The sequence below is a fragment of the Cetorhinus maximus genome, chromosome 12, assembly GCF_964194155.1.
Source record: "Cetorhinus maximus chromosome 12, sCetMax3.hap1.1, whole genome shotgun sequence".
NCBI lineage: Eukaryota > Metazoa > Chordata > Chondrichthyes > Lamniformes > Cetorhinidae > Cetorhinus > Cetorhinus maximus.
In genome coordinates this window covers 17,500,273-17,788,630 of record NC_135890.1, presented here as the reverse complement: position 1 = coordinate 17,788,630, position 288,358 = coordinate 17,500,273, and the positions used below count along the sequence as shown (strand labels likewise).

The 288,358-nt window shown below is 44.7% G+C and overlaps 2 protein-coding genes, 1 long non-coding RNA gene and 1 other non-coding gene across 6 annotated transcripts in view; all 4 read left to right on the top strand.

The window, feature by feature from the left end:
- The window catches only part of zc3hc1 (zinc finger, C3HC-type containing 1), an 18,322-nt gene extending 8,127 nt beyond the window's left edge, over positions 1-10,195 (top strand). The window contains exons 3-10 of the mRNA XM_078553829.1: positions 422-576; positions 1,579-1,662; positions 2,125-2,252; positions 3,202-3,359; positions 5,340-5,583; positions 6,772-6,978; positions 8,622-8,837; positions 9,789-10,195. Coding sequence (XP_078409955.1) covers positions 422-576; positions 1,579-1,662; positions 2,125-2,252; positions 3,202-3,359; positions 5,340-5,583; positions 6,772-6,978; positions 8,622-8,837; positions 9,789-9,857 — 1,261 coding nt within the window. The 3' untranslated portion in view covers positions 9,858-10,195. The remainder of the gene's footprint in view (positions 1-421; positions 577-1,578; positions 1,663-2,124; positions 2,253-3,201; positions 3,360-5,339; positions 5,584-6,771; positions 6,979-8,621; positions 8,838-9,788) is intronic.
- Positions 10,196-36,652: 26,457 nt separating this feature from the next.
- On the top strand, positions 36,653-36,724 carry trnad-guc (transfer RNA aspartic acid (anticodon GUC)). Its single transcript has one exon. It is a non-coding gene; the product is annotated as a tRNA-Asp (tRNA).
- Positions 36,725-55,352: 18,628 nt separating this feature from the next.
- On the top strand, positions 55,353-175,567 carry ube2h (ubiquitin-conjugating enzyme E2H (UBC8 homolog, yeast)). Of its 2 annotated transcripts, XM_078553080.1 has the most exons (7): positions 55,354-55,933; positions 117,154-117,230; positions 129,800-129,874; positions 151,598-151,637; positions 159,331-159,383; positions 173,457-173,585; positions 174,471-175,567. In XM_078553080.1, exons 1-7 carry the CDS (start codon positions 55,881-55,883, stop codon positions 174,593-174,595), a joined length of 552 nt encoding a protein of 183 aa, XP_078409206.1. In that variant the 5' UTR covers positions 55,354-55,880; the 3' UTR covers positions 174,596-175,567. The 2 variants fall into 2 exon arrangements, with proteins under 2 accessions (XP_078409208.1, XP_078409206.1); XM_078553082.1 differs by lacking the exon at positions 129,800-129,874 and having other exon boundaries at positions 55,353-55,933.
- A 107,257-nt stretch (positions 175,568-282,824) lies between these two features.
- LOC144688029 (uncharacterized) overlaps positions 282,825-288,358 on the top strand; it is a 23,613-nt gene continuing 18,079 nt past the window's right edge. The window contains exon 1 of one of the 2 annotated variants that reach the window (XR_013578256.1): positions 282,825-282,860. This is a non-coding gene — a long non-coding RNA (uncharacterized LOC144688029). Of the gene's footprint in view, positions 282,861-284,940; positions 285,272-288,358 lie in introns of those variants that run through there. The other variant, XR_013578255.1, reaches the window with a different exon arrangement.

Below are 288,358 nucleotides of genomic sequence, written 5' to 3'. Positions count from 1 at the left end.
TACCAGGAAGACCTGGGTTGGGGGTGGGAACAGAATCTTGGAGGGAATTTAAGAACAGTGTCAGGCAAGCTGCATCCCTCCCCCCTTATGTTGGTGCTTCCTCCCATTCCCCCCACTCCATGCACTTCTCTGGAAGAAGCCAGAGTGTGAACTTGAGCTTGAAATGGCCAACATGTCAAGCTTCCAAATCCAGCTAAACTGTTGGGATGGCTGCCATTTGGGGTGACTGGGATATACTTCCTCCATCTTTCTCTCCTCTGCACTCAACAACTTATGGGGACAGGATCACCGTATGTCCCTCCCATTCTGCATATATTGGAGGCCATTATTTCTAAGACAGACGGGGAAAAAGGTGCCTTGCAGAGGGAATGCCATGCGGAGGATGAACACAGAGTTGAACAAGTGTTTTGCCTTGACAAAGATACTCATTCAAGTGGGCTGGGATGTGCTTTGAACTCTCCCCATTGCAGTGCGCCAAATATGGCTGGACCAACATAGAGTGTGACATGTTGAAGTGTTGCAGCTGTCAGGCATTCCTGTGCACCACTGTGCATCCAACCTTGGATGCCAATAAATGTAAGTTTGTGTTTTTTTTCATTCAACGGCTTGTCCCTTTTTTGATTTTCGCTGCCTTCTCACCTCATCCTGGCATATCTTATCTCTATCACAAAACCCTCTAGCTCTGTTGATAAAAGCCCAGGCTCCGTGCACGCCAGGATCTTGATACCCCAGTCGATGCATTGTGAACTGATCTCATACAGGTCCATTTCTTTTCCACAATTAGAATTCACAACAGGCTATTCAGACCCAGCTGGTTCATGCCAGCATTTATGCTCCACGTGAGCTTCCTCACACCCTATCAGCATAACCTCCTATTCCTTTCTCCCTCACGTTTATCTTGCTTCCCCTTAAATGCATCCTTCTATACTATCACCTCAACTGCTCCTTGTGATAGAATGTTCCACGTTCCAACCTCTCTCTAAGTTTCTCCTGAATTCCTTGTTGGATTTATTAGTGACTATTTTATATTTATAACTTCTAGTTTTAGAATCCTCCAAAATTAAAGCATTTTTATGTCTACCCTATTACACTACCTCATAATCTTAAAGACTTCTATCAGGTTACCCCTCTAGAGAAAAGAGCAGCACCCCATTCAGTGTTTCCTGGCAAATATAACCTCTCAGTTCTGGTATTGTCCTTGTAAATATTTTTTGCACCTTCTCCAGTGCCTCTATATCTAAGAGCTGTGCACAGTACATATTTTGCACCTTTCTCCTGATATTTCTCATTCCCTTCTGTCTTCAAGAATACATCCGCTTATCTCTTGAGTCCATGTACACTGTCCTGCTTCCACATCCTACCTGGTCATTTATACCATCATTCTAATATCCTTTGAATAGTAAAGTCCCATCTGGTTCTCCCCTTCTTACTCTGAACTTAGAATGGGTGTCTGGTATTTGAACCTCCCTACTCCCCAAGTGACTGGTTTTCCTTGATCAGGTTTATGCTTTTGAGAGGATTTACTTCGTTTCCATTAAAATCTGCTAAATGTATGTGTTTATGATTTTGCCTTTTAAGATAAAGAGCGGGTTGCTGGACTGCAGGAAGGATTGAAAACAGCTCACGAGAAGTTCTGCTTTTGGCCTGACAGTCCCTGTCCAGGTGAGGTGGGAGTAAATGTAGAGATTGAGGCTTTATGTGTGCAGCTCATTGCTCTCTTTTTATTCTCTATCCTTAATTTTCTTTCCTTTGTTGAAATGTAGATGACAGTTCTATGGGAGATTGGGGCTGGTAGGGGTTGGGAGTGTGGAGCTGTTGATCATCATGTGCTTGAACTCCAAGTAGTGGTAGATCAGTCACCTTGATAATCACAAAAAAATCGCTTCAAAAAAGTTCCTTTTTTTTTCAGCAATTCCTTGCTTTTCTTCTGACTCTCTTTGCACGCAGACACTTCCCTGCTTCGCTTTGCATCCTCCTACTGCGTTCTGCCAGTATGTGTACGTGCATACAATAACTAACAGCAATGGGACCTGAGTCAGGCCCTTCTGCAGTACTGCTGACTAGACCAGGTCAGGGGGTTTCCCCATTTAGGTACTCACTTGTCTTTTCATTTACACCTGGCAGATCGGTTCTGGGCTTTACCTTTGAACGAACCGGCAGCCCTCCTGCATGGGGTGACGGAGCGGTTCAAGAGTCTTTGCTCCCTGGAGTCCCAGTTACCGGCCATCAAACATGACGATCTCAAAGACATGGTGAGTCCTCTAAATTGGCTCTGCCTCCTTGCCAGGTTACAGTTCCACAGGCATTGAGCTACCCCTTCACAGAGCTGCTTTCGCCTCTTTCTTATTGCCAGGTGGAGATTTGACTCCCCACCTCATATTGTCTTCAACTTGTCCCCAGCTGTAATGATTAAAATAGAGGCATATGCCTGTCACAGCAACCCGAAGATGACTGAATGCAATAAGTCTAAATAGTTGGAAGAATTCCCATGTAGGATCAAAGGCAGGATTAAGACAGAAACATAATTCATGCTAAAACAAAATCCCCCTTTAAGTATTTTATACCATGAATGTGTTTTTTTTCCATTGAGAGGTCAAAGCGAAAGACAAATAATGTATGGATGGTGCAAGATGGAGTGGTTGGGGGCTGCCAAGCTCCAAGTTTTAAGTGTTGGGAAAGGGCTAGAATGGGGCTGGTGAGATGTCTCACAGTTCTGAGGTCCTAGGGAAAGAAGAGGTTAGAGCAGGAGACATTGCAATGAGCCTTCATTTTGACGCAACAAGCATAAAGAAGATGAAACCTTTAGTGTGTGGAAGGAAATGTTTCTCATCCTTCTCTCCGTTGATGGTCATGGGACTCTGCTTTGCTCCAGCAACTTCAGGAGGGGTGGGCAGGCAGCTAGTGAAGCGAGTTGTTGCTGTAACTCTTGTCATGAGGTCTCCTTAACTTCCTCTTCCTATTCAGTGAAATTCTTGTATCAGATCACAGTTTACTGGCCCTCTGGTTCTCATTCCTGTGTTATTAAACCAGTCACTAGCAATAAACGTCACCTGTGGATACATTGAGGGTTTGCTGACCCTGGATTAGACAATGGGAGTTGCAAGTCTATTGATCCTGTGATCAGCGCCAGGTTACTGATTCTGAATCAGTGACGATTGTTCAGTAAGTGCAGCTCTGACCTCTTTTTTTTCTTTTGAACAGACTGTCACGGAGGAAACCATCAGCTCGCTGTTGCAGTTGGTAGAAGATGAATTGAAGTGTGCCACTGTGCCAGACAGCCTTGGACTGAAAATCAGTGCTGATGTCCTCCCTGTCCACCTTTCTGCATGTATCCTCGCTCTGTCTGGCTGGGCTGCTGGGTGAGGATTTAAAGTGCATTAGCATTTTCCCACAGAGTCCATTGACAATGTTAACTAAATCCTAGAACAACCTTCTCCTATGCCTCCCCTGCTCTCTCCACCCTGCTTCTCTTCTGAAGGTACTGACATACTGGGGTACAGTTCCATGGGTATTTTCCTCCAGTGCCCTGCTCACAGCAGTCATCCAGTCTCAGGTGATTACGTGGGTGGGATGGGGAGTGTATAGACACTGATGCACAAGGCATCGCAGTTGTGAGTCAGGCTGGATGGCCCAGTGGATCTTTTCAAGCCATGTGATTGTCCTACGTTCATATGTTTGCATGTTTATATTTGTGTTATGTTTGCACAAATGTGTATGTATTTGTGTCTGTGCACGCACAGGGTATTTGTGCATGCATTTGTGGATGTCTGTGTATGCATGTGTAATTATTTGTGTGTGTGCATGTGTGTGTGTCCTCCTTAAACACCACCTAAAATCAGACTAACTGGTCAGTTATCTCATTACTGTTTGTGACACATAGTCACAGAATGGCTGCTTTGTTTGCCTACGTAGCAATTGCTTCATTTAACTAATTGGTTGTACGTGAAGCTTTGAGACACTTCAAAACAAAGTGCTACATAAATACAAGCAATTAAAGCTGGTGAATTGGCTAAAGTGCATGACTCTGAAAACTGTACATTGTCCATGGAGGGAATGGAAGTTGATTGAATAACCCCACAAAAACGCCCAAGTCAAAGATATCAAGTTTGATCATTACAATGAATGATTTTCAGAGTGTGATGGTTATTATGCAGGCAAACCTGGCATCCAATCTGTGTCAGCAACATGGTGAATGACCTAAGGTAATACCTTAGGGGAGTAAGTTGAGAAAAACATAATGCAGAAATTATGTCTACAAGGCAGAGAGAAGATTATTGCACCTAATCTCTGCTCTGTGACTGGGCAGCATCCTGTGAGGAGACGTTACAAACTGCTGGCCATATGTTGGAGCATCGCAACCAAACCTGATGCTTCTCTATCCTCTAACATGTACATTTTCTGAATAACAGTCAAGGAATTGGATAATTTATCACTTCCTTCCTTACTCACCTCATCCCTTCAAACCACAACCCCAAACCCCACCGACCCCACAAGACAGTGACTCATGCTGGGATGCAGTCCCATAGGCATTCAAAGGCATTTTTTTTTCACCTTGCCGTCAATGGCTGTTCTTCATTAGCAAGACTAGGCAGAGGGTGAGCAGCTTGTTCTCCATGGGAGAATCACAAATCCTGACCTTTCCCCCGCACTCCTCACAGATCTAACCCAGGAGTTCTGAGGCCAGTTGTAGAATCTCTGTCACCCTGGATGAGGTCAGAAAATTTGAGTGATAGGCTATGAAACCATGAGCCATATATTTGACTGAGACATTGAAGGCAGCATTAAATTCGGGGGAGAAAAGTCAGGTGCGTCACAACTGGGCATTCAACTTATTGTTTAATTTGCAAAGAACCCAACTGAATTTTATCTGTAAAAAAATCTCATTGAAGAAAAGAAAGACTTTAATTTATATAACATTTTTCACAATCTCAGAATGACCCAAAGCACTTTACAAACAACCAAGTACTTTAGGAGTGTTGTCACCATTGTAATGTCAGAAATTTGGCAGCCAGTTTACAAACAGCAAGCTTCCACAAACAGCACTGTGATGATGATGATGAGATGATTGTTTTAGTTGATCTCACAACCATGAAAAATGTGGTTGTGGATGACAAAAGGCTGATCTGGTGGATGTCAAAACTAAATTGATGAAGGTGTGATGAAAGATACTGAGCCTCGTTGGTTTGTGTGGTTCTGCACCCCATTAGGCGACGCACCATTCAACTGAACCTCTGGGAAAGGGAGATGGTGGGATGAGAGCCGGCACCTATTTCTAAACTGGCTTCCCTCCACCACACTTGTCTAACTCTTCTTATTTTTTTCCCCCCCATTGTGTCTAGTTCTTCCTCGGAATTTCTCCACCTGCCGGTTATCACCTGCTCCTATTGCATGCGGAAGGTGGGTCTGTGGAGCTTTCAGCAGATTGATGGCGTTTGCCCGGCCAGTGAACCTGACGTTCCCATCTGCAGTATCTCCCCGCAGGAAAACAAGCCAGAAAGGTCGACGCCAACTCCGCCTGCAATGTCTCCTCACAGGATGATCACTCGAAGCCAGGATGCTGCCCAGTCACAGAGCAGCGAGCAGGTGCAATAATCTTCTCTCTGCCTTGTAGACTTCATTTCTGCAATATGTTTTTCTCAACTTACTCCCTCCTAAGGTATTAACTGGTCATTCACCATGTTGCTGGCACAGACCGGATGCCAGGCTTGCCTGCATAACTACCATCGCACTCTGAAACTCATTCTTTGTAATGTGCCTTGAAATGGTTTGATGTGGTGAGTGCTTTATATATTGCTATGAAGGCAAACAGAGCAGCCATTCTGTGACTATGTCTCAAACAGTAATGAGATGAATGACAGTTAGTCTGCTTTTAGGTGGTGTTTAAGGAAGAGACACACATAATTACACTTGCATGTACATCTACGTGTGCAAATATGCAAACATTTGTGCAAACATAACGCAAATATAAACATGCAGACATGTGAACATAGGACAATCACATGACTTGAAAAGATCCACTGGTCCATCCAACCTGTCTCACAACTGCAATGTCTTGTACATCACCATCTTATACACTTCCCATCCCACCCGTGTAATTGCCTGAGAGAGGCGAATAGACAAGTTTTAAAAACCTGGTTCTGGTCTTGCATAAGTTGAAATTGTGACCCTGGTCCTCCAACTTATTTAACTGAAATAAACAGTTTACACAAACATCTGTTCCTTCGTTATCTCATAAACCTTGATCAAATCATCCCTAAACCTGCACAGAGACCCCACTCTTTGAACCTGTCATGGTGATTAAGATGTTTTAAAACTAGATATTAATCTGTAGCCCTCCACTGCACCCTGTCCAAAGTCTCAATATCAATCATCACATGAAGAGACCAAGACTGGAGGCAGGATTGTAACTGAGACCTAACCAAGGTTTTGTACAAGGACGAAGACGTATTCTTTGTCTTGTAATCGGTTGTATTATAAGTGCATCCTACTTGCTCTAGCTATTGTTTCACATCATTCATCATGAACTCTTGAAGGTTTATACATTAGAACATCCTTTCTCTTCTTTTCCATCAATGTTAGTACTTTTTCCTAAAGGGCATATTTATGTTCAGCATTCACCCAGCCTTTGGGAATAACGCTGCACTTTTCTAAGTTAAACATCATTTATCAGTCCAATCTGTCCGCACATCGTCACACATAAACACACACTTAAGTTTGTATCCCTTCTGTAAGGGGAGATGATCTTTCTAAAACTATTTTTGTTTTAATCAGCATGAAACCAGCCCTTTGCCCATTGGGTCTCGCACACGAAGTCGAGATGTCCACAGTCCCACTCCAGTTGATCGAGGCGAGTCGGACTCTGTCAGTTCACATTTGCGAAACAAGCGACCAGTGACCCGAAGCATGGGTCAAGGAGACATACCTTCCAGCCCACAGCGGAAGCCCAAGCGAATGCGTTTGCCCTCGTCCACCAGCTCTGTAAGTAGTGGACATGCAATAAGGAGGCTCATGGGGCAATGTTGTGAAACCGAGCTTTTATATTGACAAATCTATATCACTCAGAACCGCAGTGTTAGCACTTGCACTATATCAGAGTCAGCTTAACTCAACAGCACCACTCTCTTGCTTCCAGAGTCAGAAGCTCTTCCAATTCTAGCCCCTTTTCCCTGACTTTCATTGGCAGTCATGCCTTCAACTGCCTGGAGTCCTAAGCACTGCAACTTCCTCACTAAACCTCTCAGCTTGAGTCCCTCTCCTCCTTTAAGATTCTCCTTAAAACTTACCTCTTCGACCTAAGCTTTTGGCGATCTCTCCTAGAATCTCCTTGTCTGGCTCTGTGTTGAATTTTGCTCAACACTCCTTTAAAGCGCCTTGGGACGTTTTATTACATTAAAGCCACTATAAAAATTCAAGTTATTGTGGGTTCAAGCTCCACTTAAACGCACAACCTGGTTGACACTGTGCTGTCAGATGGGATGTACCATGTCTTCTGCCTGTTCCCACAAAATGGTTGGGATTTACGTAGTATTCTTGAGACATACCAAAGCCTTTCATTGCCGATGACTGACTTCATTCCTCCTCAAAGCCATGCAGCGAACAAATAGAAATAGTTTCATTCTTGCTGATAGATATAAATCCAGCAGTGAAAAATCAGTGCCATGTACAATTCTGCTGCTGTCCCTGGAAGCTCCCCAGTAAGTGGCTGAATGTTATTGCTAGGAGGTGCTGGGATTTGATCCCTGTTTGTGCTGAGTTATTTGATCTCACCGAGGGCAGGGAGGAAGTTATTTGTCAGGGACCCTGTTCCCAATTGCCAACCTGCCACCCCCGAATGGATGTTGGTTGTTGCCACTGATGCCTGACATTCGGCATTAAAATGATCAAAAGGTATTTAAAAGCATAGATACAGAGAGAATATTACCTCTGGTGGGGGGAATCAAAACAAGAGGGTGTAATAAAATAAGAGCCAGGCTGTTTAGGAGTGAATTCAGGAAGCACTTTTGTCACACACACTAGTGGGAATCTGGAAGTCTGTTCCTCAGAAAGCTGTGGATGCTGGGGGCCATTTGGAGCTTTCAGGACTGAGACCGATAGATTTTTGTTGATTAAGGGTATCAAGGGATGTGGAGCAAAAGCAGGAAAATGGAGTTGCAGTACAGATCAGCTGTTCCTTCACGCTCATTAAGTCAAATCCTGGAACTCCCTTCCTAACAGTACTATAGGTGTACCTACTACACCAGATGGACGGCAACGGTTCAAGAAGGTGGTTCACCACCCCCTTCTTGAGGACAATTAGGGATGGGCATTAAATGCTGGCCTAGCCCATGAGAGAATTTTTTAAAAAATCTGATTGAATAGTGGAGCATGCTTGAGGGGCTGAATTACCATCTCCAGTTCCTACGTTCTGCACACTGTCTACAGTTGCACAAGGAGAATGACCATTTGAGAGGTAAAGAGGCAATTGGTACCCTTGGAACTGTACTGCTGTTAGAAGCATTCGGGAGAAGATCAGTACAAATAAAGATGATTCGAAAGCCAGAGAGATGCATTGGTTAATTCTGATATTTTGTAAGCAGTCTTTCCAGGGTGGTTTCGCACAGTTCTATTTTGTTCTTTTACAGGATAGTACTCGGGGATACTTTAACCCTGTCTCCCAGCACAGGGATTGGTGTCCGTGGATTAGGAGGAAGCTGAAACTAGAAGATAAGCCACTCAACCCAGAGCCAGGAGAGCAGACCTCAGCGCCTGAGATGACAGAGCTAGGGTGGAAGGAGGCACTTGGGGTCCTCTTATCACTGAACAGCTCCCGGACCCCAAATGAGGGCTCGGACAGTGTTGTAAGTAGTGAGTTTAAGGGGTCAACTTTTCCCTGTTGCTGTCAATTCACATGCCTCCTTTCCCAAAGAGATGGATGCCTTGCAGAATAAAGCTCCAGAGCTGCAGTTTTCCCTCTTCCGACCTCAGCTTACTGACTGAGAGTGCTGGGAGGATATTCAACTGCTGTAGACATTCTAGATGGGGACTGCTGGCTGGCTAACTATGTGACCATGGAAGGCGTTCTGCATGGTTATTGAGGTCAGCAGAGAAAATAGGGAAATAGTTTTAAACTAGCAATATTAGTGCAAGTACGTCCTGTGCCAGTACATCAGGACAATGCCAGCCTTTAGGTCTATTATATTGACAGCCTGTCCAATCGGAGCATTTTCTGATCATTCAGAAGTCCAGTTGGGACACTGAGCATCCATACGATTCCCAAACACAGACTGCATTCTAACAGAGAGCGTGTTGGACTTCTGCCAATCGCTGTTTTAAAAAAAACTGCTGGATTGAATGCCAGAGTTTGAATCCTCCTCAGTTTTAATGGAAGGTGGTGGGAGGAAAATTTCCAACCTGTTGTTTGAATTCTTTTTTACTCAGCCCAATGAAGCTGCAGAGGTTGTTGCCATTGTCATGTTGGTGAGGGGTCAGACAGAAAGCTTTTTGTGCCCCCTTTCACCCCTCAGGCTGCTGTTATTCAAAGGGTTCCGAGTCAAGCCAAACGTTTTAACCCAGCGGATGAATGGTTGTGAAGAGCTGGGTGTCCTGGAGTAGAGAGGTGCTCTCCCTCCTCTGGCTAACTGCTCCCCCACACAGCCAGCAGTAAGAGACGTGCTGTAAAATTAAGTGCCCTCCCTTCACATGATTATCGATTTCTAAACAGGGAGGTGGAGAGTAACAGCAAAATATTGTATATCCTGTCTGTACTTATGTTGAACAGGCCATGTTCATGTCCCTTTCTTTGTCATCAGTCTCTTTCAGAAAAGTCCAGCAAGGTATTCCGAATATTCCGACAGTGGCAAGTCCCGTGTTCCTCATAGTGTGAGTCATTCCTTTGAAGAGGAATGGCGATGTAGCTGATGTTGGATTAAATTGGCATTGGTTATGATGGCTGAGACAGATTTTGAACCTCTTCATACAAGCAAGTGATAGTCTGGAGTGACTGACAGATTATATTTTTTCAAAAGTCTACAGATGTCTTTTAAACGTAGCAAAGTACACAAGAAAGAATGGAGCTGGTCTATGTTTAGCCCATCCTGTAACTTGGTGGAACCCATGAGGAGGAACTACCATTACTGTGCTTCAGAGATGTGCATTTAACATACGTTAAAACATCACAAAGGCTTTGGACAAATGTGAATAAAATGTTTTGATAGTTGCTGCTGCTTTTGACTTTTTTCTTATTTTTTCTTGGGCTCCTGGTTGTTTTTAATAAATACTTCCCTCTTAATCCTGCCTCTATTGGAGTGAAGTGTCCCCACGGTGCCTCGTGAAGGGAGGGACATAGTCATGGATCACTTGTGGGAGAGAGATTAAGGGAAGGAAATTTGGTCCGAATGTAGAGGTAGGTTTCAGAACATGAGAACTAGAGGAGAACATTCAGCCCCATAATCCTGTCTGCCATTCAGAGAGTTCATGGCTGTGAATGTAGGTGCATTATGAGACAGGGGGGTTTATGGAGAGATTCTCAGGCAGGGCCCTGACTGCTGAAAGCTGATAAGTGTAAGTAAGTGGGTGGGCAACAGGCAGTAGGCCTGAGTAGGAATATCGGAAGATGTGGGCTGGGATGGATAGTTGCAGGGTTACAGTGCTTTGCGATGACTGCAGCTGAAGATAAGAACTTCAAAATCGCTGTGCCAGAGCCAGTGTAAGTCAATGAAGGCACTTGAGTAAGTAGTTCCCTGTGTAGGGGGCGGATGCGGGCAGTGGAGCTCTGGGCGAGTCGTTCCCTGTGCAGGGGGGGATGTGGGCAGTGGAGCTTTGGACGAGATGTTCCCTGTGCAGGGGGGCATGTGGTCAGCGGAGCTTTGGACGAGGTGTTCCCTGTGCAGGGTGGGACGTGAGCAATGGAGCTCTGGGCGAGTTGTTCCCTATGCAGGGGGGGTTGCGGGCAGTTGGGCTCTGGGCGAATCATTCCCTGTGCAGGGGGGGGTGCGGGCAGTAGGGCTCTGGGCGAGTCATTTCCTGTGCGGGGGGGGGGATGGGTTGTGGGCAGTGGAGCTCTGGGCGAGTCGTTCCCTGTGCAGGGGGGAACACGGGCAGTGGAGCTCTGGGCGAGGTGTTCCCTGTGCAGGGTGGGACACGGGCAGTGGAGCTCTGGGCGAATTGTTCCCTGTGCAGGGGGGAATGTGGGCAGTGGAGCTCTGGGCGAGTCGTTCCCTGTGCAGGGGGGGATGTGGGCAGTGGAGCTCTGGGCAAGTCGTTCCCTGTGCAGGTGGGCATGTGGGCAGTGGAGCTCTGGGCGAGTTGTTCCCTGTGCGGGGGGTGGGATGTGGGCAGTGGAGCTCTGGGCGAGGTGTTCCCTGTGCAGGGGGGGACACGGGCAGTGGAGCTTTGGACGAGGTGTTCCCTGTGCAGGGGGGGATGTGGGCAGTGGAGCTCTAGGCGAGTCATTCCCTGTGCAGGGGGGAGCACAGGCAGTGGAGCTCTGGGCGAGGTGTTCCCTGTGCAGGGAGGGATGTGGGCAGTGGAGCTCTGGGTGAGTTGTTCCCTGTGCAGGGGGGGATGTGGGCAGTGGAGCTTTGGACGAGGTGTTTCCTGTGCAGTGGGGGATATGGGCAGTGGACTTCTGGGCGAGGTGTTCCCTGTGCAGGGGGGGACACGGGCAGTGGAGCTCTGGGCGAATTGTTCCCTGTGCAGGGGGGAATGTGGGCAGTGGAGCTCTGGGCAAGGTGTTCCCTGTGCAGGGGGGGATGTGGGCAGTGGAGCTCTGGGCGAGTTGTTCCCTGTGCGGGGGGTGGGATGTGGGCAGTGGAGCTCTGGGCGAGGTGTTCCCTGTGCAGTGGGGGATATGGGCAGTGGAGCTCTGGGCGAGTCATTCCCTGTGCAGGGGGGAATGTGGGCAGTGGAGCTTTGGACGAGTGTTCCCTGTGCAGGGGGGGATATGGGCAGTGGAGCTCTGGGCGAGTCGTTCCCTGTGCAGGGGGGGACACGGGCAGTGGAGCTTTGGACGAGGTGTTCCCTGTACAGGGGGGGGATGTGTGCAGTGGAGCTTTGGACGAGGTGTTCCCTGTGCAGGGGGGGATGTGGGCAGTGGAGCTCTGGACGAGTCATTCCCTGTGCAGGGGGGGATGTGGGCAGTGGAGCTTTGGACAAGGTGTTCCCTGTGCAGGGAGGGATGTGGGCAGTGGAGCTCTGGGTGAGTTGTTCCCTGTGCGGGGGGTGGGATGTGGGCAGTGGAGCTTTAGACGAGGTGTTTCCTGTGCAGTGGGGGATATGGGCAGTGGAGTTCTGGGCGAGGTGTTCCCTGTGCAGGGGGGAACACGGGCAGTGGAGCTCTGGGCGAATTGTTCCCTGCACAGGGAACGACATGTGGGCAGTGGAGCTCTGGGCGAGTTGTTCCCTGTGCAGGGGGGGATGTGGGCAGTGGAGCTCTGGGCAAGTCGTTCCCTGTGCAGGAGGGCATGTGGGCAGTGGAGCTCTGGGCGAGTTGTTCTCTGTGCGGGGGGTGGGATGTGGGCAGTGGAGCTCTGGGCGAGGTGTTCCCTGTGCAGGGGGGGACACGGGCAGTGGAGCTTTGGACGAGGTGTTCCCTGTGCAGGGGGGGGATGTGTGCAGTGGAGCTTTGGACGAGGTGTTCCCTGTGCAGGGGGGGATGTGGGCAGTGGAGCTCTGGGCGAGTCATTCCCTGTGCAGGGGGGGATGTGGGCAGTGGAGCTTTGGACGAGATGTTCCCTGTGCAGGGGGGCATGTGGTCAGCGGAGCTTTGGACGAGGTGTTCCCTGTGCAGGGTGGGACGTGAGCAATGGAGCTCTGGGCGAGTTGTTCCCTATGCAGGGGGGGTTGCGGGCAGTTGGGCTCTGGGCGAATCATTCCCTGTGCAGGGGGGGGTGCGGGCAGTAGGGCTCTGGGCGAGTCATTTCCTGTGCGGGGGGGGGGATGGGTTGTGGGCAGTGGAGCTCTGGGCGAGTCGTTCCCTGTGCAGGGGGGAACACGGGCAGTGGAGCTCTGGGCGAGGTGTTCCCTGTGCAGGGTGGGACACGGGCAGTGGAGCTCTGGGCGAATTGTTCCCTGTGCAGGGGGGAATGTGGGCAGTGGAGCTCTGGGCGAGTCGTTCCCTGTGCAGGGGGGGATGTGGGCAGTGGAGCTCTGGGCAAGTCGTTCCCTGTGCAGGTGGGCATGTGGGCAGTGGAGCTCTGGGCGAGTTGTTCCCTGTGCGGGGGGTGGGATGTGGGCAGTGGAGCTCTGGGCGAGGTGTTCCCTGTGCAGGGGGGGACACGGGCAGTGGAGCTTTGGACGAGGTGTTCCCTGTGCAGGGGGGGATGTGGGCAGTGGAGCTCTAGGCGAGTCATTCCCTGTGCAGGGGGGAGCACAGGCAGCGGAGCTCTGGGCGAGGTGTTCCCTGTGCAGGGAGGGATGTGGGCAGTGGAGCTCTGGGTGAGTTGTTCCCTGTGCAGGGGGGGATGTGGGCAGTGGAGCTTTGGACGAGGTGTTTCCTGTGCAGTGGGGGATATGGGCAGTGGACTTCTGGGCGAGGTGTTCCCTGTGCAGGGGGGGACACGGGCAGTGGAGCTCTGGGCGAATTGTTCCCTGTGCAGGGGGGAATGTGGGCAGTGGAGCTCTGGGCAAGGTGTTCCCTGTGCAGGGGGGGATGTGGGCAGTGGAGCTCTGGGCGAGTTGTTCCCTGTGCGGGGGGTGGGATGTGGGCAGTGGAGCTCTGGGCGAGGTGTTCCCTGTGCAGTGGGGGATATGGGCAGTGGAGCTCTGGGCGAGTCATTCCCTGTGCAGGGGGGAATGTGGGCAGTGGAGCTTTGGACGAGTGTTCCCTGTGCAGGGGGGGATATGGGCAGTGGAGCTCTGGGCGAGTCGTTCCCTGTGCAGGGGGGGACACGGGCAGTGGAGCTTTGGACGAGGTGTTCCCTGTGCAGGGGGGGGATGTGTGCAGTGGAGCTTTGGACGAGGTGTTCCCTGTGCAGGGGGGGATGTGGGCAGTGGAGCTCTGGACGAGTCATTCCCTGTGCAGGGGGGGATGTGGGCAGTGGAGCTTTGGACAAGGTGTTCCCTGTGCAGGGAGGGATGTGGGCAGTGGAGCTCTGGGTGAGTTGTTCCCTGTGCGGGGGGTGGGATGTGGGCAGTGGAGCTTTAGACGAGGTGTTTCCTGTGCAGTGGGGGATATGGGCAGTGGAGTTCTGGGCGAGGTGTTCCCTGTGCAGGGGGGAACACGGGCAGTGGAGCTCTGGGCGAATTGTTCCCTGCACAGGGAACGACATGTGGGCAGTGGAGCTCTGGGCGAGTTGTTCCCTGTGCAGGGGGGGATGTGGGCAGTGGAGCTCTGGGCAAGTCGTTCCCTGTGCAGGAGGGCATGTGGGCAGTGGAGCTCTGGGCGAGTTGTTCTCTGTGCGGGGGGTGGGATGTGGGCAGTGGAGCTCTGGGCGAGGTGTTCCCTGTGCAGGGGGGGACACGGGCAGTGGAGCTTTGGACGAGGTGTTCCCTGTGCAGGGGGGGGATGTGTGCAGTGGAGCTTTGGACGAGGTGTTCCCTGTGCAGGGGGGGATGTGGGCAGTGGAGCTCTGGGTGAGTCATTCCCTGTGCAGGGGGGGATGTGGGCAGTGGAGCTCTGGGCGAGGTGTTCCCTGTGCAGTGGGGGATATGGGCAGTGGAGCTCTGGGCGAGTCATTCCCTGTGCAGGGGGGAATGTGGGCAGTGGAGCTTTGGACGAGTGTTCCCTGTGCAGGGGGGGATATGGGCAGTGGAGCTCTGGGCGAGTCGTTCCCTTGCAGGGGGGGACACGGGCAGTGGAGCTTTGGACGAGGTATTCCCTGTGCAGGGGGGGGATGTGTGCAGTGGAGCTTTGGACGAGGTGTTCCCTGTGCAGGGGGGGATGTGGGCAGTGGAGCTTTGGACAAGGTGTTCCCTGTGCAGGGAGGGATGTGGGCAGTGGAGCTCTGGGTGAGTTGTTCCCTGTGCGGGGGGTGGGATGTGGGCAGTGGAGCTTTGGACGAGGTGTTCCCTGTGCAGGGGGGGACACGGGCAGTGGAGCTTTGGACGAGGTGTTCCCTGTGCAGGGGGGGATGTGGGCAGTGGAGCTTTGGACGAGGTGTTCCCTGTGCAGGTTGGGACGTGAGCAATGGAGCTCTGGGCGAGTTGTTCCCTATGCAGGGGGGGTTGCGGGCAGTTGGGCTCTGGGCGAGTCATTCCCTGTGCAGGGGGGGATGGGATGTGGGCAGTGGAGCTTTGGACGAGGTGTTCCCTGTGCAGGGGGGGACACGGGCAGTGGAGCTCTAGGCGAGTCGTTCCCTGTGCAGGGGGGGACACGGGCAGTGGAGCTTTGGACGAGGTGTTCCCTGTGCAGGGGGGGACACAGGCAGTGGAGCTCTGGGCGAGGTGTTCCCTGTGCAGGTTGGGACGTGAGCAATGGAGCTCTGGGCGAGTTGTTCCCTATGCAGGGGGGGTTGCGGGCAGTTGGGCTCTGGGCGAGTCATTCCCTGTGCAGGGGGGGGATGGGATGTGGGCAGTGGAGCTTTGGACGAGGTGTTCCCTGTGCAGGGGGGGACACGGGCAGTGGAGCTCTGGGCGAGTCGTTCCCTGTGCAGGGGGGGACACGGGCAGTGGAGCTCTGTGCGAGTCGTTCCCTGTGCAGGGGGGGACACGGGCAGTGGAGCTCTGGGCGAGTCGTTGCCTGTGCAGGGGGGGATGTGGGCACTGGAGCTCTGGGCGAGTTGTTCCCTGTGCAGGGGGGGATGTGGGCAGTGGAGCTCTGGGCGAGTTGTTCCCTGTGCAGGGGGGGATGTTGGCAGTGGAGCTCTGGGCGAGGTGTTCCCTGTGCAGGGGGGGATGTGGGCAGTGGAGCTCTGGGCGAGTCATTCCCTGTGCAGGGGGGGACACGGGCAGTGGAGCTCTGGGCGAGTCGTTCCCTGTGCAGGGGGGCATGTGGGCACTGGAGCTCTGGGCGAGTCGTTCCCTGTGCAGGGGGGGATGTGGGCAGTGGAGCTTTGGACGAGGTGTTCCCTGTGCAGGGGGGGATGTGGGCAGTGGAGCTTTGGACGAGGTGTTCCCAGTGCAGGGGGGGATGTGGGCAGTGGAGCTCTAGGCGAGTCATTCCCTGTGCAGGGGGGGATGTGGGCAGTGGAGCTTTGGACGAGGTGTTCCCAGTGCAGGGGGGGGATGTGTGCAGTGGAGCTTTGGACGAGGTGTTCCCTGTGCAGTGGGGGGATGGGTTGTGGGCAGTGGAGCTCTGGGCGAGTCGTTCCCTGTGCAGGGGGGAACACGGGCAGTGGAGCTCTGGGCGAGGTGTTCCCTGTGCAGGGGGGGACACGGGCAGTGGAGCTCTGGGCGAATTGTTCCCTGTGCAGGGGGGAATGTGGGCAGTGGAGCTCTGGGCGAGTCGTTCCCTGTGCAGGGGGGGATGTGGGCAGTGGAGCTCTGGGCAAGTCGTTCCCTGTGCAGGTGGGCATGTGGGCAGTGGAGCTCTGGGCGAGTTGTTCCCTGTGCGGGGGGTGGGATGTGGGCAGTGGAGCTCTGGGCGAGGTGTTCCCTGTGCAGGGGGGGACACGGGCAGTGGAGCTTTGGACGAGGTGTTCCCTGTGCAGGGGGGGATGTGGGCAGTGGAGCTCTAGGCGAGTCATTCCCTGTGCAGGGGGGAGCACAGGCAGTGGAGCTCTGGGCGAGGTGTTCCCTGTGCAGGGAGGGATGTGGGCAGTGGAGCTCTGGGTGAGTTGTTCCCTGTGCAGGGGGGGATGTGGGCAGTGGAGCTTTGGACGAGGTGTTTCCTGTGCAGTGGGGGATATGGGCAGTGGACTTCTGGGCGAGGTGTTCCCTGTGCAGGGGGGGGACACGGGCAGTGGAGCTCTGGGCGAATTGTTCCCTGTGCAGGGGGGAATGTGGGCAGTGGAGCTCTGGGCAAGGTGTTCCCTGTGCAGGGGGGGATGTGGGCAGTGGAGCTCTGGGCGAGTTGTTCCCTGTGCGGGGGGTGGGATGTGGGCAGTGGAGCTCTGGGCGAGGTGTTCCCTGTGCAGTGGGGGATATGGGCAGTGGAGCTCTGGGCGAGTCATTCCCTGTGCAGGGGGGAATGTGGGCAGTGGAGCTTTGGACGAGTGTTCCCTGTGCAGGGGGGGATATGGGCAGTGGAGCTCTGGGCGAGTCGTTCCCTGTGCAGGGGGGGACACGGGCAGTGGAGCTTTGGACGAGGTGTTCCCTGTACAGGGGGGGGATGTGTGCAGTGGAGCTTTGGACGAGGTGTTCCCTGTGCAGGGGGGGATGTGGGCAGTGGAGCTCTGGACGAGTCATTCCCTGTGCAGGGGGGGATGTGGGCAGTGGAGCTTTGGACAAGGTGTTCCCTGTGCAGGGAGGGATGTGGGCAGTGGAGCTCTGGGTGAGTTGTTCCCTGTGCGGGGGGTGGGATGTGGGCAGTGGAGCTTTAGACGAGGTGTTTCCTGTGCAGTGGGGGATATGGGCAGTGGAGTTCTGGGCGAGGTGTTCCCTGTGCAGGGGGGAACACGGGCAGTGGAGCTCTGGGCGAGTTGTTCCCTGTGCAGGGGGGATGTGGGCAGTGGAGCTCTGGGCAAGTCGTTCCCTGTGCAGGAGGGCATGTGGGCAGTGGAGCTCTGGGCGAATTGTTCCCTGTGCAGGGGGGAATGTGGGCAGTGGAGCTCTGGGCAAGGTGTTCCCTGTGCGGGGGGTGGGATGTGGGCAGTGGAGCTCTGGGCGAGGTGTTCCCTGTGCAGTGGGGGATATGGGCAGTGGAGCTCTGGGCGAGTCATTCCCTGTGCAGGGGGGAATGTGGGCAGTGGAGCTTTGGACGAGTGTTCCCTGTGCAGGGGGGGATATGGGCAGTGGAGCTCTGGGCGAGTCGTTCCCTGTGCAGGGGGGGACACGGGCAGTGGAGCTTTGGACGAGGTGTTCCCTGTACAGGGGGGGGATGTGTGCAGTGGAGCTTTGGACGAGGTGTTCCCTGTGCAGGGGGGGATGTGGGCAGTGGAGCTCTGGACGAGTCATTCCCTGTGCAGGGGGGGATGTGGGCAGTGGAGCTTTGGACAAGGTGTTCCCTGTGCAGGGAGGGATGTGGGCAGTGGAGCTCTGGGTGAGTTGTTCCCTGTGCGGGGGGTGGGATGTGGGCAGTGGAGCTTTAGACGAGGTGTTTCCTGTGCAGTGGGGGATATGGGCAGTGGAGTTCTGGGCGAGGTGTTCCCTGTGCAGGGGGGAACACGGGCAGTGGAGCTCTGGGCGAATTGTTCCCTGCACAGGGAACGACATGTGGGCAGTGGAGCTCTGGGCGAATTGTTCCCTGTGCAGGGGGGATGTGGGCAGTGGAGCTCTGGGCGAGTCATTCCCTGTGCAGGGGGGATGTGGGCAGTGGAGCTCTGGGCGAGTTGTTCCCTGTGCGGGGGGGTGGGATGTGGGCAGTGGCGCTTTGGACGAGGTGTTTCCTGTGCGGTGGGGGAAACGGGCAGTGGAGCTCTGGGCGAGGTGTTCCCTGTGCAGGGGGGGACACAGGCAGTGGAGCTTTGGACGAGGTGTTCCCTGTGCAGGGGGGGATGTGGGCAGTGGAGCTTTGGACGAGGTGTTCCCTGTGCAGGGGGGGACACGGGCAGTGGAGCTTTGGACGAGGTGTTCCCTGTGCAGGTTGGGACGTGAGCAATGGAGCTCTTGGCGAGTTGTTCCCTATGCAGGGGGGGATGCGGGCAGTTGGGCTCTGGGCGAGTCATTCCCTGTGCAGGGGGGGATGGGATGTGGGCAGTGGAGCTTTGGACGAGGTGTTCCCTGTGCAGGGGGGGACACGGGCAGTGGAGCTCTAGGCGAGTCGTTCCCTGTGCAGGGGGGGACACGGGCAGTGGAGCTTTGGACGAGGTGTTCCCTGTGCAGGGGGGGACACAGGCAGTGGAGCTCTGGGCGAGGTGTTCCCTGTGCAGGTTGGGACGTGAGCAATGGAGCTCTGGGCGAGTTGTTCCCTATGCAGGGGGGGTTGCGGGCAGTTGGGCTCTGGGCGAGTCATTCCCTGTGCAGGGGGGGGATGGGATGTGGGCAGTGGAGCTTTGGACGAGGTGTTCCCTGTGCAGGGGGGGACACGGGCAGTGGAGCTCTGGGCGAGTCGTTCCCTGTGCAGGGGGGGACATGGGCAGTGGAGCTCTGTGCGAGTCGTTCCCTGTGCAGGGGGGGACACGGGCAGTGGAGCTCTGGGCGAGTCGTTGCCTGTGCAGGGGGGGATGTGGGCACTGGAGCTCTGGGCGAGTTGTTCCCTGTGCAGGGGGGGATGTGGGCAGTGGAGCTCTGGGCGAGTTGTTCCCTGTGCAGGGGGGGATGTTGGCAGTGGAGCTCTGGGCGAGGTGTTCCCTGTGCAGGGGGGGATGTGGGCAGTGGAGCTCTGGGCGAGTCATTCCCTGTGCAGGGGGGGACACGGGCAGTGGAGCTCTGGGCGAGTCGTTCCCTGTGCAGGGGGGCATGTGGGCACTGGAGCTCTGGGCGAGTCGTTCCCTGTGCAGGGGGGGATGTGGGCAGTGGAGCTTTGGACGAGGTGTTCCCTGTGCAGGGGGGGATGTGGGCAGTGGAGCTTTGGACGAGGTGTTCCCAGTGCAGGGGGGGATGTGGGCAGTGGAGCTCTAGGCGAGTCATTCCCTGTGCAGGGGGGGATGTGGGCAGTGGAGCTTTGGACGAGGTGTTCCCTGTGCAGTGGGGGATGTGGGTAGTGGAGCTTTGGACGAGGTGTTCCCTGTGCAGTGGGGGATGTGGGCAGTGGAGCTTTGGGCGAGTCGTTCCCTGTGCAGGGGGGCATGTGGTCAGTGGAGCTTTGGACGAGGTGTTCCCTGTGCAGGGGGGGACGTGAGCAATGGAGCTCTGGGCGAGTTGTTCCCTATGCAGGGGGCGGTGCGGGCAGTTGGGCTCTGGGCGAGTCATTCCCTGTGCAGGGTGGGGTGCGGGCAGTAGGGCTCTGGGCGAGTCATTCCCTGTGTGGGGAGGGGGGATGGGATGTGGGCAGTGGAGCTTTGGACGAGGTGTTTCCTGTGCAGTGGGGGATATGGGCAGTGGAGCTCTGGGCGAGGTGTTCCCTGTGCAGGGGGGATACGGGCAGTGGAGCTTTGGACGAGGTGTTTCCTGTGCAGGGGGGGATGTGGGCAGTGGAGCTTTAGACGAGGTGTTCCCTGTGCAGGGGGGGACACGGGCAGTGGACCTTTGCACGAGGTGTTTCCTGTGCAGGGGGGGATGTGGGCAGTGGAGCTTTGGACGGGGTGTTCCCTGTGCAGGGGGGGACACAGGCAGTGGAGCTCTGGGCAAGTCGTTCCCTGTGCAGGGGGGGATGTGGGCAGTGGAGCTTTAGACGAGGTGTTCCCTGTGCAGGGGGGGACACGGGCAGTGGACCTTTGCACGAGGTGTTCCCTGTGCAGGGTGGGACGTGAGCAATGGAGCTCTGGGCGAGTTGTTCCCTATGCAGGGGGGGTTGCGGGCAGTTGGGCTCTGGGCGAATCATTCCCTGTGCAGGGGGGGGTGCGGGCAGTAGGGCTCTGGGCGAGTCATTTCCTGTGCGGGGGGGGGGATGGGTTGTGGGCAGTGGAGCTCTGGGCGAGTCGTTCCCTGTGCAGGGGGGAACACGGGCAGTGGAGCTCTGGGCGAGGTGTTCCCTGTGCAGGGTGGGACACGGGCAGTGGAGCTCTGGGCGAATTGTTCCCTGTGCAGGGGGGAATGTGGGCAGTGGAGCTCTGGGCGAGTCGTTCCCTGTGCAGGGGGGGATGTGGGCAGTGGAGCTCTGGGCAAGTCGTTCCCTGTGCAGGTGGGCATGTGGGCAGTGGAGCTCTGGGCGAGTTGTTCCCTGTGCGGGGGGTGGGATGTGGGCAGTGGAGCTCTGGGCGAGGTGTTCCCTGTGCAGGGGGGGACACGGGCAGTGGAGCTTTGGACGAGGTGTTCCCTGTGCAGGGGGGGATGTGGGCAGTGGAGCTCTAGGCGAGTCATTCCCTGTGCAGGGGGGAGCACAGGCAGCGGAGCTCTGGGCGAGGTGTTCCCTGTGCAGGGAGGGATGTGGGCAGTGGAGCTCTGGGTGAGTTGTTCCCTGTGCAGGGGGGGATGTGGGCAGTGGAGCTTTGGACGAGGTGTTTCCTGTGCAGTGGGGGATATGGGCAGTGGACTTCTGGGCGAGGTGTTCCCTGTGCAGGGGGGGACACGGGCAGTGGAGCTCTGGGCGAATTGTTCCCTGTGCAGGGGGGAATGTGGGCAGTGGAGCTCTGGGCAAGGTGTTCCCTGTGCAGGGGGGGATGTGGGCAGTGGAGCTCTGGGCGAGTTGTTCCCTGTGCGGGGGGTGGGATGTGGGCAGTGGAGCTCTGGGCGAGGTGTTCCCTGTGCAGTGGGGGATATGGGCAGTGGAGCTCTGGGCGAGTCATTCCCTGTGCAGGGGGGAATGTGGGCAGTGGAGCTCTGGGTGAGTTGTTCCCTGTGCGGGGGGTGGGATGTGGGCAGTGGAGCTTTAGACGAGGTGTTTCCTGTGCAGTGGGGGATATGGGCAGTGGAGTTCTGGGCGAGGTGTTCCCTGTGCAGGGGGGAACACAGGCAGTGGAGCTCTGGGCGAATTGTTCCCTGCACAGGGAACGACATGTGGGCAGTGGAGCTCTGGGCGAGTTGTTCCCTGTGCAGGGGGGGATGTGGGCAGTGGAGCTCTGGGCAAGTCGTTCCCTGTGCAGGAGGGCATGTGGGCAGTGGAGCTCTGGGCGAGTTGTTCTCTGTGCGGGGGGTGGGATGTGGGCAGTGGAGCTCTGGGCGAGGTGTTCCCTGTGCAGGGGGGGACACGGGCAGTGGAGCTTTGGACGAGGTGTTCCCTGTGCAGGGGGGGGATGTGTGCAGTGGAGCTTTGGACGAGGTGTTCCCTGTGCAGGGGGGGATGTGGGCAGTGGAGCTCTGGGCGAGTCATTCCCTGTGCAGGGGGGGATGTGGGCAGTGGAGCTTTGGACGAGGTGTTCCCTGAGCAGGGGGGGATGTGGGCAGTGGAGCTCTAGGCGAGTCATTCCCTGTGCAGGGGGGGAGCACAGGCAGTGGAACTCTGGGCGAGGTGTTCCCTGTGCAGGGGGGGGATGTGTGCAGTGGAGCTTTGGACGAGGTGTTCCCTGAGCAGGGGGGGGATGTGTGCAGTGGAGCTTTGGACGAGGTGTTCCCTGAGCAGGGGGGGATGTGGGCAGTGGAGCTCTGGGCGAGTTGTTCCCTGTGCAGGGGGGATGTGGGCAGTGGAGCTCTGGGCGAGTCATTCCCTGTGCAGGGGGGATGTGGGCAGTCGAGCTCTGGGCGAGTTGTTCCCTGTGCGGGGGGGTGGGATGTGGGCAGTGGCGCTTTGGACGAGGTGTTTCCTGTGCGGTGGGGGATATGGGCAGTGGAGCTCTGGGCGAGGTGTTCCCTGTGCAGGGGGGGACACAGGCAGTGGAGCTTTGGACGAGGTGTTCCCTGTGCAGGGGGGGATGTGGGCAGTGGAGCTTTGGACGAGGTGTTCCCTGTGCAGGGGGGGACACGGGCAGTGGAGCTTTGGACGAGGTGTTCCCTGTGCAGGGGGGGATGTGGGCAGTGGAGCTTTGGACGAGGTGTTCCCTGTGCAGGTTGGGACGTGAGCAATGGAGCTCTGGGCGAGTTGTTCCCTATGCAGGGGGGGTTGCGGGCAGTTGGGCTCTGGGCGAGTCATTCCCTGTGCAGGGGGGGATGGGATGTGGGCAGTGGAGCTTTGGACGAGGTGTTCCCTGTGCAGGGGGGGACACGGGCAGTGGAGCTCTAGGCGAGTCGTTCCCTGTGCAGGGGGGGACACGGGCAGTGGAGCTTTGGACGAGGTGTTCCCTGTGCAGGGGGGGACACAGGCAGTGGAGCTCTGGGCGAGGTGTTCCCTGTGCAGGTTGGGACGTGAGCAATGGAGCTCTGGGCGAGTTGTTCCCTATGCAGGGGGGGTTGCGGGCAGTTGGGCTCTGGGCGAGTCATTCCCTGTGCAGGGGGGGGATGGGATGTGGGCAGTGGAGCTTTGGACGAGGTGTTCCCTGTGCAGGGGGGGACACGGGCAGTGGAGCTCTGTGCGAGTCGTTCCCTGTGCAGGGGGGGACACGGGCAGTGGAGCTCTGGGCGAGTCGTTGCCTGTGCAGGGGGGGATGTGGGCACTGGAGCTCTGGGCGAGTTGTTCCCTGTGCAGGGGGGGATGTGGGCAGTGGAGCTCTGGGCGAGTTGTTCCCTGTGCAGGGGGGGATGTTGGCAGTGGAGCTCTGGGCGAGGTGTTCCCTGTGCAGGGGGGGATGTGGGCAGTGGAGCTCTGGGCGAGTCATTCCCTGTGCAGGGGGGGACACGGGCAGTGGAGCTCTGGGCGAGTCGTTCCCTGTGCAGGGGGGCATGTGGGCACTGGAGCTCTGGGCGAGTCGTTCCCTGTGCAGGGGGGGATGTGGGCAGTGGAGCTTTGGACGAGGTGTTCCCTGTGCAGGGGGGGATGTGGGCAGTGGAGCTTTGGACGAGGTGTTCCCAGTGCAGGGGGGGATGTGGGCAGTGGAGCTCTAGGCGAGTCATTCCCTGTGCAGGGGGGGATGTGGGCAGTGGAGCTTTGGACGAGGTGTTCCCTGTGCAGGGGGGGGATGTGTGCAGTGGAGCTTTGGACGAGGTGTTCCCTGTGCAGTGGGGGATGTGGGCAGTGGAGCTTTGGACGAGGTGTTCCCTGTGCAGTGGGGGATGTGGGCAGTGGAGCTTTGGGCGAGTCGTTCCCTGTGCAGGGGGGCATGTGGTCAGTGGAGCTTTGGACGAGGTGTTCCCTGTGCAGGGGGGGACGTGAGCAATGGAGCTCTGGGCGAGTTGTTCCCTATGCAGGGGGGGGTGCGGGCAGTTGGGCTCTGGGCGAGTCATTCCCTGTGCAGGGTGGGGTGCGGGCAGTAGGGCTCTGGGCGAGTCATTCCCTGTGTGGGGAGGGGGGATGGGATGTGGGCAGTGGAGCTTTGGACGAGGTGTTTCCTGTGCAGTGGGGGATATGGGCAGTGGAGCTCTGGGCGAGGTGTTCCCTGTGCAGGGGGGATACGGGCAGTGGAGCTTTGGACGAGGTGTTTCCTGTGCAGGGGGGGATGTGGGCAGTGGAGCTTTAGACGAGGTGTTCCCTGTGCAGGGGGGGACACGGGCAGTGGACCTTTGCACGAGGTGTTTCCTGTGCAGGGGGGGATGTGGGCAGTGGAGCTTTGGACGAGGTGTTCCCTGTGCAGGGGGGGACACAGGCAGTGGAGCTCTGGGCAAGTCGTTCCCTGTGCAGGGGGGGATGTGGGCAGTGGAGCTCTGGGCGAGTCGTTCCCTGTGCAGGGGGGACACGGGCAGTGGAGCTCTGGGCGAGTCGTTCCCTATGCAGGGGGGGGTGCGAGCAGTTTGGCTCTGGGCGAGTCATTCCCTGTGCAGGGGGGGATGTGGGCAGTGGAGCTCTGGGCGAGGTGTTCCCTGTGCAGGGGGGTGCACGAGCAGTGGCGGTCTGGGCGAGGTGTTCCCTGTGCAAGGGGGGACACGGGCAGTGGAGCTCTGGGCGAGGTGTTTCCTGTGCAGGGGGGACACGGGCAGTGGAGCTCTGGGCGAGTCGTTCCCTGTGCAGGGGGTGGGATGTGGGCAGTGGAGCTCTGGGCGAGGTGTTCCCTGTGCAGGGGGGTGCACGAGCAGTGGCGGTCTGGGCGAGGTGTTCCCTGTGCAAGGGGGGACACGGGCAGTGGAGCTCTGGGCGAGGTGTTTCCTGTGCAGGGGGGACACGGGCAGTGGAGCTCTGGGCGAGTCGTTCCCTGTGCAGGGGGTGGGATGTGGGCAGTGGAGCTCTGGGCGAGTTGTTCCCTGTGCGGGGGGTGGGATGTGGGCAGTGGAGCTCTGGGCGAGGTGTTACCTGTGCAGGGGGGGACACAGGCAGTAGAGCTTTGGACGAGGTGTTCCCTGTGCAGGGGGGGGATGTGTGCAGTGGAGCTTTGGACGAGGTGTTCCCTGTGCAGGGGGGGACACGGGCAGTGGAGCTTTGGACGAGGTGTTCCCTGTGCAGGGGGGGATGTGGGCAGTGGAGCTTTGGACGAGGTGTTCCCTGTGCAGGGGGGGACACAGGCAGTGGAGCTCTGGGCGAGTCGTTCCCTGTGCAGGGGGGCATGTGGTCAGCGGAGCTTTGGACGAGGTGTTCCCTGTGCAGGGGGGGACGTGAGCAATGGAGCTCTGGGCGAGTTGTTCCCTATGCAGGGGGGGGTGCGGGCAGTAGGGCTCTGGGCGAGTCATTCCCTGTGCGGGGGGGGATGGGATGTGGGCAGTGGAGCTTTGGACGAGTGTTCCCTGTGCAGGGGGGGATGTGGGCAGTGGAGCTCTGGGCGAGTCGTTCCCTGTGCGGGGGGGGATGGGATGTGGGCAGTGGAGCTTTGGACGAGTGTTCCCTGTTCAGGGGGGGATGTGGGCAGTGGAGCTCTGGGCGAGTCGTTCCCTGTGCAGGGGGGGACACGGGCAGTGGAGCTTTGGACGAGGTGTTCCCTGTGCAGGGGGGAATGTGGGCAGTGGAGCTCTGGGCGAGTCATTCCCTGTGCAGGGGGGGACGTGGGCAGTGGAACTCTGGGCGAGTCATTCCCTGTGCAGGGGGGGATGTGGGCAGTGGAGCTCTGGGCGAGGTGTTCCCTGTGCAGGGGGTGGGATGTGGGCAGTGGAGCTTTGGACGAGGTGTTTCCTGTGCAGTGGGGGATATGGCCAGTGGAGCTCTGGGCGAGGTGTTCCCTGTGCAGGGGGGACACGGGCAGTGGAGCTTTGGACGAGGTGTTTCCTGTGCAGGGGGGACACGGGCAGTGGAGCTTTGGACGAGGTGTTCCCTGTGCAGGGGGGACACGGGCAGTGGAGCTTTGGACGAGGTGTTTCCTGTGCAGTGGGGGATATGGGCAGTGGAGCTCTGGGAGAGGTGTTCCCTGTGCAGGGGGGACACGGGCAGTGGAGCTTTGGACGAGGTGTTTCCTGTGCAGGGGGTGATGTGGGCAGTGGAGCTCTGGGCGAGTCGTTCCCTGTGCAGGGGGGGTGCAGGCAGTTGGGCTCTGGGCGAGTCATTCCCTGTGCAGGGGGGAACATGGGCAGTGGAGCTCTGGGCGAGTCGTTCCCTGTGCAGGGGGGGGATGTGGGCAGTGGAGCTCTGGGCGAGTAGTTCCCTGTGCAGGGGGTGATGTGGGCAGTGGAGCTCTGGGCGAGTCGTTCCCTGTGCAGGGGGGGTGCAGGCAGTTGGGCTCTGGGCGAGTCATTCCCTGTGCAGGGGGGAACATGGGCAGTGGAGCTCTGGGCGAGTCGTTCCCTGTGCAGGGGGGGGATGTGGGCAGTGGAGCTCTGGGCGAGTAGTTCCCTGTGCAGGGGAGGATGTGGGCAGTGGAGCTCTGGGCGAGTCGTTCCCTGTGCAGGGGGGGATGTGGGCAGTGGAGCTCTGGGCGAGTTGTTCCCTATGCAGTGGGGGATATGGGCAGTGGAGCTCTGGGCGAGTCGTTCCCTGTGCAGGGGGGGACAGGGGCAGTGGAGCTTTGGACGAGGTGTTCCCTGTGCAGGGGAGGATGTGGGCAGTGGAGCTTTGGACGAAGTGTTCCCTGTGCAGGGGGGGATGTGGGCAGTGGAGCTCTGGGCGAGTCGTTCCCTGTGCCAGGGGGGATGTGGGCAGTGGAGCTCTGGGCGAGTCGTTCCCTGTGCAGGGGGGGATGTGGGCAGTGGAGCTCTGGGCGAGTGGTTCCCTGTGCAGGGGGGGTTGTGGGCAGTTGGGCTCTGGGCGAGTCATTCCCTGTGCGGGGGGGACACGGGCAGTGGAGCTCTGGGCGATTCGTTCCCTGTGCGAGGAGGTGGGGATGTGGGCAGTGGAGCTTTGGGCGAGTTGTTCCCTGTGCAGGGGGGGATGTGGGCAGTGGAGCTCTGGGCGAGTCGTTTCCTGTGCAGGGGACATGTGGGCAGTGGAGCTCTGGGCGAGTTGTTTCCTGTGCAGGGGGGGATGTGGGGAGTGGAGCTCTGGCTTTATAAAGGATAGTGAAGTTTTTTTGACGAAACCTTAAAAGGTGACACAGAGTTGTCCAGGATTACCAAAAAAAAATCATAACCCAAGTGTCCCTTTTAAGGCATGACTAATAAGGGTCAGTGCAATAATACAATCCAGATGACAAATTAAGCATTAAGTGCCACCAAATGATAATTTCCCAATTAAAACTTTGTTACTGATATCTATAAGGCACCCTTTAACCTAGGGTGCTCACTGGTGATGGAAGGCACCACCAATGGACATTCGCTCTTCAGGACCATCTAGACAGGGACAAGACTAGGGAAGAGAGGCTGACAATCAGAGTGACCCTCCTTCACCAGCACCTCACCCACACCCCACCAATTTTCTCTACCAGGCCTGAACCTCATTTTAATGATGGTGTTGGGAGGCCAATGAAAGGGGTGTGGGTGAAATGGAGTCTGGATGTGGTAGAAGCCCCATTCCGTTTTGTAAAACACAAGGAGAAATGTACTAGAAGTGGCTGCTGTTGCTATGGTGTAATAACATAAAACGGAACAGAGCAGAAGGAGGCCATTCAACCCATTGTACCTGTGCCAGATCTTTGGTAGAATTATCCAATTAATCCCACTCATCTGCTCTTTCCCAATAGCCCAGTAAATGTTTTCCCTTTAAGTATTTATCTAATTCTCTTTTAAAAGTTACCATTGAGTCTGCTTCTATCACCCTTTCAGGCAGTGTATTCCTGATCATAACCTGCTGCATAAAAGGAAAATTTCCTTATGTTCGCTTCCGGTTTTTTTTTCCAATTACCTTAAATCTGCATCCTCTGGTTATCAACCCTTCTGCCATTGGAAACCGTTTCTCTTTATTTACTCTGTCAAAACCCACCATTGTTTTGAACACCTTGATTAAATCTCCTGATAACCTTTACTGTTCTGAGGAGAACAACTCCAGTTTCTACTGTTTCCCCGCATTACCTGATTGCTCAAATCTGTTTCTGCTCTACAATCCCCTCCCATGGTGCAAATTTCACACAGCAACAATCTGAACCAGACCCATAAAAAACAATTTTAAACCAAGTAAAACAACGCTAATTTGTAACAGAAACCTGAAGAGTACATTGACAGCAATAGTTCAAACTAGAGGGTTCAGCTTGGGTTCATAGCTGTTTTGAAGAGCTTTAAACCTCTCATAATTCATGGTGCATTTCAATGTTGAGGATTGGTTACATAACCTAGTCACGAGACAGCCCTCAGCACCGTAATAGGAACCAGAGCTCCTTGCTGCCCTCCTCACGTATCCTTTATTTATAGAGGCCTCCAGTGCCTTGTGTGCTGTTGTTAAACAGAAGTTATCACTTGGGCAGTTCACCATTCTCCAGTCCGTTCCTGCTCAAAGGTCCCACGATACGCACGCCCAAAGCTCAACAGCAGGTTTTCTAATGGGGTGATGCCCAGTCTGGAAGATAACTACTATGGCTCAAAACACCCACTGGTGGAAAGGAGAAGTGACCTTCTCTATTTAACCCCTCCTCCTGAGTTCTGCCTGATGTGCCTATGTGCAGGCTATTCATAACAGTGGTATTGGCATGAGATGCATTTGAGAGGAAGCTAGACAAAGAGAACAACCCCAGTTTCTACTATCTCCCCACATTACCTGATTGCTCCAATCTGTTGCTGCTCCACATTCCCCTCCTGTGGTACAAACTTCACACAGCATCAAACTGAACCAAATCCATAAAAAATAATTTTAAAATCAAGAAAAAAACACTTGATTTGTAACAGAAACCCTCAGAATCCATTGACAGCAATGGTTCACAAGGGAGAAAGGAATAGCAGGTTGTGTTGATAAGATGAGATGAAGAGGGGTAGGAGGAGGTTCATGTGGAATATAAATACCAGCATGAACTATTTGGGCTGAATGGCCTGTTTTTGAGCTGTGCTTTTCTAGGTAGTATTAGACATCAATCTATATTATACAGCAGCATTCGTATTATAAACTAGCAAAATTATATGCACAGTGTGTGTATGTTTATGCGGAAACTATGAGACTGCTTATCTGATAGGCAGAAATTTCCTCCAATTAAATATTGAAAAGACTGAAGCCATTATATCCAATACCCACTCCAAACTCTATTCCCTAGCTATCAATCCATCCCTCTCTCCGGCAACAGTCTGAGATTAAAGCAAACTGTTTGCAACTTTGATGTCACATTTGATCACAAGATGAGCTCCTGATCTCATACTCGCGCCATCACTGGGACCACCTATTTCCCCCTCCATAACATCACTCAACTTTGCCCGTCTCAGCTTATCTACAGCTGAAACCCTCACTCCTGCCTTTGTTACCTCTCAACTTGACTGTTCTAATGTACTCCTGGCTGATCTCCCACATTCTCACCTACATTAAAGGTGTTATATAAAGACAAGTTGTTGTTGTATACCTGTTCTCAACTAAGGCAGTCGTGTGGGTGGAATGACTGACTTCAATGCCCCACTGAGATAAGGAAAAGAAAAATCAGCCACGTGATCCTGATCACACTTTACAATTTATCCTGGACTGCAACAATGGTATAGTATAAACCAGTGGTATTATGACCAGTTGTACGAAGAACTTCAGCTTAAGGGTCAAATTAATTTCTGCCCAATCACAAAGGACTAAAAATCTGCTGCATTTCGCTCCACTCTCAAGAGGCCACTTGCTCATGAATGCGCAATTAGATTAAGAGCTTTTGAGGTATAGTGCAGTTATAGGTCAGGTCACAGCATCACACGATAGCAAATCCATATTAATACAGTATATATTGTATAGTCACAGTAATCCATATATTATAGTTATAGTGTATGTATGATAGTGACCCAGTAATAGTATTTACTATACAGTGTAAGGATTAGCCATATTAACTATTGCTCAGTTGGCAGCACACTCATGGTTCAGTGCAGTACCAAGGAGTGCTGCACTGTTGGAGGTCCTGCTTCTTCTTTCAGGTGGACATAAAGGATCCCATGGTACTATTTTAAAGAAGAGCAGGTGAGTTATCTCCAGTGTCTTGGCCAATATTTATCCCTTAATCAGTATCATAAAAACAGATGATCTGGTCTTTATCACATTGCTGTTTGTGGGACCTTGCCATGTGCAAAATTGGCTGCGTTTGGTAATGCCACAACCACAGAGGGTGCACTACCTGCACATGTGGAAATGCAATATAATTGCCTGTAACATTTGAGGATGCACAGAACATATTTGGCTACAGTGCCAAAAGACACAGTAACTACACTTCAAAAATACTTCAATGGCTGTTCATTGGCTCCTCATCAATCATGTGCTACATTATTTCAGTTCATTTCTCACAGTGTGTTCTTTCCCCACCACACAAAAACAAAGCTTGATTTTAGTGGTTGTCCTGAATAAAATATAAATGAAAATACCTTGGGATTTGAGATTCATTTGTACTGAAAATCAGCTGAAGTACAAATTGGAAGGTCTTGTGGTGCTGTGGGTAGCATCCCTACCTCTGAGCCAGAAGCTCCGAGTTTGAGTCTCATCCCTAGACTTGATGGCCATGGCAGGTGCGTTCCTAATGTGGCCAAACAAGTTACTTATCAACTGCAAATCTTTCCATTGCACGCCAATGTCAGGTGGTAAGAGCGGGAGAGATTCCTGGTCAGCCATGTGATGGAAAGAAAGTTGGCCCTTTATATTGCAATCCATTGCTCCAGACTACAACAGGCATGTAAAGTGCATGTTGCCATAGTAACTTGGGCTCCATGAGTGATCTGTAACACACCAACACCACAAATTGGAAACATTCACCTAACTTATCAACAGGTGCAGTTATGCCTCACTGATCTGGAGAATTTTGTGAAGAAGTTCTGAACTCAAAGCAGTTAACGGGGTTCTGGTGGAGTGGTGTCTGTATGGGACAAGAAACTGCATTTAGTTGGTGCCTTATCACATCTCTCAGCAAGATCGCAAAGGGATTCACATATCATGAGCTGCTTTGAAGTGCAATCATTATGTTATTTATATGAACTCAATAGCCAATTTATTTACAGCAAAGGTCCAACAAACAATAAAACAGATGAATTACTGGTTAGTTGCTTCAAGACAGAATTTTGGCCAGGTTTCCAGGAGAATTCCTTGCTTGTTTTTAAATAGTGCAGTAGAACCTTTAACACCCGCCAGAATTTGATGGCTAACCAGATAAGAGCATTATATTTTGGACAAGTAGAGCTTGTGGAGTGTGGATAAAAGGCCAGCTAAGAGAGTCTGGAGGTGGAAATGAAGATAAGCTGTTTTGGTGGTGGAGAGGATGTGGAGTTTGAAGCTCACCTTGAATTTGCTGCCAAGGTTGTACACACTCTGGTTCGGCATTGGGGGATGGATTCATTATCAAAGGAACAGAGAGTTTTGCGCAAGTGCGAAGAATAATGTTCAATGGAATGAAGCTGTGATCCAACCAAAACTAGAAGTTTGGCAGATTGACAGAATGAGGATGGTTGAGGCACCAAAAGAAGCAGTACAAGGGCAGAGCCAAGCATTTATCAGCATACATATGGATGTGATCCCATGTTTGTGGGTAATGCTACTAAGTGGAAGCATTTAAATGGGACAAAGGGGGCCAAGATTGAATCATTGAGGATTCCATGAGTGACTTTAAGGGGTAGCAGACAGAAACCCTTACTTGAGATGTGTTAACTGTTCAGAGAGACAGGAGAGGAATCATACAATGGCAGTCTCATGGAGTCAGATGACAGAAAAAAGGTGGTTAAAAAGAATAGAAGATATAGAGGCAGATAAAATTGTGGCTTTCAAAAGGAAACTAGATAAGTACCTATAGAGAAAAAAATTTCAGAGCCACAGGGAAAGGTCAGGGCAGTGGGAGTAGCTGAGTTGCTCTTACAGAGAGCCAGCACATTCACAAAGAGCTGAATGACTTCCTTCTGTGCTGCAACCATTCTATGATTCAATGCACATGAACAAAGAAAGAATTATATAGATTATACAATACAGTAACAAGCCATTTGGCCCAACCTGCCCATGACAGAGCTTATGCTCCACTTGATCTCCTTGCATTCTTCATCATTTAGTTATATCAGCATAACCCTCTATTCTCATTTCCCTCATGTGCTCGGCTAGCTTCCCCTTAAATGCATCTATATTATTCACCTCAACTACTCACTGTGTTTGTGAATTTCACATTCTCGGTAAAGAAGTTTCTTCTGAATTCCTTGTAGAAAGAAAGACTTGCATTGTGAATGATGCTGAACATTAAGCAGTCATCAGCAAACATCCCCAATCCTGACCTTATGATGGAAGGAAGGTCATTGATGAAGCAGCTGAAGATGGTTGGGCCTAGGACACTACCCTGAGGAGCTCCTGCAATGATGTCCTGGAACTGAGATGATTAACCTCCAACAACCACAACCATCTTCCTTTGTGCTAGGTATGACTCCAACCATTGGAGAGTTTTCTCCCTGATTCCCATTGACTCCAGTTTTGCTAGGGCTCCTTGTTGTCACATTCTGTCAAATGCTGCCTTGATGTCAAGGCAGTCACTCTCACCTCACCCCTGGAGTTCAGCTCCGTTGTCCATGTTTGAACAAAGGCTGTAAAAAGGTCAGGAGCTGAGTGACCCTGGTGGAACCCAAACTGAGCATCAGTGAGCAGGTTATTTCTAAGCAAGTGCTGCTCGATAGCACTGTTGATGACCCTTTCCATCACTTTACTGATGATCGAGAGAAGACTGAAGGAGTGGTAATTGGCCAGGTTAGATGTGTCCTGCTTTTTGTGTACTGGACATACCTTTTAGTTCATTCATTCACGGGATGTGGGTTTCACTGACTGGGTCAGCATTTATTGCCCGTCCCTAGTTGCCCTTGAGAAGGTGGTGGTGAGCTGCCTTCTTGAACTGCTGCAATCCATGTGGTGTAGCTACACCCACAGTGCTATTAGGAAGGGAGTTCCAGGATTTTGACCCAGCGACGTGAAGGAATGGCAATATATTTCCAAGTCAGGTTGGAGGGGGACTTGCAAATGGTGGTGTTTACATTTATCTGCTGCTCTTGACCTTCTAGATGGTAGTGGTTGTGGGTTTGGAAGGTGCTGACAAAGGAGGCTTGGTGAATTCCTACAGTGCATCCTGTAGATGGTACACACTGCTGCTATGTGTATTGGTGGTGGAGGGAGTGAATGTTTGTGAATGTGGTGCCAATTAAGCAGGCTGCTTTGTCCTGGATGGTGCCAAGCTTCTTGAGTGTTGTGGGAGCTTCACTCATCCAGGCAAGTGGAGAGTATTCCATCACACTCCTGACCTGGGCCTTGTTGATGGTGGACAGGGTTTGGGGAGTCAGGAGGTGAGGTACTCATCGCACAATTCTTAGCCTCTAACCTGTTCTTATAGCCACAGTATTTATATGGCTAGTCCAGTTCAGCTTCTGGTCAATGGTAACGCCCATGATGTTGATAGTGGGAGATTCAGTGATGGGAATGCCATTGAACATCAAGGGGCAATGGTTGGATTTTCTCTTGTTGGAGATGGTCATTGCCCAGCACTTGTGTGGCACGAATGTTACTTGCCACTTGTGAGCCCAAGCCTGGATATTGTCCAGGTCTTGCTGCATTTGGACATGGACTGCTTCAGTATCTGTGGAGTCGCGAATGGTGCTGAACATTGTGCAATCATCAGCGAACATCCCCACTTCTGACCTAATGTTGGAAGGAAGATCATTGATGAAGCAGCTGTAGATGGTTGGGCCGGGGACACTACCCTGAGGAACTCCTGCAGTGATGTCCTGGAGCTGAGATGACTGACCTCCAACAACCTCAAACATCTTCCTTTGTGCTCAGTATGACTCCAACCGGCGGAGAGTTTTCCCCCTGATTCCCATTGACTCTAGTTTTGCTGGAGCTCCTTGATGCCACACTCGGTCAAATGCGGCCTTGATGTCAAGGGCAGTCACTCTAACCTCACCTCAAGATTTCAGCTCTTTTGTCCATGTTTGAACCAAGGCTGTAACGAGGTCAGGAGTTGCATAGCCCTAGTGGAATCCAAACTGGGTGTCAGTGAGCAGGTTATTGCTAAGCAAGTGCCGCTTGATAGCACCGTTGATGACTCCTTAAATTACTTTACTGATGATCGAGAGTAGACTGATGGGGCAGTAATTGGCTGGGTTGGATTTGTCCTGCTATTTGTGTACAGGACATACCTGGGTAATTTTCCATATATCCGGGTAGATGCCAGTGTTGTAGCTGTACTGGAACAGCTTGGCTAAGGGCACGGCAAGTTCTGGAGCGCAAGTCTTCAGTAGTATTGCTGGAATATCGTCTGAGCCAACAACCTTTGCAGTATCCAATGCCTTCAGCTGTTTCTTGATATCACGTGGAGTGAATCCAATTGGCTGAAGACTGGCATCTGTGATGCTGGGGACCTCCAGAGGAGGCCAAGATGGATCATCCACTTGATACTTCTGGCTGAAGATTGTTGCAAATACTTCAGCCTTATCTTTTGCACTGATGTGCTGGGCTCCCCCAATATTAAGGATGAGGATATTTGTGGAGCCTCTTCCTCCAGTGAGTTGTTTAATTGTCCACTATTCACGATTGGATGTGGTACGACTTTTAAAAAAATTCATTCATGGGATTTGGGCTTCGCTAGCTGGGCCAGCATTTAATGCCTATCCCTAGCAGAGCTTAGATTTGATCCATTGGTTCTGGAGTCACTTAGGTCTATCCATAATTCACTGCTTATTCTGCAAGTAGCCCTGTGTTGTAGCTTCACTGGTTTGACACCTCATTTTTAGGTATGGTTGGTGCTGCTCCTGGCACGCTCTCCAGCACTCTTCATTGAACCAGAGTTGGTCATCTGTCTTGGTGGTATTGATAGAGTGGGGGATAAACTGGGCCATGAGGTTACAGATTGTGGTTATATACAATTCTGCATATAATGCACTGTAGAAACACAGCAGCCAATTTGCACACAGCAAGATCCCACACACAACAACAAGACTATAATCAGATTCTCTGTTTTCATGATATTAGTTGAGGGATAAATATTGTCCCGGGCACTGGACAGAATTCCCTGAGCTTCTTTGAATAGCGCCAGGGAATCTTTTCCATCCACCTGAGAGGGTAGATGGGGCCTCTGTTTAATGTCTCTTTTGAAAGACATCACTTCCAACAATGCAGCACTAAAATGTCAGGCTAGATTATGTGCTCAAGCGTCTGGAATAGGAGAAGGGGCCTGGGTTTAGACATTAGGTGATATCAAGTAGCAACCTTTAGAGATGTGGAAACTCATTGTAAACATAGATCCTGTGAGACAGAGAAAATCTAATACATGGAATGATGTTCTAGTGATTTCATCAGTTTTGCAACTTTACAAAAAGTGACTTTTGATGAAAATCTCTGAGGAAAATAATTGTAACCTGCCTCAAGACTTGATCATTATCCAACAGCTCATTCAAGATACTTTATTTATTTTTATACCGATTCGATGTAATATAGATGTGAAGTTTGAAATGTAGCATGAAAAGATGATTAATATCAGATATTTGTGTTTTTTTGTGGGGGTGGAAGTAAAAGGTTTCGAACAGGGGGCAGGAAAACCTCTTCACAAAGAGTTTTGAGGCTGGGGAATTCACTGCCAGGGTTAGCGGTTGAGGTAGAAATTGTCAACATTCATCATTAGATTGGATGGATGAAGGAAAAGGGGTTGAAGGGATATGGGAACATGCAAGTAAACATGATTAGAACTATTTGCTCGTGTGGAGGGTAAACACTGACATGGACTGGTTGAGATGAATGAACTTTATCTGTGTTGTAACTTCTATGTATTCCTATTCATCAATTAAGGACCGCAGGAAAGTCAATAAACTAAGAAATAGAAACAAAATAATGTTATAAATGACATGCTGTATGCAGGCGATGATGAAGCTATGTAAATTATGGAAGAAAATGGAAACAAAGTCAGGAGTGGTGCCATTAGAAGGAATCCTTCTCCAATTCATGGAGTTAGGGACTCAATTATTCATCGCTCCTGACACAAGTCTTTCCGTGCCAATGGAGATTTTCTCAACATGTTCATCATAAACTGGGGTGGGCAAGTTCTTGGACAGCTAGAAACAAAATGAATGATTGCTATGGGAACTTGTGGACATTGAAGCTGGTGTTTATCTCTCCAAAGATTGAGGCCGAGGAGAAAAAGATGTTCCAAGTAACACCTCTGATTTAGCACTGGGCAGTGTTGCTACATTGGGTTAGTTCTACATTGGCTGCTAAACCATCAGCTTGACGCATTGGGTCTTAGAAACAAATGATATGATTCATTGGAACTTTAACCAACAGTGTCAGTGAGGCAATTCCTTCATTCCTTGATCAAAAGCAGGAAAGGAGGTGAAAGTGGGATGGACAGAGCCACCAATTCAACCTATTAGTACTTTAATGTCTGACTAAGTGCACAGAATCTGTTTCTAGTCTGCTTATCGGGCCAAATTCCATTCCATAACTGCAACTCAGATCCTTCCATTCATCAGTCTTCTGCACAATTTATATTTATCTTCTTCATTGTTTCTATTAGGTCTGTAAAAACCCAGATATGTGTTCATCTGGAACAGGCTGTTAATCCACCTACCCTATTGAATTCTGAATTAATCCTGGACAGCAGTTGTTTCTGGACAGATGTTTCCAATATAATCACATTATAATCTGAGGAACTTCATTTCATCCAGAATCCAATTTAATATCTACTCCTCGGTAGTATAGTGGTTAGTATCCCCGCCTGTCACGTGGGAGACCGGGGTTCAATTCCCCGCCGGGGAGGTGAAAGAATCCAATTTAAAACTTTACACTTTGTGACTCTACTCATTACTTTCAGTGTAGAATTACTGTCCATTTTTGGTGTAAATGTCATCACAGAATTATAGGCTGACACTTCTAAGCTACACTGAGATGCTGAACAGTCAGAGGTGCTGTTAGGGTTGCTAACTCTCCAGGATTGGCCTGGTGGCTTGAGGAATTGAAGATCAATCTCCTGGACACTGGTTTGTGCAACCCTGGAGAAATATCACTGGGACAAAAAAAAAATGTTTTATTTGTAATTTCTTTGAACATTTCTCTTTACCAAATATAAAAATATTGAAAATTGGTATAAAAGGCTGTTTGGCTGACAGTCAAGCATCGTTCAATAGGGTAATGAGTCTTTTTTGCTTTCCAATTGGTGTAGAAAGGCAGTACGTTACAAGGATGGATGTGATGGCCGACTAATGGCTGGAGCGTGGGCGCAAGTCATGTGATGAAACTTCCAGGAATACATTTAATCACAGTTGGCAATGCTGGGTGCTGTCTTTTGGATGAGACATTAAACCCCATTGCCTTCTCAGCTGGAGGGAAGAGATCACACAGCACCATTCAAAGATAAGCAAGGAAGCTATCCGACATGTCTTGGTCAATATTTAACTTTCAAATATCAAAGTAAACAGATATTGTCTTATTTGTCTTCCTGCTGTTTATGGGACCTCACTGTGTGAAAATATGCTGCTACATTTCCCTAATTTACAGTAGTGACTACACTTCAGAAATATTTTACCTGAAAGATGGGACCTTTGACAATGTAGCACTCTCTCAGTATTGTACTGAAGTCAGCCTCGGTTAAGTGTTGGAGTCAGGATTGAGCCCCAAACCTTCTATTTTAGAAGCAAGAATGTTACCACAGAGCCAAAGCTGACCATCATAGAAACATACAGCACAGAAGGAGGACATTTGGCCCATCTCGCTTGTCTGGCCCTTTGAAAGAGCTATCCAATTAGTCCCACTGCCCTGCTCTTTATACCCAAAACCCTTCAAATGTTTCTTTTTCATCTATGTATTCAATTCCCTTTTGCAAGTTACGGTACAATTGAATCTGCTTCCACCACCCTTTCAGGCATGCAGTGCAATGCATTACAGATCATAATCATTTCTGCATGTAAAAAAGATCTCATCTCCCCTCTGTTTTTTTTTGCCAATAATCATAAATCTATGTCTTCTGGTTATCAACCCTCCTGCCATTGGAAACAGTTTCTCCCTATCTGCTCTATCAAAACCCTTCATATTTTGAACACTTATTAAATCTCCCCTTAAACTTCTCTGCTCTATGGTAAACAATCCCAGCTTCTCTAGTCTCTCCACATAACTGAAGTCTCTGATCCCATTCTAGTAAATCACATCTGCACCCTCTCCAAAGCCTTGACATCTTTCCTGCCCAGAATTGGCCACAACACTCTAGCAGCTGAGGGCTAGCCAATGATTTACAGAAGTTCAGCATAACTTCCTTGTTTTTGTAATTTTTGGCCCTATTTATAAAGCCTAAGGATCCCGTATGCCTTTTTAACAGTGTTATCAACCTTAGATTACATAATTTATTACATTAAAATTCTCACTGACCACAACAGTTAAGGCCAATAAATACTCACTGTTCCAATACACGCTTTGAAACACTGACTGAATGAGTGCTATGGCCTGTGAGCAAAGTTTAACCTAACTTTAGCGATGCAAGGCCCAGCTTTTGGCTCTTAATTTTTACTTCTGGTGCAGCTAAGGTATGACTGTATAGTTTAAGATATACATTACTAGGGTTAGATGAGGTAAGGTGGGAAGAGGCTCATGTGGAACATAAACACAGACATATCCAGTTGGGCCTAATGGCCTATTTCTGTGCTATAAATTCCATTTAAGTCTATGCAATCTTGCTCATTTTCAGTCCTTAGGAAAAGGCAGAGATCTGATTAATGAATGCTGGCCTAGCCAGCGACACCCACACCCTGTGAAATAATTTTTTTTTTAAATCAGGAAGGTCTTGGTCTTCATGGTTTATGTGCCATTCTTGTATTTGGATGGGATTATTCGACTCAGACCAATTTAAATGTGATTCAAACATCCTATGCAATTGACAACCCACAAATGCTTAATAACACAAAAAAAATGCATAGAATTTTACAGCACAAAAGCAAGCCATTTGACCCAACTGGTCAATTTATCTAGTACTGGAACTTCTCCCATTCTTTACGCTATTACGAGAGATGGTTGCCAATGGCCTTTGTTTCAGTTATATCTTCAAAGGATTTTGAATGCCACCTCTGAATTCTCTGAAGCCTGCGGAAACACGGAGCCAAGGAGAGTGTCTGTAGTAACATAGGGCAGAAGGGAATGGCCACGTTTCAGGGATCTTGAGAGTTAATGAGAAAGAATTGTTTTGACATTTAAATGGGATTTGTAACACTTATAGTTACTGCTTGTACTGAGTGTTCAGCCTATTCATAGCTCAACAGATTTGTTTGACTCTTGCCCTGATAAGGGATATACACATCCACCTACTAATTTGGCTGAACGTGATTATGTTCCAGCAAACTGAAAGTAGTCACAAGGTCCTCATTCATCCCTCGAGCCTGGGTCCACTTACGTTGATACTAGGCACACACTGGTTGCTAGGAGACATGCAGCCATCTATTTACATGAGTGAGGACCTAATGGAAGGAGAAATTCGAGGGCAAAAGAACAAAAAAAGTGTGCTGAGTTGGTACTTGAGCTGTTTTCAAATCCCTCCATAGCTTCACCCCTCCCTATGGGCGGAATTTTCCATGCCTGCTGGGGTGGGGCGTGATCAGTGGCGTGAGCAGACACGCGTGATCAGTGGCGTGATTGGTTATACGACGATGGGAAATCAGTTCCTGATCGTCTGCTTGGACTGCTAATGATGGGCTGCATTTCCTGCCATCAGATGTTGGGAACCTCATTGTAATACATCAGCATATCATTATCTGTCCAGCCCACTGGAATCGTCCCCGCCCTGCTGGATCGTTCATCCACGTCAGATGGAAAGCATGCCGACGTTTTTCACAACAGTACATAAAAGGCATGCACTTGGCAGTCTGCACTTGAGGGGAGCTGGAAGGTGGAGTACACAGTAACATTGTGTAACTACTGCCCGCCAGGGTTGCCTGTTGGACTTCAAGCTTCAGGGGTGTCGGGGTTCAGGGCAGCCCTGTCGTTGAGGCAACTAGTGGCGGGGGGGTGGGGTAGTGGAGGGGAAAGGGCAGCCCTGCCATGAATTTAGCGCACAAGCATTCGGGGTGGGGGTGGGGGGGTCGTGTGGCGGGGGGTTGGGGGGGGGGGTGGTCGGGTGGGTGAGGGAAGTGGCCATGCATTAGGGAAACCTATATAAAGTCACCATTCCTCTGCAACTGAGACAGTTCAGGCGCAGCCACGTTGATACGATTGGGATTGGATTCCTAGCTTACCTGCCCACTCAAGCAACACAGAGGCATTAAAGTGCCACCAGGTGCTCCAGAACTTTTCACCCCTCAAGCACAGACTGGAAATTCATGAGTATTTTAGTGGACTGCAGAACAGTTGGACGACTGCACATGTTGTACAATCTCCTCGCTAAAGCTGACATGGAATAGTCACTGTTGGAAGTGCCCACAGCCCCTTGCAATGTCATCATCCTGGTTTGGACCAGTCTCCCCAATGGTTCAAACTAACAGGGCAGCCGTGCAGCGCACTAATCTCTGGCCATCCAAGTGGTGACCAGCACTCTCCAGGAAGCATTAAGGGGCCGCCGCACTGAACCAGGACAGGTTCTTAGTACACCCGTGCTAAGCACGTGTCTCTCTCTTGCATCCTGCAAGAGTACAACATCAGGATCATGGAGCCTCCAGATTCCTGATCAGAGGTTTCTTCGAGGTTTGATTAGAGTCCCTGGGACATGGGCTCCGTCGGCTGTTTGGCAGACGTGCCTGCAAAAGCAAGGAGAGATAATTAATACATGGCAGTGGCCTGTGAAACAGGACACATCACTCACAGCATGGTTGTCTGATGGATGTTGCACTGCTGGACCCTTGCTTGGTAAAGCACTGCCGGCCTCACTGTCAGCACAGGACCGATCTAGATCATCGCTGGCCAACTGAATGGCTCTGTTTTCAAAATCCGTGAGGACCTTGATTTCGGGCATTCTGCCACCCAGCCTGCAACCTCTCCCTCTTGTTGTGTGCCAGCTTGTCCTGCATGAATAGAGATGGAGAAAGTATAAACAGGATGCCTGCCAGGCCAGATGATAAGTATGCCTGGCCTGTGTGGGTGGCCCCACTGACGGGATGAGGACAATGATAGTGAGTGTGAGAGAGTGAATGATGATGTCCCTTGAACTGGCAGTGAGTGAGGGCCCTGTGGCTGTGTGATGGGGTTGTGAGTGAGTGAGTTGAGAGTGATGAGAAGAGTGACTTACCCTGGTGGAACGGAGGAGATCATTCATCCTCTTGCGGCACTGGGTGGCTGTCCTATTTTGAAGGGTGTTGGCACTGACCACCACTGCCATCGCCTCCCAAGCTGGGTTAGTGTTGTTGCAGCCCATCCTGCAGCCAGAGCTGGGGTAGAGGACCTCCCGGTGGGCCTCCATGGCATCCAAAAGGTGCTCATGGGACGTGTCGATAAACCTGGGAGCTGCAGCCTTCTTCAGTTTCAGGGTCATGCCTTCCGTGTAGCAGTGGTGGTCTGGAAGCACTGAGATGTGTGCTTGCGCCTGGACTTTAAATATAGCGCCTGGCATGAAGCAGCGGCAGGGAGATGCCAGGTGGGTGGATGAGTGCCTGCCTGCCATGGAAATGGCATGTTTCCCGGGAGTGCATACATAATGTGGCGGGTTTGAGACAATACGGTGTGAAAACCCACCATTGTGGCTGGCGGGTAAAACGTCATTTTACCCGCCTGCTACCGCACTTAGTGCAAATCTGGTACGATTCCGCCCTATATCTATAACCTTTTGCAGCTCTACAACCCTCTGAGATCTCTGTGCTCCTCCAATTCTGGTCTCTTGCACATCCCTTATTTCCATCACCTCAGCATTTGCTGTCACGCTTTCAGATGCCTGGGCCCTTAGCTCTTTTCTGCTTAAACCTCTCTGTCTCTCTCTCTCCTTCTTTAAGCTGCTCCCTAAACTTAGTTCTTTGACCAAAGTTTTAGTCATCAGTCCTAGTACGGTAATTCTTTACATGGATCAGTGTCAAATTTTGTTTTATAATGTTCCTGTGAAGCATCTTGAGATAAATTACTATATTAAAGGCACTATATAAATGAAAGTATTTGTTGTTTAAATATTGGCAGAGTCAAATCAAGAACATCATCTCACCTAAATCAGCGCTTTCCCGCAGAGTAAACCTTTTCACATGAACTCAGCTGAGGCAGCTGTATGGATAAGAAGCAGAGGAACAGACTCTATTTGGAGCCGACTTCAAGGACCACATGGCCTTTTCCTTATATGAACTTTGGTGTGCATGCCTCCGGCAAAGTTATATAAGGAAGGGCAGGGTGTGGGTTTATTTGTCTTATTTATTCACAGAAATGAACTATGGACATGAATCCAAATTACAGCCATGGAAAAAAACAAATTAGTCAATAAATTACCACTTTGTGACCTATTTACAGTTTCTGATAGGGTCACTTCATCCTTCACTGCAGAATGGAATAGATCTGACAGCGTTTTTCACAGACTAGCTCAATAGCTATTTAATCACACAATTTAAACATTACCTCAATTCCCCGGAATTAATTTAATTTCTTCACAATTCCTGCTTTGCCTCATTTATCAAACATGATGTCATATAAAAACAAAAAGCTAAAAGCTACTGCGGATGCTGGAAATCCAAAACAAAAACAGAATTACCTGGAAAAACTCAGCAGGTCTGGCAGCATCGGCGGAGAAGAAATCAGTTAACGTTTATCTGCTCCTATCACTGCTTATCTCCACAATCACCACACCCTCAACGTCTCTCTTCACCACCCCCCCCCCCCAAAACCAGTTTATATTTCTCCCTTCTCCTAACTATGCTTCAGTTCTGCCGAAGGGCCATGAAGGCTCGAAACGTTAACTGATTTCTTCTCCGCCAATGCTGCCAGACCTGCTGAGTTTTTCCAGGTAATTCTGTTTTTGTTTTATGATGTCATATAATATTAAGTATAAATGTCTAATTACTCCTGCACTACACTACTCTGCCACCTGTTTGAAAAATTATTTTCTGTGTCAAGCCTTGAAAACAGCTCATTTCTGTGTTCAAGTCATCCTTTGATAAGCAGCAGATGCAATGGGGGCAATAAAATTTTGTTGGAATCGAAGATGATGGCTTCAGTCTTCTCGCTGTCTCACTGGAGGAAATTACTGCTCATCGGAGGCTGCTCAATTGACAATCATAATTGTAATTAATAGAATTCGATCGCATTAATTCCTTGCTTTGATGTATAGCTGTTCTTTAATCATCCTTTGCAGTATTTACAAGCCCTGTTTACTCACCTTGTCAGCGTAAATTCTCCAGCTCCCGATCAAAGGACCTGTCACTCATTCTCCATAACTAGCAGCTAAATATTGGCTCCAGGTGACATCACAAAAGAAGTGGAAATCATGCACAAATTGGCCATGGAGCATGTCACATACCAGGAGCTGTGTCTTGAAGCAACCAGAGATCCTCCCTCCCTTACCTCTTAATGTGAGGTTCCCCTGCTCAACAAATGATCCTCCCTCAATCAATATGCCCGAGTTTATTTGTTGCCTAACACACACTAAGATCATCCTGTTCTTACATTGGTGGCTTGTGATTCCTTTCTGATTTTGCAATGAGAGGCATTTTGAGGAAATGGAGTTGAAAGGAACAGACAAACACAAGAACACTATACAAAAACAAAAATAAAAATACCTGGAAAAACTCAGCAGGTCTGACAGCATCTGCGGAGAGGAACACAGTTAACGTTTCGAGCCCATATGACTCTTCAACAGAACAAAGGAAAAATAGAAGAGAGGTGAAATATAAGCTGGTTTAAGGGTGGGTGGAACAAGTAGAGCTGGATAGAGGGCCAGTGATAGGTAGAGGCAAAGAAGAGATTGCCAAAGATGTCATAGACAAAAGGACAAAGAGGTGTTGACGGTGGTGATATTAGCTAAGAAATGTGCTAATAGGTGACATTAAGGGTAGAAAGCAGGATGAGCAAGGTACAGATAGCCCTAGTGGGGGTGGGGTGGGAAATAGGCTAAAAGGTAGAGATAAAACAATGGATGGAAATACATTTAAAAATAATGGAAATAGGTTGGAAAAGAAAAATATATATAAATTATTGGAAAAAGGGGGATTGGAAAGCGGGTGGGGATGGAGGAGAGAGTTCATGATCTAAAGTTGTTGAACTCAATATTCAGTCCGGAAGGCTGTATTTAGGGGTAGGAGTATATCATACGGCCCATCGAGCCTGCTCCACCATTCAGTATGATCATGGCTGATCTTGGGCTTCAACTCCACTTTCCTGCCCTGTCCCCATATCCCTTGATTCCTTGAGAGACCAAATATCTGTCGATCCCAGCCTTAAATATAATCAATGATAGAGCATCCAACCCTCTCAAGTAGAAAATTCCAAAGGTTCACAACCTTTGAGTGAAATAATTTCAACTCAGTACTAAATGATCGGCCCCTTATTCTGAGACAGTGCCCCTGTGTTTTAGATTCCCCGACCAGAGAAAACAATCTGTCAGCATCTACCCTATCCAACATCTTCAGAATCTAAGTCCAATTTACACAGTCTCTCGTCATGGGACAACCACCTCATGCCAAGGATCAATTTAGTAAACCTTCACTACAAATACAATGCCTCCAATACAAATACAAAAATGTCCTTCCTTAAATATAGAGACCAAAATTGCACACAGTATTCCAGATGTGGTCTCACTAAAGCCCTATGGGCAGAATGTTTTGTCCCATGGGTGGGCGCGCGCCCAACCCGAATGGGAGTGAAATAGTGTGTGGTGGTGTCAGCCGAGCGTTCTGACGTCATCGGGCACTCTTGTGATCTTTCGGTCGTCGAGTGCCCGCAAGAGACAGCAGTGTGCCTGCTGACAATTAAGAAGCTTATTAAGGCCCTTAATCAAATAATTAAGTTGCATTTTTTGCTGCCTGCTCAACCATTCGCATTTTTCACGAAACCACACCCACGGGTGAGATGAGGCTTCCAAAGGTAACTAAAAAAAAACAATAAAACTTTTTTAACATCCTTTTTTACATGTCCCTCTTCATGTATCTGAGTCACATGTGGGGACATGTTTATATCATTTGTGAAAAGTTTATTTTTGTTTTTAAAAATCACCAGCTCCCTGAGGCAGCTCTGTACGTTCAGGGAGCTTTCAGTGCATGCTCCTTGGCGCACGCGCACACTTCAGTGCTCACGCTCCTCCCGCCCCACCCCGGCAGTGCTGAGGCTCTTAGCGCATCTTTCATGCTGGCTGGCCATTAATTGGCCAGCCAGCGTGAAATCGTGGCCAGAGCCTGATCACGGTCGGCTGTTGGTCTCGCAGCCATCCTGGGCCCGCCTGCCGCGCCCACCTGACAAGGGGAAAATCCTGCCCTATATGATTGTAGCAATACTTCTTTATTCCTATACTCCAATTCCCTTGCAATGAAGGCCAATGCCATTTGCCTTCCAAACTGCTTGCTGTACCTGCATGCTAACTTTGTGTTCCTTGTACTAATACTCCCAAGTTTCTCTGAACATCAATATTTACAAGTTTCACACCCTTTAAAAATATGCTGCTTTTCTATTCTTATGATCAAAGTGGATAACTTCAAACACCCCCACATCATACTCCATCGACCATTTTGTTGCCCACTTACTTAACCTGTCTATATCTCTTTGCACCCCCTCCGTGTCCTCCCCACAGCTTACCTTTCCAGCTAGCTTGGTATTATCAGCAAAATTCGATACATTACTATCTGTCTCAATCATTTATATAGATTGTACAGCAGTAGACCATTCGGTGCCTCAAGAAGAATGTGCATTTGGGGGTCTGAAATGGGAAAATATTCTACTCCTCCAATGCCAAAATCTCTCACCTCAAGTAACACAAGGAAATTACAATTTGATAAAACATTAACCCGTCTGATCTCTTTTCAGACATTGAAGGACTTGCTGTGCATTTCCAACATTATCTTGTTTGCATTAGGGCCTCTAATCTTTCACTGCGAGCCTTATTGTATTGTAATGACTTAACTAGGGATCAGATTCACAGATCTGAAGGCAGGTTCTCATTCTCCTATATTTTAATAAAACTGTTCCTCCGTCCAATTCCCTTCCACATACCCAAAGCTTGAAAATTTCAAAACTGAGATTGATAGATATTTCTAGGCAAGGGTATTAAGGGATTTGGAACCAAGGTGGTAAATGGAATTTCGATAAAGATCAGTCAAGATCTAATCAATTGACAGAACAGGTGTAAGGGGCTGAATGGCCTACTCGTGTCCTTATGTTCCTTGTGGACTGTTTTTGCAACCTGAATACCAGTGTGTCAGATTTATTAATGACTGTAAAGAGGATATTCTTAAAGTTTTCCCTCTTAAACCCCAGAGTTGGCTGCATGTGGCTGTTGTGCCATAATGCTATTTCTGAGCTGTGCTGTATAGTCCCCAGTATAGCACAGCAAAGTTTAAATTAGGGAATCAATTCAGTAGAAACATATTGGGCAATGGATTATTGCTCAAATGCCCTTAGATACCCTTTCACTTTCTTCTGGGGTGCCACACTCAATGGGTTAATGAAAAATTCCTTTTTGATTCATTAACCTGTTTATTTTGAGTTGGTCAGCAACTGGTAGAGGCACGAGTAGGATTTTCTGTAAAGGTGTTAAATTGTGCACTGCTGGAGGAAATTAAACCCTTTGAGGTAGGTAGAATTTCTTCCGCTGTTCTATCTTGCTGGCAAAACTGGCATTTATTGCCAATCTCTAGTCACCCTGAGAAAGTGATGGTGGGCCAACTCCTTAAACTGCCACACTGTAGTGGTTTGATACAACTGAGTAGCTTTCTCAGCTGGTTCAAATGGCAGTTACAGTCAACCACACTGGTGCGGGACTGGAGTCACACAGAGGTCAGACCAGGTAAAGACAACAGATTTTCTTCCTCAAAGGACATTGCTGAAAAAAAAACATGTTGAAGCTTTTCGCCTTGCACTCATCAGGACTCTTTGCAAGAATACCAATGTAAGGGGAAAACAACAATTTGTACTGTATGAGGCAATTGGTTGCCAAGTGGACTCTGATACTCAAATACAATCAAACAACTATTTCTAAAGGGCATTGGTGAACCAGATAGATTTTTATGATAACCCAACAGCTTCCTGGTGACTTATATGGGTATCAGATTTTTAAAACTGAATTTAAATTCTCAAATTGCCACTGCCACTGTCAGTTTTTAAATGACCTTTTGTAGATCACTAGCCCAGTAATATAGTCACTACTACAACAACCTGCATTTATATAGCAGCTTTCCTGGAATAAAATGTCCCAAGGTACATCACACGTATGTTATCAAACACTAAGCCCACATGAGGAGCTATTGAGACATGTGAATAAAATGTTGGTCAAAGAGATGGCTTTTAAAGGAGGAAAGGTAGAGAGGCGGGAAAGTTTTGGGTGGGAATTTCAGAGCTTAGAGTCCAGGCGGCCCCAATAGCGGAGGGATTAAATTTGGGGATGCCTGAAGTTGGACAGGTTAGCAGCAGGCAAGGGAGTTGAAAAGTGGGCAGTGTAGTCTACCACTACCTCATTGCCACGACTAGGGTTGCCCACTGTGATTAAATGTATTCCTAGAGGTTTCATCAAATGACTTGCCCCCACGCTCCAGCCATTCGTAGGCCAACACACCCGTCCTTGCGATGTACTGCCTGCCTGCACCAACTAGAAAGCAAAAAGGCTCATTAGCCAATTGGATAATGCTTGACTGTCAGCCAAGCAGCCTTTTTATCACATTTTCAAAATTTTTATATCTGGTAAAGAGAAATGCTCAAAGAAAATGACAAAAAGTACAATTGTTTTTAACGTCCGATGATTTTTCTCCACGGTTGCACACACCAGCTGGGGATTGATTTTCAATTCTTGGAGACTCCAGACTAATCTTGGAGGGTTGACAACCTTAGCCATGACTTTAATATCCCTTCCCTCTCCTTGGCCAGCACTGGCGTTAGTCACTCTTTCCTAGTCCCCCGCATCAAAATGCCAGGGTTGGAGGAGGGAGAGTTCAGGTACCCAGCCCATTCAGCGTTGTTCTACCTGCTGCTTGGAACTGCCAGTTGAGTCACAGTTGTAGACCTGGAGTCGTGATGGGAACAAAGCACCAACTGGAGGGAGAGAGCTTTGCAAAGGCCTTCCCTTCTTCGAACTCTCTGCCAAACTTTAGCTGCCGAAGGCCTTGAGATTGGCCGAAGTCTACAGTGGAAAATTCGCACCAATCTTTGGAGGCCTGTGACCCCTTTAAAGTGTCTTTGGCTTTCTTCAATTTTGTACGGGCTTTTGGCAGGCTGTCCTGTGTTGGGGAGGATCCTGTTGTAGCCCACCAGGAGTACATAATAGGCCCCAACCAAGCACACTGGGAAGAAGTCATGGAAGGGTCAAGAGGAAGGGTTATCAACTCTCCAGGATTGCCCTGGAGTCTCAAGGACTCAAACACTAATTTCCAACATAACATTGAGCAAAACCAAGCAGGTAAAATCATAGGGCATTCAAAAATGCACTTTCAAAAATTTCCTTTGAACACATTTGTTTACCAGTTATAAGAAAAAGTGTTGAACATGGGAAATAACACCGTTTGACTGATAGTCAAGAATCATCCAGCTGGGTAATAAAAACATGGACTGCAGCAGCTCAAGAAGGCAGCACACCGCCACCACCTTCTCAAGGGCAATTAGGGATGGGCAATAAATACTGGCCTAGCCAGCGTCACTCACATCCCATGAATGAATATAAAAAAAGAGCCTGGAAAGATGGGGCACCATGAGGATGAATATATCGGGCGATCAATGGTTAGATTGTTGGAGTGGAGGTGTTTGGCAGCAGGCGGTCATGTGCTCAAACCATCAGGAATATGTTGGGGGTGGGGGGGTGGATTCAACTTCATGGAAAATTATGAAAAAATTGAAAAGAAAGGAGAGCCCAGGAGAGGCTATTAAAGTCTCCAGAACACAAAATAGGACAGAGTGTTTGGAAAGGGCTAGGAATCTAACTTCAAGCACATCAGATAAAGGGACGACAATGAGAAAGGGGACGGGAAATACAGGACTGAAGGTGTTGTATCTGAATGCACGCAGTATACGAAATAAGGTAAATGAGCTTGTGGCACAGATTGAAATTGGCAGGTATGATGTGGTGGGCATTACGGAGACATGGCTACAAGGGGATCAGGACTGGGAGCTATATATCCAAGGATATACATCCTATCGAAAAGATAGGCAGGTTGGCAGAGGGGGTGGGGTTGCTTTGTTAGTAAGAAATGAAATTAAATCGATAGCAAGAAACGACGTAGGGTCAGATGATGTAGAATCTGTGTGGGTAGAGTTGAGGAACCGCAAAGGTAAAAAAACCATAATGGGAGTTATGTACAGGCCTCCGAACAGTAGTCAGGATATGGGGCACAAGATACACCAGGAGATAGAAAAGGTGTATAAGAAAGGCAAGGTTACAGTGATCATGGGGTATTTCAATATGCAGGTAGACTGGGAAAATCAGGTTGGCAGTGGATCCCAAGAAAAGGAATTTGTGGAATGTCTACAAGATGGCTTTTTGGAGCAGCTTATGGTGGAGCCTACTAAGGAACAGGCAATTCTAGATTTAGTAATGTGTAATGAAGCAGATTTGATAAGGGAGCTTAAGGTGAAGGAACCCTTAGGAGGAAGTGACCATAATATGATAGAATTTACCCTGCAATTTGAGAGGAAAAAGCTGGAATCAGATGTAACGGTATTACATTGGAATAAAGGCAACTACAGAGGCATGAGAGAGGAGCTGGCCAGAATTGACTGGGAGATGAGCCTAGCAGGAAAGACAGTGGAACAGCAATGGCAGGAGTTTGTGGGAGTAATTTGGGAGACACAGCAAAAATTGATCCCTAGGAAGAAGAAGCATACTAAAGGGAGGACGAGGCAACCATGGCTGACAAGGGAAGTCAGGGACAGCATAAAAGCTAAAGAGAAAGCATACAATGCGGCGAAGAGCAGTGGGAAACCAGGGGATTGGGAAGCCTACAAAGACCAACAGAGGACAATTAAAAAAGAAATAAGGAGGGAGAAGATTAAATATGAGGGTAAACTAGCCAGTAATATAAAAGAAGATTGCAAGAGTTTTTTTAGATATATAAAGGGTAAGAGAGAGGCAAAAGTAGACATTGGGCCGCTGGAAAATTATGCTGGAGAAGTAGTAGTGGGGAACAAAGAAATGGTGGAGGAACTGAATAGGTACTTTGTGTCAGTCTTCACGGTGGAAGACACGAGTAACACCCCAAAGTTCAAGAGAGTCGGGGGGCAGAGGTGAGTACGGTGGCCATTACCAAGGAGAAGGTGCTAGGAAAACTGAAAGGTCTGAAGGTGGATAAATCACCTGGACCAGATGGATTACACCCCTGAGTTCTGAAGGAGATAGCTGAAGAGATAGTGGAGGCGTTAATGGTGATCTTTCAGGAATCACTGGAGTCAGGGAGGGTCCCAGAGGACTGGAAAATAGCTAATGTAACCCCCCATGTTCAAGAAGGGAGTGAGGCAAAAGATGGGAAATTATAGGCCGATTAGCCTGACCTCGGTCGTTGGTAAGATTTTAGAGTCCATTATTAAGGATGAGATTTCAGAATACTTGGAAGTGCATGGTAAAATAGGGCAAAGTCAGCATGGTTTCATCAAGGGGAGGTCATGTCTGACAAATCTGTTAGAATTCTTTGAGGAGGTAACGAGTAGGTTAGACAAAGGAGAGCCAATGGATGTTATCTACTTGGACTTCCAGAAGGCCTTTGACAAGGCTCCGCACAGGAGGCTGCTCAGTAAGATAAGAGCCCATGATGTTAGAGGCAAGGTACTAGCATGGATAGAAGATTGGCTATCTGGCAGGAGGCAGAGAGTGGGGATAAAGGGGGTCCTTCTCAGGATGGTGGCCGGTGACTAGTGGAGTTCCGCAGGGGTCAGTGTTGGGACCACAACTTTTCACTTTATACATTAATGATCTAGATGAAGGAACTGAGGGCATCCTGGCTAAGTTTGCAGATGATACAAAGATAGGTGGAGGGACAGGTAGTATTGAGGAGGTGGGGAGGCTGCAGAAGGATTTGACAGGTTAGGAGAATGGGCAAACAAGTGGCAGATGGAATACAACGTGGGGAAGTGTGAGGTCATGCACTTTGGTAGGAAGAATAGAGGCATAGACTATTTTCTAAATGGGGAGAGAATTCAGAAATCTGGAGTGCAAAGGGACTTGGGAGTCCTAGTCCAGGATTCTCTTAAGGTTAACTTGCAGGTTGAGTTGGTAGTTAGGAAGGCAAATGCAATGTTGGCATTTATTTTGAGAGGACGAGAATATAAAAGCAGGGATGTGCTGCTGAGGCTTTATGAGGCTCTGGTCAGACCACATTTAGAATATTGTGAGCAATTTTGGGCCCCGTATCTCAGGAAGGATGTTCTGGCCCTGGAGAGGGTCGAGAGGAGGTTCACAAGAATGATCCCAGGAATGAAAGGCTTAATGTATGAGGAACGTTTGAGGACTCTGGGTCAATGCTCGATGGAGTTTAGAAGGATGAGGGGGGATCTGATTGAAACTTACAGAATACTGAAAGGCCTGGATAGAGTGGACGTGGGAAAGATGTTTCCATTAGTAGGAGAGATGAGGACCCAAGGGCACAGCTTCAGAGTAAAGGGAAGACCTTTTAGAACAGAGATGAGGAGAAACTTCTTTAGCCAGAGAGTGGTGAATCTATGGAATTCATTGCCACAGAAGGCTGTGGAGGTCAGGTCATTGAGTGTATTTAAGACCGAGATAGATAGGTTCTTGATTGGTAAGGGGATCAAAGGTTACGGGGAGAAGGCAGGAGAATGGGGTTGAGAAACTTATCAGCCATGATTGAATGGCGGAGCAGACTCGATGGGCCGAATGGCCTAATTTCTGTTCCTATGTCTTATGGTCTTATGGAATATGTTTCAACCAGAATTGGTAACCCTATTAAGGGCAGGATGGCACGAAAGCTTCTCCTACCTTTTGAGAATAGGGAAAAGTAAAATATCGCCCTTAGTGCCAAGTTTGAGAAAATGGATGGGGTGGGGAAGGTTAGTGAGTTGGTGCTGTGAAATTGGGTTGAAAATTGTGCATAATGTTTTCATTTTGTAGCTGTACAACTGAGAGATATGGGATGACAGTGTCCTTGATATGGGCAGGATTTGAACCCAAGCCAGGAGGTGAAATGTCAGGGTGGTGAAAGCATAGAAACTCCTTGGCTCTGTGAAGCCCATCTTTCTGTCAGTGTACACCGGTGAGTGGAAAAGAGACAGAGTTATGGAAACAGATTAAAATCACAGGCAGCAGATTCAATATTTACAAGTTCAATCTTTTTTATATAAGCTGATTTTACCAACCTAAGGGCATCTTTAGGCGCTACCTTGGAGAGACTCAAGTGAATTATTCCTCTCAACTCTAAGGCACTCCTGCTGGCTGCTGCCATTCTGTGCTAGCCCACCAAATCTTCCCCCAGACCCAGTCCCCTCTAACCTCCCCCCTCCCCACAAGGATTTACCAAGGCCTCTTCAAATCAGCAAGCTGCTTCTGGATACCCGATTAGGTCACCTGAAAGACATGAATGGGACCCAAGGCCCAATTCTGAGTGTGCTTTGGGCCCCTCGTTTATATTGTGCACTGACCATTCTGCACCTCAGGATGGGCTGGAATAAATTTCTAACAAAAGTTCTGAAGACAATGAATACAAATTATATAATGGCTTTCAGATGGAAATAAAACCAACTCCTATAAAAGCAAAACACTGCGAATGCTGGAGATCTGAAATAAATACAGAAAGTGCTGGAAAAACTCAGGGTATCTAGCAGCATCTGCGGAGAGAGTAACAGAGTTAATGTTTTGAGTCCAATATAACTTCTTGGACTCGAAGCTTTAACTCTGTTTCTTTCTCCACTGGTGCTGCCAGGCCTGCTGAGTTTTCCCAGCACTTTCTGTTTTTATTTCAACTCACACCCACAATCACTGAAAGAACAGTGTCACCAAGGTAAAAGGTGGGGCATTATATAAAATTATTAGTTAGAGGAGAGTTGGGCAAAAGAATGTGCATGTGTTTAGCACCTTTTACAATCTCAGGATGTCCCAAAATGTTTTACAGCCAATCATGTACTTTTTGAATTAGAGTCATTAATGTAATGCAAGAAACACATCAGCCGATATAAATGCAGCAAGATCCCATTAACAGCAATGTAATAATGATCAGATAATCTGTTTAGTGATATTGATTGAGGGATAAATATTCACCAGGGTATTGAGGAGCACTGTTGCTTTTTGGATAGTTTTACATCCTTTGAGAGGGTAGACGGGGCCTCAAGTTTAACATTTCATTTGAAAGACAGCATCTCTGACATTGCAGCAATCTGTCAGTACTAGACTGAAGTGTTAGCCTAGATCACCTGCTCAGGTCTCTGGAATGGGATTTGAACTCGCAAATTTCAGATTTGGATGAGAGTATGACACATTGAGTCACAGCTGAGACAAAGTTGTTACTGATGAGCAGTCATATAAACATAAATCGTTGAAGAACACTACATTTAATACTACTGAAGAATGAAAGTCAAGTAGCTGTCTTTGGACGAAGGGGAGAACACTCCTTTTAATCTTTGGGAAAGTTCCTGTTGGTATTTCCTTCTATAAAAGAGAGAGCACAAATTTCACAACATGTGACATCTATGTTCACACATCCACCCAACAGTTCAATTTCCTTCTGTCCTGATACTGAGCCTGTGCAGAGAGACTGATCTGCCTGCTTGCCTTGAGTTAAGCACAGTATGAATGTGGAGGATTGAGGAAGAGCACTTTCTTCCTGCTGCTCCTGCGGGGCTGTGAGTGACTTAATTTCTGGCTTATAATCAGTTTGCAATGTTATCTCTCTTCCCCACACATACTGTGGAGTGTTAGTGGAGCAGAACTGCTGGCCCAGTGACCTCACATTATTGCTCAACCCAGCCACTGCTCTTGACTCTAAATAAGTGGATAAAACAAATCAATCAGAAGCAAAGTGAAGAACAAAAAACCACATCTGCAAATCATGCAGGGTGAACATGGTAGGGGTAGTGGGTTGCAATGGCGATGCAGAAATCCATTAACAGGATAGCCAAAGAGTCTGAGAGAAAACTGGAACAGCTGCAGCTGCCACACAAATTAATGCTTCATAAATAGCAGCATTATTACTATTTAATATTCATATGCTCAATTTGAATTTCTCATTTTAAATGGTAAACACTCCATGTTAGATGATTTTGCAACCAGAATTGTAAAGTGCATGTGCAAATTGATATTTCCCACTGCACATATTATCAATATTGTTTTATGTGGGAGTCTTGTGAGAACTTTCATTCCTCACTATTCCCTCATATTAACAACTAGGACTACTATTGCCATCCCAACTTCTGTCCTTCTCTTCCAAAGTTACTGTGATGCTGCTGATGACTGTCTATACATATCTTGTTATGTTATTTGCATTGGATGTTAAACCAAGGCCTTATCTGTTCTATCAGGCAGACATAAAAAGATCCCAATGCATTATTCCAAAGGAGACCAGAGATATTAGTGTCCAGTCCAATATTTTTCCCTCAATCAACATCACTGAAGCAGATTACCTGTTTGCGAAGATTGATTGTCTGTTACAGTTCCACATTACAACAATGACAACACTTCAAAAGTACTTAATTGGCTGTAAAGCACTGTGCTTGTGAAAGCCAATGTATAAATGCAAGTATAAAAGCAAAATACTGCGGATACTAGAAATCTGAAATAAAAACAGAAAATGCTGCAAAATCTCTCCACAGATGCTACCAGACCTGCTGAGTTTTTCCAGCATTTTCTATAAATGCAAGTATTTCTTTCTTTCAATGTTTTCATGGTAAACGGTTTGAAGAGAATGGCCCTTTAAATAATAATACTTTGCTTCTAAATTACATTTCCTCACCACATCCCATCAATGCCTCCAGTTCTGTATTGTTAAATCTCTAATATCTCCTTCGAGTATTTTTGTCAGCTCAGTAGAACTACAGTTCCCGCTATGCTTTTCGGCACAAACGCATGCTCACTGTCGACACATCCCTATATGACGTAATGGTCGGTTTGTTAGCCTTTGGTTAAGTTCGCTATTTATTATCACACATCATGGCAAGGTTATGTAATAATAATTATTATCACTAAATATGTTTTAAAAGAAGAAAAAATAACCTAGTAGGGTTGCAACTGAAATGCTTCACTTTGAAATTACAGAGGAAAAGACTACAAGTCCCCAAATGCCTTTGGATAAAGGGGCGGGGTTGGTGACGATGATGCGCCGTGACGTAACGTGACGCAGCGCGTCGCGACGACGCCGACAAACAACAACGTCAACGTCACGGGCGAGGGTTGAAGAGAAGGTTCAGGATCAGAGAGGAGTCAGAGCGAGAGGGAGCTGAAGGGAGAGAGAGAGAGAGAGGGGTGAGAGGGAAAGAACGTGTAGGAGGAGGCCGAGGGAGTGCCGTGAAGAGGGGGGGGAAAACAAACAGCCGCAATCACAGAGCGACCATTAAAGTGAACCCCAGAGACTGGCGGAGAATCACCTCAAGAGTCTGAAGAGGACAAAGTGGCGTCGCCCGAGTGAAGAGCGAAGAGAGGGGGACGAATCCCCTCAGACACACTCATTCACACACACAGTTTGCCCCCTTCTTGCTTTTTTTTCTCGCTGTTGATTGAATAGACATCTATATATCTATCATTTTATTTTTGCGCCTCCACCGCCCCGGCCAGGGGATTCCGTCTCTCGATTGCACCTGAAGAGAGTTTGGTTATTTTTCTGTGTTGTGTGTACGCGGGGGTTTGGAGGAAGACAGGCCCAAGAGGAGGAATTAAAAGCTCGCCTGCCGTCACCTCCTTAGCAGCACCAACATGTCCTCCCCTAGCCCCGGGAAAAGGCGAATGGACACCGATGTGGTCAAACTGTATCCTTCAGACCAGCGAGTCTCCACTCGGAGAGGCTAAAGCAGCCAACGCTTTCTCTCTCTCTCTCTCTTTCTCTCTCTTACCCCCCCCCCCCTCTTCTTTGTCTCGTCTGTTAATTATCGTGTCAAATGCGCCGTTTGTTTGTGTTAAAGGAAGATGTTGTAAAATTTTTTTACACACTGTACCGCAGTTTCAGCCCATCAATTGGTATTTTTATACATAATGTATGTCCCCAATTGTGTAAAAATGCAACTGACACGATGGTTATGGTTGAGATTTTTTTTGGTGAGGGGGGGGGGGTGTTAGGTCTTTGATATTAAACCATTGCATCTCAAAGAAAAATGACAACATCCTCATGGTGACGGATTTCAAGGTTTCTTCATTTTATGTTGAAGTTTTATCCCTCTGTAATCCAGTGTTGAGTATTTTCTGGAGAAACACTTGGTTGGTCTTTTGTGTGTTAGGAATTATTTAAATTCGTAGCGTTTTCAATTCTGAATTTGTGGTGAGATTGTGGTTCTTGTTAGGCCTTTTATCTTTTAAAAAAAATCTAGCCCTGTTTTTTTTTGTGTGCTGTGTGTCATATGTTTGAAAGCCAGATTTAATGTTTCAACCGATTTATGATCAAGAGGCAGCGTCACATCTCATCAAACCTTGTTTGTATGTTTTCAGCTACAATAGAGGTCGGGAATTGTCTGACGTGTATTTCTAGGGTATTTTTGGCCTGTTGATCTGACTGGGTTTACTTGGGAGGGGGGATGGGGAGAGAGAAAAACATAAGGAATTTGAGCGTGGATGTCAACTCTCTCAATCGGGTGACATTTTAATGCTTCATTACATTTGCTCCACCTAAGCTGATAGAATTACTACTTTTTTCTCGCGTGTTTACGGTGTTATACAGAGGTGTTTCTGTTTTTACTTTCTCGTTCTTGTGAGTAATTTGACTTTTTTTGTTTCCTGTGCTGGCTTGTAAGGGTAATTTTTTTGTTGCTTGTTTGGGATGTATTGCAGCGGAATTAGTTTTTGTATACAAAGGGGTTTGTGTCATGAATATCTTATATATTTATATCTTGTTACCCCCCCCCCCTCATCCATTTTGGGTTTGTGTTTTTGGTGGTGCTACCTGCTGGAACTCGTTGGACAGCAACTGCTGGTCCTAAAGCGAGCTGCAAAGAGCAGATTGGCTGTACTGTTACCAGCCGGAATTAAGCTGGAGGAGGAGCTTACTTAACACACAAACACATACACCAGCTGACACCACAGAAGAAAGACTACTTACGTCTAGCGTTCTTGTTGGGTGGGGGCTCACACAGTTAACGGCAGATTACTAATCAACAACAGTTCAGTTTTCCTTCGCTCCTAACTCTCAAAATTGTCATAATTTGTTTAATATTGAAAAAAATCTTGAGCTAGTTTTAAAGCTGTCATTGCAAAGGCGACTTGGTGTGTTCAGAAGGTCATTAGTTGGAGGTTGTTTGTTACCTTGGCTTACACATTCTGAACTGTTTTTCTAGTATTAATTTTTCTGTATAAAGTGTCAGTCACAAAAGAAAAATTATGAAAATGTCCTCCTGTATGTTAGTTACATTTTAAAGTTTGGTTTGATCCCTTTTTATTTTTAAAAAAAAGTCAATGGGAACATTTTATTTTGCCATGATCCCCTGTGTACTTCGGTAGTTTGAATTTATTTGCTTGATTTGCCATTGTAGCCCAGGTGACAGACACTATTGCCAGACTTTTGCCAATCTCCTGTCAGCAGCTGCTGGGGAGTGCTAGAGATTGTGGATTTTTTTTCTCCCTGCCTCAGTCTTGGCTTTGTGACACCAAACGCCTGATCTAATGCTCTCTGTCCTGTCTCTTCAGCTCACATAATCACTTCTACACTTCTGCAGCCTTGTTTGGCGGGCAGCTAGGTCTGCCATTTCACTCTTTCTAGCATTGCTGGTAGGTTTGTACATAGGTGACTGCATTCTACCAAGGTTTGTATTGCCTTGCTTGGTGTTGAAATCATGACTAAGATCTTATGCCAGAGCTGGAGTTGATTATGTAGTTCTCTTATTTGGATGTATTCCTTTAAACTAATGTATACAAAGTGCCTGATTGGATGCGTCCTGCCTTTTATGGACAGGATATACCTGAGGATTTTCCACATTGTTGGGTAGATGCCAGCATTGTAGCTATACTGGGAGCAGCTTGGCTAGGGCTGCAGCTAGTTCTGGAGCACAAATTTTCAGTACTACAGCTGGGATGTTGTCAGGGTCTTTGCTGTGTCCAGCCCTTTCTTGACATCGCATGGAGTGGATTGAACTGGCTGAAGATTGGCATTTGAGATTGTGGAGACCTTGAGAGGGGGCTGAGATGGATCATTTACTCAGCACTTCTGGCTGAAGATGGTTGCTAATGCTTCAGCCTTGCCTATGTGTTGGGTTCTGACACCTTTGAGGATGAGGATGTTTGTGGAGCTGCCTCCTCCCATTAGTTGTTTAATTGTCCACACCATCCATGCTTGAATGTGACAAGACTACGGAGCTTTGATCTAATCCATTGGTTGTAGGATCGCTTAGCTCTGTCTGACCATCTCCTCGAGGACAATTGGGAAAGGGCAGTAATTCCGGTCTTGCCAGTGATGTCCACATCCTGAGAATGAGTAAAAAATATTTGTGTTGTAATTTTAATCTTTCATGGAGGACTTTTTTAAACCAGTTTTTGGCCTGGTCTCCTGAAGATGTTAACTCCTTCTGGGCATTCACAGTCCTACAACGCTGATTCATGGTTGCACCCTAGACATTGAATGTGGGAGGTCTGTTTGACTGCTAAGGACACTTTGTTGGTGTCAGATTCTGGTCTCCCAGATGTATATACATGAATGCTTTCCAGTAGTACTTAATGTATCATAAAATAAGTAAGCCTTGGTTGATTTCTTTCTGGTACCTGTACTGAGTGCTTCAACTGCTACAATTGGTTCAGATTAGTGAATGTGGCAGAAGCTGGAAATTAAACTTGGACCTTCAGCCTCGTATGACTTGAGTATTTTACTGTTGGGGGGGTGGTGGGTGGCGCTCCTGTTCACTAGTTTCCAATGCAATAATCGGTTTTGCATCAGAGTCAGTGTCTGACTATTGGTGTCTGTACTTAACTTACCTAGTAATGGAAGGTACCTGAATGGAATAAAATGAACCTTTGAAGTCACAACAAACTGATTGACGCACTCCTAAGACACTTCACAAATAGGTCACCAAACAGGAGTTGAATGAGGAATTTGACTGGAAAATTAAGTGTGGATCATGATGTCTGAAGTCTGCCATCAGTATTAGAGTGGGGAGATCAGGAGGAGGTGGAGACATTCATTGTAGACTGGAGTTTGTCGACTGGAGGACCCAAACAATAAAATAAATGATGAATTGTCATGAGTGCTGCTCTGTCTTGGGGATCAAAGAGCAGTTTTAACCCACTTGGCTTCACTCTTGCAATGTCTAAAGTCATCTAACTGCCAGTAACATTGCTATCTTGTAACTAATTCCATGTGCATCAGTCCCAAGACTGGAAGCAACTGAGCAGTCAGTGGGTATCCAACAAGTTCCATTAATAACATTTGTCCAAGTTAATGTTCTTAAAAAGGAACAGCAATGCATGTTTTATCTAACTGTGGAATGCTTTGTGTTTTTTTTTATGGGAGGAGAACGGAACTGGTTGTGGCAAAGGATAATCAGTACTTTTGTGTTATCGTACAGTGGTGTTTGCCAAAGGTGACCCTGAGAATGTTACTCTGCTACAGTCCTAATCAACACAGGAAAATAACTGAACTTTGGGAATACTGGGCTGTCTAAGGGAAAATTGCAGCTTGTGTGATATGCATGAATTGCTGGTCTGTGTGCAGGTTATATAACAAATTGAATTCTATTGTGATTCATGAATTTGTTCCAGCTCCCTCAATATTCATACAACACCTTGTTCATTAAACTTTGCACTTGTAGGTTGTCATCAAGGCTAGGCTGATGCAAACCTGTGTTAACAGGATTTCTGTGAAGCATTGATGGGTTGTGTGTGAAATTCTCCTACTGTGCCTAGTTGACCTGTGGAGGGGGGAAAAGCTCAGCACTGTAATAAAAATTACCTTTTCAAACTTGGATAATGCTTGGAGAGAGCTTTTTGAGTTGTTTAACAATAGGCTGAAGTTCTGATGGTTATAGGTCTGTTGTGTGATGGTGATGGGAATAATTTGAGGTGACAAATGAAAGTGTGTAAGAAATCTAATGGCACAATATTGAAGAATGTGGCTTAAGACTTTTTCCTATAAAGTGCTGATAGCAAATGTTGAATCTACCTGGTAATGATGTTGGAATACTTGGGGGAAATGAGCAATTCTTTTGAATTATGCTATTAGTTTTGGGGTAAATGAATGGTGTTGTTTCTGAGACAAATAAAAATACCTGGAAAAACTCAGCAGGTCTGGCAGCATCTGCGGAGAGGAACACAGTTAACGTTTCGAGTCCGTATGACTCTTCAACAGAACTAAGTAAAAATAGAAAAGAGGTGAAATATAAGCTGGTTTAAGGGAGGGGAGGGGGGTGGGGGGGAGGAAACAGGTAGAACTGGATAGAGGGCCAGTGATCCTATATTATTTTTGTTTTGGATTTCCAGCATCCGCAGTTTTTTGCTTTTATCTTGGTGTTGTTTCTGAGTATTGAAATAACTTGATACCAATTGGCTGATGGTGCAACTTGGACTTCCTTTTTTCAGCAAATGCTCATCATAGCCCTAAGGCTTTGCTTCCTTGCTGGGATTGAGCTCTGTGCCCAATTGCCCTCTGATACTTTGCCAAGCCAGCATTCACCATTTGTAAATCCAGATATTGAATGCTAGTAGGTTACAGGTGAACCTGATCTGCCTTTATTAAGCATCTGCATGTGTGTAACGGTCTCTGGATGGTAAGGAGCTTGGGCTATTTTACCGTCTTTAACTGAGGGCTTTTAAAGTTGCTTGTAATGTCTTTCACCATTGTAGCCCCACCTGATGTGAGCAAATTCTGGGTAGAACAGAGGTTGAACCTGGGGCCTTTGGTCTATATGGCTCAGACACTCATTGCCTTAACCAGCTGAACCATTGAGAAGCCTTTAAAGAGGTCTTATTTCTTTCAACAGCATGCACTGTTGCTGATCAGATGTTCTTGTTCATGAAGTTTGTTGGACATTAAGATTTTATATCTGCAATGTTATTGGTAGATCAGAGGCGCATTGTTTTATCAGAACAGCTGAGTGCACAGTTTGGGGTGTAGTGTCAACTTGCTGGTTCATCTTTCCTTGAATTACAGATGCCAATTTCATTTTCTATCTTAGTGCTTTGGTGAAGTGGTTGAAATATTGTGATTGCACTGTTGGTTGGAGCCTTGATGTCAACTGATTTGTTTGTATGGCATTGTGCTTGAGAGAACCTTCACCCTTGATCTAGTTTCCCCAATGGAAATGAATTGAGGGGTTGTAGAGAAGTGCAAGAATGATTTTGAGTAAAAACTATCTCTACCTGATGAAGAAAATGTGCTATTTCCAGGTCAAAGAATGCAAGGTTGAAAAATATGGGAGTGATAACACAAGAGAGTGGCCAAACCTGAACAGAAAAGTAGTAGTGACTCAGCCAATTAAAGGCACCTGGAATTGTGCATACTGTTCATGGGTTTGCTGACTTTACAAGCCATTCAGATTTTGTTCTAGCATCATCCTTGACTCAGTGTCACTTAGCTCTGAGTCAAACCCTGTTCCACAGTCTTCAGCATATAATCTAGGTAATCTTCAATGCATGCTGTATTGTTGGAGATGTTGTCTTTTGGATGAGATATTAAACTGAAACCCTGTCTGCCTCTTCAGATAGTTGTAAAATATCCCATGGCAGTGTTCAAATAAGAGCAGGTAAGTCTTCCTGGTTTCCTAGCCAATATTATTAACCACCACTACTATAGCAGATTGGCTGGTGCATTTACCTACATTAGTGGCTGCAAAGTTCAAAAACTAATGCCATCCTTATTGATATTCAGTATTTTTAATTTACTTTTTACCTGAGGGAAATTAGTTTGCGTTCAAGTTGAATGTGCTACAAGTGGGATTTGAAGGCATTTAGAAAAAACTTGTGGCAGTTCTATACTGTTTCACAGAATTGCTGTTTAATTGGTATCCTGGGTGCTGGAAATTGACAGACGAAATCCACCTTTAATGTTTAAGTTGAAACCTGTCATTGATTGTCTTCACATTGAAGGCATGTTTGCAGTTGTTTATTGAAGGGCTGGTCTCTGTGGAGGGAAGCCCAGTCTTGCTTGGAAGTAGCATACATCCTGATAGCTGGTTATGGAATTCATCTGATGGTGTTAAGTTTTGCCACTGAGATCGACACCTTCTTGGTAGGTGGACATGAGGAATACATAATGTAGCATTGAAATAATGAACACAGAGTTTGGCTTTATGCTTTTTATTCTGAAATTTGTTTTCTTCCTCCTATCACTATTGCAAAAAGAGTTTTCCAACTGAGCTACCTTTTTTTCTTGAAAGGTATGAACCTTCATTCCCTTTCTGTTTAGGCTGCTTAAGAGCTGTGGCATCCCCCTCCCAGGGCTGCACAAATGCTTCGCTGAACTGGTTGCTGAGAGTTTTGGCCTGGTGTTGACTCCTACTATGATTTATTTTCTTTGCCTAGCAGGCAAGTGACTACACGCAATACATCACTCCCCAATGTGATCTAGGTAAAATAGGCATCTCCATGTTATAATCCAAGGGATTCTGGCAATAAAACCCATGCTCCACCACTCATATCACCAATACCCTAATGCGTTTCTGTGCTTTAATAAGATGGGTATTGGAACAAAGGTGAAATGTAGAAAATTGCCAGTTGAAGCTTTATTCCTACTTATTGACCTATTCAATAAAAGTTAAATTTTGGTTAAAGATACTGGCAAGGCCAATACTGATCTAATGCATAATAAGATTGGTTTACATTACAAATATAGAATTAAGAGCAGGAGTTGGCCATTCAACCCCTTGAGCCTGCTTCACCATTCAATAAGATCATGGCTGATCTGATTGTGGCCTCAGCTCCACATTGTGCCTACCTCCCGATAACCTTTTACTCTCTTGTTTGTCAAGAATCTATATACCTCTGTCTTAAAAATATTAATTGACCCTGCATCCATTGCTTGCTGGGAAAGGGTGTTCCAAAGATTCATGATCCTCAGAAAAAAATTCTCCTAATTTTTGTCTTAAATGGGAACCTCCTTATTTTTAAACTCTGTACCCTAGTTCTAAGCTCTTCTATGAGGGGAAACATCCTTTCACATCCACCCTGTGAAGTGCCCTCAGGATCTTGTATGTTTCAATAAGGTCACCTATAAATTTTTTAAACTCCAATGGATACAGGCCTGGCATGCCTGACCTTTCCTCATATGATAACCGCCCCCATTCCAGTTATCAGTCAAGTGAACCTTCTCTAAACTGCTTCTAATGCATTTATATCCTTTCTTAAATAAGGAGACCAAAACTATACACAGTACTCTGGGTGTGGCCTCACCAGCAAACCTGTATAACTGTAGCAAAACCTCCCTACTTTTAATTTCCATTCCCTTGCTATAAACGACAACATTCCATTTGCCTTCCTGGTCACTTGCTGTACTTGCATACTAACATTTGGTTACCTGGAAGTGTTTGTGCAGATGTCTGAGGAAGGTAGGGTCAGGCTTGGCTATGAAGCTCTGTTGTTTGTCTGGTGTACTATCTGGGCTTGCTTATATGTGAAGAATGGTTGTACTGCAGCAGGTAGTCAATGCCTTTAGCTGGAGAATGGAGAAAATTGGTAGAAAATGGAGGAAGAGAAAAATAATTGTCGAACTGTTATAGGTGCTCAAGCGTTCATATTAATAAATTGTTCCTTTAATTAAGGTAATTGAGCAACAACTGTGGAGTATTTATTTGGTCTTATATTTTTTCATTCAATTCTATTGCAATATTTAAACCCATGGAATTATATTTCTTGCAGTTGTACCAAGACGATGTTCATCACACCCCACCACCCTCGCCGCATCTTGCCACCCCCCCCCCACCCAAAAAAAAACCATTAACTGCATAACCCCTGAAAGTGCCAGAGACAATCTCCCATTAATTATTTTTTGGACAGCTGAGCTGATGAATTGTGCAGTTGCTTGTTTTAATGTGGCCTTTTGTTGCAGCAATCTATTTCCTGCTGTTTCTTTGCATTGTTTCCATTTAGTTTCCAGATCAGTCCCCTTCAAATTTGCAGTGTACTCTCTACTGTATAGTGCAGTGAACTGATACAAGGTTGTCCTGTGAGACTTCATGAAACAGAACCATGATGGTGACTTCTTCAGTTTAAAAAAAAGATTTACTTGCATGATGAGCACTGCATTTTTGGAGAAATCCGCTTTGATGCGATGAGGCTCTTTATGAATGCAGTGATTTCTGTTCAATCCATCATATGGGAATGGGCTAATTCTTCAAAGGCACAGCGACATGAAAGGCTATTCAGCCACAGGGTGATCACTTGTCCCAACAATTAAGGTGGAGGCACTGCACTTCCACAGAGGAAGTTAAACACTGTCCTCACCAAACCTTTCCTGCCTGAATAAAGGCTTATTTCCTAGATTAAAATTACGATCCATCAGTTTAAGGATTAATGATGCTGATTATGATACTGTCATAGATTATGCTGCGACTTCCCTCGTATATAAATAAGACTACAGGGGTATTTAACATCACAAAGCAAAAATCTACATGCAGATTCTGTTGGGATTCAGTGGCATATAACGGTTGAGCTTCAAGGAGCCCTTTCAGCTGCTGTATTTGTAAAGGAATTCCATTTTTTTTCTCTACCTTCTCTTGAAGGCATTGCATAATTGCTAATATATGGTTGCGTGGCTGCTTGTCAGTCTCTGGTACTCTGACCATTATCCGGCTATTTTGGGGGCATCACTGCCACTCATTTTACAGCACTGGTCATTGAAGTTATGTTGGAGTAACTTTATTCTCACGCGCGCGCTCTCCCTCCCATCCAATAACCTATGAATATTGAGGTCAGTTGTTACACTCTATCCTTCCTCTAGTATTGGGTCAACTAATACCAAATGGCGAGAATCAAATTTGCTTCCTAGGTTTGATGCCTCATTGGGTAACTTTTCCATCAGAGAATGTGCTTTGTTTTTAAATCCTCTATTTTCTCAGTGTTGACTTATCTTAAGGTAAGCCCCATGGATGGAAAGTGACCTCTGACACATCGCTGAGGTGACCACTGTTGATATGAGCCTAAATGCATTAGCACACAGTCGATATTGTAGTTGATCCCAGACTTGTCCTTACCTGTTGTCACTTGCTTTCCACTATTGATCACTGAATTGTAATTAGGAGCAAGATCTCTTGCTATTTGTCCCTGACTCTTCCCTTCGTAGCCTAGAGGTGCTGAGGTAATTTGTAGTGCTCCAACTGATGTTCCCAATGAGATTGGCAAAGTCAGTATGAGTACATGATTGTAAATGGGATCTTCCTTGCCTTTATGATTCAGTTCCACATACTATGCAGTAGTCAAGTGAGCAGTTGGGGGAGCTAACCTATGTTTTTGGGAATAGGGAACCTCCTTGAGGTATGTAAGCAGGATGAGAATTGTGTTTGAGTTGAATGTTGGTGTATTAGAGAATAAATTTTCAGCACAAAGCAACATCAGCAATGTGGAGGTAGTTAATGTTTTAGTTAAGTTGCAAAACAAGTTGTCTTTCTTGTACACTGTTCTGACCACCAGTCACATACATGTTTTTAAATCCCTCTATGGCATTGCCCCTCCCTATCCTGCAACCTACCCTAACTCTTCAATCCTCCGAGACCTCTGGACTGCTCTAATTCTGATTTCTTTTGCACCCCTGATTTTAATTACACCATAATAGCTGTGCCTTCAGCTTCCTATCCCCCTATGATCTGAATTCCCTCCCTAAACTTCTCCACCTCACTGTCTTTCCCTCTTCCTTTCAAATGCTCCTTATAAACTTACCTCTTTGACCAAGATCCCTGTACTAATATCTCCTTAGTGGTTCAGTATCAAATTTAGTTTAATAACACATTTCTATGAAGCGCCTTGGGATGTTTTACTAAGTTAAACATGCTATATAAATGCATGTTATTTTTAATGCTCCATCCTAATGGCTGGCAGAGAAAGGATCATAGTAAAAAATCTTGTTCTAGTCACAGCATTGCACCATTTGTTGGTCTGCAGTTTGTCACTGGTATGAATGATATATGGTATTTGGTTACTTGCAGTGTCAAAAAGAAAAGGCAAAAAGCAAGCTAATAATTGTACTGGAAGAAAAGTTTTATCAGTTTATGGTATAATAGTCTAATTCCTCCATTCCTCAATTTATTCAGCCTTTGTTGTTACAACTTGTGCCCACAGTATAGGATATTCGGTATATTACACCCACGTGACAGTCTTGACTGCTGTGGAAGTTCAATCTTTTAAGTCTTATTTCCTTACCTTTTCTCCATATCCCTAATACCCTTTCTTCCCAAATAAATAACTTGCTTCCCTTTTAAGCACCTCAGTTGGTTCTGTATTATTACATTCTGGGAAAGTACATTCTATATTGCCATGACCCTTTCATGTGAAGATTTATTTCTGTAATTGCTTTTAACCAGCTTAAAGATAAAATTGTGTCTCCTTGTTTTTGGAGCCCCCAACTATTGAAAAATAATTTCCCATGTATCCTGCCAATTCCTTTTTTTATTATAAATATTTCTGTCAAATCACACCTTAGCCACCTATTCTCCAGAGAATAGTATGCAAGTCCAATTAGCTAGCTATAATCAGGCTTGCCACATACTTCATTTCTCTCCCCTAGTTCCCTGCGAAACCACCCCGCCACCGACTCCAAATACCAAGATGGTCAAGCTACTAGCTAGTACTTGCTCTCAAGACACAAAAACATCTGGATGACCACTTGGTGTTGATGGAACTGGCTAGCAGCAAGGAATTTACTTAAGTCCAAGAAAGGAGGGTAAAAAAATTGGCATTGTTCTGTTAACCTGAAACAAAAGCAGAAAATCCTGGAGACACTGGTTGGGCTGATAGAGAACAAAAATCAACGTTTTTGGTATGGGTACATTTGTCAAAATTGAGTTCGCTTAATTCATATTGCTCTGCCTGCTTTCTAGCAACCAGCTTGTCCTCAGTCTGTCTGTGATTTGTGGCACAGGGGGGGGAATCACCAGGCTGTTTAGCAACTTCAAGAGCCAATTGGCTGAATGGCTTCCTTTTAAAGTCAATTTCCACAACACATGATGGTGAAAGCTGGGAAATCTTGGCATGCTGTGTGTGGATCCTGCTTGATGCTGTATGTGATTTGTCTACTTTATTGTAGAAAAATAAGAGTGCAAGGGAGATAAGATGATTTGCTGGAGCTTCAACAGTGGGTTACGGTTAGGTGAAGAGTAATGTAGTGTTGGTAGTTGGGGAGAGGAGGGCGGTGGGAGTAAAGGATATAAAGCCAGCTTTATATAATTTGGCATTGTACATATACTTTGTTAGCAATGTGGAGGTGAGACTTTGACCAAATAATTGTTAGTATCTTGAAGTTTGCTAAAATAATAGTTGGACCTGAATGGGAATGCCAGACTGTATTTAGATGTAAAAACATAAGTGAAGCTTATCTGTGGAATTGGTTGCCTTTTTAATCTTTTGGATAAACAATGTAAGCTTCAATGGTTAATGCTTTTCCTGAAACCAACCTTCCATTTTTTAATTGTCTTCTCAATTTTACTTGTAAATATTGGAACTGCAAGAAAACTAGCTAGACTTGATTAAAACAAAAAGCTAAAAGCTGTTCTGCCGAAGGGCCGTGAAGGCTCGAAATGTTAACTGATTTCTTCTCCACCGATGCTGCCAGACCTGCTGAGTTTTTCCAGGTAATTCTGTTTTTGTGTTGAGCTAGACTTGATTCCCTTTTAGAGGCCTAATGCAAGAAGGCTTGTTATGTATTTAGGATGGTTTAAATGTTGAGCTGTATAGGGCAGATCAGAGAAGCTTTATGTACAGTATTCAGAAATGCTGAAGTGATGGGGGGAACTGTTCAAAAATTCTAACAATTAAATATTGTATTCTTTTGTTTATCTCTAAAACTACCTTGGAAATATTGGAAAATTATGGACAGATTTGAAGAGATTATACCAAAGCTGCTTACTCAAAGGGTACAAGGCAGGTCTTCTCCTCTTAATCTTGTTTACCCAAAGGCAGCAGATAGGAGTTTGTTTGAAAAGGAGCGTCTGGCAGTGTTGGTAACTGTGCAGTGTTATATTTGCTCATCAGTTTCACTGGGGGATTGAATTGCTTTGTGATCTTGTGCCCACATTTAAAAATTGTATTCAACAGGTGTTCTGTGGGAACAGCACAAGTCTTTTGTAAACAGAGGCCTCTGATTTCTGAGATGTGGAAATGTTTGCATGACCTTGTGACATGAGCATTTAAGTCAAGTGTTACCCAGTTTGTTGACTGGGGATATGTTTTGATGAATCAGGTTCGATTGTGTCCTTGTTTTCTGTGGTTTTCTTTTAATTTTATGAAGCAAAGAGTATGTTCGTGGTGAAGTTGGAAGTGACCTAGTGGATTGCCAATGGGAGCTCTTCCATTTCTTTTACCCCTGAAGCCCTTTTCTATATAATTCCATCTGTCATTTCCCATTTTTTTCATTGTCATTTTTCCCTGGTTCTTGTCCAGAAAGCATTGATTTTGTTTGCATTATGGCTCCTTGAGTGTCATCTGGTACTTCAGCCAAGTGTCCCTTCAAATGTGAGCCTAGACTTTGACCGAGTGTCAGGAAGCTATTCGATTTGGGGTTGTGGCTAAGGGAGAGAGGGGTGATATCACAGCAGTGCCTGCAGGTCACTACATAATGAGCAGGAACGTCCACTAAATTCACCACTCTTAACCCAGGGAGCTGAGGCTAATTCTACTGACAATGATGTATTCTGGTTTAGCTAGCTATTTAAAGGTTGACTCCTTCTGATTTTTATGGCTTAGCTACTTGCTACCTTAATCAACTGAGCCATCGATGAGTGCTCTTTGTGATGAGAATTATTTCTCTACCATTAATTTAGGTTAAAAGTTTATGGAAAAGCTGCTGAGGTTTGTCTGCATGTTGTGTTGATGAACTGGAAATGGTGCCTGATCAGATTGGGTTGTAAGAGGCATCTGGGGAGATCGTAAAGAGACTAATAAAGGGCGTTGGAACCCAAGAGCACCTTGCAACAGAATCGTTGGAACAAAGGGGAAGGCCAGTGTCTTAAAAGGTTTCCTGTTCAGCAAGAAGCAGATGTTTTATTTTTGTGGTTGGAAATTGTGCCAGTTTAGTGTTCTGCAGATGTCTTTCTGTAATCCAAGCTCCTTAATACACAACTTTAGAGGATACTTGATTCAGAATCATTAAAATGTTGCATTAGACAGTCACTAGTGTAACAATTCGGTGTCTTCTAGCTTTTAAATATGTGCAACTGATTTGGGTATATGCAAGAACATTTGTTGCCTTTGTCATTTGCATATTCATTTGGGCTAATATAAAATCTCTCCATACTTTTGTTACATTGTTTCCTTTCTCAAACAGTTTGGCAGGAGATGACAGGTTAGTGTTTCTTTCGAACTCTGTTCAGGATTTCAATTTATTTAGCAATTTCTTTGTTCCATTATTCTCTAGAAGTTGGTGACTCATACAGTACCATGGGTGCCAGTAGACCCGTTACCCTTCTCAAGGTGGAGCTGAGTCAGTGGTCACAGATGCCAGTAGACCTGTTATTTTCCCCAAGAGTGAACCAAGCCCATGGCCATAGATGGCGGTAGTCCTGCAGTATCTTGTCCGGGGTGGGGGGCTGGAATTTTTATCACAAGCAAATCTGATTCTCCAGCCATACTTCCATTTTTCATCTGGAATCTTTTGGAAAAAGATTAGGAATGAGATCCTTTTGTTTCTTTCTTCGGCCTTTCCCTAGCTTGGGGATGGTGGGAGCAGCTAGTTCAGCACATGCTGGGAATGAACTGGTCAGTGTGGCTTAGTTTTGCACTGAGAGATGCTGTTACCTCACGGACCTCCAGGGAGAATATTAAGTACCTTTGGCTCACTGTATACCAAGTTAAGAGCTTGCCTGCATGACTTTGTTTACAGTATGGAATAAAGCTCCCTAAAACTTAAAAAAAAAATGTATTTAAATGACAGAATCTGTTAATAGGCAGTACACTGAGAATCTCCATTTTCTGCACTTGTATTGTTCAAAACTGTGATTTTTCATCAGGATTTTTGCAGGCTTTGAGCCTATTTTCTGCTTGTATTACACTTGCCTTCATTCATGTGTATCAAGGATTGAAGTACCAGATGTACCAGAAAAAAGTTTAGGGACTCTCAGCCACCTAACAATTTCAGTGACCTACAGGTGTTGCCTCCAATCTGACCAATGTGACAAAGCACTTTAATGAATTTGTAGTAAGCAGCATAACCCCCTTAAAAACAAAAAGCTAAAAGCTACTGCGGATGCTGGAAATCCAAAACAAAAACAGAACTACCTGGAAAAACTCAGCAGGTCTGGCAGCATCGGTGGAGAAGAAAAACTTCAGAAATTCAGACATACTTCAGTTCTGTTGAAGGGTCATGAGGACTCGAAACGTCAGCTCTTTTCTTCTCCGCTGATGCTGCCAGACCTGCTGAGTTTTTCCAGGTAGTTCTGTTTTTGTTTAGCATAACCCCCTTGTCTGAAAACAGTATAATAAACAGGTGGCTTTAAGACTACACTTGAGTCAGATTTAATGAAACTGTTTTCCTGCGCTCCACCTACTTTAGAAGCTGTCCCAGTTGTTGTAAGTGGCACACCAGAGTTCCCAACAGAGAGAGGAAGTGCTGCTGTTCGTGTCTGCTCCGGAAGAACTTGCTGGCATTGCGAGTCCTTGAAGATTTTCTAGATTTTGATTCTGTCTACTTATTGATGTAGCTGCTTTGAATTCTCTGTTCAAATTTACCTTTGAAATGGAACAGCCAAATGAGCTCCCTTTCCTTGACGTGCAAGTTGAGAAATTTGCTAATGGGTTTTCTACTACTGTCTACCGCAAGCCTTCCTTCACCGACCAGTGTACATGTTGGGGTTCCTCCAGTTCCATGCACTGCAAGATTGGCTTTATCCACAGCCTCATAAAGAGGATCTGAGCTACTTGCTCACAGTGCAAGCTTGATGCTGAAATAAGGCGCATCAAAGCCATCCTGTGGGATAATGGCTACCCTGATGAGATCATTGCTTGCTGTATATTCCACAAACTCGTGGGCCTAAGGCCGCCACTTTCAACCCTGAAAAGTGCCCAGTCCACCTCAGGTTACCCTGGAAGGGTAAGGTGTCTCAAAAATTTGAGCAACAAGTGAAGCTATGCAGTAGCAACATGAGTGGCATTCACCATTAACATGATGCTGTCATCAAGCAAGTTAACTGTTCCCTAGTGCATTCTTCATTGCAATGCCTCTACCAATCAGATAAAAGCAAAATACTATGGATGCTGGAAATCTGAAACAAAAACAAAAATAGCTGGAAAAACTCAGCAGGTCTGACAGCATCTGTGGAGAGGAATACAGTTAACGTTTCGAGTCCGTATGACTTCATCAGAACTAAGGAAATATAGAAATGAGGCGAAATATAAGCTGGTTGAGGGGGGTGGGGACAGGTAGAGCTGGATAGAGGGCCAGTGATAGGTGGAGGCAAAGAAGAGATTGCCAAAGATGTCATAGACAAAAGGACAAAGGGGTGTTGATGGTGGTGATATTAGCTAAGGAATGTGCTAATGGGGACATTAAGGGTAGACAGCAGGACGGACAAGTGACAGCCCTAGTGGGGGTGGGGGGAAGGAATCGAAATAGGCTAAAAGGTAGAGATAAAACAAAGGATGGAAATAAATTTAAAAATAATAGAAATAGGTGGGAAAAAATATATTAAAATATATTTTAAAAAATGATAAATTATTGGAAAAAGGGGGATCGGAAAGGAGGTGGGGATGGAGGAGAGAGTTCATGATCTGAAGTTGTTGAACTCAATGTTAAGTCCGGAAGGCTGCAAAGTGCCTAATCGGAAGATGAGGTGCTGTTCCCCCAGTTTGCGTTGAGCTTCACTGGAACATTGCAGCAGGCCAAGGATGGACATGTGGGCATGAGAGCAGGGTGGTGTGTTGAAATGGCAAGCGACAGGGAGGTCTGGGTCATGCTTGCGGACAGACCAAAGGTGTTCCGCAAAGCAGTCACCCAGTCTGTGTTTGGCCCCTCCAATGTAGAGGAGACCGCATTGGGAGCAGCGAATGCAGTAGACTAAATTGAGGGAAGTGCAAGTGAAGTGCTGCTTCACTTGAAAGGAGTGCTTGGGCCCTTAGACGGTGAGGAGGGGGGAAGTAAAGGGGCAGGTGTTGCATATTCTGTGGTTGCATGGGAAGATGCAGTGGGAGGGGGCTGAGGTGTAGGGAGTGATGGAGGAGTGGACCAGGGTGTCCTGGAGGGAACAGTCCCTACGGAATGCCGACGGGGGGTGAAGGGAAGATGTGTTTGGAAATGGCGGAGGATGATCCTTTGAAAGTGGAGGCTGGTGGGGTGATAAGTGAGGACAAGGGGGACCCTGTCGTGGTTTTGGGAGGGAGAGGAAGGTGTGAGGGCGGATGTGCGGGAGATGGGCTGGACATGGTTGAGGGCCCTGTCAACCACCATGGGTGGAAAACCTTGGTTAAGGAAGAAGGAAGACATGTCAGAGGAACTGTTTTGGAAAGTGGCATCATCGGAACAGATACAACAGAGGCGAAGGAACTGAGAGAATGGGATGGAATCCTTACAGGAAGCAGGGTGTGAGGGGCTGTAGTCGAGGTAGCTGTAGGAGTCGGCTTGTATTTGTGGACAGTCTATCACCAGAAATTGAGACAGAGGTGTCAAGGAAGGGAAGTGTCAGTGATGGACCATGTGAAAATGATGGTGGGGTGGAAATTGGAAGCAAAATTAATACATTTTTCCAGGTCCAGACAAGAGCATGAAGCGGCATCGAAGCAGTCGTCGATGTAGAAAAGAGTTGTGGGAGGGGGCCGGAGTAGGACTGGAACAAGGAATGTTCCAGATAACCCATAAAGAGACAGGCATAACTGGGGCCCATGCGGGTACCCATAGCCACACCTTTTATTTGGAGGAAGTGAGATGAGTTTAAGGAGAAATTGTTCAGTGAGGGAACAAGTTCAGCCAGACGGAGGAGAGTGGTGGTGGATGGGATTGTTCGGGCCTCTGTTCGAGGAAGAAGCAGAGAGCCCTCAGTCACTTTACCAATCAGTCCACTTACCAACCAATCAGCACACACTTCTCATGCAGTCTAAATTATTGTTCCCTTCGAGATTTGATGTTCTTGCTAATCTGTCCTGATGATTGCAAGACAAAAAGCTTTGACAGCTTGTCTCTTTTTTCAGCAATACTCAAGTTCTGTACTACCAAATGACTATTTAAAGATTTTGTGTGAAGAAGGCCTAATGTGAATGTAGGAAACACTTGGGACACAGCATCTCATGGGCAAGGTGTTAGTAAAGGTGGCCAAACCATGTATGTGTTCAGACTATTGCACATTCATGTTTCATACAAGGCTACAGATGAAACAATAAGGGAAGAGCTGTGTAAAATATTTACCTTCTCTTTCCGATGCGCACCACCCTGCCGTGCGTGCGCGCCGCCCCTCCCCCCCTCAGCAAGTAGTTGGGAATAGGAAAGTGGTTTCATGTGTTGGTGCCATGGTAACCCTATGCTTATTTGTTCCTTTGCCTTGCCCTCAGTATGAGGAGTGAGTCACTTTCCCAAATAGTTGGTAGTGGGCAGGAAGAAAAGAGAAAGTAGGTAAGGCACTTATCAAATTCAGTATTGCTCTAGTTTTTAAAAAAAAGTTTGGACAGCGCCTTTCATGACCCTAGAATGCCCAAAACTATTTTACAACTAATCAAGTACTTTTGATATATAGTCAGTGTTGTATTATAGGAAACATGACAGCCCATTTGCAAACTCAAGATTCTGCAAGCTACAATGAGATAAATGACCAGATTTTATTTAGTGGTTTAACATCATTTCTGTAAAAACATTAGATTGTTTGGTGCTGATTGTATTTTACGAATAAGTAAACGAATAGTGCTGGTTATATAGAAAATGCACCAGCCTTATTGTCTAGCAGTACCTGACAAACAACAATGAAATGATTGCCTTTGGTACTTGTTCAAAACTCCATTCACTATACCCCATTACTCTGTCAACATTCTGAGACTATATCATACACTTTGCAACCTTGGAGTCATATTTGATCCCGGAATGAGCTCCAACCCTATTTCTGTCGTAATACTAGGACTGCCTATTTCTACCCCATAATTCTCAGATTCTCTTGTTTTCAAATCCCTCTGTGAAGGCCCCTGTCCCAATCTTTGTAATCTCCTCCAGCCTCTCAACCTTACATGGTCATCAAATTCTGTCCTCTTGAGCATCCCCAATTTTAACCACTCCACCATTGGTGACCATGCCTTAAGCTGCCTAGACCCTAAGCTCTGAAATTCCTTCCCTAAATCTCTCTGACTCTGCCTAATTTTCTTCTTTTAAGGCACCCCTGAAAACCTATCTCTTTGATCAAACTTTTGGTCTAATGTCGCCTTATCTGGCTTGGTATCTAATTTTGTTCTATAATGCTCCTGTGAAGCACATTGGGATGTTTTATATTAACTGATTTACAAATATAAGTTATTGATTGTTTTGCTGCTGGCTGAGTGAATAATGTTGTTCAGGGCACTAAGACAATTCCCAACTTCTCTTTGAATTGTCTATACCTGATTAGTTGTAGTTGCATTCCTAAAAATTGCAACTTTAAGTGAAACAACTTTAAGCGAGTCACATTCCCCCATTAAAACTAATATAAAACCTGTAGTTAGGTTCTGTAGGACCTTCCTTATTAGAAAAGAAACATTAAAATAGTAAACTCTAAGTTGAAATGCTTTACATTGCTAAATTCCTATATTGGTAAATGAAATAACTTTTAAAATAAACTTAAAACAAATATGGTAACTTTCTACTTACACTACCTCCCGCTTGCTGCCAATTCTACTTGCCACACACCCTGCTCTCTGATCCTCCTGGTTGCTGCGGATCCTTCCTCTCGCCAGCTTTCCACCTGGGAGCCTCTGTTGCTTCCTGACTCTCCCTCTTGCTGACCTTCTGGGCTTGCGGCCTCTCCCACTCCCTGTCTCACTGCCAACCCTCTGGGCTGTGGCCTCCCACTCCCCAACCCACCCTTTTGCTGGTCCTTCCTCTTGCTGAACCTCCCACTCCCCAACTTTCTCGCTCGTCACTTCCCCCTCCTAAACTCTCGCTGTGCATTCAGGCTCTGGAGCTGAGCGGCAGGAGGAGCAGCTTCAATGCGCAGGAGTTAAATTCTCTTCAAGTGGGTTTGTGATCAGATTCACCCCTTTTCAATCCGAAATCTCCCTTTCCACCCCCACCTGCGTTTTAAAGCCACCGGGAGCAGCTCCCACATTGATAGTGTGGGCGGAGGCGGAATAAGCAACTTGGCTGCCCAGCTAGTTTTATTGCGATGGAGAGCAATCATGTCCCAGCCCAGTATCCTGAACATGTTCGGTCAATTGGTAAGTAAATTATCTCTGCTGGGATCAGGGACCTGTTTCCAGGAGATTTATGATCAAAAGGACTGAAGCTGATCACCAACCCACTTGAAGAGAACTTGCCTCCAGCAAGTTAAAGTTGCTGCTCCTGCCTCTTGCTGCTCATCCTTAGAGCCTGTGCTCACAGCGAGGGCTCAGGAGAGGGAAGCAGCTAGGGAGAGTGTCAGAGAGCAGGAGGGGTTCAATGAGAGCAAATATCAGCAAGAGGGTGGGTCAGGGAGTGGGTGAGGCTGCAAGTCCAGAAGGTGGGTTAGGGAATGGAAGAGGCCATTCTAAAATAACGCCAATCGGGCCAAGTGGCACCTGTGGTGGGAAATGACATTAAAATGAATCTCACAATGCTAAATGAGGATACAGACCTCATTAACTGACCAACATTAAAGCGAAACAACAGTAAACAGGGCAATGTTAAATAGGGACTTTTGCTTCTTGCGCCAACATTTTTTAATGGTCCAAACTTTGAATTGATGGAGTAAACTGTAGTGCCACGCATCCATGGATAATGCAGAAGTAACATTTTGTCCAATGGACAGTACAACTGATGTAGTGCTCCCTGACTAATGTACTGGAATATCACTCCAGATTATGTACTTAAAAATGCATCACAGAAGAAGTGAAGCATTGCAAAAGCAGTGATAATTGCAAATAACCCAGTCATGAAATACATTTTTTACTCTGATGTTTTATAGGGTTTGAATGTGAGCAAGGTTTATTGTTAAACATGCCCATTTCGAAGTGGAACTGGTGCCTTAATAGTACATTTCTGTGCTGTTTGGGGGAGTCTGTGTCGATGGAACTCATGGTAAATCAGGGTCTGCTGAATTCCACAAGCTAGCCAGGCATGTCATCTGTTCAAAGGAAGTGTTTTACGATTGTGCGCTTCTTAGAAGCTGGGTGAGGAATGGTTTGAATAGAGTGTTGCAAACTGCTTTTCCTGGTGAACTGCATGCAAGGAAATGGAAAAAGTGAATTCCAATTCAGTGAAAAATAGAAGGAATGAATTGTTACGTGTTATGGACTGAAGAATGTTGCACACCTGTTCTTGTATATACCTTGTAGTGGCACAAAAAAGGTTATTCGGGATGAATGGGTTGTGTAGCATTTGTTCCCTTGTTTTATATGGAATTGTTTGTGCTATGGTTAATCTTGGAAACTTCCTTCTCAGTTATGTATTAAGCTGTTAGCAAGTATGAAAGCACTTCTAAGGTGTTTGTGCCCACTCTCCTTTGTGACATTCCTGACCACATGACCTACAGTAGCATACATTGTCACACCATTTTGTGACTTTCACAATTCCCTTTTTGGTTTTTGCTCAGTTGAGGAGAAGTTGCTCGTCTTTATTGCTTCCGTATCTTTTGAAGTTCAATGAGTCTCGAGTATGTAGGGATGAATACCAGTTAAATGCAGTTTCAAGTCGAACAAATAAAAAAATTCAGCATGGTGGAAGATTATTATGGCAGTATTTAGTCCCTTGTGAAGCATTTGTTGGATATTGAAGGTGATATTGAAAGTACTTGGAGTGGTTGGTGATGCCTGCTGGTTTGAGCTGAACATAAGTATATGTTTGTATATCTATAAGAAGACTATAGTTATAGTGTAAAAATACAACTCACTAAGTTATATCTGTGAATGCTCCTCCAAATTGGGGTAAAATAGTTACATCATGGTAAATAGGCAAATTGCGAAACTGAGAAAGATGAAGAGGAACAAGAATGGTTTGTTCTGGACTGATGTGTTATAGAACAGTGCTTTTCTCTATACAATGTAGTGACAAAACAAGCTTTTTGTGGGATTGTAATGTTGCTGCAGTAATGTTAAGACACTGTGCAGTTCTTAATCCTCCCGCCCAGGAAATTGTGGCTGTACTCTTACAAATCTAAAGTAGGAAGTGACGCATGCTGTTCAACAAATGTCTCTTGCCCTACAGCAAATTTGGTTTCTTGGTGGATGCACAGAGCAACATGGTATTTAACACACACTGTTGTACAGACCATAATTCAGGCTATGCAATTGTAGGTCTGTTAATGGCATTGTATATTTTGCTGGGTGCAAATGCTGAGCGTTGGCTAGTAGGAAAAAATGATTAGAAATTGGAGACTGTGAGGTCCTCTGATCAGAGAAAACCATGTAGTAATAGCACCGATAAAGGGAAAGGCTGTTATCAAATGAACACACTGCTTCAATAAGCAGCACAGTTGTTTTGCTTGTTCTGCAAATGTCCTGTAAAAAAAATATTTAATGCTCTGGTGAGTAAACATTATCAGGATCAATATGTGGAAAACATAACTAGAGACTGGAAAGTGCACTAGATTAGACATTAGTCTTTCCCCTCTAGGATGTGGATTTGAATTCTGTCCATGGATTCAAGTCTGCCTGGCTTTACGGACCTGATGTGATAATACACTATGTAGTGGGATTAGGCCCAGAGCACCAAAGTGCCACTAGTTCAGCACCAATTAATGAGGCCTCAGAATGGCTGATGAATGGCTTATATTGGAATTGTGACAGATGCCCATGAGGTTGGGGCTTAAGCACAAAGTTGAGGCAAAGTGAGGGAGCTTCACTCCGCATGTAATCTGAACTGGGACTTCTTGATATTGACACTGGATGCTTGAAACAGAAAATGCTCCATTTCCAGTGTGAGCATCTGTCACTGTGACAGCAAAGTTCATTGTTAAAGGATAATGATAAACCAGTCCATTATCGAATACAAGAGCAGCATTAAAATTCTTTCAGTGGCAGATACCTCGTCCCTTATGCATTCCATGCAAATTGTTTTAATGTTGCCTTATGCTTCATAATCGGCTGCTTCATAATTGGTTCCTTCATTGCAGTGCAGAAAAGCGTTATTTAATTGAGAAACAGCTTGCATTTATAAAAATACCTTTTAACGTGTTAAACCACCCAAAGGCACTTTACAGTTAGAGGGTGAGCCAGATTCAAGTTGAGAGAGGTGATTAGAAATGCTGCCAGTTTTTCTTTAATGAGAATGCTGAAAGTGTGGACAGATGTGGCAAAGTGCAGGAATTTTGTGTGGGGTTAAGGGCATTTGGAGGATTCAGCTGAAGTCCAGCAGGCGATTTGCTGAGGACCATGTTGAGTATCCAGTTAGTTGGACCGTAATAGGCTGAACAGAAGCTGTCTATTTTTAATTGTAATGTAATCCATATCAAGAGGCATTATGTGAGCAGTGCAAGGGTGATGTACAGTCATGCAGTACTCACTCTTGCACCCAACTTTCCATTGCCTGTAACTGCCTCAGGTGGGCAAAAAAATTCCATAAAGCTATTCAAAGAAGAGCAGTGAAACTTTACTGATGTCCTGGCCAATATTTACTCTTCCATCAACATCACTTCATATATTGGAAAAAAGTTTGGGATCTTGCTGTGCACAAATTGGCTGTACAGTTCATGCATTTCAACAGAGACATCACTTCAGTATTGGCTGTGAGGTAGTCTGGGACATCTTTGTGAAAAATGCTATATAAATTTTTATTCTTTCATGGGTTGTGGCCATCTCTGGTAAGGCCAGCATTTGTCTGTCTTAATTGCCCCTGAGAAGGTGGTGGTGAGCTGCCTTCTTGAACAGCTGCAGCCCAAGTGGTGTAAGTACACTCTGTGCTGTCAGTATGGGAGTTGCAAGTTTTTTTTTTTGCAGGATCAATGAATATTGACAACAGATTTACAAATGAAACTGGATGTTCACTGGTTGAATTGGTTAAAGCAGAGGATAACTACCATAAATACAGAAACTTATTACAAATACTCTATTTATTATTCAGTGGTGCACCTTACATTTCTAGCCATTTTATTTACTTTAGACTATAGTAAGCCTAAGCTTAGGCTATTGTAATATAAATTTATATGTGATATCCAAAACCTTCAGGGTCGATTGCATTTTGGAGTTCAGATAATTTTGGTTTTTGGATGCTGCATACACATTTACAATACAATAGCCTAAGCTTAGGCTAGCTATAGCCTAAAGTAAATAAAATGGCTGGAAATGTAAGATGTATCACTGAACAATAAATAGAGTACTTTTGTGATAAGTTTCTATTTGACATGTTCACCCCAAAAATCACACGATAAACAGTGCAGACAAACAACTAAGCTTTCCACGCTAAAGGTTGATGAGGTTCAAAAAGTGTGGTGCTTGAATGTTTTTGGTTTTTGGATTTATGGATAAAGGATTCTCAATCTGTATCAGAGTAATCGATATTTCAGAGTTGCAGCAGGCCTAAGATGGTCTATGGAGTACATTTCTGAAGTCTCCCAACTCCATGACTGTTTTGTACATGAAGAATGTGTGTTCATCAGCTGACATTTACCTGTGATTTTAAATTTTCAGTGGCTGAGTCTGTTTTCTGACCAGGTACTTTTGAGGTCCGTTGTATTTTATAAAAGTGCTGACTGACTTGCACGGCTTTTTTCCAAACTCTAAGTTAACAGCTATGTTGAAACTATTCTGGCTTCCTGCCATACTTTTTAAAAGTGATTTTAATTGTGAATTTCCAGGACACCACCTGTGCTTCCCTTAAGTCACATTATTTTGTATGGTGTTAGTCACTGTCCTGAAGTCAGAGCTCCTTAAATTGTATGTTATTGAGTTGAACAACCATCAGATTGTAATTCATCAAAAGGAAATCTGTCATTTTTTTGTGATAGGTTTGTGTGATAATTTTCAATTTGCAACAGTATACTTATAGTAATGATTTGCTTTTGTATTGATGTCTTTAAGAAGCATTCCAGTGTGCTTTTACAGGGGGAGCAATGAAGACCAAGTAGGAAAGATGTAAATTGAACAAAGGCACAGCCTGAGGTTCTGAGGATATTTTTGAGGGAGTGTTATCAGGAAAGTGAAATTGTGAATGGCGAGATTTGGGAAACCAATTCGAGTGTAGGATCACAGTGGTTAAGATTTTTGCCACCAGTGGTGTAAGTCAGCACGGGAAGGACTGGGATGTATGGCTGAAGATTTCTACAAGGTTGTATAATGCAACAGCAAAGCTTAATGAACTCCAATTTACTGAGAGGGCATCTTTATATATAACAACACTTGTGTTGTATCTTTGGATCTTCTAGCCTTTTTCATAAGGAGCTATGGCATTCAGCTCAGACCGTTGAGTTTTGGTCCTAACAAAGTATATGTATTTTTAACCCTATCTGACTCCATTCTTTTACATTTCAAAAGTGCTGATTCTCATTTAGCTGCAGGAAATAATACAAGAATGGTAAATCTTTGCATTGTATGCAGCACGTAGTGGGTTAAGTCAACAATCTGAAGAAAGCTGCAAGTGCAGTTTGATTTTTTTTTAAAAAAATCACTTAATTGTATTCAGCTGAGGAACACTGAAACAGCTCCTTTGCATTAGTTGAGGCAAGTAATTTGCTTACAAGGTGTTCAGTTGCCCATAAGAATGAGACTAATCTGATGTAGAACAAACTGAGAGGATGGCTATATAATGAAAAATGAAGTAGTGCAGGAAAGGGGTAAATGGTTTTGGAGGAAATCGTAAACTTCAAATAAGTGCATCTGGAGCATTTTCATCTATCTAAGGATAAACCTGAGTTTGTAGTGAATAATTGGCTTGCAGCAAGTCCAACCCTGTTCATTTTACTAGTAGTTTGCACTGTGCATTAGATGTATAATTCACTGGTACAGCCCTAAAATCATGTATGGGTTTTCTTTTTAAAAAAAATACAGCTTTCATGGTTAAATGGGCTTGCTGAACTGGACTGGCCTTCCTTCTATGTCAGTGTCCTGTTTGTATGAAACTTTCATATTTCTTACACTGGTTTAAATGTCTGTTGCCACAGTTATTGAAGGATGAACTGATAAACCTATCACAATGTTGATTGTAGGGATGGAGAGGGATGCATAGACAATATCGCGCTTTGTTTATCTCATTGCTGTTTGTGGGGTATTACTATGTGCAGAATGACTGCCATATTCATCTACATCAGTGTTACCCAGTAGAAATTATCGATGAGTCACAAACACAAATTGTAGTTGAATAAGGCCTTTCAGGTAAATTCACTTCGTGTGTGTATTTACTTGCCAAACATCCTAAGATTCAATGCACAATTTTGCCATCTTTCTCTTTCACTAAAGTTTGGAATTCTGTTATGAATTTATCAGGTACAGCCCATCTTAATGTACCCTTGAAGTTTTTGTTCAGCAGTTGCAAACTGTACTTTGACTTCCTCACAATTTACTGAGAACATTGACCTGCACACTGAGACACCCAGATTGCCCATGTTCTCCATCCAGATCACAGCTAGGTGCTGTATGCCCTTTGCTCTGATGTGCCCTCTTGAAGTTGCTGGTTATTCTTTGGGCTTGCTTTCTTCTGGCCTGGAGCTGCTGTTGTGATTAGTCGAGCAGACCACAGTGATGGTTCCCCTCCCCACAAAATGCTGTTCGTGTTAAATGGTGCTGAAATTTAGTGTTTTCACCTGTTGTACATTATATTCGTAGATACTTAATAGGCAGTTACCAAAGGAGGAAAGCGTGCACTGCAATCAGAAAATATCAGCATGTTCTGACTTTTGTTATTGTTTTACTAACAAACCTACAAAAAAGGCTAAAGTACACCTGTAAGTATGCCCTGTAAATGAAAATTGAGATCACAAGTCCAACAATGGTGTCAATTTTTAATATAACTTCAAAATTCAATGCCTACACTTGAATTCCCAATTAGCCACATCTAATGGCTAACATATTGGGGCAACACTGACTTATAGCAACATGACTGCATGTAAAAAGTAATTCTTTGCTTGTATCTGCTTTTAAGATATTCTGAGCAATGTGATAAGATGCTATAAAAATGCAAGTTCTTTCTTACAGACCTCAAGGCTCCAGCCTTGTTAGCTGCCTGAGTTAGCTGGTCTCAGCCCTGGCAGTAGTTGAAACTGACATTTGGCTTTCTAGACTCTGGCATAAGGAGGGAAAACTGCATCCAAGGTTCCTAATCCTTGCCATTATCAGAACCAAACCCCTCCCTGCCCTTTTGGACATTGGACATTTGGGCATGTTGGATGAGGATAGGATTATACTGAATTGTGATGGCCTTTGTAGTGGGAATAGCCCACATTTACTCATGCATGAAGAATTCTCCCTTGAGTGAGGTACTGAAGAGGAATGAACAATTGTGGAACTGAACCCAGTAAATTTCAGTGCTTACTGAGAGAGGAGGGACATTAAAGTAGATGGATATTGTTCATCTGTCAGCTCACCATTGGTCCCCAAAATGAATAAATGATCTGCTATAGTTACGTTTCTTGAAGAATAAGTGTTGACCAAGACAAAAAAGCATGTGATGCACGAATGATTGTGCTGTCTGCTGGGAGAAGTTGTTTGTTCCCAAGTTTAAAATGAAGGAAAAACTGCAGTAAAAGCTTATGGTTTCTTTGTCAGGGAACATAACAGTTTGAATAGAGACCTCTGACCAAGCAATTCCAGAATATTCACCAGTCAAAGGCTGGCAGCACAGCAACAAATGTCCCTTTTAACAATTCTGCCTATTCTACCTCTTTCTCAAATCTTATGAGGCTGCCACTTTTGTGAAATTAATACACTCTGTGATATCCTGCATTGACTGAATGGAGCTATTGTGTGTGTTGCCTTAATTGAAAGGCTTGATCTGTGTTTAAATTTCTTTAGATAAGCTGCTTGTTCTCAATTGCAACTTACCGTGCTTTAAGCTCCTCATTATTTGTCTTAGGCTTATTGTGCTGTGGTACATCAATAAATTGGGGAAATTCTGTGCTGGTGCAGCAATGGTTTTGCCCCACTAAGCATAGGCTGAGACTAGGAATTTAAAAATAAAATTTGTATGATGTGAGGATCAATTTGTAATATTGAAATATCACCTTTATCTTTTGTGGGGGAAGATGCTGTCAGTGCAGTAGAACTTTAAGCAATTTTAACTTGAAGTCTTTGATATAATTCGATAAGCACTGATTTAAAAAAAAATAAATTTCTCCCTGGGACACCAAATTTTTGAGGGATTAGTGGAAGAGGTGAAACAATTTAAGAACCTGTAGGCAAATAATCGGAAATTATGTGTGCAACAGAGGGATAGTTTGGTTGAGTTCTTGGAAATAATTTCTAATGTTTTCTAATGATGAATAATTCTATTGCTCATTTCCTCTGACAAGCCAATGGGTACATTATTTTCCTCCTTATCCCCTGAAGATGCTGTCTCCTAGTGCAGGAGGATTCTCTGGTTACTAATGGTTGTCTTGTCTTGTACCAAGTCTGACCCTGTTCTTGTGGATAACCATGCACATTTTCCAGCAGGGTTACTGGATGGTGAGCAAGCTGTTTTTTTTGTTTTCTGTTCTTCCTCTTCCCTCCTTCCCTCTGTATAGTCTGGGTGCAGTAGGCTAATTCAGAGAAATTGGATCTTGAATCTGCTAGTCTTTGGCACCTTGGGCAGTGCATTTACCTATTAGACCGTGAGGAGAGCAGAAGTTCATGTAGCCATTGCTCTGTACTCCTGGGGTGACTTAACAACAGCTACAGGTAGGGATTGATGGAAATGGAATGAGGCCTGAATCATTGAGCACAGGGAATTAAATACTTTTGCACAGTATGAGAGCAATGACTGCTGCTCATTGTTGAGTTCAGACTGAAACGGATTAAAACAGTTGCTTGCTGTGACTGCAAGCTGCTGCTTAACTAGGCTTGTGTTTTTTTTCAACTGAGGGTTGAACTTTAGTGGTTTCTAAATGTCAGCTGAACTTGGGGATTAGATAATAGCCATCAACTGGTTCTCTGGTGGTTTAATGAAATTTAGGTTTCTGTAGCAATTTACCTTCAACCACCTGCTATCCAGCATATTGATGGTCTATCTGTAATGCATTAAAATCTGAGGGATTTAATGTCACACCTGTGCACCCTTCCAGCTTGGGCCACTTCACTTCCTGTTGTCATGTTTTTGTCAATCTTTTCCCATTGTAAATTTCCACTTCCACATTCATTTTAACCATGTTAATACCTGACTAATGCAATCTGGTCTCAATTCTTTCAAACTGCTTTGAATTTTTTTTCCCAACTGTCATTTTTTTTCCTCTACCTAAAATTTCCAATGGCCAAAATAAAGCATTAAACAAAATAAAACCATTTTAAGGCCTCGGCCTCCCAAAAACTCCAGGCTTGGAGTTGATATTTTTACCTGTAAACGTTTTAGAAACTGCAAATGAGATTAGGGTCAGATGCCATGAGTGCTGGGTGTGAAAGTAAGAGTAAAACAATATCACTAACACAAGAAAGGAGTTGTGACTATATTCTCATTATGTGCAGCTCCATGGAAAGTCAACCAGTTAGTAATATATCAAAAATTAGAATGTTTAATGTCCACATTTATAATTTTTGTAATTACACCTCCTTACCTCCCCAGCTCCCAAAGTTGCTGCAGCGGTCACCACTGGTAGGAGGATATAATTACAGTGCAGCAAATTTACCTAGTGGTTTGGAAGTGGATATAGGACTTTAATTGATATGGAAATATAAAGACAACCACAGAATTTATGACTTCAAAATGGAGACGGAATTATGATATGTGAGAGTCCAGTTACCCATTTTTTTGTTCTTTTCAATTATTCCACTGTCCTATAACTGAGCACTACACTTTATCTTGATTCACTGTCATGGGAGGTTGACTTGTATACTAAGATTTAGTAACGAAGTTCATTTGGGAAGTTGTAATTCAAGTTGTGAGCATTTAATTATCATGCATCTGCTTGATCTAACATTCTTACTAACATGGTTAGGCTCTATTTAATAGGTTTTTTGGATTTTTTTTTTTGAACAGAGGATGCCACAGAGAGCAAGCATTGTAAACTTCACTGTTCTCTAGAAAACCAGTTTGTAACTAAATAATGAAAGAAAGCATGGGTTCTTTTTTAAAAAAAACAATCTGCAGTGTCTTTCATAAATACAATCTGGCTATTTTTTTACTGTTTTGGGGATTTTGCACTTGCTCCATTTGGTTGGCTTAGCCTTGACACAATACTCCAAATCTTTGGAGTCGTGTTCATTTTTTTCTCTCTACCTGAATTAGAAAAGTGAATGTGAACTTTTGTAAGCCTGTAACGGTGAGTCAAGGTAGAACTGGTTGGGTGGCATAGGAGATACTGTCCAGGAACAATCGTGGCAAGTCTAATACAGATACAGACTAAACTAATACAAAATGTGTGATATTTTGCTTGATCTATTTGAGACTACATCAGAATTACTTGAGGATAATACATGAGAGCTTGAGTGATAAATTACTTGCTGTCGTAGTGAGGTACATTAAGTTTGAGCTGGAAGGGATGATTCTTTCTTGATCTTCATAACCTGTAGGCTGACTGCATAATGACTGAGGTGATAGGAAATACTAATTTAAAACAAAATCATCGAGGTGTTGCAACAGGAAATGGGTCCTTTTTTATAGTGGCTCTTTCCAAATTTGTGTTGTGCCCGACTTACAAGGTTAACAAGCTCTTGCATTTACAGGGAACATTTCATTGGGCACTGATTTGTACCTGCACATTCTGGTGGGGAAAGTTGTTTTTTTTAAAAGTACATTTTGGATTGGAACAATTCCTTCATTCTGATGCACTGATCCATGCTTGAGTTCTAAAATATGTTAGCATTTCCTAACCATTGATTTATTATAGGGATTTAAAGAAGTAAACTGGAAATGTACGGCAGGCCAAGCAGGGTATGAAAGGGGTGAGACCAGTTACTGTTTCAGGTTGGATTGTGTTAGAATCTAAATTAGTAGTGGTTTTGTCAAATCTTTAATTTTGTGCTGTAAATGTCATTGCATTCACGATTGCCATCACCAGAAACTAAATTAAATGTTTTTCTGTAAACATCATGATATATAAAAATGCTTATTGTAGTGTGCATTCCATAGACAATAGATGGAATTTTACAGCCCTGTCACAGCAGGGACGGATAAAATGCAGCTAACTGTTCAAAAGTCCATTGACTTCGGCGGGACAGTAAATCCTGCCCAATGTCATGAGACTCCGTTTTAATGAAAATTTGATTGATATTTGTAAATGAAAGGGGCAACTGAGGTTTTTTGCCATAAACTGGCAAGTTCCTCTTATTGCCATGTTTACACAAGGTTATGATTAGAATGACCTGGTTGTATTTTCTAGAATTGCCAAAACTCCTGTATATTCCTGGTTAGTCACTGTACTATGATGCAGTTTATTGGTAGTCAGCACATTTAATTGTGGAAATATATAGAAAATTATTGCAAATATTTCTTCATTGCTTTGAAGAAAGTATTCTAACGAGGATTCTCCTCTGCCTCCCTTTCAACCACCTCCCTCAAACTCAAACTTTTCCATTCTCCAGTTTTCTCCCTATCTTTCCTTGAAGAATTAAGTATATGCTGTGGGTGGATGGGATGGTCATGGGGGAGGGGTGAAAAAGTTCCATTGGGAATTGCTGTCTCCATTATGATGCCCAAGTGGTGGTTGTTAACATGAGCGTTAACAATGCGTATTGGCAGATTAATTGGGTGTTGAGGGTTATCGCAGCCTTGCCCGATGAATGCACATGTGAACTTTTCCAATAGGAGTTGGGAAATGCACTTGGGACCATGCCTCCTGGTTGATTTTTACCCATCAGTGGTGCTAAGGATGGCTATAAGACTTTGAGTACCATCCAGGCTGAGATCACTTTTTAAGTCAGCAGAGACTGAGTTTTGAAGCTAATGTGCACACTCGTGACGCAATTTACTAACTGGGAAGCTTGGCAACAAAGATTAAACATAACAGGTAGGGAGAAGTGGCTCATCAGCTCACTGAAATCCTGTTGCTTAGCTGACTTGGACTGTGATGAAGGGTGTGAGGACTGCAATATTTTGACTTTTAAAAATACTAAGTGTGCAAATGTTTTTAGGTTTTGCATTTTTTTCTCTGCTCATTGCCAGAGTGCTAAGTAAACTAAAGGAAGTGAAATATTTGGCAAATGACTGTTTCAGTTGTCATTTTTTGGCTAATTATGTAATTTAGTTTTGGCTTTTTCCCCAAATAATTGTTATAAATATTTATTTTTTTCCAGTTAGCAACATGAAAAAATAACATAATTGTGCGTCCTAATATTGTGAATAGTGTGTTTAATTCAAAATACAGTTGGATGCTTGGAGTTACGATACCAGGGGGGTGAGCGCTTTCGTCCCAAATAGCCTGTGATATTTTAAAGTTCTTGTCTTAATACTGTATATAACTACTCCCACAGAGGTGACTGTGTAAGGAAAACAAATTTGTGGATTACTGCCCATCACCCATCAGTAATCTCCTCTTGGGGTTCAAATGATAAACCTCTCAATTTTTCCTTTCTGGATTGATGTTATGTCCAATCCCAGATGAGGCCTAAAGTGTTGCGTTCACTTGAGTATCTATTATTTTATATAATTGTGCTACAGAAATACTCCTTTCCCTGTGGATTACTTGACTGTTCTGCAGTGACACCACAGTCTGTTCAGGATCATTTTTATACTATTTTTAACTGTCAGCATGTTTTTTTTAAATTTTATTAAGGACATTATAGGTTTTAAAATTATAAATGGTGGGAAGTGTCAGGCTGCAATTCAATCTTGCAGTAGGATGACATCTGAAACCCATTTGAGCTTTGCTTTAATAAAACAGAAAATGCTGGAAATATTCAGCAGATCAGGCAGCATGTGTGGCTTATGGCATTTTTACCCTCTTGATTAAATGAGGCATGTCTTTAAATGCACACAATAAGTCAGTGTGGCTGTGATTCTGCATTTCATGTGAGGGCTTTTGCTATAACATGGGCTGTGAGGAAGTGTAATTTTTATTCATAAACAAAACGTGATGGCAAGCAGATGCTGATGCCTGTTAGTAAGCTATATTAGGACTGACCCATTCTGCCTCTGAATCAAACTGGTCAGTGGGTTTTAGTGGGTTTTTTACTTTTTTCCCCAACAGTTTTTCTCTCCACCTCCAAAGGTATTAACCTTCTGCAAGAATACAGTTCTACAAATGCTGTGCATCTTTTCTGTAGTGAACAACGGTGTTGATGAACTAAACTGTAAGGGTCTTTACTACCCAGCTCAAACTTGTCTTTGCCTGATTTTTGACTTGTGCACATATTTTAATTTTCTACTGCCACATAAACTGCAAAGTTATTAAAACTGATCTCCTGAGAAATATTTTGAAACTTTTATGAAAATTTTAATATGAAACTTATTTATAAATGCTCTAGTATAGAAGATGCCCCACCCTCTCAGGATAAAAAGTTGGCTGCCCAGAGGGGAGCACTGGATGAATCGAAATGTGCAAATACAAGAACTCCTTTGTGGCTGACCTCAGTGTGATTTTCAAAGTGCAGTTCAGTAGTACCTCCATTCTGCTGGGTGCACATTGCACTTGATCTAAGATTGAGAGCTGTTGGTATAATGCAACTTAAATAACTATGGTTTACACGAAACATCTTTCTTTGCTGTTGGTCATTTTGTTCCAGAGGTTGATGGCAGAGCACAATACATTACTGGCACAGCTTGTGCATCATATCCAGTGGCTTAGCTAAGCTATGAAACATGGAGTCAAAGTGACAGGAGGGAGTTTGAGCAGTTAGGTGAGGAGTCACTTTTGGAAAGGAAGCCCTAACAACACTTAATATTTCAAATGGCATTAATGAATCTGCAAAAACTCAGCCCATACAATGTAAACCCTTATAATGTAAAAGTGGGTTAATAAATGACCTAATTTCAGGATCTTTAAGTAAGCATTTTGGCACAGGATAATGTTACCTTTATATACCAGTGTTAGGGTGTCAGTCCGCCAAAGCTATGAAATGTTTTATTTCTTCCTTACAGTGCACACTATGATCCATATTGAGAAGTAACCAGACATACTGTCATGTGCCAGATTTGTAATTTGTGCGATTTTATTTTCCAAGGTGGTGAATGTTAACATTGATTGCAAGCAACAGGCGAGGCCTGTGCCAGCTGGTTTGTAGCCATAGGCTTAACTAGAGCTTCTCTTCATTGTAGAGAAACGGGCAGTAAAAGCAAGGAAGTGTAACTTGATTTTTTGTTTTTGCTAATTATAGTGGTAAGTTTGGTGAAGTGTGCGGCACTGGGGAAAAGAACTCTGGAGTTCCTAGAATGTCCTAATGTAGTGGATGCTGATCTGTCTTTTGGGGGCTGTTTAGAATCCAAAACTCCCTGAAACTTTGCCTTCCGGTGTTTCATAACTTAGATGCATTAGTTTTGATGAGAAGTAAACAATTTCTTAATTTTTTGGGTGTATAATTATAAATTTAAAATAATTTGCCACATTAGTTATTCCACAATGTGGCCTGTTTCCTTTGCTATACCTGTCCAGTTTGTTTATTTATTGAGCAAGTACAAATCGCTGAAGCCAAGCGATAGTCGCCTCATTTGCTGAGTTTGTGGTGATTAGTCTGCCACTTAGCCTGTGGAGAGGACACTCCTCAATAATGGGCAGCATTGTTTGTGTCTTTCTACAAGTGCATAATGGGTTTGTACTGAGGCTCCAGTGGTGGAAGTTGGCTGCACAGGGACCCTGGCCTGTCCTGAACCTATTTTAACGATTGCTGTCATTGTGGCAATTCAAAGTCTACCATTCAACAGATGGGGTTTGTCACAAGGAACTTGTTATTGACTTCCCATTCCTTGATCCAAAGGATCTCTGCTGATAGATCTTGCTCAGGAAGGGTGCTCCCTATGGGGCACCAAGTTGGAAGGCAGGGCAGTAGGTGGGTTGAACAGGTCATCATGGAGCGATAAGTGAGGTGCAGCATGGTTGGTTTCAACCAGCTTGTGGGTTTTTATCAGTCGGCGAATGTGTGGCAGAGTGATGTTTGCAAAGACAAGAAGCCGAAAAGGGATGTTGAGCGGAGAATTCCAGTTATGATGCGCATTGTTGCATTCAGGTGAGTGTCAACAAGATCTGTGTGATGACCTTTGCCAAACAGGTGCTCGGTACTCTGCTGTGGAGTATAATAGGGCAAGAGCTGAGGTCCAAAATGTTGTGGCAGCAGCACCCATGTAGATTGAGCAAGTTTGGTTAGGAGATCGTTTCTTGTTTTGACTCATGCTGCTGTTTTCTTCAAATATTCCTGGAAGGTCAGAGTCCTATCTAGAATCACTCCAAAGTATGTTGGATTTGGATCATGCTTTAGCCTGTGGCCATCCATTTAGATATGCAATTCTATTTTGGCACTGGCATTGTGGAGGTGGAATACACTGGATTTGGTTTTAGGATTTAACATGAGATGCCATTTGCTGCAATAGCAATGTCTTTAACGTCTTTGTTGAGGATCTGGTCCAGAGTGCAGAAGAATGAAGCTTGGATGCCACAACAGATGTCATCAGCATAGCTGAACTTGTGTGACGTGATTGTTGACAGGTCAGAATACGTTGAACGGGATTGGGGCTAGCACTGAGCCCTGTGGTAGTCCATTAGCCTGACTTCCCCATGCACTTCTCCCCTGCCCAAGTTGGATTCTATTGAATCATCTGTTGCGGAAGAATGATTCAAGAACTGTTCTGACCCGGGTTGGAAGCCTTTGGATAGCTTTAAGAGCAGGCCAGTGTGTCACACTTTATCACAGGCAGTTGTGAGATCCAGTGGCACTATGCCTGTCTTCAGGTTCTTTTGGATGTAGGTGGTGAGTGCCAGAATTTGATCATAAGTGCTGCATCCTTTACAGAAACCAGCTTGGTTGATATTAAGAATGGTCTCTCCTTCCAGAGATATGCATTCCAGGATAAGACGCTCAAAGATCTTAAAGCACGTAGAAAGTAGTGAAATCGGTTGATAGCTAGCTGCCAATGTGAGATCTTCTCCAGATTTTGGAATGGCAATGATTTTTGCCATACATTACACCTTCTGGAGTGAGTTTGTGCGGTTGATTCTTGTCAGCTAGGCATGAGCACAGGGACCAAGTTGTTTCAGGAATTCTGGTGTGATGTTGTCATATCCTGTTGCTTTGCTACATTTCAGGCCCCTTAATGCCTCCTTCAGTTCTGTGACCTTGAAGGGATCAGCACTGCTGTGTTCTCCATGTTGCTGGCATTGTTTTTTCAGTTCGTTATAGGTGATGTTTTATTTTATTTTTCCAATGGTGTCCTTGCTCCATGGAGCAAATGATTGGCAACTTGGTTTGGGGTGGCTGATGGGTGATTTAATGAAGGTGATTTTGGGCTGCTCCAAGACAGCGAATCAAGCTCCAGTACTTTCAACTGGAATGAATTAAATTGATACCTGTTGTGGTTTCCTCCCATCTAGTGTGATGTGTAACATAGAGATTTGATGAGGTGGTCTGCTATATCTGAGTCACCAGATGATTCATATTCCTTGAGTGCTGCATTCTCTGCATCAAGGCACGGGATGTAGATGGGCTGATAGCCATGTTGGATGGCTGTGCAAGCAGCTTTGTGAATGGCACCACAAAAGCACTTATGATTCTTCCACAGGTATATTATGAATAGGTATAGTTATAATGATGCGGTTCAAGGCCTTGCTGCATTTTGGCCATTCTGCTTTTTAAGGAAGTTCCATCTCATCATCATTACACTTCTGATGACTGGAAGGCAAAGGCCAATGTGAATGAGCGATGGCCTGTGTTGACTATGTGGGAAGTCATCCAGGTACTAGGCACTCTGCTGGTTGAGGGTGGCCATCAAGGGAACTGACCCAGCAGAGGTCAGGTGAGTAATTTCAACCCCATTTGGCTGAATAGAATTTTCCTCGTTGCTTGGGGTCGCTTATCAGGGTGAGGTTGTTTCTGGAGGCCCCACTCTAGGAGCTGTTCATCATCACACTCTGGTGCTGAGTAATCCCAGCCGTGTGGTGGCTGTTGAAGTCTCCCACATAGATAGCTGGATGGAGCAGTATTGGCAGGATTTGAGGTTCCCAGCTGGCATTTGGAGGTTTATATACATTTGCTATATGGAAGCCACCGACACAAATTGTCACAGAATGTTGTTGATGATGGTGGCTGCATTGACAATGCTGAGTCAAACAGGTGACACAGCCATGTTTAGCACGAGGGGGAGTAGCACAGTAGGTCAAAGCCTTTGATGTAATAGCAACCAAAACGGATCTCGTAGGCAAATGATGTCAATGGAATGTTGGTTGGCAAGACATCCAATGAGGTTTCTTGGTGGCTGATAGTCCCTCAATGTTATGTTGTAAGATTTAGAGAGCATGCCCTGTTGCTATAAAGCCAGCAATGTGAACACTGATCAATGTCCCCCAATTGATGTGGTACAATGTGAACATGTTATGAGCTAGTTGAGTGCCTTTTTAACAATTCACAGCTTTTAGAAGGATGAGATTATTTCACAGGTTAAATTTTAATGGGTGTCTTGGAGTTTTCAAGTGGACTTGGCCCTAAAGAATAGGCACAGATCTGTCACAGTAGTTGTACTTTAAATCTCCTTTGCGTTGTGCTTCAGTGAAAGGAGAACAGATGCAATAATCTTTGGGAAGAAAGGACAGGGAAAATGTGCAGATTTATGGCCTAATGCTATTCCATTGTTGCTTAATCACTTTAGGGTTATTTTGAGCAGCTTTTTGCACCTTTCTGAGCACCTATCTAACCTGCTCTGGTAGTGGAGCGATGTTAAGATGACGGCGGGATCCAAACTTGTTCCACTTGAGCAGTGATTTTTGTCTTTCTACATTGACGTACGCTAAATCAATTACACTGCTACCGTATACATTGTAAATGGAAAGTTGTATATTTGAGGATTATCTTGGTGAAATAGTGGAGGGCAATAGGAAACTTGTGACATTAACAATCTTCAGAAGCCCATCTTTGGTATTCATTGGGTACTAAGTCTGAGCTTGGAGTCAGGTTTGTCAGTGTTTCTCAGTGTATACTTTGAACTATATTGTAAAATTAATATTGTTTAACTTTTTCTGATATGTGGCCAAGTCAGTTTTTCAAGCCTGAAGATTACAAAACACACCTTGTCATATTGTGAATTTTTTTATATTGATGTCATAAAAGAAATCTAATGTGATTTTTAACAATTTGTAGGTTGGTTCCAAAACTGCAGCCAAAGTCTCCTTTTGGCTGGGTGATGAAGTGCTATGGATGCCACCTGGGCAGTATTTCCCTTACCCACTTTTTCCAGTGCAGACATGTCACACCCTCTTTGTAGTTTAGGGTTGAGGGCTAATTGGTGTTGGCTGGATCCATTACCCTGCTAGCCCTCCGGGCTACCCAGTACAGAATGTTGTGCAGTTCTTTGGGGGGTTGGGTCACCTACTGAGTGGCTGTCATGCATGTATGAGCCTTCATGGTAAGTGATAGGCTATTTAATACTGGGACGCAACAGGATCAAGGCTGAGCCCCATCCTTGCCCTGCGTCTAAATGTACACTTCCAAAAGAGATTGCTTTATAGTAGCCAAGATTGGGACCCTGGGCTTGTTTTTCTTCACTAACCCAGGTGTGCTGAGGCTAACTGTAACACCCCAGCTGAAAGCCTAATTCCACTTTGTTTTCTCATATACTGTACATTATTCTTTTTCAAGTTATTTCCCATGAGCAACGCTCAAGAATTTCCCACTGGTGAGCTCTTTCTAAATGGGTAGAGATGACCTCATTCAATTTAATCCATTGAAAGTGAGGTACAGAAAACTACCAGATAGTTTCCAAACTACATGTTGAGAAATTTGTTACTTTCACTACCAGTGTAAGGTAATTCTTAATCATACTCTGTGCTTCTGGTCAACACTGCATGATATTTTGACTCTGCAGGAGGTGGTGGTGATCAATTGAGGCATGTGAACCTGAGAAGGAAGTGCAAACTAAATAGCTCCCCACAGCCAGAGGTTCAGAGGAGCACTTTGGAAGCTAGTGCTCAGCTTGGAGCATCCAACATGAGAGAAGAAACTACCTCAAACAAGAGCTCTAAATCTGTTGCTGTAATGACTGGACCTGAAGAATGTCATTTGGGAATACACAGTGTGTTATCAACTGAAGTAACTGGGAAGTGGAGTAGGTATCTCCTGCAATTTGATTTTCAAAGTGTAGTCATTGTTGTAGGGAGACAAGGCAGGTGATTTGCACACAGCAAGACCCCACAAACAGCAATAGGATAATGACTAGATAATTTGCTTTTGCAATGTTAACTGAAGGATAAATATTGCCCAGAACACCAGATGAACTCCCCTGACTCCTGCCCACTGACCCTGCTGGAATGTGTTCTTGGGTGAGGGTAGGGCCAGATTTCTGTAGCCTCTTGCAGAGTCAGCTGCCAGTACTCGTTTTGGATTCTCACATGAAGAACAACTACTTGGGGTTGTGCTGTAGTTGAAGTGATGGGGAGAAACTTGGCAAGACAAAATTAGCAAAAACAAATTGCTCTAGGGACTGTGACCCAACTCCCCCCAGGTGTCTGGTGAATAATGAGTGTAATTCTGTGTTATAAAGGTTTTTTATTAGGCGTGGTGTAGATTTAATATTCAAATATAATTGAACAAGACCTAACAGTTATGCTCATGTCTGTCAGGTAAAGTGGTGCTTTGTTTTGTTTGCTGGTTCAGTGATTGAAGTGAAAATGGGTTTCACTAATAAAACAAGAAGATACAGGTGTGCTTAATGAGCAGCCTGAGTGAAGGTGACTGTGTTCTATCGCTTTACTTATTGGGTAAATTGATTAAAGAAACTGATATTTCTCATTTCTTCCCTCTTCCAAAGTCATCTCTTGACCAGGAAGTTGGGTGACTTTTATGGAAAAAGCTGGCGATAAGTACAAAGGCAATTGTCCAGGTTTGTTGTGTAGTCAGTTGTTGAGGTGCGAGAGATCAACCTGCTTTTGGGACATGGGGTGGGAGCAGGCAAACGGAGAGAAAGGGTGGGCTTTAGGTCTCTGCAGCAACACTCTTTAACGTAAACAAGGTTAAGCACATTCCTTTAATTCACTTTTTCAAAAGCAAAGAGAGTGAGCTTGTACAAGATATGCCAAGTGAGTGTTCTGGTATTTTGAGCAGTAAGTAACACTTAAGTGACTAGTTGTATTGTGGGCTTGGAGAGAATGAACTCCCTGGGTGTTGGATGATGCATGGAGTTTCTATAAATATGTAGAAACTGTAAACATTTAGGTGAAAGCCATGGAGTCGTATTGAATAACACTGTCCTTTATTTAGTTGATGAGTTTTAGGATTTAATGTCATAATAATGATAGGGTTGCCCTCACCCTTCCTCATGTACATCTTCCCATAGCGTGTGCCGTTTGTGCTTTTCGGATGAGGGGAACAAGCAGTGCTGCTTTCCCATAAGGACTTTTTTGGCAACATGTAACCAGTTAGATCTGTTCCTTGCCTTTTTTTGCTGACTCCTGGTTATAACTAAAGACCCGTTGTTCAATTACTATCTTGACTTTGGCAACATTCTCCTCCAGGAACCAATGTTTGAAAGTTGCATCACTGGAAATGGTTGCAGTCTTAGCATGTTTAGAGCACACACATTGATCAGTTGGTAGTGGTTAGCCAAAGTAAAGATGACTAAAAATGGTGCTAGCCTACTAAGGTAGGTTGAACAGTACTCAAAGTATTGTAACTGCAGAATGAAAAGCCTGGTGGTTAGGAGCAGCCTACAGCTGTAAGTTGGAACTTGCCACCATTATAATAATGAATGTTACTTCAGTCTGTTCATCCCACCGGCAATAAAAACCATTCATTTCTCAGAGTGGCAATCAGATGATGTGTATGGACAAAATTACATCTTTCAGATTAAAGAAAGGGACATTACATGTGCAAACACATAAGATGTCAGATTAGTAATGACAGCACTTGAACAATGCCTTTTTTTAAAAAAGCTCTCATGGCCTATGTGACAGCCAATTCTGTATCGTGTAGCAATCTGCTATTGTGAGTGCAAGTAATTTACTGAACCTTGTGCTGTCATTGGCATACTGGCTACTGATCGTCTACAGGGAAAATTGCACTCCAGCCAAAATGCACTACTTATAGGATACTCTTGATCTGTCATCATTACCACTATCCAGTGGCAGACCATTACTTCACCCTTACACAATCCAAGAATGGAAGGATAGAGTTTATAATTTCACTGGGTATTTTTAGTTCATGCCTTTACATGTTAATTGAAATATGAGTGACCGTACTGAAACCTGTGCTGCTCGTACCTTGATACTCTGGGCAGATGCAGATGAGAGAATTGAGATTCATTTTCGGATTACTTCATGCAAGTGGAATCTAGTTCAGCCAATATTAAGCCTATCCAGTGTGAGCAGTCCCTTTTCCTGTGATTTTTGGCACTGGTGATTTATAAGCCACTTGTTGGGCATTGGGTGTGCAATGGAGAACCAGCTAAATGAAGTTTCCTTTTTCCATTCTGTTACCCCCGGTTAGCCCTTGTGATACTGCCTTGCATCATGGCTGTGAACTAGGTTTCCGGAAAGCTTTTATTGAAGCAGTGAGATGGAGTCCTATGGTACAGAATAAACATGAAGAGCATATTAGAACTTATTTAGAATCCCCAGTGGCTCAATATATTTCTCCAATGAATAGCTGGCATACACACACCAGCAGGGCCCCAGGACATGTGCTGAGTGATCTTTGATATGGCCAGTGATAGGATGCTACACTTGGCTTCAGTGTCTCTTGGTTTGGGAAGGGAAATTGGGCCTTTTGCCAAGTCTTTGGGATTGTCCACACAGATGTGTGGACATCAGTGAAGACAAGTTCCAGTTCATCTGTGATATTTCACGCTTGCTGACTAAACTCGCATGAATAGTAACTGCCTGTGGGATTATGCAAGGAGTCAGCACCTTGGGGAGTGGAGGAAATTGGCAGTGAAGAGAGAGCTTTTATAAAATTTTCCTATTGGATGAAATTGTAAATGTATTTGGATTCAACCAAGGTCACTGTCTGGAGAATGAAGGACATTTGGCAATAGTTTAAAAATGTTACCTTTTAATACCAAAGTCGGGGGAGGCAAAGAGCCTTCATAGATCAACATGACACTGTAGCTCTAAAGATCTTGGAACAGTGTCTTTTAAGGAGACCATTTTCTCTAGTTAGTACAGTAACCATTTGATAGTTACCAAATAGCACAAACAGTATATATTTTCTTCCGAGTGCTCTGGTACAGTTCCTCAGGATCAATCAGTTCTCCAGCTCCAATATGCCTATATTTCATGTGCCAACCTCAACAGTGTTAGCAGACTGGAGTCACATCTGACAGAGAAATGTGGTTGTTGGAGGCCACTCACCTCAGCCCCAAACATCGCTGCAAGAGTCCCTCAGGGTTGTGCCCTCAGCCCAACCATCCTCTGCTCCTTCATCACTGACCTTCCCTCCATTATAAGGTCAGTACTGGGGATGTTCACTGATGGATTGCAGTGTTCAGTACCAATCACAGTTCCTCAGATAATGAATGCAGCAGGACCTGGACAATACGCAGGCTTGGGCTGATCAGTAGCTAGTAACAGTTGTGCCATAAAAGTGTCAGTCAATGACCATTCCTGACACAGAATCTAATTGTGTCTCCTTGAAGTTCAACAGCATTACCATTGCTGAATACCCTGCTACCAACATTATTGGGTGGGGGAGAGGAGAGGGTGGGTTACCATTAACCATAACCTTAACTGGATCAGCCATATAAACACTGGCTACAAGGTCAGAGGTTAGGAATTCTGTGGCAAGTAACTCGCTCCTTGACTCCCAAAGCCTGTCCTTCACCTACAAAGTAAAAGTCAAGAGTGTAATGGATTGCTTCCCCACTTGCCTGGATGAGTGCAACTTGAATAAAATTCAAAGCTCAACACTATCCAGGACAAAGCAGTCTGCTTGATCGGAACTCTGTCCACAACCTTAAGCATTCATTCCCTCTACCATCATGCACGGTTGCAACAGCGTGTGCCATTAACAAGGTGCACTGTAGTAATTTGCTAAGGCTTCTTCGGCAGCACCTTCCAAACCCATGATCTCTACCACCTAGAAGGACAAGGGCAGCAGATGTGTGGGAACACCAAGGTCCCCTTCTAAGCCACACGTTATTCTGAGTTGGACATAATATCACCATTCTTTCACTATTGCTGGGTCAAAATCCTGGAGCTCCCTAACAGCACTGTAGATGTACCTACATCAGATGAAATGCAGCGGTTCAAAAAGGCAGCTCACCACCACCACCTTAATGACAAGTAGGAATGTGCAATAAATGGCTGGCCTAGCCAATGATGTTCACATCTCATGAATGAATAAATCATAAAAAATTTTATACTGTGTATTTTCTTGCATTGCTCTTTGTTCCTCTCTTGAAGTACTAGCGTAAAGTCCCTCTGGTTCCAGCAGAAAAAACACTACCCCAGTTTTCAACACACGCTAATTATGCTCGAGATGCTGCAAGAAGAATGGTGTGGACATAAAGATTGTCACAGAGACATTTTTTCTTGAGTTACTTGACATTCAACAACGTTCCTTAAGGGGCAAGTTTTCCCAGTTCCTAGAGTCAATATTCTCTCTTGATGGGCACAAAACCCATATGTAATTTAAAAAAAAAGCAAGTGAAACTGAATCCCCATAGACAAGATTGATCAGGGAAACAAGCAGGGCGTCAGAGGGGAAAATAAATGCCACAAGTAAGTAGTGTTGGTACACTTACTTGGTTATTTGGTTTGTGATGTGGAGCCATGGGCATGTCTGTTTGATTGCTTGATGTCCACACGTGCTTCCCACTGAGGGTCAATGATGAGAGAGGCCAGCAGCAGGAATCCTGGCTGTGCCTTTTTCTTGCATAACAGTAATTTAGCTTCAAAATAATTCATTTAGATAACAAGCTGTGTACAAGTCTGTTACTGAGCTTTTCAGAGGCGAGGCACAGCTTGAATTAAGCATAGATCAGAGATGAACTATTGAGTCAATACCTGGGCTCAGTACCACTAAATCACTGGAAGTTGAGAACTGCTCTTTTCCTGATAGGTTTGTTGTAATGGCATCAGCACGTTATTGCTTGAAAAAGCAGCACAGTGGGCAAAATTACATTTTAAATTGAGGTCATTTTCAAATCACTGGAGTAATGAGCCAAAATATATTTCTAATTAACCAAAGTAATTGAGTAATTTGGCTCAAAAAAAGATGCCACTGACAATCTTCATGCCCACACCATTCTTCTTATGGGCTCCTCTTGACTAGCTTGTGGACGTTGTCCAATCTCATTTCATATAGGATCCTTCAGCCAGCGGAGGTGTCTCATCCCACCAGTCTGAAATGAATTTGAACTTGGCTCCCAGAAGCAAAAGGCCTGTCCCCTAATTTAGATTGAGAATTCTGCCTTATAATGGTTAGCTTCTGTATTTTAACAATACTAGTGCAATGTTTGGCATTTCTTTGTTAAAAGTTTATGGCTTCTTTGCACTGAGTAAAAGTTTTCATGACTTTGTAAATAATGCAATCAAGTACGTCAATTCCATTTAATTTTTGTAATGCAAATTAATTTCTACATAATTTGTTCAGTTAATGTTAATCCATTCGTCATTAAAAATCATTGTCAATCTTTTCTGTTATACATCCCTCCATTCACTGCCTATGTAAACTTGTGCAGTAATTACAGCCTCTTCTGTTCTCTCCAAGCCTACCCCCACCGAGTGGTACCGCTATTGGTAGCATATAATTACAGCATGACCAGTTTACATTGGAAGTTTCCGTCATAAATGTGCGAACACAAGAATTCATAAAAGTTATATAGAAAAGACAATGCATGCCTTATCTGTGTGCCCTGATCTAGTTATCCCTGCTTCACTTGAAGATTGCGCTTGGGTATAATTCCCTTTGTCCAATACACATTAGATTGATTAGTAATTAAATAAAAGCAGATTGGAAGTTATTGCTCTCTATATTCTGCAAATGGACATTAGCCGAAACAGCCTCTAAATAGACTTTGTGCCCCTATTTTTGATTTTGGCTCTAATCTGAAACTGTTAATCACAAGTACACTTATTTCAAGTTAGCAATGTGGAAAGTTTGCAACGTGTGGCTGGGACGAAAGTGTTCCTTCTGTCCCACATTACAGGTCATTATCTTCTCCCACCCATGTAAACATTCATCATTGACTTCATAAAGATAGAAAATAAACAGGTTAAAAAGGAAAATCTAGGTGGAGGATGGGCAGAGAAGGGTCCAAACCAATTGATGTAAACTTTTTTCCTTCAAAAACCTTCTAATTGGTTAACTCCTGTTGAAAAAAAATTTCAGCCCAACACTTTTTTCGTTGTCTGGCCAAGCTCAGCTTTTATGTGAGTAGTAATGCCCCATCGTTTGTTCCTCTTAAATGCTACTTTTGTCTTGTTACACACTGGACAAATCAGCATGTCCTCATTTTAAACTCCATTTTAAGAGATTAGCAGCTGCAAGGCTGTTTACAAGCATGAATACAGCTTTTAAAAGGCCTGCAGTTTTTATCCTGACTGATAATGTATTGAACTACGTGATTAGAATTCCTGAGTTTATGGGTCACAGGAACTTGGAAGAAAAGTTTGTTTTACTTTTATACAAGTTCAGGATGTGTGTCCCACAAGACTGCCATTTATTGTCCACCACCAGTTGCTGAGTAAAGGTGGTAGTGAACTGCCACTTCAAATGAAATAAAAGCAGGAAATGCTAGAAAAACTTAGGTCTGATGGCATCTGCAGAGGTCTGATGGCATCTGCAGAGAGAGAAGCAGAGTTAACATTTTGAGTCTGTATGACCCTTCAGAGCTAAAGAGAAATTTATACTATTTAAGAGGGTGGAGTGGGGGGGAGCAGATGAAGCTGGGTAGAAGGCCAGCAATAGGTGGGGGGCCTTCTATCCAGCTTCACCTGCTCCACCCCCCTTAAACAGTATAAATTTAATCACATTTCTACTTCTCTTTAGCTCTGAAGAAGGGTCATACGGACTTGAAACATTAACTGTGTTTTTCTTTCTGCAGATGCTGTCAGACCTGCTGAGTTTTTCTAGCATTTTCTGTTATTTCACATTTCCAGCATCCGCAGCATTTTGCTTTTATGCCACTTTAAATGGTTTTGATGCATTTGAAAGGCTTGTACCACTTGAGGGCAGTCAAGAGTCAACCACGTTGGTTTGGGAAAGTCGTTGCAGATAGCCCATAATGGACCAGTTTGGTTTTGATAGCAATCGAGCAGCATCACGGTCACTTTGTGGAATCAGTTGTCTATTGAGTCACTGCATGCTGACTTTCGAATTCATTCAGGCCAGCACAGCTTATATCCCCACAAAGCCTCCGACACATCATTCTTGTTCCTGCTGAACTCCACAGGTTTCCTGTATGTCAGCATATTGGCTTCAAAATTTCTAATCCTTGTCTTCCAGTCTTCTCACTATGTCACTTCTCCTGGCTCTGCAGTCCTCTCTGGCCATATGTCTTAGCACTTATCCACTGCTTTCCCAACAGTGTATTCTCCCCTGTTCATATTACAACCAGTGTCCAAGTCCTTTGCCACCACACTGCTGCTCTCTGTGCTGTTCTGTTGTGCACCTTTAAATGCCTCCCACAGTTTCCCATTTGGACCTGCCTTGAATTCTCCTTATAAACTTGCAAACAATGATGCAAAGATAAAGACCCTTTGGCCCATCCAATCTGTCCAGTGCAATTTGTAATACCTGTTGCGTCACAATCTATACACTCCCTACCCCACACACAACCAGAGAGGGAGTAAAACAGATCTCAACCCAGGCTAATTTGGGGAAATTCCTTACCCACCCTCTTAAGTAATCAAAACTAGTCCAAGAAATCACTGGCTTTGATGATCAATTCTGTGCAATACCTACCTTGCTTATTGTTCATTACCCTTCTATTCCACTCCTAGCCAAGTGCCTGGGGACAGCTGTTGAAGTTGTCATATGATGTAAGTGCTCATTATTCTCTGGGTTGTAAGCTTTGGATTGAATTTTGTGGCACTCCCTACCTGATACAGATGACTAAACAGCAGCATGACAGTATGTTCTTCATTGAAAAGAGGGGGAAGTGGGGACAAAGGAGGGAAGATTAAGAAATAGTCAGTTGTGGTCAGCCTGGCAAGTGGAGCCATTGCATGTCATTGCCTTCTGTGATTTCTATGTTTGTTCAGCATGAAGCTGTTTACAGTGATGGACGTGGCTATACATCACTTTGTGAAATTACACATGCCTGGTCGAACTCTTCCTGATAATTTCTTCAACTTGCCTCACCTGAAAGTGCTAATATTTGCTGGGGCACAGTGACCTTGGTGCAGGATGTCCCTGTTGTCAGTTGCTTGAGATTGTGGATGAGGTGTCATTGCCAAGACCAATCTTGTCCTTGCTTGATGTCTACTTGCATGTGTTTCCAGCAGGTTACTGATCAGGTGTAGAAACCTAAGCTGATTTAGTTTTTCTCCTCTCCCACTCCCCAAATCAGACATCTGGTGCTCAATTGTCAAAGCAATACTTCTCTCCCTTGAACTATGAATTCAACAGCTTTAAATTTTGATCACTGAATAGATTTCCCCAGAATCCCTCTGCTTCAGCCCTTGTCACAGCCTTCATCCAGAATTAGGTGCAAGAGCCTGAAAGAAGATGCTCATGGCTGTTGGAAGCCAATCATCGCAGCCCAAGAACATTGCTGGCAGAGCACATCTGGGCATTGCCCTTGGCCCAACTATCTTTGGCTGTTCTAGTTCATGCTTTGGACACTTGTAAGTTCTGAAAGTTTTAATTTCTGCTGAATATAAATAGAGCACAGTGTAAACTAATTGAAGTGGGAGTTTTTTTTTTATTCGTTCATGGGATGTGGGCATCGATGTTTAGGCCAGCATTTGTTGCCCATCTATTTCCCCTTGAGAAGATGGTGGTGAGCTGCTGCCTTTGAATCGCTGCAGTCTATGTGGTGCAGGTACATCCACAGTGCTGTTAGGGAGGGAGTTTAGGGATTTTGACTCAGCGACAGTGAAGGAACAGTGATATTTTTCCAAGTCAGTATGGTGAGTGGCTTTGAGGGGAACTTGCAGGTGGTGGTGTTCCCATGTGAATGCTGCCCTTGTCCTTCTAGATGGTAGTGGTCATGGGTTTGGAAGGTGCTGTGCTGTTTAAGTTGGCTTGTTGAGTTCCTGCAATGCATCTTGTAGATGGTACACACTGCTACCACTGTGTGTCAGCAGTGGAGGGAGTGAATGTTTGTGGATGGGGTGCCAATCAAGTGTGCTGCTTTGTCCTGGATGATATCAAACTTCTTGAGTGTTGTTGGAGCTGCAGTCATTCAGGCAAGTGGAGACTATTCCATTACACTCCTGACTTTTGCCTTGTAGATAGATGGTGGACAGGCTCTGGGGAAATGGGTGCTGAGTTACACACTGCAGGATTCCTAGCCTCTGACCTGTCTTGTAGCCACAGTATTTATGTGGCTAGCCGAGTTCCGTTTCTCATCAACAGTAAGCCCCAGGATGTTTATAGTGAGGGATTCAGTGATGGTAGTGCCAATGCATGTCAAGGGGCGATGGTTAGATTCTCTCTTGTTGGAGATGGTCTTTGCTCGGCACTTGTGTGGCGCGAATGTTACTTGCCACTTGTTAGCCCAAGCCTGGATATTGTCCAGGCCTTGCTGCGTTTGGACATGGACTGCTTCAGTTTTTCAGGAGTCACAAATGGTGCTGAACATTGTTTGCTGGTGATTGCACATCTCCACTTCTGACCTTATGATGGAAGGGAGATCATTGATGAAGCAGCTGAAGGTGGTTGGGCCTAAGATACTGCCCTGAGGAACTCCTAGAACTGAGATGATTGACCTTCCCTTCAACAACCAGAACCATCTTCCTTTGTGCTAGGTATGACTCCATTCAGTGGAGAGTTTTACCCCTGATTTCCATTGACTCCGGTTTTGCCAGAACTCCTTGATGCCACACACGGTCAAATGCTACCTTGATGTCAAAGGCAGTCATTCTGACCTCACTTCTGGAGTTCAGCTTTTTTGTCCATGTTTGAACTAAGGTTAAGAGATCAGGAGCTGAGTGGTCCTGGTGGAACCCAAACTGTGTCTGTGAGCAGGCTATTGCTAAGCAAGTGCTGCTCGATAGCATTGCTGATGACCCCTTATCACTTTACTGACGATGGAGAGTAGACTGATGGGGTTGGCTGGGTTGGAGTTGTCCTGCTTTTTGTGTACAGGATGTACCTAGGAAATTTTGCACATTGTTAGATAGATGCCAGTGTTGTAGCTGTATTGGAACAGATTGGCTCATAGTGCAGCAAGTCCTAGAACACAAGTCTTTCAGTACTATTGCTGGAATGTTGTCAGGGCCCATGGCCTTTGCAGTATCCAGTGCCTTCAGCCGTTTCTTGATATCACATGGAGTGAATCGAATTGACTGAAGACCGGCATCTGTGATGCTGGGGACTTGAGGAGACCATAATGGATCATCCGCTTGGCATTCCTGGCTGAAGATTGTTGCGAATGTTTCAGCCTTATCTTTTGCACTGATGTGCTGGGCTCCCCCATCATTGAGGATGGGGATGTTTGTGGAGCTGCCTCTTCCAGTGAGTTGTTTAATTGCCTACCACCATTTACGACTGGATGTGGCAGGACTGCAGAGCTTAGATCTGATCCATTTGTTGTGGAATCACTTAGCTCTATCTATTTCTTGCTGCTTATGCTGTTTGGCACACAAGTCGTCCTGAGTTGTAGCTTCAATGGGTTGACACCTCATTTTGGGTATCTGTGGTGCTGCTCCTGGCATGTCCTCCACTTCATTGAACCACGGTTGATCCCTGGCTTGATGGTAATGGTAGAGTGGGGGATATACCGAGCCGGTAGGTTACAGATTGTGTTTGAGTAAAATTTTGCTGCCGCTGATGGCCCACAGCGCCTCGTGAATGCCCAGCCTTGAGTTGCTAGATCTGTTCAAAATCTGTCCCACTTAACACAGTGGTAGTGTCACATTTCACGATGGAAGGTATCCTCAATGTGAAAGTAGGACTTTGTCTCCACAATGACTGTGCGGTGGTCACTCCTACTGGTACTGTCATGCAGCAGGCAGGTTGTTGAGGATGAGGCCAAGTATGTTTTTCCCTCTTGGTTCCCTCACCACCTGCCACAGACATTGGTTTAGCAGCTATGTCCTTTAGGACTTGGCCAACTTGGTCTGTAGTGGTGCTACTGAGCCACTCTTGATGGACATTGATGTTCCCCACCCAGAGTACGTTCTGTGCCCTTGCCACCCAAAGTGCTTCCTCCAAGTGGTGTTCAACATTGAGGAGAACGGATTCATCAGCTGAGGTGGCAGGGGGAACAGACCCAGCAGAGGTGGCAGCACAGTGGTATACAGTCGGAGGGTAGTTGCTCTGGGAGTCCTCAACATCAACTCTGGACCCCATGAAACCTCTTGTTGAAACTATGTACTGGCCAGCAGGACAGGACACACCGAGAGATGGTGATGGTGGTGGCTGGGACATTATCTATAAGCTGTGAGGATGACTATGTTGGACTGTTTCTTGACTACCTTGTGACACAGCTCTCCCAATTTTGGCACTCGCCCCCATATGTTACTAAGGCGGACTTTGCAGGGTTAGTTTCTGGTGCCTTGGTCAATGCCGGATGATCCACCCAGTTTCATTCCTTTTAGACATTTCCGTGGCTTGATACAGCTAAGTGGCTTGCTAGGCCATTTCAGAGGGCATTTAAGAGTCAACTCTAAAGGGCATTCTGATTTCACCATCTGCCCTGGTGGGATTTGAACCTGGGTCCCCAGAGCATTACCCTGGATCTCTGGATTACTAGGCCATTGGCAATACCACTGCGCCACCGCCTGTCACTATAGTTTTATTTAGTGCTACCTTCCATTTTGTAGTGTGCAATATTTAACAATGCCACAGGACAGTAGAGTTAGCGTAGTTGTATGCCATCTGCTACATCCCCTTCACCCCATCCCCACAGTTTAAAAAGTTAAAAACTGCTTAATTACTGAGTAGAAGACAGTGTTTTCTCACCAGAATGTACAGTGGCTGTAAAATAGGATCAGCATATTTTATACCTGTAATTTCCCCAAACAGTGATTTGCAGTCTTGGGTAGTTGCTGAGCAATTGCTATGTGCCCTCCTAGAGAGAGTTCCTCCCCTACATTTCTGGTAATAAGTCCTACAGAATTTCAGATTGGCAGTTGAACAAACTGTTTAGGTACTTGCTTGACCATCTGTGGTACATGGCTGGGGAAATGCAAAATGCCAACTTAAGGGGATGAGATGAAATGAGTATAGTTGCATTTTCAGTGATAATTTAGAAGTTACAATGCATCTCACCAGAGTTCTGTCATGATCAGTTTGCAGCAGACATGAACGTGTTATTTTTAACCCTCAAGGAGGGTAGTTGATCCTCTAACTATAAATATATTGTGCCATTGCTACTATTCACTTGTGCAATTACTGTTTAATAAATCTGTTAGGCCGTTTATAGCTAAGCTATGGCCTATGGAGTGTTTATTCTATTCTACTGCCTTCTAAAGCTGAGAAAATTAATGTGGCAGTACCTGATGCATCTAGTTACCTGAAATCTAGTGATGAGGGTTTTCTATTGGGCCTGTAGGTGCACTAAAAATTTCCTAGGTATCAGGTAGGTAAAGACAATATTTGGTATTTAGGACCTCATGTACAGGAGTGGCCAGAGAACAAACCAGAAAAAAAATACCTGGAGTTTAAAAACCCAAAAATGTAATGTAGAGTTCCTCTTGTTTTCAGCCTTTCACAACTGGCATGTTAATCACTTGATGCACTGAATGTGAGTGGCCAAGTAGAAGAACCAACATGTATTTTCTGGGGAGGGGTTATTGATGTGTAGTGGGAGTGTGTGCGAGGGAGGATTGATGTGGGCATGGTCAGTGTCATTTTAAGGTGATAAACACATTTCTAGTATGAAGAGAAATGTTGTTAACAAATCCACCCACCAGCAATGTTTTAGTGTTTTTCTTAGCAGGAGGCTAGCTCTTGCATTCAGAATGTCACTGGGTAGGCTGCTTAACTAGATCCATGCTCTCCAGTGTTCCAGGCCAGTTGGATTCTCAAGCCAAGTCAGTTTGACTAGATGACACTGATAAATTGTGTTCACCCCATATCTTCATTTTTGAACATGTGTGGTGCCTAGCGAAACAACTCATTGTAATCTAGCCTTTTCTAAATCAGACCTGGAATGTAGAGCATTCTGCATGAATTAAGTAATAATTCTACTTCTGAAGTAGAGGTCAGATAGGTCTGAACAATAGAACTACAGGCTAAGCCCTCATTTGTACATTACATGGTATATTCGTTTTTCTCCATTAGCTGTTTCTTGTGATAGTACCTTATTTTCTGTTGTCCTTATGCTCGTGTGTGACTGATAACTGTGGTCTGTACAAATAGATAAGTGGATAAAGAGGAAGGAACGTTTAGGGCAAGTACTTTTTCATTTAAAGTGCCCCCTTCTTCCTGCTATAATTGAAGCTCAAAACAAAGTTGCTTGTTTTCTTAACAAAATCAACCGATTGCACTGAGATCTTATCTCCCTAGGTTGATGAGTTGGTGTCAATGCTGAGGAGGGGCTGCTTGAATTGTGGAGCAACTCCATTTTAACTGACAGGCCTCCATTTCAGTCCAATCAGCAATTTCAGGGGGGAGGGAAGAAAAAATTGAGGTGTATTTACAACTAAAATGTGTTGTCCAGCTTTTGTGCTGCTCAAGTGATTGGGGGAAAATATATTCAATAAAAGATATATATATATATATATATATATTTTTTTTTTTAGTTCACCCAAGCATGCCCCCCCTCTTCCCCCCCGAAACATACCTTGCCCTGTCCTTGAAAGACTTACTTGTGTGATGAGTTGCTTACATCATCAGTAATGTTTGAAGAAGCAATCAGAACATCGCCACCAAACTAAAATACAAAAACCTGTGCCTACAGCATGCAATGAATCAGTAAGCCTTTGTGTTGCATTACCCTTCCCTGCACAGCTGCTTCAGTGACTCCAGATATTGGAAATTGCCCCACTGCATTCCATGGGAGCTTGAGGTGACCTCACCATTTAAAGGTCATTATCAGAACAACTTGGTCAAGGAAACTCTCCCCACAGGCTGAGAATTGCACATTACCAGTTTGTTGCATGGCTTCCCAGGGTTGGCTCTCGTTACATCTCTTTAATTTAATGTAAGATTGTCCTATATGCTGTCATGGATGAATTTAGCCGTGTTGTTGCAGATTACTGTGCTGAATTGAATTGGCTAGTTTCCAGTTTAGGTTTTGTCATCACTATCCCTTGTTATAAGGAAACTGGATCAATATTGTCACTATTGGGCTTGTTTTATTGTATTGGTACCAACACATCATAGAATAGTCATTATACAGTACTCTTAATTTACCTCCAATTACTTACTTTCTTCCCATTACCTGTAACAATTAGTAACTCACCCTACTGTTATACAGCTTAAAATGGCCTCTCCAGAGATAATTGAAGTTTGGAGGGACAGAATCAATAATTGCATTGTGGGGTGTTTTTTGCAGTTTACAATGCAGTAAGGAAATATCACACCATTATATTTTTAGAGAAATTCTGCTGGCAGCATGGAACATGTTCAGTTGCTTGTGAAATATATCAACTTAGAGAACACAGTAAAACCCAATGAAATGTTTTTTTTAAAGGATTCATTCATGAGACTTCATAATACATTTGATAGTGCTAAATTTAAAAGGATAAAATTGTGCATGCTAAGCAATTTTACCTTGTTTCGTTGACTGTATCTACTTAATATATCTACCCCAAAACACTTGGGGGTTAGATTGGTGTTGGGGACAGTGAAATCCATGCCCTCGTATAAGATGAGGGACAATCTAACAAAGCTTATGTCAACCACATTTGCCATCTTGTTGGCTGGCATTTAAAAATAATAACGTTCGTAATATGAAGGAAGCTAGAAATAAGGAAGACCATAGAGCATAGCTTGTCTAGCCAGAAGAACCTTGCTGCCCTGCATTCATGACAGCCAAACTGTCAAAGCAGATGGAGCAGCTAGCGGAATAGGGGAGAATGGATGTTATTTCTGATTGGCAGGATTTGGATAGAGGCAGAGATTACAGTTCATAGAATTGGATAAATATTTGTAAAAGCAACCCTATCTAATCTATTGCTCATAATTGGAGTCATTTTGTGTTTGCAGAATAAAGTGAGTTGTTTGATAATTTGAATTTCATGATGCAAGAAACTGTGAAGTGGGAATTTAGTGCTTAAGAATGTATGATCAAATAGTTTGCATTAAACAGCATTGTATTCAGAGGAATATACTGTAAAAGAAGACAGTGCAAGGGCAGGGATGCGGGATCAGAGCAGAAAGGACTGACACAGGAATGATAGGCCAAATAGGTGTTGGCTCTGCTGAAATTTGATTAATTTTGGTGATTTTACCTCTGCTCCCCTGCAAGGGAAATCCAGTGCATTTGCTGATCACTCTGAAGAACTTTGAGACATCAGTAATCTCTTTGCCTTTTTATTGGTTTGAACCTGTCTTCCCTTGTCCTCCTGTCATGGTTCAGTATCAAATGCATTAGATGAATTAAAGGATAAATATAAGTTCCTACAGCATCATTCAGTTGTCTCTTTTAAAGACTCAAAATCTTAAGCTTAAAAATTCCCTGCTCATAACTCGGTGCTCTGGCACCAGGGATGTATATTATGACTTTTCTCTGAACTGCTTCCAAGCTTTGATTAGCTCCCTTGTGTCCCAACCAGATTGGGCAAAGTAATCAAGATGCAGCGTCAGCAGAGCACTGTATGATTTGAGTGTGCCTTTGTGCAATATGTACTCCAGGTTTAATTTCATTGATATTTAAATGTCAACTCTTGTTTCCCAATTCATTCTCATCTTCCTTTGTTGATTTTAAATGCCCTCCTCGTATCCGACTAGATTGTTTGTTTTCCAATCCATGACAGAGTCTGGACTGAAACTAGGAATTGGGAAAGGAATTTGCCATTTATATCATGCAGGTGATTTCTGCTTTTCTGCTGCTGGTGGGTCTACCCTCTCAAGAAATTCTTTTGCGAGGAGAGGGAACTGAGGGGAAGACATGGCCTGCATAGGGGGAGAGAGACCTCAGACACTGCCCCCTATTTACTGCCCCCCCCCCCCCCCCGGCCACACACACACACTACAGACAAATATTTGTAGGCTTATTTTGGGTATATGTCTACCAGCTTTCAAAACCACTATCAGGCCAGTACAAGTGAGCTGCCACCCACCTCCCGTGCACCAAATGTGCTGTTGACTAAAGTTTCAATTCCCTAATTGATTAGGTACTGTATGGGGTTTTACAATTCGCCTTGGCTGTGCATGTGGAAGTGTTGGAGATTCTTGCTATTTTTGGGCCTTGCTGCAGCCCTCTGCATTCGCCAGAGTGGGTATTGCACTGCAATCACAATACTGCAGCTTTCCTGCAGCAAGGTTTTGACCTCTCCATATTCCCCCCCCATGACTAGAGGGTTCTGCTTCACTGTTCCCTGCCAATTTTGTCCATCTTAAAAATGCTTGAGTGATTCCATGGGCACCAACTTGATTTGTGATCCCAAGCAGCCGTCTTTTGCGCATGAGCTCAGATGGTGATTCGAGCGTGGGAGCTTCCCAGCTGAACCCAATTCACTCCAAACATGCATTTTATAGGAGCCAAAGGTAGTGATCAGAAGCTGATACCCAAATTGAGTTATTTCTTTTATTTCTTTCTGCATCTCTCCTCCTCTCTCTCTCCCTTTTTTTCTCATCTGTGCTCTTGCTTTCTCCTGCTCTCTTGCTTTTCTCTCAACTCACTTACACAGGCTGAGGCCAATTATGGTGCAGTATTCTTATCTTGATTACCTGTAACTCAGAGCATGAATTAAATTTAAGACCTTCGCCCTGTATTACTCAGTTTCACAGCATTTAGTGCACTCATACCAACACTCCTTACTGAAGTTCATTTAAAAGCAGTGCTGTGTTTTACTGTTAGTTTTTAAGGAGCCAAGTTCTCTGGGATTGTTTTTCTGCTTCACCATTATTCTTATTTGCGAAAAATTCAGCATACTTGGGTGGAATCTAATCTTGAGTAGTTCTGAGACATTGTTTGCAAAACTGCTTCTTATAACCTTGTCCATTTGACATCTCTTAATATATGTTGGTCACACCAAAACCAATGAACCTTGATTACTGATCAGACTAGAGGCATTTGGTAATGTTTTTTCAAATACAGAACTGCTTTATGGCTGATGAGCATTTTGTTTTTTAAAAAGTGCTGCCCACTGTATGACATTTTAATTCTGGAATGGCTTTTCTCTGCCCTTGGACTAAATTTTAAAACCAAAATTTTATTGGTCTCGTTTCCCTGATGACTCGTGTGTATCTGTGTGACAGCAAGCAAGAAGATCCCAAGATTGATTGCTGGCCAGCTGAATTAGTTGATTTTATTTGGTGTAAAAGTATGCACCTGACATTTGACCTTGGCTTATGAGGGGAAAATAAGATATGGTTGCTGCTCCTAATTTCCATCCAGTGAGCCTTGCTGCGGGTGGGTGTGAATATTGGACAAAGAAAGGAAAGGATTGATCTTGATTTACCAGGCCTCCAGTAATTCGATGACATTTCTGGCTTTTATTTGTGTGTAAAGTACCAGAAACTACAAGGCACCCAGCGAGGCGGTTGAAGGTAGGAAAAGGACCTAATAATGAGGCTCTTTATTATCAAGAATCTGAAAATCTGAAGTTAAAATGCTTTGCATTTCAAGTAGATTGACTCTGTGACCTTCCAGGATCTGTACTTTTGAGGTTGGTGAGAAGAGCAGATTGCACCTCTATTTGGTTGAGTGTTGCCTGGGAAAGTGATTGATGTAGAAACAGGAAATGCTGGAAAAACTCAGGTCTGGCAGCATCTGTGGAGAAAGAAAGAGCTAACCTTTGGAGTCCAATGTGACTCCTCTTTGGAACTTTTTGAAAGTGATAACAGGAAACAATTTGTAAAAATTCTGGATTTCGAGGTAATAAAAATGATTTCAGTCATTGTAACCCAGTGGCTTTGGTGATGGTCCCATCAGTGGAACTAGACAGGAGGGTATTCTTGAGCCTGACAGTACATAGCTTGAAATTGCAACAGCCTGTATTAAACGTCTTCCTACGTCTATCCCTTCACACTACCAGAATTAAATTCCAGCACCGCTCACTAATTTTAACTTGGCATTACAGTTGTTTTGTACCTGATTTTAGGAAGTGCACTGGAGAAAATTTGATTTTAAAGCAGCATCTCAACATTCTTTTGGAGCCCAAAAGAAATTACAGCCTTCAGGGTAAGGATTCAGTGTTGAGGAGAACAAAAGTTGAGCCTTAGGTCTGTGCTTAGCCACTGTAAATATCACAATGGAAAAATTAAGTGGAACTGTCTTTTGCCTGTTGGTGGATTACACTAACCCACCACTGCAGCAACAGCAAATCCCCCCCTCACCTCCCTCCTCTCCTCATCCTCACCTTCCCTCCTCATCCTCTATTCTCTCTCACTCTCTTCTTCTCCTCCCCCCCCCCTCAGGCCAGCAACCTCTAAGGCTGTTCCTTCTCTGTCACTGTCACTGCTGCAATAATTTGGGGAATTTACCCACACGGTGATCCTGGTTAGATGTGGAAATTTGAAACACATACCACATCAAGGTTCAGTGACTGAAGCAAATTGTTGAGTATTAGAAGAATTTTACCCTCTAAGGAGCCATGGTACAGATGAGAGCTACAGTTGTGATTGGGGAAAGGCTTGTACCAGCCAAAAATGCTTATTCCGCAATACTGTACCTTAAGGTTGAGAATTTGCATCCAAGATCACATGTTCATGCTATTTGTAACATGGCCAGGCTATCTAATAAATGCAAAGGAACATCCTGTTGAAACTGTTAACTTGTATAACTTAAACCTTAATGAAGAATTGTTTAACTTAGGTGGTTTTATTTTAAGACCTTGTATCCAGTTGTTCTAATTACCGTCTGCTTTGAGTGAGAAGCAATTAGTGAATATTTGAAGGCTATGGAAATGGCTGATAGTCTGGTGTTTGAAAGGGCTCAGCAATCAATTGATGAATGTTTTCTGTTCCTCATCCTGGCAGACCATATATCCTCGTTTAATGTGTTCCGGGGAAATGTGTCCGAGACGCGCACAATGTTACAGTCATGGGTGGTGCCACATGTGCAACGTCCCATGTCTGTGTAAAGTTACATGATCTGCATTATTGTATCAGTCAATGTTTTCCTGACCAAAAGTTATTTTGCATTGAACTATTGGATTGGTTCCTGGGCTAAGAATCCACGGAGCTACCTATCAGCAGAGGTTAATTAGAGTGAGCCGATGTTCTCAAATTTAAAAGAATGAGAAGCGATCATGTGAAAACATATAAAATTCTCCAGTGTTTGACAGGATAGATGCCGAGTGACTGCTTTCCCTTGGCTGGAGAGTCTAGAGCTAAAGCTTATCAACTTGGGCTATGCGTTCTGCCAGTTAAGGCTGAATAAGAAATTTCTTGACTCAGGATTGTGAATCTTTGGAATTCTTTATCTCTGTTGTTCCCTGCATTTAAGAATAGACCAATAGATTTTTGGACACCAAGGGAATTAAGGGGTATGAGGATTGAATTGGAAAGTGGAGTTGAGGGACAAGATCAGCCATGATCTTATTGAATGGTGAAGTAGGCTCGAGGAGCTGCATTGCCTCCTCATTTTTCTTAGATTAATTGTCAAAGGTCTGGGGCAGTCTTCAGAATGCTGCATCTTGAATTAGTCCAATATTCTGTTTATTTTAATATGGCCTATTTTGGGAGGCTTGGTGTGCTGATAACTTCCAGAAAGCACACTAGGTTATGGTTTTCAAGTCAAGCTTATAAAAAGAAAATGTTGTGCTGTTTAGGTCAGGTCATGATACCAGTGACCAAACCTTTGCTCACTATGTGGAGAGTAAACAAGGCGGGTTTAAAAAAAAAAACAGCTTAAAGGACATCAGAAAAAATAGCATGTGCCCCAGCTGGGATGTGATCATAGAGCATACTTTCAGGACTGATGTTTGTAATACACTGCCTGTAATAAAACAAAGTTCCTGCATATATAGTTGGGTCTGCACCTCTTGCACCTTTTATCTTTAAATATCATCCAAAGTTTTAAAAAATTCTTGTGGGCTTTGCTGGCTGGGCCAACATTTATTGCCCATCCCTAGTTGCCCTTGAGCTGCTGCCTTGAACCGTTGCAGCCCATGTGTAGTTACACAAACAGTGCTGTTAGGAAGGGAGTTCCAGGCTTTTAACCCAGTGACAGTGAAGGAATGACAACATATTTCCAAGTCAGGATGGTGAGTGACTTGAAGGGGAGCTTCCAGGTGGCGGTGTTCCCATCTATCTGCTACTCTTGTCCTTCTAGATGGTAGTGGTCGTGCGTTTGGAAGGTGCTGTCTAAGGAGCCCTGGTGAATTCCTGCAGTGCATCTTGTAGATAGTACACACTGCTGCTATTGTGTGTCGATGGTGAAAGGAGTGATTGGCACCCCATCCACAAACAATCAAGTGGGCTGCTTTGTCCTGGACAGTGTCAAGCTTTGAGTGTTATGGGAGTTGCACTCATCCAGGAAAGTGGGGAGTATTCTGTCACACTCCTGACTTGTGCCTTGTAGATGGTGGAAAGGCTTTGGGGAGTCGGGAGGTGAGTTACTCGTTGCAAATGCAAGAGTCCATTCATAATTAATGATGCTCACAACAATTTCATGAAATGCATGTCGCCTAGAGTAGATGGCAAGATTCATCACTTTCAAAGAGAGTAGCTGGTAACAGTTGCAATAGACTGGAGTGGCACTTTTAAGAGATCGGGAGAAAAGCTGCTGAAATCTTCAGAGAAAGCTGGACACCCATGCAATGATGGTGGTTGCTTGCTGTGTAAACTTGCGTTCTTTTAAGATGCCCTTTTACTCACCTAATAGGCTACAACAACCAAATTTAACTGCATTGTCCTGAATATTGCTGGTGTTCCCAGGCATCATACCCTAGAGCATTCGTTAACTTTCAAGCTGTATCCATGCCTGAAGGTGTCTGCTGGGAATCCTTGAAACAATGATGTGCTGGATATTCCCCTCTAATTTGAGACCGACTATGATCTACAAGCAGGATTATGTGATTTTATTCCATGAGGTTGTCCATTCAAGGATGCTGCTCCATTCCCAAGAGGTTTAAAGTGTTGCATGCTATTCACTCCTGAAGAAACCAGCTGACTTGAGGTTTGCCTGCAGAGACTCGTCAGATGGTTTTTCTTGTAACCGCTTTAATTAATTTAATGCCTGTAACTGAGAGCTGTGGTTTTATCTTTGACGTCAGCACAGACTGCAAAGGCACTTCATTGGCTTTAAGTAGGAAGCATGAGAAGCAAGTTCCAACTTCATGTATTGTGGTTTTCAGTTAACAAACAATTTTACCCACAGTTGTAGAGATTATTCCAAGCTATTATATTTTGTACAATGTATTGGAGATCCTGCACACTTAAAAGCACTTGCATCAGTGTGGATCCAGTAATGGTAAATGTGTCAAATTGGACATCCGACTTGGAAACTCTGACTTTGTTTCTTGGAGCCTTAAACTCTCAAACTTCTTGTCTGACATCCATTACTCGATGAGCAGCAATTTCTTCTAAGTATTAAGAAAGCAGAAGACATTGGGCTTAATTTTCCCACCTTCAGTTTTTCCTGGACAGTGGGTCCATTTTCGGGTCACAGACCTGATTTGCTGGACTGCTGGTGCAGTCTTCTGGGAGGTCTCCAATTAAGATGGCAGGCCTCTGTGCATCATCCAGGTGGTGTTCAACATGGACTACTGATTCATCAGCTGAGGGAGGTCAGTTGGTGGCAATCAGATTTTTTTGCTCATGTTTGACTTTATGGGATGGTACTTCTTAGGATCTTGAATCAGTGTTGAGGACTGCGAGGGCCACTCCCTCCCAACTGTCTATCATTATGCTGCCACCTTTGGTGGGTTTGTTCTGCCAGTGGGACAGGACATAATGAGGAATGGTGATGGAGTCTAGGACATTGGCTGTAGGGTTTAACTTGGTGAGTGTGACTGTCAGGCTATTGCCTGACTAGTTTGTGTGGCAGCTCTCAATTTTGGCACAAGTCTCCAGGTTGATTGGGCAGGATGTGTTGTTTGTTTCCAGCACCTAGCTTGATTTCGGGTGGTCTATCCAGTTTAATTTCTTATTCCTGGTTTGACTTTAACTAGGCTGTCTGGTTATAATGTGCTGCCTTAACAAAATATTGTTCTGAGCAAATCTAATTCATTCTGAACACTGAAGAACTATCTTCATAGTACTCGAGGTTCCCAGTGTTCTGCAGTATTCTGCTCAGAACCCAGGATGGTATATTACATTTCTACTTTAAAAAGAAAGAAAACTAGTTAATTCAGTTAAGTTCCTGCAGTGAGTTATTTGAAATTGTATGTATATTTTGTTTCTGGTGTTTTCCTTGACATTTCTCTTTCAGAATTGAAAGCAAACATGAAGTAACCATACTGGGTGGGTTGAACGAATTTGTAGTCAAGTTTTATGGACCACAAGGAAGTAAGTTGACCCGTGTCTCTCATTTACTCATTGATGCTATGTAATGCTGTCTACAGTTTGTTTTCAAAAACAAACCTGAGAAGTATAATATTTTGAGAAATCAATGCCTTGCAACTTATTGGGTGAAGGGAGGGGCAGAACAGATAACTCTCCAATTTGAGTGCTATAAAAGCATTCTGCCTGAGGATGGAAAGGAGAGCTTATGTACTGTAATTAATTCATGGGTGTTCATATTCCATGGAGAGTTCACTTATTTTACACCACATGCTTATGAGGTGAGATGGCACTTATGTTTCTTTTTAAGCAAAATTTGTGCATTTAAGTGGTGATCTTGACACAAGAGCTTACTGAGAGAAACCTGTCTGTTTGCTGTCCCTTCTAATAGAAACTGCATTTTCAGATCTTAGATGAAGACACAACTTTTTCTGTAAGTTTATGCCCTTGGCACCATGAAGGCCCCTGGCTGGGGTGCAGTTTAAAAGTCGCTAGGCACTCTCCAGCCCCTTGTCATAATGATCATTCTTAATATATGAAACTAGGCTTGTTCAGGTGGGTGTTACAGTCAAGCCTGATTTTCTTAAATGAAAACCTATACCTACGCTGTCCAGCAATGTGTACTAGACATTAAATCAGGACTGGGAATCTTGACAATATCCTATTTCCTCCCTAACCAAGGACCACAAAGACCAATTGTACTGTCCCCACTGATGCTTTGATTGAGGTTAGCTAACTCAGGACAAGTAGGAGTTTGAACCAGTGACTTATCCTGTCTTTGTGGTCTGGCATCCTAGTTATTAACCATCTGGGCCTGAGGGAGGGCTTTTTTAATGTCCATTTTTAAACTGTAATTTATTTGCTTGATTTGTTGCTTCAGAGAGATGTTAAACTTTATGGTGAAAGATGTGTTTACCTAGCACATTTGCTAATCTTGTTACTGATGAATAATAAATCCTTGTTAGGACAAGTCTTCAACTCCCTTACTGGGTTAGTGGATAGATATCATTGCGTGGTGAGCTGGCGAACCATACAGACCAAGCAAGTTCCAGGTTTGACCTTGACCGGTACTGAGTTAACAAGTATCAGCCGAGGCAACGGTGAGGGAATTGCACTAGATCTTGAGGTCACTGAACTAGAGGGAGGGAGGCAGAATCTGCCAACTTTTCTGTTTCTGATTGCTAACCATGTGACAGCGCTGGACGTGCACATGTGCTGGGTGAGAGGATGGGGCTCAGCTGTGGTGCCAATCAGCAATAATGAATTATTCTTTGAGTGAAATATCAGAGGGCTACCAGTGAATGTAATGTAATGTGGACGGAGGTGCTGCTTTTTAAGCGAGGTATGTCAGGGAGAGTTGGCAGGACACCATGGGGAAATGCACACCTTATTGCTGTTTGTTTTCCATACTACTTGCATAAAGCAAACAGCAAGACCCCTTTCTGGCCTTGCAAGAAGTTTGCTGGTTATTGCAAAACTATCTGAAAATGATCCTGTGCTATTTTCACTTTGCACATCACCAGGAAACTGGCTCACATGCACCAGAAAGGTAAAGAAAAGCAATTCTGTTACTTACATATTTCAGGGGAGTATCGAACCTATATCTGTGCCTTGGTGATTGTGTGTTCTTGCACAAGGTACTCTTTCCTTTGGTTCTGGGGGTAAGTTTCTTTTGCCTATTTTGCTGGCCATTTATGATTTTGTCTTGGACTGGGAACAGCAGTCCCAAACTTAGTTGCATAATGCTTTCATAAAGTCAGTGAATGCAACTTTCTCAGGCAGTGCAAACCTACTAGATGGATCACTAAGGTCTGAGGCTGTTCTTTGCCCATGCTATGTTCGGTGACCTTAGACGGGGTTGTGTTATAAATCCTAGAATTGTCCTCTGTGCTCCTGAATTAGGGAAAAATTGTCCAAAGTTTCCACTCCCGTCCACTATCTATTAGCCCCTATATAACTTGTATGTCAAGAAATGACAGGAACTGGCTCAGCTGTGATATCCCATGAGGTCAAGTAACCTTGTAGGATTGGACATCAAGAACCCTCGTGTAACTGTGGTGCCAGAGAATGACTGGCACCCATGGAAAAGTAACTCAGCAAGGAGTCAATGCCTCCAGGGTGGGAGAAAATTAGCAAGAAAAACAGGAAGAAAATCCATGAATGCAGGTTGTGCCCTTTTGTAGAACTCCCAATTATATACCAATGCATTTGCAAGCTGTATGTGAGTATTTGTCATTTCTAAGTTTCACCAGTTTTATTATGAATTAACGATTAAACATCCCTTATGCTTAACCTAGAATGGTAACTGTAGAGCCTTCTGATTTTTCTGTCTTTTATTTCCTTTAATTTGGGTTTTAAAAAGATGTTTGGTAAAATCTGCCATGGTGAAGGGATGAAAATAACACAAAATAGGGCAATTTTCGAAAGAACAAGCAAAACTGAATTCTAGAAGGCAATTGATAAGATGCCACATCAAAGGTTAGTGTGGAAAATAAAAGCTCATGGTGTCATGGGTAATACATTAGCATGGATAGAAGATTAGCTAGCTAACAGGAAACAAGGCATAAATGGGTTGTTTTCTCTTTGGCAAGATGTAACGAGTGGTGTGCCACAGGGATCAGTGCTGGGGCCTTAACTTTTTACAATTTATGTAAATGACTTAGATGAAGGGACTGAAGGTATGGTTGCTACATTTGCTGATGTTACAAATAAAGATAGGAAAGTAAGTTGTGAAGAGGGCGTAAGGAGGCTATGAAGGGATATAAAACAAAAATAAAAATACCTGGAAAAACTCAGGTCTGGCAGCATCTGTGGAGAGGAATACAGTTAATGTTTCGAGTCCGTATGACTCTTCAACAGAACTAAGTAAAAATAGAAGACAGCTGAAATATAAGCTGGTTTAAGGGGGGGTGGGACAAGTAGAGCTGGATAGAGGGCCAGTGATAGGTGGAGATAGACAAAAGGACAAAGAGGTTTTGAAGGTGGTGATATTATCTAAGGAATGTGTTAATTAAGGGTTGAAAGCAGGACAAGCAAGGTACAGATAGCCCTAGTGGGGGTGGGGTGAAGCCCCAGGTCACTTTTAAAAATAAGGGTCACCTATTGAAGACAGAAATGAGAAATTTTTTGAGGGTCGTGAGTCTTTGGAACACTTCCTTAAAAAGTGATGGAAGCAGAGTCTTTGAATATTTTTAAGGCAGAGGTAGATAGATTCATAATAAGCAAGGGAGTGAAAGGTTATAAGGGTAGCTGGGAATGCAGAGCTAAAGTTTGGAATGTGGGCTTGAGGTTACAATCCGATCATACATGATCTTATTGAACAGGCTCAAGGGGCCAAGGGGCCTACTCCTAATTTGTTTTTCGTATGAAATAATTGCTTACCCTCGTCTTCAAAATGTATAACCCCAAAGGAGTGGAGTGCATCATTAGCTGCATCTACAGCACCTCATCTCCCATGACATTTACAGGAAGATCCATGACACGATACCGTGGGTTGGGTGCAATAGAGACTTGCTGTGGGCAGCCTCCTAACATGTTTGATCCAAAATGCCTGGATTTGCACTGCATCTCCAGTGCTGAACCACAATCTTGACTGAGATAATTAGTGTGATAAGCAGGGTCTGCTTTCAAAGAATGCTGTCAAAATTGAGGTTGTAACACAAGAAAGGCAAATAAAACTGCAATGAACTTGTAATGGTTTTGGGAAAGATCAGGAAAAGAAACTTCACAAGTTGCATTGGACCTTTCCTGATTCTTCCTGGATTTAAATCTAATATGGAATGTGTTTCAAGAAGTAATTGTTCTGTTATGGGTTCCTTTGGTGTCTCATTAATGAGGCCTTGAGACTTGTATGTTTAAACACAAAAACTTTATTGGTAGTCTTTAACTATGTACAGACCCCAGTTACTGCCATGCATGGTGCTGCTCCCATGCAGCAAGATTCTTTCTAGACTGTTCTACAAGTCTATCATGTGACACTCTACATCATACCATGGGCAGTGTTATTCTCCAGTCCCACATTAACCTTTGCTCTGCAGAGCACCTTTACATTTCAATGGCATACAGACACAGGGCTTCATACAATGGTAATAATTAGCTAAAATCGGAAGCCTAAGTATTTGTAATATAACTAAGATATTACTCTTGAAAGTACACTGGAATAAATGAAATCCACTATTGGAAAATTACGCATTTTTATTTGTATGCACCTGTGTATATCAATATATCTGAAAATTAATCTCCATGATTGGTTTTAGTTATTTTGAAGGAATTACGCTGCTTAATGTAAACAAATTTATTTTATTCTTACAGTAACTGAACAATTTTTGTTTCAACCAGATATAAACCTATTATAATATAGGTTTTCTTCAAACATTATTTATGCCCCCAACACCCAGGTAGCTTCCATATGCATTGCAACATTTTCTGTTGCAGTTGTTTGCATCACTGCTGAAGCACACCTTGATGATTGACTAAATCTGCCCTGGGCTATGAATGCTTCAGTAACATGGATTGTGATGTGCTAGAAGGGTGCCCAAGTTCCATAAAGATTGCTTCAATATAGGTTTGTAATCATCTGGAAAAATCTAACAGCAACAGCATTTGAATCTTCAAGATTCTTCCAACATAGTTGGAACACTGTCTATTTCAAAGGTCTTCTGATGTTTGATTATTGTTATCGAGGGGAAAAAAACACACTAATAGTTAACAATGTGGGAAGAGCACCGCTGAACATTCCACCACACTCTATTCACTTTAATTGACAAAGTTTACCAAACACTTACATTCTGAGTATAACGTCACCCATCAAATGTGGCTGATTGCACAGAGAAGCTGAGCTGAGGGGCCTGCGATAGTTTTGATATTCAAACAAAGAATCATTATTGTTGTGGACTTTGGAACAATTTGTTCTCTTGATTTGCCTCTGATAATTTTACTTTGCAACAAGGCTCTTGTCAGTAGTTAATACTTTGAGCAAGTGCTGGGCTTTGGCTTTGGTACATAGTGGTGTTGATGCACTTTGGTCGCCTGGCATCTGACTGTTTTTTGGTGTATCTTTCTCTAGCTGTTAGATAATTGACTACAAATGTGTGTTAAAGATCCGACCTGTCCACATGACATTAACAGTGGGAATCACTAGGAAATGCAATGCAGATATTAAGGAGCTGTGCTCTTATTTTGTAGGCAAATTTGGCACTGCATTGCATTTTTAAGTTTTCACATTTAATTTGAATTGAGGAAGGAATAAGAGAAGAGCAATCAGCCATTCTTTCCTGACTTACTGGTTGATGACCTGTCCCCACACAGTTATTCTGATCTATAGTGACTCCAGGGTTGCCATTTTCCTCCTCCCCCTGGTGCTTTTTCAGGTCAGATTTTGAGAGGTTGGCGTCCATGATCCAGCTCCTGAATTTGCATCAGATCCAGCTTCCTTATCCAGGACATTAGAATTGTGGAGACTTTACCAAGGATGTGGTTTAAAGGAGCAGCATTTAGTAGTCTAACTGCCAAGAAAAAGCTCATTGATACTAGTCTCCTGGAATTTAATTTAAATGAGTGTCAGTATGACAACAGGGAAGAGTACATGCATAGGTTGCTAAAATTTAGTATCTCTAATGGTTAAACATGGATAGCAAAAGACCAGATGTAAACCAGATGGCTTTGTTTATAGCTCTGTACTGTGTTTGTTAATGGGAGATTGCATTTGAACCATGGAAACTAATTTGAAAAATTATCAATCCATAAATTTAGGGAAGTTAAATAGGCTGTTTATATACAGTCAACATTTTAATGTTGAATTCTCACTAAATGCAATAGCGAATATGTCCATATCAGTATTTCCCACTGAGCTGGAAAATTCCTGACTTCGTGAGTTTACCTGAGTGTAGCTGTATCATATGGACCAGAAAGATACCAATTCGTGATGAGTTAGCTGATCCCAACCCTAGAGCAACACTTAGAGCACAATTGTGTCCTGTGCCTTGAGTTATGAAGGGAAACCCTGCAGAGTTCCTACTGTGGACTTATTCAGTGACCCATGCTGGAAAAGAGTGAGGACAGGATCTGATTTAGCTGCAATGGTCTCTTCTCCTCCAACTCCCACAGCCCCCCACCCAAAATACACTACATGCTTGAATAGTGGTCACTTGGATTTTTGAGAATTATAAATTTTCTGAATCATGTGGGGTCTGAACAGAGTAGATAGGGAAAAACTTCTATTGTCGAAACGATCAAAAACCAGAGTACACTGATTTAAGGTAATTGGCTAAAGAAGCAACAATGAGATGGGGAGAAAAAATTTTTTTTATGCAGCTAGTGGTTAGGATCTGGAATGTACCGCCCGAGAATGTGATGGAGGTAAATTCAATTGAGGCTTTCGAAAGAGAATTGGATAATTAAAAAGAAAACTTGCAGGGGAAAATTTGGGGGAGTTGGACTCAAGCAGAGAGACAACATGGACAGATTGGCCTCCTTTTGTGCCATAACCATTCTGTGATTCTATACCCTTGTGAGAAGCAAGCACCACCCAAAAGGGAACAAGATTGATGGGAATTGGCAAACAAATGGGTTGATTCTGGTTGGCCCCATGGATTCAAAGAAGATTTAGATACATGGTTTCTTTTTTTTCGTTTGCTGCATTCTCTTTTCCCTACATGGGTATGTGGTAATTTAAGGTCAGCACAGTTTGAGATGTGAAAATTTTGAGCTACCAAAGTATTACATCCTCACCATTGTAATCTTTTCTTGTATCGTGTATATAGTAGCAATTGGAAGAAATATTTTGAATGTGATAAGACTTCTTGCATTTGTGTTTTGAACTTGTTCAATGCAACAAACACTAGAGATGGCCCAACTCGTTTTTAAAAAAAACTTCCAAGTGAGAAACCAACTTGTTAATTGTGCATTTTAAAAAAACTGTTGTCCAGCTGTTGAGAGTTGGCCCTTGACCTCTTTCCAAGTTTCACTCCTGGATTGTGGAGAGGTGGATTTGGGGAGGGTTAGGAGGTCAAGATGTGTCAGATTGCTTTCAGAAGTGATTCTAATTCGGTTTTCTATAGTGGAAATATGCATTGAGCTCTGCAGTTTGGTTTTAATTTACTTGTGTGGAGAAGCCACCTTGATGGTGAGAAGTTGATTAGGAAAGCATTATTTCAATGGATTAGAGCAAGTTTCTGCTTTTAGAACTGAATGGACTTGTGGTGAGCACCACCTCCAAAAGGTCAGAATAGTCTTGCCCAAGGCACTGATTTGTTATTTAAAACAATCTTCAATGAATTTGTAATACATCCCATTGATCGTTCATACATAAATAAAAGAAGCAGCCATCTCACTGGGAATTCTGTTCCATTTACAAGACACTTATTCTTGCAATAACACTGTAATAACCCCATGCCCCTGCTAACATTGTCTTCCTGGATAATACCTCTGTTCTTTTCCTCCTGTGGAAGGAGTTCTGTGTTATGTGATTTGAAATTTCAGCCACATTGCCTTTTCTTTCCTAGAGAACATAGTCCTTGGTTTTTAAAAAAATATATACTTCTAAGATCAGAGCAATTTTATTTGACTTTCCTGTATTGCAGATTTGCATGGTGTTGGAGGAGCTAAAAGAGTGATTGGGTGGAAAAAGAACTTGTTAAACCCCTAGTTTAAAACCTTAAAATGAATCCAATTGACTAACATGTCACTGAAGGGCTTTTTCTTTCTTGTCCAGATTTGAATTGCGCTGCATTTGCCTGCAAAATGGACATGCATGATGGGTTGATCTTGATATTTGTATTTTGGAGAAATATTCTTTCATATCCCTGATTTTATATTCCTGATTTTTTAAATATACGAAGAAAAAAGTTTTCCATAAACCAGTTGCTGGCAATCAGCAGTGGAAGCTTTTGATGATTTGGATCTGAGCATGGTACATTTCTTTTAATATTAATATTGAAAACAAAAATCACCCCCAAAATGTTCGCTAACAGTAAAATTGATTGCTATACGGTATAATATGAATGTGGATAAGTGTGTATGCACCTCCTGAAAGTGGAAAACCACACCAATATCATAGATTTTGCTCCAAAAAACCTGCTCTTTGCTGATTCCTCTTAATTTCACCTAGCTTCCTCGGTACATCTCTAAATCTTTCCAGAAATTAGTAAAATGGTATACGAATTTCAGTGCCAGAGTGATGCTAGGTATGTAGGTCATACGCCACAATCAGCCACTCATTGGATCAAATAGCATGTCCCAGCCACTCTTCGCAACGGGCAAGGTACAGACTGTACCCGGCCAGCCTGTGCTTGCAAAACTCAAAACAGTGTCCAACATTGGATGTGATTCTGCAATTGGACATTTAAGAATAACACTGACAACCAATTTAAGACTGTCACTCAGGCTCACAGTGTGGTACATTTGCATGTACTGGAAGCTAAACATATTAATACACAGGGCCCTGTTCTCTGCAGATAGTAGGAACATGTACACACATTGTGCCTGTTTCTGCTGAACAAAATAAGTGACAGCCATTCGCTGACTCATTCCTCAGGGCAATGAGGAATGACCGATGAAGGTCAAGCTGCCTGGTTTAAATTTCAAACAATGCTTAGCGGTTAACTATCACTCACCATCACTGGTGCATTCTCCCAATCAGAGCCCACTTGCCAACCAATCAGCACTCTCTCCACATACAGTAAAATTTGTTGCTTTCCCTTAAATTGGTATTCTTGTGAAGTGTCCTGATGAGTGCAAGATTAAAAGCTTCGGCATGTCTTTTTTTTTCAGCAATAATCCCTTAGTACTGTTAGGAAGAGTGCTCCAGGTTCTGACCCAGCAACAGTGAAGGAATGGTGATATAGTTGCAAGTCAGGGTGGTATATGGTCTGGAGAACGTGCAGGTGGTGGTGTTCCCATGCAGCTACTGCCCTTGCCCTTCTACATGATAGAGGTTGTGGATTTGGAAGGTGCTGTGAAAGGAAGCTTGCAGAGTTGCTGCTGTGCATCTTTTTTCTGGTACCCACTGTTGCCATTATTTGCTGATAGTGGAGGGAGTGAATGTTTAGTGGTGCATGGGGTGCTTTGCCCTGGATGCTGTCAAGGCTTCTTGAGTGTTGTTAGAGCTGCACTCTTTCAGGCAAGTTGAGAGTATTCCATTACACTTGTGACTTGTGCCTTGCAGATGGTGGGTAGGGGAGTCGGGAAATGAATTACTTGCTATAGAATTCCTAGCCCTTGACTTGTGCTTGTAGCTGCCGTATTTATATGGCTGGTCCAATTCACTTTCTGGTCAATGGTAACCCATAAGGTGTTGATGCTGGGGTATTCAGCAATGGTAATGCCATTGAATGTCAAGGGGATATGGTTAGATTCTCTCATTAGTCATGCCTGGCACTTATGTGGCACAAATATTACTTGCCACTTATCAGATCAAGCATGAATCTTGTCCAGGCCTTACTGCATATGGACAGACTGTGTTTGTGTTTGAAGAGTTGCGAATGGTATTGAACATGCGGCAATCATCAGCAAAATTTCCTCACTTCCGACCTTACAATAGAGGGAAGGTCATTGAAGCAGCTGAAGATGGTTGGGCTAAGGACACTACCCTGAGGAACTTGTGCAGTGATGCCTCGGGCTGGGGTGATTTGGCCTCTAACAAATGCAGCCATCATCTTTTGTGCAAAGCATGACTCCAGCCAGTGAGAGTTTTCCCCTAATTCCCATCGACTTTAATTTTGCTGGGTTTCTTGATGCCACACCCTGTCAAATGCTGCCTTGATGTCAAGAGCAGTCACGCTCACCTCACCTCTTGTTCTCTTTTGTCCATATTTGGACTAAGGGCATGATGAAGTCGGGAGCCAAGTGGTCCTGGCAGAACCCAAACTGAGCATCAGTGAACAGGTTATTGCTGTGCAAGTGCAGCTTGCTAGTACTGCTGACGGCACCTTCTACCACTTTGCTGATGGGTGGGAATTGGCTGGATTTGATTTATCATCCTTTTGTGGACATACCTGGCCAATTTTCCCCATTAGAATCATAGAAAAGTTACAGAACAGAGGCCATTCAGCCCATCGTGTCTGCGCTGGCTGAAAAAAACTAGCCACCTATTCTAATCCCACCTCCCAGCATCTGGTCCGTAGCCTTGCGCGTACAGCACTTTAGGTGCAGATCCAGGTATCTTTTAAATGAGTTGAGGGTTTCTGCCTCAGCCATCAATCTAGACAGTGAATTCCAGACACTTGTTACCCTCAGTGAAAAAATTTTTCCTAATATCCCCGCTAATCCTTCTACCAATCACTTTAAATCTGTGCCTCCTGGTAATTGTCCTCTACTAGGGGAAACAAGTCTTTTCTGTCTACTCTGTCTAGGCCCCTCATAATTTTGTACACTTTAATCAAGTCACCCCTCTGCCTCCTCTGTGCTAAGGAAAACAACCCCAGCCAACCCAACCTTTCCTCAGCTACAATTTTCAAGTCCTGGCAACAATCTTGTAAATCTCCTCTACTCTCTCCAGAGCAATTAAGTCCTTCCTGCAATGTGGTGACCAGATCTGTATGCAAAACTCCAGCTGTGGCCTAACCATTGTATACAGTTCTCGCATTACATCCCTGCTCTTGTATTCTATATCTCGTCCAACAAAGGAAAGCATTCCATATGCTGCCTTCACCACCTTATCTACCTGTCCTGCCAATTTCAGGGACCTGTGGACATGCACTCCAAGGTGTCTCACTTCCTCTACCTGTCTCAACATCCTCCTGTTTATTGCTTATTCCCTTGCTTTGTTTGCCCTCCCAGAATGTTTTACCTCACTTCTCTGGATTGAATTTCATTTGCCACTTTTCCGCCCACTCAACCAAACCATTGATGTTATTCTGGAATCCACAGCTATCCTTTTCACTATTAACTGCAATGGCTGATTTTTGTCTTCAGCAAATTTCCCAATCATGTCTCTCACTTTTAAGTCCAAATCATTAACACATACCACAAACAGCAAAGGACCCAACACTCAGCCCTGTGGAGTCACTGGAAACCGCTTTCATTTGCAAAAACATCCATCGACCATTGCCCTTTGTTTCCTGTCACTGAGCCAATTTTGGATTCAGCTCGCCACATTCCCCTGTATCCCATAGGCTTTTACTTTTCTGACCAGTGTACCATGTGGGACCTTGTCAAATGCCATACTAAGATCCATGTAGACCGCATCCACTGCACTCCCCTCACCAATCCTCCTTGTTACTTCCTCAAAACTCAATTAAGTTAGCAAGACACGACTTTCCCTTATCCAAATTATGCTGACTATCCCTGATTAATCCATGCCTTTCTAAGTGACAGTTTGTCCTGGCTCTCAGAATTGATTCTAATAATTTGCTCACCACCAAAGTCAGACTGACCAGCCTATAAATATTTGACTTATCCCTTGCACCCTTTTTAAACAATGGTACAATGTTCACAGACCTCCAATTCTCTGGTACCTCGCTTGTATCTAATGAGGATTGAAAATGATTCTCAGGGCGTTTCCTCCCTGGCTCCTTTTAACAGCCTGGGATACAGTCCATCTGGTCCTGGTGATTTATCCACTTTCAAGGATGTCACTCCCTCTTGTACTTTTTCACTCATTATGCTTCTTGTTGCTAATATTTCACACTCCTCATTAACTAGAATGTCTGCATCATCCCTCTGCTTTGTGAAGACAGAGACAAAGCACTCACTAAGAACCCTGCCCACATCCCCTGCATCAACACCTAAGTTACCTTGTACATACATCCCTGATAGGCCCCACCCTTTCCTTTAATTATTCTCTTGCTCTTAATGTAATGATAAAACATCTTTGGGTTTTCCTTGGGATTTACCTGCCAATATTTTTTCATATCCTCTCTTTGCTTTCCTGATTTTCTTTTTTACTTCACCCCTGTAATTTCTAAACTTAATTTTTGTGACTGTCATAAGCTTTCTTTTTCTGCTTTATCTTAGCCTGTATGCTTCTAAATAACCAGGGGGCTCTAGATTTGGCAGTACATCCTTTGTGGGGACATGTCTACCCTGTGCCCATAGAAACTCGCTTTTGAACGCCTCCCACTGGTCTGTCACTGATTTCCCTTCAAGTAGCTGTAACCAGTGCACTTTTGCCAGAACACCTCTTGGCTTCATAAAATTTGTCTTTCCCCAATTTAGAACTTGTACTCCTGTTCTATCTTCAACCTTTTCCATAATTATGCTAAATCTAACTGTATTATGATCACTATCTCCAAAATGGTTACTCACTGCTACTTCCACTTGCCTATCTTCATTTCTTAAACCTTAATCTAGAATTATGCCCCCACTCGTTGGGCTTGTTACGTGCTGGCTAAAAAAGTTCTCTTGAATACCGTTCAAGAATTTTGTACCCTATGTGCCCTTCATGTTGTAAGGACGGCGGTGAACCAGATGGGTTTTTACAACAATCCAATAGTTTAATTACTGACTTGCCAGATTTATTAATTGGAATTAAATTCCTCCAGATGCTGTGTATGTGAGATGAACTATTTTAGAGTCTTTTATATATCAACCTGCATGGTCTGAATGCCACTGAATTTTGTTGTTTTTTGTTTAATTAGCTCCCTATGAAGGTGGTGTATGGAAAGTTAGAGTGGACCTACCAGACAAATACCCATTCAAATCTCCTTCTATAGGTAAGTACTTGCATAACAACAATGTGCTATGTGTTTGTGCGTTGAAATGACTAGTTGTAACCAGTGGAGCGATGGCATTAGAAGAGTATAAGGGTTCCCATGATGGCTTAATTTTTATTCAGCATGCAGCAAAAGCATGCAAACTAGGAAGGATCATTGCAGCCAGGTGACAGGAGATTGCTCTCTTGGTCTTGCCACCTTGGGATGGAAAGGTAAATACTGACTAAAGCTCCTGCTCCTGACTGCTCCAGAGCAATTTCTGTTGGAATTGGATGCGTGTAACACAAGGTGAGGATGGATTGGCTGTGATGCCCTGTGATTAAATAACATGTGGACACCTGCTGTCAGAGCACCCATAGTTAACAGCCACAGGGATAATGTAGTAGAGAGTGACTGTCTCTCCAAACTGTCCCCTAGTAAGATAGCTACACCTTTGGAGAAGAGAAAATTGATGAGAAAAGAGGTTCAACAATCTGTGAATTTGACTTCCATTAAAGATAAAAAAGGAAATGCTGGAAGCCCAAAACAGGTGTCAGCATCAGTAAAAAGAAAAAAAAACTGGGTTACTGTTTTGGAATCATTGGTAAAGTTAAGTCTGTTCACCTCTTCATAGATGCTATTGTGTTTTTCCAGAATTGTTTGTTTCTATTTGGGTCTGCTTAATGTTGCTTCTGGTTATAAACCTTACCAGAACTAGTAGTAACATATTGTGTTGCTCTCCAAAATTTTACAAGGTAAGTTGACTCTTGCTGTCCCCACAGGGATCTCTATTTTTCCTGTTAGTAAAACAGGAGCCCACCTGTTTAAAAATATCTGGAGCGAGAGGTGTTAAAATGTTATCTTGGTGAAATGAAGCAGCTTCATAACCTTGTTTTGAATTGAGTTGTGAATTTACTGCAATGTTTGGACTACTACTAAATAGCAAGTGATAAAGCACTAGCCATCGCCAGACGCATCTATTTTTTTTCTTCTCTCTAGCTCTCCACTTTCTCCTTTCCCCACTCACCAACAATATAGTGATCATGCATTTTAGATCAATTCTTGAGTGATATATTAATGTCCTTAAATTACAGTAATGCTGTTTTTCTTGGGCTTGTTCCTCGTGCTTCTAGTGAGTCTGCTGTGAAGCAGCATAATATGTTATCAGGATGCAGCATTATGTCCTGGGCCAGCTCAGTGAATTGTTTCAGCTCTGGGATGTTTGAAGTAGGAAAGCTATACTGTTCTGTGCTTTGGCTTCACTTGCAGCTCAGCAGAAGTGCACAGCCCAGTATAAATGAGAGACAGCTATACAGAGCTAGGTTTGCATGCCCTCAAACACAGAGCAAGTCTAAAAACACCCATTTTGGCAGGAGTTGGATGTGCATTTGTACTGATACTATTTTGGTGAGATCTCCAAGGAGGGCTTGCTATTATGGTGTTCCCTTCTATGCTTAATTGAAATTAATAAATTCATTTTGTATCACCTTCAAGGATGAAAGCGAGCAGATGGTTTACCAAATACAAAATTGGTTTCAGTTCTATAGAATTTAGATTTTGAGTACTCTCCAAATGTTAAACCATTCCATGTTTTTGCTGATTTTTGCTTGCAATTGCGATAAATTAATTGGGAAAAACACTGTTCAAAAATGCAGAAACGAATAAGAAACCTTATTTTGTCTGGACTAACATGCATCAAAAAAATCTCACTTGATCTTCAAGTACAGAAAAATGATCGAGTAATCAATCCAACAGTGATATAGTAGTCCTGATACGTATTAATAGAGCTTTTTATCTAACAACTCAAGTAGACAAAATAATCATTTAGAACCTAATAGCAAGCTATTCTTCTGTAGATGTCTTTTGTAAATGTAGCTCTTATCAAACTTTTCTAAATATGGGGGTTAGCTTGCCCTACCTCTTATGCTGTGTAATATCCAGCTGATTTAACTACCTTTACTCAGCTCAGTGAGCAGGTACTTTTTATGACATCCTAATTCCTATTTATAGTGGAAATTGTTGGAAATTTTATATACATTTTACTGTGTTGAGAAACATGGGTCAATGGTCAACATTTGAAGTATAGGGCACCATCTTTGCTAAAAAGAATGAGCAAAAGTAAGATCAATCAAGAAATAGTTAGTTGGCACCAACATTGTGAAGAGAAAACTAAGGACAGTAAAGGACTTCTATAGTGTTGAGATCCTGGGAAAGACTTAAGTAGGAGACAGTACAGTGTGTCTTGATTTTCACCACAGGAAGTTACAGGTTGGAACAGTGCACAGGACAGTTTGCTTGGGGTTTAAGAGAACAATAACTTGCATTTATTTAGTGCATTTAACATAATGAAATGTCCTAAGGTGCTTCATAGGAGTGATTTATAGTCGCCATCCTGACTTGGAAATATATCACTGTTCCTTCACTGTCACTGGGTCAAAATCCTGGATCTCCCTTCCTCAAGCACTGTGGGTGTACCTACACCACATGGACTTCAGCTCAAGAAGGCAGCTCACCACCACCTCAAGGGCAACTAGGTATGGGTGATGAATGCTGGCCCAGCCAGTGAAACCCACATCTGTGAATGAATAAAAAAAGTTAACACGAATATACAAGGAGATATTAGGACAGATGCCAAAAGCTTCCTCAAAGAGGTATGTTAGTATGTTTTAATGAGTGTCTTAAAGAAGCAGAGTGGTTTAAGGAGGGAATTTCAGAGCTTAAAGGTCTAGTCAGCTGAAGACATTGCTGCAAAGCTGGAGCGATTAAAATTAAAATCGCACAAGAGGCCAGAATTGAAGCAGTGCAGAGATGTCAAAAGCTCCTAGGGCTGGAGGAGATTGAAGAAATGGGGAGGGGCAAGGACGTGGAAGGATTTGAAGACGAGGCCAGTTAGCTTAACATCTGTCATAGGGAAAATGTCAGCAGCTATTATTAAAGAAGTTATAGCAGGGCACTTGCATAAGTTCAAGATAATCAGGCAGAGTCAACATGGCTTTGTGAAAAGGAAATCATGTTTAACCAACTTATTGGAGTTCTTTGAGGAAGTAACATGTGCTGTGATGAAGGGGAACCGGTGTACTGTACTTAGATTTCCAGAAGGCATTTGCTAAAGTGCCACATCGGAGATTATTGTGTGAAATAAAAGTTCATGGTATGGGGGTAACATTGGCATGGATAGAAGATTGGCTGGCTAACAGGAAGCAGAGAGTATGCATAAATGGGTCTTTTTCAGGTTGGCAAGATGTAACGAGTGATGTGCCACAGGGATCAGTGCTGGGACCTCAGTTTACAATTTATATAAATGATTTGGATGAAGGAATGGATGGGATGATTGCCAAGTTTCCTGATGACACAAAGATTGGTAGGAAAGTAAGTTGTGAAAAGGACATGAGGAGGCTACAAAAAGATATAAATAAGTTGAGTGAGTGGGCAAAGATCTGGCAAATGGAATATAATGTGGGAAAATGTGAAATTGTCCATTTTGGCAGAAAGAATAAATGCGAAGCATATTATCTAAATCATGAGAGATTGCAGAGCTGAGGTGCAGAGGGATCTGGGTGTCCTAGTGCATAACTTGCAAAAGGCTGGTATACCGATACAGCAAGTAATTAGAAAAGCTGATAGAATGTTGTCATTTGTTGTGAGGGGAACTGAATACAAAAGTAGGAAGGTTATGCTTCAGTTATACAGAGCACTAGTGAGATCACACCTGGAGTACTGTGTACAGCATTGGTCACCTTATTTAAGGAAGGATGTAAACATGTTGGAAGCAGTTCAGAGGTTTCCCTGACTAATAGCTGGAATGGGTGGGTTGTCTTACGAGGAAAGGTTGGACAGGTTAGGCTTGTATCTGCTGGAGTTCAGAAGAGTAAGAGGTAACTTGATTGAAACATAAGATCCTGAGGAGCCTTGTCAGGGTGGATGTGGAGAGGATGTTTCCACTTGTGGGAGAATCTAGAACTAGGGGTCACTGTTTAAAGATAAGGGGTCACCCATTTAAAACAGAGATGAGGCTAAATTTTTTGAGGGCTGTAAGTCTTTGGAACTCTCTTCCTGAAAAGGCAGTGGAAGCAGAATCTTTGAAAATTTTTAAGGCAGAGGTGGATAGATTCTTGGTAAGCAAGGAGGCGATAGGTTATCGGGGGTAGGCGGGATGCAGATTTGAGACTACTATCAGATCGTCCATGATCTTATTGAATGGTGGAGCAGGCTTGATGGGTCGACTGCTCTATTCCTGCTCCTTGTTTGTATGTTCGTAGGTTGAAAATTTTCAAATTGATTCTCTGTCCAGCAACAACTTGATGTAGGTCAGTGAACACAGTGGTATTGGTGAAGTCATAAAGTCAGAAGCTGTTCAGTACCATTTACAACTTCTCAGATACTGAAGCAGTCTGTCACCACATAACAAGACCTGGACAACATTCAAACTTGAGGTGATAAGTGGCAAGTAATACTCATGTCACAAGTACCAGGCAGTGACCATCTCCAACAAGAGAGAACCCAACCATCGCCCCTTGACATTCAACAGCACTAGCACTAGCATTGCTGAATCCCCCACCATCAACACCCTGGGGGGTACCATTAACTAGTAACTGAACTGGACTAACCATATCAATAGTGTAGCAGGTTAAAGGCTGGGAATTCTGCAGTGAGTAACTTGCCTCCTGACTCCCCCAAGCCTACCCACAGTCTACAAGGCACAAGGCAAGTGTGTGATTGAATACTTTCCATTTCCCTGAATGAGTGCAGGTTCAACAACACAAGCTCAACAGCACCCAGGACAAAGCAGCCAGCTTGAATGGCACCCCACCTATCACCTTAAACATTCACTCCCTCCACCACCACCGCACAGTGGCAGCATTGTGTACCATGCACAAGATGCACTGCAGCAACTCACCAAGACTTCCTCTACAGCATCTTTCAAACTTGTGACTTTGTCCACCTGGAAGGACAAAGGCAACAAACACATGAATAGCACCATCTACAAATTCCCCTCCAAGCCACACACCACCCTGACCTGGAACTCTTTAGTTATCCTTCTCTTTTGCTGGGTCAAAATCCAGGAACACTCTTCATCATAGAACTGTAGTTATATCTACACCAGGTGGACTGCAGTGGTTGAAGAAGACAGCTCACCAACACCTCAAGGCAATAAGGGAAGGGAAACGAATGCTGGCCTTGCCATTGATGCTTACTTCCCATAAAAGAATAAGAAAAGGGACTTGGTACAAGTTCAGACATGGGCAGCAGAGTTTGGATGAGCTCAAGTTTATGTAGGTATGAAGATGGCAGGCCTGCCAGGAGACCATTGGAATAATCAGGTCTGGAGGTAACAAGGCATGGATGAGGTTTTGAACAACAGATGAGCTGTGGCATAGTTAGAATTTGGTGATACGGAGATAGTATTAATGGTTTTGGTGATGGAGCAAGAATGAAGAAAGGATTTACTTGGCTGTGTTATCTCTTCACAGTCTCAGCTGCCACACTCATTACCTAGGGTCAGCTCTTTCCAGATGAAGTCCTATGTGAAATCTTAATGCCTATAAATTATCTCTGTACTGTTGGTGCCTTTTAAATAGTAGCACTGCCAGCAACCCATGTTCGAACTCACAAACATAGGAAGTGTTTGAAGCAAATAGTATAGATGAACTTAAGGTGAAGGTAGACAAACGTTTGATAGAAAAGGGAATAGATAGTTACGATGGGGTACTTAGATGAGAAAAGTTTGGAAGAGTCTCGATGGTGCATAAACACTGACATGAGCTAGTTGGGCAAATGACCTGTTTCTGTGACATATACATAACCTATATATCTCGTCATTTTGTGCAGTGGATCTTGATGTCTCTGGGAGGATCTGCACCTCCTGTCAGTAACGATACTACATAGATTTCAGATAATAGGCAAAGAACCATAGGGTGGCAAGAATTTGTTAGACACAGCAAGGTATGATCGTGAACGCACTGCTTGAAAGGTTCATGGAGGCAGATTCAATAGTAATTTTCAAAAGGGAATTGTATATATACTTAAAAAGGAACAATGTACAGGACTCTAGGGAAAGAGGTGGTGAGCGGGACTAATTGGATAGCTCTTTCAAAGAGTAGGCACATGACGCATACATTGCTGTTTCTTTGTCACTGGGTCAAAATCGTGGAACTCTCTACCTAATGGCTCTGTGGGAGCCCCTTCACTGCACAGACAGCAGGACCAATTAGAAATAGGCAGTAAATACTGGCCTTGCTAGAGATGTCCACGTCCAGATGACTAATTATCTTTTAAATTGCATGTGCTTTTTGCTGTCTTAGATTAAATTTGTTCATGTTTTTAAATTAGATGCAGGAGGAGGGGGCAGAATGCACTGATCCTTGTTTATTTGAACTTTGGGAGCTCTGTATTCATTCCCAAGCATGCCCCTCCCCCAACATATAAATTGTCCTCTTGATTTATTTTCTCCCCATAAATCCTATTTTGGGATATTGTGGGATATTGACTTTTTTCAAGTTGTTTTCTTTGAGGTTTTCCATCTTATCTTGTAGCTATTACTGTGGAATTCAAGAATTTCAAAAATAACTTGAGAGGAGAGGACTTCCTTGAAGATGTGCATTGACTCGGCAAATTTATTCCAATAAATCCTAATCTGGCCATTTTATCAATTGCTAGCAGCTGGGTTTAAAAGTTGTATGTCCTGCCACAAGTCCCTTCTAGCTGTAGTGATCCATCAACAGTAATTGTCTTTTAAAGTTTCAAGTAAATTTTCAAAGAACTCCTCATTAATGATGGGCTAAATGGTCTCCTTTTGTGCTGTATGATTCTATTATTCTCCTTGCTTATTGCAGTGCTGTCTGTCAAAGCAAGATTGTGCTCAGGAGTGTGTCATCATGCGAGAGTGACGACATGAAAGATGTCTCGATAAACTGACTATTATTGCGTTTATCCTTAGAAGGTAGTTTTTAAAATGAAAAGGGTGTCAGTGAAATTATAACTTCATGCACCATTTGCAAATTAAAAATAATTTGTAACACTCTAGCCTAAACATGAAAAGAATTCTGGAGAACAGAACAGTGGCAGGAAGTTCCTTTGCCTTTGAAAGGAAATTTGCCATTTTCTAGAAGAGGAACTTTTTTATGCAGTTGAGCACTGAATTCAGGAGAAACTGTATTTTGTCCAAACCGGTCTTCAATTAAATGTCTGACATCTCTTGAGTGTCCCATTTGGTAAATATCAATGTGTAATTGAACCAGACGAAGATCCCAGGTTTGACTTTTGTCTGTTGTGGGAGAGCTACATTTAGCCTGGGGTGCTCCTAGATAAGGGATAGGAAGATCGGTCAGCTTCTTTGCTCGTGATCGTGTTCCTACCTGATGGTGTGCAGCTGAGAATCACGCGAGTGTAAGCTAGAGTATGATATTCTCCATGGTTAAAAAAAAATGTTGTTGCTCACTCTTAACAGTGAGCATAAAGGCCATTTGGAAGAGGTAAAGGAGTGAGGTCAGTGCATATCTGTACCCCAGCAAGAGTTACAACTTTATAGCAGGACATGGAAACAGGAAATTAAACTACAATAATTTTTTTAATTCTGTTCAGCCATCTGGGCTGCCAGGACTCGATTTTTTTTTACCTTGGGCTGTCAGGGCTGAACTTTGCACTGCACTATTTTTCTCACTTAAATGATGAAATTCATGTAATTGTGGGCTGGTACTAAGGGAGGTTAAGGATGTGTGGTGGGGTGGTGGTGGTGCAGAGACAATAGTGTGAATACATAGTTGTGGCAGTGATGAAAAACGGTGGTTTCAGTCTTCCAGGCATTTTAAATGGAGGAAAATTACAGTTCATCAAACTGTATGTTGGAGAAAAGAAGCCTCGATGGTAGAGGTTGGGAGATGTGAAGAGGAATAGCTTGATCATATCACTGTAGTTATGGAAGTTGGCGACATGTTATAAATATAAATAATATTGTCAAAGGACAGATCTTTGTGGATTTTTGGAATTGTCGGTGTTAGAAAGAATTAGAGATAGAATCATAGAAATGTTACAGCACAGGAGGAGGCATTTAGCCTGTCGAGTGCATGCAGGCTTTCTGCAAGAACAATTTAGCTAGCCCCGCCCTGCTGCCCTTTCTCCATAACCCTGCAATATTTTTCTCTTATGGTGCTTATCCCATTCCCTTTTGAAAACCATGATTGAACCTGGCTCCAACACCCTCTGGACTACTGCATTCCAGATCTTAACTATTCGCGCAATAATGTTTTTCCTCATTTTGCCGTTGGTTCTTTCGCCAATCACCTTAAACCTGTGTCCTCTGGTTCTCGACCCTTCTGCTAGTGGGAGCATGTCTCTTCTATTTGCTGTATAATTCACTCATGATTTTGAATTTGTTTTTTATTCATTCATGAGATGTGGACATCGCTGGCTAGGCCAGCCTTTATTACCCTTACCCATCCCTAATTTCCCTTGTGCAGAGGGCATTTAGAGTCAACCACATTGCTGTGGGTCTGGAATTACATGTAGGCCAGACCAGGTAAGGTTGGCAGATTTCCTTCCCTGAAGGATATTCGTGAACCAGACAGGTTTTTACGACAGTCGACAATGGTTTTGTGGTTATAATCAGACTTTTAATTCCAGATTTTTTTTTTATTGAATTCAAATTTCACCATCTGCTGTGTTGGGATTTGAGCCCGGGCCACCAGAGCATTACCCTAGGTCTCCAGAATACTAGCCTAGTGACAATACCACTATGCCACTGCCTCCCCATGTATGCCTGTTAAATCTCTTCAACCTTTTGTTCTGCAAGGAGAACAGTGGTAATGCTGCAGAAACTGTTTTGCACATGTGTGCTTGTATAATCACTTGGGTAATTTAATGCCGCTCTTTCATGCTTTTAAACATAGGACTCAGGAGCAGGAGTAGGCCATTTAGCCATTCAAGTCTGCTCTACCATTCAATAAGATCATGGCTGATCTGGTTGTGGTCTAAACTACACTTTCCTGTCTGCACCCCATAATCCTCGACTCCCTTCTCCAACAAAAATCTATCTAACTCAGCCTTGATATGTTTAAAGACCCAGCCGCCACTACCTTCTGGGGAAGAGAATTCCACACTCTAATGACTCAAAATTTCTCCTCACTTCTGTCTTAAGAGGGAGACCTCTTATATTGAACTATGTCCCCGAGTTCTAGTTTTCCTCCATGAGGGATATGCTCCTGGTATCCAGCCTATCTAATCCCCTCATGATCCTATGTTCCACTGTGATCACCTCTCTTTCTTCTAAACTCCAATGGGTATAAGCCTACCCTGTTCAACCTTTCTTCATTAGAAAACCCCTTCATCCCAAGAATGAGTCGAGTGAACCCTCTCTCAACTGCTTCTAAAGCAATTGTATCTTTTTTCCAAATAAGGAAACCAAAACTGTACACAGTACTCCTGATGTAGTTTCACCAAGGCCCTGTACATCTACAGTAAAACTTCCCCAATTTTAAATTCCATTCTTCTTGCAATAAATGCCGACATTCAATTTGCTTTCCTAATCACTTGCTGTGCCTGCATACTAATATTGTGATTCATGTACCAGGACACCCAGATCCACTGTACCACAGAGTTCTGCAATCTTTCTCCATTTAAATAGTACATTGCTTTTTTATTCTTCCTGCCAAAGTGAGCAAGTTCACATTTACTCAAGTTATACTCCATCTGCCAAGTTTTTACCCACACACTTATCCTGTCTATATCCCTTTGCCTACTCTACCACCTCTTGACAACTTACTTTCCTAGCTACCTTGGTATTATTGGTGAATTTAGCTACCGTACATTTGATCCTTTCATCCTAGTCATTGATATAGTTTGTAAATAGTAGAGGACCCAGCACTGATCCCTGTGGCACTCCACCATTATAGCTTGCCAATCTGAAAAAGACCCATTTATCCCTACCCTCTGCTTCCTGGTAGCTAACCAATCCTTTATCCATGCTAATAAGTTACCCCCTATGTGCTCTTGTCTTGTGTATCTTTGATGTGGCACCTTATCAAGTGCCTTTTGGAAATCCAAGTACACCACCTCTGCTGGATCCCCTTTAGCCACGTTGAATGTAACTTCATCAAAAAAACTCTAATAGATTAGTTAAGCATTATTTCCCTTTCATAAAGCCACGTTGGCTCTGCCAGATCACATTGTCATTTTACCACCGTAATAATGGATTCTAGCATGTTCACTGTGACAGATGTCAGATTAACTGGCCTATAGAGTCCTACTTTCTGCCTCCCTCCTTTTCTTGAATAAAGGTGTTACATTAGCTATTTTCCAATACTCTTTGACCAGAATCTAAGAATTTTGGAAGAATATAACCAATGCATCTACTGTCTGTGCAGCTACATCTTTTAAGGCCCTAGGAGATGTAGGCCATCCAGTCCTGGGGACTTGTCAGCCATTAAGTCTAATAGTTTTCCTAGCACCTGTTCCCTGATGGTGATTGTTTTAAGTTCATCGTTCCCTATCGCCTCTTGATTTTCAATTATTTTTGGGAAGTTTTGTCAGTCTTCTACCGTGAAGACAGAATATTTTGGCTCTGAAGGAGAGTCATATGGATTCAACGTTAACTCTGTTCCTCTCTCCACAGATGCTGTCAGACCAGCTGAGTTCCAGCGTTTTCTGTTTTTATTTCAGATTTTCAGCATCTGCAGTATTTGCCTCATCCCATTTCAAGATACAATAATCCCTTCCTTGTCCCCCACCCCAGTATAGCATTTCAGTTTTGCATGTGAGCCAATCATTTCATGTCTCTGATTTGCTGGTAATCTTAATTTCAGAAACTTTGCATTTATAAAATGTCTCATCACACATCTCCCAAACTTCTTGAAATACTTTGTGTATTTTGCATTGTTTTGAAGCCCCATCATTATTCTGTAGGGCAACATGACAGCCATTTGGTCCACAGCAAAGCTGCATAAATGAGCACTTATTCTGTGTGTGGTGTTTGAGTGGAATGTTGGTCTGAAGGAGTCTCTGCTGTTCAGATAGAAAGGTTGGATATTTTAATATCCACCAGGTGTTTAATCTGAAGGCCAGCATTTCTGGCAATGCAGAATTCCCTCAGTACTGCACACAAATCTCAGCTTAGATTATGTGCTCGACCCTCACATGAATTTGAACCCACAATCGACTGAGTATTATAATTGAACCAGACAATGCTGAAATAGGGGCAAGTATGTGTTGTATGCCTATGTTGACTTGAAATTGGGGTGGGTATGTGCGCAAACTGCTGTTGCTGGCAACCAGCAGACAGAGGAGACTTGCATCCCATCTTCTAGACTGAATTTGAAGAGAAACCAGGAGTGAAACGTGTAACTCACCGCACTACTTAATTCCCTTGTGTTTTTAATATGAAGTATGTCATAATTCTGAAACTAATTCATTTGAATGTTTCTTGAAATGGCAATGAAAAGTCAAGTTTTAAAGAAAGAAAATGTTGAGCAAGCATCCCTTTGCCAATGATGCTTTCTGGGTCAGAAAATTGCTGTACTGAACTGTGTGGGGTGAAGGTGGTGTGAACGGTCACCAGGACAGTCCCTAGGACAGAATCTAATTTTCCTTCAATTTGATGTCTGCCATCTTCAGTTGAGAATTATAGTGTTTGCTGATGGTCTTCAAATTCATTCCTTTTCTCAGGAATGCTCCTGTGAGGAAACACTAATTTTTGTTTTTGTTTATGTGATGTGGGTGTCACTGGCAAGTCCAGCATTTATTGCCCACCCTGAATTGGCCTTGACAGCAGTTAAGAGTCAACTGCATTGCTGTGGATCTGGAGTCACATGTAGGTCAGATGAGACAGATTTCCTTCCCTAAAGGACATTAATGAACCAGATAGATTTTTATGACAATCAATGGAAGAGACTAGCTTTCAATTCCAGATTTAATTGAATTTTTAAATTCCATCAGCTGCCATGGTGGGATTTGGACCCATTTACCCAGAACATTAGCCTGGGCCTCTGGATCACTAGTCCAGTGACATTACCACAATGCCACCACTCTCTTCTCCAACTGTTTACGCAGCTGTTTCATAACTGAGAAAGGACAGTTCAGCATTTGGTTGTGAAGCAACACACTTTTGGTTAACAGGGCCCCTAGATTGCTAACTTTAATTTCAGCTTTTGCTTGTGGTCTGCATAAATTGCATTGAATTCCTACTGTCCTAAACTGAATGTGCAATCCTTCTCTGGCCTGACACCATGGTAGTGCAGAAGAGGCCAAATAGAATGGGTGCCAGAGTCACCCTTGTTTGGCAATCTTTCATCTCAACATGCAAACATGTAACTGTCAATTCTCATCAATTAAACTTGTCAGAAATGTTCACAATTCCCACCTGCATAGTGGTGGAAGCCTTTGTCGTTTTGAGAGTTATAATGAACAAGTTTTGTTGTACTTTCATTTTCCTGAATTGGTCCTACAGCCTGCAATATTTAACTTTGATCGAAAACTGCTTTGAACATCAGGAGGGATGTTGCTCAGATGGCACTGGATGATCCTCGCAGCAGACAAGAGCAAGGTGTTACTGTACTTTCCACAATCAGGGTGTTTAACCATTGTCCTTGTGTGACAGACTCATTCTTGAACTGGAAGCATCACCCCATCCCAGACCTGTTAGATTCTGAAGTGTTGTCTAATGGTTGGGCCACTTAAAGTATTTCAGCTGGAGTGGCACCTGAGCCTGGTGACATACCATTCTTAGCTTGGTGGATGGCAGTGTGCATTTCATAGAGTGATGAATTTGAAGAGCTGTTTTAGCATTTGTTGCGAGTACGTGCATTCTGAGGGTTTGTAAAGCTCATAAAATATTTCATAGGAGCTTCCAATAGTTTGTGCTGCTTAGTGTGACTAGCTGTGTTTCTGTGGGGAGACGGTGTTTTAGATGATTGAGATGTGCACACCGTTCAGTTTGTGGTGGATTTGCATACAACTGAATCTCCTGCACTTCTTCCCAACAGAAGCTTTGTTTCTTTAGTGTGTTATTTGCTTTGGCCAAGTTGTATTGCTTTTTGTAGTAGAGTGTATGTCGTTTTTTTAACTGAGGTGAACATTGCAACTAAGGTTTAATAGCCAGTCTCTGAACTTTGTCAGTTTCCACTTCTGAAGTTATTTAGTCATTCGATCATCACCTCACAACCCTTAAAATAAAGTAGGCACGGTATAATGGTATCCAAATTCAGTGCCCCTTTCTAGTGCCCCTTATTTTTCCAGAGTTTAAGGCTCTTAACTTTGGGTCTGTAAGCAGGTTCACTTTTTTTTTTATCTGCTTTGAAGTAGCAATGTTTCGAGCAGAATTTTAAAGCTAGACATTATATAAACTGCACGTCCTATTTGCTATTTGTAACTGCAGTGTTGGCAGCAGCATTTGGGGTAAAGGTTAAGCTGTGCTGTGACTGGGTTTTTGTGTGCAATGGATTGAGCCTTACAAGTTTTACAAGGTGCAGCTGTGCCCTATGTTAGTAATTCCTTCCTTACCCTTTAAACAAATTCAAAAAGCTAGAGACAGTACAGTACAGTAATACACCTGATAATTAACTTCTATGTCAAAACATCCATCTTAAGAGCGGTACATTTTAGCCCTGTCTAAAATTTGCATGTAGAGCTTATCTGGGCCTGTTCATACTATCTTGGTTTCGACCTAGTGAAACTTTTTGTGTATCTCGTTATATCATTTTCTTCATTATTTAGTTCTTGCTGGATTCGTCTTTTATAACAGTTGGGTCATTGAACAGAGCTGGACAGTTATGGGAGGGTCAGGTGGGGGGCAGGAGCCTTTGCTGTGTAAGCCTTTGTATTATCTCTTGCAATCTCTAGAGTAAAATAAATTTATTTCCGTATTTATATTGCAGAAAATTTCTCTTTATGCTCCTGTTTTTCTCAATGCCATTTTTGAAAGTCTGTGTTTTAACCGAACAACCCTTCTAGCTCTGTTATGTCATTCCTGCCAACTAGCTCATTTACTTAATGATCCGTATGTGCCTGTCCTTAGACTGCAATGTCTTGGACCTGAAATTCTTCATCTATCAATGTTATCAGTGTCACTGTGATAAAAAGAGAGAATTTCTAAGCACACGATTTAAATCCATGCTGTCCACATTAGCTGTTCTTTCTCATTCTGTATTAGAATGACGGAGGAATATGTGTCTATATTCTTAAACTCCATCTACTCAGAGCAGGCTGACCTCGACATGACCTCCCCCTGTTTAGAAAGCATAGATGTTTGGAGAGGTGGTGCCACACGCTTCTCATGGAGTCTAATTCCTCACCTGGAACGACCACCTTTAACAGGCCTGTTGGGGTGAGGCAACAGCTGGAGACGGTAGATTTTTCCTGAATGGGAAGTAACCACAGGTTCGCTTTATTCCATGTCCCCAATATTATCTTCTGTATGTTTGGTAATAGGGTATTTTGAGAATGGAGAGGATGGAGTTGGCTAATCTGGAAAAAAAAATGCACATACAAATCGATTATTTAAAAGCAATATTTAAGTGATCTCTCTTACATTATAGAATGAACATACTAGCTTGGCTCACAGAACCTAGCAGTAAAAAAAAAAACTTGACGTTCCTGATATCTGTTGATAGCTGGTGGATAGAAAGCCACGCAGGCCATAACTGAATTCGGGTGAACAAAAGTAGTCCCGTTCCTCGCCAGTCAACTTTTCTGCCCCGTGGACTGTGTATTTTATGGCTGTTGACAAGTTCAACGGGTTCCTTTTGAAAGATTTTCCCATTGACTTTAAACACCAACAGCTTGTATTTATATAATGCCATTAATATAGTAAAATGTTCCAAGGTCCTTCACAGAAGTATTATCGACCAGAATTGGACAGCTACATGAGGAAATATTAGGGAAAGATGAACAAAAACTTGGTCGAAGAGGTAGATTTTAATGAGTGTCTTAAAATAGGAAAGAGGGGTGGAGAGGGAATTCCAGAGCTTAGGGCCTTGGCAGCTGAAGGCTTGGCCACCATAGGTATTGTGATTTTAAAATTAGGGAAGCTCGAGGCCAGAATTTGGAGGACCACAGATATCTGAAGGTAGGGTTGAAGGAGACTAGAGATAGGGAGGCCCAAGACTATGGAAAGATTTTAAAAGAAGCGTAAAAATGCTTAAAATTGAGGTGTTCAACCGGGAGCTGATGTAGGTCAGCGAGTACCTGGATGATAGGTGAATGAGACTTGGTGAAAGTTATGGCAGCAGAGTTTTGGATGACTTCCAAGTTAGTGGAGGGTATAATGTGGACTCATCTTGGGGTAAAATACGAAACCAAAGTTACGAACGGTTGCCAGGGAGAGGGATGAAGTAGGTGGCTATGGAACAGATTTTGTGATGGGGACTGAAGAAAATAGCTTTTTTTTCCCAATATTTAATTGAAGGAAATACTGGATATTGGGCAAGCAGCCTCACAACTTGAGGTCGAGAGAATTGCTGTTGGGATAAAGTTGGATATTGTTGGTGTACATGTGGCAACTGACCTGTTTTTGGATGATGTTGCCAAGGGATAGCATGTAGATAACAACTGGGAGAGGGTGAAGCAGAGTTCCTTGGGGGACATCAGAGATAATGGACTGGGAAGAGAAGCCAATGCAGGGAATTCTTTGGCTGTGACTGGATAGATGAGAATGGAACCAGGTAAGTCCAGTCCCACCTTTCAAGACTAGGATGGAAAGCATTGAAGAAGGATAATGTAGTCAGTCATATCAAAGTTGGCAAATTGGCTGAGGAGATCAAGGAGGGAACAGTTTACCTTTGTTACCTTTGCATTCCTGAATGATCCTGGAACAATGAACACTTGGCAGATGAGAGCAGGACCCAGATAGTGTTTAATGTGGTCCCATCAGATCTGTCTGACTGGCTACACCAGTTGTCTGCCATGTCTGCATCCACTTGGCTTTTTGTGCTGTTGAAGGTGAGTTTTAAGCTTTTGGGGAAAGGAACACATTCAATTTCAGGCACCAGGGAGAGCTGGAGTCAAAGGTCGATATACTCAACCCCAACCTGAGGAACATTTGCTACTGGACTAATAAAACCGATCTGCAAAGAGTCCCTCATTATTAAAATGGTTCTGAATTTAACAGTGCGGCTGCCACCTGTCCAGTATCAAAGTCTAGTTCTTGAATAAGTTCTCTGAAAATTTCTGAAATATAATTTTTTCCCCCTAATAGTCTCATCTCCCACTCTCACTCAGTCAAGATCTGTTGGGATAAGTAAAAAAAAAAAATGGGAAGGTGAATCGGGAGAACTTTCTATGCAGATTACTAATGTACAAATGTACTTGGGGCCACTTTCTATGCAGATTACTAATGTAAAACTGTACTTGGGGCCACATAACCAATCTTGTTGTAAATATCCTGAGGTTTGAACCTTTGTATACACTGTTCATGCTCTGCTTCCCTCCAGTCACTCCAGTTACCATCGTTAATATTGATGTTTTGCGTGCATATTAAAACATTAATTTTAATGGAAGCCACATTTCTTGTCTGGCCTGAGACACAATTTGGAGCAGCTGATTTTGTGAAACCGCTTCAGCTTCATCAGTACTCAGCCGATAACTCTTCTCTTGGGCCAGATGCTATCTGGTTGGGCCCCACCTAGTCCCACGTGCTGACATCCATTGCACAGAGCAGTCTGATTTGCACAGTCCACTGCCATAACCAGCATCAGTGGACTGACTTGGAGGATCAAAATATTGGTCTGAGGCACAACATTCGAAGATTTTTCTATACCAATCTTCATAGCCTTCAATGTGTGCTCTCAGGAGAGAGCTGGAGAAATATTTTCAACAGAAAGTGCTTTGTGTCATCCTTCCAGGCAACTTTTCCTTTTTTAAAAAAAAAAGCCAAACTTGAACCTGATCCTATTATTGGCATTACATCCTCCTGTGCCCATTTTGATTTCTGGGTTGGCACCCTTTCTAAACGGGGCTTTTTGAGGAGTGTGTCCTTGAATGTTGAACAGCAGTGCTTATTACTGGTGTTTATACTTAGCCTGAACACACGCATCATAGTATCTCCTCTACTAGAATGATGCAGTGCAAATCTGGTTTAATGCTGTCTACTGGCTCATCTAATGAAGCATTCGTCAAATGCTGATGGATGCAGAGCACAGTGAAAGCACCAGTAGGATAGTTCTCTGATGTCCAAAGGGCTAATCTGCAGAGTTGTCCACAGGATTCTAATGAACTGCAATGGCCATGTGTTCAGTCTCAGTAAAATATCTACTTCAAAAAGCTTCCAGTGGTAGATCCAATTAGATTTTGGGCTTCCAAAATTGATTTGTCTGGAGAGTACATTTTGAGCTGAGCTGCACTAAAGGTGACGTAGCATTAACAGCAATTCCAGATGTTGAACTAAGCATATCATTAAAAAAAACTTAGCACACTGAAGTGTATTGACATGCAGATGGGTGTTTTTCTAATAATTATACAATGTCTAGTGACTGCAACGAATTCTGTAAATGCATTGTTTGTAAAACAGTTGAATCTTGGTTTCACCCAATGTCTTGGCTTGCAATTTGCTTACTTTGACAAATCTGCTGAATGTAATATGTAAGGCACAAGAGTGGAGGCATTGATCAGTTATTCGCCTAGTTTTCAAAATTAGTGTCCTGAATTAACAGAACTGAACCAAGATGGTGGGAAACTGTAGTTAACATTGGAAAAATTAGCCATTGTTTCCATTCCTGTTTTCTTTTATCCCCGATCCCTTCTGTAAAGTGCCCCTGTGTGGGTAATGACTGAAAACAAGACTTGTCTGCAGTTTGCTCTATACATGATGAGTTCTTTCATTCCCCTCACCAGTCCTCTGCCCTGCCCTGAAGATATTTCTCTATACCCCTGACTGGGGAAGGAGCCTTATATAAACCTTAATTCTACTCTCACCGTAAATATGCACATGCTCCCAAAAGGCGGTGTTGGATGTTACTCTGAAATTGTGGCTGATTTTTTTCCCTCTTCTCCTTTAACCCCTCCCCCCACCCCCCCAAACCTATATTCAAGTGAAATTAACTTTGGTATTCCAACTGATGTTTTGGCTGAGATAACTAACCTCTGCAGACCAGGGATCAAAGGGACTTTTCCCGTTATCTTTGGTTCCACCTACTTGATGCACTTACTAATCAATCTTTTGCGACAGCTGTCTTTAGATGCTCTGTTGTACTCCCTGGATGAATGTAGAGAAATTGAGAAATGACGAGTATCAAGGCACATAGTATGGAGAATGCGAGTTTGTAATTCATCTGGCCACCAGTCCTGACTAGAAGGATCAAGGAGAGAAGAAGTTTTCATATACTATTCAAAACATGCTGAAATATCACTTTGAAGCACTGAGTATTTTACTGGTAATCTGCCAGAGAAGCTGGCTACAGTGGAAGCTGTTGTGTGTTGTCATATACCGTATCTTTGTCTCTCTCATCACTCTCAGCTTTAGTATCCTCATGTTACCCAAGTACAGAATCACAGCAGGCCCACCTGCCTAACAGTAAACTTATTATTCCACATGCATTTTACAGAATAGGGAACAGCTGGCAGTGTTCAAGGCTGTAATTCAGGTTCTGCTAATGCCTAGATACTGCTTAGTCTTCAAGTTTGTGATTTGGCATGTGAGCTGCTTAATTTGAGTCGTGGGCTTGTAGCTCACTGCCAGCCTTGTTATCCAATATGTAATAGTTTCTAACATGGCACGTGCACAAAATAGAATGTTATTTGTGTTATAAAAGTTTGCTGTTAATGACATTTGGTTAGTGCATTAATAAACTAGAAATAAGAATAAATTTTGTCCTTAGTCAACTGTTGATCTCGTCACTAGGATTATTTAGGGGTTGGTTACAAATTTGCTATAAGAAAAATCTGCTTCAGTGATGTGTGTGATATGCTGCCAGTGTGATGCTCTTAATCACCTTATCAGTAATAGACCTGTAATCACCCAAATGGCTATTAAAACTTGAGTTTGCTGGGGCATAATCTATAATTTCACTGCTGGGCATTCACATTGAACTAAACTCATCAGAAAAATAACTTGTACCTACAATTACACACAATCATCGTCTTGGTGATAGCAGTGTTGGGTTTCTGGAGTGAAATTAAAAGCCCCTTGAATCAGCAGAAATTATCCATCCTGGTCAGAAGAATAGAAAAACACTATCTCAAGTTTTTTAAAAGACTTGTAAGTGTTAGTATTCAGAGGGATTTTGCATCTATGCACAAATCAGAGGATTAACATACAGCTACAGTAAACAATTTGGAAGGCAAATGGTATGTTAGCCTTTATCAAAAGGGGGTTGGAGTGAGAGAGTAGGAAAGTCTTGCTGCAATTGCATAGGGCTTTGGTGAGACCACACCTGGAGTATTGTGTACAGTTTTGGTGGTCTTGCCCAAGGAAGAATCTTTTTTGCCTGAGAGCAGAATTCTTTAGAGTTCAGAATGGGAGATGATCTTGTGCAATGTATAAAATTACTAGAGAATTTGGAGGGGTATATTCTGAGAGGTTGTTTCCCTGGCAATAGAGTCTGGAACTAGAGATCATAGCCTCAGGATAAATGGTTGACTGTTTAGGACTGAGTGAATCTTTAGAATTGTTTACTCCAGGGGACTGTGGATACTGAGATTGATACATTTTTTGTGCATTAAGGGAATCGGGGGTTATGGGGGTAGGTTGAAAAAGTGGAGTTGAGGTTGATTGTCCATGATATTATTATTAGTAGATTCAAATCGCCAAATGGTTGATTCCTGCTTTTTTTTATGTTCTTAGAGCTACCAAGGATTGCTGTGATGAATGGAGCACATACTCATTCATTTTTGTTGGGCAGTCTTAATAGTTTGTCCTGGGAAATAGCAAAGAAGTGCAGACCTGCCTATGGGAGAAGGAATGTAATAATTGTCTCGCCAATGCAGTAATGATGAAGATGAAATGGATTGGGAGTATTTCACTGAGCTTTAACTCCTTCACAAAACTGCTACTATGAAGAGTATAAAGTTTTCCTTTCAAAATTTGCTTTGCCCCGCTGTGGTTGTGTGCACTGCCTGATGTTCATTAATACCAGCTCCGTCTAATTTCAGCTTGCCTCTGTTGATGGCACCCTTGCCTCATTTGAAAGTTGTGACTTCAAGCCTGCTCGCATAAACTAGGCTGAGGCTCCAGTACAGTTTCGATGAGTGCTGCCCTTCAGACAAAAAATGAAAATGAGCTCCTGCGTACTTGTTTAGAAGCATGTTAAAAATCCCAATACCACATCTGAATGAGAGCAGTGTCCTGGCTAACATGCCTCTCTCAACCAACACCATCAAAACTGAAAACTGACAATTCATCTCATGCTGTTTGTGGGATCTTATTGGGCATGCAATGGCTCTCAAGCTTGCCTACCTAAAACACTGAAGGAATTTGGAATGTTTAGGTCATGTGATAAGGCACTATATAAATGCAAGTTTTACACATATGATTGTAGAAATGAGCCATGTAATTGGGAAGGTTTTACATTTGTTCTCCAGTTGTGTTTTGTGAACTGACCTTGGCCCGGGCATCATTTGGGATGTTATAGTTGCTCCAACTTGGGTTTCTGCGTCTATCTCTGCTCACTTCTCTCCTGCTGGAAAGGGAGCTTCTCGTAGTGTCAGTTAAGGATGTGATCAGGCATTGCTGTAATGCTTCCCCTACAGCAAATGACTTGCCGGCACTTGTGCTGGGATCTAGTTCCTTATCTCTGTCAGAGAGTGCCCATTCACACACCAGTACAAACCAGTCCCTTCAAGAAAGATGGGGATAAGAAATGGTAATGCTGTTGAAAATTGCATTAACTTTGGTAATCAGGTTGTCCTTATCATTCAGCTCAGAGGATATTGTTGGAAGCAGAATAAGCCAGGGCTTCCCTAGTAACACAGCAGCCACTGTTTAGTATGCAGTCTGATATTTGCTGTACTGATGTCTTTGTCTTTCCCTCTAATACGACAAGGAACCCTGTTTGAAAGATTGTGAAACTGACTGTAGTCATGTTTGAATATTTAGGTGCTTCTTGGTTGAAGTAAGCATTTCATTGTCTTGCTTACATATTCAATCAGAGGTTGGAGCATACCTAACTTCCGCTTAAAGCACCCTCCAATTTCCAGTTTAAACGTTAACTGGGTTCCAAATATGTTCTAACACAACATAAGTCCATCACTGTGCTGGGTTTAATGTTGAGGCAAGTTGAAAGCAATAGTATAAATTATCACTAGGTTCCTAGCTTCATCTGTGCAGTGTACACTGTATATACTTTACCACCTTCTGATTTTAGGGACAGAGGATCTTTGCACAAGCAACAAAGAAATATGACCTATGATGATTTGCCTTTCAGTAGGTAAACCTTAAAATGGTGAAAGGTGGTTGGGAGATGGTAGGAGCAATATTACAAAAATAATGGGCAGAATTAATCGCGGTAACTCTGTGCAAAGCACCCACTGTATAATAGTGACTTGAGGCTAGTCTTGAGTCAAATTAGCACCATAGCTACAACAGCAGCACAAAACTTCACTCTGTCCACCATGTAGAGTGTTTGTTCATTCCTTGGAGTGTTGCAACTGTGTGGTTAACAACTTGAAGGGGAGTGCTGCAAGTCTAAAGCACGTACTAGCTGGAGATGATTTTTTTTCTCACCCCCTGTTCTAAAAGTGCAGAAATTGTTTACACTCCCATTTCTTCTAAATGTTTCTGTTTTCCATTTCTGTGAAGATGACTGTTTTATGTTTGGTTATTTACAGGATTCATGAATAAAATCTTCCATCCAAACATTGATGAAGCGTAAGTAAATTTATTTTCCTGCAGCACCTAAGGGAATGTTTTGGGATGAGGAAGTAGAGAATGGGGTTGACTTGCCTGATAGTCACTACCAACTTCAAGAAATGACATTGTTACAGGTTACGTTGGAGGGGATGTTACATTACCACTGTCTATGTATCTGTTGTACCTAAGCACATAAAATTACCTCTTCTTTCTCATCTTCAATGAAGTAAATTTCATTGCACATGTATTGTAAATGATCACACATGAATGATGGGCCCCCACGTGAAATTACAAGGTGGCGGTGCCTCTGGGGCAAAAGACATGGGAGGTGCTGCTGCTTTTGGAAGAAGTAAAGTTGAGAGAGACATAAGGAAAGTATTTTGAGTTCAATTTATGGGAAGGAAGAGTAGAGATTTTATTTCTTAGATTTGGAAGTATTAAAGTAGTTTAAACAAAAAAGTGGGTTATTAATTAGTGCATTCAGAAACTATTAATTGAGCAGTATCACCAGGATTTCGGTATAGTATAATGGAGGGGGGGGGTGGAATTTTTGTTTTAATTTTTCTGTTATAAGTGTCGAATCTTGTCTTTTATGTTATCTCCAGTTCAGTGGCATGAATCACTCCTGTAAGCAGCCTGAGCACCTTGTTTTTATGGGAATAGACTTACACTGCCTTGCGTCTATTTATATGATAACATAGTCCAGAGCTGTATCAGTCATCCTTTCTTATGACCTAAGCTGGAGGTTCACGTCTTTCACATGTGCCTTCAGGTTGCTCGATGTTAGACTGGAAAAACTCTTGATTAAAACGAGGCCAGATATGAATTGATGAGTTGCCTTATTTCACATAGGTTGAACGTGCTTATCAGCAGTCATGATTGGATTCACTCAGTTTAGACAAAACAATTTATCGTTATGTAACATAAAATGATGTGCATTGCTTCTCGATGTCAATGGATTGTCCAACTTAAACAAGATGACTTCTAGTCATTTGGTAGTACAGAACTTGAGTATTGCTGAAAAAGCTTCTTGTCTTGCAAATTCTGTCCTGATGAGTGCATGAATACCAATTATAAAGGGAACAACAACTTATACTACATGAAGCGGATGATGGCGTAATGGTATTGTCGCTGGACTAGTAATCCAGAGACACAGGGTAATACTCTGGGGACCTGGGTTTGAATCCTGCCATGGCAGAGGTTGGAATTTGAATTCAATAAAATTTTGGAATTAAAAGCCTAATTGTTTTCTGATTATTGTAAAAACCTATCTGGTTCACTAATGTCCTTTAGGAAAGGAAAGCTGTTGTGTTTATCTGGCCTGGTCTACACGTGACTCCAGACCCACAGCAGTGTAGTTGACTCTGAAATGCCCTCTGATATGGCCTAGCAAGCCATTCAGTTGTAACAAACCGCTACATAGTCACAAAAAAGAAATGAAACTGGTTGGACCACCTGGCATCGACCTAGGCAACGGAAATGGCAATCTCAGCCCTGTTGACCCTGCAAAGTCCTCCTTACTAACACCTGGGGGCTAGTGCCGAAATTGGGAGAGCTGTCTCACAGACTAGTAAAGCAACAGCCTGTCATAGTCATCCTCACGGAATCATACTTTACAGATAATGTCCCAGACACCATCACCATCCCTGGGTATGCCCTATCCCACCGGCAGGACAGGCCCAGCAGAGGTGGTGGCACAGGGGTATACATTCGGAAGGGAGTTGCCCTAGGAGTCCTCGACATCAGCTCTGGACTACATGAAGTCTCATGGCATCAGTTCAAACATGGGCAAGGAAAGCCCCTGCTGATTACCATGTACCACCCTCCCTCAGCTGATGAATAAGTGCTCCTCCATGTTGAACACCACTTGGAGGAAGCACTGAGGGTGGCAAGGGCTCAGAATGTACTCTGGATGGGGGACTTCAATGTCTATCGCAGAGTGGCTCAGTAGCACCACTACTGACTGAGCTGGCTAAGTCCTAAATGACATTGCTGCTAGACTGGGTCTGCGACATGTGGAACCAACAAGAGGGAAAAACATACTTGACTTCATCCTCACCAACCTGCCTGCTGCAGATGCATCTGTCCATGACAGTAAAGGTAGGAGTGACCACCGCCGTGTCCCTATGGAGATGAAGTCCCGCCTTCACATTGAGGATACCCTCCATTGTGTTGCGTGGCACTACGACTGTGCTAAATGGGATAGTTTTCGAACAGATCTAGCAACTCTAGACTGTGCATCCATGAAATGCTGTGGGCCATCAGCAGCAGCAGAATTGCACTTGAACGCAATCTGTAACCTCATGGCCCAGCATATCCCCCACTCTAGCATTACCATCAAGCCAGGGGATCAACCGTGGTTCAATGAAGTGGAGGACATGCCAGGAGCAACACCAGGCATACCTAAAAATGAGATGTCACCCTGGTGAAGCTATAACACAGGACTACTTGTGTGCCAAAACGCATTAGCAGCAAGTGATAGACAGGGCTGAGCGAACCCACAAACAACGGATCAGACCCAAGCTCTGCAGTCCTGCAACATCCAGTCGTGAATGGTGGTGGACAATTAACTCACTGGAAGAGAAAGCTCCACAAATATCCCCATCCTCAATGATTGAGGAGCCCAGCACATCAATGCAAAAAATAAGGCTGAAGCATTTGCTACAATCTTCAGCCAGAAGTTCCAAGTGGATGATCAATCTTGGCCTCCTCTGGAGGTCCCCAGCATCACAGATGCCAGTCTTCAGCCAATTCGATTCATTCCACATGATATCAAGAAACAGCTGAGGGCACTGGATACTGCAAAGGCCATGGGCCCTGACAACATTCTGGCAATAGTACTGAAGACTTGTGCTCCAGAACTTGCCGCGCCCCCTAGCCAACTGTTTCAGTACAGCTACAACACTGGCATCTACACGGCTATGTGGAAAATTGCCCAGGTATGTCCTATACACAAAAAACAGGACAAATCCAACCCAGCCAATTACTGCCCCATCAGTCTACTCGTGGTCATCAGTAAAGTGATAGAAGGAGTCATCAACAGTGCTATCAAGTGGCACTTGCTTAGAAATAACCTGCTCACTGATGCCCAGTTTGGGTTCCGCCAAGGCCACTCAGCTCCTGACCTCATTACAGCCTTGGTTCAAACATGGACAAAAGAGCTGAATTCCCAAGGTGAGAGTGACTGCCCTTGACATTAGCATTTGACTGAGTGTGGCATCAAGGAGCCCTAGCAAATGGGAATCGGGGAAAATCCTCTGCTGGTTGGAGTCATACCTAGCACAAAGGAAGATGGTTGTGGTTGTTGGAGGTCAGTCAACTCAGCTCCAAGACATCACTGTAGGAGTTCCTCAGATTAGTGTCCTTGGCCCAACCATCTTCAGCTGCTTCACCAATGACCTTCCTTCCATCATAAGGTCAGAAGTAGGGATGTTCTCTGATTGCACAATGTTCAGCACCATTGCGACAACTCAGATACTGAAACAATCCATGCCCAATATCCAGGCTTGGGCTGACAAGTGGCAAGTAACATTCGTGCCACACAAGTGCCAGGCAATGACCAGCTCCAACAAGAGAGAATTCAATCATCGCTCTTGATGTTCAATGGCATTACCATCACTGAATCCCCCACCATCAACACTCTGGGGGTTACCGTTGACCAGAAATTGAACTGGGATAGCCATACAAACACTCTGGCTACAAAACCAGGTTAGAGGTTAGGAATTGTGCAACAAGTAACTCGCCTCCTGACTCCCCAAAGCCTGTCCACTATCTACAAGGCACAAGTCAGGAGTGTGATGGAATGCTCCCCACTTGCCTGGATGAGTGCAGCTCCCACAACACAAGAAGCTTGACACCATCCAAGACAAAGCTTGATTTGACTCCACGTTCACTCCCTCCACCACCGACGCACGATAGCAGCAGTGTGTACCATCTACAAGATGCATTGCAGGAATTCACCAAGGCTCCTTTGACAGCACCTTCCAAACCCACGACCACTACCACCTAGAAGGACAAGGGCAGCAGACACATAGGAACATCACCACCTGGCGGTTCCCCACCAAGTCACTCACTATCCTGACTTGGAAATATATTGCCATTCCTTCACAGTTGCTGGGTCAAAATCCTGGAACTCTCTTCCTAACAGCAGTGTGTGTGCACCTATACCACATGGACTGCAGCGGTTCAGGAAGGCAGCTCACCACCACCTTCTCAAGGGTAACTATGGATGGGCAATAAATGCTGGTCCAGCCAGCGAAGCCCACATCCTGTGAATGAATTAAAAAGTGCTGATTGGTTGGCAAGTGGACTCTGATAGAGGCAATACCATGGAGACTATATCAACAAAATGCCCCTTATTCTTAATGATGAGCCCAAATCTGCATCCATTGGACCTACCACTAAACGTGACTGGACAGCCCTGCTCAAAAGCAAGTTACCAAAACGCTTGTTGAGCGAGTGCAAGAGTAATGAACTGCTGGGTGGTATATATGACAGTATTCACCCTCATGGCTCACTGTGTCTCTATGTATAGGCTGCCCAAGGCGCACAAGCGATGTCCTTTTACGTCCTAACTTATCTATGACTGATTCTGCACAACATGAATTGGCTAAATGGTTGGGTGAGTTGCTGCAATCAGTTCTGAGCAAGTTTTCCACATATGTGGTGAAGGATTACTTCATCTTTGCAAAGACCATACAGGACTTGCATATTGATAGTGATGCCCTCTGCATGTGCTCGTTCGACCTTGCTAGCCTATTCACCAATGTACTTTTCAAGGAGGCTATAGACATCTGCACCACATTACTATATCATGGTGACTGAGACACGCTGCCATTGTCTGAATCTGTGTCCATTGAACTCAATTGCACAAGTTGCTGAGTTCATGAGTTCAGTTTTAACAACCCCTTGCATGCCCGAATAAATGGTGTAGCCATGGGATTCCCCTCTAGGCCCAGATCTTGCAAACATTCATGTCAGTTTCCACAGAAACATGTCTTTGATGGAATGTACCTAACCTCCTACCTCTTGCATATTTTTGCTACCATCTAGAAGGATAAGGCAGCAGATAGATGGGAACACCAGCACCTGGAAGTTCCCCTCTAAGCCACTCACCATCCTGACTTGGAAAAATATTGCCATTCCTTCCCTGTTGCTGGGTCAAAATCCTGGAACTCCCTAACAGCACTGTGGGTGTACCTACACCATGTGGACTGCAGCAGTTTAAGAAGATAGCTCACCACCACCTTCAGAAGCAATTAGGGATGGACAATAAATGCTGGCCTAGCCAGCGATGCCCACATCCTGTAAATGAATAAAACAAAGGATAGATGACACGTTTGCTATATTTGAATCCACAGCTGCGTGTAAGAATTTCCTTACACACCTTAACGGGCTCCATCCTGTGCTCAAATTCACCTTTGAAATGGAACAGTCAAATGAGCTGCCTTTCCTCGACCTTTCAGTTGAAAAAGCTGCCAGTGGGTTCCCTGCTACCGAGTACTGCAAGCATACCTTCACTGGTCAATATGTGCGTTGGGATTCTTCCAGTTCCATGTGCTATAAGATTGGCCTTATCGGCAGCATTGTAAATAGGACCTGAGCCATTTGCTCACCATGCAAGCTTGATGCTGAAATAGGGCGCATTGAAGCCATCCTGTGGGATAATAGCTACTTTGATCATATCATTGCCCGCTGTATGTTGAGGAAACTCATGGGCCTAAGGCTGCTACTTCCGTGCCCAGTGCCTAGTCTACCTCAGATTACCTTGGAAGGGTAAGATGTCTCAAAAATTTGACCAACAGGTAAAGCTAGCCGTTTCATGCTGCTCCTACGCAGTAGCAACATGAATGGCATTTTCCTCTAACGATGCTGCCTTCAAGCAAAAAGACGTTCTGTCCATCACACAAATGAGCAATGTAGTATATGAATTTCAGAGTTGATGTGATGCCCGGTATGTAGGCTATACGTCCTAATGAATGGCTGATCGTATCAAATGTCACATCCCTTTGGTTGTTTGCAGCAGGTAAAGTGCTGACTGTACCCAACCAGCCTGTGCTTGCAAAACTCAAAACATAATGTCCAACATTCGATGCGATTCCACGATTGGTCAGCACTCATCAGGATTGTTTAATGATTACACTGACAACTAACTTAAGATTATCAGTCCGGCTCACAGCGTGGCTCACTAACGCGTGCTAGAAGCTACGTTTTTCCACACACGGCCCTGTTCTTTGCAGACAGAAGGAGCATGTCTGTGCATTGCACCTTTTTGAACTAAACAAAAGCATGGGGAACAACCATTCCCTGGTTCATTCCCCATGGCATTGCCTTGACCAATCTGAGTTGGCCTGCCTGGTTTGAATTTAAACAAAAGCTTGGCAGTTAACTGCTCCCTGGTGCATTCTCCATGGCAATGCCTCTACCAATCAGAGTCTACTTATGAACCAATCAACACTCTTCTCATGCAGCATGAATTGTTGTTCCCTTTTATAATTGGTATTCTTGCGAATTCTATCCTGATGAGTGAAAGACAAAAAAGCTTTGACAGCATTTCTCTTTTTTCCCAGCAATACTTGAGATGACTTCTAGTTGCCCTCCAACATTTCCAACCTTTTAGCTTTGACTAAAGCCTTTGCAACTTTCTCTTTAAAAATCTGACTGCCATTGAATCTAACTTGGACCTGATTTCTACCTTGTGTCTCTTTTTTACATATCTCTCTTTGCAACTACAAAAAAATGCCTACACCTTTTCTAAATGCCTGGGACCAGAGACTTCCCAATACAGTGGGTGTGAGGTGTTTATTGATTATCAAGCGAACCTAATAATTGCTTATTGTTGCAATCTTGAGGGAAACTGACTTCATTAACATATGAACCATCTTTCATCTAGATTCTTTTTTCTGAACTTTTGTGGATACACTTGCTTTAAACTGCAACATTCAAATACAACGCTTTCCAAATTATTTGTTAAACTGGCCAAAACAAATCTAGAAAAGTGAGAAGTCTTCATTTCTATTTTGAACTATGAAAATAGAAATAGTACAATTAGTAATTCTAACCCTCCAAACTTGGGTTCTTTTGGTGGTTGTGGGGTGTATTTTGAACGTTATGGATGAAGTAATAGTGGTTGTAGATATGTGACTCACACCAGGGCACTTTGAAGCGATGAATAAAAAAAATCACACAACATTGAAGCACAATGGCTTCTATTGAATTTGTTTGTTGTGTGCCCATTGTGATAGTGATGTATCCGTATAGGAATTTTTCTCATTACTATGCCTACTTCCACATCCTAAAAGGAACATCGGTCAAGTGGTGAGATTCAGGAGTAAACTGTAGTAACTGAGATCAATCTATCTTTTTCATTTTACCTAGTGCAAATATTTTTCTATTTCCATTCAACCCTCCTCCTGAAAACCATACTCCTTTGCCATCATTGTCGCTCTTTTCTTCCTTCCCTTGTCATAGTCCATTCACCTAAAACCCTAGCATAGCAATTTATTATATGAACATGCTATAGGACTCTGGTTCCTTGAAGATAGCAATTGCCCCGCATAGCACTGACAATGTGCTTGCACAGAACGCTGGCCACTCCAATTACTGCTGGACTTCGTTTGGATATGGTCTTTAAATAAGGTTGTGGGTTATGAGAATTCTGTTAGCATCTAACCTGTTTCAGGTATCCTTCTTTGTTTGCTTCTACTTCTAGATCGGGAACTGTATGTCTAGATGTAATTAACCAGACATGGACAGCTCTTTATGGTGAGTAGTTTTTTTTTTAAAAATGGGAAATTTAAAATCCATTTTCCTTCCCTTTTTAACCAGATGTCAGCTGTAATCCTGAATTAAGTGGAGCTAGGGTTCCTGTCTTGAATGTTCAGGTGGGAGCAAGATGAATGTCTTGAGTATATTTCTGCGATGTGTAGCTGATCTTGCTCGTGTTCCCAAGCCTATTAAGCTACTCGCATACAGGATCTAAAGCTGGCTTAGCAAAATGAAAGACTGAAGTTTGTACTTAATGGCATACAATCCAGAACCATAAGAGCCTGATTAGAGGACAAAGTTGATTGAACAGGAATTTTGTGTCTTTAAGTTACTATCCCTATCGACAGAAACATAGATATGGCCTACAGCCTTGGGCTGTTGATCCTATAGGAAGGAGCATGGACAATTGAGGGCCTTTAGTCAGCAAGGAAAATTAAAGAATAATTGGCCAATCCTGTTGATGCACACTGTTGTGAAATGGATTGGCACAAAAAGTAAACCCCCACCCCACCAGATCTGCAGCACTAGTACATTTATCTCACTGCACTGGTGGGAAGGTTCACAGTTTTTTTTCCTACTAGATTGATGAAATCCAATTAATGGTACTGCATCATCCCTTGTACTGACAATTTAGTAACATGATTGAAGAAATGAGCAGATAGATTAATGGAAATGAAGTTGCAAAGCAGAGTCGAAATGATGAATTAATTTCACTGTTCAAATAGCTGTTTATCCTGAGGTGGGTTTAGGAGATTTTTGACGTGCTTGAGTGCTGAATTCATATTAATTGTAGATGATGCCAGAGCTTTCAATAAATTATTTAATCATCAGACCTGTGTTCATATGAATTTCTGCATCCTGCTGATTATCTGCCCAAGTGGCTATTCAGAGAAAAATTAAATTGCAGTAAGAAGTGGCATCATTGAATGCAGATAACTGTACAGCAATACAGGGTAGTAATGAAATGTTAATAGGTGAGAATTCATTGCAAAACAGAGCTCTTTTTGGATTTGATCATTTATTATTTCACTGAATATATCTACCATTGTGAACCTGTTTGAAGTTGATGAGCTACAGGGATGCATTTCATGGGCATTTGATTAAAAATAGTAAAAGGCTATTGTAATTAGGAAAGTTAATTGAAAAGGCTATATTTTAAAGATGTTACAGTTTAGGTACTATGAGGAGGGAAGATAATTCTGGGGGCTGGATTTAGCTGACAAAAATGACCTTTGGAGAAGTGAGAACAGGGCATGATCTAGATTTTTAAAATGCCGAGAAGAGATATATGAATATAAAGTGATTCAGCATAACTTGCAATCACAGCTCTAGAGCACACAGTACAAAAGTAGCAAGCTGCTTGCAACAAAGGGATATTGAGACTCTTGAAATTGTGGTAGGTAGTTAGAATAGGCAACCGTCAGAAATAGTTTATTTTCAAGAGAAAGGAATCAGTGCAGTTCCTGCACCTGGTTTTGAAAGCAGTTGAAGCTCTAGGATTATTACAGACAGATGAAATATTCTGGGAAGTTTGGTTCAGGTTTAGCATTGAGATGCCACCTGTGGATGAAACCCGCTATGGTTGGTTGGCCGGGAGGGGGGGGGGTGAAAAACACCTTGTGCACCTCCTAATGTCTTGCTAAATGGCACACATGGACCTTGAAGAGGGTCTTCAGAAGCCCAAGTAAAGGGGTACTCTGACAGTTAACATCAGTTACTAACTAGAGCAGTTCCATCTTTAATCGGCATCACCTGTAAAATGTTTCTCTCTGTGCTTGCTGGATCTAAGAAGCCTGAGTACCTTGCTTTCTGGGAAGGCAAGAAATAATTTTCTGGATTAAACTGGCCTAAATGCATTTTAATCAAGCTTCTGCTTAAAAAGCTGTTCAATTCCAAAAGAGAGACTTCTTTGTGTGCTAAGCAGCAAATTAAAAGAAGTGAAGGGTTAGAGCTCTGCCAGAACTGGACTGCTTTCTATTTGCTGCAGGACTAGTGCTTAATTTGCATGAAGCTTTTTATCATCCCTCTAAAATCTTTGAATTACAAGTCAAGGTAGTTAATGTACAACAATGCAGCAAAATATTTATCGTACTTAGACAGCTAATTTGCTTTTACCTGAACAGTAAATTTGTGTCAGTTAGAGCTGTACTCCTCTATCCAGGATTTGCCACCTGGCTGGCTATTGACTGGCACTGAGACCTTTCTTTAAATTGACGCCATTTGACAGATTGAAACGGCTTTAGGATGCTTTGTTTTTAACATTGTGTGTTGAAAGGAGGTTTAAACACAACCAGCAGCTAGTGTCACTCAAGCAAAAACTAAGCGACAGCCCTAGTATTATCTGTTTTAGTACTTGCAATTTCACTGGTGTCATTGAGCAATAATTAATGTACAGCATATGGGTTTACTCACCAGTTTTTTGGATCAGTGAAATGCCTGATTCATTTGATGCAGCAGAGGCAGCAGCCATTTGGCCCATCGTGACTGTGCCAGCTCTTTGGTTGAACTATCCAAATTAGTCCTGCTTCTCCTCTCTTTCCCCATAGCCCTGTAATTTTTTTCCCTTCGTATATTTCTTCAATTCTCTTTTGAATGTTACAATTGAATCTGCTTCCACCCTTTCAGACTGCGCATTCCAGATCATAAGTTTTTTTTTGTTGTTTTACCATTCTGTTGCCTTTTATGTATAATTATTTTTGTGCCTTTCAAGATGAGATATGCTAATATTTTACATTTTAGCTAATCAGTGTTATGATCAATCACTCCCCAGTCTTGAAGGTTGTAGGTTCAAATCCCACTATAGAGACTTGTGTGCAAAATCCAGGCTGACACTCCCGTGCAGCGCTGACTTTAACCTGAGGCCCCATCTGTCTTCAGGTGAGCGTAAAAGATCCCATGAATTTATTTTGAAGAGGAGCAGGGGAGTTCTGTGTCCTGGCCAATATGTATTCTTCAATGAATGTCACTCAAACTGACCACTTATCACATTGCTGCTTATGGAACTTTGCAATGTATAAATCAACTGCTGTCTTTCCTACACTTTAAAAATGCTTCGTTAGTTGTCAAACATTTTGGGACATCCTGAGGTCGTGTAAGGCACTATAGAAATGCAAGTATTCTCTCTCTCTCCCCTTACTTTCTCCTCTTTTCTACAGCCCACCCCACCCCAAATTTTAAAAATCACAGCCATAAAAAATTGCAGATGAGGTAGGCCATTAGATCATCCTAAGTTCATTCATCAAAAGGAGTCCCAATGACTCCCCAAGAGAGCATTCTATTGTTTTTTTTTCAATCGTTCTAAGGTTTTCACTGAAATATTCTTTTGAGGCATTCATTTCACGTGCTCATCGAGAAGAATTTTGAGAGCTGGCGTAAATCTGCCCTTTACCACTTTGAACCTGTGCTAGTCTTGCAATTTAATTTAACACAGCATTCTGGATTTACCTTTTACAGTACATTAACTACCTTGCATGCCTCTAAGGCCACATCTCTACTTCTCTCTTTGCTGGTTGAAAATGCCCTTGTCTGTCCAGTCTATCCTCGAACTAGGAATCCACTTCATGGCCTTTTATTGCACTGCCTTCAGTGCTTGAATATCTCCTTTGTTTCTGAGCAACATTCAATACATTCAATAACATTCAATGTGTGGGACAGATCAGAGTATTGCATACTTTGATCAAGGTTTCCTGTGACTTGTATCCCACTGTTCTGACTGTATCATTCAATATTAATTGACTTTACTGATTGCTACACTACATTGGTCAGTAAGGGGCTTGCAAGTCAGGAAATCAGTCCAGTCAGTAAGGGGCATGCAAGGAGACAGGCGACTATGCCGGAGTGATATAGAGATTGAGTGAGTAGGAAATTAAGCTCAGTGGGAATTTGGTGCACGGGGTAAGAGGTATGGTATAAAAAGAAAAGTTATTCTAAGTCTGGAACAGGAGCAGCTGAGCAGAAATAGACCTGGGTGTAAACCTCACCTTTGGAGCTGAGTTTGAAAAACACTGTGGTGCATCCGTGAGGCTGAGAACTATGTGGATAGCACGTTCAGAGGGGTGATCACACCGCAGGTTAGGAACGTGGAGCAGGAAAAGAATGGGTGACTGCCAGGCAGCCCAGGAGAACCAGGCAGATCGTGCAGGAACAAAAACAGAAAATGCTGGAAAAACTCAGGTCTAACAGCACCTGTGGAGAGAAAAACAGAGTTAACATATCAAGTCCGTATGACGACTCTTCAGAACTCCACTTTTCTCTCCACAGATTCTGTTATACCTGCTGAGTTTTTCCAGCATTTTCTGTTTTTGTTTCAGATTTCCAGCATCCACAGTATTTTGCTTTTAGGTCATGCAGGAGCCCCCTGTGGTCCTGCTCGCTGATGGTTTTTCTGTTTTGGATACTGGTTAGGGCATTGGTTCCTCGGAGGAGTGCAGTCAGAGCCAAGTTTATGGCACCACGAGTGGCTTGGCTGTACAGGAGGAAAGGAAGAACAATAGTGATGGGGATTCGTTAGTTAGGGGACAGACAGGCTGTTTCTATAGCTGTAGACATGACTCCAGGATGGTATGTTGTCTCCCTGGTGCCAGGGTCAGGGTTGTTACCAATTGGCTGCAGGACATTCTTCTGGAGGAGGGTCAACAGCCAGAAGTCATGGTCCATGCTGGTACCAATGACTTAGGTAGGAAAGGGGATGTGGTCCTACAGACAGAATTTAGGGAGCTAGGTAGAAAATTAGCAAGCAGGACCTCAAAAGTAATAACCTCCTGATTATTTCTAGGGCCATGTGGAAGTGAGTACAGAAATAGGAGGATAAGGAGGATAAGGCAGATGAATCCATGGCTGGAAGGATGGTACAAGAGGAAGGGCTATAGATTCATCGAACACGGACTGGCTGTGGGGGAAATGGCACCTGTACAAGCTGGATGGGTCCTACCCGAACAGAACCGGGACTGAGTTCCTTGTGGGGTGTTTTGCTATTGCTGTTGGGGTGGGCTTTAAGCTAACTTGGCAGGGGTGTGAGAACCAGGAGAGAATATTAGAGTAATAAACTAATATAACATAAGGTTCACAAAATACTGGGAGGGACAGATAGCACTAGTATGGAGAATGGTAAGTTAATAGGCTGATTCAGAGTAAGGGAGAAAGTAATGAAGTCTGAATCAGGGTTGTACTGCATGTATGTGAATGAATTGAGTATATAGATAAGATTGGTTATTTACAGGTGCAGATTGCCTTGCGGAATTGTGATATTGTGACAACAGGAGACCTCACTCAAGGAAATGCAAGATTGGGTGTTAAGTATTCCAGGGTACAAGGTGCTCAGGAAAGATAGGGCAGGAAGAAAAGGAGGAGGGTGGCTGTGTTGGTTAAGAGCATTGCAGTGCTGGAGAAAGAGGATGTCCCAGAGGGTTCAAGGACAGAATCAATTTGGCTAGAGCTAAGGAACTATAAGGGTACAATTACATTGCTCGGTGTAGTCTGTAGGCCACTAACTAGTGATAAGGATGTAGAGCAACAAATCTGCAGAGAAATTACAGAGACGCAAGCCTTATAGAGTAGTTATAATAGGGACTTTAATTACCCGAATATAGACTGGGATAGTGGTAGTGTAAAGGGCAGAGCGGGACAAGAGTTCCTAGTGTGTGTTCAGGAGAATTTTCTATAGCAGTATATGTCCAGTCCAACAAAAAAGAAGGCACTGATAGACCTAGTTCTTGAAAATGAGATGGGCCGAGTAGGTCCGGTGTCAGTGGGGGAACATTTAGGAGACGGTGATCATTGTATCATAAGATTTAGGGTGAAGGTAGAAAAGGACAATGGGCAATCCAGAGTAAGAATAATTAACTGGGGAGGAGCCGACTTCAATGGGGCAAGAGCGGAGCTGGGCCGGATAGACTGGGACCAAGGTTGGTGGGAAAAACTGTAGCTGAATGATGGGCTACCTTCAAAGAAGAAGTGGTTCGGGCACAGTCCAGGTATATTCCCGCAAAAGGAAAAGGTAGGGCAAACAAACCCAGAGCTCCCTGGATGAAAAAGGAGATAGAAATTATGATTGATAAAGTCTGTTTGTGACAAGTGTCGGGTAGAAAAATTGAGAACCAAGCTGAATACAGAAGGTTCAGATGAGAGGTGAAGGAGCAAATAAGAGAAGCAAAGAGGGATTATGAGAAAAGACTGGCAGCCAACATAAAGGGAAATCCCAAAGTCTTCCATTGGCACATAAATAGTAAAAGGGTGGTAAAAGGAGTGGGGCAATTAGGGACCAAAAAGGGATTTACACAAGACGGCAGGAGTCATGGCTGAGCTGTTAAATGAATACTTTGTATCTGTCTTTACCAAGGAAGCAGATGCTACCCAGACCACATTAACAGAGGAGGAAACTCTGTCACTAGAAGGGTTCAAAATTGATAAGGAGGTGGTATTGGATATACTGTCGGTACTTAAAGTTGATAAGGCACAGGGACCAGATGAGATGCATCCAAGGAAGAGAGAGTAGAAATTGCAGGGACACTGGCCATAATCTTTGTCTTCCCTAGACTTGGGAGGTACCAGAGGATTCAAGAATTGCAAACATTACTTTTGTGTTCAAAAAAGGTTCTAGGGATAACCCCCAGCAATTAGACGAGTCAATTTAACTTCGATGGTGGGGAAGCTTCTAGAAACAATTATTTGGGATATAATTAGTAGTCACATGGAAAAATGTGGGTTGATCAGAAAGAGCCAGCATGGATCTCTTAAGGGAAAATAGTGTTTAACTAACTTGCTGGAGTTTATTGAAGGGGTAACATATTATGGTCGCTCATCCCCAAGAGGCCTCGCACAACTAGATTGCCAATTATTTCTTTCTCATTACACAATACCCAGTCTAGGATGAGACAGGGAAGGAGGTAAAAGAGGAGGGGGTATCGCAATATTGATCAAGGAATCAATTACAGCAGTAAGGAGGGATGACATCTTAGAAGGCTCCTCAAATGAAGCCATTTGGGTAGAACTTAAAAACAAAAAAGGAGCAATAACATTGCTGGGAGTGTACTATAGGCCCCCAAACAGTCAGAGAAAAATAGAAGAGCAGATATGTAGGCAAATTTCAGAGAAGTGTAAAAATAATAGGGTAGCAATAGTGGGGGATTTCAACTTCCCCAACATTAACTAGCTTAGTCATAGTGTGATAGGTTTAGGGAGCAGAATTCTTAAAATGCATCCAGGAGAGTTTTTTAAGCCAGTACATAGAAGCTCCTACAGGAGAGGGGGTGGTCCTGGACTTAATTTTAGGGAATGAAGCCGGGAAAGTCATAGAGGTATCAGTGGGGGAGCATTTTGTAGGTCGCAATCATAACTCCATTCGATTCATGTTTGTTATGGAAAAGGACAAGGATGGGCCAGAAATCAGAGTTCTAAACTGGGGGAAGGCCAATTTTAATAAGATCAGATATGATTTGGCCAGAGTGGACTGGGAGCAGCTACTTTTAGGTAAATCTGCACCAGAGCAGTGGGACCCATTCATGAAGGAAATAGGGAGAGTACAGGGCCAACATATTCCAGTAAAGACAAAAGGTGGGACCAACAAATCCAGGGAACCCTGGATGTCAAGGGATATACATGATTGGATAAAGAGAAAAAGGGAGGTGTATGGCAGATAACGAGGACTCAAAACAGTAGAAGCCCTAGAGGAGTATAGAATGTGTAGGGAGGAACTTAAAAAGAAAATTAGGAGAGCAAAAAGGGGGCATGAAAAAACATTGGCAGGTAAAATAAAGGAAAATCCAAAGTTATTTTACGAGTACATTAAGAGTAAGAGGATAACTAGGGAAAGAGTAGGGCCCAGTAAGGAACATAGTGGTAATTTGTGTGTGGAGCTGGAAGACGTAGGTAGGGATATAAATGAATACTTTGTGTCAGTGTTCACAAGTGAGAGGGACGACGTGGCATGGAAATTAGGCAGATGGACAGTGATATAATTGAAGAAATCAGCATAGAAAGGAAGGAGGTTCTAAGTGCCTGGCAGGCTTAAAAGTAGATAAATCTCCAGGCCCGGATGAAATGTATCCCAGGCTGTTGAGTGAGGCTGCTGGCAATAATTTTCAATACCTCTCTGACCACAGGAGAGGTGCCAGAGGACTGGAGGACAGCCAATGTGATACCGTTATTCAAGAAGGAAGGAAGGGATAAACCAGGGAACTACAGGCCAGTCAGTCTAACCTCAGTGGTGGGGAAACTATTGGAAGCAATTCTGAGGGACAGAATTAATCTACACATGGAGAGGCAGGGATTAATCAAGGACAGTCAGCATGGTTTTGTCCCCTTGTTGGGGAGGTCACGTCTGACCAATTTGATTGAATTTTTCAAAGAGGTGACTAGCTGTGTAGATGAGGGCAATGCATTTGACGTAGTGTACTTGGACTTCAGCAAGGCTTTTGATAAGGTCCCGCATGGGAGACTGATAACGAAGGTAAGAGCCCATGGGATCCAAGGCAATTTGGCAAATTGGATCCAGAATTGGCTGAGTGGCAGGAAGCAGAGGGTGATGGTCGAGGGTGTTTTTGTGACTGGATGTGTGTCCAGTGGGGTTCCACGGGAATTGGTGTTGGGTCCCTTGCTCTTTGTGGTGTATATATAAACGATTTAGACTTGAATGTAGGAGGGTTGATCAGTAAGTTTGCAGATGATACGAAAATTGATGGTGGTAAATAGTGAGGGGGATAGCCTTAGATTACAGAAGGATATAGATGGGCTGATCAGTAGCAAATGGAATTTATCCGGATAAGTGTGAGATGATGCACTTGGGCAGGACAAACAAGGCACGGGAATACACGACGAATGGTAGGACCCTGGGAAGTACTGAGGATCAGAGGGACCTTGGTGTGCATGTCCACCAGTCGATTAAGGTAGCGGGACATGCACACCAAGGTCCCTCAAATAGATAAGGTGGTTAAGAAGGCATATGGGATACTTGCCTTTATTAGCCGAGGCATAGAATATAAGAGCAGGAAGGTTATGCTGGAACTATATAAAACACTGGTTAGGCCACAGCTAGAGTTTTGCGTGTAGTTCTGGAATCCGCATTATAGGAAGGATGTGATTAGACTAGAGAGAGCGCAAAGGAGATTTACCAGGATGTTGCCTGGGCTGGAGAGTTTTAGCTATGAGAAGAGATTGGATAGACTGGGGTTATTTTCCCTGGAGCAGAAGAGATTGAGGGGGGACATGATTGAGGTGTGTAAAATTATGAGGGGCATAGATAGGGTAGACAGGAAGGAACTTTTCCCCTTGGTGGAGGGATCAATAACCAGGGGGCATAGATTTAAGGTAAGGGGCAGGAGGTTTAGAGGGGATGTGAGGAAGAATTTTTTTCATACAGAGGGTGGTGGGAATCTGGTACTCACTGCCTGAAAGGGTGGGAGAGGCAGATACCCTCATGACATTTAAGAAGTATTTAGATGTACATTTGCGATGCCAGGCATACAAGGCTATGGGCCTAGTGCTGGAAAATGGGATTAGAATAGTTAGGTACTTGTTTGACTGGCACAGACTCGATGGGCCGAAGGGCCTTTTTCTGTGCTGGAGGCCTCTATGACTCTATGCAGATTTTAAGAACACACAGCAAGTGGTTTGGGTCTGGAATGCACTGCCTGGAAGTCTGGTGGAGGCATGTTCAAGCGAGGCATTCTAACTAGAAACAATGTGCCGGGTTACGGGGAAAAGGCAGCAGAATGGCACTGAGTCATAATGCTCGTTCGGAGAACTGGTGCAGACATGATGGGTCGGATGGCTGCCTTTTGCACTGTAACAATTCTGTGATTCTGTGGTTGAGCATTGAGTCTGTTGAGACACCTTGTTCTCATCCAGCTTTAATCTCCACGGATTGCATGCTTTGTCTATTTTCCCTTTCTACGTGCATTACTTTGCACTGGCATTCAGTGTCATCTGCCCATATATTTATTTTGTCCAACTCATTTTGTAATTTGAGTTGCTTCATGTGCTATCAGCAGGTTTAAGCAGTTTGCATTGAGTTTGAGCCCTGGTAATGAAGCCCACTTCATTCTTTCCATCTCAATAAAGTTGTTCCAACAATGACCTCATTTGATTTGGAAGGTGGGAGAAAAATTATTACTGACTTCAAAGAGCCCAATTGCATGTGAGGGAGATGAGCTATCATTGAGAGTCATTAAACCCAGGAGTGTTCAGGCATGTGTGTTAATACAATTCCTTTACATTGCCAGCTGGCTCTCTGCAATCCGATTCAGTTCTTCCAGATGATCCTATTTGGTATCCCTCACCAAAGTCTCAAACATTTTCCCCAAAGCCCAACAGGTTGATAGTTTGAGGGTTCATCTCATGCCCATTTTTAAAAATTGTAACATTCACTCCTTTCCAGCCTAGTCCTTTCCCTGAGGTCAAATAGCCTGTCTGCATACAGTTTAATCTCTCACATACAGAATTGTGACTGGGACATGGTACTTAGAGGATTGCCAACACACGCCCTGGCATGAGTTGATGCTTTCAGAGATGACAAATGAAACTGAAAAGACATGAAACCATTAAACAGCTTGTATACTGTGGTGCATTCTCTCATTCTGAATTTGTCTATCTTTTTTCCGTAACATGCTTGCAAAAATATTCTTAAAACAAACAGATGAATATTTCGTAAGTCTAAGGTTATTCCTGGCGGTGTAAACCTACAATGGAAGAAGTCTGAAAATGAGAGGTGTAGAAAGTGGAGCTCACTGCTTTACTACAAACTGAAGATCAGATTTATTTTGTCCAACTCATTCTGTAATTTCCGAGTTGTTTCATGTGGTTTCAGCAGATTTAAACAACCCTTGCATTGAGTTTAAGTCCAGGTCGTTGATGTCAGAGTGGGAGAGAAGCGCAAATGCAGTTATAATTTATTTTGTATTTGTGGCTGTGAACAGCACTATGGAATATTGACCATTGTTAATGGTGCTCAAAGAAGCAGTGCAATACATCACAATAATAAGTGAATATTTATCTTTTGCCTTTCGCCTCTAAATGTTTTGATGTGTATCTCTGAATGACAAGTGTAGATCTGTGATTTCGTGGCTAGTATTCCCAAAGCCCAAACTTGTTTTCCCTTTAAGACTTTTTAGGACCAAAAAAGCTATTGGGCTTAAAGCTCACTTCATCAGACATCAATATCCTGGGGGTTACCATTGGCCAGAAACTGAACTGGACCAGCCATATAAATACTATGGCTACAAGAGCAGATCAGAGGCTGGGAATTCTGCAGTGAGTAACTTGCCCCCTGACTCCCCAAAGCCTGTCCATGTACAAGGTACAAGTCAGGAGTGTGATGGAATACTCTCCACTTGCTTGGATGAGTGCAGCCCCAGCTTGACACAATCCAGAACAAAGCAGCCCACTTGATTGGCACTCCCTCCATCACTGATGCACAGTGGTAGCAATGTGTACCGTTTACAAGATGCACTGCAGCAACTCACCAAGGCTCCTTGGGCAGCACATCCAAACCCATGGCCTCCACCACCTAGAAGGATAAGGGCAGCAGATGCACAGGAAAGCTGCTACCTGCAAGTTGCCCTCCAAGTCTCTCACTATCCTGAGTTGGAACTATATTGCCATTCCTTCACTGTCACTGGGTCTGAATCCTGGAATTCCCTTCCTAACTGCATTGTGGGTGCACCTACATCCCGTGGACTTCAGCGGTTCAAGAAGGTGGCTTACCACTGCCTTCTCCAGGACAGTTAAGGTTGGGCAATGAATGCTGGCCTAGCCACCGACCCACATCCAATGAATGAATGAATAAATAATTTTTTTAAAAAGCATCCGTTAGCCTTACTTTCCAGGCCTTTCTCTCTCCAGGAACCTATTTAATTGCCTTTTGAACTTGTCTCTTGTATACATAAATGGTCTTTCCTAGTAACTTATTTCAAAGCCTTGTTCCACCTCATATCTGTCCTAGATCATGTTTCTGATATCTGAACCCTTCACTATGGTGAACACATTTTCCCGATCAGTTTGTCAATTTCTTTCAGAATCAAAAACATGAATTCGGTCACTTAAGTCTTTTTTTAAATAAGAGAACACACTTTCCTTAAGATTTTGTCTTGATTTTAATTTCTAAATAACATTATCAGACCATCTCAGATTGCATTCTGGCCTTAAATCCATCTATATTCAAATGTCATTGTAAGAAAGAACTCTCATTCATAATATGCCTTTCTGTTCCACAGCAAGACCCAAAGTGCTTCATGACCAATATTGTTTAATCAACAATCATGCTGTGTTCTCAAACCCAAAATCAATCTAATTGACTAAGATTGGGAATATATTGCTCCCAATAAATCCATACAGATCAGAAAAATCCTAACTCTGAAAGTTGTGATTTTAGTTAGGGAAAGCGCGAGAGTGTTAAATTCATCCTGAAGGCTCCAGGATAGTCAGAGGAACATTGATTGGAGTATACTTCTGCGAAGCAGATTGAGCTCGGTGTGCAGCAGCTTGTTGACATACTCAGTCACTGCACTTCAATAGAGGCCAGATGGATAACGTACCAGAGGAGGCCCATGAAACTGCACCCAGCAAGACATTAATATCTTTGAGGGGAGCAACAAGTAGCACAACTTACTTTAAAATTAGGGCATGAGAATTGAAAATGAAAATGAGCCCTAGACCTGGTAACATGATTGTTATGCTTGCACTCATTTCTGTCTTTGTAGCTGCTGAGCACAGTTACTAACTCCCTCTGCAGTAGTTCCATCCTGATGACTAGTTTGTGGGCTAAAGTGTTCTTTAATTGTGCTTTATGGTTTCCCACCATTTATCACCCAAGATAAGTTTATGGCTGATAAAATTTAAGGAAGTACACATGCCTATTTATGGCTAGAAAGTTATTGAAAAAGGAAAATAAATAATGGGATATGTTGTGAGCGGATGTGAGATTCCTTGATTTCGATGTGCAAAGGCCTTTTCTTCAATAATACACCACCAGTGATCCTATATTGCTTCTGTTAATAGTTGGCCAGCCACTAATGGCTTCTGGAGGGTAGATTTGTCACTGGGCTTCTTTCTACTCAACCTCCAAGAGCCAGGGCCCCAAGGTGGGGTGTCGAGAACTTAGACCCAACATATTCTGCAAGCTCCTTGAAGCCCCTGCTGATTCATGCACTTGATTGCAAAGCCAATTTTGACTTGAGCTCATCAAACTTCCCTTTGCCCAAATGACAGGAAAAAAACTTCTGTTATTGGTGAATTTGAATGTTCAGAAATCTGCTTTTATCCATTCTTCAGGCTTCAATCCTTCAATCCCTCAATCCTTCAAGAGTTTAAATGAGCTGAGACTCGTGAAGTTTTGGAAGTGGTGTGGTGGGAGGGATGCACTGGATAAGTTGACAAACCTTTTATTTATTTAGAGCGGCCCATTATTTTGTGTAGATAATTGCACTTGCATAGTTGTATGCAGCCACTGGCTTTGGCAAGTTGGGAGCTCAAAAAATTAGATATCACTGTTCTGTGGATATGATGGCCCTAGCTGTTGGAATAGAACTGGATTTTGACTACTTAACTTCCATGATTGCCTGTGTGTATATTTGATTTCCAAACCTTGGCTGTTGCGACTTGTGTCTAACCTTCCTGGATTAAGCAAGTGCCGAGAGTGCATTCACTGTCAAGGAAATAGAGATCTCACTATGGGTATTTCTGTAAAAACAAAAAGCTAAAAGCTACTGCGGATGCTGGAATCCAAAACAAAAACAGAATTACCTGGAAAAACTCAGCAGGTCTGGCAGCATCGGTGGAGAAGAAATCAGTTAACGTTTGATTTCTGGGCTCTTTGGCATGGTGATGTATACCTGTGTGTATCGGACACTGTCCTGACCAAACATGAACACCTGATCATGAATTCCTGATCAAGGGATAAAGAAACTTCACCTTGTTCACTTCCTCCCCCACCCCTAGATAACTTGACCTATCACAGTTTTTTGTCTTGTTGAAAAAGCAGGCAGCACACTGACTGACTTTGGGATTGGTTTTTAATCAGATCACCACAGCTTTGTCACTCCATAAGGGAGTAATCTACCTTGTGTATTTTCCCTACAGATCTCACCAATATATTTGAGTCGTTCCTGCCCCAGCTGCTGGCCTATCCAAATCCAATCGATCCTTTAAATGGTGATGCTGCAGCTATGTATCTCCATCGACCAGAAGAGTACAAACAGAAAATCAAAGGTAGGGTCTACTTTATGATTGTATCGAACAGTGTAAAAATTGCCCAAAGTTTTATTTGCAAAAAGTTTGTGGTAATGAGGGGATATGGTGCTAGAGACTAGAATACTTGGAATCCAGTGTTAGTATTGAGTACTTTTAGATCAGCAGCTGCATGGCTAGTGGCAGAGCATAGACCGGCTGAGGAAGGGTATTTTGTATTGGAATCATTTACACATGACCTTGAGAATCCACACCTAAGTGACCCGCAAACTGAGTGCTTGGACCATGCTGGCCTAGTTGCTTGTTATAGTGTAGTAAGTGGTTGAGAGGGTCAGCTGACTTTAAACAGTGAAGCAGTGCTATATGACCCCAAGTTCTGATGGCAGGTCCCACCAGAAGCCTTTCCTTTCAGTCTCTTTCAGTCCCCTGTACAGACTAAGTGGCGGACTAATCACCTTCAACTCAGCAAATGAGGCTATTGCTTGGCTTTGGGGATTTGCATTTGCGAAAGAAAATCTCTTTGCAAGGCTTGACTGATCTGTGTTCCCACGACTGTTTTTATTGTGTTGCGCCTCTCACTTGAGTAGCACCCTTGCCTCAGGCAGAGATTGAGGATTCCAAGTTTACCAGGGGTTTGAATTTGTGGTCTGAGCTGACTTTCGGGCACAGTTAGGGATTGCTACGTTGTCCAGAAGAGAAATAAGGTGGTAGCCTGGATCAGTAATTACCACCAGATTAACTGGTTTTTCACCTCATTGCTGTTTTGTGCAATCTTGCAGTGATGCATTTGTCTTCATAAGTATCTTATTATTGCATTTGAGTATTTTTTAAGAGAAGTGGTTGGTACTATAATAAACACAAGTCTGTGTTTTCTTCCCCTCCTCCTTCACCTGCCTCCCTTCACAGAATACATCCAGAAATACGCAACAGAAGAGGCGCTAAAGGAACAAGAGGAGGGTGCAGGTGAAAGTTCATCAGAGAGCTCCATGTCTGACTTCTCCGAGGATGAGGCCCAGGATATGGAATTGTAGTAGTGTCACCGCCCTCTTTCAAAGAGACAGACTATATAATTTCCTAACCATTGAAAAGCAGACTATAATATTCATATTTAAAAACAAAAAAGCAAGTTTTTTTTATTACTAAAACCAGGTTTTTATGGATAGCATTGGTATATTATCACCCTAGATTTTTTTTCTCTCCTTGGTCATTTCTCCAACTTGAGGTGCATCTTACCGCACATTCCAGTAGCTGTGTGAGGCCCAAATGCATGCTATCTCATAACTTTGGTATACCTAACTCGTAAAATGTTTTGACCCAAAATGGAAGAGAGCAAGAAAAAGCGAGCAACGGATTGGTGCAGAGCAGGATATCAACCAAGCAAGAATGACATTTTACATTTCTTGAACAGAAAAACAGCGCTAGAGAGAACAGAGAAAGTTTCATTAAAATCGAAGCACAATGGAAGGTTTATTAGGCAGAAGAAAAACTAACACATTATTTGCTCTGCATGTTTTTTTTGTTTCTATTTTTTCCTCGTGAATAAAAATGGACGTACAGATTACACATCCTTTTTTATTGTGGCATGATATGGAAGAATACAACTTGTTTAGGACTTTGGTTCGTAAAGCAGATTTAATTATAAAAAAACCTAGTGTTTGTGGCTTTAACCTGAAGGATAGTATTAAGTAATTACTAGGTAGTGGTGAACTTGATTACTCTAATTAGCACGTTGTATTATTATTGGGGAAATACTTGCCGGCACCCTATCTTGCTATATAGATTTTTTTTTTTAAATGGCCTATTGCTATGTGCTGACTTATACCTGTTTGACTTATTTAGGGTTAGTTAGTATGCTCGCTGGTGATTTCAAATAAAAAATGTATATTTTCATTGTTACAATAGTCGATTTTGGCATTGATTGAAGTGTTTCTTTTTCCCCCTACGTGGGATTCTGTGCCAGCTATTGTAAATACAGCTGTACAACAAAGGAATATTGGATTCTTCTCCCTTGCAGCTTGTATTGATTTTTATCCATTCCCTCCCATTTGTATGAATTTTGTGCTTATCAAGATGAGGGGTGAAAAACTCAGGAATGGAACAACTTACATTTTATAAACCTATAGGAGGCATAAACCACATGGAGATGCAAAGCCTGCTGCTGTGTTCCTTCTTTTCAAGGGCACCCTCCCCCAACCAGCTGCCACCAAGCACCCCCCCCCCCCCCTCTGCCCCCCACCCCCCTCCTCCACCACCAAAAGCACTGGAATCTTACAACACAGGAGGAAGACATTTGACCCATCATGTCTGGGCTGACATTTTGAAAGAGATATCCAGTTAGTCCCACTCCGTTACATTTTTCATTTCTCACCCCAGCTACCTCCTGGCCTTTCGGTGCAGCCTGACCGCACCCAGAATAAACTTGCAATGTCATTTAATTTTTTTTGGTGAGTTGCATGTTAATCAAATTGAGGGACCTCAGCATTGAGGAACTGTACCATTGGAATATTTCCCATTTCACACACTAATCATCTCCCAAATGAGAGCAGACAGTTTTGTGCTGTACTAGGGTTGAAACTCTTCCAACTTGAGCACCAGCCAAAGGAACCTTTCAACCCATCATTCTGTGCTGGATTTAAATTCAGGTGAAGGGCCTGTATTTTGCCCAGTGCAATGTCCATTTCTGCAGACTCAGTTTTTATACATGGATTAATATCCATTTTTATACAAGGCTTTAGCAAGCCTGGTCAGTAAGAAGCAATTTGTGTCAGAGCCTAATTTTCAAAGCAAGACTTTGCAGTTCTCAATTGCAAAAGAATCAGTGCTGTTTATCTGCATTTCACTTGTCATGTTCATGTCATTTCGTAGTCTGTAAAAGACTTGATGTTGGGGTGCAGGGATACTTAACATTAGGAAATGGGCATCTCAGTTCCTTATACTGTTCCATTGGTGGCAGTGAGATTTGGATACATCACTCAAATTGAGAAATAAGCAGAGTGTGCTGGAAATGCTTAAGTCAGGCAGCACCTGTGGTAGAGAGAAACATAACGTTTCACGTTGATGCCGTAAGTTCTGATAAAAGGTCATCGACCTGAATCGTTACATTTCCCTCTCCTCAGATGCTGCCTAACTTACTAAGAATTTCCAGCATTGTATGTCTCTCAGTTCACATTTCCAGCATTCAAAGTATTTTGCTTTTGATTGAGACCGTCTGGGTTGAGAGTATTAATGGACTTTTCCAATTGAGTGATCAAGGAGGAGCTTCAGTCACTGTGCTGCCTGATTCACAGCACTGCCACTCCAGGATTATTTGCTTGTGTGCGTTGGAAGGTTTCTTTTCATCTATAACAACAACTGTTGTTTATTGTGCAGATCGTTGAGTATGAGAGACTTGGTGGTTATGTACAATCTGTGAACTGACTATAGTTCATGACATGACAGCCTGGGTAAGTTTGGTTTCTGCAGAAAAAGGATGTCAGGGCTTCTCCCACCAACTCGTTACAGCTAGTGACTGTGCAGTACGGCTCCGCTTTATTGGTGGTAAATGCATCTGACTGCTTGGTGGCAGGATGTAGTGACCACCTTAATGCCTGGAGAGCAATGTAAACCAACCTGTTTCGACAAATACCGCACACCATAGTTCTCAGATCCTGCCAGCATTCCTCCCTCAACCAACACTGCCAAACACAAAATGGGTGTTTAACTGACGCTTATGGGATCTTGCTATATGAATAATGGCTGTTGTGGTTTTCTAGATATCCATTAAATATCAGAGCAATTCATTGTATGTAAAGTGTTTTGACATTTGTATGGTGTGATGAATGTTACATAAATGCAGGTCTGAATGCCTTAGGTGATCAGCTGAAAGGCGTTTGGGCTAGTGATTGTGTGAAGGGTATTGTGTTTTAGTGGATGTGTTGTGGTCAGTATGTGAAAGGGATCGTATGTTGGGACAATGGAATGCATCAATATCAGTACCTTGGTATTAAAATAGGTAATGCTGCAAATAGGTGAGAGGAAGGTAGAGTTTATCTTTCAAGTTAACTTTTCCCCGGAGCTGTTAGAGGAATAGCTTCTAAGGGGGAACAGTGAGGGGAAAGGGGAGAGGAAAAAATTATCTGAAATTAGGTGGAGGGCAGAAGATCATTAAATGACAGAAGTGGTGCAAGACAAGGAGGAAATGCTGAGAGAATTCTATTAGCACAATATATATTTGAGATCCAGAGGATGTGTGGTTACAGCAGACTAGCAGAGGAGGAAGGAAGCATGAGAAACCTGACAAAGCCGAGCAGGCTTCAGTTGCCGGCAAATATAGTAGGGGGAGAAAAGGCAGATGTGTAAAGACCACTGGCAGCTGTGCATTTTAGAGGATTCCTATCCCAACAACATATGGGAACGGAGAAAGTTGTAGGCTAGTGCTTTTTCATTCATTTTACAGGAGCTGGATGTCGCTGGTGAAGCCAGATTTATTGCCCATTCCTAATTGCCCTTGGGAAGGTGCTGATGAGTCACATTCTTGAATCAAGGTACCCCCAAGGTCCTGTTAGGCAGGAGTTCCAGACATTGATGATGAAAGAATGGTGATATAGTTCCAAGTCAGGATGGCAGACGATTTGAAACGGAACTTGAAGGTGATGGTGTTTCCAAGTGCCTGCTGCTGTTGTCCTTCCGGGTGGTGGAGGCTCTGTATTCAAGAAATGCTGTTGAAGCAGGCAAGTTGCTGCATTGCATCTTGTAGATGGTACACACTGCAGTCACATTGCACCAGTAGAGGCAGGAGTGAATATTTAAGGTGGTGGGTGGAGTCCAGATCAAGTGGGCTGCTTTGTCCCAGAATATTCGACCATAGTCCTGATTTGTGCCTTTTATAGATGGCTGACTGGCTTTGGAGAGTCAGATGGTGAGCTACTATCCACAGAATACCCAATTTCCGACTTGCTGTTGTGACCACACACTTTATGTGGCTCGTCCAATTAAGTTTCTGGTCACTGGTGTCCCCAAGGGTGTTGAAGGTGGTGATTTGATGATGGTAATGGTGTTGAATGTCAAGGGGTGATGGTTACACCGTCTTGTTGGAGATGGTCATTGCCTGGTACGTATGTCATTTGCCACTTAGCAGCCCAATCCCAAATACTGCCCAGATCTCATGTGGGTTTAGACTGCTTGATCTTCCGGAGGAGTTGAGATAGAACTGAGCACAGCGATCATCAGCGACCACCTCCATTTCTGCGCTTATGACGAGGAAGGTCATAGATGAAGCAAGTGAAATGGTTAGGCCCTAGAATACTGCCCTGAGCAACTCCTGTAGTGGTGTCCTGCAGTGGGGTTGAAATGATAAGCCTCCAACAACCATCACCATCCTCCTTTATGCGAGGTATTACTCCAGCCAGTAGAGAGTTTTATTCCTGATTCCCATTGACTTCAATTTTGCTGGGACTCCTTGATATCCAGGGCAGTCGCTCTCACCTCATCGCTGAAATTCAACTCTCCTGTCCATGTTTGGACCAAAGCTGTAATGAGATCTGGAGCCGAGGACTCCAAACTGAGGATTGGTGAGCCACACGGCAGCACTGATGTCTCTTCAACTACTTGCTGATGGATGAGAATATGCTGATGGGGTAGCAGTTGGCTAGTTCTGAAACTTAAATCTTCAGTACAGCCTAAGCTGTATCCAGTCTGTACAGCTGGTTCTTAATATCAGTGGATTGAATCAAATTGGCTGACGATTGGCATCTGTGCTAGCGGGGACCTCGGGAGGAGGCTGAGTTGCATCATTCACTTGGCACCTCTGGCTGAAGATGGTTGCACGTGCTTGGGATAGGGATCCTCTGTTGATAATCATTCATACATCCTCTCAATAAGTTTCTTGTTTTCCTAATTTCTCTCATTGCCTCCTGGTCTTGCATTGTTATCACTTCTGATATTAAATCGCCTCTGACCTTCCCTAATCACAAAATCTTTTTTCCTCTGACCCAGTTGCTGACTAACTCAACTAGTCCACAAAACCTGAAACATTAACCCTATCTTCCTCTTTCTACAGATGCTAGCAGACCTGCTGAGTGTTTCCAGCACTGTTTTTAGTTCAGATGTGCAACATCTACGGTGTTTTGCTTGATGCCTTGATATCCTCTTGTGATATATATGGTGCCATATGGCTGTATAAGCAGTGCCACATTTAAAATGATGCTAAGTATGAATGTGCTTACAGTTCAATCCAATATAGAAAGTTTGACTAAATTATTGCATAAATATAAACTATTTCTTTTTAAAAATAAATGTGGTAGTCTAAATGTATAATCAAAATAGAATACTTGACAATCCATGTATTAATATATTTTATATACATTATTTGGAATCATACAGCTCAGGAGGAGGTTTTTTCGTCTATTATGCCTATGCTGGCTCTTTGGCAGAGGTATCCAATTAACCCCACCCCTCTGTTCTTTTCCTGTAGCCCTGCAAATTTTTCCTTTCCAAGTTTCTCCTTTGCTTACACTAGATTTGAACAGTGCTCCCAGCATATGGGCCACAACTAGACTCAGTCAAAAAACTGTAAATGGCATTGCATATTTGAGCCGGAAGCACAGCTATCACCAATCTGGTATAAACATTCTGGTTATGGAATGCACCTGTTTCATCCCCAGTGCATTTGAGTTATTTGAACAAATGTGATTTCACAGCATGGCCCTAATATATCTTTTTGCTGCCCACTGGATCCTTATATCAGATGTGAATAAAATACATTGCAGGCATTTTGTGAGCAGTGGGGGAGTAGAACCTACAGAATCTCTGGAATTTCCTTCCTCTGCCCCTCTACCTCCTTTTGAAGATGCTCCTTAAAATCTACATTTTGACTAAATCTTTGGTCACCTGTCTTCGTATGTCCTTATGTTGCACCATGTTAATGACAGACACTTAATTTGTTACTTTGAGATAGGCAGACCTGCAGTGCTCTGAGCACTATTGAAGGACTAGTTTGATTCATTAATGAGGTTTGGAGGGATAGACCTTTCACTTGAATTCTTCAACAGCTTCTTCAAAACCCTGCAACGCTTTGCCCAAGTAACTATTTTTCTTGTAAACTGAGGCAGTGAATGTGAACAAGCTATTAGCCCCTGGGGGCAGGGTGGCATTGCAGCTGAGTCAGAAGTCTCGCTTGCGATCTGCATGTGTAGGCGTAGCAATTAGGAGTGGAAAGCCTAGTCAATTTTGCAGCCCTCCACCTTGTAGAAACATATTGGCTCCATCAATGGAACCTTGAGTACACTTGGCCAACTTAGCATCAACTAAGAAAGGAGCCTGATCATTTCCTGGTGTATATGGCTCAGCTCCTCACTGAAGAAACCCATTTGTTTTGTGTTTGGCTGTAAAACTGATAGTCAGTGCCATTCTCCAGTTTCACAAATGTAATAAGAATCCCTGGAGTTAATTCCTAAAATCTCATTTAAGAGAAAGAAACTTAATTTAGTGAATATGGTTGAAAGTCTGCTCACTGAATGCTGCAGGTAATATTTGAGATCACAAGATAGATACACAGGAGCAAGGCCATTCAGTCCATTTGGCACTCTAGTGCAGTACAGAGGGGATGCTGCAGTGTCAGAAGTGTCGTCTCTTGAATTAGAGATTCAGAAGCCTGTCTGTTCCGATGGACAGAAGAGATGATCTTGTATTTGAAGAAGAGCAAAATATTCTTTGTCTTGGCTAATATTTTTCCATAACACTACCAAAAACCGACTAACTGTTCATTTATGTTCCTTGGTTGTGAGGCTTTGCTATGCACAAACTGGCTGCCTGTTGTACCTGTATAAAGATGACTGCACTTGAAAATTTATTCATAGTGAAGACCTTTGGGATGTATTGATGTGCTATATAAATGCAAGTTCTTTCCTTCACCCATCCAGAGCAGACTGTTCTCGTCACAGCATCCGCCTGCTTACATTAATGGCTGAGTTTCTGGCTCCCTTACCCTCAATCAGGAGTCTTCTCCATGTGTTCACTTTTTGTGAAGAGGAATTTGCTGACGTTCATCCAAAATTTCCTCTGCTGGTTTATATGTAACTTTTGCTTGTGGTTTGTTTTATTTAGTCATTCTTGTGTATACCTTTCCTTTCTGACACATACTGCGGAAGTTCCACGTTAACTGCCTCTTCCTCATACTGACTTGACTAATCTAAAACGAGCATCCACTGTGGCAGATTCTTAAATGTGATTCATGCACCCTGCAAGTCAATCTGGTGATGCAGAGCTCTTGATTGGAAATGTTTGTTCTTATGGGTTTAACTAATTCAGTTAGCTCCACTCCCTTGCCCTTTTCCCCTTAACTCTTTACAAATATACATCCAATCCCTTTTCAAAAATTACTATTGAATCAGCATCCACCAGCCTTTTGGGCGGTGCATTCCAAATCAAAACACACTGCGTTTAAAAAAAAAAATCTCATCTCCCTTTCAGTGCTTTTGCCAATTACCAAATATCTATGTTGAATTGTTACTGACCCTCCTGCAAATGGCAACAGCTTCTCCTTATTTACTCTAGCCAATTTATTTGCCCCACCCCCCCACCGCTTACTGATCAAAATGTGTCAGATTAGGTTGCTAAAAATTCATCAGATTTCCTGTTTAGAAGGTGAAATACAGATGAGTTTTTTCAAAGGTTATCTTCGTGAAATGGCTTGCAATTTGCAAATTGGTTTCAGTTTTTTAAAGATGGTATAAGAAGATAGAGTTTCACTCCTTTCTGCTTTAACAATTGATATTCTGTGGGGTAGGGAGGGGCAGCAATTATTCTACATTTATTCTTATATGGGATAATAATATATATTGGATATATACATATACATGACGATTAAAATGGGATCATGTTAGCCATGATGCCCCTGCTGTTGAATAGTGGCTTAGCAGTGATGCTTCTGCTGTTGAATAGCTTGCTGATGCTATTTTGGCTTTTAAATGTGGAAAAGCCACTTGTGTGAGATATTAGTGGCTACGGAATAAAACCCCCTGGAAGAGAACTTAATGGCTTCAAGAAAAAGGTAGAAAGTTACTAAGAAATCATGTTTTCAAAAAAAAAAAGTTTGGTTACTGATAGGCTTGTGCACAAAGCCTGCAAGTTACCCAGCTTCAGAATGGGAAACTTCTTGGCACACAGGGCAAAAATTCTAAATTGCCATTTTGGCAGCTGCTGCTGTTGTACATGAGCCCAGTACCATATCTGTAGGGCAGGAGGACAATGATTAATATTGGGAATGGTCATCCAGGGAGGAGAACAAAGGTAAAATTTCTGCGATTTATCTGGGAAGGCAACCAGATGCTGAGAGTAAGATCGTGGGATCCTGAAGAAGGATGACCCGGGGGTGCTGAATGTCATAAGAACATAAGATACAGAAGCAGGATTAAACCATGAGGCATCTTGCCTGCTCCCCCATTCAATACAATCATGGCTGATTTGCCCTCAACTCTGTTTTCCTGCCTGATCCCCATAATACCTTGAATCTCTGAAAAATTAAAAGTCTATCCATCGCAGACTTGAATATGCTCGATGGAGCATTCACAACCCTCTGGGATAGAGAATTCCAAAAATTCACAACCCATAAGTGAAGAAATCTCTCCTAATCCTAGTCTTTAATAATCAACCCATTTATCTCGAAGCTGTACCCCTGTGTTCTAAAATCTGCAGCCAGGGGAAACAACCTCTGTGGCTACCCAGTCAAGCCCCTTCAGGACCTTGAGATCACCTTTCAACCTTTGAAACTCCAGGCTTTTCTCATTGTTCATACTTAATAAGCTTTTTTAAGCTTCCAGATTTAAAGTCATCCTTATGTTGATTTATTTACTTGACAGCCGACATTTTCCTGATTCTGGTTACCTATTGGGGTAGATGGTCCCTCCCTATCTCTAATCTCCTCCAACCCACAACCGTCCAAAATATCTGTTATTCTTAATTGTAGCCTGTTGAGCAGCCCCAATTTTAATTGCTCCACTGTGCCTTCAACTGCTAGGCTTGAATTCCTCCCTAAACCGCTCTGGCTCTTTGGCTCCTTAAAATCTCCCTCTTTTACCAAACTTTTGGTCATCTGCCCTAATATCTCTTTATGTAAGCTTGGTGTCGAATTTTACGTTATAACCCCGTTCTGAAGTGTCTTGAGACACTTTATTGCATTAAAGGCACTATGTAAATACAAGTTGTTTTAGATTTTGGACTTTTTAAGCATTGACCTGATTTGCACAGTGGGCTGAAGCCCTCGTTCATTCCTCAGCTCTCTGTCAATGCACAGTTCAATCAGCATTCCCCAATTTAGTGATGGTTGACTCTATCCAGTCCTTATTCCAAGGAATGTCCAGGGGCACATCAAGGCACTGTGCCACTTTCCTGTGTCTGAAGAGTTGTTTCCATGTAAACCCAACCTCATTTTGAGAGAGTGTACAATATGGGTTGGATTCATTGCAGTTCTAAGGCTGCCCTGTTGAACTATGTAGCACAGTTTTGACTTTTAAAACCTTGCTGTTCTGTGCAAAATTGGACCCCATGGTGATTTTATTTGACACTCTGGCAAGGTGGATGATATTGATGCTATGAAGTGTGGGGTCATCCACTTTGAACCTAAAGCACATTAAATCAAAGTGCTTTTCTAAATGGTGAGAAGCTAGGAAATGTAGAGGGGCAAACGGGTTTGTGTGTCCAAGACAACAAATCATTAAAAGCTAGTAGGCGGGTACAAAAAAGCGAATGGAATGTGAGCCTTTACCTCGAGAACTGGAATACAAAGGGGGAGAAGCGATGCTTCAATTATACAGACCCTTAGTCAGACCCCATCTTGTAGTACTGTGTTCAGTTTTGGACACTGAACCTGACAAAAGATATATTGACCCTTGGAGGGAATACAGTATAGATTTGCCAGAATGATATCAGAGCACTTAAGGTTAAATTGTGAGGGCACGTTGCATAAATGTGACATATATTTCCTTGCATGTTGAGGACTGAGGGGTGATTTGATCAAGGTATTTAAAGTGCCTAAAGAATTTGATCGGGTGGATTGAGAGACTGTTTTCCTTTGATGTGGGTATCACGACTGAGGAGTCGTAGCCTTAAAGTTAGAGCCAGACAATTGAAGAGGGAAATCAGGAAGCATTTTTTCCACATAAAGAATAATAAAAATTTATAACACACTCTCAGTAAAGGTTGTGCATGCTGGAGATCACTTGGAGCTTTAAGGAATAAGATCAATAGATTTTTGTTGGGTAAGAGATGTGGAACAAATGCAGGTAAATAGGATTGAGGGACAAATCGACTATAATTTAATTGAATAGCTGGGGGGACGGGTGCTGAATGGCCTATTCCTGTTCTATGTTCCTATTTAATGATCATTTTCCCATCTCTGGTGTTAGGCCATTTTTAAGATCGATTATATGTGGAGCAAAAGATGTGATGTAAACAAGCACCCATTAATTCAACAACTCATATGTAATGTGGGAGGGGGAGAATTCTGACACTTAGCAAGAATTGGAAGCAGGTTTAAGGCGGGTGAAGTGAAGGTGTCATTGAAGATGTAGGTTTGGAGAAGATTTTGAAGGTGGCGGATTAGGGGTGGGGAGTGGTAGGGTAGTGGAGGGAGGGGAGGTATTTGGAAGAGAACTCCAGAAGTTAAGGTGTCTGTCATCCTAGAAAACCAGAGAATGATGCACTCTGCCTTTTATCTTCCTTTGTTTATTCATTCATGGGATGTGGGGATCGCTGGCTAGGCCAGCATTTATTGTCCATCCCTAATTGCCCTTGAGAAGGTTGTGGTGAGTTGCCACCTTAAACCGCTGCAGTCCATGTGGTGTAGGTCCATCCACAGCGCTTGGGGAGGGAGTTCCAAGATTTTGACCCAGCGACAGTGAAGGAACGGCGATGTATTTCCAAGTCAGGATGGTGAGTGGCTCAGAGGGGGATTTCCAGGTGGTTGTCTTCCCTTGTGCCTGCTGCCCTTGTCATTCTAGATAGGTGGTAGTGGGCTTGGGTTTGGAAGGTGCTGTTGCAGGAGGCTTTGTGAGTTCCTGCAGTGCATCTTATAGATGGTACACACTGTTGCCACTGTGCATTGGTGGTGGAAAGAATGAATGTTAGTGGATGGGGTGCTAATCAAGCAGACTGCTTTGTCCTGGATGGTGTCAAGCTTCGAGCATTGTTGGAGCTGCAGTTATCCAGGCAAGTGGGGAGTATTCAGTCGCACTCCTGACTTGTGCCTTGTAGATGGTGGACAGGCTTTGGGGAGTCAGGAGCTGAGTTACTCACTGCTGGATTCCTAGCCTCTGGCCTGCTCTTGTAGCCACAGTATTTATATGGCTAGTCCAGTTCAGTTTCTGGTCAATGGTAACCCCCAGGATGTTGATAGTGGGGGATTCAGTGGTGGTAATGCCATTGAAATATCATGAGGCAATGGTTAGATTTTCTCTCTTTCATTCATTCATTCATAAGATGTGGGCTTCGCTGGCTGGGCCAGCATTTATTGCCCATCCCTATTTGCCCTTGAAAAGGTGGTGGTGAGTTGCCTTATTGAACCGCTGCAATCCATGTGGTGTAGGTACACCCACAGTGCAGTTAGGAAGGGAGTTCCAGGATTTTGACCCAGTGACAGTGAAAGAACAGCAATATATTTCCAAGTCGGGATGGTGAGTGGCTTGGAGGGGAACTTGCAGGTGGTGGTGTTCCCATCTGTCTGCTGCCCTTGTGAGTTTCTGCAGTGCATCTTGTAGATGGTGCACACTGCTGCTGCTGTGCCTCAGTGGAGGGAGTGAATGTTTGTGGATGTGGCGCTAATCAAGCGGGCTGCTTTGTCCTGGATGGTGTCAAGCTTCTTGAGTGTTGTGGCAGCTGCACTCATCCAGGCAAGTAGTGACATCACAGTCCTGACTTGTGCCTTGTAAATGGTGGACAGGCTTTGGGGAGTCAGGAGGTGAGTAATTTGTCGCACTATTCCTAGCCTCTTGTTGGAGATGGTCATTGCCCGGCACTTGTGTGGCGTGAATGTTACTTGCCACTTGTCAGCCCAAGCCTGGATGTTGTCCAGGCTTTGCTGCATTTGGACATGGACTGCTTCAGTATTTCAGGAGTTGCAAATGGTGCTGAACATTGTGCAATCACCAGCGAACATCCTCACTTCTGATCTTATGATGGAAGGAAGGTCATTGATGAAGCAGCTGAAGATGGCTGGGCCGAGGGCACTGCCCTGAGGAACTCCTGGAACTGAGATGATTGACTTTCAACAACCCAGAATCATCTTACTTTGTGCCAGATATGACTCCAAGCAGTGGAGATTTCCCCCCTGATTCTCATTGAGTCCAGTTTCGCTAGGGCTCCTTGATGTCACACTTAATGTCAAGGGCAGTCACTCTCACCTCACCTCTGGTTAGCTCAGTTACATTTAACAAAAAGCTAAACTCATCTTCTCCAAAGGCTCTGAGTTTCTGCAGGGCAGTGGTGCGACTCAGAGGAGGATGTAGACAGCAGTAGAAGGATGTTATGATTGGTTTTAATGTCCCTGGATTGGGGGTTAAGGGAAAAAAAAAACCAGACCAGGTTCTTTCCCCCTCCAGATAGCTATGCTGTAGGTTGTGGTTGGGGACTGACTGACGCTCGAGCTGTACAAAAATAACTCCTGTGGTGCTGAAGCCCAGCAACCCCCCTCTCCTGCCCCTCCCCCTGTCCTCACCTGCAACAATAGGAACTCATGAACATCCTTGTCACAAAGACTGCGACCATCTGATCAGCTGTCTCTGCCCCATCTCTCCCTTCCACTAGCTTCCTGGCCAAACTTGCTCTAATGATCTCCACCCCCCCAACCGCCTACTACCCTAGTCCTGAACTCGAATTTTCTCTAATTTCTCTCCTATCTCTCGTACCATCTCTGAGCTCATCTTGTCGTTGAGACCCACCACCTCCTTCCTTGAGTCTATTTCCACTAAACTGCTGATCACCCAACTTCCCTTCCTGATCCCCGTGTTAGCCAATATTGTAAACAGTTCTTTCTCTCCTGGTGTTGTCCCTTTTTTCCTCTAAATCTGCTTTCACCACGCCTCTCCTCACGAAACCAACCCTTGACCCCCACCATCCTTGCAAACTACAGTTCCATCTTTAATCTCTTGTCTAAGTCTGTGAATGTGTTGCCTCCCAAATCTGTTCCTATCTTTAATGGAGCTCCATATTTTAATCTCTCCAATCCACCCCTGTCACAGTACCACAAATGGCTCTTATCAGCCACAAATGACATTCCATGTGACCATGACATCCTTGTTCTGCCTGCAACCTTTGACATGGTTGAGCACACCATCCCCTCCAACACCTCTCCACTGCTGTCGAGCTGGGTGCCCTTACCTGGTTTCATTCTTGTCTATCCGATTGGACCCAGAGTATCACTTACAATGGCTTCTCTTCCCACACCTGCACCATTACCTCTGCTGCCTGCAAGAATCTATCCTCCAAACCCTCCTATTTCCCATCTACATGTTGCCCCTTGGTGACATCAAAAAGCACAATGTTAGTTCTCACATGTACGCTGATGACACCCAATTCTACCTCAGCACCATCTTTCTCGACTCCTCTGCTATTGCTACTTATCGGACTACTTATCCCATATCCAGTACCGAAGGTGCAAAAATATCCTCCAATTAAATATTGGGAAGACTGTTTTCAATCCCCATTCCAAGCTCCATTTCCGAGCTCCTGACTCCACCCCTCTCCGTGGTAACAGTCCGAGATTAAGCCAGTATGTTCGCTATCTTGCTGTCACAGTTGACCCTGAGGTGAACTTCCGATCTCATTTGTGCCATCACTGAGACTGGCTATTTTCACCTCCCTAACTTCACCCCATCTGGATTTATTTGCTGCTGAAACACTCATTCATGCCTTTATTACCTCTAGGCTTGACTATTCAATGCACTCCTGACTGTGTTTTCCCACAGTGGACCCTCCATAAACTTGAGGTCATCTGAAACTCTGCCCATGCCTTGCCTTGCACCAAGCCCCACTCCCCTCTCACCCCTATGCTCACTGACCTATGTTGGCTAAAGTTCTCATCCTTGTTTTCAAAATGCTCCATGGCCCCTCCCTACCTCTGTAATCGCCTCCAGCCCCACAACCTGAGATATCTGCACACCTGTAATTTTGGCCTCTTGAGAATCCTTGGTTTTAAATCACTCCATCTTTGGTGGCTGTGCCTTCAATTGCTTAGGTGCCAAGCTCTGGAATACCCTCCCTGAACATCCCTGACACTCCACCTCGCTATCGCCCTTTAAAACCTGGCTCCTTGAACAAGCTTTTCGTTGTGACCTAATATCACCTCCAGTGGCTTGGTGTCATTTTTTTGTTTGAAAGTACTGGAAATCCTGGAACTCTGTTCCTAACAGCACGGTGGGTGTACCTACATCACGTGCACTTACAACTGCTCACCACCATCGAGGGCAATTAGAGATGGGCAATAAATGCTGGTCTAGCCAGCAATGCCCACATCCTGTGAAAGAATAAAAAAAACCTGTGAAACATTGTTTAACGGTGCTGTTGAGAAGATGAGAATATTTTTATGCAACAACTTACGATCTGGAATGCACTGCATGAGAGGGTGGTAGAAGCAAACAAGTTTTCACAAGGGACTGGAATGTGTACTTTAAGAAGAAACCAATGGAGGAAGACTGGGGCTTTGGGGCTAATTGCACAGCCCTTTGAAAGACACAGGCATTGTGGGCCAAAAATCTGTGGCTTTACTGGTCTGATGTCATCAGTGCTCAAAGTTTAAGAGATTTGTTTGCGGAATCAACATAAATGGAGAGAACAAAACAAATGAAAAGGACGTGCGTTCTGTTAAGTTATTTACAGATCCAATTTCTCGACATTGTTGTCAACACCTTGCAGCCTGAGTGATGGGAAGGAGGAGGAAAGTGCTGTTATGCTGCCATCTACTGGCCACTGGCAATATGGTGCAAAGCTTTCAAATCTGTCTGTGGCCATCAAGAAAAAAAGCCAAAAACAAAAAGCTAAAAGCTACTGCGGATGCTGGAAATCAAAAACAAAATAAAAACAGAATTACCTGGAAAAACTCAGCAAGTCTAGCAGCATCGGCGGAGAAGAAATCAGTCAACGTTTCGAGCCCTCATGGCTCTTCGGCAGAACTGAAGCATAGTTTCAACAAGGGAGAAATATAAATTGGTTTAAGGTGGGTGGGGGGGAAGAGACACATTGAGGGTGTGGTGTGAGCAGATAATCAAAAGATGTCAGAGACAAAAGGGTCAAAGAGGTGTTGAAGGTGGTGGTCTTTGTCTGAGAAAAGTGCTAATTAAGAATGGAAAACAGGATATTCAAAGTACAGCTCTAGTGGGGGTGGGGTGGAAAGACTAAAGATTTTAGTTTTAGATTTAAAAATAATGGAAATAGGTGGGGAAAGAAGAAACTATATAAATTATTTTTAAAAAAAGGCGGGTGGGGGGGGAAAAGAAACGGGGTGGGGATGGGGGGAGGGGGAGTTTAAGATCTAAAGTTGTTGAATTCAATATTCAGCCCAGAAGGCTGTAAAGTGCCTAGTCGGAAGATGAGGTGCTGTTCCTCCAGTTTGCGTTGGGCTTCACTGGAACAATGCAGCAAGCCAAGGACAGACATGTGGGCAAGAGAACAGGGTGGAGTGTTAAAATGGCAAGCGACAGGGAGGTTTGGGTCTTTCCGCAGGTGTTCCGCAAAACGGTCGCCCAGTTTGCGTTTGGTCTCTCCAATGTAGAGGAGACCGCATTGGGAGCAACGAATGCAGTAGACTAAGTTAGGGGAAATGCAAGTGAAATGCTGCTTCACTTGAAAGGAGTGTTTGGGCCCTTGGACGGTGAGGAGAGAGGAAGTGAAGGGGCAGGTGTTGCATCTTCTGCGTGGGCATGGGGAAGTGCCATAAGTGGGGGTTGAGGAGTAGGGGGTGATGGAGGAGTGGACCAGGGTGTCCCGGAGGGAACGATCCCTACGGAATGCCGTCAAGGGGGGTGAAGGGAAGATGTGTTTGGTGGTGGCATCATGCTGGAGTTGGCGGAAATGGCGGAGGATGATCCTTTGAATGCGGAGGCTGGTGGGGTGATAAGTGAGGACAAGGGGGACCCTATCATGTTTCTGGGAAGGAGGAGAACGCGTGAGGGAGGATGCGCGGGATATGGGCCGGACACGGTTGAGGGCCCTGTCAACGACCGTGGATGGAAAACCTCGGTTAAGGAAGAAGGAGTACATGTCAGAGGAGCTGTTTTTGAAGGTAGCGTCATCAGAACAGATGCGACGGAGGCGAAGGAACTGAGAGAATGGGATGGAGTCTTTACAGGAAGCGGGGTGTGAGGAGCTGTAGTCGAGGTAGCTGTGGGAGTCGGTAGGCTTGTAATGGATATTGGTGGACAGTCTATCATCAGAAATTGAGACAGAGAGGTCAAGGAAGGGAAGAGAAGTGTCAGAGATGGACCATGTGAAGATGATGGAGGGGTGGAGATCACCCCCTACTCCTCAACCCCCACTTATGGCACTTCCCCATGCCCACGCAGAAGATGCAACACCTGCCCCTTCACTTCCTCTCTCCTCACCGTCCAAGGGCCCAAACACTCCTTTCAAGTGAAGCAGCATTTCACTTGCATTTCCCCTAACTTAGTCTACTGCATTCGTTGCTCCCAATGCGGTCTCCTCTACATTGGAGAGACCAAACGCAAACTGGGCGACCGTTTTGCGGAACACCTGCGGTCTGTCCGCAAGAAAGACCCAAACCTCCCTGTCGCTTGCCATTTTAACACTCCACCCTGTTCTCTTGCCCACATGTCTGTCCTTGGCTTGCTGCATTGTTCCAGTGAAGCCCAACGCAAACTGGAGGAACAGCACCTCATCTTCCGACTAGGCACTTTACAGCCTTCCGGGCTGAATATTGAATTCAACAACTTTAGATCTTAAACTCCCCCTCCCCCCATCCCCACCCCGTTTCTTTTCCCCCCCCACCCGCCTTTTTTTAAAAATAATTTATATAGTTTCTTCTTTCCCCACCTATTTCCATTATTTTTAAATCTAAAACTAAAATCTTTAGTCTTTCCACCCCACCCCCACTAGAGCTGTACTTTGAATATCCTGTTTTCCATTCTTAATTAGCACTTTTCTCAGACAAAGACCACCACCTTCAACACCTCTTTGACCCTTTTGTCTCTGACATCTTTTGATTATCTGCTCACACCACACCCTCAATGTGTCTCTTCCCCCCCACCCACCTTAAACCAATTTATATTTCTCCCTTGTTGAAACTATGCTTCAGTTCTGCCGAAGAGCCATGAGGGCTCGAAACGTTGACTGATTTCTTCTCCGCCGATGCTGCTAGACTTGCTGAGTTTTTCCAGGTAATTCTGTTTTTATTTTGTTAAGAAAAAAAGCCTCTTGCAGTTATGCAGCACTTTTTACAAGCTCAGGATGTCCCAAAGTGCTGCCCAGCTAGTTGACTGCTTTTTGAAATTTAGTCACACTAATGTAGGAAAAATTAAACCCAGTACATGTCCTCAAGATTGGATTGTAAAATGGCACTGAACAGAAAGAAGGGGGCAACTCGGCCCATCGTGCTTGTGTTGGCTCTTTTGTAGCGATATCCAATTAATTCTACTCTTTCCCCATGGTTTCCCCCCTTCAAGCATTTATCTAATTCCCTATTGAAAGTTACTATTGAATCTGCTTCCATTGCCCTTTTTGGCGTACATTCCAGGTTACAATGCCACACCATGTTTAAAAAAAAGTTTCCCCTTGTAGACTTTGGTTTTTTTTTTGTCAATCCCCTTAAATCTGTGTCTATCTGGTTAACGGTTCTTCTGCCACTGGAAACAGTTTCTCCTCCTTTACTGCATCAAAACCCTTCATGATTTTGAAAACATCTATCAAATCTCAGCTCTGAGAAGAACAATCCCAGCTTCTTCATCTCTCCACGTAGCTTAAATCCCTCATCCCTGGTGCCATTCTAATAAATCGGCCCTGCCCCCTCTCCAAGACCTTGACATCCTTCTTAAAATGTGGTGCCCTGAATTAGCTCCAAAACTCCAGCTGAGGCCTGACCAGGGTAACCAGGATCTGGCATTCCTGACAACTTGCATTTAGGTTTCACCTTTTAATGCAGAAAAAATGTTCCAAGGTGCTTAACAGGAGCGAAATCTGACAAAAGTGGACATTGAACCAAAGAAGGAAATGTTAGATTAGATGAGGGCCAAAGAGGTAGGTTTTAAGCAGTCTTAAACATAGCCCCCCCCCACTCTCCCCCAGCAGTCCTCATTTATGGAGGGAATTACAGAGCTTATGGTCTTGGCATCTGAAGCCTCAACTATCAATGGTGGTGAAAAGGAACTGGGGGATACATAAAGAGGCCAGAATTAGAGGAACTCTGAGATCTCAGAAGGTAGTAGGTAGGGCTGCAGGATGTTATAGAAATAAGGAGGGGTGAGGCTAAGGAGGAATATGCAAAGCCTATTGCGATTACATGGGATATGCGGCCTAACCAGTCTATGCCATTAATAGTGCTCCACCATTTCCTCCCATCTCTCCTCATCTAAATCCACCCTCTATTCCCTTCTCCCTCTTATACTTGCCTTAGCTTCCCTTTAAATGAATCTATTCACTTCAACCATTCCCTGTCATAGTGAGTTCTTTACCACCCTTTGGGTAAAGAAGTTTATTCTGAATTCCCTATTGGGTTTCTTGATGCCTATTCTGTCTATTTCATATTGATGGCCTCTAGTTATGCTCTTCTCCACGAGAGGGAAACATTCTCTCTATAACCACTCTATCAAAATCTAAATTAGGATATACCCCTTTTAGTTGTCTTTTTTCAACAGAAAAGAGACCGAGCCCGTCAATCCTGGTATCACCTTTGTGAATATTCTCTGAAACCTCCCCTGTGCCTCTTTTATCCTTATGGTAACCAGAACTGCACGTAGTTCCTTAAGTGTTTGACACAAGTTTAGCATAACTTTCCTACCTTTCAATTCTATCCCCTGGGAATAAAGTCATCAGCTTGGTTTGCTTTTTTATGGTCTTGCTAATCAGAAGTGCAACTTTGTGTTTGGTGCATTTGAACTTCAAGCTCCCTGTATTCCTCTACCTCACTATTGACAATCACCTTCCAGGTAATAAGTGAGCTCCCTATTCTTTGTACCAGAATGTACTACCTCGCATTTATCTGTGTTAAACTTCATTTGCCAATTATTTGCCCATCCTGCAAGTTTATTAACATCCTCTTGTAATTTGTTGCAGTTCCCCCTCAGTATTGACTATCTGTTACCTGCACCCCCCCACCCCACCTCCAAAGTTTGGGGTCAAATTAATTCCAAAGTCCTAATTGTTGATGTAAATTGTGAACAGCAATGAACGCAGCACTGATCCTTGTGGTACACCACTTTATATCGCCTTGAATAACTACCCTTTACTACTAATCTCTGCTTTCTGTCTTGAAGCCAGTTAGCAATCCATCTATTCATTCCCTCACCTCTTGTTCACTCCTGATAGGAGGCTTCACTGGTTTCCAGCTCTGATGGCCTGCTGTGCTTCCAATATTTTCTGTCTTTCTACCACTTTTTTCCCAATGTTTTTTAGCCCCACTGCACACAATCAGCAATACTTGTCAAAAATGGATGGAGGTGAGCATAGCCATTCAGTACAGCTTAGTTCCCACGCTCTCTGATCACAGCATCCAGTTATTTCTTAAAGGATTCTGACTTTCTTTTTCACCCACTGTCTGTGACACTTCCTGATCATCCTACGTTTCTCATTTAAATGTAAACAAGAAATAATAAATTTGTGAATGTAGTGCAGCCTCAGGACATCATAACTCATTTCCCAGCCAATGAATTAGTTGTTTCATAAGCAGATGAACAGCCAATTTGTGTACAGCAAGATCACTCAATGACCAGTTAATCTTTTTTTTAAATCATTCATGGGATGTGGGCATCGCTGGCTATCCCAGCATTTATTGCCCATCCCTAATTGCCCTCGAGAACATGGTGGTGAGCTACCACCTTGAACTGTTGCTGTCCATGAGGTGTTAGGGAGAGAGTTCCAGGATTTGAGGGGAATGCTATTGACCAGGACACTGGAGGAGTTGACCTGTTCTTCTTCAAATAGTACCTTGGCTAAGTTAAATCCTAGGAGAGACAGTCCCTGTTTTAATATCTCATCCAAAAGATGGAGCCTCTGACAGTGCAGCATTCATTCATTACCACAATGGAGTGTCAGTCTGGATTATGGGTTTAGGTCCTGGATTGGGAATTGAACCCAGGGCCTGAATGGTAACAGTGCTATCACCGATATACTATAACTAGTTTGCACCTGTGCCTTTTTTATCCTACTCTACTCTCACAGTTTTGTTTGAAGTTATGGTCTGATTTCTACTATTTTTAAAATAAGAAAATGTGTTTTATTTTTAATATATCCTTGGGAACTTTCATTCATACATAGAATTTCTTGAGCTTTGATTACACAGAATGTACAGGAACAGCACTTTAATACTGTCAGGACTTGAGTATTGCTGACAAAGAGACATGTCTAAGCTTTTAGGCTTGCACTCATCAGGACACTCGCAAGATTACCGATTTGAGGGGGGAAACAACAACTTATATATGTGAAGAGAGTGCTGATTGGTGGGCAAGTGGCATTGACATGGAGAATGCACCACTGGTAGTTGTAAGGGTGCTTCTTAGCACATTGACGATTGCCTAATCACAGAATCACATCTAATGTTGAACACTCTTTTGAGTTTTGCAAACACCGGCTGGTTGGGTACCCTGCCTGCTGTAAACAGTGGCTGGGACAGGCTGTTTGATACGATCCACCTAACATCAGACAGGTACTGAAATTCATAAACCATATCACTTATTTGTGTGATAGGCAGAGCACCTTTTTGGCTTGACGGCAGCATCCTGTTAGTTGGCGAATACCACAGGATGCCTTTGATGTGCCCTATTTCAGCATCAAACTTGCATGGTGAGCAAATGTAAGTAAAATGTCTTACAGGGCTGCTAGGCCTTAAGACCAACCTGGACATAAACATCAGTAAAGCTGACAAAGGAACAGGAATAGTCATCCTTATCCAACAGAATGCACACCATTCTTAATCACAGGTCCAAATTCATATCCATTGGACCTGCTGCTCAACATGACCAGACGGCCTTGCTCGAAAGTAAGCTAAAAGAAAAATGCTTGCTGGACTTGTGTAAGTGCGATGAGCCGCTGTGAGATATATGACAGGATTTGTCCTCCTGTCTGTGTATGTATGGGCTGCCCGAGATGCACAGAAGTGATGTTCCTCTACGGCCTGTTTTAGCTCTGACCGGTTCTGCACAGTATGAATTGGCCAAATGGTTGGGTGAATTGTCACAGCTGCTTTGACCAAGTCTTCCCCGTACATGGTGAAGGACTCCTTCATATTCGTGAAATCCAGACAAGACTGGCATAGCAATAGCAATGCTGTGGCCATGCGCTCATTTGACATTGCTAGCCTATTCACCGATGTTCCACTTAAGGAATCCGTAAATATTTGCACTACAGCGCTATATCAGGGTGATCTAGACCCACCATCGTTGTGTGAATCGGTATTCATTGAACTTATGAACTTGGCAACTTGCGCAGCTGAGTTCAGTTTTAATGACACCATGTATGCCCAAATAGATGTCTTGCCATGGGATCCTCTCTAGGCCCAGCTGTCTCAAACATTTTTGTTGGGTTCCATGAGAAATGTGTCTTTGATGAAATGACACCTAATCTCCTATCTACTCGCATATTTCCAGTATGTGATGCTACATTTGCTGTATTTAAATCCATAGCTGCATGTAATAATTTCCTTACATACCTTAATGGGCTCCATACTGAGCTCAAACTCACCTATGAAATGGAGCAGTCAAATAAATTCCCCTTCCTTGACGTACTAGTTGAGCAATCTGCCAGGGGATTCTCTACCACGGTCTATCACAGGCCTCCCTTCGCTGGTCGCTATACAAGTTGCGATTCTTACAGTTCCACACGCTATAAGTTTGGTCTTATTGGCAACCTTGTAAATAGGGCCTGAGCCATTTTTTCACCATGCGAGCTCAATGCTGAAATAGCGCGCATCAAAGACATCCTGCAGGATAAGGGCCACCCTGGTCAGATCTTTTTGTGCTGTGTATCACGCAAACTCATGAATGGGCTTAAGGCCATCACTTTCGGCCCTGAAAAGTGCCCAGTCCACCTCAGATTACCCTGGAAGGGCAAAGTATCTCAAACATTTGAGCAACAGGTGAAGCTAGCTGTTTCACGCTGCTACTATGCAGTAGCAACACAAGTGGTATTCACCACTAACAGGATGCTGCCATCAAGTCAAAAAAGTTTTTCTGCCTATCACAAAAATGAGTAATGTGGTATATGAATTTCAGTGCCAGTGTGATGCTAGGTATTTTGGCCGTACATTCCAAAGACTAGCGGATCTTATCAAACAGTATGTCCCAGCCATTGTTCGCAATGGGCAGGGTACAGGCTGTACCCAACCAGACCGTGCTTGCAAAACTCAAAACACAGTGTCCAACATTAGATGTGATTCCACGATTGGACAAAATTTGCTAAATAATCCTCAGTGTGCTAAAAATTATGCTGACAACCAATTTAAGATTCAGTTGGGCTCACAATGTGCTGCATTTACATGTACTGGAAGCTACGTATATTAATACACTGGGCCCTGTTCTTTGCAGACAGAAAGAATATGTGTACACACTGTGCCTGTTTCAGCTAAACAAAATAAGTGACAGCCATTTGCTGACTCATTCCTCAAGGCAATGCCTTGACCAATCAGGGTCAAGCTGCCTGGTTTAAATTGCAAACAATGCTTGGCAGTTAATTGTCAGTCACCATCAGTGGTTCATTCTTCATGGCAATGCCACTTGCCAACCAATCAGCACTCTTCACATAGAGTATAAATTGTCATTTTTCCCCCTATACTGGTATTCTTGTGAGTGTCCTGATGTCCTTTATTACCTCTAGACGCGACTATTCCAATGCACACATGGCTGGTCTCCAAAATTCTACTTTCTATAAACTTGAGGTCAACCAAAACTCTGTTGCTTGTGTCTTAACTTGCAGCAAGTCCCATTCACCTATTATCCCTTTGCTGCTGACATACATTGGTTCCCGGCAAGACGAAAAGCTTAAACATGTCTCTCTTTTCAGCAATACTCAAGTTCTGTACTACCAAACGACTACAATCAAGACTCATGTCCCAAGTCCTGAGTGCGTGGGTTAAAGGTCTCATTTCAGAGGACTGAGGCAAGGCTGACACCCAAATACACAAGAGCTCTTAGTACCTTGCCCTCATTTATACCCTTATTACCTCTAGACTTGACTGTTCCAATGCACTCCTGGCTGGTCCCTAACATTCTACTTTCCCTGTAAACTTGCAATCATTCAAAACTCTGCTTGTGTCTTAACTCGCAGCAAGTCCTGTCCCCCTATTATCCCCGTGTCACTGGCATACATTGGCCCCCGGTCAAGCATTGTCTTGATTTTAAAACTTTCATTCTTGTTTTCAAATCCATCTGTGACCTCACCCCTCCCTATCTCTGAAATTTCGTCTAACCCCACAGCCCTCCGAGACATCTGCTCTCCTCTAATTCTGCCCTCTTGTGCATGCACAATTTTAATTGTTCCACCATTGGTGGCCCTGCCTTCAGTTGCCTAGGCCCCAAGCTCTGGAATTCCCTCCCTCCACCTCTCCACCTCTCTCCCTTGCTTTCCTCCTATAAGGCACTCCTTAAAGCCTACCTCACTTACCAAGCTTTTGGTCGCCTCACCAAATATTGTTATTTGCTCATTTAGATTGAGAAGTCAGATTTGTCATTGTCAATACTGATGAACTATTGTCAGATCCCTCTATGACTTATCCCCTTCCTTTGGTTCTGTGTCTAGATGGATTTCTTTAGGGCTTGCCTGTTACCCTAAGGCTGCTACCATAGATAGTTATCTGTAAAAACCATTCTTGTTTATTTACAAATCTATATACATCTCAGTACTCTACATGAGGTTGCATTTCTGCTTCCTGCCAGATCTCAGTCTCTTGGTCGTTGCATCATCATTACATCAGTATCAGGTACTCTTGAGGTTAACCCTTTACTCTACATCTCTTCCCAAGTCTTTATCCCAGCTATATACATACCCCTACATTTCACCGGGTTAGTTTCTGTGGTGCCTTGACCAATCTCCCTGATCTGGTCCTGATTTCATTTCAAGGCTGAGGACAAACTGCACCCTCTCATTGATCAGTAGGGGTGTCTCCCACCTGGAAAAACTCAGCAGGTCTGACAGCATCTGCGGAGAGGAATACAGTTAATGTTTCGGGTCCATATGACTCTTCATCAGAACTAAGGAAATATAGAAATGAGGTGAAATATAAGCTGGTTGAGGGGGGTGGGACAGGTAGAGCTGGATAGAGGGCCAGTGATAGGTGGAGGCAAAGAAGAGATTGCCAAAGATGTCATAGACAAAAGGACAAAGAGGTGTTGATGGTGGTGATATTAGCTAAGGAATATGCTAATGGTGACATTAAGGGTAGAAAGCAGAACGAGCAAGTGACCGATGACCCTAGTGGGGGTGGGGTGGGGGGAAGGGATCGAAATAGGCTAAAAGATAGAGATAAAACAATGGATGGAAATACATTTAAAAATAATGGAAATAGGTGGGAAAAGAAAAATATATTTTTAAAAATTATAAATTATTGGAAAAAGGGGGATCGGAAAGGGAGTGGGGATGGAGGAGAGAGTTCATGATCTGAAGTTGTTGAACTCAATGTTAAGCCCGGAAGGCTATAAAGTGCCTAATCAGAAGATGAGGTGCTGTTCCTCCAGTTTGCGTTGAGCTTCACTGGAACATTGCAGCAGGCCAAAGGACGGACATGTGGGCATGAGAGCAGGGTGGTGTGTTGAAATGGCAAGAGACAGGGAGGTCCGGGTCATGCTTGCAGACAGACCGAAGGTGTTCCACAAAGCAGTCACCCAGTCTGCGTTTGGTCTCTCCAATGTAGGGGAAACTGCATTGGGAGCAGCGAATGCAGTAGACTAAATTGAAGGAAGTGCAAGTGAAGTGCTGCTTCACTAGAAAGGAGTGTTTGGGCCCTTAGACAGTGAGGAGGGGGGAAGTAAAGGGGCAGGCGTTGCACCTTCTGCGGTTGCATGGGAAGGTGCCGTGGAGGGGGTTGAGGTGTAGGGGTGATGGAGGAGTGGACCAGGGTGTCCCAGAGGGAACAATCCCTGCAGAATACCACTAGAGGTGGCGAAAGGAAGATGTGTTTGGTGGTGGCAACATGCTGGAGTTGGTGGAAATGGTGGAGGATGACCCTTTGAATGCAGAGGCTGGTGGGATGATAAGTGAGGACAAGGGGGACCCTGTCGTGGTTCTGGAAGGGAGAGGAAGGTGTGAGGGTGGATGAGCAGGAGATGGGCCAGACATGGTTGAGGGCCCTGTCAACCACCGTAGGTGGAAAACCTCGGTTAAGGAAGAAAGAGGACATGTCAGAGGAACTGTTTTTGAAAGTGGCATCATCAGAACAGATGCGACGGAGGCGAAGGAACTGAGAGAATCAGATCATGAACTCTCTCCTCCATCCCCACTCCCTTTCCGATCCCCCTTTTTCCAATAATTTATAATTAAAAAAAATATATTTTTCTTTTCCCACCTATTTCCATTATTTTTAAATGTATTTCCGTCCATCGTTTTATCTCTACCTTTTAGCCTATTTCGATCCCTTCCCCCTGCCCCACCCCACCCCCACTAGGGTTATCTGTCACTTGCTAGTCCTGTTTTCTACCCTTTATGTCCCCATTAGCACATTCCTTAGCTAATATCACCACCATCAACACCTCTTTGTCCCTTTGTCTATGACATCTTTGGCAATCTCTTCTGTGCCTCCACCTATCACTGGCCCCCTATCCAGCTCTACCTGTCCCACCCCCCTCTACCAGCTTTTATTTCACCTCATTTCTAAATTTCCTTAGTTCTGATGAAGAGTCATACGGACTCGAAACGTTAACTGTGTTCCTCTCCGCAGATGCTGTCAGACCTGCTGAGTTTTTCCAGCTATTTTTGTTTTTGTTTCAGATTTCCAGCATCCGCAGTGTTTTGCTTTTATCTTAATGTCTTGGGTTGTAGTGTTTGTTGTAGAGCTGGAATATGTTGTTGCAGTCGATCTCCTCTTTCTGCTTCTCTTTTCTGTTTAACTGAGGATATCTTGGTCGCATGCGTGAAACCATGCTCTTGCGCCAAGTTATGAAACAGCTCGTTAGAAAACTGTGGACCGTTGTCTGATACTAGAATGCTCTGGATGCCATGTGTCACAACGATGATTCTTAGTGATGTAATGACTGCCTCTGCTGTGGTACTGTGCAGTAATGGCTAATTACTGGGTTGTTGGGAGTATCATCTGACCATCCATTCTGGCAGCACGCTTTTATTTTGCTGCACTCATCATCGTGTTGTTGTACTTGCTTAATCTCTTGTGATCTCTTTCCTGTGGCTGGTAAGTGTTGAGTTACAAGCGATGTTTATGCTTCCGCTTCCTCAAAAAAACTTAAACCTTCCAGTTTGACTCCTTCCATGGGTATTCTTGATAACTCATCTTCTGTCATCTGGTACTTCCCTTGCATGTACTCAGGAACTGAATTGTACCTCGTGAACCTCAGTCAAAAACGTTGAATTCTAGGTGGCATTTTTGCCTTTGGGTTAAGAAAAGTAACCCAAGGCTTGTGGCCTGTTTCAATTTTGAACCTTAATCCCATGACATAGTCGGAGAACTCCTTGCCGGCTCATGTGGCTGCTAATGCTCCTTTCTCAATGGTTGCATATGTTTTTTCTGTGCCTGTGAGAGACCTTCAGGTGTCATAAACTGGTCTTTTGTCCATCTTTTTGAGCTTGAAGCAGCACTGCCCCCTAGCCTGTAGACGATGCATCTGCTGCTACAGTAGTCGGCAACTCTGGATCGTAGTGCGCTAGAATCTCTGGTGAAATGAGATTTTTGATATTGTCTGGTCCGCATTCCAGTACCACTGTTATTCTTGTCTCAACAGCTGTCATAATGGCTCATTGATTTCTGCCAAGTCTGGTAGGAACTTGCCTAATTGCACTGCCTTTGAAACTTAAATCTTCCCTCATTTGCAAAAGATCTGATAGGGTTTCAATTAAGACCCCAACTATTATACAATCACGTAGTAATTAATCTCTGAGGATCCCATAGCTGCAATTCTCTGCAAGTCTGAACAGATCAGTTATAAATTAGTCCATGGATTTGCCCAGTTTTTTACCTCCTTATTAAATTTTGCTCGCTCAAAGATCAAATTTTTTTGAACGCTCAGGTACGAATCAAATGCCTGAAGAACTTTCTCATATGAGTTTTGTAAACCTCATCTACACCCTGTCTGCTATGGCCCCTACTGTGTAGAGTTAAGTACTGACCTGATCTTTCTGGCCTATCTTGTGCAAAAGTGAAGCTGTTCTGTAACTGGAGAATCGCTTCCTCCAATTGTCCCAGCGTTGAACCTGTTTGCGAGCCTTCTGTGCTTTGGAACGGTTATGGGAGTGGTAATGTCGACTCCATGCTTACCCTAAGCTCTGAATTGTTGCTGCTTTGGTACTTTGGCTTGTAGGTTGTGATCTGTACTCACTGCTGTCCAGACTCTGGATCTGTATATCTGCTTGCATCTGCAGCATCCATGAGGCTCTGTTCTCAGGTGAGTCTTCAATCTTTTTTCCTTCTTGCCTTTTTCCAATGGTTTGTAGGTCTCTCAGATCTGCAGTCTTCTCTTGGAGGTTTTCTGGGTGTTTATGCTCTGTCCGCTGCCACCATGTTTGGAATGATGCATGTGAACAGCTGACAGAAACCCCAGCTGCCGTGATGTTTTGTCTTGGATTTGTGGTCTAGCTGGGGTTTCTTTAGGGTCTGCCTGTTACCCTAAGAATGCTATCTTAGACTTTTATCAATTCTTGTTTATTTACAGATCTATACATATATCTCAGTACTCTATATGTGGTCGTACTTCTGCTTCCCAATGCCAAATTGCATAATACATCAGTATCAGGTTCTCCTGATGTTAACCCATTATTCTACACTTCCCACCACTGCAACGTTCCTTAGTCTCTAAAATATGTGGCTCAATGTCATATTTTGATGGTGCTCCTATGAAGCATGTTGATATTTCATATTGTTAGAGGTTCTATATAAATATAAGTTGTTGTTTTTGGACCCCTGCCTCATTGTATGTGCATGATAAATGTATCTGGCTGATTTATGCATCAGCAAGTGATTAGAGTTCAACTTGAGCTTTGGCTCATTCAGTTGTTCACTATGCCACAGAAAAGCAGTAGATTGGGGGGTGTGGGTTTATCCCAGTCTGGCCTCCGTTGAATGATTTCAGCCTTGGAAATGGTAGTGACCTGAGTTTTGGATAAGGGGGAAGAATCTGCCATGGTTTCTGCTGCTGGTTGCTAACGGGTGACCCCTATTAGGGGATGAATGTCCGATGAGAACAGGGTCTGGATTGACTGGTGTCCACCCGAGGGCACAGAGGGACCATAGGTTTCTTCCTCTCCTCCCCCATTGCTCTCCCTCCTCGCTTGCACTCTCACTCTTTCGCTCTCCCCCCCGCGCGCTCTCTTTGTCTCCCCCCCTCGCGCTCTCTTTGTCTCCCCCCCTCGCGCTCTCTTTGTCTCCCCCCCTCGCGCTCTCTTTGTCTCCCCCCCTCGCGCTCTCTTTGTCTCCCCCCCCGCGCTCTCTTTGTCTCCCCCCCTCGCGCTCTCTTTGTCTCCCCCCCTCGCGCTCTCTTTGTCTCCCCCCCTCGCGCTCTCTTTGTCTCCCCCCCTCGCGCTCTCTTTGTCTCCCCCCCTCGCGCTCTCTTTGTCTCCCCCCCCCGCGCTCTCTTTGTCTCCCCCCCTCGCGCTCTCTTTGTCTCCCCCCCTCGCGCTCTCTTTGTCTCCCCCCCTCGCGCTCTCTTTGTCTCCCCCCCTCGCGCTCTCTTTGTCTCCCCCCCTCGCGCTCTCTTTGTCTCCCCCCCTCGCGCTCTCTTTGTCTCCCCCCCTCGCGCTCTCTTTGTCTCCCCCCCTCGCGCTCTCTTTGTCTCCCCCCCTCGCGCTCTCTTTGTCTCCCCCCCTCGCGCTCTCTTTGTCTCCCCCCTTCGCGCTCTCTTTGTCTCCCCTCTCGCGCTCTCTTTGTCTCCCCCCCTCGCGCTCTCTTTGTCTCCCCCCTCGCGCTCTCTTTGTCTCCCCCAGCTCGCGCTCTCTTTGTCTCCCCCCTCGCGCTCTCTTTGTTTCCCCACCCCGCGCTCTCTTTGTTTCCCCACCCCGCGCTCTCTTTGTCTCCCCCCTCGCGCTCTCTTTGTCTCCCCCCTCGCGCTCTCTTTGTCTCCCCCTCGCGCTCTCTTTGTCTCCCCCTCGCGCTCTCTTTGTCTCCCCCCTCGCGCTCTCTTTGTCTCCCCCCTCGCGCTCTCTTTGTCTCCCCCCTCGCGCTCTCTTTGTCTCCCCCCTCGCGCTCTCTTTGTCTCCCCCCTCGCGCTCTCTTTGTCTCCCCCCTCGCGCTCTCTTTGTCTCCCCCCTCGCGCTCTCTTTGTCTCCCCCCTCGCGCTCTCTTTGTCTCCCCCCTCGCGCTCTCTTTGTCTCCCCCCTCGCGCTCTCTTTGTCTCCCCCCTCGCGCTCTCTTTGTCTCCCCCCTCGCGCTCTCTTTGTCTCCCCCCTCGCGCTCTCTTTGTCTCCCCCCCTCGTGCTCTCTTTGTCTTACGCCTTGCGCTCTCTTTGTCTCCCCCCCTTGTGCTCTCTTTGTCTCCCCCCTCGCGCTCTCTTTGTCTCCCCCCTCGCGCTCTCTTTGTCGCTCTCCCCCCCCCTCGCGCTCTCTTTGTTTCCCCCCCCTCGCGCTCTCATTGTCGTTCTCCCCCCCCACCCCCCTCGAGGTCTCTTTGTCCCTACCCCCCCTCGCCGCTCTCTCTTTCACTCTCGGGGTAAGAAAATGCAAATGTTTGTATGGAAATGACTGAATAAATAGAGTCAGAAGAAAACAATGAATGAGACATTGGCCCCTTCCTGTCAACCTACCCCGATGACAAATCTGCACAACCTGGTGTTCAATCTCCCAGAGTGGAAGCGCTTCATAAATGCTCCCTGATCACTGAGGGGATTGAGTGGAACTCCAGGATATTCATTCTCTTACTCTCTTCATGGGATTCGCTTCCACACCTCCACCCTTTCACATCAAGGGGCAATGGTTGGATTCTCTCTTGTTGGAGATGGCCATTGCCTGACACTTGTGTGGTGTGAATGTTACTTGCCATTTGTCAGCCCAAGCCTGGATATTATCCAGGTCTTTCTGCATTTGGACATGTACTGCTTCAGTATCTGAGGAGTCACGAATGGTGCTGAATATTTTGCAATCATCAGTGAACATCCCCGCCTTTTGATGGAAGGAAGGTCATTGATGAAGCAGCTGAAGATGGTTGGGCCTAGGACACTACCCTGAGGAACTCTTGCCGTGATGTCCTGGAGCTGAGATGATTGACCTCCAACAACCACAACCATCTTCCTTTGTGCTAGGTATGACTCCAACCAGCGGAGATTTTTCCCCCTGACTCTCACTGACTCCAGTTTTGTTCGGGCTCCTTGATGCCACACTTGGTCAAATGCGGCCTTAATGACAAGGGCAGTCACTCTCACCTCACCTCTGGAGTTCAGCTCTTTTGTCCATGTTCGAACCAAGCTGAGTGGCCCTGGCAGAACTCAAACTGAGCGTCAGTGAGCAGGTTATTGATAAGCAAGACTCTTCAACAGAACTAAGAGGTTCTTAACAAAACTTAGTTCTGTTGAAGAGTCATACGGACTCGAAACGTTAACTGTGTTCCTCTCCGCAGATGCTGCCAGACCTGCTGAGTTTTTCCAGGTATTTTTATTTTAGTTTTGGATTTCCAGCATCCGCAGTTTTTTGCTTTTATATTGATAAGCAAGTGCTGCTTGATAGCACAGTTGATGATTATTTCCATCACTTTACTGATGATGGAGAGTAGACTGATAGGTTGGTATTTGAACCCCAGCAGCCCCAGACTTTTGGTGGACAGAGTTCCAAATTTCCACTGCCCATTGTGTGAGGAAATCTCCTGCTTGTAACGAGGCATTTTACCAGAGTGTGCGTTACAAACAAAATATTTTGTTCACTTAGTGATGAACATTAACGACTAATCCCACCAACATACTGCAGCACTGTGGCAACATGTCACTGACCAGGAACGAATCAGGGAAGAAAATCCATTTTCCTGTGTAACAGAGGTTAAATAAATAACACCAGCACATGATGAACAGTGTGGAGTTTGAGAGTTTAATATGGCTTCATTCAGGGATAGAAGGAGCACTGCAGTTCTGTCACTGCACCAGAAGATGGCACTAAAGCACCAATCACTGAATTGCTGGGGCTTAAAGAAGATCAGTTCGACTGCATGGCCTTAGCCAGTCCCTCAGGATCAAGGATGACTTTCTTTCACCCCTGTTCGATGGCTTCTGAGATGGCTGACAAGTCCAACGCAGAGTCTGCCACACGCGGGGCAGGTGATGCTTGAAGGGCTGGGTAGGTGGGCTGTTTGGAAGTTTGTGCGCTCCCTCCGATGTCTCGACCTCGCTTCTGCACATTTCAAACCAAGTCTCTTGATGCGTTTGGTGCCTTCCTGACTTAGCTTTCTCCACTTTGGTCAGTCACAAGCCAGAGTCTCCTATGGGTCGATGGGGATATTTGACCTCTTCAGGGACGTTTTGAGGACATCCCTGAAGCATTCCCGCTGTCCTCCTGGGAGCCTCCTGCTGTCGCTTCAGGAGTCCAGTGTCAGGCATACAAAGGACATGTCCTGCCCAGCGGAGCTGGTTTTGAGTGATTAGCGCCTCGATGCCGGGCAAGTTGGCTTGGGGGAGGATGCTGCTGTTGAGCGTCACAGTGGGGTCAGCTGTGCTGCAGTGAATAGGGAAGAACAATTTCCTTGGGTTGGGGAGTCAGTGACGAGAGGGGAGACCAGAATGAGTTGCCACAGGGAGGGCTTGAGGAAGAGCCTATCACATTTTTTTAAGGGAAAGCTGGATAAATATTTGGATAAGTGGCGGGTGCAAAAGGCAATGGGCAGAGGGTGGGGCTGTGGGGTGAATCTTGGAGCAAAGAACCAGCACAGACTGCTACAGATTTTATTGTTGTGAAGTAACACTTTCAGCTCATCAGCCGGTTCTATCTTGAGTCAGAGCTGAGAATGTTCTGCTTTGGGCCCTGTCACTCAGAATGGACCCTGTCTCATTTACTTTCCAATGGTACAACAGTGACTGTGCTTCAGAAGTACTTCATTGATTAGAAAGGCCTCTGGGACATCCTGAGGTCCTGAAAGGCCCTTTATAAAATGCAAGTTCTTTTTTCTCTTTCAGTCGGACTTTTTCATTCTGCCTGTTCGGGTTGGTTTTGAATCACCACAAGGGTTCAGAGTTCACCTCGATTACAATGAGCTTCTGGGCATCTGCATCTCCGGATGGACTCATTGGCCTTGGAGGGGATACAGAGCAGGTTCACCAGGATGGTACCCGGGACAGGACAGGTTGCATTAAACATGGCTTGTGTTTCTATGAGTAGAGGAGGCTAGGGGTGATCTGATCGAGGTGTTTAGAATATCCAAGTGATTCAATAGCACAGGGAGAAATTTTCGTCTGGTGGTGGGTGTATCAAGAACAAGGGACATTATCTTAAAATTAGAACCAGGTCATTTAGGAGGGAGGGAGGAAATACTTTTTGACACAAACAGTAGTTTGAAATCGGAAGCACTCTTGCCCCCACAAAGGTTGTGAAGGCTGAGGGACAACTGGAGATTTTGAGACCGAGATTGATAGATTTTTTTGTTAGGTCAGCGTGTCAAGGAATATGAAGCAAAGATGGGTAAATGGAATACAGCCATGATCTAAATGGTTGGTGGAGCAGGCTTGAGTGGTTCCTATGTTGCTGTGACCTCTGAACTCCTATGGGCATAGAAAACCAGGTTCTCCTGTTGATATGAAGCATACTGTAGAACTGGCAGGATTTAGATATGGGGCTAGCGTTGAATCGAATGGAACTCCTATATCTCCTTGATTGCTAAAGACCACCCGTGAAGTTGAGTTTCCTTTTTGGTACCCAATATTTCCTTTCTCCTCAGCAAAGCTTAACGCTTTATGAAGTCCAAGTCCATCTAAGATTTCAACCCTGCTCTCAAATGGTCATTATAGGACAGCAGGAGGCCGTTTGGCCCATCGAGTGCATGCCAGCTCTCTGTAGAGCAATCCAGTCAGCCCCATTGCCTCACTCAATCCCCATAGCCCTGCAAGTTTATTTCCCACAAGTGTCCAATTTCCTTTTGAAACCATTCATCATCTCTGCTTCCGTATATGAAGCCAATTCCAGGTCATTACCACCTGCTGCATAAAATAGGTCTTTCTCACGATCCACACCACTCCCCGCCACCCCCCAATTTCTCTTGGCCATCATTTTAAATCTGCCTCTCCTAGTCCTTGTAGCATCAGTTAATAGGGAGATTCCGAAGACATCTCAATCATACTCTAGAACAGGGACTACGCAGGTCCAACAAGGGTGGTGGGGGGGCATGTGGAGGGGAGCCACTTAAACCAGGTGTTGCATCATTATTTAGAAACGCACTCTCCCTCACGGGTAGTGAGATGGAGACATTTAGGGAGGGAATTCCAGAACTTAGGGACCAGGCAGCCAAAGGCACGGCCACCAATGGTGGAACAATTAAAATCAATGATGCTCAAGAGACCAAAATTAAAGGAGCAGAGAAATCTCGGAGGTTTGTAGGACTGGACGCGATTAAAGAGTTATGGCGGGATGAGGATGAGAATGTTAAAACTGAGCAGTTGCCAGGCTGAGAGCCAGTGTGGGTCAGTGAGCACGGGTCGTTTGTGAACTGGACATGGGGTGAGTTGGGTTACAGGCAGCTTTGGATGAGCTAAAGTTGGTGATGTATAAATCCCAGCGGGATGGGGCAGTTCAGCTTAACTGATGATGCAGCGAAGGGGAATGAAATCTTCCATTTGTTTGAAATTCTGATCACAGGGAGGGGTGCAGCGACATTGAGGAGGCTTGATGGGAGTGAACAACAACTGTCTTTTTTTACAGTGAAATAGTGCGATGAGCAACCGGTCAGACGCTGTCAATAATCTCTACCTGCTTTGCTTTCAGTTGCTGCCCGAACCTGGACTTGGGAGAAATCTACACCCTTCACCATTTCATTCAGAGAATACAGACGCAGTCCACCATGTTACTTATCTGTTCTTATTCAGATCTCAGATTATTAATTAATCTGATCTAGAATTATTCATTGATTTGATCTTGTAGAGATTTAGAATGTGGCTACAAGAGCAGGTCAGAGGTTAGGAATCCTGCAGCTAATTACTCGCATTCTGACTCCCCCAAAGCCTGTTCACCATCTACAAGGCACAAGTCAGGAGTGTGATGGAATACTGTCCACTTGCCTGGGTGAGTGCAGCTCCAACAAGACTCAAGAAGCTTGACACCATCCAAGACAAAGCTGCCCACTTGATTGGCACCCCATCCACAGACATTCACTCCCTCAACCACCGTGGCAGCAATATGTACCATCTACAAGATACACTGCAGTAACTCACCAAGCCACCCCAGAAGGACAAGGGCAGCAGACACGTGGGAACACCACCACTTGGAAGTTCCCTCCAAGCTACTCACCATCCCGACTTGGAAATATATCGCCATTCTTTCACTGTCTCTGGGTCAAAATCCTGCAGCTCCCTCCCTAACAGCACTGTGGCTATGCTTACACCACACAGAATGCAGCGGTTCAAGAAGGCAGCTCACCATCACCTTCCCAAGGGCAGCTAGGGATGGGCAATAAATACTGGCCTAGCCAGTGATGCCCACATCCCTCGAATGAATAAAAAAAGGATTACTCAGTGATCTGATCTTCTGGAGATTTAGAATTATTCAGTGATCCGATCTTGTACAGATCTAGAATTATTCAGTGATCCAATCTGGTATAGATCTATATTTATTCAGTGATCTGATCTGGTACAGATCTATACTTATTCAATGATCTGATCTGCTACAGATCTAGAATTATTCATGGATTTGGTCTTGTACAGATCTAGAATTATTCTCCTGAAATGATCAGAATCACAAGCGCTGATGGATAACTCCAGAATGGCATAGCAAATCGATCAGGGTTGGAGCAGAAAGGATCAGGTGGAGACCCTTCTTCAGGACTGACAGCCATTCTTGCACTAAGCGTTTCCCGATGCTGTTTAGGTGTGTGGTGTGTTTCCAGCTATTCCTCGTTTCTATCATACAGTCAGACCCCTTCCCTTTCTTATTGCTTGTTATCCTCTAGTAGAATGACACAATCTGACTGCAGCAAAAAGCACACAGAGGGATGGGGAAAAAAACACAGCTTGTTTATCTACAATGCACTTGGCGCTCAATGAGTTAAGCACTGCAGAGAGTATGCAATGAAATATTCAGTCCCTGCTCCGCATTGCGATAAACAGGTTGTCTGCAGGTGGTTTTGCTGCAGCCCAGGGATGAGGTCATGGGTATCTGTTGCCGGGCGCTGCTATGGGAACATACGAGTATGCAGGCCACATGACAACAGGGACCAAGCTCTAATTAAAGGGGCAGTGTCCCTATGGCCGCGGGGATGGGGCAATATAACATTTTTAGGCTTGTTAAGGAGAAAACGGAGCAAAAGAACTTGCTTTTATTCTCATCATTGAGGGCTTTGATAGGATTTAAATCCTCAAAGGCAGGTGCTGGAGGAACAAAGAGATTGCAAAAGCACCAAGATATTGCCCCTTTAAAACTCCATCAGCTTTCAGCAATTATGGAGAAAAAATAAACTTATTTCTACCTTGCAGATTTCAGGCAGCTGCACGATTTTTAATCAGAGTGAAGTAAAGTCGTGTGAGAAGAGGTTTGTGTGGAGCGTAAACACCAGCATGGAGCAGTTGTGCCAAATGGCCTGTTTCTATGCTGTAAAATTCTATGTAATTCCAGTACAGTTACCCACTGAAGGTACAGAAAGTCAAGAGAGGTGAGGGATGAGGACAGGGCATCCGGTTATTGCAGTGAGCCTCCTCCAATCAATCGTGCAAAAGGATAGGTGAGGAGTGGTGGAAGGAGGCTCGGGGGAGCATAAACGCCAGCATTGACCACTTGGGCTGAATGGCCTGTTTCTGTACTGTAAACTCTTTGTAATATTTGTGACAAATTTCCAACTGGTGTTCATTCAAGATGGTCCAAGTAAATGTTTGATTTTAAACAAGGTATTTGCTTTAGGTCTGAACGTTAGAAAGAAACAAGATAAGACTATGCGACCTGGTAAGGATGTGTACACTCTATCTCACCATGGACTGAACCCACCTATTTAATATGCTGAGGAAATGTTCCACATAAATACTCACCTAATCCCCAATGGTAATGGAGCAAAAACACTGGAATATCTGTCCATCCCAACAGCCTCAGTCCTGGATCTCCAAATCTCTATCTGCTGATGAACTCCCTCCTCTCCCAATAATGTGGACACTTGCCGAATCCATTTTCACAGGAGTCTGGTGCCCTCTCTTATTTTGCTAAAGTGATAATTCTACATATATGAGACTAGGCATTGAATAGCCAGCAGACTATATGACGTTGAGTGTTACCACACACCACAACTTGAAACAATCCTCATCCAATCTTTATAAAAAGGTGCTTTCCAATGGGAAGGGTTGCGGGTGAGGGTCACAGGATAGAAAGCCCCTTGTCGACCATTCCCTTTGTCTGGCCAAGGAACATGGGGATTCATGTTCCCCGCTTCTGTCACTCTGCTGATCAACATCGTCCTGGCCCCTAGGACAGGGAGAAGGCAATTGAGGCATACAAGAGCACGGGCCTTACACTAAACATGCATAAGATAAAGGTCCTCTACCAACCTGCCCCCTCCACACCGCACTGCCCCCCGCTCCCCGGTTATCAAAATCCATGACGAGGCCTTGGACAACGTGGACCACTTTCCGTACCTTGGAACCAGACTGTCAACAAGGGCAGACACCGACGATGAGGTTCAACACCACCTTCACTGTGCCAGCCTTCAGCCTTCAGCCTGAGGAAGAGAGTTTTTGCAGACCAGGACCTCAAACCTGGCACCAAGCTCAGCCATTCGGCCTACCCCCCGTCTGCCCCACCTGTGACAGAGACTGTAGGTCATGCATTGGACTCTTCAGTCACCTGAGAACTCATTTTTTAGTGTGGAAGCAAGTCATCCTCGAACCCGAGGGACAGCCTAAGAAGAAGAAAGCCCCTTGCACAGGCAACAACTGTCACTTGCATTTATATAGTACCTTTCATGTAGTAGAATGTTCCCTCAGGGTTTCACAGGACCGTTATCAAATCGAATTTGAGATCAAGTCACATTCGGTGATTTTGGGGCAGGTGGCCAAAAACCTGGTGAGAAAAGAAACGTCTTAAAGGAGGAAGAGAGAAGAGGAGAGGCTGAGAGGTTTAAGAAGGGAGTTCCAGTGCCTTGTGTTTAGGCAGCTAAAAAGCATTGATGGAGAGACGGAAATCGCAGATTCACAAGAGGCCAGAATTGGAGGAGCGCAGAGATTTGAGAGGATTGTAGAGCTGGAGAAGGTTAAGGAGATGGGGAGGGATGAGCCCATTGCAGAGATGAGAATTTTTAAATTGAGGCCTTGTTGGAGGTAAGGAAGGTCAGCGAGCAGAGGGGTGATGGGCGACGAGGCTCGGTGCCAGTTAAGAAATGGACAGCAGAGTTTTGAATAAGCTCAGGCTTAGGGAGGGTACCGGGCAGAATGCTAGCCAAGAGAGCATTGGCTGAGTCTGGAGATAACTAAAGCATGGGTGAGGGTTTCAGCAGCAGATGAGCTGAAGCAGGGTTGGAGACAGGCGATGCTACATAGGTGGAAGTCGGTGGCCTTGGCGATGTCCACATCTCAACAGATGAGGGAGGGGAAATCTGATAACTGACCAAAATGGGCAGGTTAGTCTTGGAAGTTAGGATTAGGGGAGGGGGAGGGGGAGGCCTGTCCTGGAGAGTGGGGCTCGGGGGGGTTGAGTTGAAGAGGAGGGTGTGAGCTCAGGGCAGCAGCGGCCGGCAAAACTTTTGTGGAGTCGGTAGGACACCGATTGCGGCCTTGCCGCGTCTTTTTGTTCATCGTTCTCCCCCTCCATTCACTGATAGCTCAGTCTGTAGTGATGGACCCCTCTACTCAGGGTCAAAATCTTCAGGAAAGGATGGAGGGAAGAATGTTTTCGTCCTCTGATGTGCCGCATGAGGATCCGTGACTGTAAAAGCATTATGAGAGAAATTTGATGGTGGTAATGTTAGATCAAACCCCAGACAGAAAAGCTCAGCAGCTAATTAAAAAGAAAGCACACACTTATTCCGTACTGTAAAACAATCCCTGGGTCTCCAGTGACTGCAGATCCACTAGTGTTTCACTCCACGATTGTGTTACTATCTGCTAATAAGCTTCCACTCATCTATAATTCCTGGTATTTTCCACCAGGAATATGGTCCATGGATTGAGGCAATGATGAGAAGCAGGAGGTTTGTCAACTGGAAATTCTCACTTTAACTCTTGCTGACCCAAAGGCTCAATGACCCCCTCACCTGCTCCCAACCCCACACCACCACCTCCACGAAAAGCTTATTGAGGGTATAAGCTGCCCTCTCACCGGACACAGAAAGGAATGATTAAGCAGCTAGACATCTGTGAGGAACAGGCGATTCTGGGGCCATGAAAATCTGCGGGCACTGATTGCCATGGTTACACCAGGATCGTGTCCACCAGTGCTCAACTCACCGGAGAGAGGGGACCTAATTTACACTGAGCTAAGTCACAGTAATGAACAGTTCGACTCCCAGGACACTGGTTGAACGTTGAAACAAAAAACAGAAAATTCTGGAAGCGCATCGCAGGTCAGGAGCATCTGTGGAGAGAGAAACAGAGTTAACCGTTCAGGCCGGTGACCTTTGAACTGAACTGGATGAAGTTAGAAATGGAGCAGGCTTTAAGCAAGTACAGAGGCAGGGAAAGGGTGAGAAGAACAAAAGGGTGGAAGACGGCAGTGATTTCAATGATAAAAGGGATGATGGTGCAGGGCAAAAGGGAATATAATGGGACAGGTAAAGAAACAAAAGACGGGTTTAGAGAAGGTCCGAATGGCAACAACAGAATCATTACCAGCAGCTACTGTCCGAAAGGCAGGGGTTATGATCGGAAACTGTTGAATTCAATGTTGAGTCTGGAAGGCTGTAAAGTGACAATTCAAAAGATGAGGTGCTGTTCCTGTTGAGCTTCATTAGAACAGTGGAGGAGACCGAGGTCAGAGAACGGAGGGGGAACGGAGAATTACAATGGAATATAAGTAGATGTAAGAGGCAACTAGAAGTGTTTCGGGAGGGAGAAGTGATTGAGGGCCATGGTGAGAGGTGGTGAGGCTAATTGTGGCAGAGATTGATTGTTGGGCATAAAGGCTTTTCTCTAACCTTCCCCAGTCTTTCCTCCCTCCCACACCCTACAGTCTTTTCAAACCCAAGCAGGCACCAACTAACCACTAGGCCTTCACCTGCTTGCTTTTCCCACTTAGTGATTTCAACATTATGGTGTCCTGCATTAATGAACGTCTCCATGCTGAAGGTTTTGATCAGATTAGAGAGGGGAAAACTAGCCAACCTGCTCATTCCTGCCCCTGATTCCTATTAAGCGGCTGGTACTGGAGAATAACTGTAGGTAAGTGGAAAGAAAGATCGGTGAAGTTGGAGCTGGTCTTCCCTGGAGCTGGTCTTCCCTGGAGAAGAGGTGTTCAAGGTCATGAGGGGTCTGGACAGAGTAGATAGGGAGATGCTGTTTCCATTTTGGGTAGTGTCGAGAACCAAAGGACCCAAATTTCGGATGATTGGCAAAAGAAGCAGAGGTGACAAGGGGAGTTTTTACGCAGTGAGCAGGTATTTGTGGTAGAAGCATTATTGACTCACTGTGCAGTGTGTAGATTCTACAGGACGCATTGCAGCAACTCTCCAAGGTTATTTTAACACCAGCTCCCATTCTCTTCAATCTCTACAATAAAAAGGACAAGAGCAGAAACATCACAAGAACACCATCACCTCCAAGTTCCCTTCCAAGGACTCAGGTATACATCACTGTTCCTTCATCATCACTTGGATTCTTCACCTAACAACAATGGGGGAACACCACCCCCCACCCCCTCAAGAACTGCAGTGCTTCACGGTGAAGACCCACCACCACCTTAGGGGAACTATTCAGCCCCTGGAGCCTGTTTTCCAAGCATAGGAGCAGTAGGAAGTTACTCAGTCCCTTGATCTTATTCCGCCAGTCAATGAGATTGTGCTTGATCCATATCTCAACTCCCTTAGCTACATATCCCATGACATCCCTCGGCTAGTATAAGTCTATCAATCTCAGATTTGTGAGGGTCACTTTGTGAGGGATGGGCAGCAAATGTGGCCTTGTCACCATTTTGATCACTTACAAATATTTTTTAAAAAGAGCACAGTTTGTCAACAATGAGATCTCATGTATTCGATGCGCAGTTCAAATCAACTGGCCTCAATCACTGATAAGCAATAAATATGAAGTGTGGTTGTTGGATCCAGGGTATATCAGTGGAGTAGTAGATTGGGGAAAGTGCAGAGGATTAGGTAATGTGTGGGGCTGTAGCTTGAAACAGGGATTAAGGCACAGAGTTAGGTTTATACATAGGTTGGGGTACAAAGTGAGGCTGGTACCAGCGATGGGGTGAAAAGTGAGGCTGTCGTTTGAAGCAATGCTCTAGGGATTGTCCCATTCTTAAACTAGAAAGGTAACAACAACTTACCTTTAGATGACGCCATTAACAGAGTAAAACATTTCAAGGTCCCATTATCAAACAAATTCAAAACTGAGACACATAAGCAGATATTACGGTAGATGACCAAAAGCTTGGTCAATGAGGTAAGTTATAATTAGCATCTTAAAGGAGGAGTGAGAGACAGAGAGGCTGGGAGGTTTAAGGGGGGAATGCCAGAGCTTAGAACCCATGCAGCTGAAGGCATGGCCACCAATGATGGAGCGATTAAAATCAGGGATGCACAAGAGGCCAAGATTAAAGGCACAGATATCTCAGAGGGATGTGAGGCTGGAGGAGGTTACAGAGATAGGGAGGGATGAGGCCATGGGGGGATTTGAAAACATGAATGAGAATTTTAAAAACAAGCCATTGCTTCACTGGGAGCCAATGAAGGTCAATGAGCACAGGGGTGAGTGGAACTTGGTGCAAGTAAGGACATGGGCAGCAGAGTTTTGAATGACCTCAGCCTTATACACCATATAATTAGAAGCTGCTTGAATGCATGATCATCATGCAGAAAGTTCTGGAAGCTTCTGATGTTGCTGTGTAATATTCCATGGAGAGCGTAAAGCTCCCTGGGGTTCATGTGGCAAAGGTAATAGCTCAAAAATAAGGCCTTGTGCAGCAATAAAAAAATGCTCTGGAAAACACAGATGTCACATGGAAACATTAGAATACAAAACGATTGAGAGAATGCGAGGGAGGTCACAGCCACCCCCGCCCCCATCCCCCCACCCCCACCCCACCCCACCCCCCCAGCCAACTTCCCCTGACCCCAAATTACTTCATCAACCCGATTGTTCTCTCCTACCCCTCTCCCCTTGGTCACTCCCTCCCTGTCACTCCATCCCTCATCTCTCCCACCTCCAGTCATTCTCTCACCAAATAACTCTCTCCCCTATCATTCACTCCCTCACCCATCACTCCCTCTGCTCTCACCCCATCCCTGTCATTCCCTCCCCCAATAACTCCCTCCCCATCATTCCCTTCCTGTCACTCCCTCCCTCTCACTCCTTCCCTCAATCACTCCCTCCTCAAACACTCCCTCCCCAATCACTCCATCCTCTATTACACCCTCCCCAATCATTCCCTCCCCCATCATTCCCTCCTTGTCACTCCCTCCCTCAATCACTCCCTCCTCAAACACTCGCTCCCCAATCACTCCATCCTCTATTACACTCTCCCCAATCATTCCCTCCCCCATCACTCCCTCCCCGTCACTCCATCTCCCAATCGCTCCTTCCCGTCACCCCCTCCTGCCGTCACTCTATCCCCCAATCACTCCCTCCCTGTCACTTCCTCTCAGTCAATTCATTCCCCAAACACTCCTTCCCCCATCACTCCCTTCCTCCTCATTCCTTCCCCCATCCCTTCCTCCTCACTCCTTCCCCCATCACTCCCTTCCTCCTCACTCCTTCCCCCATCCCTTCCTCCTCACTCCTTCCCCCATCACTCCCTCCCATTACTCCCTCCCCCATCACTCCCTTCCTGACGCTCCCTTTCCCAATCACTACCCCGCCAAATCACCCCTTCCCCATCACTCCCTCCCTCCCCATCACTGCCTTCCCTGTCACTCTGTCCCCGTCACTCCCTCTCCCAATCACTCCCACCCTCACAAACAATCCTCCATTTGTTCCCACTTCTCAGTCACTCCCCATCACCTCCCCCTGTAGACAACTTACCCTTCTACATATCACCTTTATCTGTAACTGCTGTTACCCAATATGCTTACGTAGTGGTATTGCTACTGGAATGGTAACCCAGAGACCCAGGGTAATGCCCTGGGGACTGGAGTTCGAATCCCACCACGGCAGATGGTGGAATTTGAAGTCAATAAAAATCTGGAATTTAAAGTCTAATGATGACCATGAAACCATTGTTGATTGTTGTAAAGATCCATCTGGTTCACTAATGTCCTTTAAGGAAGGAAATATGTCACCCTCACCTGGTCTGCTCTACATGTGACAGCAATGTGGTTGACTCTTAAATGCCCTCTGAAATGGCCTAGCAAGTCACTCAGTTGTATCAAACCGCTATAAAGCCAATAAAAAGGAATGGAACCAGATGGACAACCCGGCATCGATCTAGGCACCGGAAATGACAACGGCAAACCCAGGCCCGTTGACCCTGCAAAATCTTCCTTACTAACATCTGGGGACCTGTGCAAAAATTGGGAGAGCTGTCTCACAGACAAGTCAAGCAACAGCCTGACATAGTCATCCTCACAGGATCATACCTGAGAGATCATGTCCCAGACACCACCATTACCATCCTTGGCTATGTACTGTCCCACTGGCAGGACAGGGCCAGCAGAGGTGGTGGCACAGTGGTATACAGTCGGGAGGGAGTTGCCCCTGGGAATCCTCAACATCGACTCCGGACCCCATGCAGCCTCGTGGCATCAGTTCAAACATGGGCAAGGAAACCTCCTGCTGATCATCACGTACTGCCCTCCCTCAGCAGATGAATCAGTGCTTCTCCATGTTGAACACCATTTGGAGAAAGCAGTGAGGGTGGCATGGGTGCAGAATGTACACTGGGTAGGGATCTTCAATGTCCATCACCAAGAGTGGCTCGGTAGCACCACGACAGACTGAGCTGGCTGAGTCTTAAAGGACATAGCTGCTAGACTGGGTCTGCGGCAGGTGGTGAGGGAACCAATAAGCGGGAAATATATACTTGACCTCATCCTCACCAACCTGCCTGCCACAGATGCATCTGTCCATGACGGTATTGGTAGGAATGACCACCGCAGAGTCCTTCTGGAGACAAAGTTCCATATTCGCATTAAGGATATCCTCCATTGTGATTTGTGGCACTACCACCTTGCTAAATGGGATAGATTTCGTACAGATCTAGCAACACAAGACTGGGCAACCATGAGGCGCTGTGGGCCATCAGCAGCAGCAGAATTGTACTCAACCACAATGTAACCTCAAGGCCCAGCATATCCCTCACTCTACCATTACCACCAAGCCAGGGTATCAACCCTGGTTCAATGAAGAGTACAGGAGGGCATGCCAGGATCAGCACCAGGCATAGCTAAAATTGACGTGTCAACCTGGTGAAGCTATAACACAGGACTTCTTGCATGACAAACATCATAAGCAGCAAGTGATAGACAGAGCTAAGCGATTCCACAACCAACAGATCAAATCTAAATTCTGCAATCCTGTCACATCCAATTGTGAATGGTGACGGACAATTAGCTCACTGGAGGAGGAGGCTCCACATATATCCCCATTCTCAATGATGGAGGAGCCCAGCACATCAGTGCAAAAGATAAGACTGAAGCATTCGCAACAATCTTCAGCCAGAAGTGTTGAGTGGATGATCCATCTCAGCCTCCTCCAGAGGTGCCTACCATCATAGATGCCAGTCTTCAGCCAGTTCAATTAACTCCACATGATATCAAGGAACAGCTGAAGGCACTGGACACTGCAAAGGCTATGGGCCCTGACAATATTTCGGCAATAGTACTGAAGCTTTGTGCTGCAGAACTTGCCGTGTCCCTAGCCAAGCTGTTTCAGTACAGCTACTACACTGGCATCTAGCCGGCAATGTGGAAAATTGCCCAGGTATGTCCTGGACACAAAATGCAGGACCAATCCAACCTGGTCAATTACTACCCCATCAGTCTACTCTTGATCATCAGTAAAGTGATGGAAGGGGTCATCAACAGTGCTATCAACCAGCACTTGCTTAGCAATAACCTGCTCATTGGCACTCAGTTTGGTTTCTGGCAGGGTCACTCAGCCCCTAACCTCATTACAACTTTGGTTCAAACATGAACAAAAGAGCTAAACTCCAGAGGTGAGGTGAGAGTGACTGCCCTTAACATCAAGGCAGCATTTGACTGAGTGTGGCATCAAGGAGCCCTAACAAAACTGGAGTCAATGGGAATCAGGGGGAAAGCTCTCTGCTGGTTGGAGTCACACCTAGCACAAAAGGAGATGATTGTGGTTGTCAGAAGGTTAATCATCTCAGTTCCAGGACATCACTGCAGGAGTTCCTCAGGGTAGTGTTCCCGGCTCAACTATCTTCAGCTGCTTCATCAGTGACCTTCCTTCCATCAGAAGGTCAGAAGTAGGGATGTTCACTGCTGATTGCAACAATATTCAGCACCGTTCACGACTCCTCAGATACTGTCCATGTCCAAATGCAGCAAGACCTGGACAATATCTAGGCTTGGGCTGACAAGAGGCAAGTAATATTCATGCCAAACAAGTGTGAGGCAATGGCCATCTCCAACAAGAGAGAATCTAACAATAGCCCCTTGACATTCAATGGCATTACCATCACTGAATCCCCTGCTATCAACTTCCTGGGGTTACAACTGACCAAAAACTCAACTGGATTAGCCATATAAATACTGTGGCTGCAAGAGCAGGTCAGAGGCTAGGAATCGTGTGACGAGTAACTCACCTCCTGACTCCTCAAAGCCTGTCCACCATCTACAAGGTACAAGTCAGGATTGTGATGGAATAATCTCGCTTGCCTGGATGAGTGCAGCTGCAACAACACTCAAGAAGCTTGACACCATCCAGGACAAAGCAGCCTGCTTGATTAGCACCCCTTCCACAAACATTCACTCCCTTCACCACCGACGCACAGTAGCAACAGTGTGTACCATCTAGAAGATACACTGCAGAAACTCACCAAAGCTCCTTAAGCAGCACATTCCAAACCCAAGACTACTACCATCTAGAAGGACAAGGGCAGCAGACACATGGGAACACCATCACCTGGAAGTTCCCCTCCAAGCCACTCACCATCCTGACATGGAAACATATCGCCGTTCCTTCACTGTCGCTGGGTCAAAACCCTGGAACACCCTCCCTAACAGCACTGTGGGTGTAGCTACACCACATGGACTGTAGCGGTTCAAGAAGGCAGCTCACCACCACCTTCTCAAGGGCAATAAATGCTGGCTTAGTGGCCTAGCCAGCGACGCCCACATCCCGTAAATGAATTTTTAAAAAGCCAGAAGGAGGAATGTAAAAGTGAAACATGCTTGTGTAAGATCACAGGTTTGAGTGGCCATGCCTGTGTGTGTCACAGTTCCCACTCATTTGTCATTGTCTCTGTACAGGGCTGTGGGAATAATGAGGAGCTCTCTTGGTAAACCAGAACTGCTTGTTCCTCAGGTTTGTCCAAGTCCTGCATTTAGGGGAGAGCTGAGTTCAGGGCATGTCAAAAGCTGGGAGTGGACCTTGTGTAGAAATTCGAGGTCACTATTGCCTGGTAAACAATCCTGTAAGAAATTCCTGTTTGACGGCAACGGTTCCTCACTGGTCAGTGGATATTTGCACCACCAGGCCTCACACTTGGAGCGGAATCTTCCTCCCCCCCACCCCCCACCCCACCGCTATCAGTGCGATTCGTGACAGGTGGGGGGAATAAAAAAAATTGGCTTCCCAACGTCGAGAAACCACGTTGGGATCGTCCCCCCTTCCGATGTTCCTGGCGGGTTGAGGGGGGGGTCTGGTTTCCCGCTGGAGCCCATTTTGCGGCTCACGCTTGCTCACTAAAACCCCACTAGATGGAATCCTGCGCCCCTGTCAAATCTTCCGCCCCCCCGCCAGCAGGAATTTGCGCTGTCCTGTAACCCGATTGGAACATTTGTGAGGTGCACCCGGCGAGGTAGGGATTTAAGAGGCTTGGGCTGGAGTTGAAGCTGGTTGCACCCACTGGAGCCGGCCACAGGTACGGGGGCGCACAGAAGACACGGAGCAGCGAGGTGGGGAATCCAGAGGAGGAGGAGAAGTGGGAGGGGGTCCGGGTGAGAACGAGGAGGTGCCCTGAATGGAGCGAGGGGTGGGGGGAAAAGAAGGCACGAAAGCGGTGGGAAGGTGGGGACCAGACTGTTTCAGTCGAGTCGATGTTGGGATCCTTGGGGAGGTAGAACTGGGAGTACCTGGTGTTGTGAAGGGGCCATGATTGTGAGAGGGGGAAGTGGGCTGTGGGTAAGTTGCGACGGTCAGAGTCCTGGTGTGGCGATTATATTTCTCCTCTGGGTGGGGTGGCCACTGAGGGGCACAGGGATGGTGTTCTGATCCTTATCTAGACCCCGGGTCATGGGGTGGGGGAGATCCGGTTAGGGATTAAATACATTTTGTATAATGTAGATAAAGTTCAAGATTCCAGACACTTACTAAGTGAATAAAGCCGCAAGATTCCATGGGTTTGGAACAAACAAAAAGAAACTTTATTATACAAGTTCAGAAAGAAAAAACAATGTATGACATCTATCTTATACTCTTAACATTCAGGGTAAGTATGAGGTATATGTGAATTAATGGTGAATTGTGGTCAGACACACCACACTACTCAATAAATGACAAATGCAACCAAACCAGGTTTCATGGATTTCTCAACAACCCACCCAGACATTTGTCACATTGTGAGCCACCTAAGCTAACCGAAACTTTGTCTCTCTCACGAGGGTTTCCAATCTCCACATTTGAAGATATTGCATTGGAATTCTCTCCAAAAGTCTCCCCCACTTGGACCTCTTCAACAACGACCCACCTTTCAGGGTTGCAATCTCGCCTTCTGAGGTTCCTTTCCCCTGGATCTCCGAGTACAATCAAACTTCACCTTCCAAGCAGAGTCACAGATCTTCAGCTGTGCCAAGCAGAACACCACTGCTCCAAAAGGGTACCTTTTCCCCAACATCCTGCAGCTTGAAGTTACCAACCTTTGGTTGCCCTCTCGGATCATCAGGGCTGCTCTCATGCCCACCTCACTCAAAGTCTGCCCCCTGCAGCTCTTTCTTTAGTTTGAAGCTTATATCTCCGCTCCTCTTTTTTTAACTTAACTTAACGGGGCCTATTTCTGTCCCCTGTCTTTTATCCCTTGCCTAGGACTTCCTTTTTGGGACCACTCCCTGTCCCCTTCCTGTCTCCTGCTTCCTGGGACACCTGCTAGATAATGGCACTCTGTATCAGGTTATCTAACCAGGGTTTCCTTCTTTCTCTCTTCTGCCCAGACGTGCAGGGCCAGCCCTTGGCGTGATGAATGTAAAATAACCGAACTGCGCATGTGCGGCCAGTTCCCAGCTGGAGCGTGTGTAGGTGGCCCAAGGTTCCTCAGGAATTGGAGTTCCCAAAGTCCAAACTTTAGACTAAGGCAAGTTTAGGTTTCATCACAATGGTGACATAGACCACTGGAGTGGGGAGGACCATGGTCAACATAGGAACGGTGACTGGGGCGGGCTCAGCGGAGAGGTATGTGCAGATTAACAAGGATAGGGTCCAGGGTGATGGGGAGGTTCAAGGTTAACCGAGAGGAGAGTGAAAGTGACATGGGGGGGCGGTCGACAGTGTTGGGGGGATGTTGGCGAGTGGCAAGAGGAGGGTCAAAGGTGGTCGACACAGTCTGATATGAGACACGCACCATCCTGAGACAAAGGCAGCTCCAGACCAAGGCAACACCCTCAATGTCCAACTGCAAAGAATTGAAGTGTGTGGAGGGTCTTTTTGGGTGGCGGAGTTTAAGGTCAGCACAACTAGACAACAAAATAGAAACCCTAATAATCATGTGGCAATATATGGGAGCTTTCTCCGTTGCTATTCCTCACTATTTGGTGAGGACCACAAGGCAGCAGGTCTGGCCCAGATCTCACAATGAGACCCCAGCAAGGTGTAGAGCTGCCATTCACTCTGGGCCATTTGCCATTTGCTCCGAGCAGAGTTAGGGAAGAAGGGGGGAGGGAGGGAAGGGGTGCCTACAAGGGTCATGCAGATGAATGGCAGTCAAGTCGCGATTGCAAACCTCCATCCTCCTGGGGGAATGGACCTGCCTGACAAGGGCTCATGTGGTCAGTCTTTCCAGTGTGACGAGGTCTCTCCATAGAGTCTCGAGGGCAGTGGAGGCAAGCAGAATCATGTAAATGGGAGGCCTCTCGCACATGGCAGTCATTACCTTTGACAAAGAGCATTGTCTCCATGTGCAGCCATGTATTAGGAGGAGGAAGATCCATCGTGGAAGGGATGGTGTGCACACGATCATTAAAACAACCAGCAGCAAGAATGAGTCCATAGACTTCCAAACTGTGCAATTTACACCTTGAGCCTCATCCCCTCTTGCATAGCTACTGCGAAAGCTCAACCATGGGTATGGTGACGGAATGCAGGCCTGAGCACATGTCTGGCAGAAACTGGACATTCTGCTGGACCAGGTTCTCCATGATGTCCGCCATCCTCCCCATGGAGACTTCAATGCACCCACATGTCGGAGCCACTACAGCAGAAAGGCTGTGGACAGACTCCTCCGCCTCGCATGTCACTCCGTTGAGGGCCTCTGACGCTTCTGATGACGTTCCCCTCTGTCTCGCTGATACTCCAGCATCTTCTCCATGGTCACTTCCAGAATCTCATCATCTGACTTCTCCAGCAGACGTCCGAGTGCCAGAGACCTTGGCTGTCACTGCCTCCTCCTGCTGTGCGCACGTGTCAGTGCAGTGACCAGCAAAGTGTGAGCCTGAGTCTGAACTAGATATATGACCCACTGAGGTGTGTACCCCTGGGCTGGCGGAGGGTGGGGGTGAACACTGTGACTGCTCTACAGCTGTGAAGTCATCCTCATCCTCTTCTGAGGTGTCTTGGGGGCTGGGGCTGACTTCAGGTGCGAACGCCTGGCCCCACCATCTTCCTGCTGGCGCCCAGAATGGACAGAGGAGAGAATGAGTGACTGCATAGGCTGGCTTAAACGTGGCACTCATCAGTCACCTTGATTTTCTGAGGTTCTCTGGATTTTACATGCTTCCTCACTCGATACTTGGGGGTGCCAACCTTGCCGTCAGCACAGGCACGGTCATGGTCCTCCCCTCCCAGCTGGTCAGCCACTGTTCAAATTGTGTGAGGGGCCGGAACTCAGACGCCCCCCTTCCCATCTTCTCTCTGTCCCTCTCTTGTGGGCCGCCTCCTCCTGCATAAAGACAGGTGGGTGGATTGTGAGCACTTATGAAGAAAGAGATGGTTGCAGGCTGCTAATTCCATGGCTGCTAATCAACCTTGTGACTCCCCAAAACCTGACCACCATGTGCATGGCACAAGTGAGGAGTGAGATGGAATACTCTCCACTTGCCTGGATGAGTACAGCTCCAAGAACACTCAGGAAGCCAGACCCCATCCAGGGCAAAGCAGCTGCTTGATTGACACCCCATCCACCACCTTCAGCATTCACTCCCTTCACTGTCGACGCACAGTGTGTACCATGTACAGAATGCACTGCAACAAGTCACCAAGGCCCCTGGAACAGCACCCTCCAATCCTGTGAGTTCTACCAGCTAGAAGGACAAGGGCAGCAGCACCTTTGAGTTGCCCTCTATTCCACAACCTATGGCTGTGCCTTCACTGTGGCTGGGTGAAAATCCTGCAGTTCCCTCGCTATTAGCCCAGCACATGGACTGCAGCAATTCAATAAGGCAGCAGCCCATTGCCTTGTCAAGGACATTTAGTGATAGGCAAGAGAAATACTGGCCTTGCCAGTGACGCCCAGGTCCCATGAGACAAACACAGGTGGGTGGAAGGGTAGAAGGTTCCCTAGTGGCACAGATCAAATTATTGAGCCTTTTTGTGCACTGCAGGGCGGGCCTCCTCTGCACACCACGGGCATTGACTGCCCTGGTGACCTCCTCCCAGGCTGCCGTAGTCAGCTGGGATGGCTTCCTGCTGTCATCCCTGGTGAAGAGGACACCCCATCTTTCCTGAACTCCCGACAGGAGATGCTCCAGGGATGCATGGCCGAAGCGGAGAGCCACGGTTTGTTCCCTTCTTCTGTTCATCCTTCTTCCCAAAAGTGAAGGGCTGTCCAGCTGCCTTTTTAATACAGCGCGCGGACATGACGGTGAGGCGTCTGCCTTCCTGCCCGCTCCGCCACGAGACTTGACGCGGAATGTGTGCACTCATAACTAATGAGGCAGGGAGCGCACGATTGCACGTAAAAGCCCACCCCGCGCCGTGGTGGGAATTACTCCCACTTTCTCATCCCATCACAGAACTTACTGCGGGAGGGGGGGAGATTCCGTCCTTGATCTGCTGACTGCACTGAGTTAGCGGATTTCAGGCAATGTGTCGGTTAGGAGCCCTACAATTAACCTCTGTGTCCCTGGAGAGCATCAGCCAATCCGTTGGATTGCATGTTTGTGTGTGTGTGTTTGTGTGTGTGTGTATCTTTGTGTTTTTGTGTGTGCATGTGCTTGCATGTGTCCCTGTTTGTGTTTGTGTGTGTCTGTATTTATGCATGTTTCTCTCTGTGTGCATGTTTATGTTTGGGTTTGAGTGCATGTGTGTTTGTGTGTCTACATGTTTGTATGTTTATGTATGTCTGTCTTTGTGGGATGGGATGCAGGTAATTCCTTGGACTCAGGCAAATTTTATTTTAACCAATGATGGTGTGTGTTGTGGGCGGGGGGGATGGGGGTGGGTGGGAGTGGGGGGGATGTGGAGGGTGCGTGGGTGGTGGGGAGGTTTGTGGGGGGGGTCCAGTTACCAACTCTGGTTGAGTGTATTTCTGGAGATTTCATCTGATGACTTCCCACTTTGAACTGCACAGCTACGGATTCAAGCCATTGGCTGATCCTCCTGGTGCATTGCTGTCCATTGGCCAATTGGAAAGTGAACAGCTCTTCTTTACTCAATTGCAATAACCTTGACCATTAGTTAAGCTACCCTTTCTCCCTCATCTTCAATACTTTTACAATTAATGAGTGAAAACCTTCAAGCAAAATGAATAAAACACAATTTTTTGTTGAATGCCCCTGATGTTTACTTTTCTCTTGGGCTTTGCTCAAAGCACTGCCCTAGGAATTAATCTTCATTTCTGGAAACTCCAGGGCAATTATGAAGGGTTGGCAACCCTTGGGAGCAGTGCAGATTCACCTTTGACCCAGTGCCCAGGGTACTTGCTGTTGGCTACCCCGCCATTGCCAGTCTTGGGTAATGAGGAGTTGGGGGGAGTGTGGGATGGGGTTAGGGGGGTCAGGGAGCTGGGAGTTTAGTGTGAATCAGGTATTAAAAGAGCCACAACATCAGTGATGAGCGAGAGGATGAGCGAGTTGGTTATCTGAGCCCAACGATCGACATTACAGCAATCAAACCGAGAAATCCTTGGAGCATAGATATGAAGGTCAAACAGTCCTTGTCTTTGACAGAGGATCGCTCAGTTCCCTGGGTTCGTTCTTCATATTCCCTTCCTTAATTTCGAGCTGGCTCTTAGTTTGGTATTGTGATGTTTGGAGTTAAAATTATGCCATAGCATTGGTGACATCATCAGACTTGAAAGGACAGGTGCCCTCCCATGCCTTTTCTTGATGAGTTAAAGTGGCATTGGAAGGGAACTTATCCTGACCCTTATGTGAATCTGCACCCACCATTTTAACACCCCCATTTACACCAGGCTGGCTGGCATATAATCCAGCTTTACATGTTTATATTGGTCTCCATCCATGTTCTTAGGAGTGCATATCTTTGTTTGTACTGGTGTGTATTTGTCTGTGATTGCAAGTATATTTATGGGTGTGTCTATCTCTATGTTTTTTTCCTTTCATGGGGTGTGGGCATCACTGGCCAGGCCAGCATTTGTTGCCTATCCCTTGAGCTAAGTGACTTACTAGGCCATTTTCAGAGGGCAGTTAAGAGTCTGGAGCCACCTGTAGGCCAAACCAGGTAAGGCTGGCAGATTTCCTCTCCTAAAAGGGCATTAGTGAACCAGTTGGGTTTTTATAACAATCTGTGATAGATTCATGGTCACTTTATATTCCAGATTTATTAATTGAATTTAAATTCCATCAGTTGGCATGGTGGGATTTGAACCCATGTCCCCAGAGCATTAGCTAGCTGGATTGCTAGTCCAGTGATGTTACCACTACACCACCATCTCACTGTGTGTGAGTGTTTGTCTGTAACTGTGAATGTATGTATCTCTATATACGTAACTGTGAGCATTTGTGTTTATATGTGTGCATAACCTGTATATAAGTCTGTGTATCTGTTTTTGTGTGTGCATATGTATTTATGTGTACATATATGTACACATGTGTGTGTGCATGCATATATATTGGTTTAATGGTCTTCTCCACTTTACCCCGGTGCCTCAAGCCCTAATGAGATGGGCAATAGTGGGTTCTGTTGTACTGATAGATGGGTTGGTTTCATCATGAAATTTGAACTACTCTATGTCTGTTAAGAAAATGGACACACTCAGCAAATGGGTACATGGAAACAAAAGACCACAGGAGGCTGGCTCTTCAGTTACAGGATCCAATGTACAAGATGTTAGTGACTCATCCACCCATGAAAAGACTGTTCCATATTTTATTAGTCTATACTCTCCTTCCATCCATCCACTGCATTTTGTGGATAGTTTTCTCTTTATTTTGTAAATTAGATTTCTTTTTAAAAGCATTGTTTTTGCACCATGTTTTGTACATCTGAAGGCACATGTACATTGATGACACTCAGCTCTACCTCCCCACCCCTTCCCCTCTGCTACCACTGATTTGTCAGACATCCAGTATTGGATGAGCAGAACTTTCCTGGAAAGACCAACGCCATTTCCTTCGGTCGCTTCCACAAACTGTGTTCCACTAGCCGCCAATTCCATCCCTCTCTCCGGTCACTTTCTGAGTTTGAACCCGATCATTTGCAGCCTTTCACCCTGAGCAAAGGCTTCAACTACATATCTTCCCCATCAACTAGACCATTTGCGTCTACCTCTGAAATATCAGCCATTTTTACCTCTGCAGCTGATCATCTCCTGCGAAAAACCTCATCCATGCATTTGTTGCCATAGGTTATCCCAATGGTCTCCTGACTAATCTTCCACTGGCCACAATCCACAAACCTGAGCCCATCCAAGACATTCATATCCTATATTATGTGTCGTTCACCCATCACCCCTGTGCTCATTGGCCTACATTGGCTCCCAGACTGGTGATGCCTCGATTTAAAAATTCTCATCCTTGCTTACAAATCTCTCCGTGGCCTCACCCCTCCCAATCTCTATAACCATCTCCAAAGTTACAACCCTCCAAGATATCTGTGCTACTCCAATTCTGGCCTCTTCGAAATGCTCCACCATTGGCAGCTGTGACTCCAGCTGCCTGGTCTTTAAGCTCTGGAATATCCCCCAATCCTCTCTGCCTCTTTACCATGCTCTCTTCATTTCAGTTTACCCCATAAACACTATCTCTTTAGCAAAGCTTTTGACCAGCTGTCCCCTTATCTCTTTATGTGGCTCGGTGTCAATGTTTCTTAGATAATGCTCCAATGAAACGTATTGGAACATTTTATCATGTTAAAGGCACTATATAAATGCAAGCTGCTGTTTTGAAATTCAGATTGCAACTGACTGGATCCATCAAAGACAACAATTTCTCACCCATATCCAGCATTGTTTATGATAGCCGCTGGCTTAGTTAGTAGTACTATTGCCTCGGAACATAGAAGGCTGTGGGGCCAAGTCCCACTTCAACGCAAAAATGAGGTGGAGTGCTGCACTGTCAGAGATGCTGCCTTCCAGATGAGATTTTAAGTCAAAGCCCCATTTGTTTTCTTGGGTGGATGTAAAACATTCCACAGCAATATTACAAAGGAGAGCAGAGGCGTTATCTCTGGTTGTCTGGCCAATATTTGTCCCTCAACCAACATCACTAAAATAGATTACCTGGTCATTTATCACATTCCTGTTTGTGGGAGCTTGCTGTGTACAAATTGACTGTTGCATATTCCACAATATAGCAGTGAATACACCTCAAAAGTAGTTCACTGGCTGTAAAGTACCTTGGAACATCCTGAGTTCTTGAAAGGAACTATATAAATGTTTCTTTATCTCTCAGGGTAACAATTGCAAAGCCGGAGGCCTATATGCCTCCAGACTCTCTCTGTCCCACTCTCCCAACAGATTTCAGACCAACACTACTAAGGGCCATCCCCTTTAGCAAATGCTTCCGTGATACACAAGTGCTCCCGGAGATTACGAGATGCTCGCACCCAGACGTTAGAAACTGCCAAGCTCCCTAGATGGCTTCCCCCTGTGGCCAGTCCACATCTCTCCTTGTGTGAGCACAGTCCAGTGCAACAAGCAGCTAGGTCCAGCACATGCAGAGCACATCTTCCTGAGAAAAGCAAACTACCCAAAAGACAGTAAACTTGCTCCAAATGTCCTCTCCATACTTTGAGTAATGTATGACAGGTACCATAAACCGTTCAGCTCTGCCTCAATTTACCCCTGAAGCTTCCTGTTTAAATTCCTAACTGATAATCAACCAATTCCTTTTTGAAAAAGCTCAGTGAATTTGCAGTGACCAACGGTGATAGACATCCGTTCCAAGTATCAATCGCTGCCTGGGATGAGGGCAATTAGGGATGCGCCAATAAACGTTGGCCTAGCCAGCAATGCCCACGTCCCATAAAAGAAAAAAATATTCCAATCAATATCTAGCCTGACACTGGTTTGAACTGTCTTGAATCATTACAATTGGAGTTAAAACACACGCACTTACGTGGGTGGGAGAAGCAGATTCAATAATAACTTTCAGAAGGGAATTGGATAAGTGCTAGAAGGGAAAAAATTTACAAGACTATGGGGAAAAGGCAAAGGAACAGAACTAATTGAGTAGCTCTTCCAAAGAGCAGTACAGACACGATGGGCCCAGTGGCTCTTTCTGTGGTCTATGATTCAATTAATTTTACACTCATTTCCTTCAGTTTAATGAGTTTAATCATGCTGCCCCTCAATCTTCTTTTCTCTCATGGAAACAAGTCCAGCTTCTTCAGTCAATCCTGATCACTAAAGAGATGCTCCTTTGCATCCTCTCCAATGCATTTTGAAGACAAAGTGATCCAAGTGGAGCACCATGCTCCAAATCACCCATGGGCTATAGGGAGTAAAGAAAATGCTTTGATTTATAATCCTAGGGCCTGATTAACAATGGCTTACATTGTTTACTTTCAGTGAATAATCAACAAATCAACTCTGATATGAAGGAGTTAAGGAAATCAGAGGAAGCACTAACTGCTTCCTGAAGTCATAGTTGAGACTCAGCCAACATGACAAGGATCTTGCATGGGGTGAGCCACTGAGAGGGATACCACTAGCCACATTACATGGGGTGACACTTATGGCAGCTGCCAAGGTCTTGCCTGGTTGGCCAAGAGATGGCTCCACCATAGTCCAATTGGCACTTTCTGAAACTGGCTCAATGAAGGTGGCAGAATAATCTTACCTGCTTGTAGCGTGGTGTCAGATTGCAAGGTCACTCAGCCTCTGGTTCAAGTCTGAAATACATTTCTGATGCCCTGAACCTGGCTGACAGCATTGAGAGCAGAGTTCAGCAGTCTCAAACAAAAGATAAAAATATATTGCTTCGACAGTACCTTCCAAAGCTGCGATCTCTACCACTAAGAAGGACAAGGGAAACAAGATCCCCTCCAAGCCACACACTACCCTGACTTGGAAATATATCACTGTTCCTTCACTGTCACTGGTCAAAATCCTGGAACTCGCTCCCTAACAGCACCGTGGGTCATCTACACCACATGGACTGCAATGGTTCAAGAAGACAGCTCACCACCGCCTTCTCGAGGGCAACTGGGGTTGGGCAATAAATGCGGGCCTAGCCAGCGATGCCCACATCCCTTGAAAGAAAAAAAAAGCTGACAATCAAGCTGTGAACTCAGGAGCCCCTGCTGAGATAACTGTAGCATTTGAAACTTAGCTAAGCATTCATAATAACATAATAATAGCCCATGGGGAAATGTCAACAAAGAGCTCTACTGAAACTGCACAACCAGATGCTACTTTGTTTCCTAACCCACGCCTATCAATCAATAGTCCAGCAGAGGGTTCTTTTTTAACTCTGATTGATAGCTGCAGCCTGTTTTTTTTATATGTTTAAAGAGCTGGGCATTTAAAAAACTTCAGATCATGACAGTTATATAGGCCATATCCACTCTTCAAAAGTATTTACATACTCCATGAATTCGTGACCCTCACACTGTGGGTTAAGACCCTTGAACCAGCCAAAGTGGGGTCTGTTTGAACTCAGCATTGGGTTCAAATGGTCTTGCTGAGTGCAGGTTTCCCTCTTGTGTGAATCCTGTCCTTTTTCCCGTACTGGCAAAAATTAGATCTGTCGTAAATGCGGGCAGGACTTCCGCATCTGGGTCCTGCCTGCCATTTTGTCATTATAGCACAGAAGGAAGACATTCGACCCATTGAGCCCATGATGGCTTTCTGTAGAGCAATCTAGTTAGTCCCATTCCCCTGCTCTACCCTTGTAACGCTGCAAGTTTATTTCCCGCAAGTGGCCATCCAATTTCCTTTCGGAATCGTTCATTGGGCAGGATTTTATGGGGCATCTCAGTCCCCATCGAAGCCCGCCCACAACCCTGATATCTACCCTGCAGCAGTTATTTAACACTGGGAGCAGCATTAATTGCTTTAAGGCAAGACTTCTGCGCTTTGCTCAGGAGGGAGTCCTTCGCCCCAGCAGCGCCAGCCAGGTGCGGTGGCCAGTGCTGGGACTACAGGCAGCCCCAGCCATGCCAAGAGCTCAGGGGTCAGGGTCTCAGTGAGGGAGTGTGGGTGGTTGGGGGTCGGGTTCAAGAGGCTGGGGGGAGGATTAAAGTGGGTAATGACCTGGGAAGTGGGGGCGGGGTGTCCAGTGGGCCCAGGGACCAGCAAAGGAGGTTGCCCACTCCCCGATTGCCCTGCACAGCCTGCACAGAGGGGAAAATACCAGCGCAGGCCACATAAGGACCTCAATAGGCTCAAGGACTGGCAGGCTGCCTGACGCCTCCCCAGTTCCCCAGGTTGGGACAAGTGGATAGGCGGTGGGAAGGTCACCCATTGGATTTTACTTGCCCCCATTGCCTTCAAACTTGGCAGGAGGAGCACAATATCATGCCCAATGTCTTTGCTTTCACCACTCTTATAGGCAGTGAATTCTAGGTCACTAGCACTTGCTCTGTAAAAATGTTGTTCCTAACATACCCACTGCACCTCTTGCCCAAAATCATAAACCTGTGTCCATTAGCCCTTGTACCATCAGCTAATAGGACAGCTTTTCTTCATCTACCTTATAAACCTGTCATCATTTTGTATACCTCTATGAGATCTTCCTTCAACCTGCTTTGCTCTGAAGAGAACAACCTCATTTTCTCCAAACTAATCCTATAGCTAAAATCCCTGGAACCATCCTGGTAAATCTCCTCCGAACCCTCTCAAGGACCCTCACATTTTTCCTGAAGTGTGGTGATTAGTACAGGATGCAATATTAACCTTGTAGCCCAAGTAAAGCTTTTGTACTCAATCCCTCTATTTATGAAGACCAAAATGCTACATGCTTTGTCAACTACTGTCTTGTATATCCTTCCACCTTCAAAGTTTTATGCAGATGAACCCTAGGTCCTCCTGTCCCTGTACACTCTTTAGAGCTGTGTCATTTAGTCTATATTGCCTCTCCCTATCCTTTTGGCCAAAATGCATCATCTTACATGTCTCCATATTCAATTCTATCTGTCACTTGTCTGCCCATTCTGCTCGCCTATCTATGTCCTGTTACAGTCAATTTGTATCATCCTCATGGTTTACCACACTTCCAAGTTTTGAAATTTTATCCTGTATTTCAATATTTGAGCCAATTATAAGTATACATCTTCTATATATATATATATATATATAAAATATATATACATATATATATATATATTGTTACAACCCACACCCAGGTGAGGTTCCCCAAAGTTGCTGATCCAGACGAGGCCCCTCAATTTGTCACCGTCTGGCTGGGACACCCCCAAATTGTTGTGCGCCGGGTGAGGAGGGATGAACTGGTTCCCTGTCTTTATTCAGAAACCAACCCCCCCCCAACCCCGCCTTCTGTTGGTCGCAACAAGATTTAATCTAAAAAAAAAGGACCCCTTTCATGGATACCTTTTTCCCCCCAAACCCAAGGGAGGTGATAGCATAGTGGTATTGTCGCTAGACTAGAAATCCAGCATCCCATGGTAATGCTCTGAGGACCTGGGTTTGAATCCTGCCACAGTAGATGGTGGAATTTGCATTCAATAAAAATCTTGAATTAAGAGTCTGATGATGACTGTGAAACCATTGTCAATTGTTGTAAAAACCCATCTGGTTCACTAATGCCCTTTAGGGAAGGAAACCTGCTGTCCTTACCTGGTCTGGCCTGGCCTACATGTGGCTCCAGACCCAGATCCACAGCAATACTCAGTTGTATCAAACTGCTGCAAAATCACAAAAAAGGGATGAAACCAGATGGAACACCTGCATCGACCTAGGCACCAGAAATGACAATGGCAAACTCAGCCCTCCTCCTTACTAACATCTAGGGGCTAGTGCCAAAAGTGGGAGAGCTGTCTCACAGACGAGTCAAGTAACAACCTGACATTGCCATCCTCATGGAATCATATCTGACAAGTAAGATCCCAGACACCACCATCCCTGGGTATGTCCTGTCCACCAGCAGGACTGACCCAGCAGAGGTGGCGGCACAGTGGTATATAGTCGGGAGGGAGTTGCCTCAACATCAACTCCAGACCCCATGAATTCTCATGGCATCAGGTCAAACATGGGCAAGGAAAACTCCTGCTGATTATCATGTACTGCCCTCCCTCAGCTGATGAGTGAGTGCTCCTCCATATTGAACACCACTTGGAAGAAACACTGAGGGTCAAGGGTGTGGAATGTACTCTGGGTGGGGGACTTCAATGTCCATCATCAAAAGTGGCCCGGTAGCACCACTACTGACCGAGCTGGCCAAGTCCTAAATGACTGGGTCTGCGGCATGTAGTGAGGGAAAAACACACTTGACTTCGTCCTCACCGACCTGCCTGCCACAGATGCATTTGTCCATGACAGTATCAGTAGGAGTGACCACCATAGAGACAAAGTCTGGCCTTCACATTGAGGATATCTTCCATCATGTTGTGTGGCACTATCACTGTGCTAAATGGGATACGTTTCAAACAGATCTAGCAACTCAATCTGTAACCTCATGACCCGGCATATCCCCCATTCTACGATTACTATCAAGCCAGGGGATCAACCCTGGTTCAATGATGCAGGAGGGAATGCCAGGAGCAGCACCAGGCATACCTAAAAATGAGATGTCAACTTGGTAAATCTATAACACAGGACTACTTGCATGCCAAAGAGCATAAGCAGGAAGTGAGAGAGCTAAGCGATCCAACAACCAATGGATCAAGATCTAAGTCCAGCCACATCCAGTCATGAATGGTGGTGGACAATTAAACAACTCACTGGAGGAGGAGGATCCACAAATATCCCCATCTTCAATGATGGAGGAGCCCAGCACATCAGTGCAAAACATAAGGCTGAAGCATTTGCTACAACCTTCAGCCAGAAGTGCCAAGTGGATGATCCATCTCGGCCTCCTCCAATGTCCCCAGCATCACAGATGTCAGTCTTCAACCAATTCAATTCACTCCACGTGATATCAAGAAACAGCTGAAGGCACTGGATATTGCAAAGGCTATGGGCCCTGACAATATTCTGGCAATAGTGCTGAAGAATTGTGCTCCAGAACTTGCCACGCCCCTAGCCAAGTTGTTCCAGTACAGCTACAACAATGGCATCTACCCAGCAATGTGGAAAATTGTCCAGGTATGTCCTGTATACAAAAAGCAGGAAAAATCCAACCCGGCCAATTACCGCCCCATCAGTCTACTCTCCATCATCAGTAAAGTAATGGAAGGGAGTCATCAACAGTGCTATCAAGTGGCACTTGCTTAGCAATAACCTGCTCACTGACGTACAGTTTGGGTTCCGCCAGGGCCACCCAGCTCCTGACCTCATTGCAGCCTTGGTTCTAACATGGACAAAACAACAGAACTCCTGAAGTGGTGTTAGAGTGACTGCCCTTGACATCAAGGCAACATTTGACTGAGTGTGGCATCAAGGAGCCCTAGCAAAACTGGAGTCAATGGGAATCAGAGGGAAAACTCTCTGCTGGTTGGAGTCATACCTAGCACAAAGGAAGATGGTTGTGGTTTTTTCAGGAATTGCCCAGGGTAGTGTCCTCGGCCTAACTATCTTCAGCTGCTTCATCAATTACCTTCCTTCCATCATAAGGTCAGAAGTGGAGATGTTCACTGATGATTGCACAATGTTCAGCACCATTTGCGACTCCTTAGATACTGAAGCAGGCCATGTCCAAATGCAGCAAGACCTGGACAGTGTCCAGGCTTGGGCTGACAGGTGGTAAATAACATTCGCACCACACAAGTGTCAGGCAATGACCATCTCCAACAAGAGAGAATATAACCATCGCCCCTTGATGTTCAATGGCATTACCAACACTGAATGCCCCGCTATCAACATCCTGGTGGTTACAATTGACAAGAAACTGAACTGGACTAGCCATATAAATACAATGGCTACAAGAGTAGGTCAGGGGCTAGGAATTGTGCGACAAATAACTCACCTCCTGACTCCCCAAAGCCTGTCCACCATCTACGAGGCACAAGTCAGGAGTGTGATGGAAAACTCCCCACTTGCTTGGATGAGTGCAGCTCCCACAATACTCAAGAAGATTGACACAGTCCAGGACAAGCAGCCCACTTGATTGGCACCACATCCACAAACATTCACTCCCTCCACAGTACCACTGCAGGAATTCACCAAGGCTCCTTTGACAGCACCTTCCAAATCCACGATCACCACCATCTAGAAGGACAAGGGCAGCAGATAGATGGGAACACCACCACCTGGAAGTTCCTCTCCAAGTGACTCACCATTCTGACTTGGAAATATATCGCCGTTCCTTCACTGTCACTTGGTCAAATCCTGGAATTCCCTTCCTAACAGAACTGTGGGTGTACCTACACCACATGGACTGCAGCAGTTCAAGAAGGCAGCTCACCACCACCTTCTCAAGGGCAACTAGGGATAGGCAATAAATGCTGACCCAGCCAGTGAAGCCCACATCCCGTGAATGTATAAAATAAATTACTCTGGTTTTTAAGGAGCCAATTTGATTAGACTTTCTGGAGTTAAAGGTAAGAGTAAGTTTATTAACTACTAAAGGCAAGAAGATAAAACACTTACATATACAGTCATACAGGTTAAAAGTAAGAATTTAGCTTGAAGTAAGTGAATATATATATATGGAAAAATATACGGAACAGTCCTTAACTCATGGGGAGTAGATGGTTGAGCGTTGTGGCCGTTGCGATTCAAGGTTCCAGCAGAGTTGACTCCAGTAGATGAATAGTCAATTTCAAGGTTCCAGTAGAGTTGACTCCGGTAGATGAGCAGTCGGTTTCGAGGTTCCATAGTGTTGAATTCAGTAGAGAGGGAGAGAAATCGGGACACATGCAAAATGGCGATTTGCAGGGGTACTGTGTGTGGCTGTTGCTTTTGAGTCAAACTTCCAGCACATGCTCTCTCTCAGAACACCCACAAACAGACAGACACCAGGGCAGCTTTTCAGCTCACTTTTAACCCCTTCTTTGTAGATTCCAAGTGGGAAGCAAATTCACAAATCTGTCTGGGCATTGCCCACAGGATTTCTTGATGAGGTGATACTCATCTCCCATTATGTCCCATTGCCTCTACCGGAGGGGACAATTAGTTTCTGAATGTCTTTAGAAGTACCTTGTCCAGCAACAGGGTGGGCTTCCACTACTCTCAGGGTGTCACCCTGTAGCATTCCAGCCAGTGGCTTGTGTGCATTTTCAAAAACTCAGGTCTTATTTTTTAAAATCCAATATTTCCGGGCACAATTTGGTGCTTTTCCTTCATTATCCTGACAATTTATAAATATATATAAAGCAGTGGTCCCAGCGCTGATCTTTGGGGAATACCACGGTCTACCATCCTGCAGTTTGAAAAGCACCCATTTACCACAACTCACTGTTTCCTGACAGTAAGCCTTTTTTTTTGACATCCAAGAAAAAAAAGGTTGCAAAGTTATCTTGACACAACAAAGTTTCCCTTCTGTAATATGTTTAAGAATTCGACACAAACTATCCATTAAAATGGCTGCTGCAAATCAAGTGACTTTTGGCATTTGAACTACAGACAGTATCAAGTTTCTGGTGGATACCTAATTAAATATAGTCATAGGTGAAGGTGCCTCAGCCATCTGTGGAATTTACACATTTCATTGTTTTATGATGGACCAACACCTAAAGACTATGGAGGTTTCAGACTGCCTGTCAGGGTAAGTGTGTGAGAATAAACAACCGTCTTTATTTTAAACCTATGAAAGATTGCTGCTGAATCATTTAATTGGAATACACATGTCAAGGGTAAGAAAAAAGCACACCTCTTTCCATACAAAACATACTGATTCTGGGCAGTAAGAGAGCACATGCATTCTGACTGCCATCTCTGAATCAGAAGGCTGTGGACTCAAGCCCTACTCCAGGGACTTCAGCACCAAATTCTACGCTGACATTCCAGTGCCGTACTGGGGAAGCGTTGCAGTGTCAGAGATGCTAAATTTCAGATGAGATGTTAAACTGAGGTACTGCCTACCCTTTCAAGTGGACATAAAGTATCCAATGGCACTATTGGCAGAAGAGCAGGTGGATTCTCCCCAGTGTCCAGGCCGATATTTATCCCTCAACTCAACATCACTAGAATTGACTGTCCAGGTGCAGTTTGTGAGCGTGACACACATATTTAACTACTTTCTGCATTACTAAATAAGTTAGTAATTTTTTTTAAAAATCACCATGCTGAGGATATTTTTCACGACAATTTATTGCTTTCTGTTTTAGGCACACCGGTGTCAGCATTAATTTGGCTGTCATGTTGCCTATATTACAACAGTAACTACACTTCATAGAATCATAGAATGGTTACATCTCAGAAGGAGGCCATTCAGCCCCTGTCAGGTCCATGCCAACTTTCTGCAAGAGCAACTCAGCTAATCTCACACTCCTGCCCTTTTTCTGTAACCCGGCATTTTTTTTTCTTCAGATGCTCATCCAATTCCCATTTGAAAGCCCCAGTTGAATTTGCCTCCAGCACGCTCTCAGGCAGTGCATTCCAGACTCACTGCATTAAAAAACAATTTCATGTCTCTGGTGCTTCCTTTGCCAATTGCCTTAAATCAATGTCCTCTAGTTATCTTGCTTTGCACATAAGGGAGCAGTTTCCCTTTATCGACTCTGTCCAGACCCCTCATGATTTTTAACACCTCTGTCAAACCTCCTCTCAGCTCTCCCTTCTCTTAGGAGAACAGCACCGGCTTCTCCATTCTATACAAGTAACTGAAGTCCCTCATCCTTGGAATTATTCTTGTAAATATTTCCTACGCCTTCACTAAAGCCTTCACATCCTTCCTAACGTGCAGTGCCCAGAATTGGACACAATGCTTCAGTTGAGACTGAATTAAAGTTTTATGAAAGTTCATCATAACCTCCTTGCTTTTGTACCTTAAACTTATATTTATAAAGCCCAGGATTCCGAATGTCTTATGTTATGATCTTGGACCAATTCCCCAAGTTTTTGATACAATCTGGTTAGGGCCAGTAACTTCCTGTTTAAAGTAGACAAAGTTTGAGATCCAAGGTGCTTACTAAGAGAATAAAACCTCAAGATTCCATAGTTTTTCAACAAACAAAATAAATTTTACTATACAAGGTCAGAAAGATAAAACAATTTATAGGACCCATCTTATACTCTAACATTCAGAGTTAATATAAGGTACATATGAATTAACAGGCAGATTGTGGGTGAACACACTAAATGGCAGATGCAACCAAGACAGATCCCGTGGATTTCTCAGCAACCCACCTAAGCATCAGTATCCACCGTGCGTTACATGATCTTGTTAAAACTCTGTCTCTCAAAAGGGATTTCCAAATTTTTCACTTTTGAAGATCAAACCTCAGAATTCTCTCCAAACGTCACTCCGACTCAGGCTGCCTCAACGACTGCTCACCCTGCAGGGTTTCAATCTTGTCTCCTGAGACTCCGTACCCCTGGATTCCCGAGTCTGCATCCTAGCACCAGCTCACAGGCACAATTCCGGCTCTCCAGCTATATGGAGCAGAACCCCATAGCTCCAAAGAATTACCTTCACCGCAACAGCCTGCAGCAGGGAATCACCAACTTTCCATTGTCATTTCACTCTCCAGGGTTTCTGCCCAGCCCTCACTACTTGTGTCCTGCCAACCGTAGCACTTTTACTGCTTTGATCCTCTCCATGCTGTTTCCTATCAGTGGTCTCCTCCTCTCCATGGCTCCTTCCCTGGTTCTGTCTCTCTCTCTCTGGGACCTTTCCCTGTACTCTCTTCCTGGGTTCCAACTTTTGGGACCTATCCCTATCCCCTCCCCCTGACCCTATCCCGGGACCACTCTACTATGGCGGCCCACTCCTGGGTCCTGTTTCTTCTCACGTAGGTGCACAGGGCACCTGTCCCCAGCATAAAGAGCTGCGCATGTACCGTGCACTCCTGATGCGCGCATGTGTCAAAAATCCCAGGTCATGCTGGGACTCATAATTCCCAGACTCCGCTCTGGAATCAGGCATATTTCTTGAAACTTATTAACCACTTTTCTAACCTGTCATGTAACATTCAATGATTTGTGCATATTTGTCCCCAGATCTCTCTGCTCCTGCATCCCCTTTAGAATTGTACCCTTTATTTTATATTGTCCTTCCTCATCCTACCAAGATTTAACTAACTGGCCTGTAGTTGCTGGGCTTAGCTTCACATCCTTTAAACAAGGTGTAATATTTGCAATTCTTCAGTCCTCTGTATTTAAGGAGGATTGGAATATTATAACCAGTACCTCCACAATTCCCTCTGCATCCTTGAATACACCCCATCTAGTCCTGGTGACTTATCAACTTTAAATACTGCCAGCATTTCTAATACATCCTCTTTATCAATTTTTAACACATCCAGTGTCTCAACTACTTCTTATTTCATTATGACTTTGGCAGCATCTACTTCCTTGATAGACTGATGCTAAGTACTCACTTAGTACCTCAGCCATGCCCCCTATTTCAATGCATAGATCCCCTTTTTGGTCCTTAATTGGCCTCACTCCTTCTCCTCATACCCTGTTACTATTTATATGCCTATAGAAGTCTTTTGGATTCCCTATAATATTAACTGCCAGTCTCTTCTCATACTCTCTTTGCCTCTCTGATTTCCTTTTTCACTATCCCTCTGAAATTTCTATATTAAGCCTCGTTCTCACTGTATTATCGATCTGGCATCTGTCATGCGCCCCTTTTTTGTTCTTTAAAAACGTATTTAATTGGCTGTAAAGTGCTTTGGGGTGTCCTAGGTTATGGAAAGTCCTACATTAATGCAAGTTCTTTCTTTTATACACATCAGTGCTGGGATGTCAATATGGCCTCTCAAGCTTTGCTAATCCAGCCTAGGCAACTCAGTCCTACTTGCACTTTGTTTTATTTTAATCCTTTTTGAGTTTTGTAGACCAAGAAGTTTGGGAAAAATTACACTTATCATTAACGCTTCATTATGGAATAAATCCTAAATGCAAACACATGAGATGTATGTTAAAATTGACATTGGTCAGGTTGCAATGGGAGGGAGGACTGTCTTAAGTTCTGATCTCCTTATTATTGGAAAGGTATCAAGCTATTGGAGTGAGTCCAGGGAAGGCAATAAGTCAGTTTTCTGAACTCAGAGAGCTGGGTTATGAGGAGAGCTTGTTTACTCCAGGACTTTGTCATCTGAAGAAGTGGAAGATGAAGGGAATTAATGGAGCTCCGAGATTTCCACAGGAATGGAAAACCTGAACCCAGGAGATTTCCTCCATCAGACTCAGGACTTGAGGAATATGGGAGGCAATTGAAAGTTAAGGATGTCAAAGGAAAATCGGATATTCAGGCGACCTTTTGTTTAGAAAGTGGGGGATAAGTTTGTGGAACAGCTTACCAGTGGGGCTGGTGAAACAGAAACCGCCCGAAGTATTGTTAGGAAAGGGGATGGAGAGCCATTGTTTCCAGAACCACAGTAAGGAAACTGAGTGGAGGGGAGCATGAAGGGTAGTTTAATGGGCCAATGGTCATTTACTGCTCAGAGCATTATTATGTTACTTTCAGATAGCAGTGAATTACTTATACTTCCTTCAATTTAGTCTATCGTATTCACTGCTCACAATGCCATCTCCTCTTCATTAGGGAGACCAAACGCAGACTGGGTGACCGCTTTGCAGAACACCTTCACTCAGTCTGCAAGCATGATCCAGACCTTCCTGTCATTTGCTATTTCAACACTCCACCCTGCTCTCATGCTCACATGTCCGTCCTTGGCCTGCTGCAATGTTCCAGTGAAGCAACTGGAGGAACAGCACCTCATCTTCCAATTAGGCACTTTACAGCCTTCTGGACTCAATATTGAGTTCAACAACTTCAGACCATGAACTCTGTCCTCCATCCTGATTTTTTTCCCCCCAAGTGCAAGTTTGTATACTATTTTCATGTTTTTGCTTTCAGACAGAGCTGAATTTTATTTATTTGCCTTCTCTGGACCAATGCTTTGTTTCTTTACTACTACCATTACCACTCCCTTTGCCTCTTGTTACATGGCATCTTTGTTATTTAATGTCCCCTGCCCTCTAACCTTTGCCCGAACTCACTGTTTGGATGACCCTGACCCTCCCCACCTCTTTAACAGCATAAAACCCATCACATTTCTACCTCTCTTCAGTTTTGTACAAGAGTCATATTGGACTCGAAACATTGGGCTGTAACTTCCAACTAGCATCGGAAAGTGCTGGCCCACAGAAATGAGAAGAAATAAATGGACACATACCTGGTCTTGAAAATTACCTTGCCACTTCTGTTCACCGGAGCTGCTTGGGGCCCACATCGAAAGCGTCCTCGCAGGCCCCAGTGAAGACTAGATCCAGCATATTCAGGGAGGCCATAAAGCAGGTAAGTTTAAAGGGCCAGAAAAATTGACAGGCCAGGGGAAGGCAAGTGTCCAAGGTAAATAGATAGGATTTGGGGGATGGGGGTGTTTGGGGGGGGAGGGTGTTGGTGGTGTTCATGGGGGTTTGGGGGTGTTCACGGGGGGGCTTTGGGGGTGTTCGTGGGTGGGTTTGGTGGTCTAGGGGGATTGGGTGTAGTCGTGGGGGGGCTAGGTGTGTTCGGGGGTGGGGGGGTTGGGGGTGTTCGGAGGGGTTCGTGGAGAAGTGGGATGTTCGGTGAGGAGGGGGGGTGTTGGGAGTGTCCGGAGGTCAGCGGGGGTGGTGTTGGGGGTGTCCGGAGGTCGGAGGGGTGTGTCCAGAGGTTGGGGAGGGGTCTGAGGTCGGGGAGTGGGATGAACTTGGTGTGCGGATGAGGTGGGGTTGTCAGAGGCCAGGGGGAGATGGGGGGAAGTCCCATGGGGTTACAATAGTTATCCAGAAGTTAAAAGAGGTTTTAATTCTTCTAACTTTTTCTGGGTAATTATTGGTATAACCCAGGCAGAACCATCCGAAGTTTGTGATTTAAATCACATTTCAGATGGTTCCCAGTGCAGTGCAATTGTCCAAACAAAGTGAGCACTTCTGAGCAATTGCTGTGCCTTACCTGGGAATTTGCCATTGGGATTCCTCAGCGCATCTTTGGGGCCACCCCTCAAATCCTATGCTGAGGAGCGTGGAAGTTATGGGCCATTAACTCTGTTTCTCTCTCCACAGATACTGGCAGACCTGCTGAGTTTTTCCAGCACTCTCTGCTTTTATTTTATTATGTTACGATGTTAATAGATTGCAAATTCATGAGAGTATTCATTTAAACTTTATTTGGGTCCCTGCGGCTTTCTGGCATATGCCCACGCATCCCCCCCACCCCACCCTTTGAGACCAACAACTCAGCTGTCCCTACATTAGGGAGAAATCAGTAGAGTTTTATCCATATTTATCTGGAATGTTTACCTGTGACTATTTCTGGAGACGGATTTGAATTGATGAAGCTGTGAATTTCACATGATTTAATGGGAAGGGAAAGGCTGTTTGGGCCAAATGGCCTTTAATTTTATTGTTAGAAGTAATTTTCCTTTCTTACGTTCAATTACTTACCAGATTCTGCCGGCGGCGGTTTCCTGTTAGCCAGCTGGGTTTTCCAGACCTGCTGGATTTCGGTAAAATGTGAAATCACCTGCCAAAGAAAAATAGCCAAGTGCCGGTGATACCCGGGAAGCGACACACCTTTGCACTGGTAAATTTGTTTATCATCAGGTAAGGCAAAGATAATGATTTCCATGGGGAGGGGATGGAGGAAAGGGGGCTGAAAGGGGAATAACAAAAGGGCTGAAACCTTTCTTTGAAGGCTGTTGAAAGGACACCTGGTGATCAGCACAAGCAGGACACTACATGTTTTGAAGCACATCTCCCTTTGATTATCAAAGCCTAAAAGTTATTCAGCAGTAGGATCCATTTTCATTATTAATGCATGAGGCGAAGATTAAAAAGGGAATGCTATAGCCTTGAATCCTACTGATTGACACTACATTTTACCCACATCATTTTGATATAAATTGTCCCCAGCTAGGATTGCAATATCATGTTATCATGCCTGGTGTTACAAAAGTGGCACTTATTTAACTACTTTCTACATTACTGAATAAATTGTTGATTGAAAATAAAATCATCAAGGTAAGGGGTATTATTTATGATAATTTAATCCTTTCATTTTCAGGCAGACCATGTCACTTTCAAGCACCCCCAGGTCAGTTGCAGCTTGGGTTAGGTGCAGAATAAAGCTGCTTCTACACTGCGTTACAACCGAGATGGGAGGGGTGCACTGTCTGTCTCTAATTCCGCTGCTCCACGGGTCACCACATATATTTAAATGATTTCTCCAGCTGGCTGTGTGGCCAAATACGTGCTTTAACGATGAATCTCAGAATGACCGCTCAATACCCAGGGCCAGAATTTTTCAGGCCCGACACACCGACACGTAAAATGACCGCTCGATGGCGTCAGGCGTGCGTCCCGATGTCATCGCGCGGAGTAGCGATGTTTCGTGTGGCGGGCGCGGCCGGCCCGCCGATATGTAAGCTGCCTATTAAGGCCATTTAGGATCTAATTAAGATTATTGTAAAAGCTGCCCGTCCAACCTTAAGGTTGGCGGGAAAGCGAAAAGGCAAAGCGGCCTTCGCATTTTTTAGGAAACCCTCATCCACGAGCGGGATGAGGCTTCCTGAAGCTTTTATTAAATAAATTAAAACATTTTCATAAATATAAAAACATGTCCCATCTCATGTGACACAGTCACATGAGATGGGACATGTTTAAACAAATTTATAAACCTTTTATTTAATAATTTCAGAAGCCCTTCAATTTCCCTGAGGCAGCTCCGTGCCTCAGGGAGATTGAAACGCTTTTTCGCGCGTATGGGTGAAAGAGCGCTGGCCCTGACTCTCCCTCCTCCCCCCACCTGCACAGGTAGCGCTGAGTGCTACCGCTCGCAAATCACGCTGGGCGGGCCTTAATTGGCCTGCCGTGTAAAATGGTGGCGCGGAGCCAATTGCGGGTCACGCCCAGCCCACCCACCAGCTGAAAAATTCTGCCCCAGGTTTCTTCAATACACAACAAAATAATTATTTTACTATAAAACTAGACTTGTCAAGCAGAAGGCATCGCTTATTAACATACAGTATGAAATATGAAAGTATAATAATTACTCTTTCTAAATATTCTAACTTTCTCTCTCTCTCACACACACACATCCCAAACAAAAAAACAATAAAATAGGGGAATTCTAGGTTCAAAGGTTATAAGTCAATGGTTCAAGGGAAAAGGTTTGATGGAGTCATTGAAATGGTGTCCAGGTTATATGCCTGGTCTCTCAGCACTGGTCTGCGAAGCAATCAATGACCCTTGCACTACTTTTCCAGGTAGACTTCTCAGAAAACTTGCAGTCAGTCGATTTCAAAATGGAGAGACTTCAGAGCAACTTCCATTCACTCTTTGCTTTTGACTGGGTCTGGGGCTTCAGGAGCTGTTGTCTTCTTTACACAAGCAGTTGATCCTTCTTGTTTCCTCCCCAAAAGCAAAACCAGCCTACCAGATTTTAAAACACAATTTTCCAGGCATGGTTCATTTTCAAAGCCATAAAGCACCATGTGACCCTTTTGTAAACAGGCCACAGGTTCAAGAGGTTTCCAGCTTCTTTAAAACTGCTCAATTATCTTTTCTTGTAAAATGCTGTCTTTGCCAGAACAGCAGCAACCAGAGTTCTTGCATTAACCCTTTAAGGGACAGTGTATTTTAAAGACACAAATTCTTCCAGAATGTTCTTAGTCCTTGAAGATGAATCATTTTCCGTGATTAAAATGTTTATGATAACTATCTCATCAAGCCTTCCCAGGGTAGGTACAACAAGACTTAGACACAGAGCAAAGTTCCTTCTGCACTGTCCCATCAAACATCCCCAGTTTAGATATAGGGTAAACAGTGAATAAACAGTTAATCCAAACAGGTTTTATTTATTCATTCACAGGGTATGGGTGTCGCTGGCTAGTGCAGCATTTATTGCTGATCCCTAATTGCACTTGAGAAGGTTGTGGTGAGCTGCTTTCTTGAATTGCTGCAGTCCTGGTGTTCTGGTACTCACACAGTGCTGTTAGGAAGCGAGTTCAAGGATTTCGACCCAGCGACTGTGAAGGATATAGTTCTAAGTCAGGATGATGTGTAGCTAGGCGGGGAGCTTTCAGATGGTGGTGTTCTCATGCATTTGCTGCCCTTGTTCTTCAATTTGGTAGAGGTCACGGGTTTGGAAGGTGCTGTTGAAGGAGCCTTGGTGAGTTGCTGCAGTGCATATTGTAGATGGTGCATGCTGCTGCTACTGTGTTTGTGATAGAGGGAGTGAATATTTAAGGTGACGGATGGTGTGCCAATCAAGCAGGCTGCTTTGTCCTGGATCCCACCTGATTGGCACCCCACCCACAACTTTAAACAGTCACTCCCTCCACCACCTGGGCACAGTGGCAGCAGTGAGTACCATCTACAAGATGCACTGCAGCAACTCACCAATGCTCCTTCAACAGCACCTTCCAAACCCTTGACCTCTACCAACTTGAAGGACAAGGGCAGCGGACACATGGGAACACCACCACCTGAAAGTTCCCCTCCAAGCCACTCACCATCCTGGCTTGGAACTACATCGCCGTTCTTCACTGTCACTGGATCAAAATCCTGGAACTCCCTTCCTAACAGCACTGTGGGTGCGCCTACATCACATGGACTGCAGCGGTTCAAGAATCAGCTCACCACCGCCTCCTCAAGGGCAATTAGGGATGGGCAATAAATGCTGGTCTAACCAGCGATGCCCATATCCCGTGAAAGAATTTTTTGAAAGTTACACAGTGGGTAACATTTACACCATGAATGAACAATAACTTTGTATAGTAACACAGTGAGTATCCTGCTGAATAAGCAGTACCTTTCCATGTATCACTTTCCTTGCTGAATAAATAGCTACTTTATACAGTCACACAATGTATAAATAACACTTAAACTGCTGAAAATTAGAAACAACACATTTTTTTCTAATTCATTCATGGGATATGGGTATCAATGGCAAGGCCAGCACTTGTTGCCCATCCCTAATTGCCCTTGAACTGAGTGGCTTGACAGACGATTTCAAAAGGCAGTTAAGAGTCAATTATATTGCTGTGGGTGCGGAGTCATATATAGGCCAGACCAGGTAAGGATGGCAGCTTTTCATCCCTAAAGAATGTTAGTGATCAAGATTGGTTTCTATAACAATACAGTAATTTCATGGTTACTTTAACTGAAACTAGCTTTTTATTGTAGATTCATTTAAGAAACTGAATTTAAATTCCCCCAGCTACTGTGATGGGATCTAAACTTGAGTGCCCAGATTATTAGTCCACAGGCTAAAATCAACATACTGGCCCTGCTGGAAATCTGAAACAACAACAAAAATAGCTGGAAAAACTCAGCAGGTCTGACAGCATCTGCGGAGAGGAATACAGTTAACGTTTCGAGTCCGTATGACTCTTCACCAGAACTAAGGAAATAGAGAAATGAGGTGAAATATAAGCTTGTAGAGTGGGGTGGGACAGGTAGAGCTGGATAGAGGGCCAGTGATAGGTGGAGGCAAGGAAGAGATTGCCAAAGATGTCATAGACAAAAGGACAAAGAGGTTTTGACAGTGGTGATATTATCTAAGGAATGTGCTAATGGGGACATTAAGGGTAGCAAGCAGGACAAGCAAGTGGCAGATGGCCCTAGTGGGGGTCGGGTGGGGGGAAGGGATCGAAATGGGCTAAAAAGTGGAGATAAAACGATAGATCGAAATAAATTTAAAATAGGTGGGAAAAGAAAAATATATTTTTTTAAAATGATAAATTATTGGAAAAAGAGGGATCAGAAAGGGGTGGGGATGAAGGAGAGAGTTCATGATCTGAAGTTGTTGAACTCAATATTAAGCCTGGAAGCCTGTAAAGTGCCTAGTCGGAAGATGAGGTGCTGTTCCTCCAGTTTGCGTTGAGCTTCACTGGAACATTGCAGTAGGCCAAGGACGGACATGTGGGCATGAGAGCAGGGTGGAGTGTTGAAATGGCAAGCGACAGGGAGGTCTGGGTCATGCTTGCAGACAGACCGAAGGTGTTCTGCAAAGCAGTCACCCAGTCTGCGTTTGGTCTCTCCAATGTAGAGGAGACCGCATTGGGAGCAGCGAATGCAGTAGACTAAATTGAGGGAAGTGCAAGTGAAATGCTGCTTCACTTGAAAGGAGTGTTTGGGCCCTTGGACGGTGAGGAGGGGGGAAGTAAAGGGGCAGGTGTTGCACCTTCTGCGGTTGCATGGGAAGATGCCATGGGAGGGGTTTGAGGTGTAGGGGGTGATGGAGGAGTGGACCAGGGTGTCCCAGAGGGAATGATCCCTGTGGAAAGCTGCCAGGGGGGTGAAGGGAAGATGTGTTTGGTGGTGGCATCATGCTGGAGTTGGCGGAAATGGCGGAGGATGATCCTTTGAACGCGGAGGCTGGTGGGGTGATAAGTGAGGACAAGGGGGACCCTATCATGGTTCTGGGAGGGAAAGGGAGGTGTGAGGGTGGATGCACGAGAGATGGGCCAGACATGATTGAGGGCCCTGTCAACCACCGTGGGTGGAAAATCTCGGTTAAGGAAGAAGGAAGACATGTCAGAGGAACTGTTTTGGAAAGTGGCATCATCAGAACAGATGCGACGGAGGCGAAGGAACTGAGAGAATGGGATGGAGTCCTTACAGGAAGCGGGGTGTGAGGAGTTGTAGTCGTGGTAGCTGTGGGAGTCGGTAGGCTTGTAATGAATATTGGTGGACAGTCTATCACCAGAAATTGAGACAGGGAGGTCAAGGAAGGGAAGGGAAGTGTCAGTGATAGACCACGTGAAAATGATGGAGGGGTGCAAATTGGAAGTAAATTAGTAAATTTTTCCAGGTCCAGACGAGAGCATGAAGTGGCACCGAAGCAGTCATTGATGTACTGGCGAAAGAGTTGTGGGAGGGGGCCTGAGTAGGACTGGAGCAAGGAATGTTCCACATACCCCATAAAGAGACAGGCATAACTGGGGCTCATGCAGGTACCCATAGCCACAACTTTTATTTGGAAGAAGTGAGACGAGTTTAAGGAGAAATTGTTCAGTGAGAGAACAAGTTCAGCCAGACGGAGGAGAGTGGTGGTGGATGGGGATTGTTCAGGCCTCTGTTTGAGGAAGAAGCTGAGAACCCTCAGACCATCCCAGTGGGGGATGGAGGTGTAGAGGGATTGGACGTTTATGGTGAAGAGGCGGCGGTTGGGGCCAGGGAACTGGAAATTGTTGATATGATGTAGGGCGTCAGAGGAATCGCGGATGTAGGTGGGAAGAGACTGGACAAGGGGAGAGAGAATGGAGTCAAGAAATGAGTTCCATGGGGCAGGAACAGGCTGACACGATCGGTCTGCCGGGACAGTCCTGTTTGTGGATTTTGGGTAGGAGGTAGAAGCGGGCCATCCGAGGTTGGGACATTATGAGGTTGGAAGCTGTGGAAGGAAGATCTCCAGAGGAGATGAGATCAGTGACAGTCCTGGAAACAATGGCTTGATGTTCAGTGGTGGGGTCATGGTCCAGGGGGAGGTAGGAGGAAGTGTCTGCGAGTTGATGCTCAGCCCCTGCGAGGTAGAGGACAGTGCGTCAGACAACAACAGCACCACCCTTGTCAGCGGGTTTGATGACAAAGTCCGGGTTGGACCTGAGAGAACAGACTGCGGCAAGTACAGAAAGAGAGGTTAGAATGGGTGAGAGGAGCAGAGAAATTGAGACGACTGATGTCATGCCAACAGTTCTCAATGAAAAGATCAAGAGCAGGTAAGAATCCAGAGGGAGGGGTCTAGGTGGAGGGAGAATACTGGAGGCGGGTAAAAGGATCCGTTGAACGGGGAGAGGACTCCTGCCCAAAGAAGTGAGCACGGAGACGAAGGCGGCGGAAGAAGGGTTCAGCATCATGCCGAGCCCGGAAATTCATTGAGGTGAGGGCGTAAGGGTATTAAACTGAGTCCTTTGCTGAGCACTGAACGTTCAGCGTCGGAGAGGGGAAGGTCAGAGGGTATGGTGAATACACGGCCGGGGCTGGGATTGGAAGACAGGATGAGGTCAGAGGGACGGGCAGGAGTGGAGGGTCCTGGATGGGTGTTGGTGTCGATGAGTTGTTGGAGCTTGCGTACCTTTGCACCTGAAAGAAAGAGACAAAGTTTCTTGTTGAGGCGTCGGATGAGATGAAGAATAAAATGAAACTGGGGGCAAGAACAGCTTAGACATAGGGTGAGTCAGTGCTGCTGGAGGGAGAGGCCGAGTGTGTTCATATGGTGGCGCATGGCGCTGAGTGTGGATCTCCGGATGCGACGAGAACAGCAGTCCGAGGAGCGTTGAATGTCCTGGAGATATCTGTAATCCTGGGTGGGTTTGAAACATGAGGGATAGAACTTCAGTTGGAATCCACATGGGGTAAATCAGAAATGGAGACAGTCACTGAGGAAGAAAATAAGGCTGTGAAAGCAAGTTTTAGTAAACACCTTGTCAAACACCAGGAGAGAAATGGAAAGCAATGAAGGTGAACAAGGCAAAAGAGAGATACGGAAATCCTGTCGGAGAGAAGAGCAGTACTTCTTCAAGGTAGGCATTCCTGGAAGAGAAGTGGCAGTCAATTATACACTAAGATAAAAGCAAAGTACTGCGGATACCGCAGAAGGTGCAACACCTGCCCCTTTACTTCCCCCATCCTCACCGTCCAAGGGCCCAAACACTCCTTTCAAGTGAAGCAGCAGTTCACTTGCACTTCCCTCAATTTAGTCTACTGCATTCGCTGCTCCCAATACAGTTTCCTCTACATTGGAGAGACCAAACGCAGACTGGGTGACTGCTTTGCGGAACACCTTCGGTCTGTCCGCAAGCATGACCCAGACCTCCCTGTCGCTTGCCATTTCAACACACCACCCTGCTCTCATGCCCACATGTCCATCCTTGGCCTACTGCAATGTTCCAGTGAAGCTCAACGCAAACTGGAGGAACAGCACCTCATCTTCCGACTAGGCACTTTACAGGCTTCCAGGCTTAATATTGAGTTCAACAACTTCAGATCATGAACTCTCTCCTTCATCCCCACCCCCTTTCCGATCCCCCTTTTTCCAATAATTTATCATTTTAAAAAAATATATTTTTCTTTTCCCACCTATTTTAAAATTTATTTCGATCTATCGTTTTATCTCCACCTTTTAGCCCATTTCGATCCCTCCTCCCCATCCCACCCCCACTAGGGCCATCTGCCACTTGCTTGTCCTGCTTGCTACCCTTAATGTCCCCATTAGCACATTCCTTAGATAATATCACCACCATCAACACCCCTTTGTCCTTTTGTCCATGACATCTTTGTCAATCTCTTCTTTGCCTCCACCTATCACTGGCCCTCTATCCAGCTCTACCTGTCCCACCACCCTCTTCCAGCTTATATTTCACCTCATTTCTCTATTCCCTTAGTTCTGATGAAGAGTTATACAGACTCGAAACATTAACTGTGTTCCTCTCCGCAGATGCTGTCAGACCTGCTGAGTTTTTCCAGCAATTTTTGTCATTAGTCCAGGCTTCTGGATTATTAGCCCAGTGTTATAACCACAGTGCTACAGTACATTCAATTCATCATGTTCGCCCTCCTCTGAGTTCTCTACCCTACTATATCTTTCCTTAATCTTTCCCTCCATGTAAACTCTCCATCCCATAGTCATGACCACCCCCTTGACCTTGCTATCTCATGTGGCCTTGCCATTCCCATTGTATAAATCACTGAGAAGGCCATGTCTGATCACTTCCTTGTATCATTCCACACCCACATCCTACTTCTGTCTCCAAACCCAACTTCCTTCTATGTCTGCCCTTGGAAACAAACTCTCCCATAATTTACTTGCTTAGCACTTTCAGCATCTTAACTGTCTAGCCTTTTCCCCTCCATTCACCGCAACTTTTCTGCAGCTATCAACCTGGCCAACCACATCCTTACCTCCTCCTGTATAGTCCCCATTAAAACTTCCACTCTCTCATTCAGGCTGTTGGCCCTGGTATGGCCCTCATCTCCACTCACTTATGTCTAAAGGACACAGACTTGAATGGATATGGTGGACATCTGGCATAACCATTCACCACCTACCTGCTGCTGGAACCCTCATTAATTCCATTGTTACCTCTAGACTTGATTATTCTCATGCACTCCTGGTCAGTCTCCCATGTTCTACATTCCATAAACTTGAGACTATCCAAAACTCTGGTGCCCCTCTCCTAACTCACACCAAGGCTTGTTTTCCCAGCACTCTTGTGCTCACTGACCTACATTGACTCTTGATCAAACAATGCCTTGATTTTAAAATTCTAATCCATGTTTTCAAATTCTTCCATAGCCTCAGCCCTCCCTATTTCTGTTATCTCCTCCAGCCCCAGGATGCTCTGAGATATCTGTGCTCATCTCATTCTGGTTGCTTGAGCACCATTGGCAGCCGTGCCAACAGCCCTAAGTCCTAGAATCCTGTGCCTAAACCTCTCTGCCTCTCTATCTTGCTCTCCTCCTTTAAGTCGCTCCATTAAACCTCTATCAGGCTAAGTATTTGGTCAAAACAAAAACAGAATTACGTTTTTTCAGGTAATTCTGTTTTTGTTTTGGATTTCCAGCATCCGCAGCAGTTTTTTGTTTTTATCTAAGTATTTGGTCAACTCTCTAATATCCCCTCATGTGGCCAGGTGCCTTATTTGTTTGATAATGGTTCTGTGAAGTGCCTTGAGATGTTTAATTATGTTAAAGGAACTATATAAAATATAAATTGTTGTTGTATTCCTAAAGTTAACAGAACAGATCCAGTGACTGGCACTTTAAGAGTTAAAACCAATTACCTCATTCCCTTCACAGGTGCTCCCAAGGCTCCCGACCAGCTACTGGGAACAGTGACCTGGCTGCTGATGTATTCTGTCAGTGCTTATTTCCCCCCCCCTAGTGTAATTAATGACTTTGTTGAATGCTCAGGATTGAAGAAGATAAGATTCAGTTCCAAGTAAACACAATTCAGATTTTGACATAGAACCAACTAATCAATTTCTCTTTTAACTATAACTTTTCCCCCTGATTAAGGATCTTTCTCACAAAGCACACATTTCTGAGTTGTGCCTCTCCAATTTTTTTTTAGTGGAGAAATAGACATTTCTTCCTTTTATTTCATTAAAAGAGGAAACAACACGGTGGGCTGGTGAGAAGGTTGACAGAAGAGAAAATGCTGGAAGTTCTCAGCAGGTCAGGCAGCATCCATGGAGAGAGAAACAGAGTTAATGCTCCAGGTCAATGACCTCTCGTCAAGGTACCAAAGGAAAGGGCAAAGGCCTTTACCTTTGTGTGTGAGGGCAGTTTCATAATGAGAGGTGAGTCACAGTGCGTGCAGAAGGCTGGACCATGACGTTACATTTTTGATTTGTGGAAGAATGAAGAAGGTGCTTGAAAAGAATACAACAAATTGAATGCAGAACTAAGTTTCCACCTGGCCCTCACTTAGCGAGCAGTGTAACCGGGATCCGTTAGTGGGATGGCCCAGTCAACAGATTATTCCCAACATCATTTAATCTGGTGAAGTGTAGAACATAGGAGTCTGAGAGGGATTTTAATACTATACAACAGGGAATGTTATGTTCAGAATATCGGATGAAAGAGGCATTCTTTAATTCTCCCCACTCTCCGTCTCTTATCTACCTCTCCCATACTCTCTTTACCTCATTCTCTCTTGCTCTTTCTATTTCTCTTCCATGCCAGATCTATCCCTCTTGCCTTCTCACTGTCTCTCACTCTTGCTCTTTCTATCACATTCTCTCTCTCACTCTTACTTGCTCTCCCTCTTTTTTCCTCTTCCAGCCTCTCTCACTCTTCCTCTGCCTCTCCCTCTTTCTCACTCACTCTGTGGCTCTTTCCCTCACTCTTTCCAGCTCTCTATCTTCAACTCCTCCTGGCTCAGCCTCTCATTCCCTCACTCTCTCCTGCTCTCTGTCTATCTCTCCCTCTCTGTACCGGATTACTAAAAGTTGAAATGCAATCTTGATGGACTGTGTCAAGTTGGGAAATGCATCACATCAATAGTTATCTAATTCCATTCCATCAATATTTCATCATCATTTGATGCCTGCTTCTACTTGAATCTCCCTGACCTCAGCAGTGTGGCAGTGAGCTAATTGGCCCCTCTCTTTATTTTTCCCAACAGCATGATATCAAGTTTCAATCTGCCCCAGGTATTCTCTTAACTTCAACAACCTGCTCTGTCCTGTAAGCAGACCACCATGTCACTTATGATCAGGGGTTTGCCATTACCGCCCAGTATCTATTCATACGATAGTACGATCCAGGGGTCCATATAAATGAACCCCCTTGGCATGTGACCTGGATACTATGGGCTGAAATGTGCTCCTGCTTTTATATAGAAGGCAGGATGATAAACACTAGTGCGACAAGAACAATTGTGAACCAACAGAACGATTTATTTTGTATACAATTTGTCAATAAACACGGCAGTGAACCATGGTAGGAAATTTGGCATTATCAACTCTTTTCATTTACGTACCAGGACCAATTCTGCAATATCCGTGGCAACAAGCAACCATGCATTCTGAAAAGCATTATAGAACCCTTGTCTATCATGCTGGTAGGACCCATGTTATAACCTAATATAGAAAACCTAATATAATATTGTAGTCTGTGGGGGGGAACAGGTTATTTCCTCAGCTGATAATATTTTAGACTGAGAGGAACCAGGTTATAACGAAAGTCCATAATATTTTAGTCTGAGAGGGAACAGGTTATGTCCTCAGTTTATAATATTTTAGACTGGGAGGGACCTGTAGTATTACGTTATTGTAGTATAAAGGGTTAACAGATGGGATATGCTAATATATGATGTAATTGATGATGTACTACTGACACTAGTCAGTCATGTGTTAGACTCGAGAGAGAGTCAGAGGCTGGAATCATGCCTAGGAGCTATGTAACGTGTTTAGATATGGTACTAATAAACAAGTATTAAGCAGATACCAGAGTAGTAGACAGAGTACAATCTGTCTAAGAACCAAGCCTCAGGCCTAGAGTCCGATACAGAAGGACCCAATCTCAGGACATGGTGGCAACGGTGGAGACATTGATACAAAAGACATTTTGCTGTTATCGAAGAAACCACAGAGCGAAGAAATCTTTGAAAGCAGCGGTAGAAGGAGGCATACTGGAGGAGGTAATGGTGATTGTACGTAGTGAACAGTCCCTGCCCTTGCCCTACCTGTTTGACTGCCTCGAGGGCCTGCAGAGAAACCAGCAGTGGGAGTTATGGACATGCCATTTTCTCCAGTACTGAGCGTCAGGTCTTCATTCTCCCAAAGCAGGGTGTGCAAGAGCCTACTGCAGACTTTGATTCCCTTATTAAAGCCTTTGACACCTATTTAAGCCTGAAGCAAATTTAGTAATTGAACAAGCACATTTTAATAAGCGCTCGCAACGACCTGGGGAATCAATAGAATTATTCCTAACCAATTTATATCGCCCAGCTATTTCTTGCGGAGATGGGGTGCTGAAGGATGAGCTAATCTGTGATCGCATAGATGTGGGTGCTCGGTATGAAAAACTCCCCGGCTTTCTGCACACCAAAGATGATCTCACATTGGATCAAACGGTCAAGTTTGCTAGGCAGGCTAAGATTAGAGCATTTAATCAGGCTATAATTTGTGGTGACACTGAGGCTTCACATGACTCCGTAGATTGGGTAGGCCCACGGACAGCAGCCCCACCCATATGAAAGCCTGCCTAACCAACGAATAGGGCGGGAACCTCCACGCCGGCAGCCATTTTGAGATGCTTGCGTTGTTATGCGAAAGCCCAGGATAGATGTCAAGATTGCTCAACAGGGAGCGCGGAATGCTTCCAACGGGGTAAAACTGGGCATTTCAAGTGTCTCTGTAGATCCAGTAATTTTAATCGAAGTAGCAGACCAGCTAATATTTATGAAACACATTCCTTCCACGAAATGGAAAGTCCAGAAAATGATGACCATACAAAATTCCCAGGAGAAGTTGATAGCCTTAATCCAGACTACTGGTCAGTTACAGTCCAAGTTCAAGGCTTCGATACTACTTTTACAATCAGTACTGGAGCAGCTGTTAACATATTAGCAGATGACCTCGATCGGCTTCAGCCAATAACCCTTTATCCATCAAGTGATCAAGGTCCAGGGGACATTGACCTTCCAATTAAAGGCAGGATTATTGCTCCTCTTCACTTCAAAGGTCGTTGATTCTCTCTATGTTCTTCACAATCAAAGTACATTTCTGTTGAGTGGGGATGTTGGCACACTTCTAGGAATCTTAGAAAAACCAGATGATGCTCATGATTTGAATGACTCGCTGTCTTTCATGCAACAATCTTTAAACCTTCTATTTAGAAGCAGTGGAAATTAAGCCTTTAGAAGCTGAGCAAGTTTATACACACAGCAGTAAGTTCCTTTCTCTGGAAGAGAGGCGTCATGAATCAACTCTTCAACGGATAACCTTTGTCACCCAGCAGCCATCAATCCAGTCAGACTGGAGCATTGAAGAGCCTCGGCACCTGGGAGTGTCTGAGGATATAAGCATCATGGGAGCTGCCAGGTTACCTTGCACGGACTTGCAGAATCTGCGTCCTGTGGTCACTCACTATCTGGACGCTCATGGAGTGGAATCCCTGTTGATGAAGGCACCTGGCTGACCCTCTGGCGCCTTGATGGCCACACGTGTGCATCGATTGCACCCTGGATGCAGAGGAACCCAGCAATCGCTGCAAACCCTCTGCCTTGCTCTGCCTGGCTGGCCTCGACGGTCCGGTAAAGATAAAGGTCAGTACCCTCCTGAACAAAGCCTCTATCACCAGCTTGACACAGTTATGGACAGCTGATTGGGAAACTCCACACAGATCCTTCACTGATCCTTGGAAAGAGCTGGAGGCATAGAAGTTGAGGGCCGCTGTGTCCTTCAGAGCCACTGGCATTGGGTGTCCACCCACACGGTTGGAGCTGATCTCAAGCTCAATCATCTGACAAATGGAGGTCACTGTCTCCCTTGAGAGGCGGAGCCTCCTTCGGCATTGCACCTCAGACATACTGAGGTAGCTGCATCGCCGCCTGTAAACCCTGGCAGCAGGATAGTGGCGTCTTCTGCGGCCCCTTCCACTTTGGACTTCCTGCTGGGTGACAAGGGCTATCTATCTGTTGAAGAGGTGGCTCATGACGCCTCTCTGCCACCCAAGAACAGAGGCAGAGAAGCATTACGATACGAGTCATGCCTCCAGAAGGGTGGTGATAGAGAGGACCAAAGGTCTTCACAAGATGCGCTTCCGATGCCTGGACTGTTCAGGGGGTGCACTACAATAACCCCCAGAGCTGTGCTTGACAAAGAGTTTACAAGGCTCAATGTGGCTATTGCTGCACTGCAGGAAATGAGGATCACTCAAAGTGGATCCCTTAAAGAGAAATAATACTTGTTTTTCTGGTTAGGAAAATCTCAAGAGGCAACACATGAGCATTGAGTGGGTTTCGCAGTACAAAACACTCCACTCACGATGATTGACCCTCCACAGAAGGCTCAGAGAGACTTCTTATTCTCTGCTTGTCAACATTTAACTTCATGTGCATCTGTGCCCCAACTCTCAGCCTGACCCCAGACGTCAAGGATCAGTTCCATGAGGAACCTTCTTGAGGACTTCATCGCAAGTATGGGTACCAACTACACAGCTTGGTCAACGTGCATAGGGCAACAGAGAATCGGCAAGATGAGCAAAAATGGACAGAGATTGCTGGAGCTATGCTGTAACCATAGACTCTATGCGGCGAATAGCTACTTCCAAACCCAGCATGCCACAAAATGTGCTGGAGGCATCCGAGATCACGCCACTGGCACCAGCTAGATCTCATTAACGCTAGATGTACCACCCTCAACAGTGCCCTAATCACCCATAGCTATCGCAGCGCTGACTGTGACACTGACCATTCCGTGGTGTGTAGCACCAGGCTTCAGCCAAGGAGTCTATACCACTCCAGGAAGAAAGATCATTCTTGGATCAACACTTGCCAGAGGATTGACCCAGAAAGGACCCAGGAGCTCCTCAGTACCCTCGTCCAGGCTTTTTCCAACAACAACGCCCAAGGCCAGAGTGCGCTGTCAAAGTGGGATCATCTGCACAACACCATCTATAACTCTGCACTCACTGTGTACAGAAAAAGAGATCAGAGGAATGCTGACTGATTTGAGGCTTATTGGACTGAAATGGTGCCAGTTACTGCAGCCAAGAGGAGAGCCATCATGAACTACAAGCGAGTCCACAGCAAACAAAATCTAGATGCTCTCGGAGCTGCCAGAATCAAGTCCCAACAGACTGCTCAACGCTCCACCAATCAATACTGGTTGAAACTAGGCAACAGCATACAATCTGCTGCTGAATCTGAGGATGCTGGAGGAATGTATGAAGGAATCAAGAAAGCAACTGGCCCGGCAGCAACCAAATCAGCCCCCTTGAAGACAACGACAGGGATGGTCATCACTGAACCTAGCAAGTAGATGGAAAGGTGAGTGGACCACTATCTCGAACTCTACACAGTGGTGAATGTTGAATAGACTTCCCTGTCATGGAGGAGCTGGACAGCGAGCCCACCATTGTAGAACTCAACAAGGCCATTGACTGTCCTGCCAGGACTAAAGCCCTAGGGGACGGTGGTATCCCACCTGAAATCATCAGAAGTGGAAAACCAGCACTGCTGCAGCATCTCCACGAACTTTTCTGTCTTTGCTGGAAGGAAGGATTTGTGCCTCATGACATGGGTGATGCAGAAATAGTCACCTTGTACAAAAACAAAGGGGATCACAGTGACTGTAACAATTGCTGAGAGATCTCCTTATTAAGTATTGTGGGGATGGTCTTTGCTCACATTGCTCTGACCAGATTGCAGACCCTAGCATTACACACCTACCCTGAGTCTCAGTGCGACTTCAGAGCTGGCAGATCAATAGTTGACATGACTTTCTTACTTCGGCAGTTACAGGAGGAGTGCCCCGAACAGCACAGGTCACTCTACATTGTTTTCATAGGCCCCAACAAGGCCTTCGACCTTGTCAGCAGAGGCAGATTCTTTAACTGTTGTAGAAAATAGGCTGCCCTCCTGGACTCCTGGGTGTCATTTCTTCTTTCCACGGAAACATGCACAGTTTCATCAGTGACTATGGAGCATCATTGGAGGCTTTCAACACCAGCAGCAGCATAGAGCAGGGCTACGTCCTGGCACCAGCTCTCTTAGGCTTATTTTTCACCATGCTGCTATCGTACGCTTTCAGTGGCTCAAATGAGGGTGTTTACCTGCACGCCAGAGCTGACTGCAAGCTGTTCAATTTGGCAAGACTGCGTGCCAAGGCCTAAGTGTGTAATGTCCTAGCCCATGAGTTGCTGTTTCCTGATGATGTCACACTGGCATCACATACTGAGGTTCACTTACAACGGTTTGTAGATTGGTTCTCCTGGGCCTGCTAAGAGTTTGGATTGACAATCAGCATCAGGAAGACCAAGGTTATGGACTTGGGTGTGGAGACTTCACCTTCTATCAACATCGACACCCTCACTCTGGAGGTTGTCAACAGCTTCACATACCTTGGATCAACAATTACCAGCAACCAGTCCCTACTGAAATCAGCACCAGGATTACCAAGGCTGCAGCTGTCTTGTGTGGACCAACAGCAAACTAACTGAAAATACAAAAATCTATGTGTCCCAGGCTTGTGTTCTCAGCACCGTCCTTTACAGTAGTGATGTATGGACAACTAAAGCAAGCCAAGAAAAGCAGCTAAACAGCTTCCACCTCCACTGCCTCAGACTAGTATTGGGCATCTCTTGGCAAGACAGGGTGCCAAATATGGAAGTTCACCAGTCTGCAGGGATCCCCAGCATGTGTGTCCATTGGCTGGTTTATGTGAGTTGAATGGAAGATGGCCGCATCCCCAAAGACATGCTCTATGGCGAGCTTGCTATCGGCACAAGACCAACAGGTTGCTCACCTCTGCAAAACAAGGATGCCTGCAAGCGAGACTTCAAATTGACTGGGATTGGAATTGGTGTATGGGAAGTCCTCACTGCTGACTGGAGGGCCTGGAGACAAGCAGTCAGAGAGGGTGTGGAAAAAGCAGAGGACAAAAGAAATGACCAGATGGCGGAAAAGAGAGCCCATTGGGAAGAAAATACATCAGTCGACCTCCGGCCAACACGATTCATCTGTGCCAGCCGCAGAAGGGACTGCCACTCACGAATCAGTCTCCGCAGCCGCAACAGACGATGTTCAATACGGATAGTGGCATACAGCCTGGGTGCAGTCTCCCAAGACTGACAGATGCTAATAATACTAATAATATTTTAGACAGGGAAGGCCCAGGTTACATCTTCAGTTTATAGTATTATAGACTGGGAGGGACCAGGTTATATCCTAAATCTGTGCTAAGTTAGTTGATCTCCACCAATGCATTAGTGGAAGGTCTACAATGGAGCTTGGTTAAGAAAGAGGTAAATCATCTGGCATCCTTATATCTGAATGCTCTCCATCTGCTCCTGCTGGTCAGACTAAATGGGTTGACACTGGGTGAGGAAAGGAACAAAGAACAAAGAACAAAGAAAAGTACAGCACAGGAACAGGCCCTTCGGCCCTCCAAGCCTGCGCCGATCATATTGCCTGTCAAACTAAAACATTTTGCACTTCTGGGGTCCATATCCTTCTATTCCCATCCTATTCATGTATTTGTCAAGCTGCCTCTTAAACACCACTATCGTATCTGCTTCCACCACCTCCTCTGGCAGCGAATTCCAGACACTCACTACCCTCTGTGTAAAAAACTTGCCCTGCACATCTCCTCTAAAGGTTTCTCCTCTCACCTTAAATCTATGTCCCCTAGTAATTGACTCTTCCACCCTGGGAAAAAGCTTCTGACTATCTAATCTGTCCATAGCACTCATAATTTTGTAAACTTCTATCAAGTCACCCCTCAATCTCCATCACTCTAGTGAGAACAATCCGAGTTTCTCCAACCTCTCCTCGTAGCTAATATCCTCCAGACCAGGCAGCATCCTGGTAAACCTCCTCTGCACCCTCTCCAACGCCTCCACATCCTTCTGGTAATGTGGCGACCACAATATTCCAAGTGTGGCCTAACCAAGGTTGTATACAGCTGCAGCATGACTTCCCAGCTTTTATATTCAATACCCCTGCTGATGAAGGCAAGCATGCCATATGCCTTCCTGACTACTTTATCCACCTGCGTTGCCACTTTCAGTGACCTGTGGACCTGTACATCCAGGTCCCTCTGCCCATTGATGCACTTAAGTGTTCTGCGATTTACTGTATAATTCCTACCTGCATTAGACCTTCCAAAATGCATTACCTAACATTTGTCCAGATAAAACTCCATCTACCATTTCCCCGCCCAAGTCTCCAACCAATCTATATCCCGTTGTATCCTTTGACAATCCTCTTCACTATCTGCAACTCCTCCAACCTTAGTGTCGTCTGCAAACTTACTAATAAGCCCAGTTACATTTTCCTCCAAATCATTTACATATACTACAAACAGCAAAGGTCCCAGCACTGATCCCTGCGGAACACCACTAGTCACAGCTCTCCATTCAGAAAAGCAACCTTCCACTGCTACCCTCTGTCTTCTATGACCAAGCCAATTCTGTATCCATCTTGCCAGCTCACCTCTGATCCCGTGCGATTTTACCTTCTGTACCAGCCTGCCATGAGGGATCTTGTCAAAGGCCTTACTGAAATCCATGTATATAACATCCACTGCCCTTCCATCGTCAATCATCTTTGTCACTTCCTCGAAAAACTCGATCAAGTTAGTGAGACATGACTCCCCTTCACAAAACCATGCTGCCTCTCACTAATATGCCCATTTGCTTCCAAATGGTAGTAAATCCTGTCACGAAGAATCTTCTCCAATAATTTCCCGACCACTGACGTAAGGCTTACTGGCCTGTAATTTCCTGGATTATCCCTGCTACCCTTCTTAAACAATGGAACAACATTGGCCATTCTCCAGCCTCTGGGACCTCACCTGTAGCCAGTGAGGATACAAAGATTTCTGTCAAGGCCCCAGCAATCTCCTCCCTTGCCTCCCTCAGTACTCTTGGGTAGATCCCATCTGGCCCTGGGGACTTATCCACCTTAATATTCTTCAAGACGCCTAATACCTCCTCTTTTTTGTTCTCAACATGATCCAGGCTATCTACTCACTCTTCCCTAGACAAATCGACCGCTAAGTCCTTCTCTCTGGTGAATACTGATGAGAAGTACTCATTTAGTGTCTCTCCCATTTCTTCTGGCTCCACACACAGATTCCCGCCTCTGTCCCTAAGTGGGCCTACCTTTTCCCTGGCTACCCTCTTGCTTTTTACATATGTATAAAAGGCCTTGGGATTTTCCTTAATCCTGGTTGCTAATGACTTTTCATTACCCCTTTTAGCCCTCCTGACTCCTTGCTTAAGTTTCTTTTTACTTTCTTTATATTCTCCACAGGCTTCATCTGTTCCCAGCCTTCTAGCCCTCATGAATGCTTCCCTTTTCTTTTTGACTAATCTCACAATATCCTTCGTTATCCAAGGTTCCTGAAACTTGCCATACTTATCCATCATCTTAGCAGGAACATGTCAATCCTGAATTCTTATCAACTGACGTTTGAAAGCCCCCCACATGTCAGTTGTTGATTTGCCCTCAAACATCTGCCTCCAGTCTAGATTCCTCAGTTCTTGCCTAATATTGTTATAATTAGCCTTCCCCCGATTAAGCACCTTAACCCGAGGACTCCTGTTATCCTTATCCACCAGTACCTTGAAACTTACTGAATTATGGTCACTTTTCCCGAAGTGCTCCCCTACTGAAACTTCGACCACCTGGCCGGGTTCATTCCCTAATACCAGGTCCAGTATTGCCCCTTCCCTAGTTGGACTATCTACATATTGTCTCAGGAAGCCCTCCTAGATGCACCTTACAAATTCTGCACCATCCAAACCCCTAGCACTAAGTGATTCCCAGTCAATATAGGGAAAGTTAAAATCACCCACCACAACAACCCTATTGCTTTTACATCTTTCCAAAATCTGCCTACATAAATGTTCTTCAATCTCCCGCCGGCAATTGGGAGGCCTATAGTAAACTCCCGACATTGTGACTGCACCCTTCCTATTCCGGAGCTCTACCCATATTGCCTCGCTGCATGAGCCCTCCGAGGTGTCCTCCTGTCGTACAGCTGTGATATTCTCCTTAACCAGCAGTGCAACTCTCCCACCTCTTCTACATCCCTCTCTATCCTGCCTGAAACATCTAAATCCTGGAACATTTATCTGCCAATCCTGTCCATCCTTCAGCCAAGTCTCTGTAATAGCAATAACAGCATAGTCCCAAGTACTAATCCAAGATCTAAGCTCACCTGCCTTGCCTGTTATACTTCTCGCATTGAAACAAATGCATTTCAGACCCCCAGTCCCACTGTGTTCAGTAATTTCTCCCTGCCTGCTCTTCCTCTTAGTCCTACTGGCCATATTCACTAGTTCCCAGTCATTTATTTCACCTGCTGACCTATTGCTCTGGTTCCCACCCCCCTGCCATACTAGTTTAAACCCTCCCGAGTGACACTAGCAAACCTCGCAGCCAGGATATTGGTGCCCCTCCAGTTTAGATGCAACCCGTCCTTCTTGTACAGGTCCCACCTGCCCTGGAAGAGATACCAATGATCCAGATATCGGAAACCCTCCCTCCTACACCATCTGTTCAGCCATGTGTTTAGCTGCGCTATCTTCCTATTTCTAGCCTCACTGGCACGTGGCACAGGGAGTAATCCTGAGATTACAACCCTAGAGGTCCTGTTTTTTAACTTTCTGCCTAATTCCCTGAACTCCCGCTGCAGGACCTCGTCACTCTTCCTGCCTATGTCGTTAGTACCAATGTGTACCACGACCTCTGGCTGTTCTCCCTCCCCCTTCAGAATGTCCCGTAGCCGATCAGAGACACCCTGGACCCTGGCACTAGGGAGGCAACATACCATCCTGGTGTCTCTTTCACGACCACAGAAGCACCTATCTGAGCCCCTGACTATAGTGTCCCCTATGACAATTGCTCTTCTGTGCTTTGACCCCCCCTGCTGAACAACAGAGTCAGCCGTGGTGCCGCTGCTCTGGCTACTGCTGTTGTTTTCCCCTGATAGGCCATCCCCCCCACAACGGTATCCAAAATGGTATACCTGTTAGAGAGGGGGATGGCCACAGGGGATTTCTGCACTGACTGCCTGCCCCTGAACAGGAATGAGAACACAAAACAGTTACCATTTCAGCTAGAGACCCTTCACCGCAAAGCACCATGCATTGTCAAGCACCAGGCTGGTGCCCCCACAGTCAAATAGCCCACTGACATGAGGCAGACACGCAAAGAGTGAGCCCTTGAGCGATGAACTGGAGGATATTTGGCTTCCTCTGTGTCCCAGCCAAGAATCAGGAGGGCAAAGGGATAAAGAATTAAACAAACTGGAAGAAAAATCATCCCGATTTAATTTCTGAATCTGTCAATGTAGATTTCTATAAAGGTCAGCATTTGAATCCATGTTATTCATTAAAACATATAACTTTATCTTTCTGTGTAATTGAATAGTTGCTTGGCTGTCTACCCTGCACTATTCTCTCGGCTGCCGATTATCCCTGTTTCATTTGGAATCTGATCTCAAGGCACTGCACAGACCGGTTTGGCTGATTTTTTTTTTCTCACTTATCCCTGCTTTCCCTCCACACACGGCCTTTCCCCGCCCCTGCCCCCATCCCCCAGGACACTCTGCATTATTCTCTGGATCTCTTCTCTCTCTTTGCCAAAAGCTGGCGTCCACGTGTCTTTTTCTTCCCTTGGTTTCCAAGCCTATACATATGCTACCACTCAGCCTGTTTGCTAGAAGGCCCAGCTGCCAACAAAGGCCTTATCCCATGAATGAATAAGAATATTGAAATAGATAGATAGCAATAGAAAAATAGATAGAAAGAAAGAACTTGCATTTATATAGCATCTTTCAGAACCTCAGGATCTCCCAAGCGCTTTACAGCCAATGAAATCCTTTTGAAGTGTCACCACTCCTGTAATGTAGGAAACATGGCACCCAATTTATGCACAAGAAGATCCCACAAGCAGAAATGTGATATTGACCAGATAAGCTGTTTTTGGCATGTTTGTTGAGGGATGAACATTGGCTAGAACAGTGGAAGAAATCCCCTGCTCTTCTTTGAAATGATATCATGGGATCCTTTACATTCCCCTGAGAGTGTAGATGGGGCCATAGTTTAACTTCTCAAAGGCAGTACTTTTGGCAATGCAGCACTCCCCCAGTACTATGCTGGACTCGTTCACTTTTGCCTTGCTAAGTGGGCTATCACTCTCCCGTCTCACTTCTATGGCCTGTATTTGAACCAAGCTCAGACTGTCACCATGCTCTAATGACTGTAAAGGGTGCTCAGGGCAGTCTCAACCCAGTTCCTTGCCATTGCAAACTTTATAGATAGCAGCCTTCTATTTTATCTCTCTGGGGCTGGATTCAAACACAGACCCTAAAAAGGGAAAGGACAAACCAAGACACCCATTGGACCACCAGCATCTCAGCTTTGCTTTTTACTTATTTATTCTCGAAATACTATTACTAATGTACCCACCTCATGAATAACAACCCTGAATTGAAGAATGTCCATTGTTAACTTGTGAGTCAGTATCACTGAGGTGGGATTTGACCTAATGCTGCTTGAACTCAAATTCATAGATACCCGGCTAACGCAACAAGCATGAAAATAATCAAACAGAGTAGTGAGGGAGTTCATTTCCTATATTAAACTACTTGAATACAACATAGATGTTAATATAACCTAATATTTATTCCCATTTTTCTCCCTCATTTTGGGGCAGGTGATGGCGTAGTGGTATTGCTGCTGGACTAGTAATCCAGCGACCAGGGTGATTCTCTGGGGACCTGGGTTCGAATCCTGCTATGGCAGATTGTGGAATTTGAATTCAATAAAAATCTGGAATTAAAAGTCTTTAGGGAAGGAAATCTGTTGTCCTTACCTGGTCTGGCCTACATGTGACTCCAGTGGTTGACTCTGAAATGGCCTAGCAAGCCACTCAGTTGTACCAAAGTCACAAAAAAGGAATGAAACTGGATAGACCACCTGGCACCGGGAACGCCAATGGCAAACTTAGCCCTGTCGATGCTGCAAAGTCCTCCTTACTAACACCTGGGGGTTAGTGTCAAAATTGGGAGAGCTGTCTCACAGACTAGTCAAGCAACAGCCTGACATAGTCATCCTCATGGAATCATACCTGACACATCATGTCCCAGGCACCACCATCACCATCCCTGGGTATGTCCTGTCCCACCGGCAGGACAGACCCAGACCCAGCAGAGGTGGTGGCACAGTGGTATATGGTCGGGAGGGAGTTGCCCTGGGAGTCCTCGACATTGATTCTGGACCCCATGAGGTCTCGTGGCATCAGTTCAAATGTGGGCAAGGGAACCTCCTGCTGATTACCGCCCTCCCTCAGCTGATGAGCCAGTGCTCCTCCATGTTGAACACCGAGGGTGGCAAGAGTGCAGAATGTACTCTGGGTGAGGGACTTTAATGCCCATCACCAAGTGTGGCTCAGTAGCACCACTACTTACTGAGTTTGCTGATCCTAAGTGACATAGCTGCTAGACTGGGTCCGTAGCAGGTGGTGAGGGAATCAACAAGAGGGAAAAACATACTTGACCTCATCCTCACCAACTTGCCTGCCGCAGATTCATCTGTCTGTGATAGTATCAATAGGAGTGACCACTACACAGTTGTTGTGGAGACGAGGTCCCACCTTCACATTGAGGATACCCTCCATCACCTTGTGTGGCACTACCACCGTGCTAAATGGGATAGATTTCGTACAGATCTAGCAACTCAAGACTGGGCTTCCATGAGGCGCTTTGGACCATCAGCAGCAGCTAATTGTACTTAAACACAATCTGTAACCTCATGGTGTGGCATATCCCCCAATCCATCATTCCCATCAAACCAGGGGATCAACCCTGGTTCAATGAAGAGTACAGGAGGACATGCCAGGAGCAGCACCAGGCATACCTAAAAATGAGGTGTCAACCTGGTGAAGCTATGACACAGGACTACTTGCATGCCGAACAGCCATAAACAGCAAGTGATAGACAGAGATAAGCGATCCCTCAGCTAACGGATCAGATTTAAGCTCTGCAGTCCAGCCACATCCAGTCGTGAATAGTGGTGGACAATTAAACAACTCACTGGAGGAGGAGGTTCCACAAATATCCCCATCCTCAATGATGGAGGAGCCCAGCACATCAGTGCAAAAGGTAAGGCTGAAGCATTTGCTACAATCTTCAGCCAGAAGTGCCAAGTGGATGATCCATCTCAGCCTCCTCTGGAGGTCCCCAGCATCACAGATGCCAGTCTTCAGCCAGTTCAATTCAATCCAGGTGATATCAAGAAACAGCTGAAGGCACTGGATATTGCAAAGGCAAGTGATAGACAGAGCTAAGCCCTGACAATATTCCTGCAATAGTACTGAAGGCTTGTGCTCCAGAACTTGCTGCGCCCCTAGCCAAGCTGTTCCAGTGCAGATACAACATTGGCATCTACCCGGCTATATGGAAAATTGCCCAGGTATGTCCTGTACACAAAAAGCAGGACAAATCCAACCCGGCCAATTACCGCCCCATCAGTCTACCCTCCATGATCAGTAAAGTGATGGAAGGGGTCATCAACAGTGCTATCAAGTGGCACTTGCTTAGCAATAACCTGCTCACTGACGTCGTTTGGGTTCACCAGGGCCACTCGGCTCCTGACCTCTAGCCTTGGTTCAACGATGGACAAAAAAGCTGAACTCCTGAGGTGAGGTGAGCATGACTGCCTTTGACATCAAGGCCACATTTGATCGAGTGTGGCATCAAGGAGCCCTAGCAAAATTGGAGTCAATGAGAATCAGGGGGAAAACTCTCCGGTGGTTGCAGCCATACATAGCAGAAAGGAAGATAGTTGTGGTCATTGTAGGTCAGCCATCTCAGCTCCAGGACATCACTGCAGGAGTTCCCCATCTCCAGTAAGAGAGAATCTAACCATTGCTCCTTGACGTACAATGGCATTACCATTACATAATCCCCTACTATCAACGTCCTGGGGGTTGGACTAGCCATATAAATACTGTGGCTACAAGAGCAGGTCAGAGACGAGGAATCGTAACTCACCTCCTGACTCCCCAAAGTCTGTCCATCATCTACATGGCACAAGTCAGGAGTGTGATGGAATGCTCCCCACTTGCCTGGATGAGTGCAGCTCCCATAACACTCAAGAAGCATGACACCATCCAGGACAAAGCAGCCCGCTTTTTTGGCACCACATCCACATACATTCATTCCCTCCACCACTGACACACAGTAGCAGCAGTGTGTACCATTGACAAGACGCACTGCAGAAATTCACCAAGGCTCTTTGGACAGCACCTTCCAAACCCACGACCACTACCAACTAGAAGGATAAGGGCAGCAGATAGATGGGAACACCACCACCTGGAAGTTCCCCTCTAAGTCACTCACCATCTTGACTTGGAAATATATCACTGTTCCTTCACTGTCGCTGGGTCAAAATCCTGGAACTCCCCTCCTACCAGCACTGTGGGTGTACTTACACCTCAAGGACAGCAGTGGTTCAAGAGGGCAGCTCACCACCACCTTCTCAAGGGCAAGTAGGGACGGGCAATAAATGCTGACCCAGCTAGCGAAGCCCGCATCCTGTGAATGAATAAAAAAAAATTCTCTTCTCGCTCCCACAAAGTGTCACGCAAAGTTCACAACTGACAAATACCCAGTTGGGTGAGGAAATCTGGTGCACTCAAAATCCAGAAATGAGTCAACACCTACAGGAGAGATATAATTGGATAACCCAGCTCTACTTCTTTACCCAGTGAGTGGCTGGAATGTGGAACTCGCTACCACAAAGTGTGGTTGAGGTGACGAGCAGAGATGAATTTACAGAGAAGTTAAATAAGCACATGAAGGAGCAAGGGATAGAAGGTGAAAGGTTCTCTGAAAGAAAAAGATTAATGGGTTTTCCAGCTCCCTCCCATTTCCCTTCCCTTTCTCCTCTCCCCAATCATCTCTTTTACTTTCCATCATTTTCTCTTTCCCTCCCACTCATCTTTCTCTTTTTTGTATACTTCAATCTTTCTTTCACAACCGCAATCTTTCTTCTTTAATCTTGTCTCTTTCTCTCCCAATTCTCTCTTTTTTCTACCCTACTTCCCTCTTCCTCCCCCCTCATTCTCTGCATTTTCATTAATTTTGTCCACTCATCCTGCCTCATTTTCAGAAGTTTTCTCAGTGACTACAACCAGTTGAACTGTTTTCACATTGCTAATGTGCCCTCTGTGGTCAAATATCTCAGTGTCACACAAAGTTCACAACTGACAAATACCCAATTGGGTGTGGAATCCTGGTGCACTCAAAATCCAGCAATGAGTCAACACCTACAGGAGAGATATAATTGGATAACCCAGTTCTACTTCTTTACCCAGTGAGTGGCTGGAATGTGGAACTCGCTACCACAAAGTGTGGTTGAGGTGACGAGCAGAGATGAATTTACAGAGAAGTTAAATAAGCACATGAAGGAGCAAGGGATAGAAGGATATGTTGAATAGGTTGGATAAAATGAGATGGGAGGAGGCTCATGTGAAACATAAACACTGCATGGGCCAGTTGGACAGAACAGACTGTTTATGTGCTGTAAATACTGTATTCCATGCATTTGTGTTTATAGGCCTGCGGTCCATGTCTCTGTTCTTCAGTTCAGATGGACTGATGAAAGTCTCCTCTGTCTGTCAGTTGTAAGGATCCTACATGAGATGAGTTTGTTGGGATCTCAGTCCAGTTCTTATTGACCGTGAGCATACAGCACAAATCTCCCCCAATTTAACACCAATTGGCATTCTTGTTAAGGGTGGCCACAAAATGGCTGAAATGGGATATAGAAACATAGCACTGCTAGTGCATGGGCTGTGTTTTTCTGATGTAGGGACATTGTTGGGATAGTGTAGTATTTAAAACAGGTATATCAGAGCTGGGACGACTTGATGCTGTCAGTAAAAATGTTCCATTCCCCAGCACAAAGCATAGAAATACAATACACTGTGCATTTATATGGCATAAAACTCATGTCTCCTATAACTATGTTGTTGTGTTAGCTTTGGTTCAGTTGATAATGCCCTCACTGCTGAGACAGAAGTTATGTGAGTTCAAGTCTCACTCTAGGACATGAGCACAAAAATCTAATCTGACACCCCGGTACGGTACTGAGGAAGAGTTGCACTATTTGAGGTGCTATGTTTGCAATGATAGGTTAAGCCGAGACACTGTCTACTCTCTCTGTAAAGGAGCCATGGCACTATTTCAAAAAAGAGCAAGGAATGTTTCCCTGGGACAGCATTTGACCCCCATCGGTGGGGTTGTGTGGGAGCGGGCGCGAGCGTGTGCTGCTGTTTTATGTGGGTGAGCCAATTAAGGCTCGCCCAGCGTGACGTGCACCAGCTCCCTGTGCGGGCGGGGTGGGGGTTCTCTGAGCCGGGAGTGCATTCTTTCGCATATGCGCATCAAAGAGCGCACAGATCTCCCTGAGGCAAAGTGCTGCCTCAGGGAGATCAGTGTTACTTTTAAAAGTATAATGAAGGATGAGAAAAATTTTATTGACATGTCCCCTCATGTGACACTGTCACATGAGCTGGGACATGTCAATTACTTTTATTAAAAATCTAACACAAATTTTAAACCCCTCATGAAATCTCATCCTGCCCGTGGATGAGGTTTCATGTTTCTTCTGAAGGCCGCCTGGGCTCTTCGCCTGCCCGCCAACCTTAAGGTTGGACAGGCAGGTCCATTAATTATTTTAATTACTTTTTTAATGGCCTAAATAGGCCGTTGACAGGTCAGTGGGCACGCAGTCGACTTGGCTGTGCGCCCGCCGAACTGAGAATCTAAATGATGCGGGGTGACATCAGGACACATGCCCGACGTCACCCCCTGTCATTTTACGCATCGGTGAGCGGGCCCCGTCTCCACTCACCGACCGGAAAATGCTGCCCCTGATGTCTAACCAATATCCCTCAATTAACATCACAAAACAGATTAACTGGTCATTTTCACGTTGCTGTTTGTAGGAGCTTGCTGTGCACAAACTGGCTGCCATGTTTCCTATATTGCAACAACTTATATTTGTATAGCACCTTTAACATAAAAAACCACCCCAAAGCACTTCTCAGGTGTGCTATAAAGCAAAATTTGACACTGAGCCACATAAGGTGATATTTGGGCAGGTGACTAAAAGTTGGGTCAAAAAGATAGGCTTTAAGGAGCATCTTAAAGGAGGAAAGAGAGGTAGAAAGGCAAAGAGCTTTAGGGAGGGAATTTCAAGAGCTCAGGGCCAAGGCAGGTGAAGGCATGACCTTTACAATTGGAGCTGCTCAAAAGGCCAGAATTAAATGAGCTCAGATGTCTTGGAGAGTTGTGGGCTTTAGGAGATTAGAGGTAGGGAGGACTGAGGCCATGGAGGGATTTCAAATCATGGGTGAGAGTTTTAAAATTGAGACATTGTTTGACCAGGTGCCAATGTAGGGCAATGAACACACTTGGTGTAAGGACACGGGCAGCAGAGATTTGATGACCTCAAACTTATGCAGGGTAACATGTGGCCAGGAGTGTGTTGGAGTAGCCAAGTTTAGTGGTAACAAAAGAATGAATGAGGAATTCAGCAGCAGATGAACTGAGGTCGGGATGAAATCAGATGATATTACAGAGGTGGAAATAGGTGGTCTTAGTGATGGCATGGATATATAAGTTGGGAGCTCATCTCGGGGTCAAATATGACACCAACATTGCGAACTGTCTGGTTCAACCTCAGACAGGTGCCCGGGAGAGGGATGGGGTTGGTAGCGAGAGAAGAGAATTTGTGTTGGGGAGTTTGAGTTCAGACTTCCCAATATTTAATTGGAGGAAATTTCTGCTCATCCAGTACTGGATGTTGGATAAGCGGACTGATAATTTAGCAACAGTGGAGGGAGTCGAGAGAGGTGGTGGTGAGGTCGAGCATATAGATTAAAACTAACTTTACTATTATGAGTGAAATAATCCTGGGGGTGGGGCGTCGGATGGCACACACACACTCACACACACACGTCCCTCCCCTACCGGAATCCACATTGGCATGGAGCCAACATGCTTCACTCCCGCCTGGAGCTTGGGGACAATCCGATTGGCCGCCAGCTCCATCAGTCCTGGCAATGCCAGGACAGTGTCAGTGGCAGCTGCCGGGACTGCTGCTGAAGAGCAGAACCAAAGGCTTAGGGTCCACAGAGCAGGTAAATCCGGGGTCTTGGGTGGGAGGGTGTGGGTTTAAGGGAGGGAGCAGGTAGGTAGGAAGGAAGGAGGGGTTCAATCTAAGCATCTTATCAGGGTCAATAGGCTTGATAACAAGCCTCATTGACCCTTAATTGTTCATTTAAATATGATGAATCAGCTGCCAATTTCGATGCCTGCCCTGACCCCACATTATGGGGGTGTGCTCGGCGGTGGGTGGAGAGGTGGGGAGATAGATGCCCAGCCCATTTTATATGCCCCCCCCACCCCCCACGGGAAACGCGCCCACCAGGGGGCATGTAAAATTTAGCCTTATGTCGTTGGATGATGTCACCGAGGAGCAGTGTGTAGGTGAGAAATAGGAGGGTTTCAAGGATGGATCTTTGGCAGACTCCAGATGTAATGATGCAGGAGTGGGAAGAGAAGCCATTGCAAGTGATACTGTGGCTGCAATTAGATAGATAAGAATGGAACAAAGTGAGTGCTGTGTCCCAACCAGCTGGATGACAGTGGAGAGGTGTGGGAGGAGGACAGTGTAGCCAATCATGTCAAGAGCTGCAGACGGGTCTAGATGGGTGAAGTGGGGTCGTTTAGCTTTGTCACAATCACATAGGATGTAACCTGTGACTTTGATAAGAGTTTTGGTACTGTGTCAAGGCACAAACCTGATTGGAGGGATTCAAACATGGTGCTCTGGGAAAGATTGGCCTGGATTTGGGATGCACAAGAGGAAAGGGAGGTTGGAGATGGGGTGATAGCTTGCAAGGACGGTGGGGTCAAAGGTTGATTTTTGAGTGTGTGGGGGTGGGCAGGGGCTTGATTCTGGCAGATTTAAACGAGAGAGGGACAACACCTGAATAGGGAGAATTGTTAACAATGCCAGTTAACATGGGACCAACAGTGAACACTTCAAACGAATTTATTTGGCTGCAAAGTGCTGGAGATGTCCTAAGGTTGTGAAAGGCGCTATAGGAATGAAATTTTTTTTTCAACTTGATTTTATGTAGCGCCTTTCACAATCTCAGGAGGTTCCAAGGCTCTTTTTTACAGTCAATGTGATGCTTTCAAAGCGTTATCCCCGCCGTAAGGCAGGAAATACAGCAGGTAATTTATGCCCAGCAATCTCCCACAAAAAAAATGTTATAATGACCAGATCATCTATTTCAGTGATATTGGTCGCGGGTTAAATATTGTCCAGGGAGAACTTTTATGTCTATCCGAGCGGCCAGATGGAGCTCAGTGTAACATCTCATCCAAAAGACCGCTCTGAACAGGCAGCCTAAACTTCACACTCAAGTCTCTGGAGTGGGTTTTAAACCCACAGGCTTTCTAGGTCAGAGGTGAGAATGTTGACCACTGATCCACTGCTGAGGCTTTAAAATTGACTGATCATTAGCAACGCCACAGAAGACCTGCAAGTTATACAGAGCAGAATAGAAACTATTGCTGCTTAACTTGCAGCACAAAGTAAAGCTTTCTTTTAAGCACAGTGAGATTGGTCCTGGTCAAATGGATTTATTTCTTTTATTTTGAAACACGGGATACCTACAATGAGAGACAGGGAATATAACTCGAAAATGTTGGAAGTACACAGCAGGTAAAGTGAAAGAAACGGGTTAAATTGGGGCGGGGGGAGCGCGGTGGCCTTAAAACAGAGCCTAGCTTTATAGAGCTGAATTATTAACACATCCCTGGCCATTTATTCACAGTTGTCATTCGGCTCAGGTTAATAGAGTTTTTAAAATACACATTGATCACCTAACAACTCAAGAGTCCTCAGAAAAATAAGGGATTGTGATGAAATTACAATCTTAAACAGAAAATCAGTTGATGAAGGGAATTTCTTTATTACGAGGTGGCTGGGCCGAGAGGGAATAAAGCGTGATTTGTATATTCCTCAATAGGACTGGTATAATGATAAACATTAATGGTAGATTTCAGGGCCAACAGGTCTGTGGAGGGAAATATTACACTAAAATATCACCCAACCTTTCCCTGATTAAACTCTCCAAATACAGGTGGAAATGCTGACAAATGTATCTCAAAGGGCCGTGATCTTTACATGGGTGGTGTAAAACATGAAGCTGGCGAGTGAGGCTGTCTTAGTGATGAGCAACGTGTCGTTAAACATCAATACGGTGTTTACATCTGATGTGACATTCCCCTCCAAAAATATGGTTAAACTGCCTGCCCACCCGCTCCTACTGCATGGTCTTAACCCATTCGGGGCCCTCTATTTTTTTTATACCTACTGACAGATGCTTCGGGACTTGTTTCGGAAGAGGGTGTTTTTAAGGGTGGGAAGATGTGGACATCTCTTCAATCTGGCACTCAGGATCCAGTCAGGATTCGTGCAAACACGAAGATACCCAGAAAGCGAGAGTAGGGTTTATTGATTGACCGATTCGTGTCTTGTTATTTTTAAAAAAATCCAACTTTAATGTAAACATTCTGGGAAGATAACAGCAGCTCCTGAGTGAAATATGTAAACACTTTGTGCATTTATGCGGGGGGCGGTGAGGGGCAATGTCAGTATTTCCTCGCACTGTTTAAACTTGAAGAAGGATGGCTCGGTGAGACATGACTCGGAACACAATACAACGGGCAATTAAAGCACCAAGTTTCTCTTGTGCTTAAAAAGAAATAGATTGTGTCGGGTTTAGGGTCATTTCCAGAGCCTGTTCACCACCCACCCCCCAGCCTCCCCCTCTCTGCCTCTTCTTCCTGGAGCCCTCGGTCCCAGGCTCTCATCCCTCGGGATCTCGCCCAGCCCGTCTGCAACATTCGGCCCGTCGGTATTGAATAGCCCGAAAGCAGGAGGGCTGTGAGCATTTATGATGTGACGGGTGCTGGGGTTGACATTGAAATCGGGACCGTGCCTTTAGCAGGGAGCTGCCTGCATTGCCCCAGCCCATGGGCGAGCTGCGGACATCGGCATCTGGACACGAGAAACGAGGTTATGTTGATGGTATAAAAATACCCGGGAAAGAAGTGAACCATTTTTGTACCGAGCAAAGCACCAATTTACACGGAAATATAGAAGCAAAAAATCAACAGTGAAGAATTTAACCAAAAAAAAGACAACTATTTTGTACGCTTCCCCAACACCCCCACCCCCCACCCCATAACAATATAAAATGGACAATTCTCCTCTTCCCCTTTACTGGGGGGTCCCTGGATGTTCCTGTGTGCTGAATGGGACCCCTCGAAAGGGGATGAGATGTTAGGGTTGCTTCTTTGAGCGGAATTGATGATTCTGGGGATATAACGCTCTCCACAATGTGTTGATATATCTAGAATGATGTTTCAGAAATAAATAATGACACCCATGTTTAAAATATAACCCTGTATTTGTAAATTTGTCAACGTCCCGTGTTCTCACCCGACTCCATGTGGGAAAGGATAGATTAATTAAACGTGTTAAGTATAAACGCAGAACTTTACTGGGTCACCTGAAATCGCCAAATCTACCAAATGTCTGATATTTTACACATTTTAAATTTTCTACAGTGATTATTAACTTCGCAGTTAGAGATAAATAATGGCAGGTATTTTCTAACGGCGCGTTACACAGAGCGCTGATTTTTAAAAATTATTTTTATTTAGGAATATATAATTTTGTTGCCTGGTTTGTTATTTAATACGAATTAAACTATTAACGAATAAATGGGAAAATTATCACTCTCTGCTTTAAGAGGTGAATGAAATTATCGTTCATCCCAGTAATTTGTGTTAAATCTACATCAGTGTCAGCACCTCTCGAAGTTTAATAACAGTCCAGAGTTTAAACGAGTGTTTCCTTAGAGGCACCTTTTTTCCTTAGTTAACTGGATACCTCCGCACCTAAACATTAATATTTAAAAAAAACAGTTTTAAAATTGGAAAAGTGCTTGACATGCAAAGAGAATTAATCACCCTCAGGAACCAGATTTAGATATTGGGCTGAGTAGCAAATATAACATTGCAATATGCTTATATAGACAAAATCAAATGATTTGATATGATTCAATCATTTAAGCATCGGTTAGTGCTGATGTGTCAATTGATATATCAGTTATCGTAGCTGATGTTTAAAGTTCTGGGTGTACATGACATTGACTGAGTCTTGTGCTGTCTATCCGATGACTGTTAGGGCCAGTGAACCCCACTCAGGAACTTACTTTTTTTTAAAAAGGGCCATTCTTGGATTCCCACATCCTTCTTGAACCTATTGACCCGTATGAGTTTCTGAAGGGTATTGACAGGGTAGACATTGAGAGATTGTTTACCCCGGCTGGAGAACCTAGAGCAGGGGAACACATTCTCGGAATCAGGGATCCATCATTTAAGAGCAAAATGAGGACATTTTTCACTCAGAAGATTGTGACTCTTTGGAATTGTCCACGCTAGTGGGTTGTGGATTATTTATTAATTCATGGGATGTGGGCGTCACTGGCTAGGCCAGCATTTATTGCCCATCCCAAATGGCCCTTGTTCAGAGAGCATTTTTAAGAGTGGTTCTGGAGTCACATGTAGGCTGGATCAAGTAAGGACAGTAGGTTTCCTTCCTTAAAGGGCACTAATGAACCAGATGGGTTTTTTAGGACAATCAACAATGGTTTCATCTTCATCATCAGTTCAAGTAGACAAGGTTGTAAAGAAGGCATATGGGATGCTCTCCTTCAATGGCAGAGGTATAGAATATAAAAGTAAGGATATATTGTTGGAATTGTATTAAACACTGGTGAGGCCACAACTGGAGTATTGTGTGTAGTTCTGATCACCACATTACAGGAAGGATGTAATAGCTCTGGAGAGAGTGCAGAGGAGGTTTACAAGAATGTTGCCAGGGTTAGAAAAGTGTAGCTACAAGGAAAGCTTGGATAGGTTGGGGTTATTTTCCTTAGAACAAAGAAGGCTGAAAGGTGACTTGATTGAGGTGTACAAAATTATGAGGGGAATAGATAGAGTGGACAGGATAAAATTGTTTCCCTTGGTGGAGAATTCTAGAACCAGGGGACATAGATTCAAGATAAATGGCAGAAGGTGTAGGGAGGACATGAGGAGGAACTTTTTTATGCAGAGGATAGTGGGCATCTGGAATTCGCTGCCCAAGTTGGTGGTAGAGGCAGAAACTCTAAACTCTTTTAAAAAGTACCGGATCTGCACCTTAAGTGCTGTAAGCTGCAGGGCTATGGGCCTGGTGCAGGCAGGTGGGATTAGAAAGGGCACCTGGATGTCCTCAGGCTGACATGGACAAGATGGGCCGAATGGCCTCCTTCTGCGCTGTAACTTTTCTAAGGTTTTATGGTTCTATCAGACTTTTAATTCCAGGTTTTTGTTTTGTTGAATTCAAATTTCACCATCTGCCGTGGGTCTCTGGAACACCAGCTCAGTGACAATACCACCGCCTCCCCTTGAGATGCTCCATGGTTGAATACATTTAAGGATAAGATAGGCAGATTTTTGGTGTCTCAGGGAATCAAGGGATAAGGGGAGCGGGCGCGAAAATGGGGTTGAGACAGATCAGCCATGACCCTATTGAATGACGGAGTAGGCTCCAGGAGGCTCTATGGTCTATTCTTGCTCATATAGCTCTTGTCCTTGTTAATTCTGAACTTGGGGGCAAACAATACTAGGGAACGAAACATTTTGCACTTCGGCGACCCGATATCAGCCTCGAGCCTTCGCAAGAAAGGTAACGAGTAACCACCTATTGTTATTGTTTGCACTCCCCTAAGTCCGGACAACCCTCACTGAGATTGCCAAATGAGGGGCAGTGAGTTTTGTGCCTTGGGCCCCATGTTCACTAGGGACTGGACTGAATCTATTTCACACTCTATCTCTACAGACAACGGAAACTTCCACCCCATTGGATCTGGGCTGGATTTGAACTCAGGCCCAGACTTCAAAGGCTGAGCCACTGCATCTCCCTGTCTCCCGAACTCGAGGATTCCTTAACAAAAACAGAATTACCTGGAAAAACTCAGCAGGTCTGGCAGCATCCAGACCTGCTGAGTTTTTCCAGGTAATTCTGTTTTTGTTTTGGATTTCCAGCATCCGCAGTTTTTTGTTTTTATTTTTTTGTTTTTTTTTATCGAGGATTTCTTATTTGGGCGGTTAACTGAATTGTCTTAGCAGCGGGTTAGTGCAAAAATGGAAAGGAGGAGTACTGACTGAGCTGGCTGTCTATTTTTGAGAAGAGAAGGTATTGTATGTGCCAGGGATCTATCATTGAAGCTAGAATTTAATTTGTGTCCATGTGCTCACAGACCCACTCATTCATACCCTCCTATACCCACTGTCACACATTAGGAACACGCCATGCGACCATGCCCACGCATGAAATGATCGCTCTACAATCAAACAGCGCATAGAGGCCCTCACTCAGACATCCGCATACAGAAACCCATTCACTCCCGACCCAGACACCTCCAGCCACTCACCCCTACATACACATGTATACACACACAGACACATACACAGAATCATAGACCCCTATCCACTCACAAACTGCGGCGATCAGATTTTTTGACACAGTGATTAGATAATGTTCTGCTGGAAAGTCAGTGACCCAGAAACATTAACTCTGTCCCTCTGTCTCCATGGTTGCTGCCTGACTTGCTGAGTATGTCCAGCATTCGTTTCTTTTTATTTATCAGACACGATATCGTTGCGAATTATCCGTTTTCCTCCTGCATTTCCATCTACCATTTTGCTGCCGGTTGGCGTTTGTGTGGGATTTGGTGAGCTGCAGTTCCCGGCAATGAGGCAACTCAGTCTAAATGCCCTTGTGATTATAAAGTGCGGGCACACGGAAAAATAAAATCAGCCTGTCCAGTAAGTATAACCGCTTTAAACCGCGAGGGGAGTGTGTTTAATTCCCTGGTATCCTCATTGTTCCGCAAGGTTCGGTTACAGACTGGGCTGGAAATAAATTCTATCCAGGTGAGATAGTGTTCCACCTGGTGATAGCAGATAACCGGGGGTAGGGGCGTCATATGGAGCCTGACGGCGGTAGTGTGGGGCTGTTAAAATATTTATCAGCCGCTGGAGCCCAATCTCCTTTTGTGAAGGCGGCCAGTTCAGCTTTCAATTCTGGCCCAGGTTTAGTCGAGTCGCCTTTCCCGCATTACTGCCCGGCGATCGGGTTTAACACACGTGGGGCGGGAGACAATGAGATTTGGCTGGATTCCTTCTCAAGCACCCCCGGCCTCGGGTTGGTGAAAGCAGGGAAGAGATTGAGAGAGAGAGAGAGAGAGAGAGGGAGGCTGGTTGGCTAGGTGGGGCTTGGCGATAGAGAAACATGATCAGCTGCAGATAGTTCATCAAATATGGAAAAGGGGCTTTTAAAAGTATCCCAGTAATTGCCAACAGCAGGTAAGCGAGAACAGGGAAAATAAGCCGAGTCACAGGAGGGCAGGCTGGGTAGGTTAACTGGTATAAAGGGAGTGCCAATTTGGCAGATAGTCGCAAACCAGCTCTGGTTCCTGACCTCCACTTTTCACCGCACTCGTTCTCCAGCCCGATTTGTTTCGTTTCAATGTTACTTAGTTATTTTTTCGCCTGGTCTTGAAAAAAGGAGGAACGTCGACGCTTTCGTGTAGTTTTGCCATCCGGTTCTGGAGAGACAGGGATGAGGAGGGGAGGCGAAACCCTCTCCACGGATCCCGGAGCAGGAGAGAGGGGCCTGGAGGAGGAGACAAAGTTCCCCAGGAAGGAGAAAGGCAGAGAGATGGGCCTGAGGCGCAGGTATGACTGAATGCTCAGGTAGTACAACATCCAGCGCTTAAATGAGTTGAATATCGAGAGGTTTGGGAGGAGACAGGGAGGGAGAGTTCTGAGATTTCAATCTGACTTTTCATTTTCATTTTAACAAGAAAAACTGTGACACGGTTTAAAACAAGTCAGATTCATTTCCTATCAAATGGCGACATCGGCATATATCGAACCACATCTCAACTCAAAGCAAATATTTAAATGGAGGACAATTTAATATTATTTACATTAAAATTCGCAAATTATTTTTGTCCAGGAGTGATTATCGCTGTCATGGGTTTTCTGTTTAAAAGAACATTGATTTCAATTACAGTGAACACAGAGAGTGAGTAACTGGATTTAAACCGGTTCATGAACAGGGAGTGGGTAACTGGATTTAAACCTGTTCATGGACAGAGAGTGGGTAACTGGATTTAAACCTGTTCATGGACAGAGAGTGGGTAACTGGATTTAAACCTGTTCATGGACAGAGAGTGGGTAACTGGATTTAAACTGATTCATGGACAGAGAGTGAGTAACTGGATTTAAACCGGTTCATGGACAGAGAGTGGGTAACTGGGTTTAAACCAGTTCATGGACAGAGAGTGAGTAACTGGATTTAAACCAGTTCATGGACAGAGAGTGGGTAACTGGATTTAAACTGGTTCATGGACAGAGAGTGGGTAACTGGATTTAAACTGGTTCATGAACAGGGAGTGGGTAACTGGATTTAAACCAGTTCATGGACACGGAGTGGGTAACTGGATTTAAACCAGTTCATGGACACGGAGTGGGTAACTGGATTTAAACCAGTTCATGGACAGAGAGTGGGTAACTGGATTTAAACTGGTTCATGGATAGAGAGTGGGTAATTGGATTTAAACTGGTTCATGGATAGAGAGTGAGTAACTGGATTTAAACTGGTTCATGGATAGAGAGTGAGTAACTGGATTTAAACTGGTTCATGGATAGAGAGTGAGTAACTGGATTTAAACCAGTTCATGGACAAGGATTGGGTAACTGGATTTAAACCTGTGCACGGACAGAGATTGAGGTAAATGGGTTTGAACCCGTGCATGGACAGGAAGGGGGAAATAATTGGATTTGAATCAGTTTATGGACAGAGTGAGTAAACTAGCCTAGACCAGTTAAGTAAAAAGTGCGATTAATCAGAAAGTAATGCTGATTGGTAATAAAAGTCACTGTAAATAAATACAAATTCTTCCAGATTCATTCAATTGTTGGAATTCAATTCTGGTTGCAAAAGATATTCTGGAAATATTTGTATCCATGATTGACCTGTTATCAGTCACAAGCTTAATTTCACTCAAATGAGTTGAAATACCATTTTAACCCTCACTCCCCTCAATTTATAATACTTACTGCAGAGTTTGCCCTTGTTCTTAGGGTGCAATTGCCAGGGCTCGAACTCCTGGTCTATACTGCCCTAAGTGTGCTTAAAAGGACATGGTACCAAGTACAAACAGACTGAATTTGGGCACCTTGAGGGTCACAGGATGAAATGCAAATCAGAATCCCTTGCCCAATCTGTCCATAACATTTTGAAATTATTTAAATGATATAAGTCTGCTTTTCTAATAGCTTTCATTATTCCTCAAGGAATGGGAATGGTACTAGCAATAATATTGCAGTAGGGAAAGTGGGATTGAAGCCCAAGATCAGCCAGGATCATATGGAATGGTGGAAGAGGCTTGGCAGGCCATAGGGTCTTCTCCTGCTGCTAGTTCTTGTGTTCTTAGTGCAGTGGCTATGCTATTGGCTAGTAATCCAGAGGCCTAAACTAATAATCCGGAGTACATGTTCTCAACTCCCACCATGACAGTCTGAGGATTTGAATTGATTTACAGATATCTGGGAATAATCAGTAAAAGTGACCATGAAAAATCTAACTGCTTCACTAATGCCATGTAGCAAAGGAAAGCGATCATTACCCCTGCCACACCCGTCCCTCCACCTCCTTGTTAATATCAGAAACAGTTTTTTTTAATGTATCAATGAGGAACTTGTCAGTTGCACATCTATTTATTAATTGTCACCTCTTGTTACAGAACAAGCTGTAGGAATGAAGTTTGATGATAACATTATTGAAATTTGTTTTTGGTAAATAAACGTAAGAATAATTTGTATCCGTTTTAATTTGATATGAGTTTGGATATGAGTGATGGTTAAATTAACAGTAAAATACTTTGCACTGTACATGTTAAACTCCTTTTACCACTTACACCGTGCTTTTCAATGGCAAACTGTATCTAGAGAAGGATTATTCTGCAACAAGTCTTTCCGTTTACATTGTGAGCAGATATATAATTAGGTGTAAAGAATGCGGGTCTGAAATTGTTTCCCTGCGTAAACGGAGGTGGAATCTAAAGCAGAGGTGGCTTTTGTGGTTCCAGGCTGAGATTGATGACGATGGGTGGGTGGTAGCAGTGTGGAAGAGGCTACACGGAGGAGGCGCGAGTAAAATCATCTGGACGATGACACCCGATCTTTATGAATTGTTAGACAAGAGGGGAAGCACCGAGAACAGAGAGGGAGAGACGCCCAGGCTAGGAAGAAAGGGAGGCGGAAGCTTACCTAGAAGAGCATGCTGAATGGATTACTGAACAGGTCAGATGTGTTTTCGCACACACACACACACACACACAGACAGACTCACATGCAGACCTATTTTATATATCCAAAGAGACACAGGCACATTGACAGAAGAGGCACACACAAAAGGGAGGCAGTGCAATTTGGAGAATTTTAGTGACATGAATTATTCACCAGAGATAAGGCGAGTTGGGGAAAACCAAAGTTAAAATGGGAACTCTGACGAAATAGGTTTAAAAGGTCGCAGACACTGGATCGCGACTGAAGGTGAGTGGGAGGTCGCGCTGAAAAGACTGATTTCAACCATGAATTCCAAAGCGGTCAGTATGGTAATTTGGAACATTTTGAAGGTGCATATAAATTGTCATTTCAAGATATATTCCACTGCCTACAGCAGTTGTTGCTGCCGAGACTCCAATATTCCCCCTTAGTGAGTGTGTATGTGCGCTGGGGCGGGTTGTTGAATTACATTGAACGGTATGGCTCTGCAACCGGGTGAGAGTGAACTAACAGAGAGACGGTGAACACCAAGACTGAGAGAGAAAGAGGGGTAGCGGAGTGAGAAAACGAAAGCGATACACAGAGGAAGGCACAGCGAGAGAGAAAAAAAAGAGCTACAAGAGGCTCAGAGAGGCCAGATTGAGAGACAGACGGGAGATTGGGAATAAAATGAAAGTCGGCAAAGTGTGCCAAAATGCAGATGCGTGCGATTAGGTATTGGACTAAACGAAATGCCTGCGGTCAAAAGGTGAGGGTGAGTAAGGCCACGGAGAGCAGTGATGTGTGTGTAACTGGGGGTGGTGTCAGGGTCCGGTCCGCTCAGCAGCATCCACGCACTTAAAAAACACCAATTCACTTTCACTGAAACGGGATGCAAATGCAGCTTTGTGTGTAGGCCAGGTAATCCCATCCCCCCCCAGCTATCTGGGAGCAGCGGGGCCGGCCCGGGCGGATCCTCAGGCTTCAGCTGTCCTCCTGTGTGCGCCGGGAGAGCGGTGCCTTCAGTCCCCATCTGAGAGAGGGAAGAGAAGGAGGGAGGGAGTTGGTGGGGGGTTGCTCCTGCATTTGGTTTGGGCGGGAGTCAGTGCGCCTGGGTCGGCAGCGAGCGAGCTGTCGAGTGACAGGGCGAGGGAGGGAAGGCGGAGACAGGAGGAAGGGAAAGAAGCCAGGCTGGCCTGGGAGAGAGTTTCCACCGCAGACAGTGATCCACAGGGGCCTTACGGCATGGAACAGGTAGGTGTGTCGGGGGGGTGGGGGGGGGAACTGAACCTCTCAGCAACGCTGTGACAGCATATCTCCCTCCAGCCAGTGAAAACACACCAGAGTCTCTCCCTCAACAGGCAACTCTCATTAACATACTGTTTTGTGAACAGATTCCTCCTGTCCTTCCTAATTTTACAAAAAGGTATTTCTAGAATGAACCATCTCAGCCTCTTCCCCCACCCCCAATAACTCCTCCTCCCCACACACCCCCCCCCCTCCCCGTCCATATCTGATGGTAGATCCGGGCTAATTGCTAGGAATGGTATGTGCCTGTGCTTCTTAAGGTGTGTTTGGTTCATCTGATCCACCTTAAAACTCACCTGGAGAGACTGTAGAGTCAGTGACATTGGAGAGAGAGAGAGAGGGAGAGGGTGGGATAAGATTACCCAGTGACTAGAGAGGTAAGATGCTTACTGTCTAACATCTTTACATGGCAAATCCTACCTTGGACAGTGTCTGGTTCAGCTGGTTAGAGAGAGAGAGAGAGAGAATGAGAAGATAGCGAGAGAGAAAGAGGGGTAAAGGGAGAGAGGGATAGAAAGAGAGAGGAGGGAGTGAGAGAGAGAGAGAGGCCAGGAAAGAGTCCGGCAGCGGCGGGATGATCAGAAAGAGGACATATGAGGACAGTGCACCCGTTTCTGTTTCCATTTTGTACAGGTATAACAGTTGGGCAGAGAGGTGAGCCAGTATCACGGAAGTCGCGTAGCAGAGGCAGCTCTCGGCTTATTCCTTTGTGTTGCCCTCAAGCAGGTATAGCCTCAAAACTGAGAGCGGAGGGTGGGGTGGATATGAAGCTGGAAGACGGTGGGAGGGGGTCGAGCTACAAGAGACTGTTGCAGGGAGTCGAGAGGGGAGGGGTGGTTTCGGGGTCCCCAGCCGCAATGGAAATTTAAAAAAAAATAAATGTATGGAGGGGCTCCGGGAATCTTTAGTTGTTAAGCGGGTTCCTGAGTGGCATCTGGGATCAGCAGCAGCTACAAGAGAGAGAGAGAGTCCGCTCAGTCTCGCCAGCTCAGTCAGTCCCTGTGTCCCGCAGTGTGAAAACGTCCCCTTCTCTTTTATTTTGAAGCAAAAGAAATAAACTCCCATTGAGACACGATCGGCTCCCAGCCCAGAATAAAAGGCTCGCTGGAAAATGGCGAAGCTTCCGCGGCGCATTCCAGGTAAGTCCACCTAACAAGGAGATAGTCTTTTATTGTGCTTTGCCGGCATTCTTTTTTTTTTAGGGGGAATTACAGATTGTTTTTTTTTGGCTTGTTTTTGGAAACCATATTTTCAATACTCCAGTCGTGGGTTAGAGGGTAAGGCTGTAAGGCGAAAGCCCGCCCGTTTGCATTCGGAGAGGGATTTGGCTCGTTTGCGTTAAACTGGATTTGGGAATATCTCCCAAACCCGGCTGTGAATCCCAGTCCGCAGACTATCTTCCAGAGCCACAGACTGAACGAATAGCACAATAACCCGCCGAGCCCCTGATATTTTGGCAGAATAATCCAAGCGGCTGCAGGAATTCCCGTCCAAATGTCCTGATTTTAAGAAATTCGCACGGTATACATGGCCTGCAGAGGATTTCACTCACATGTACAGCGCTCACAGTTACTACGAAGTAATTTGAAATTGATTTTAGGCGGCAAAATTTGAAGCCAATGACTTTCATTTTAATTCGCTGAAGAACATCTCCCCGTTTATATTGGCCAGTTGTCGCCGGTATGAACGCTGCACAGAAATTCGATTCACAAGCTTTTCATTTCGTTAATAATTCTCAAATCCTGCCGATACCCACCACCCCCCGCACCCCCGCCCGCAAACCCTCCGTGCTCAGTTTCATGTCATTTGCATAAATGTATCGTCTGCATTAAAATGTAAAACAGAAACGAGTCTGTTTGAAAGTATAGCTACAGTTCGAAGGAGCCGGTAGTGAGAGCAGCAATGGGCTGGGGTTCACAGTCCCAAGGTTAAACGCGCCCCCCACCCTTTTCTTCTTTATTTTCCCGGGATAGGGAGTAGTTTCAAATGAAGAAATTAAAGTAGAAGGTTGTACCTATTATCAAATGTTGCAACTGAATGTAAAATAGATATATACAACACATTGATAATTCCCAATGTAAAATAGATATTTACAACACATTGATAATTCCCAGTGTAAAATAGATATATACAACACATTGATAATTCCCAATGTAAAATAGATATATACAACACATTGATAATTCCCAATGTAAAATAGATATATACAACACATTGATAATTCCCAATGTAAAATAGATATATACAACACATTGATAATTTCCAATGTAAAATAGATATATACAACACATTGATAATTCCCAATATAAAATAGATATATACAATACATTGATAATTCCCAATGTAAAATAGATATATACAATACATTGATAATTCCCAATGTAAAATAGATATATACAATACATTGATAATTCCCAATGTAAAATAGATATATACAATACATTGATAATTCCCAATGTAAAATAGATATATACAACACATTGATAATTCCCAATGTAAAATAGATATATACAACACATTGATAATTCCCAATGTAAAATAGATATATACAACACATTGATAATTCCCAATGTAAAATAGATATATGCAACACATTGATACTTCCAAATCGTTGCCTAACAAAAAGTTGAATCATCCAAGATGTTAAAATTCAGCTAGAGATCTAAAATAGGAATTTAGCGAGAAGAAAATCAATTATTAGATCATTTGAATTAAACTATTTTAAGTGAGAGGAGACTGCATGAGTAGATCTTGTTAATCCACCAGTTATTCACTCTAGTTTTGATTCGTGTTTTTAATATATCATATCCTGCATGCACGGTGACACTCTAACGGTTTATTAATTGATGTGGATCTTGAGGAATCGCTTCGCAATTGTTCAGTTTTTAATGTGCATGTCCACAAAGACCTCCCTTCGAGATATTCGTATATTGACGTCTTTTGTTGTTGTTTGTATATATATAAAAATAAGGTTATTCAAACAAAGAACCAGAAACCAGGAAACAAAGAGATGCTTTGTGCAGCTGGGCTGATGTACTTTCATTATATCAAAAACGATCCTTCTGTGTGAATATTGAAAACACAACGATTATTAAAGGTTGGGTAAGGGTATAACAGTCTGCGATAACAATTTACAACGATTTCACGCCTATAGATTTATCCAAAGCCTTTGGGTGTTGGTTAATGTGAACGCGTGCAAACTGAAGTGAGGTTGCATCATCACTTTCCTGTGTCTGAGATAATGTATCTCCTCCCCCTCACTACCCCACACTCCCCCCCCCCCCCCCCCCCCCCCCCCCCAAATTCTGCGGTTCCTTCGATGTTTGTAGTTAGGGTACTTTATCATAAATAAAAGCACGATATCCCGCAAAAATATCATAAACTTCAACGTGTTTATCTGGAAATTTGTTTTGAGAGTCCAAATACATCCACACAAATGTATATGTAGTGACTTAGGACAATATATCAGACATAGTACAAAATGTATATAAAGTTGGCAGGCCAAGCATACGGAGCACTGCAAAGATGTGTCAAAGAATATACATTTAGTTTTGGAAATACACCATGTTTAATATTCTAAACGAGCTTTCGTCAATCTCCTCTTGTGATTGAGACATTTTGGAATTCAATTCTTCTCTCTCAGCTACTACCCACACCCTATGAAGGCGGCCATCTCCTCGTTAACTTAGAACCTTAATATTCCTTATTTTCACATGATAACCTGTAATAAGTCTGGTATCGATCAGTTTCAGTCAGAGCGAATGACGTTTGAAATATTGTGCTTTTGTGGGTTGTTTTGCGTCGCTTTAAAATCTCCATTTTATGGTCAATTTAGCATTATGAACAGTATTTTAAAGTAATTCGTTGTGTGTGAATCGTTTTCAGCCGTTTAATGCAATTTTAATCTTTCTATATACTAATCTGTATCTAGTAATAGAATTAGAACTCACACTGGCGTAAATTAAAGTAAAATTAAAATTTATTTAAAATACCAGAATAACGATTACATTAAGGAGAGTGTCTGTGGTAGTTAAGAGACTGAGGAATTAAATTCATCTTATCTCTATCTTAATGTCTTTGTCCTTCTCAACTGTGTCACTGCCTGCTTCTGAACCTGTCAATCCTTCCTCCCTCACTGTCTCTCCGTTTGTTTCTGTCTCATTCTCCCCCTTCTCTCTTCACTCTATCCCCAATGTCTCCCACTCTCTGTCGTGTATCTGACTATC

Coding starts and splice junctions, on each gene's coding strand:
- ube2h (XM_078553080.1), top strand. CDS start 55,881: ATGTCCTCCCCTAGCCCCGGGAAAAGGCGAATGGACACCGATGTGGTC. Junction 55,934..117,153: donor GACACCGATGTGGTCAAACT/GTATCCTTCAGA, acceptor TTTCTCTTTCAG/AATTGAAAGCAAACATGAAG. Junction 173,586..174,470: donor GTACAAACAGAAAATCAAAG/GTAGGGTCTACT, acceptor CTCCCTTCACAG/AATACATCCAGAAATACGCA.